Below are 288,358 nucleotides of genomic sequence, written 5' to 3'. Positions count from 1 at the left end.
ACGTGATCGGCCTCCAATACTTGACCCTCCTGTGGATCCGAAGACTCAGCTATTGTTCCCTGTCCGACACCACCTGGCAGCACTCCGGCTCCTGATGTAGTTCTTAGATTCAACGGAGCTGTGTCTTCGAAGCCTGGCCCCGTCTGCACCCTCTCCAGTACGCTTCCGAGCATCATCCCATCCACCCCTTCTCCCTAGCCGCTAAGCTAGGCCATCTTTAAAAGACAGCAGAGCACCGTCTAGCCCTGGTACTCTCCTTCCAACAAAGTCGCTAGAGTGCCGTACTTACGCAGCAGCAGTGCAGCCGTGCAGTCTACAGTCCATTTTGTAGATCACCGCTCAACTGCGTAAGAGGAAGCCGAATGTTGCTGCTTGTAGCGGTAACGATGTCGAAACGCATCAACGTAACGAAATGGCGTGAGTACAACAAAACCAGGGGAATACGAATCATATGGTTTGCTGTGCGAGGATGATGACGCGTGGTATAAGAAGTGGCCGCATATGGAACCGTCAAACGTCGAATACACACTGGTTTTCAATGCGTCCCGTTCAATGAACAGATGCCGCTGTTTCGTTCGACGCATTGCACGCTACAGCGCAATTTTTTTTTTCCTGAGCACTTAAAAGCGCACGCAGACGTTCATGCATGCACCCGCGCAGGACAAGAAGGGGGAGGACGAGACAAACTAGGTGTCTTCAGTCCGTGCCGGTTCCACAAGAAACTGCCAAACTTAGTGCATCTCTTGCACTTCCATTGCCGAAAGACGCCATGGAGCAGCTGGCATGCAGTTTAGTTACCGTATGGCTCCCCTCGGGAAGGCAACTGGAAGTTGGGCAGCATTGAAAAGTGAAAACGGTCGTGCGGATTTTTCGATATTGCACTGAAAAGTGGACTGGAAAAGAGGTTTCAACCAAATAATTCTGCTATTTAATTAAAGCTGGATCTGCCCAGCCAGTTCGCAAAGACATACAACATCGGCTTGCGCGTTTCAACTTTTAGTGGGACAATCAACTGCAGCCTCAGACCTTAATGCATTTTCAGATCGTCGGGAGGAAGTCTAGAGTTAAAGAAGAAAAAGAAAACTTATTGAACCCGCAATATGCTGGGAATCATGCACATACCCACAACTTTTAGGCCCTGTACACCTTTGATTTCATTGCGCCTATGAGGAACGGGAATCACAGCATCTGAGTCGACCATTCAATATGCATTTGGCGCTGTTTGGCTGGAGATGCCCTTGCACAGTAAAAATGCATTATCATCACGAAAATAAAAAGCGATCAGAGACATTTTGCGCACTGCCCCCTAGCTGCACGGGACTAGCAGGGAGGAGCAGCACATAGAGATCAAAACTATCTGTAATGATTTTTATTTCTGATCACAAACGAAGCTCAGGTGCGCTGCGATGCTCGACATCGATGGCCGCCTTTGAGAGAATCCAGCGTTATCGCGTTCAACGAACTATTGCTGCGTGCTATTTCTAATCAGAGTAGGTAGTTTATTATTATTGTTACAAGTCGCTTGCGACAGAACAAAACAATAAAGATGTTCGCAGACTTGTCACATTTTCCCTGGGCAAAGAATTGACAGCAAATTTAAGTGTACAGACTGCAATCTGCTTTATGTTAACAGAGTAACCTAAATATGACTGGCTCCTCCATTTCGTCCCAGTAATGCGCGCGCGGTCGGCCTTCTCGCACGCAGAGAAGTCATTCACCATAAGCCACTTCAGCATTCACGCCAAATTTCTGCCCATGCAGTTGACCTCCACTTCTGGAACGTGCTTCTAGTTGGGATGGCTATTATTAAATGCTCACGAGTCGACTGCGCGCATTTCAGCAACGCTGCCTGAAAGTTAGTCACTTGTACATGGAAGGGTACGTGAAAGGAATAGTACCCGGGAAGGGCCTATAATGCACCCTATCAGTTTTATATCTATTCCGGCACTTGGCATTATAATGTGCGACGCTCGAGTAGTATAAAATATTCTTCCTTTAATAGCTGTGATAACAGTACCCGGCCCAGCACGTTACAAACCCTTAGAGGACGTCCTTTTTCCCCGTCAACATGAAAAATAAGAAGCCAAAATAACCTGGCCAAGGCTCAGAGGATAGTTCTAGCTATTAAATCTAATTCCCTACGGTGGCGGTTGGGGCCAGTTGGCATGACATAGCGATGGGAAAAGAGTGTGGGAGGAACAAGTCACAAGAGTCCGCGACGCTCTCTCCTATCTTGCTCCTCCCGCGCTGTTTTCCCATCGCTTAATTAAATACGTCCATCTATCTGCTGTTCAGGGTTTTAGACAATGTGTAACAGATATTATGGCTTCATGATAATGGCGTCCATGTCATGGCTCTACTTTCTGTTAAATTCAGTGACAAGATAGCGATGTGATGAGGTCGGTACCCCGTGAGCGTAATCCGCCTACTCTGCCCTTTCCTGCGCTTCATTGGCTGAAACCCGCCAGCCTTCATTGCGCATGCGCAGTTCATGCTGGTGGCAGGCGCAAACAGCGTTTGCACGTGTACGCCTGCCACTACCCATGCGCAGTTGGCGGCTCATGGAAGAGACGTCGCGCCTGCGACGGTCCCGTGCATAAATCTTTATCCAGTTTTCCGCGTCAGAAGAATTTTCGGGCACTCTCCAGAGAGCACCGCATCTTTTGATAACACGAATTCTGCCGAGTAGCTGTGTACACGCTGCCCCTTTAGCGGTATATGTGCACTTTGTGTTTCTGTGTATCGCAACCAGTATCTGTATACGATACGATGGTGCATTTCCTCCAACGAGCGACGCACGACCGTCAAAATGCCCTTGGTGTTGGCTACCTGCTGAACTATAGATCTTCGTCAACAAGCCGCACAATCTACGGGGATTCGAAGATAATTTTTCCCCAACAAGATCCTATAAGTGACGGTCACGTCGGTAAAGTTGGAAAGAAATAATCCCGGCCCAGCCATGGCACAGGCGATTTTTCGTGTCTGCGGACCGTGTAATCGAACTTGGGCTGCACGGCCTACTTCGTGACAGGTTCCGAGCCACAGTTTCCAGCACGACTTCTACATTTCTAACGCAAAGGAGAGTCGAATTTGGTACTACAACTGAAAAAGCAAAAGGCATTCGTGACTGGCGACCCGAAGTGACTGGAAGCCAAAAAAGACGCTTAAGGCTGAGCTTCGCGGCAAGTTCGGAACAGAGACGCTTTCACGCTTCGCCCCGTCGAAATCGAACCGCTCGAGACTGGCTATTGGACACGCGAGCTCAGAATCAGGAGCGGAACGGTCCGTAGCAGCAAACGCGAGTCATGACTCGATTGATCTGCTGGCGCACAAACAGCAAAGTGCACCTGCTCTACTCCTCCTGATTTCGCTCCCGGTACTGCGCATTCGCGGGAAAATAGGCAGAAGAGGAACACGTTCAAAATAGAAGCGCTACTACTGCTTCTTTTTTGGCGCCCTCCTCGGGGAGCGATAGAAGCTGCCCTCTTTTACTCAGATGATCTTCCGAAAGCGTTCAAGCACGCAGGGTTCTCCCCAGAGCGCTTGAATGTTCCTGTGAGGGCTCTTTATCAGCATGTTATTGATACCATACTGAGACGCTTCCTCTCTAATGGTAGGTGGCCTCAGAAGGGCTGCCCTGAATAACCTAACGACCCGAGGAATGCAGCGAGACAAAAATAGATCAAGAACATCCTCTAGATCACCAAACACAAAACCGCGTCGTTATCGTCCTCCGAAGGGTTTTGAGAGGCGCACTTTTTAACTTTAGAGACCCATTAACGTCGAAGACTATAGGGCCGTGGAGCAGTGCAACTCTTTTACTAGACGCAGTTTTTTTATTGCCCTAGAAAAAATGCTTTAGGTCACCAGGAATCTTACTGTTTGATATTTTTTGAATTCTTTGGCCAGAATAAAAAAAAGTGCCAATTTTTTGTAGAACAGAGAAGTTGGCACTTTCGTATCGAGAGCAAGCAGGCTACGGTTAGGTGGTTGGGAGCAGAAGGGGTGCCAGCTAGTCTCTGTCTAGAAGGCATTTATTTACATCGGGAAGGGCGAAAGTATTAAATTATAACCAGAACATTGCCCATATTTATTATGAGTGCTCAAACAGACAACAAAATCACTTTTCGGTTTCTCGAGTCGGACAGTTTGCAGTTTTTTTCACCTACCGGGCTTACTCGCGTAACGCACACACCTCTTAATTTTGCTGTCAAAAGGTGCAATTTTTGCTTTTCTTTTTTCTTTCTGCGGATGATCAATGTAATAATGAAGTAATTACTCATCAGCATCCACCCAAGCGCAGCGATAAGGCTACGAAGGCTACGAAGTTTGTAGAGCGGGCAAGCGGGCGGGCAAGCGGGCGGGCGGGCGGGCGGGCGGGCGGGCGAGCGGGCGGGCAAGCGGGCGGGCAAGCAGGCGGGTGGCCGGGCAGGCGGGCAGGCGGGCAGGCTCTCGGCAAGAACCCTGAGGCTTACCCCCGTCCCTTGTTCACTTTATATAGACAGAGAGAAGCATCCCCTTTCCATCGAGGTGGAGATAATTACGCAGTACCATGAAGCGCCATTTGTCCAATGACAAGATTGCTATGCGTAACCCACGGGACGAACAGGCAATAACATTGTTCCACGAAGAATTCGAGAACAAGTATAAACCACGCCTGGTCACCGAGGGTTTCTCTCCTCGATCTGCCAATTAAGGATTGTGGCAGTTTTTGCGGTCGGGGTTTGCGCAGAATGCTATAAGTTCTGATCCCTATGGACAGCGTTAGGAGCCACTACGCGAGTATGCCTGCGGATTTAAGATAATTGTTGATTATGCTTTCGAGCTCCAAAACCATCCTTAAGAGTGAATTTGTTTTTTTTTTAGAAGGTAAGGCTTACCGGATGAAGCATTTATTCCATGAGTGTACTTCTTGTCCCCTCTTTAACGCTTCACACTATTTTATTCCGCGTAATGAAATTCCCTACCCATTTTAAGAGATTATCAAAAAAAAATCTGTGTTTATTACGCGAGTCAATACACTATATAGTCCGAGACAACTCATGATCGAAGCGGCTTTTCTCCGTCAAAGAACCCCCTTCCAGCTATTGGCGTCGGCCGATTCTCATTGTCCTGCTAGCGTGACAATGCAGGGAGTGGCAGATGAAAAGGAATAGGCCCCTCCCTTCATGGTCGGGGATGCCCCCTCCCAGGTGCATGAGAATCGGCCAATGTCATGGGCTGGAAGGGGGTCCTTTATTGGGGAAAAACCGCTTCGTTCTTGAGTTGTACCAAACTATAGCGGACTGCGAGACGACTTTTGCGCATGGCTTCGTGCGCAGTTAGTTTGTTGTCACATCACTGACAGGGCCCCATTATTAGGCGCGGACAGTTTTGGAGCGATAGCTTCACTCTGCTAGGTAAGGCCGGGTATCGCCGTGTGTGCAACACAAACTGTCTGCCAACCAGATAATGAGCAAACTGCCCACCATGGCAGGTGGTAGTTTAATTAACGACTGGCCTTTCGGGAACAGCAACCTGGGCCGTACAAGGCCCACGCTGGGAGCACCTGCAATCGCAGGGCAGTGGCGCGTCCATTAACCGCTGCACTACTGCGCCTGGAGGGGTATGACGACTCCCAAGGATCTATATGAGTGTAAAGCAGAGAGTGACCTTCTGCATATATGGGAATTAACCCCTAAAGCTATCACGTCATATCCTTAACCCTTTGAAGGTTTTTGCCGTATATGTACGGCGGTGGTTTTCTGTCCCGCAAGGACTTTGCCGTACGGGTACGGTTTCGATCTTCCGTTTGAAATTTTGCGCCAAAAGAACAATGCGTGCTCACTGGGGGGTGCTGCCACCTCTTAGGACTTACAAGAAGTGTTTGAATTTTGTGCTGCCTTCTTACGGAGATAAGCAGAACTTTGTCTAGCTTTAGCGCGGCGGCACAGACTGCGGCAACACCCCTTTTGTAGTTTTGGTTTCGCCGCGTGATCGCAACGGAGTCGCGCGAAATTTGAATTTTCTTTTTGTCAGCACTATCTTGCAGGGGCTGCCGAAGTTGATTTCTATCTTTATTGGCGCTGCTCTTAGCTTGCTTATCAATGTTGCTCGCGAGGTATTCCCGCCCTCTGTGGCAACGCGCCTACGCGTTTTCCATTCCGCCGCGGGATCGCAACGGAGTCGCGCGAAACGTGTTTTCTCTTTGTGGGCACTGTTTTGCAGAGGCGGCGAAAGTTGATTTCTATCTTTATTGGTGCTGCTCTTAGCTTGCTTATCACCGTTGCTATTCTATTCTATTGAACATTTTCCAGTTGTGAGTGATGCTGTCACCAAAGTACTGTTCCTATTTTTTTTACTATTTATTCTCGATTATATACATTTTGTAGATTCAAGATCCGCAATAAAGTAATTTGACCACCTGGGAAAGTTTTCTTCAAAATAATTCGACCCTCAAAGGGTTAAGTAGGAGCTTAAGTGTGCCCTCTATTTTTGCTTTCTTATCATGTTGATATTTTCGTTAGGCAGTGCTAACCACAAAAATCAAGCATGAGCATAAATGAGGTCAAACGTTCTGATTTCTTCCACCCGTTCTCTTTCTTTTGATTGCTCTGAGCTTCCCTGGAGACTTTTCACGCAGCAGACTTATTCTATTTCTGGCCGTAATTGCGACTGTCACCAAGTTATCATGTCAAGCTGTTGTGGTATATCTTAAGTGCTGCTCCATCACACGTAATCTAAAAGTTTCATTTTTCCCTAACTGGCTTCGCTATGCGAGAATCTCTTCCTATTTGCAGGCAGAAGCTACTAGCACTTACAAGGCCAAGCGCTTCTGACGCAATTTTTAGGCTATGTATAGTCAGCAAGACTGAATTTCAGCTGAAAAAAAACCTCGTTATTAAACCTCTTTCGGACCTGGTAGATTGGCCGTGAAGTCTATGTGTACTATCCCATGTAGAAAGAACTGCGTCCGTGTACCTGTAGCCCCACATGCTTCGCTAACGTATAACGCCACCCATCCTTGTTACTATCATCATTTTTCGTTCGCAAACTTAGTTTGTAATCATAGCCAGTCGTGTTCCTCAGTCTCAGAATTATCCATTGTATGCCATTCTGCTCTCCGCGCTAAAAGCTTCCAACACTGTCAATCGCAAAAAGGTCAGTCATTATCTGACTAGTTTTACCCTTAGCAACAAGAAGCCATTAGTCAGTAGGTAAAAGTAATTGACAGTAGGGAAACAGAGGATTGCGGTGCAAGATTCCACCCTCCACATGCCCACATTCTGCTAAATATGATAAGCCGCAGAGAATGCTATCCTTTTGGAAGTAAGATCCGTGAGCAATATTATTCAAATTCAAGATAGCAGCCCGTCACACACGCGGTGACAACAGAAGCATGGTGCCAGTAACATCTCGGAAGACACCCAGATAGAGAGAACTGTCCTGGCACAAACCGGTTGTTAGAGGGGTCTTGGAAACAAAAGCCCTGTGGTGTCCGCGGCTTTGGAGATCTGCACAGCGTGATGTTAACATTTGAACAAGTATTATAGCCCGCTGACTGTAGTTTAGAACTAACGGTACTTTAGGGAGTGCCTTGCCGGAAGCTCAGTACAAGTGCTTCAGGTCGACGTATAAGCAACTCCCCTGTGTCTCGCAATACCCTGCGTACCAGCTCTAAGTCGAGCCACGCTTCGCTGCCAGTGCACCCGCACTGCAGGTCTTTGCGGGCCTTCGCAAAATAGCAAGTCCTGAAAGCACTCCCCATCTCCGCTCCGCTTACCGCCATATAGCTTGCGGAAAGCAGCAGGCGGGTTGCGCCCTTGCCACTGGGACTGGTGTTTTGCAATTTCCTTTTTCTGTCTCTCTTTTCTTTTCAAGGCAAAGCTCTCATATGGTTGCTATATATCACGCGGCCTTTCCTTGTCAGCCCTTTTCAGCGGCGGCGCAGTAGCTTACCGCGAGAGCTCTCGGCAAAGAGAAGCGAGCGGAACTCATTTAAAGTCTCTTGAGCTGTAGACACTTCACTGGTTTCGGTCACAAGCAATTGGAATTTCAGAGAGGTAAAGGATATTGATGCCCTCCTCAATATGTCAGTTCTGAAATAACTTTCAGTCTAAATGCAAAGAAGGAGACCCGAACGGACATATTAAAAATAGCGCGCATAACGCATGTTCATCTTCCCTTCTGACCTTGAGAAAGGAATCGCTTCCATTCATATTGTACTGTAATATATAGAGTCAGGGTTCTATAAAACAGCTGCCTATCAGTTAGTTCACTATTTATCTATTAATTTTGTATCATTTCTTCGATTTTCGAAAGAACAAAAAGTGTGCGAGATTTTTTTTTTTTACTTCAGAAAACGTTTCACTCAGTCTAAACGATGAGGTGCTACCAACTGTGCCTGAAGAGACCTCCTCCTTTATCAAATAAATAAATGAATGCAGCCGGCTTCATTCAGCGCACCGCAGATGTAGTGAGGGTTTTCTATGACAAAATTGCAATGAACCAAATAATGAACACAGGACAAGAAACGCAGTTCCTCCCAAGCTATGTCGACGTTTGACCGGCAGCAAAACACGCATTTATCACCAGGCAAATTGTATTGAAAAATCTTCCCGCCAGTCGACTGAAACACGTGATGTCGTTACCGAAAAGTACGGATAGCCATCGTTTTAAAGTAAATGTTTATGCAGCGTAGCCTCTGGAATCGGCCGGTAATGGCAAACCCTGCATTTCGTTTCTTGGTATTGTCTGGCTTATAAAGACTCCGTTTTCGCTGAGAGTGGTCTCTTTTTTATTAGAAAGCGTTACCCTATCGATACAGGCCGACTTCTATATTTCCCCAGAGTCCCTTTAAGCCCTGCGGCTTGTGGCACTTCAATGGCGGTAGCCACGTTTTTTAGTTCAACTGATTGTACAGAAAACAGGCTCGTTTTTTTTTTTCACATGATTTAGGTTCTACGTGACTTCCCGTACAAGTCTAAGTCGGTGCCACACCTAACGTTTCTTTCGAAACACCTCAAATTTTAAACAATGGAAGTCTCTAAAGCCAAGGAAAATTTACAGCCGTTCTGGGTGAAAATATATCCTAAAAACTCCTGTTGCTTTCCTTCCAGCGGCTTTAGATAGGTCAAAGATCGAGATCGGGGTTTTCATTGTTCAATAATGGTTTTTATTTTCTGAAATACTCAGGAAAATTGTCTGCAGTTATTGATGTTAGCTCTCCGGGTCTTTATCGCCATAAGATTTTTTTTTTTACAATCTAATGACAGCAGACAAATTGCAAAATACGTTTTATGCCATTGTATGCCGCCACTTTATACCGCAGCAAAGAAGAAATCGCTTGGGCACTTCTAGCATCTTCCATAGGCGTCCTGCTCCTGCCCGACAACACTCCGGTTGAGAAGTCTCGTGTTGCCCAGGATGCCATTCGAGAGCGTGGTTTCGAAGAGCTCGGCCACCCTCCCTACAGCCCCTATCTGGCCCTAGTGACTTTTTTTCTATATTCGAAAAAAAAGGTACACCTCAGAGGAACAAGGGCTTGAACTCGCATCAAACCGACACAAATGAGTGGTTTGACAGCCAGAGAGAAAGCTTTATTTTATTTATTTTTTTCTAACTATCAAAAGCCTTCCAGCAAAATCGGGAAAGAGCATTAGTGTGAGGGAAGAATACGCTGCATTTTTTTTTAAAGACTGGCAGTTTTTTTTTTATATGTTAGTTGCAAAACTTTTCATCAGCTCTCGTATATCGCGTCATTAACCTCGTCTTTGCGCCGGTGCCAAATATACAGCTGTATCCTGTGGCGCGTTTCTAACAGCCCACCTCCATCAGTAACATGAGATTCGCTGAGCCGGTCCCCTTAATCGCCTGTTGGCAACCCAGAGCTTTCGTTGGGAGCTCTTCCAACATTCAAGGCTCAACTTGATTTTTTTTTCTATTTCCCGAAGTTGATATGTCAACATATACGACGGAAATCGACCAATTTTGGAGCAAATACGGTATTCATATTGAGCTGATGTTACCCGTAGTTGAAAAAAGTCGATACGAGGTAGGAGTTCATGCTAGCCGATTACGAGGTCATTTTCTTTGCTTCTGTTAATAAATGCATTTTGACTGAATATTGACTGAATTTTGAGTGTGAAAGTATATTCTCAAGAACTATTTCTTTCAACGTGTTGGATTAAGTGGGGATGGCGGCGGGACGCCCTTGCTGGAAATACGTGATGGAGCGCGCTAAACAAAATGCAAGTGCGCACGGCGAGTAGTGTGGTTACTGTAGTTAGCTTTCAAACGCTTCAGCTGCACCATTTAAGCGTAGCTTGCCTAGGGAGAGTGCACTTCGTAAGTGCGTGCTTCAAAAGTGATCGGCTCCTTCATGATGACACCAAACTTCGCGCACCTGCTCGGCACTTGGCTTACTCGATAGCGCCGATCGGGCGGCGGAGAATGAAATGAACGCTCGCGCGTTGAGATAACACCACCGTTGCGAAAAGATTCTCACTCAGTCGAACGCCGTGAGAATCCCCGTGAATAGGTCAGGTTTTATGGTCACAACTCGCACGCTTGGATTCAGATTGAATGCTACCGGCATTTTCGTAAGGGCATGCTTATTAAGAGTCGCCACTGATGCAAACTGTGGATGACAGCACCGCGAACGCCTGGCATCTGGCGTGTAAAGTCGTGAAGCTTAGCCGTTCACACCCTTGCAGGTCGATTTCTCTTTCCTATTTTTTAGGAGCAGCAGTACGGAAGTTGACCAAATGGGTGACGCAACTACCGAGGCAAGCCTCCATCCATGTTGGCGTAGATGTAATTCCCATAATGACCACATGGTGCACAGTGACTTAAGTGCGGCCAAAACGCAGACAAGAGTTTGGGTGTACATGAGAATTCGGAAGAAAATTCGAATTTTCAACGCGTAAGCATACTGTACATCACTGACTGCGGTGCGTTGCGATGGGCAAGGCCGAGAGCTTGACGTCCATGCCTGAGATATTAGCTGCATGTGTAGTGCACTTTGTAAGATATCGAGGAATTTTTTTTGTGCTGAAACATAACATGGCCATCGGCTACGAAACCTGATCTTCAGAAGAAGTGGCGTCCTAAAACCTACGTGACCACACAAAGAAAAATACAATTTCTTCCGAAGGTACGGGGAATTGAACCTAAGAGTTTCAGACTGCGAGTCGAGCACGCGACTCAGAGGCCACGAAACAGCGTTGCTTCTTCGCGAACAAAGGTCAGCTTAATACATGCCTTGCCTTACTACCGCATGCTAATGAGTATTTTTATCATTGGAAGGAAAGGAAAAATACAAACGATACAATAAAAAGGAAATTAAAAATTTAAAACAAAACAATGCTTTCGCATTCAACGCACGCAAGTAGTTTGAAGTGCCCTGTGTAATTTTTTTATACATTTTCAATGACGGCATTTTTTTGTCCTTAATATGCAATGTTTTTTTTTTTTACTGCAATCTCGACCTCATTTAACGCTGACCGTTAAATGGTCGCTGACTTTGATGCCAGTCCTTTTCCGGCTTGCATGTTGAGAACACAAATTAGGGCCCCATTATCAAAGCGCTTAGCAGATTGTAACGTTTGCTGACATCCCTCGAATAAGAGAAAGTACTCTATGTAGTCTTATGGCTCTCTATAAGAAGAATATCAGCAGGCACGTTTAACAACCGCGGGAGTGATACTTGGTGACTAAGAATTAGCAGAACCCTTTCAGAACGTAGGTTTTCAGAGGCACGTTTGTGATACGTCTTGAGAGGTCACTAAACCCCAAGAACCGTTTTTTCTTGATAGCCTTTGGTTTTCGCGCTAAACAGTCAGCGTCAACGCCATTTCAGAGGTGTTGCTTTCATACTTTGTTTCCTTTTTTTAATGTTATTCGAGATCTCTTTTACTTGTAGATGCTGAATCAGATATGTGCCCCTGTGCATACTGCGCCAGTAAAAAGGGTAAGGCCTAATGCAAATCAATGCACGCGATTTTCCTGGATTGATTGATTGATTGATTGATTGATTGATTGATTGATTGATTGATTGATTGATTGATTGATTGATTGATTGATTGATTGATTGATTGATTGATTGATTGATTGATTGATTGATTGATTGATTGATTGATTGATTGCGGGCACTGGAATGAGACGAAACTAATCTTTCTCGCTATTAGAAAAAAATACATGCCTTTCCGACCTGACTGGTTAACAACTGAGGGTTAATTCCCTGTTTCATCATCATCATCATCACCATCATCATTTATTTACCCTTAAGGGCCCTTGCCTTAGGGCATTACATAAGGGGGGGAGCAGTCGTTCCATAATACAGTGATCGATTCAAGCCTTTTGGAGTGGGTACAGTATCACACGCCTGACTCAACAGGGCTTACATGGAGTTGAGATTTCTTGCCGGAACTGCATTGGTAGGGTTTGTGAGCCTAGTACGTTAGCGCCTGAAGCTAGCACATGAAAACTTTTATTTCCTCGCTGACATTTTTTATCTTTCAGAAATGTCTCAGAGACATTCAAGTCTACCGCGTTCTTTTGTTAACTTAAGTAGTGCGTGTATTTTCAATTACTCACCAGCGTAGCCTTTCTCGTTTTGAAGATGTCATTAGTAAATTCCTGCACGCAAAAAAAAAGAGAACACCCCCAAGTGCTAGGGTGCTTTCAGAAAAGTCGCCGCACAACTGGGACTGACAGGACGCACGATGTCACTAGAAAAACGGATGGAAAAAATTCGTAAACACCGTCGCTTCCGCTCTTCGCAAAACGATCAACTATCGAAATACGGCGAGCGCAGCGAGTCAGCGACCAATGGAAATGTGCTCTTCATGCGGCAGATGGGCAATATTTGGTCGCGTCAGGCGTGGCGCTTCCTGTTGCTGTACAGCGGTGAGAGTCGACCTCGAGCTCTTCGCCTTTATTTCAAATGCGAGGGCAGTGCATATACGAGACATGTTTCTTTTTATACCATCACTTTGTTGGTTAATTAGTGCGCCTAAAACTAGTAGACGTTGCTTGTGCAGACATAAGAGACATTTATGCAGCTAAAATTTAGGAAAAAAAGAGCTCGTCTTGTTGTTTTACTTCTCGGTAGCATAAATTCTTCAAGAGTATGTCGTTCAGCGAACCATGGCTAAATGCAAAGAGTGCTAGTTCACTGGACAGAGCCTGCACACATTGCCAAACGACATAAGGAGACGTTGAATTGCGTAGATAACGGGCCGACGAAAAGTTCGTGCGCCAGTTTGATTAAGTCAAATGCATAATGACTGTCTTCAGTTCTGAATACTTTGTTCTCGGCTGCAGGGGCTAGCACTTAAAGTGCGCTGAAGTTATGGAAATTTTAGAAACTGTCGTGTCCGGTCGCTGTGTTGAATGCAGCGAAAGACGCACACGGTACTTTTAGACTTCGTTTATTTAAAGCTGAAGAGGGTGCGACCAGCGTCGACCGAGGCAGGAGCCGAACTGGCCGCCCGAAGAAAGGAGGGAGTGGAGAAGCGTCCACGGGAGGGAGTGGCTTCCCAGAACAGGAGGAGGGTGCGGGGGCGCACCGTGGGGGGGGCATCCGGCGACAGCGTGCGACGAGGGGCAAGCGGTCGTTAGGAGGAGGATTGAGTGGTCGTTAGGAGGAGGATTAGGAGGAGGATTGAGTGGTCGTTAGGAGGAGTGCGGGGGCGCACACACAAAAGCAATAAGGGGACACAACACTTCCTTCCCCCTTAGAAAGTTGCCTGGTATCGTGCAGGGGGTCGGCGCTCACGCGTGGAGGCGCGCTGGCTTTGTGCGCTCGGGGGAGAAACACTTGTAGGCTGGCTGTTGTTCGCTGTGTCTCCTGGGTCTGTCCTGGGCGAAGTCTCTTCTTCCGGGAAGAGGTGCCAGGCTATGTGGGAAAATGGTGCACGTGTTCTCTCCGCTGGCGGACAGCTCTCAGACGGCGTCGTAAATCTACGCAGCTGGTTGAGATGTCGGCGTGCTACTGTGCCATGTATGTTGACGAGCCAAGAGCGCAGGCCTATGCGTCTGACAATTGTAGCTTCCTCCCAGCGTGGCTTTTTCAGAAACTGTCGGGCGAGGACGCGCTGCCCCTCATTAAGCGTGCCGCAGCGCGGAATTGCTTTTTCTTCCCGGAACGTCTCTGCCTTTGGCTCGGGGAGGATGGCTGTGAGCTGGGTTCGCATTTCACGCTCGAACATCATTTTCGAGGGGGTCTCGCCTGTTGTGCTCTGAACCGTCGTGTGCTGCTTGAAGAGAAAGCGCGCAAGGCGGCGCTGCAGCGAGCCTGTCTGATCTCTTTCAAGGGCGCGTTTTAGCTCGGCTACGTAGCGCTCGGCTTGTCCGTTTGTCGCTGGGTGGTAGGGGGCCGATGTAACTGATGAGATCCCGTTGTCGCGATAAAACTTGAGGATCTCCGCAGACACAAACGGTGTTCCGTTGTCCGACACTACCTTGCGCGGCAGGCCGAACGTTGCAAATAGTGATCGGAGGTTGTCAATGACTGCTGCCGAAGTCGTCTGTCCCATTTGCCTTATCTCAAGCCACTTTGTGTAGGCATCTACGACCACAAGGAAAGTGCAGCCCTCAATTGGTCCTGCAAAATCAATGTGCAGTGTGTGCCATGGTGTGTCTGGCTTTTCCCATTCTGGGACAGGAGCTTTCGGCGGGGCGCTCCGGCTGCTCTGGCAAGGCTTGCATTCTCGCACCACTGTTTCGATGTCGTTGTCAATGCCAGGCCACCACATGTAGCTTCTGGCACACTTTTTCATTGCAACGATGCCCCGATGTCCGGCGTGGATGAGAGACATAGCTTGTGCGCGTAGTTCTCTCGGCATCACAACTCGGGACCCAAATATGATGCAGCCGCGATGGGTGCTCAACTCTGTAGCTCGCCTGCGGTAAGCGTCGAAGTTGTCCCCTTTGAGTTTATGCACGTTGCCTTGTTGAACAGCTGTGTAAACTAGCCGGAGAGCTGCGCACTTCTGCGTAGATGCTGCAACTGTGCCTGCTGTAAGCGGAGGTTCTGGCAGTGCTTCGAACATCAGAACGTCTCCTGGTGGAAATGGTTCGTCAACAGTTGCGTCTAGTGGCAGACGGCTTAGCGCATCGGCGTTTTGATGTTTACCGCATATCATCACGCCTAGTGGAGAAAACCAATTTCTCCCTAGAAGGCTTGATCCTGTGCCCTTCACAACAAGCAGAGGTAGCGTATGGGTCTGGCCGTTGTAGTTAACCTGCACGTTGGCAGAGCCCAATAGTGGCAGATTCTGTCCTGACCACGTTCGCAGGTGCGTGTCGTCTTGTTGCAGGGCGGGTGCGTCAGATGGCCATGAAGTTCGGAACGTGTCCTCACTGATCAGAGTACAGGCTGCGCCGGAGTCCACCTCGAACTTAATCAGCTGGTGATGTACGCTTACTTCTGTAAAAATCTTCGGTCGCGTGCCGAGATTCATGGTGTTCAGGTCGTACAACACAGATGGTGTTGCTGATGTTGTTCCATGGAGATCAGATAGCGGCGTATTCTCTGAGGCGTTGACGCTGTGATTAGGCTGGGAAGGTGACTTTATCTTGGCAAGTCTCCGTTTCGTAATGCATGCTCTTTCGATATGCCCTCGCTTGTGGCAAAAATTACACGTGGCTGACTGGAATCGACATCCCTGGGGGTTGTGTTGGTCGTCACACCGCCAGCAGCGTTGTGCCTTTTTGACCGATTTTACAACAACAGAAGGCTTGCGCACCTGGTTGCTTGTCTGGTGTACCGGCTCGGTGTTCCGGCGAATCCCTCTCTGCTGGTGACCGGCGCTCTCCGCTCGAACGGCGATGTCGTAAGCTTTGCTGAATGTGAGGTCCTTCTCAGCGAACAGGCGCTGCTGCAGTGACTCGTCACTCAGTCCGCACACAAATCTGTCGCGTAACATCACGTCCAAGGGAAGCATGGTGGTGTTAGCAGAAGAAGCTGCGTCTCCCTCCTGCCCGGTAGCTGTTGTCGACAGCGTTCCAAAATTGCAGTCGGCAGCGAGCTTCTTGAGCGCGGCTACGTAGGCGCTCACAGTTTCTCCTCCCAGTTGATCTCGTCGTTGGAAGCGAGCCCGGCTGTAGACCTCGGATGGCCTTGGGTCGTAGTGCTTTTGCAGCGCTTTTACGATGTCGTCGTAAGACACTGCCGCTGGTGTGCTTGGCTGAATAAGGGCGCAGACAGTATCGTAGGTCTGCTCCCCGCACAGCGTCAGCAGGTTGGCCCTCTTCAAGGCTGGGTCTGTGATGTTGTTAGCTTCAAAGTAGAACTGAAGGCGTCCAACCCACGATGACCACGATGAGCCGTTGAATTCTGGTATCTGATTGGGAAACCCTCGCGTAGCCATGGCTTGTCAATAGCGTTGCGTAGCGCGGGTCGAATCCACTTTCTCGTCGCCACTGTCGTATCCGGTCGCTGTGTTGAATGCAGCGAAAGACGCACACGGTACTTTTAGACTTCGTTTATTTAAAGCTTAAGAGGGTGCGACCAGCGTCGACCGAGGCAGGAGCCGAACTGGCCGCCCGAAGAAAGGAGGGAGTGGAGAAGCGTCCACGGGAGGGAGTGGCTTCCCAGAACAGGAGGAGGGTGCGGGGGCGCACCGTGGGGGGGGGGGCATCCGGCGACAGCGTGCGACGAGGGGCAAGCGGTCGTTAGGAGGAGGATTGAGTGGTCGTTAGGAGGAGGATTAGGAGGAGGATTGAGTGGTCGTTAGGAGGAGTGCGGGGGCGCACACACAAAAGCAATAAGGGGACACAACAGAAACAAATAGAGAGAACGATAGGTATAGAACGTAAAAGGAAAGGTGTCTACGTTCAGCTGACCGTTAACGCGTTAGCTCAAACGAGATTCGAATCAATTTAACGTGTTAAAACTAACGAATCTCAAGAAAACGTCTATCAAAGCTCCCGTTTATTTTTCATACTAGGCTTCTTCTGCCCTTACAGCATTGCTAGCGTTCGTGAAACGATGCTGGGAGGCATCGTACAGCTTGTGAACTGTTTGCGATCCTTGCCCCATTGCTTGTCATTGCGCTGCGTGTATTTTGTCCTCTAGCTCGTTGAGAGGCAGGAAATTTTATTATGCCTCTCGTGAATGCAGTTTGTAAAATAGGACTCAGATTGGATCCGCAAACAGAACGACATCACTTCCAAGCTGTTTCGATCAATGATTATGCAGAAAAAAAGCGGCGCACGTTTGTACCAATCTCTTGGCAACGAAACCTGAAATCTAATACCTATACCTATGGCTGTTTTTTTGGCTTATAAAAAAACATTTTCGTGGGGCCTGAAAATTGCTTCAAGAACCATTATGAGGCGCCACAATTGGCCGCATTGAACTGCACACGCGCGTCTGTGAATGTGCACTGAACACCAAGAACGTCTGTTAGGGAAATATAATAACATGCTGAATAGTTCGTTTCATAGTTGTGTTGTTTTCAGCACATAAAGATATTCTACATGGGTGCACAGTTGCCTGTTTGCCGACACTTGAAGTGATGCACATTTCTACCGCTGTCCTGCACAGGCTAGCCTACGCTCTCAGAAATGCTTGCTCCTCGCCACCCGTTCAGGAATACAACGAAGTGTGACGTTTTACTTTCAGTGGTGAAACAAAAGCCGTCCTTTCGCAACGGAAGCTAAGATGGATAACCGAGGCTTGGGAAAAAAAAACGAATACAGAAAGGGCGGAGGTACGTGTTCAACGACCTTAGGGAACAATCAATAAAACATTTTTCCCCGGCATTCGCTGCATCTTTGCAGCCTCTTTGATGGCGCTTTTAGTCTGAATCTGTGCCGCAGGGACCTGGGTGAAGGTGGAAACTGCGTACTGCAGACCAGGTGACGAATTACCAGTGGCTGCCTATGACGTACGCTCCGTGTCTGGACAACTCACGGATTTTGTGTGCAATGGCATCAGCTGATTTCCTTCTTTTGTACAACGCGCACAATAATTCGGGCAAACGGGAAATTTAGAGCTGTATTATCCGCACAGCTGCCCCCTATGAATGAATATGGAAAGCTCGGGCTTCTTGAAGCCACGCTGGCAGCACTACGCGCAACGGTGAGGGGGAAGGGGGAGGGGAGCGCTCGGAACAGGGCGTTCGCGTGGCTCTCCCACCGCTAAATTGGAAGCGTCGGGTGCGGCATCGCAAAACACGCCGATCGTGTGCACGCGGCTTCCTGCCGACCCGGCAGCATCGAAGCCGGGACGTAGCAACAGCAGCGTACTTGCACTTCCTCTCACCAGCTGCGTATACCGGTCGGTTGAGCAAGCTTGCTGTACGCAAACTGCCGCATCTGGCCAGCCTGCGTAGCGTCTCCTTGTCGCCCGAAAGTAATTTTTCTTCCTAGATCATCGCCGCGTTTTTACCGCACAGGTTATGACTTGGTTCGCAGCCCTGCTGTATTCTTTTTTTTTTTTGTTCGCCTCATTCCGTCCTTTTTTTTTCCTGTATCCTAACAAGCTGTATTCGGATACAACTTAAGACCGCAGTGAAGCTCCGTACAGATTCAGGACCGCCACACACAATACCATCGCGACATAAAGGTGATCCGCTGTTAAAGCACTTCCTGTTACCTAAACTAGAAACAAGCGCGAGACGAAGCTATGAACTAAATAAATTTGATGCCTCTGGCTCGTTTGATGTTTTCAAACATTAAAAAGTCGATTCAATTTACTATAGTGGTTGGTCAGTGAAGTAATACCCGTGCCACACGGACATATTTAATGCCATTAAGTGCTTACTGCCTTAAGTATTAATGGCATTCGTGCGGTGCCACACGCATAAATTTAATGGCATTGGCCTTGCTGCCATTCGCGACCTACTGGGTTCGCCAAAACTCATTTCCCGTGCAATGTGTACTCTCGTTCCCATTCCACACGCAGAAAAGCATGCAAGTTTATTGGTAACAACTTCCTAACCAGTAGGAAATGGTTATTTTTTAACTTTCAGTCAGATTAGGCATCAATACCGCATTTTAGATGCGAAGAGCGCCATTTCAATCAGCCTTATTGACAGGTATTCTCGACTCATGTGCTGACATGCGAGTTTATAGCTACTTTTTCGACTTGTAAAGCAGGAACAGCCGCATTTTCTGGAAAAGCGTTTTTACATTACGTTTGAACAACATTCCAGATATATTGCGCTCATTAAGAATGTTTATATTCAGATGAAACTTTTGACTACCTCACAAGCGTTATCGTCATCGCCACTTTCGATAATGGCATTAAATGTGGACGTGTAGCACCAACTCCGAAAATAATGGCATTAACAAACTTAAGGCCCTAAGCATTTACTGCCATTTCTTGTGCGCGTGTGCCACTGGTATAATACAGGACACCGCGGACCACTGTAGTTGTATCTACTACATAGTTATTAGTGGGTTTTTCATGTTGACAGCGAGTCAGTCATGGTGTCGGCTTGTTGTTCTTGTACAGTGTTCAACGGTCATCAACAGAAATTCGCAATAGCATTTAACACGTTTTGCAGGGAAATTTCTATCCTTCTTTCCGTTCTATTGAGCGAAGAATCCCATGCGTATAGTTGTAGGAGTCCCATGCGTATAGTTGTAAGTTGTAGGAATGTATGTTAGAGCGAAAAAATCGATTGATTCCGTCTGCAGTCTTCGCTGCCGCGCTCACAGACACAGGGCGCAGGCATGCAGTGGGGAAGCTATTGGTGTCGAAGGAAGGATGCCTGCTGCGAAGCGATTCCGCTGAATGGAGGAGGTACCTGAGTTCAAGCACGAACATGTCGAGGCCTAGCGGCGGCAGCACCATGCGAGGCAGATGTACAGGAACAACGAACTGCAGCATGTGGAAATTATTCCTCGCATGCGGGAAGATTTCGCACATCGATAACGAAAACCGGAGGCGAAGCTACGAAAGCGAGAATGCCATGGATGTTGAGAACATGAAGTGACTGCCGTAAGACAGAGGCGTGGAGACACCCAGGGGAGAGAACATGAAGCCGGAGAAAAGACACGAACATTGGAACAGCCGGAACTGCGAGCACCGAAGCGACAACGTCGTCCCAACGCCAAAAAGGCAGTCAGAGTAGGATTCGCATCGTTTAATAACCACTCCCAACGGCACATGCGCTCTGCAAGGTAATAAAACAGCCACGTTGGCTTTGCAGAATGTGCTGCGAATTAACTGTGCTCGACATACATATGCAAACAATCAGCGAACTTAGATAAACAAGATGTCAAAGCACGTCAACTGGTGAGCGCCAGTTCATTAATTCGAGGCTTTAGGGTGAAGCAGAACTGGTGCTAGTGGCAACTTTGCGCCAAATTGGCTACTTTACGGCCCCTTTCACGGTGAAAATTTCTGATTGGCTCCCTGGATACTTTCTGGCTACTTTGAACTTCTATTCTGCAGCATTTACTTGCCATTTTTTTTAATCGCATCATCGCCGCCAGCGTAGATGGCGCGCATTAAGACACCCCCACGTGCAGCCAGGGTAACAAGGGAGCCTACAGGCGCGTATGGCGTGACTCTAAAGGTGACACCTTCATAGAGATTTCACTATACCAATGGCGGTATGAGAGGGCACTGCTTCCAGTTCTTGAGGCAAATGGCGATGCAATTCCTACAGCGGCTTCCAAATAAAGCCTCTCATTTCGAAATGCCTCCCCTGCACTTCGAAGGCTGCTTACCATCAATACTGGTGACGTAGAAAGTGCAGAGCTGTGAAGGCATACTGAAGCTGCAGATGCATTTTTAGTGGGCTAGCAAGAGATGCTTCGCTAGCCATAAAGCCGCCCTCTCTGCGGATAAAGCCTCCACCCGCCAACTGCCACCTGTCGCGGTTGCCAGGTGGCATAGAGGAGGGAGAGTGAAATTCCCCTCTCCGCTCTCAGAGGAGGGGGAAAGGAAAGGCGGTGACCGGCGACGGGTTGCAGGTGGAAAAGTAAAGGGAGGGAAATCCTCCTTTCTTTTTCGTGCGCTAGCACTAGGCGGCTCGCTAGCGAAGAAGCCGTTATGAGTCCTTATGAAGCCTCCATCTACCAACTGCCACTTGACACTGTTGGCAGGTGGACTGCGCTGGCACTAGGCGGATCACTAGCGAAGAAGCCATTATGTGTCCTGGTAAAGCCTCCATCTACCAGCTGCCACTTGACACTGTTGGCAGGTGGACTGCGCTAGCACTAGGCGGATAACTAGCGAAAAAGCCGTTATGTGTTCTCATGAAGCCTTCAACTGTCGGCTGCCCCTTGACACTGTTGGCAGGTGGACTGCGCTAGCACTAGGCGGATAACTAGCGAAAAAACCGTTGTGTCCTGGTGAAGCCTTCACATGCCAGCTGCCTATTTACAGTGTTGGCAGGTGGACTGCGCTAGCACTAGGCGGATCACTAGCGCAGAAGCCGTTGTGTGTCCTGGTGAAGCCTCCATCTACCAGTTGCCACTTGACACTGTTTTCAGGTGGACTGCACTATCACTAGGAGGATAACTAGCGAAAAAGCCGTTATGTGTTCTGGTGAAGCCTTCACCTGTCGGCTGCCACTTGACCCTGTTGGCAGGTGGACTGCGCTAGCACTAGGCGGATAACTAGCGAAAAAACCGTTATGTGTCCTGGTGAAGCCTTCGCCTGCCAGTTGCTACATGACACTGTTGGCAGGTGGACTGCGCTAGCACTAGGCGGATAATTAGCGAGAAAGCCGCTATGTGTCCTGGTGAAGCCTCCACCTGCCGGGTGCCACCTGCCACGGTTGGCAGGTGACAAAGTGAAGAGAGACAGAAGTCCCCTTTCGTTTTTGTGCACTAGCACTCGGTGGATCACTAGTGGAAAAACCGTTCAGTGTCCAGATAAAGCCTGGTGGCGTCCTGGTACAGAATGAAAACCGGTTTCGCGGCACCTGCAGCCACGTGGAAAGGCCGGAGCCCGTGTTCGCCAGGTGCAGCCAAGTGGAACGCAGCGTAGCGCGCCTGCTGCCACCTACTGGGAAGGCACAAATCGCGTCGCGCCAGTTGCCGCTTACATTGTCTAAAACATTCGTAAGTAACCAACGTCCCATTTTATTAAACGAAGTAAACCGAGGTTAGATTTCTTTTATGTTCATCCAGCTAGCTTCAGTTAGAAGTACTGCAACTACAAAGAATTGGCGTGCACTACATCACACAGTATGTTTGAGTTGATGGCACCCTGCGGGATCGCACAAGTACACTGGCTGCGAATGCTCTTTTCCACACCTGGCGCAAGGTACACTGAAGATTTTGTGAGTTCCAGTTTGTAATGCTGATCCTGAGCGCGTGTTCTCTTGCATCAACTTGACAAAAAACAAATGCAAAGCAAAATGAAGCTGGACTATGGCGCTAGAGTTGAACTGCCTAATGGCGATTCAACGAATCAAGTTTGGTCTAAGGCTTCGAAACAAAACAGCTTCAACATCCTACTTAGCTGCTGGCTAGAATGTGACAGAATTTCTCTCAGCTAGATGACTATCTACGCGCACTGCGCATTTAATAATTATTTATTTATTCAGAGCGTACTTCTGGCTTCAAGGCCAAGCAAAATGGCCAAAATTTTGTGCACTTTAATTTTGTTGGTTGACTTGATCCAAAATGGTAGGTTTTGTTGTTCCTTAATAACATCTGTAGTCATAAAATCATTTCTGTACTATATAACTACAAATTACGCGATAAGATTAAATGGCATGGCTACTTTTAGCTACCTTAAGCTCGAGTTCTGGCTCCTTTTAAAATGTGTCCAACGGCAACCCTAGGCAGAAGAATCCTGATAATTCTTTTTTTTTTGGGGGGGGGGGGGGGGAGGCAACGCTAGGTACGCAAAGAGGAGAGAGATAAACAAGGCGAACGCACCGGTGTGCACTCGAGAAAGGGGCGTTTATTTCCGTTTGACGGCTTTCGTCTCGTGCCCTATATTGTACCGCAAAGGCATGCCACAGATTCTAACACCACGAATTCGGGGGCAGCCAATGCCGCTAACTTCAAGATGCGAAAGCGGCATGTAAATGTGCCTGAAGAACAGCCTCCTACATCAGTAACATGCCCATAGCCTCCGCGTAAAACATTTCTATCTCAATTTATCATAAAGGTTAACATGATTAAGCATTTCTTTCATGTCTAGGTGTTTCTGTGACGTCAGTATCCATCCTTTCCATTACGCCAAGCTGGTCGCCAAACATTCTCTACCTTTAGTAATTTCCTTTTTTATTCACGTCGTTCCGGCCACATCGTGCTTCAAACAGTTTCTCTGGAGTGTCGAGCTTGGGGCTGTGTAAAGTTGGCCTGTGTCACAACTTACACCTACGTAGCACTGCCTGCAGCGCAGAAACTCGTTTCTGTACACATACCTACCCACCGCTACAAGATCGCAGGCAGAAAAAAAAGAGTAAATAAATATCCCGTCAGGCGCTCATCGGTCCCGGCAGGGCGCATTCTGCGAACCAAACATATGTGTACTTCGCCAGTGTTCGTGCATGCGCCCGTTGTCGGCAGCTGGGGCTTGAGGCCGTTGGAGCGTCGCAAGTTACTGCGGCAGCTGCGCATCTGGTTGGGCCCAACGGAACTGCTGCTCTTCTGTCTTTTTTTTCTTTCCTGGTTGATGTAAGACCGCTATAAAACTGAATGTTTCATGCTAGTATACATCTACCTTCTGACGTGAAATAGTAAAGGACATGTACTGGCTTCAGCGAATGTCGTGATGATTCTTAGCGTTTTTTTTTTTTTTTGTGCCAAAGATGGTGCTTTTCTTAGCAGAATTACACTACGCTGTCAAATTTGCACTGAGAAAGCAGTGCCCGAGGTGAACAAGGTGCGCAAAATAAAGTTCCACTGTGCTGAGGGCGATCGGTTTGGTTTGGTTCGGTTTATGGGATTTTAGCGTCCCAAGGCGACTCAGGCTATGAGGGACGCCGTAGTGAAGCGCTCCGGAAATTTCGACCACCTGGGGTTCTTTAACGCGCGCTGACATCGCACAGTACACGGGCCTCTAGAATTTTGCCTCCATCGAAATTGAACCGCCGTGGGCGGGATCGAACCCACATCTTTCGGGTCAGCAACCGAGCACCATAACCGCTGAGCCACCCCGGCGGCTCTAAGGGCGATCGATACCAACTCGAATTTTCTCATTTTTTTCACAGCTGACCTTAGAGGGGCCTTAAAACACCCACTGAGGAGATGCATAAACTGGCTCAATCACTACATTCTGCTGTTATGAACACCTGAGCCAAATAATACACTTGTACAAAGAGCAGAGAACGCACAATCGCGCGCAAAAGTAGGCGAGCCCTCTCCGGAGTCTTTTTAAACCCTTGTGCGTCATTGTGCGCCGGTTGGAAAGTGGCTTTTGATTAAATTCCTTCAGACATGACGCTGCTATCATGGCCGCGAAGATCCCCACCCCGGGAATTCTCGCACGCGTCTGCAACCAGTGGTGGGACCGAATGGGAGCGGCCGCGGAGGAGCGCTGACCTTTGAACGTGTAGAAGGTGACGAAAGGAGATGAAAAGGAGCGAACATGCTGAAATTAAAATCTTGACGGCAGATAACTTAGCTTCTAACAAGCCCAGTCAAGAAAATTCTTACTGGAGGAAATCCGTGAAGCGGCGTCTTTTAACATCTCAGGAATACCGCAACTTTATTGAGATCCTCTCTCACAGCCCACTTGTAAAAGGACAGCCCATGCAACGGTGAGAAAATATCACAGAGCAACTTCACGTACTCGCAGAGTACTACGTGCTCTCTATTCACTTATAGTTCATAGCGCTAATTCGGCTGCCCAAAATGACAGATACTTTACGCGCCTGGGCTCTCACTGATCAGCGCTTGGAAATGACTCGAAATTCGGCCTATCAGCTGAATTAACCTGCCTCCTCAATAATTACGAGGCGAGCTGCGCTGTACCAACCTTGTTTTCACAGGCGTTTTGCTTACTAGGTCTTGAGAGGAAGCAGTCGAATAATTTGTTTTCCCCATGGGTTAAGCATGATATGAAGGGAGGTAAGGATCGAAATCTCGGCCTGGCAGCCGAATGATTCTTGGAAGCCGAAAGGAGAACTTTTGCACGAGATTTTTAGAGTTCTGTATACAGAGTAGACGTGATTCACAATATAAAATCATATAAATAGTGGTCGAACCGTGTTGAATTCGAATATCGAAACACGAGAGCAGACTCAACGCGCTCCTTTTAAACAGCAACTGTCCGTCACACAATCCGAATATGAGTCCCGGTTCCTCGTAATCCGCGGCTGTGAGGCCATTTGAAATGTCAGCGGCACCTAGTGCTGGATTTGCGGGCTACGTGCGTTCGAGGCTTCTTCTCGTGGCGCCTGTGCACAGACAATAAAGGGAGTGCGTCGCACCTCTCAAAAGTATACACTTTACTGTACCATGGGTGCTTACTTTTGCAGCTCCCTGTGCATGTCAGCTATCGCTTTACTAGTAAATCTCCTTTCGGGTTAGGAATACGCCTTTACGACGTGGATTTACGAAAGAGCTGTACTTCGTTCGCAGAGTACAGACTACATTTCAGAAAAAAAATGTTCCAAAACTTCTCTGAATTCCCGAGCTGTAGCACTCAGAGCGCAAAAGACTTCCTGGTAGCGCATTTTAACGGCCTCCATCAAGGGACAACCATTTCGTCCCAAGTGATGTATTGCTCGGAGTGAGCGTGCGAACTCTAAAAGCAATACGTACTCCGGTCGTCCGGAAAGAAACTCAACTGTAACGCCATCTTGCCGCGTATTGTGCGAAGTCACTTTAAAGAAGCTGCGGCGGAAGTTCGTAACCAAAGAAGTGCGGAGCCAATTGAGGAAGAAGAAGGTCTCCGCGGTGACAAAGGCGGGACCCCATTACGCGCGCTCGACGCGCGCTTTGTCATACCTGCCTGGTCCGTTCACGACGGAGTCTCCACGGCTATGTCCGCACTGGAACGCGGCGCTTTGAGGGCTTCATTTTCCACGTTTCAATTCCAATCATCACAGGCCTCAGTTGGCTCATGTTCTATTCTTCATTAGAAAAACAGCTGGATCTATTCTGATGTCAGTTCTCTGAAAACCGCCTCCTCCTGAATAGCCACAAATGCGACGGTTTGTGGAAGATGATTTCCTCCGTGCGGCGTCTGCGAAAAAATTATATCGTTGTGTTCTTTTAATTGATGTCATTCTTACATATGCAATAATCGCTCACAAAACTTCTGATGACATATTTTCAAGGCTGGCCCTTCTTCGTATTCTGTGCCAGAAAGCCTCTAGTGTAAACGGTGTTGAAACGCTGTCTGCGTGCAGCCGTTTCGACAAAGCCAATGACAGTGACGTTGTAATGTTATTTCGTGTTCCGCTTGATTCAAAGTTGAGCTCTTGCAACTTTGAAACGAGTCATCTTTCGGCATCATGGTGGTCGCTGTGCGCAACGTGTGACACACGTCACCGTGTGAAAGACAGATGGCGTACATTTCATTTTCCAGGTGGCCCGCGCACACTAGGCCATCAGCTGCTTCCTTTTTTCTGAAACGTCAGAGGGAACTGACACTAACAAAAAAAAAATACGAAAAGCCGTCACTACCAGAGATATTTACACTATCGCGTAGTGCATTCCAAGCTGCAGATACAGACTTTGTCGGCGTAATAGCGCTATAGAAAGACAACTGCGTGCCGACACTCACGGGCTACTTGGCCTACTCGAACCTTGGAACTGTGTACCTACCGCCCACGGTAACGACGTGCGCAGGAAAGCAAATCGCCTCTTCGTATAATACTCATTCGACAAACATCAGCATATACCGCACGTCCTGCTCGAGCTCTTACCGGTGACACGCATGCAAATGAGCGTATTAGTGCTTAACGTACACAGCACGCCAAAAGCCAAGAAAGACTCATCCGATGATCAGTTCGAAACCACTCTCCGCATGGTGAAATCACGCAACAGTGCAGTGATTATAGTGCAGGGGTTCAATCCAATTCACCCTTCGTTGAGCTATGTAACGGAGACACCCAGGAGTCGCAAGCTAGCCCTTGCCATTGCCCGTAACCAACTGACACTCCTCACGGAACCTGACAAACCAACCCGTACGGGTAACAGTGTGACAAGTGAAGTGACGGAACGTAGCCGATGGCTGGAACAAAGAAAATGAACGTTTATTGCTTGGTGTCACTGACTTTATAACGATACAGCAAAGGTCACATGACTGGCGCTGATAAGCAAGAGTGCGACACGTGTGAACCATCCTGCTCATGCTACACATCAGCACGCGTGCTTGATAACACTGCATCACGCGTGCTTGATAATGCTACAACAAGTAACAAGTTCCGAGACCTCACGCTGGTGCACGGCACCGCCCCATTCCAGTGGACCAACCTAGAGGAAATACTGGGCAGTGAATACAGAATTTTATAGACCGATACCGAAGCCGTATGTTCAAGAATTCCCGGGCACAAAATCAAACTCACGGATTGGAACTCCCTGCGAAAAATCAGATGCCGGGAGGAAAACCATAGCGACTTCAGTCGTGATTATTTTGAAGGAATTGAAGGCGTGGGCAACACTCCAACTTTGCCTGCATGGGTGCTGAATATTCAAGAAGACCTCGATCTGACCACTACCACGGTTCAAGGCACGGATAACGCACCAGGCATAGACATCCATCTATTCCACCTATGGGAAGTCCGTAGAAGTTAAGTAAAGAGATGGAAGAAACAAAGATGCTACCGCAAGCTTAAAAAACGCACCCACAACTCACATTAGAAGTACTAGAGAATTATGCGACGGAGATAAAATGCGCCAACTGGCACCGCTCCTCCGATCAGCTGCATGACACGCTCAGGATGGCGAAGAAGTGTTCGCAGCTCAGGGTCCTGCTAGGCCCCAAACAGGCCAAGTTCGAAACTGGTAAAGCGATTCGAACACTCCTACACCAGGAACAGCAAGACGAAGCCACTCTCCTAACTCAGCTGGAATGGCTCTACATAAGCACGGGCCCCCACCCGCAGTATCAGAATTGCCCGCACCAAAACGAGGGTACCAGCCCACTTGACGCGGACATATTGGAGGCCGAAGTCCACGCAGCACTCCTGAAACGAGAAATAGGGCGACAAAGCAATAAACAACTTAACTGCCTACTACAATGATCCATAACGGACGCAAATGCCCGCAAGAATGGAAACATGCAAACGTCATCTTTATACCAAAGCCGAGCAAGCCACTGTCGACTAAACAGCCTGCGCCCCATTCCTCTCACACTGTCCATCGGCAAGCTGCTTGAGAAGTTCGTGTCTGTGTGTGTGTGGGTGTGTGTGTGTATATATATATATATATATATATATATATATATATATTACTTTTCTAACTATCTTTAAGGGATAAGATAATCACTAATCAGCAGCCGCCGCCGTGGCTCAGCGCTCGGCTGCTGTCCCCGAAAGTCGCGGGTTCAATCCCGGCCGCGGCGGCGGAATTTTGATGCAGGCGAAATTCTAGAGGCCCGTGTACTGTGCGATGTCAGTGCACGTTGAAGAAGCCCAGGTGGTAGAAATTTCCGGAGCCCTTCACTACGGTGTCTAACCTAAACCGCTTTGGGAGGATAAACCCCATAAACCAAACCAAACCAATATATATATATATATATATATATATATATATATATATATATATATATATATAACGAGAGAGAGAGCAGCCAACGGTACAAAAATGAGCGAATCGTTATGAGGTGCAAACGAAGGAAGATCCTATCACCGTAACCAATGAAAGCAAATGGGAATGTTTCTACTTTTTTATTCTTTTAGCTAGCGGTGCAAAGCAACGAAAAATTAATAGTGTGTTTACAATGAAACATAACTGTAATGTAGAAGAAAAAACAATCAACTTTAGCTCAGTGAGAGCCCCAGTTCAAATTGTCTGATGCCATAGGCAGCTTAAAAGGTTCTCGCACAGCTTCCGCCCTCACCGTTTAATCACGTTCCACATGACACTCGCTCTAATGCTGGACGTACTACATTCGCTGCTATGGGTGAAGATGCTGCTGGTTGTGTTACACGTAAGATAAGTACCCCCGAAAGTAGACTGGATAGCCGCCGCCATTGCCCAGTTGGTAGAGCACTGGACACGTAATCCAGGGGTAGTGGGTCCGGATCCGACCAGTGGCATGTGCCTTGATTTTTCTTGTACTTTCTCATTAACTGCCTTTCAAACATAAACTGCACTATTAATGTCGATTGATTGACACCACAAATTAAATGAAGAAAAAAGTAGAAACATTCCCGGATTCTTTTTTTGGTTACGGTGGTCGTTGGTTTCCTTTCTTCAGTTATATAAGCACACACACACACGCAACTATATATATATATATGCAAGGTGTTTCACCTAAGACATTGGGCAGTTTTTAAAAATAGGCTTTGGAGTTTGAAGAGCGCTTTTTACGGCATAGCACTGTAAGCGGTGTAGTACATCAGAATACAGCTGAGACGTGTTAACTTACAGGCTGGTTAACTAATGTTCAATAGTTAACTTTTAGCTCTCCTAATCTTCTTATTTATTGAGAGGAGAGTATCAGGCCGTAATTACATCCATATCAGGTTTCAGAACTTCGAAAACGCAGTTATACTCGGTGCTGTGGCCCAACAAAGTTTGGCAATTTCGACGAGCTACGTGCACTGGAGAGGTTGCTTTGCCTGCAGGCTTCTCAAAGCGCATGTATTTTGGCGCGATATAGACAAAATTTGTTGTGCCACAGCGCCGAGGGCAACTGTGTGTTCGACATTCTAGACTGATATCGATATTACTTATGGTGTGCTACGCTCCTCTCGATAATTTAGAATCCTGACGATAATAGTTTAAAAGTCATCTATTTAATATTAGTTCATTATCCTGCTAGTTAGCGCGTCTCAGCTGTTTTCTGTTGTACTACACTGTTGACAATGCTGTACTAAAAAAAAGCACTTTTCTAGCTCAAAAACCCTACTTTTAAAAACTGTGTAAAGTCTTAGATCACACGCCCTATATATACACGGTGTTTCACGTAACATGAACCATGAACCATGGGTTCAAAAAAGTAGCCCACCGGAGCTGGATTAAACCAACGACATATCGTTGCCCGTAGTGTAGGGCTCCTCGGAGAGTTTTTAAGTTCCACTTCATTAGTTAATTAGCTGAGATTAATTATGCAACTGTTTTATTATTCATTTTAGGTTCACGTGTGTTCCCTTAAGTTGTTGAGGGGGTTCAGAAAGAACCGTTGCCCTTTTCTGCAGCAACGTTTCTCCTACGTGGTCCTTTTTTTTTCAGCATTTTAAGAAAGCCCATTAAATATGAAAAAGCCACGTGATGCACCCATGCGCTGCCATATTCCGGAGCTCCCAACCATGTTTTCAACGAACGAAGCGTGCGCGCTGACCGTCCTCAAGTGAGCAGCCGCCGCTCAGTTCCACGGGTTGCAAAATGATAAAAATAAAAAACAGAGGCTACCTTGAATACGCGACTTCACTGGTTTCCCTTCCTTTTTTTTTTTGTTTTACCTACGTGATGGTTCAATAGGAGCTCCGTCTGAATTGGCTGTCGATGGCCTGCTTATCACTTATCGCAGATCACGGCGTGCGCTTTCCATGTTCAGGAAGAATGTGCTGACGTACTTTCAAGACTATGCGTCGGCCGCTCACTTCCAGACGGTGAGCGCGAACGCTTCGTTCGCTCAGGACGCGGTTGGCAGCGCTGCAATGCGGTATCGCAAGAGCGCAATCACGTGCTTTTTTTTTTCATATTACCTGGGCTTTCTTTAAATGTTGGAAAAAAGGACCATGTAAAAGATACGTTGGTACAAAAAACTGAATCGGCTGTTTTGTAACCTCCTCTAGAACTTAATGAAGCGCCAGTGACCATAAAGTGAATGTTAAATTTTTTCCATAATTAATCTGACGTAATTAATTAAATAAGCGGAATTTCAAAATACTCTGAGGAGCAGCATGCGACAGGAAACAATGGTTTGGTTTGGTTTATTGGGGTTTAACGTCTCAAAGCGACTGGGGCTATGAGAGACGCCGTAGTGAAGGGCTCCGGAAATTTCGACCACCTGGTGTTCTTTAACGTGCACTGACATCGCACAGCACACGGGCCTCTAGAATTTCGCCTTCAAGAAATTCAGCCGCCGCGGCCGGGATCGAACCCGTGTCTTCCGGGTCAGCAGCCGAGCGCCGTAGCCACTGAGTCACCACGGCTTTTTTTTTTTCTTTATTGCACTGAGCCACCACGACGGGGCGACAGGAAACAATATATATTAGGTTTCACCCAGCTTTGGTAAGCCACTTTTTTTTAAATCCTCGGTTCAAGTTACGTCAAACACCCTGTCTGTATATGTGTGCGTAAATGGCAGACAACGCGCGTGACCAGCATAAATTCATTTCCAATTTCAACGTCTACACTTCGTGTATCTACAGGGTGTTTTATATAGCTTGGACCAAAGATAAAAAAGTGACACACCGGAGCTAGGTACCCATAAGATATATATATATATATATATATATATATATATATATATATATATATATATATTGATGCGGGTAGACGACGACGACAAAGAGCGATGGCACGAGTGGGAAGAGTAGAAGAGGACAACGAAGTTCGGACTGTGTTCTCGGTGCCGCTCGCAGCTGTGTTGGGCAGGCGTGTGTACGGCTGGCTAATACGCCTGCTTTTGGCTTCCTCGAAGCGTCGACATTCCTTAATAATTCCGTCGACTGTAGTGCAGTTCTTGTATACTAGCAAGTTGAAGGCATCGTCAGCGATTCCCTTCAACACGTGGCCGACTTTGTCAGACTCGGGCATGTTGGCGTCAACTTTGTGACAGAGGGCCAGCACATCTTGAATGTACGACACATAGGACTCCGTAGATGTTTGAGCTCGGGAGGCGAGGTTCTTCTTAGCGGCAAGCGTTCGGCCGAGCGGCCGTCCAAACAATTCGTGGAGTTTCTCTTTGCACACGTCCCAGCTGGTCAGATGGTCTTCGTGCGTCTCATACCAGACCCGGGCAGTGTCTTTTAGATAGAATATTACATTTGCGAGCATGAGGGTCGGATCCCAGCGGTTGTAGGTACTCACTCGCTCGTACATGTTGATCCAGTCGTCGACGTCAGTGCGCCCAACACGTCGACGCCCAACACAGCTGCGAGCGGCACCGAGAACCCAGTCCGAACTTCGTTGTCCTCTTCTACTCTTCCCACTCGTGCCATCGCTCTTTGTCGTCGTCGTCTACCCGCATCAATATATATATATATATATATATATATATATATATATATATATATATATATATATATATATATATACGTTCGATGACGTTCTACGTCACACTTGCGGTAACTCAGGACGTTCTACGTCCGCCGCTTATGAACGTGGGCGGCGCTGATGAACACTCTCAAGGTTAGGTTAGTTGTAAACATAAATACCCCCAAAAGCAGATGATTTGACAGCCGTCGCCGTAGCTGAGAGGTAGAGCACCGGACGCGTAATTCGGAGGTCGTGGGTTCGGATCCCACCGGCGGCATGTGGTTGTTTTTTCTTCTGCTTTTCTAATCAATTTTCTTCAAGCGATAACATATTCTGTAATATTCTAAAAATTGATCAGCACCAAAAAATTAATAAATAAAATTTAAAAATCCCCTGTGCCCCTTGGTTTCTGTGGCTGTTGGCTTCTGTCATATATATATATACATGTAACCAAGGAGCACATAGAGTATTTTAAAGCGAAAGCTTGACTACTTGCACTTTTTCAGTCTTTGAGGTGGCGCGGCGGTGCCACCATTGACCTTTAGTTGACCTCTGTGTGACGTCATGTGCGACATCACGCCGAAGAGAAGGGCGACCGACTCGCGCCTTCGCAAGCCGCGGCGGTGCCACCACCCGCGCCTAACTCCTGCGCTCTCCGCTAGGAGCGTGATTGTGGCGTTACGCTGAAGAGATTAGGCTCGACTCACGTCGCTAGAAAGCAGTAGCTGTGCCAACCACCAGCGGCTTAACATTGCTTCGCGATCTCGCGCCGTCCGTGTGCGACGGCGGTGCACATGAACGGCGGCCTGACTGGACTGGATTGGATTAGAATGATTAGATTATATTAGATTACATTACATTAGATTACATTGGATTGGATTGTATAACCGATGCATCGCCACAAGTCTAGCCACAAGCACCACCACCAGCTACACTACCAGCTGAACCATGGTGTAGGTACGGATATTGCTTTCGCAATTACCGGGCTTAACCAAACTAAGACACAGCGAATTTTTCTACTTGTAGTGTTGATCAATGCTAAATTAATAATGTAAGTATATTAACGCTTAAAGATGATTACAAAGCAGAAGAAAAGGAATCATGGGTCAGTCTAATTCAGAAGTGTAGATATATATATATATATATATATATATATATATATATGACAGAAGCCAACAGCCACAGAAACCAAGGGGCACAGGGGATTTTTTTTTAATTTATTTATTTAATTTGTGGTGTTGATCGATTTAGAATATTACTGAATATGCCATCGCTTAATGCTAATTGATTAGAAAAGCAGAAGAAAAAACAACCACATGCCGCCGGTGGGATCCGAACCCACGAACTCCGAATTACGCGTCCGGTGCTCTACCTCTGAGCTACGGCGACGGCTGTCAAATCTTCTGCTTTCCGGGGTATTTATGTTTACAAGTAACCTTACCTTGAGAGTGTTCATCAGCGCCACCCACGTTCATAAGCGGCGGACGTGGAACGTCCTGAGTTACCGCAGGTAGACGTAGAACGTCATCGAACGAAGAGGGTGGAAGTTGCGTGAGAACCCTCTTATGCTTCCTATGGCGTCAAGGCTGCCAGAACCGAGGCCCTCCCTAAGCAATTAAGCAAACGAGGGAAGGGGAATGAGGGGCTCGTTATAAATATGACAGAAGCCAACAGCCACAGAAACCAAGGGGCACAGGGGATTTTTTTTTAATTTATTTATTTAATTTGTGGTGTTGATCGATTTAGAATATTACTGAATATGCCATCGCTTAATGCTAATTGATTAGAAAAGCAGAAGAAAAAACAACCACATGCCGCCGGTGGGATCCGAACCCACGACCTCCGAATTACGCGTCCGGTGCTCTACCTCTGAGCTACGGCGACGGCTGTCAAATCTTCTGCTTAACCGGGGTATTTATGTTTACAAGTAACCTTACCTTGAGAGTGTTCATCAGCGCCACCCACGTTCATAAGCGGCGGACGTGGAACGTCCTGAGTTACCGCAGGTAGACGTAGAACGTCATCGAACGAAGAGGGTGGAAGCTGCGTGAGAACCCTCTTATGCTTCCTATGGCGTCAAGGCTGCCAGAACCGAGGCCCTCCCTAAGCAATTAAGCAAACGAGGGAAGGGGAATGAGGGGCTCGTTATAAATATGACAGAAGCCAACAGCCACAGAAACCAAGGGGCACAGGGGATTTTTTTTATTAATTTATTTATTTAATTTCTGGTGTTGATCGATTTAGAATATTACTGAATATGCCATCGCTTAATGCTAATTGATTAGAAAAGCAGAAGAAAAAACAACCACATGCCGCCGGTGGGATCCGAACCCACGACCTCAGAATATATATATATATATATATATATATATATATATATATATATATATATATATATATATATATATATGTATATATATATATATATATATATATATATATAATATATATATATATATATATATATATGACAGAAGCCAACAGCCACAGAAACCAAGGGGCACAGGGGATTTTTTTAGATTTATTTATTTATTTCGTGGTTTTGATCAATTTAGAATATTATTGAAGATGTTATCGCTTAAAGCTAATTGATTAGAAAACCAGAAGAAAAAACAACCACATGCCGCCGGTGGGATCCGAACCCACGACCTCCGAATTACGCGTCCGGTGCTCTACCTCTGAGCTACGGCGACGGCTGTCAATTCTTCTGCTTTCGGGGGTATTTATGTTTACAAGTAACCTAACCTTGAGAGTGCTCATCAGCGCCACCCACGTCCATAAGCGGCGGACGTAGAACGTCCTGAGTTACCGCAGGTGTGACGTAGAACGTCATCGAACGGGGAGGTGGAAGCTGCGTGAGAACCCTCTTATGCTTCATATGGCGTCAAGGCTGCCAGAACCGAGGCCCTCGCTAAGCAATTAAGCAAACAAGGGAAGGGGAATGAGGGGCTCGTTATAAATATGACAGAAGCCAACAGCCACAGAAACCAAGGGGCACAGGGGATTTTTTTAGATTTATTTATTTATTTCGTGGTTTTGATCAATTTAGAATATTATTGAAGATGTTATCGCTTAAAGCTAATTGATTAGAAAACCAGAAGAAAAAACAACCACATGCCGCCGGTGGGATCCGAAACCACGACCTCCGAATTACTCGTCCGGTGCTCTACCTCTGAGCTACGGCGACGGCTGTCAATTCTTCTGCTTTCGGGGGTATTTATGTTTACAAGTAACCTAACCTTGAGAGTGCTCATAAGCGCCACCCACGTTCATAAGCGGCGGACGTAGAACGTCCTGAGTTACCGCAGGTGTGACGTAGAACGTCATCGAACGGGGAGGTGGAAGCTGCGTGAGAACCCTCTTATGCTTCATATGGCGTCAAGGCTGCCAGAACCGAGGCCCTCGCTAAGCAATTAAGCAAACAAGGGAAGGGGAATGAGGGGCTCGTTATAAATATGACAGAAGCCAACAGCCACAGAAACCAAGGGGCACAGGGGATTTTTTTAGATTGATTTATTTATTTCGTGGTTTTGATCAATTTAGAATATTATTGAAGATGTTATCGCTTAAAGCTAATTAATTAAGCAAACAAGGGAAGGGGAATGAGGGGCTCGTTATAAATATGACAGAAGCCAACAGCCACAGAAACCAAGGGGCACAGGGGATTTTTTAGATTTATTTATTTATTTCGTCGTTTTGATCAATTTAGAATATTATTGAAGATGTTATCGCTTAAAGCTAATTGATTAGAAAACCAGAAGAAAAAACAACCCACCGGCGGCATGTGGTTGTTTTTTCTTCTGGTTTTCTAATCAATTAGCTTTAAGCGATAACATCTTCAATAATATTCTAAATTGATCAAAACCACGAAATAAATAAATAAATCTAAAAAAATCCCCTGTGCCCCTTGGTTTCTGTGGCTGTTGGCTTCTGTCATATTTATAACGAGCCCCTCATTCCCCTTCCCTTGTTTGCTTAATTGTTTAGCGAGGGCCTCGGTTCTGGCAGCCTTGACGCCATATGAAGCATAAGAGGGTTCTCACGCAGCTTCCACCTCCCCGTTCGATGACGTTCTACGTCACACCTGCGGTAACTCAGGACGTTCTACGTCCGCCGCTTATGAACGTGGGTGGCGCTGATGAGCACTCTCAAGGTTAGGTTACTTGTAAACATAAATACCCCCGAAAGCAGAAGAATTGACAGCCGTCGCCGTAGCTCAGAGGTAGAGCACCGGACGCGTAATTCGGAGGTCGTGGGTTCGGATCCCACCGGCGGCATGTGGTTGTTTTTTCTTCTGGTTTTCTAATCAATTAGCTTTAAGCGATAACATCTTCAATAATATTCTAAATTGATCAAAACCACGAAATAAATAAATAAATCTAAAAAAATCCCCTGTGCCCCTTGGTTTCTGTGGCTGTTGGCTTCTGTCATATTTATAACGAGCCCCTCATTCCCCTTCCCTTGTTTGCTTAATTGTTTAGCGAGGGCCTCGGTTCTGGCAGCCTTGACGCCATATGAAGCATAAGAGGGTTCTCACGCAGCTTCCACCTCCCCGTTCGATGACGTTCTACGTCACACCTGCGGTAACTCAGGACGTTCTACGTCCGCCGCTTATGAACGTGGGTGGCGCTGATGAGCACTCTCAAGGTTAGGTTACTTGTAAACATAAATACCCCCGAAAGCAGAAGAATTGACAGCCGTCGCCGTAGCTCAGAGGTAGAGCACCGGACGCGTAATTCGGAGGTCGTGGGTTCGGATCCCACCGGCGGCATGTGGTTGTTTTTTCTTCTGGTTTTCTAATCAATTAGCTTTAAGCGATAACATCTTCAATAATATTCTAAATTGATCAAAACCACGAAATAAATAAATAAATCTAAAAAAATCTCCTGTGCCCCTTGGTTTCTGTGGCTGTTGGCTTCTGTCATATTTATAACGAGCCCCTCATTCCCCTTCCCTTGTTTGCTTAATTGCTTAGCGAGGGCCTCGGTTCTGGCAGCCTTGACGCCATATGAAGCATAAGAGGGTTCTCACGCAGCTTCCACCTCCCCGTTCGATGACGTTCTACGTCACACCTGCGGTAACTCAGGACGTTCTACGTCCGCCGCTTATGAACGTGGGTGGCGCTGATGAGCACTCTCAAGGTTAGGTTACTTGTAAACATAAATACCCCCGAAAGCAGAAGAATTGACAGCCGTCGCCGTAGCTCAGAGGTAGAGCACCGGACGCGTAATTCGGAGGTCGTGGGTTCGGATCCCACCGGCGGCATGTGGTTGTTTTTTCTTCTGCTTTTCTAATCAATTAGCATTAAGCGATGGCATATTCAGTAATATTCTAAATCGATCAACACCACAAATTAAATAAATAAATTAAAAAAAATCCCCTGTGCCCCTTGGTTTCTGTGGCTGTTGGCTTCTGTCATATTTATAACGAGCCCCTCATTCCCCTTCCCTTGTTTGCTTAATTGCTTAGCGAGGGCCTCGGTTCTGGCAGCCTTGACGCCATATGAAGCATCAGAGGGTTTCCACGCAGCTTCCACCTCCCCGTTCGATGACGTTCTACGTCACACCTGCGGTAACTCAGGACGTTCTACGTCCGCCGCTTATGTACGTGGGTGGCGCTGATGAGCACTCTCAAGGTTAGGTTACTTGTAAACATAAATACCCCCGAAAGCAGAAGAATTGACAGCCGTCGCCGTAGCTCAGAGGTAGAGCACCGGACGCGTAATTCGCAGGTCGTGGGTTCGGATCCCACCGGCGGCATGTGTTTTTTTTCTTCTGGTTTTCTAATCAATTAGCTGTAAGCGATAACATCTTCAATAATATTCTAAATTGATCAAAACCACGAAATAAATAAATAAATCTAAAAAAATCCCCTGTGCCCCTTGGTTTCTGTGGCTGTTGGCTTCTGTCATATTTATAACGAGCCCCTCATTCCCCTTCCCTTGTTTGCTTAATATATATATATATATATATATATATATATATATATATATATATATATATATATACGAGGTCTGTTAGAAAAGTATCTGGCCTTTGGCCGTAGGAAAAAAACTTGCATAACTGGAGCGTTCCAAACCGAGTCACCTTCAAAGCATTCTACTTGGGACTCCACACACTTCTCCCAGCGGTGCTGCCATTTTGGGAAGTATTCCGAAAAGGCCCCTTTCGGAATGGAGTTTAGCTCAGCTGTCGTTGCAGCCATAATGTTCTTCCTTGTCTGAAATCGCGCTCCTTTCAATGGCCTTTTGATTTTGGGAACCAGCCAGAAATCGCAGGGGCCATAGCAGGAGAGTAAGGAGTCTGTTGAACTACAGGAGTCTGGTTTTTCGCCAAAAAAGTCTGAATCAATTGCGAGGCATGTGCAGGAGCATTGTTGTGATGGATGCGCCACTTTCCTCTTGACCTCAACTCCGGGTTCTTGCGCCGCACAGCATCACGTAGGCGACGGAGGCCATTCCTGTAGCACTCTTTGGTCATTTTTTGACCCTGTGGAGTGCGTACTCGTGGTCTGCCACACAGAGGGTGTCAAAGAAAGCAGTCAGCATCGTTTTCACATTGCTGCGCACTTGACGGGCCTTCTGAAGTCTTGGTGACGTGGAATGCTTCCACTGTGACGACTGGGATCTGGTTTCCGGGTCGTACCTGTACACCCAAGACTCGTCACCAGTTATTATGATGTTGATGAAGTCGGGGTCACTCTTTGCGGAATCAAACATGTCCTGTGAGAGTTCAACACGAAGCTGCTTTTACTCCACCGTGAGCAGCTTCGGCACGAATTTCGCCGCAACTCTCTCCATGGCCAAATGTTCGGTGATAATGGAATGTGCGGAAAAATTGCTCATGTCCACCTCTTCCTCAATTTCTCGGATAGTCACGCGACGGTCCCGCATCACCACAGCATTCAGTTCGGCAATGACCTGGTCATTTCGGCATGTTGATGGCCGATTGGAGCGTGGCTCGCTCTCCACCGATGTGCGGCCATCTTTAAATCAATTGTACCACTGCTTAATCTGTGTGCTGCTGATAGCATCGTCACTGAAAGCCGTCTGAATATTCCGAATGGTTTACACTTGGCTGTCGCCCGGTTTATGGCAAAATTTGATGCAGTAGCGCTGCTCCTGTCACTCCGCCATTGTCCTCGCAATAAAAAACCGACGAGAGCACTGCGCACCGCCTCACTCAAATGCTGCGTTCCAGCGACTGACGCTATCAGCAGGCGGGAAAAAATTCGTGCATGCGCACGAAGGTTCAAGGTCACGTGATGCAAGCGCGCTTGTTTCATATCCATCAGGTGTTCGCAAAAAAAAAATAAAGTCGGATACTTTTCTAACAGACCTCGTATATATATATATATATATATATATATATATATATATATATATATATATATATATATATATATATAAATATATATATATATATATATATATATATATATATATATATATATATATATATATATATATATATATATATATATATATATACAGGCTTTCCCTCTCTGGGAATTAATTGCGTTGCCTTAACGAGAATCGGTTGTCTAGCCTTCGCATTGCTTGTCCTGAACATGCTTGCTAATATTTCTTGATTCCACTTGGATATCTTACCCCGCCATATAGTAGGACACTTTGTTTGGTGATGAGAAAATCGATTTAACCTTCTGTCTGTTCGCCGCATTCTTTGACGTTATGGGTTGCCTTGTGCTGACATAGACAAATTCAGGTTTGACCGTGGTGCGCAGAAGCCCTTTTTGGTCTACAGTGCTGGCTGCTCACCCGAAAGATGAGGTTTCATTCCTTGCCTCAGAGGACACATTTCGATGAAGCAAAATGCTAGAGGCCCGTATACTGTGGGATGTCTTTGCACTTTAAAAAACCCCAACAGGTCGAAAATTATGCGGAGCCCTGCACTACGGCGTCTCTCATAGCCTTAGTCGCTTTGGGACCTTAAACCCCATCAACCATAAAACCTTTTTGCTCATGCTTGTCCTCTTTTTCGTGTTGGTTTAGGCGAATGCAGCTAACACCACTGAAAGGAAACCTGGGCCCACAAGCTTGCCTCCCGCTTGTGCCTGTGTCAAAAAATTTATTTCGATAACCCTTTACTGAAAAGTGAACTCTTTTCTGAACCTACTTACGTATCAACACGTGTCGATCGCACATATAAAGTTCGCGCCCCACACTGCCGTACAAATCTGTTTTCTGACTCTTGCTTGCCAAAAACTATAACGGACTGGAACCACCTTCCCCCTTCCATTGCCTATATTCAAGATCCTGTGGCATTCAAAGACGCGCTAAAATTTTTTTTGACTGTCTAGCCTGCTTATTTCATGTTTTGTCCTATCGCTTGTTTGCTGTGTCTAGAGCATTTTGTTTCTTTTCTTAAGCCCCTTAACATAAGTTTCAGTATTTATTTATTTCCAAATACTGCAGGAGCAGCGCTGCCCAAGCAGGAGTGCCTGTACGCGTGTGCTTTATCTCTTTTTTTTTTCAAATTGCTTTGTTGGATTTTTGTTCAACCCCTGTACCCACCCCCTCTGTAGCGCCTTCTAGGCCTTGAGGGTAAATAAATAAATAAACCTGATAATCGAGAACAGCGTGCGTGAGTCTGGGCACGACCTTATGAGTGCAGACTCCATGAGTAACGAAGCAATTGCCCGCTTTACTATGTCGGCCCTTATATATCAACGTGGATATTTCAAATTGCCGTCTATATGGAACAGACAGATTACCCTCTTGAAAATACTTAATAAACCCCGTATTCCTCTCCCGGAGGCCTGCGTACAGTGCTAGAGAAGGTAGGCAGGGGTGCCGGTTGAAACAGTAAAGTTATTCTGAACTGAACTGAAATCCTATTGAAGAGTATAGGAATGTCACGTAGTATATCGAACTACAATTTCGCCGGTCGTTCGCCGCGCCAGTGCAAGTGGAGCTTCTCATAACCACGCTTTTCGATCACTTCTCGTGCGCGGAGACAGACCGCCAGCGCGGCCCTGTGCACCTGGCTTCAGCGCTAGCGCTGTGAAACCAGGTGGCGAGGTGGACGTGAGGTGCTTGAAGGTGACCTTCGATCTCTTTTACCCATTTTCCACACCGCATCGCTATCATGCAGTGAAGACAACCTGACTAACTAAAGCCTGGCGGTGGCCTTCGCCTGGCGTGCTTCGCTGCCTAAGGACTTGCGGAAACAAGCTCTAGACTAGTTTCAATGAGCGAATATTCTATTTTTAGTGCACTGGTAACATAATTAGACGCCTTATGATAGGCAGTGCCTGGCTAGTTCGAAAGAACCGCCCGCTACGACTTCAATGCGAAGGAAGTTGGGACTACCTGCGCCTCGAGCGGGACGCTGCCAGCGGCAGCGACCGGCGCAAAAAGTTTCAAGAAACACGTCACTAGCTTGGGTGCAGTGTATTATTGCTTCTACGTCACAAATTAGTTTATTAATTGCCGCTTTTTATAGTTCAAATTATGGATATATCGAACTATTTCATGATCCTCTTGAGTTTGATATGTCCGGGTTCGACTGCATACCTTTGAATGCGCAAAGTAAAGAAGGCAATAGTTCCTTGCTCGTAATAGGAAAGTATCTCCAGCCCAACTGGCCCTCACGGAACGTGAGTTTTCGGTAAAAAAAAATCATCCCCTTTACTCAGTAGCTCGTGGATGAAAACAAGCCCGCGACTTTGGAGATTAAAAGTTAGTAAGATCTGTGAATTGCTAAGTTCGAAACAATTTTCAAAACCAGAATTTAAAAGAACAAAAAATTATAGCGCATCTAAATATTTTAAAATCCAGACCCCCATACAAGGCCTGCATTCGGTACCTGTCTCGAGCACCTTTAAAGATATCGCATAAAATAGTGCCTGCACACCAACCAAATACAAACCCCGTGTCGGCAGCCTGCAATGCCCTGGTGGCTCTGAAATCTTCCTACTCGGCGTTTAAAAGCAGCTTCTGTCAGTCTCTCGGGCCGCAGCAAACGCGAGGCCCCGTTCTGAACCACTTCAGGCACGCGTTTACCTGATAGCATTCTTTCCCCGGATAGCTCACGCATGCCACATGTGGCTTCGACAGAGCGCGGAAGCATGAGCTTCCGGGCTCTGTACGGGTGCGTCATAACTGCTTGCTACTCTCGCTAGGTTGCGAATTACGGCACTCCGATCGAACCGGTAAGCTTCATCGCAGGCTGCCTATACGCTGCAATAAAGGCTGCTGGTCAAGGAAAATAATAATTATGCCAAGTTGCTTTTTTTAATTACTTTAAAATTTTTTTGGTACAATCATTTGTACGGGCTTGCGCCGAAGCCACAAGTTCAGTGTGCGGCGCAGAATAAAACATCTTCAAAATCTGTGGGGAACGTGGATCCTGCGTGCTGTCTTCGCTCCAAAAAATTGGCTGTGGTTTAGCTCTGGTTAAACCTGCAGTGACGCGATAGCTACAGCTGGCCAAGTGGAACTCGCTCATTCAAATTGTAAAATCAGTCTTTCGCCGCTGCGTTTGGCCTGGCGTTCCTTTTTCATCTTCGTCCCTGGACGTGGATTCACAGTAACTGCGTAATTTCCTTCCCTAAAATTCATTTTCTTCATTACGGCCCCTCTTTCTCTCTCTTCTTTCACTCTCACTTCCTCCCTTCCTCTACAAACGGATGACGGGTGTCCACCGAGATATGCGAGACAGTTACTGCTTAATTTCCTTTCCTCAAATTCATTTTCTTCATTACGGCACCTCTTTCTGTTTCTTCTTTCACTCCCACTTTCTCTCATGTACCCTGGCCAGTACGACCCAAACTGACATAAATGTGGTGAAAGGGCCACATACGACCACATTCTGTGGAACAGCGCAAATGATCCGCCTCCGGCGAAGTTGATACAGCTCCCTTCTCTCGAGCGGTGGGAGGCCGTGCTGGTCAGCTCGGACCCCAACATGCAAATATGGGCAATCGAGCGGGCCAACGAGGTCGCCGCTAGCCATGGGCTAGCGGCCATCTAGTAAGTGTCTCCGCAACCTGCTTTCGGCGCAATAAATGTTTTAGAATCCAATCCAATCCCTTCCTCTACGAACGGATGACGGGTGTCCACCGAGATATGCGAGATAATTTCCTTTCCTCAAATACAATTTTCATTTTCTTCACTACAGGGCCCTCTTTGTCTTTCTACTTTCACTCCCACTTCCTCCCTTCCTGTACCGTGCGGTTCGGGTGTCTACCGGGGACGTTGCTAGGCAACGGCTCTTGCGGCGGCTCCGGCGCACAGCGGCAGCCACGGGCATACGGCCAAGGTGCGACCACGCTCGACGAGGCGAAGTGGCTGGCGTAGTGAAGCTATCCCTTCAAAAGTTTTAGAATCATGAGAATAAATAGGAACATTCGGTCGCGCATGATAGCGAGTGTCGGTGTGAGCGACGACTAGGCCAGGCAAAAGATTCTGCGCAGAACAAGAACCGAAGGGCGAGGCTCTTGTTTGTAAGAAGCATTATACAGAAATAAAGGGAAGCGTCTATCGATAGGCGATGTCTGTCTAAAGTTGTACGCGGACGAGTTTGACTTCTTCAAACACGCGATAAGGCAGCCCGATGATACGCGGTTAGGTAAGGAAACTGATAAGAGATGAAAAGAAAAATGCGCAAGTGCCTGTACTTGCTCGTTACGCAGTGGATGCAAGTTTGCATGTTTTAATATTTCAATAAACAGCTGGAAGGATCGCCTGGGCCAGCCGGCTCTTGTAGTTCGAAAGCATTAATGGGATGGATAAACATCGAGTAAGATCTTGCGATGTTTGTGAGTTTGTCTCAAGAGTATACTATAAATAAATTAATGAAACAAAATTTGCCGCGACTGGGATTCGAACCCGTGGCGTCGAAAACAGATCAGCTCCGCTGAATAGTGCACGAGAGCAATATGCTATCGCCGCAGCTTTCTTTTTCATTTATTGCCTGATTCTCAGCTGATCCCGCCTCGTGTTAGACTGCAACACCCTCTCGCTCTGTGCGTTGCACATCGTCGTCTTCATGAATTTCCATCCGCAGCTCGAACAAATCAGAGCAGCTTAACCTCGATCAGAGCTTAACCCGAGCCTAACATCGTCGCCAGACATGCCGACGACCCAGCAAAGCAATCAGGCTAAACTGATAATTTCGCACGTCTACTCGGTTTAACTACGTTAAAAACCTCTATCTCTTTTTTTTTTTACTCGTTGATGTTGCGTCCCTCCTCTAAGAACTTTTGAACGCGGCTAATGAGGTGGCTTCTAAGCCCTTTTCGCATTGATTCTGCATGCTCCTAAGACATGGTCTGGTACCTGGGGTTTAACGCTCGAAAGCTTCATCGCCTATGAGAGGCGCAGTATAGTAGAGGGCTCCTGATTAATGTTTACCGCCTGCTGTTCTTTAATTTTCACTGATATCGCACTGCACTTCTGTGAACCACAGGAGAAGGAGTTGGTGCTAATTCTATGTCAGATTTTTGTGTTTGCACCTGTGTAATCGGCAGCCGTTTCCTGTGACGTCAAGTTTGATAGCCAGAAAGAAATGTCAAGGCTGGGCTAACCACTGGCACATAATTCAATGGAATACCTCTTACAAAATATAACACTAGAAGATTGAAATTAATCTGAAGCACTCCACTTTCCTCTTGGCGGCGGTTTCCTTGACCTTCCCCTCAGACATCGCCCAATTTACCCCGCCTATCCCAGCGTCCACAAGACCGGATGTGGGAGGGGTATGCTATATTTTCTTAGCAGGAGACGGCGGCCTTTCCTAGATTGTCACGTTATCCTTTCGTCATAAAGCAATGAACTTGTTGAGAACGCTCTCAGCTCGGCTTTCGCATCTAAGCTTCTAGCACTTCCCTTTTTAGCGCAGCGAGAGATGTTGTGATAGAGGGGATAAAAGTGATGACGTTCCTGGCGGCTTCCGAGCGTCGAACCGTAGCTAGGCGGCGTTCTGCTTGTTTCTGTCCTCTTTTCCGCCCCACTTCTCGGCTCTAGTTTCCACTTCATGAGCCGTGTATCGATCGGCATAGGTTGCCGGACCTTTCAGGTGCCTGTATTGAACCGGTAAGTGAACAAGGTGCCAACATTTTTTAAATGGAAGAGGACTGCTGTGTAACGCCCGAAGACACTGGAGAATGTGAGTAGGGGGGGGGGGGGGGGGCAGTCTGAACAAAAAAGAAACGAAAAAAACTGAGCAATTGTTCCGACAGAAGCATTTCCAAGAACGAGAGGGGAGTGCTTCCTACAAGCTGCTTTCAACTAAGGCAAAGTACGGTCATCGGGCCCGCTTCGTTTTCCAGGCAGCAAAGAGCGAAACAGAATTTGTCATTTTCAATCTGTTCCGCGAAGAGCGAAACAGAATCTGTCATTTTCAATCTCTCCTTCAGGAGGCAGAAGTGCTACTGCTACTACCTGCAGCATACACTGCGCATAAATGTTGCTGTTATCATTAAAGCGCGCTTCGATGATTCTTTGTGTCTGCTTTGTGCGTTTTCCACACCTGGTTAGTATTTACTGAGGCGACGTATGATTAGTTTCGTTTGGTTCGGAGAAATTGGCATCGAATGCGTGAAATATGCGGATGCGAATACGCTAGCGTACTTAACAGAACATTAAATCGAACTGGCAGATACTTCCCATAGGATTGCAGAAAAGAACCCCATTTTTGATTGGCAAAGGCAAGAAGAAAATAAACAAAATATGATGCATAGACTAAACGGCCCTTTTTGCTGCCTACTGCAACTTGTTGACCGCAGCAATGCTTGATATTACTTCGATTATGGTCCTCGTGCGTGTTCTTGGATTTTCGCGTGAATCTGCAGTGATGTGTAGGGCGACACTGCTAGTGCCGGAGTTACATTGCTGGTGAGCTTGCAAAGTCGCTGGTTTCAGTAGACACGAACCGTCTCTAAAGGATCACTCAAGAAAAGCTGAAATTGGCCTACATCGATTGATTGCCGCGTTCTTATGAAGAAGAGACTGTTAAAACGTCGTTTTTATAAGCTAGGAGACGAAATAAAAATTATCGCAAAAACCTAATTACGTTGTGTTGGCAATGCGATAGCATTACAAGCGGTTGATGCTTTACCAGAAGTGACCGCACTTCCATTTAGACAATGGGGGAACTATATGACCGACCACGCATTCTTGTCCCGATGAGACTTCATATGTTATTGCATTAAAACGGAATACAGGTATTGCCGCCACACGGCTGCTTTCGTAAACTGCGATCATGTCAGTGCTTTTTTTTTTTCTGTAGATCTCTAAGTAGGCCGCACCACCATTCACTTCACTCGTGACCTCTGAGACCTTTGCTTCATTGACGCTACTACTTTGAATTGAATGGCGGGCAGTGAATGTCCCATTTACAAATCCAATTTTCTCAACAATAAAAGTGCATTTTGCTGCTGCAGAAATGGCGTCAACTCGGCCACAAATAGTTAAAGAATTAACTTTTACTGGGGAAAAATCCCGGCTTAGCCTGCAGCTCGGGAGCGACAGCAACGAGCGCGGTCTGCGTGGCGAGCGTATGCGCCGGCCGGCGTTGCCTTTAACGCATCTGCAGCCCGTACAAATTCGAGTCGCCGGTTCTTCCCATGACATCTACTTCTCCGCTCTTCGCCGCGGGCACCGTACCTGAGGAGGGCTGCATTTACAGTCGGCACGCTGAGGCCTTGACATCACGGCTGCTTCGCTGCTTCTAGTTTTAATTCACGTCATCTCAGTGGCCGCGCTCAGCTTCCCACGGGATTTCGATCGCAGGAGGGCCTGCCGCAGTTTTTGCAACTAAGCGACTTCATTAAAGCGAAACACTATCCTGCCGACGACCGCCGGCGTGAAATTATAAGCTTGTCCGCTCAGTTTTTATCCACGCCGCGGAGTTTGCATTTCGCTTTGGTGGCGAAAAAATGAAGGTGAGAAAACAAGAATTAAACGAAAATACTATATATACAGCGGCATTTTTCTGTCCTTCGTAATGTGCCTCGTAGACGGAATTTGTTCAAAGCACCTAATTAGCATGGTTTCCATAATTCCCGGCACTGCTTTTTGGCGCTAATCTCACAAATCCGAGTGGGTGACAAAGCTCCCCCAAATAATCCGACAGATGCACTGTTGCGGCAGGCTTCAACAGTCCAAAAACTCAAAAGGCAGCAAACAAGCTCTGAAGCTCTGAAACTAGCGGCTTTTCTTGTGTAAATATCTTCTGAAGCCTGACAACAAAGGGAAACGCAGCCAGGATTTTTGTCTAGTCTCTGCATAATAACAAGCGGGGAGGCTCATGAGATAAGTGCAGATAGGGCACGGATTTTTCTCTATAACCTGGATTAAATTGATGCTCTCCACCGGTCACGAAAGAGTGGCATCACGTATTAGAAAAAAAATTATATTTCTTAATCCTTCTTCGGAAATCAAGAGGGAAAGAGAAAATATGTACAGTACCTTAAATGCAACAGTTCATTTAGAAAATCTAAACAGAATGGGAAATCCCGAAGATAACGTACGTAAAATATGTTACAAAACGCCGGAAACGTAACTGTATTGACGTTTCCGGTTATCTGGGGTTCTTTAACGTGCACGACGGGTGTTTTTGCTGGATGAGGGAGTGTTCAGCACTTGCTTTCCTGAGACAGATATTACAACCCCCATGGTTCATGACGTCTACGAGCGTGTTCCAGCCGCGAAGCCAAGGCTGCCAAAGGCGTTTGAGATGATCGGTGGTCTCTGCGATAGAACAAGAGCAAAACAAAAAGAGAACTACAGGTCATACATGCTGCTCGGCCACCGCCGAAACAGTTTCAGTTTCACTTTATTCACTTTGGATGAGGGTTATACAAACGAGGGTAATCAAAGCATGAGGCAAGGGTGATAAAACACTGTGCTTGCCCAAAATTACTCTTACTGCATTGGCTTTGCGTGAAAATCACAGTAGTCTAGAAGACAGCGGAAGAAAAAAACTCTACTTTGCAGTTTCAAAACCAAGTCCAGCTTTCTTGGTCATCGTTTTGAATTGTGAAGCAAAAGTGGAATACTGTAAGATACTGTTATGAATATATTGATGGGAATGATCTAACCATCCGATATGTTGAAAAATCTACCTTTTAATGTTTGTCTTGCGCTCGCACCGAATAGTCAAGAGTGCCATAGAAAACCAATGGAAAACGTTTCTGACAATAAACTGCAAAACTCTACAAGCGTCCCGAGGGGGGTTCTGCGTGTATATTGATTTCCATGGATTAAGTTTTCAGATATGCGAAAAATTGCGTTCATAAATAACTTCCCTTCATGAATGAGCGTATCTACTCTCGCGAAACATCTACGCATTATCACGCTGTGCGCTTGGGAGTTCAGCACAGAATTCCGGACAGAACTCTCCCCGGTGACAGCAAACAGCGTCAACGAGACGAAACACGATAGAAAGACGAAGACAACACATGTGCCTCTTTCTTTAGTGTTTCCACCATTTTGCATTGTTTCCTACCACTACCATGCATCTACACCAACTAGCCCAAACTTCTGCTTTGCTTTGGCTAAGCTTCCCCAACTGTGGTCAATAAACGTCCTCAAATACGAAGTCTGTAGCTGTATGTTTGCCAGTATGCAAGTGAGGCATATTAGCCGCGATCTTTTTTATTTTTCGGCTAGGGCACCAGGTACCTTTTTTTTTTATCAGAGGCCGGGGGGGGGGGGGGGGAGCAGAATTGGGGGTTGTAGGCTAAGTAGTTCCGGTGGAGGCCGAAGGGCTGGCTCTAGTTTTTAATAAACCAAGAGAGCAAACCTGCGCATAACAACGTATCGAGATAGCAGCAAGTAGTAGACATGCGCTAGTTTCGGTACAATCAGTGGGCACCTGTATCTAGCCGAGTGGGAAACACAAAGGCCTGCGTGAATGCACAGAATGTAAAAGTACTTCAACGCTTTGGCAGCGTGGCTGTGTTGTTCATATTCATCCCCCCGTATAATGGTGGCACGGCTAGTTGTTAGAAAAGAAACTGCAATGCACCTCTGCTATGGCATCGTACACATTAAGCCGGACAATAAACATGACACGGTGTGTCATCTCTTAAAGGCGCTCTGAAAGGGGCTCTAATAAATTTGCGGTATGGTTGGGGTGTTGAAGTACCCCGCTCGCGAATATTGTCCCGCAAGAGGTTTTTTTATTAGTTTTGTAGAAGGTGAGTTCTCTGTTGTCAAAATTTAAATTTCAACGTCTTCGCACCTTCTCTCATCACCTTTTGCACGCTTGGAGGTCAGCGCTCCTCCGCCAGCTCCACCTCCTGGGGCGAAGGTTCCTGATCCGCAGGAGCTACGCGATTTATTGGCTGCGGCCATGGTAGTTGCTTGACATCTGAAAGAATCCCACCAACAGCCACCTCTCAACTTGACCGAGGTGTGACCGACGGAGGAGGGAGCAAGCATGAAAAGGTCGCCGGGAAGGGCTCGCCAACTTTCGCGCGTGATTGTGGATTCTCTGCTGCGTGTAGAAGAGTATCATTTGGCTCAAATGTCCATGAAAACACAATACAGTGGGTAAGCGAGTTGACGTGTTCTCCTCGGAAGGTACTTCAGAGCCCCTTTAAGGGTGCAAGAAAGCTTCGCGCCGCTCTTTGCGATAGCTCATAAGTTTTTCAAATGAGCCATTGAATGCGACCTGCGCCTTTCAAACACCGAAGAAATCGACGAAACAAGCTTTGATTTGCCCCAAGCCACTGACACGATTCGGCCATTCTGTAGGCGATATGGCTTGCAAATGACTCTCCGTCGGCAGTGTTAAGCAGAGCCAAACGGCGTTCCTCTGGATGTTAAGTTCGGATGGTCCGGAACCTGTCGTTCTATCTGAGTCTCAATCCTTTTCATTGGAGTTTCATTGCCCTAATTTGTCACATAACGGCCAAAAAATTACCTCAGCTTCAATGAATTGACGTCGCAAACACTGATGTTAGCAGCGAGGCTGTCTGGCATTCCCTACTCGCAAGGATAAGCTTCATGGAACTTCTGAAAGCTGGCAAATCGATTATCCCTTTTCCGACCAATATTGCTTGGCTATATTCTTTTATTTTTTAAACACTCGTGCCAAGCTTTTTGCAATGCAAATGGCTTCGGCATCCCGCGCGCGGGCCTCTGGATTCGCCCGACGACGCCGTGCCCGTTCGCGCGCCAACTTTCGCTGGCGCTTCTGACGGGCGGCTGCTTCCGGAGAGCACGCGACTTTACCCATTTTCCCTCCCCCACGCTGGGCTGTGCCCTCTCCACATCGCTGCGCCCGTGTTGCCACGCCTTGTCCCATGAAAGCCTTGACCAAGAACAACTTCGCTGTTAAAACTTCAGCATACATAGTGCAGCAGCGAACTAGCAGAAGCTGATAATATAAAGATCACAAAATACATTAGTGATGCAATTCGATATCATTTCATATCCCACACCTCTCGCGAGTTTGTGGCTTTGGCTGAATCCATAGCAATGGCCGGCAAATTCGTGCCACTACCGCAGCGCTAGTAATCATATCTGGGCACTCAACGTGCGCCCGAAGATTGCGTTGAGCCCGATCCCTACGCGATGAAACATGCACAGCCCCTCAACGCTTCGAACTCGTTGATGCGTCGCGCGCTTGAGCGAATTGCAGCAGACGCTGTTTTGGTGCTAGGACCGTTTTCCAGACAGCTGCCGGTGTGACGACATAAGCGCAAGTATCGTACAGCTGGCGGAGGGCTGTGCAATTCATGAGGATGTGTCTCCTAACTCCGGGCAACGAATGTCCAAGGGAGCTGTCGAAGGCGAATGCTGTTGACGTCCATATGCTTGCGTTATGGGCCGCGAGGGCATTCCGTGTCATCATCTATAAGCACTGCCTCCGCGATGTGTAAAGTTGGGTCGCGTACTGCTACACTCCGGTCCCTGCGTGATGCTTAGTGCTTTTCTCTCATAGGTGCTTAGCTCGCGATGCCTTGCCGTTACACAAAGCTTTAGTTTTTTTTCTTTTTGCAATTTCTTTTGGATCGCTGTGGTGACTAAGTGGCTAAGGCACTCGGCCGCTGAACATGATGCCACGAAATCGAATGCAGGCCTCGGCAGCCAAATTTCAACCGAGGTGGAATGCAAAAAAAAAATGACTACACTTGAGCTATGATGTGTAAGTCGCGAAATTAAGCAACAGCATGCGTAAACGTTGTGACTTTTTTTTAATATATATCCTCTTTCCACCACTTCCTTAAAGGTGCACTAACCTTAAAGGTGCACTAAGAGGATTCGGAGGTTGTCCTTTTACCGCCGGAACTCGATCTACACGCTCCGAGCATTCTTCGAAATTTCGAATTATTCTCCTGTGCAGCAGATTTCCCTATCAAATCGGATTAAATGTCCGGGCTCCTGCCTTTCTTGGATTTTTTTTTTTTGAACTCGCCTCCGAAAGTAGGAGTCAACCAACGAGTGGAGTGCCTTTCAGCCAGTTGCGTGGCTGCTTCGCCTTAGCTTTTATTTTGTTTGTTTTTTTAGGTTTCCGCGGATAAATAGTTTTAATCGCAGACAACATAGCCGCAAATTAGGTCCACGGAAATAAGAATTCGCGTGGGCTCTATCCTTTCGCAGATAACTCCACATATTACCACGCGTCACTCCGCCGATGGCAAAGCGGCAAGCTGCCACGCGACTGGCTGAAATGCACTCCACGCTTTGATTGACTCCTCTTATTCTCGGAGGAGTGTTATCTCTGCACGTGGTTCTGTGCGCACAATTCGTCAACGGCCAGTGTGGCGAAACATTCCGCGCTGTGGCATCTTGCAAGCTGCATAAGCTTACCGATTCTTCATCTTTCGTTGACTGGCCCAAGCGGCTACTTTCACCGAAGACACAGCTCGGGACGAGAAGCTGGCTAATATACAGCTTTCGCTATACAGCATGCTCATGTGGAAATAGCCAACGTCGGGTGAAAGCAGTGCATACAGAGCATACGCGCAAAGTTGCGCCGCGAGGGCGACTTGAGATACAGACAGACTGACTGAAGGGCTCTATAGTTCCCGCTAACTCGCTCGCCCAGACAGCCTGCCACGGCGGAAGCGAAGAGCGATCCTGGCGGCTTCTCTTTCGAAAAAGCCGTGTCCGACGGAAATGCGGGCGCAAACAGGCCAGCACATTAGGGAGGGTGCACTGCGCATATCTCGACAACACGCACGCGCCGTCAGATAGGGCTGACATGCAGTTCTGCTGCCGTTCTCGAGGTATCCACTTCTGCTCACGCATGTACCCCTGAATACGTCGGCATAATTCGTGTTATAATTCAGCAGCGGCATGAAGCTAAGCGGCCAGGAAGATCAATCTTTCCTTTCCTTTGGTGATGAGGGGATGGAGCTTTGTTTACGTTACATTTTAAGTTCGACGACTGTCACTCTGTCTTGCTGACTAGCTTTAGATAATGCAACTCTGATGCCATGAGATGCTGTGCCTTATACACTTTTCCCTAAAGAATTCTTGAAATACGCGCCGGTAAACGCAAGCAGTACACCGGTGCAGGCTCAACAAAATCACGACCCTGATTCATTCGCTGCCACTAGAACTAGGTTCATGGCGACACAGGCCAACGGAAAAGAGCGGACAGCTCTGCTGAGAAAATGTTCTTTGGGACAAAGCTGCCGGCACCAGGCTCTTGCAACCCACGAGAAGTCAGTGTGTAGCGGAGATCGTCAACCGAAAATCTACGCGCCGAAACTGCAGGCTGCCTGTGAACCAGGTTGTTAAAGAAAGCTTCTCATGATTCTGCGACTCGTACTAACCGTATCTTCTGGAGTGCCTCAGGGCAGCGTTCTGGCGCCATTGTTGTTTCTGGTTTTTATTAACGACATACAGTACCCCATAAGACTGTTTGCAGATGACTGCGTTGTACACAGAGCAATAGATTCACCATCAGACTTAGCAATCCTGCAGAACAATATTCAGAATTGTAAACTGATGTCTTCGCTGGCATATGCATCTTAATATTAATAAATGTAATCACTTCCATTTTTCAGATAAAAAGCTCGAACCTCAAACACAATACAAAGTTGGAAACATGGGAATAAAAATCGCGCCAGAATGCAAGTATCTTGGCGTATATTTCCCGCAATAACTTAAAGGGTCCCAAGGACAACGCTATCAATTTTATTTTTTTTTTTTTTGTTAGTTAGTTAAATCTGATAGTTCGGCTTTTTGTGGCTATGTTGCCACTCGACCGGCAGCGAAAGGTGCATTTATTGCTAAGGAATTAGGATTCGAAGTTGACAAACTTTTTCCCGCCGCTACGATTCAAACTCGGGACTCTCTTATGACGAAATAGTGGAAGAGCGACGTAAAGCTGCAGAAACGGAAACGAGGACTCCGTGGTTGCTGCCGGCGAGCGCTGTGCTACCGCCTAGCAGCAGACAAATGAAAACTACTGCCGGTCATACGTTGAAGGCCTCTATCAACCGTCGTCGCTTCGTTTACGTTTTCACCAACGTTGCGATAGAGCCCGATTCCGACAACGAAGTTCTCGCAAAGAATGTGGCCTGCACTTCAGCGACATCAGTTCCACACAGCGTGCGAGGCTTTTCACGGCTGAGGCGACCGGTCTGGGGACATAGTCCGAGCGCCGAGGAGTCGGCAGCGTCTCTGTCACCGCCGAACCACCGTCACGACTGATATGTAGAAACTGGTACGTGCTGGCATATTTAAATTCTGTAGTAATGGTCCTCGTAGGACTGGTTTTGCAGCACAGCGTCTTGGTACGGTGACGAAGCGAACACGCCGACCGGTGCGTTTGCTAACATGGAGGCGCGTAGAACATTGGCTATACATAGCTATTTTTCCTTGTCGCAGTTAAGTGCCGTTGCAAGAACTTCTTCCGAGGAGCACTTAGAGAGGCACTTGGAGGTCCTCTGCTACTCCGCCCTTGTAAATCGAGGCGGATAACGAAACTGTGCGGGCACGCACAAAACACAGCCGCGAAGCACCCAAAACATACCGAAACTCAGCTGACGCCCCTAATTGCAGGTTTTCTGTGACTTCCAACACTCGAGTTGTCTTTTTTCCGTCTTCTTTGTGTGATAAAAGTCCACTGGTGGAAACAAAACTTATATACTTCAATATCGATCAAACACATAACCTTCATGCATCATTGTCAGCCTCAGAGATCCGTGGTATTTTTCTCCCATTTCATCATCACGCTTGTACTTGCGAGATTGGCCTGTGGCGGTGATACCTGTACTTTAGTTCTTGCTCTTTTCTACCTTACAAGAGCTTTGTTTTCAGAACGAGTGGTGTTTTTGCGTTTAGGAGCAGGTATTCTATCGCTACAAGCCAACTTCAATTTCTCCTTTGTGTTCCTTTAAATGAAACGCACACATGCAGCACTCAAGGCAAGCAAAATGTTTTTTATTCGTATAAATTTCAAAACAGCGCCCAAAGATGTTAAAGAAGCACTTTATTTTTTTGCACGTCTGATCTACCTTTGATTACGCATGCATTAGTTGCGACCTATATGAGGACTATTTTTTTACCATCAATAAAAAAACTCCAAAATCAGGTCGCACACTTCGCCTCCAATAATTATGACCCTTTCCGGAGTGTCACCGTGATAAAGATCTTGCTGGGCTAGGAAACGTTAAACGTCAGAATAAAAAAATTAAGGCTCGAAATCTTCCACAGTGTCTTTTATAATCAAACAGGCATTGATAAGCGCGACTACCTCTAAGCCAACTTACGTCTCTACTCGACACGACCACTTCAAAAGAGACGCGAACATGACTGCAACACGAAGGAGAAAGAAGACCCGTGCAAACACGGCAAGGAAAACCTGATCGTCTCCCATCTCTTCAACGCATTCAGTCATCGTACACAAAGAGCTCTTAGTACTTCTGAAGGTACACGTGAACGACATAGAAAACCAGACATATTATTCCAACAGACGTAGCACCCCAATTGAAGCTACTTTTTTAACTGGTTTTGACGTTTTGTTTTAACTCGAGCCAACTGCTTGTGGCTTCATCACTGAATTAATTACTCACTTTGCAGGGGTTGAACGTTGTGAATGACGTCGCAAACGGTGGACATAATATTTAAATATCGTTTCAGAGCGTGACATCTCTAATTAAAGTGCTTTCATGGCATACGTAATGCTTCATGAATTTATGCACGCGGTATCTTCCCATGCGTAATTCATTGCCAATAAGCTAAGACGATCGCCTAATGCCAGTCTGTTTAAAACGTTCACTGCTTTCTTAAGTATATGAACCGGGTGCCTGCATATTCACCTCGCTTATTAGAACCTGCATCTGAAAGTGTACTGAGTTCGAAAGGATTGAATTTCCAAGTGTCTGCAGTTCCGGCAATAGAGAGGCGCCTTTTTGTAAGCGAAATATTTTGGGACTTTTCCGCCTCGCTAATCTCACAGTATGAGCAGTTGCGCAAACAGTCTATGCGCAGTTTATTTAATCAGTAATTATCACAGGCGATACCAGCATTTCTGAATAAATTTGACTGAACGCCTGCACAATTCACGTCACAGCGAGTGTCATTACAGATTGAGTCTTAACACGATTTGGCTTTGCGGATGAGAGTAATTGGACGACCGAAAAAAAAACGATCTGGATTTGAGCTGTGGGTTCATAAATATTACGCCTGCTTTTTTTGTTTTTTTTTTTTTGTTTTTATTCTGCTCCCTCCTGGCGCAAGACTGCTAGAGTCAGTGCACGTCTGCCTCTTTCAACAAGACGGAGACATCGCCTGGCACACCAACTGACAATTGATCTTAAATAACGGTAGCTATAACGTTGTTTGCAACAAGCACTATGTGTTGTTCTCCATCACTATTGTAACAACTACAAATGTATTCCAGCCCTGATTTCTCAGTGTCCACATTTGGCAGTCTAGCAATCGGAGACGTAGTCTACAGCGATTTGACTTTTTTTTTTCTTAATTGCCACTAAAATATCTGCTTGTTTCAAACTTTTTAATAGTTTAAATCGTGAAGCGATGTGATGCCCTGCTTTTATTAATCGTGGGCAATTTAGTCAAATATAATGCGACAAAAGAAACCCAGACACAGGAGAAAGCTCAGATTTTAATGCAGGAATGAAGTGTAGAATGTAATTTGCTACATCCTGCGCAGAGAAAAAAAAAACGTATTTCACTGTAATCTTCAAACGCCATGCTTGGAGAAATTGTGCTTGAACCGTGCAAAGTCGTTTAAATATGTAAGCAAGTGCATTCACACCAAATACAAAAAGCACAACAAAAATTCATTATACCAGCGCTTCAAACATTGCGCAATTCAGATAATGCCTTTCAAACGCAAATTTTATATACTATATCTTTGCTTGAGAGAATCACGCAACCTCCATTTTCTTTTTAGAAATGACTAACCACGTAAATTGCTGACATGTCATACGATCACTGCGCTATCTGATGGCGCACGGTTTCTTTTTTAACGACCGATTTCATCATCATTTAGTTCTCGCCGAGAGTCATCTTTATAGTATGGTCGTTCGAGTTGTTATTTTGCAGTTCATTATTCTGCTCCTGGGCATGCCAGAACTGCGGCGTACAGCTTTTTAATATTTATTTTCAGTACAAGCAAGTGCCACCGCTATGGGCACAAAAATGGCCCAAATTAAGCCAACATCTTCATGCACCACATAAGTCAAAATTTCTTTCTTCTTGTCCAGTTCGGCCGTCCTTTTACAAGTACTTTTTGGGTGATATTTTTTATGTGGACAAACACAGAACAACTTCGCCATTTCAGTGACTGTTTCAACTCCGCACACCCCAGCATCCGGTTTACCCACACCTTTTGCTGATGTTGACATTCTGATGGACAAGGGGGTCAGTTCGTACAAGGGCTTATAGAAAACCACCCGAAGCCAAAAAATATCTACATTTCCAAAGCTCCCATTCCTGTCACTGCAAAACCAGCGTCCTTTATTCGCAGGCCCATCATTTTAGAAGAATATGCTTTGAACGCCTAGACTTTCATGAAAACTCCAAACACATGCGCATGTGCTCTTAACACAGTGCTATTCACATTCCTTTACCGATGATGGAATAAGCATATCTTCAAGTCTGGGCCGTAATCAAATACTGTAGGGGCACAGCAAAGATATAGGAAATGATTACACGACAAATTTCATTCTTGCATTTAACAGTAACACACCGAATATAAAGAGAATTCTTAGTAAGCACTTTATATCCTCCAACAAAGCCAACGACTGTCTAATATATTTACATGTGCACCCCGCGTTATTTACAGACTTGCCAAAAACATTTAGAACTATCTAGTCCACACCAAGGAACACAATACCCCAAAATGTGGATGTCGCCCCCGTGGTAAAGGTCGCTGCAAGTTTGCAAACAGATGCAGACCACGTGTTCCGCTGCGAGGGCGAGGTCAGGTTGCCGGAATTCAACCAACGGCAACTTTGACTGCGACTCATCAAACATTATTTATCTCCTCGAAAGCACTGTGTGTAACCAGCAATGCATAGGACAGGCAGACACCCCCTTCTGCATTCGGTTTAACAATCACCGCGCCCACACCTAATCTCTCCCAAATTTTCCCTTATCGAAGCGCGTAAACTCAGAAGAGCACTCATTTGGCGCAACAAAAGTAGCAATTCTTCAAGGGGGATTAAAAAACATGCGAGTACGTGAACAACGTGAATCTTATTTATCCAAAAGTTTAATACCGTTCAAGCATTGTTCACAAAAAGCCTTTCTCTTTTTCTTCTTTTTTTTTTCCATTGGAGAGCGTGAAAGCTTCGTACACAGCCTGGCCTCACCGCCACTGCAAACAGGTACTCCCGACAAACTCGGTTCGACGACCCGCCAAAGGAGATCAGCCCGGCCGCGGAGAGGAAGCATTGTTCGCTTAAACACAGACACGTCGTGTGCGTTCTTACACACGTGCTCGTGACGACGTAGCGCATTCCTTCCCTAACATTTCCATCTGTCGGCTCACGGGAAATTAGTAAAAACCCCTCAATAAGTGCCTGGTTTTGTACATTCGTCGCCGCCTGTCTCTTTTGCGCAGTGTCGCCTCTTTGGCCACGCATCGACAGCGGCGCCCATCTTTCTGGTTTGAATAGGAACAGCCCATCGATGTATAACCTGTAACACTGAAAGCCAGCCACTGCAGTCTGATCTTGAAGCGATAAGCACATGGTGTTCTAATTGGTTAATGCCGTTAAATCTTTCCAAAACTAAGCTCATGTCTTTCACCACCAAGCCACGTATTCCTACCGCCTACTTTCTTGATAACAATAGTGTAGAATTCACCACAAGTTACAAGTATCTTGGCATTAACCTTAAATCCGACTTATCATAGAATCATCATATTAATCTCACTCTTGCCTCCGTTAACCGTACTTTCGGACTTCTCAAACATAATTTAAAAGAGGCCGCGACACATGTGAAAAAACTAGTGTACACCACATTAATCCGTCCGAAACTCGAATACGCGTCTGCCATTTGGGATCCTCATCAGAATTATATCATCAGTAACATCGAAGCCTGCAAAACCGTGCTGCGCGATTCATCTTTTCTGATCATTCATGTTGCACCAGCGTCACCTCATTGAAGGCTAAAGCCGAGTTAGATAACTTAGCACTGCGCCGAAAAATTTCCCATCTATCACTCTTCCACAAGCTTTATCACCATCCTTCCCTTCATGATGAATTCTTTCAGCCACCGCCAGTTATCTTTCCACGTCGCGATCATCCTTACAAAGTTAAACGCATTAACTGCCAGTCATTCCATTATGCCTATTCTTTTTTACCACGCACAATAACCGAATGGAACGCTTTGCCATCAGAAAATGCCACAGAATCTGATCTAAATAAATTCCAACACCTTATTCACTCATGTTTCAACAACTAAAAAGGTATTTTTTTCAGCGTTCTTTCTTCCGCCGTGTCTTCTTTTTATTTTATATTTTTTGTTTTGGTTTATGGGGTTTAACGTCCCAAAGCGACTAAGGCTATGAGAGACGCCTATTTTTTGTTTTGTACTTCAGCGCACTTTTTCCAATATCGTCTTTTTCTTTTTCTAGCGGTGCTGTTATTTATTCTTAAATTTTGCTGATATGTGCATTGTTGCGACCCTTTCTGTGGATGCCTATTTATGATTATTATTTTGTGATTTATATTTTATTTTAGTGCAATATTTTTAACTTTACAACAATGCTTTGTACTCCCCCCCCCCCCCCCATGTAATACCCTCAAATGAGGGCCTTCGGGGGTATTTTGAATAAATAAATAAATAAGACGGGACCAAGAAGAGAGAACACACAGACACAGGCACTGTGTCTGTGTGTTCTCTCTTCTTGGTCCCGTCTTATGCGCTGTTTCTATTCAAATGATGTACCAACTAGCCCGGCTTATTCCTCTCTTGACTTTCTGGTTTGTTTGTTTGTTTCTTCCTTTGTTTGTTTGTTTGTTTGTTTGTCTGTTTGTTTGTTTGTTTGTTTGTTTGTTTGTTTGTTTGTTTGTTTGTTTGTTTGTTTGTTTGTTTGTTTGTTTGTTTGTTTGTTTGTTTGTTTGTTTGTTTGTTTGTTTGTTTGTTTGTTTGTTTGTTTGTTTGTTTGTTTGTTTGTTTGTTTGTTTGTTTGTTTGTTTGTTTGTTTGTTTGTTATCCGTTGCCGTGTTGCCCATGTCCCCGCACCGCCTTCCTCCCCCTTTTCTCTCGTTTCACTATCTCTTTTTTTTTCTTCCTTCCCCAATCTTGTCCCTGTCTGCACCGTTCACCCGCTTTTTATTTTTTTTCAGCTGTAGCTGCTGCTTGCGTGTAACCCTTCTTTTCGCTGTCCTGCAGCTCACAAACTTTCAAAACGACAATCTGATGCGATGCCACTGTAGTCGTGAAGAAGACCGCAGCACGGTCGAAACGTCTACAATAAATGTCTTTGATAACTGTCTACTTCTCTCAACCTTTTGCTTCATGTGTAGACTACATTCTTGTGCTCAGCGGCGGTAGGGGCTGCAAGCCGATAGGTGGGGTTGGATGATTCGAGAGCAAGCAAGCGTCTTCAAATTTAGAGTGCGATGCCGCTTTGGCGCTCGAGCAGAGAACCTCTGGTTGGCCGTCAACGGCAGCATTGTGCGCTAGAAACATGCCGAACGCGTCTCCATACCTAAAGAAGAACAGCGGACGAACGCCGCCCCGAACACTCGCCGAGTCTGGTTCAAACAGTGTGGTTGGCAGCACCCTAAAACTGTTCGAAGAACAACATTAGCAGAGCCTTGATTTCAAGACAGCTGAATCCGCTACCTTTGTACAACATCGTACGGGTCACGTAGAGGGTGTCAATTTTTTTTTTTTTTGTTCCCTCATCACTCCTTCTTGATTCATGCTATCGTTATCTTTTTCTTCCATAGACGAAGCAAAAATGAATAACCTCTGGAAGCAAGGGCGCCGAGGCCTTTTTTACCTAATAATTTCAAGATAATTTTTTCGCGTTAGTAAAAAAAAAAAACTAAACTTAAAAGCCCTCAGATCTCGAAGGAAGTCTGAACACCGTGCCACGTCAGACAGATGATTGAGCGGCAGGATGATTTTTGCACGCGCTGGGATGCCTTGTTTGAAGTTAAGGTTGGTTTCGGTTTTATTGAGCTTAACGTCCCAAAGCGACTCAGGCTATGAGGGATGCCGCAGTGGGAGACTACGGATAATTTCGACCACCTGGGGTTCTTTAACGTGCACTGACATCGCACAGTAGACCGACCTCTAGCATTTCGCCTGCATCGAAATGCAACCGCCGCGGCCGGGATCCAACCCGCGTCTTTCGGTCAGCAGCCTAGCGCCATAACCACTGAGTCACCGCGGCGGTCGGTTGAAGTTTCGCTGAGTGTGCTTCCTTTGGGCTTCATTCGTTCAGCGTGGCACCATCGACCAGCACCACTACGTTTAATATAACAAGAGAAGGGCTCGCTTGCAGCACATTGCGTGAGTTGTCACACACTGTCATGCACCCAGGTAAATTTCGCATCGTGGAAGTGAATGAGTACGATTTTCTGGGATAAAAACCGGTAACGAATACTGGTGGCGAAATTTCAGGGAAAATTAAGCAATCCCCGAATTTGAGCTGAGGCAAAAATACTACTCACGCAACACAATATTGCGACCAAATGTATTTCTATTCGCGTCCATATTATGCAATTTTTTTTTTTTTAGAAGGATGGACAGCTGGGCAAGTCTGTAATAATTCACCATTTGGGGTACAGCGCGAACAAGACGAAGCAAGAAGACTACACAGACGAGCGCTCGTCTGTGTAGACTTCTTGCTTCGTCCTTCGTCTTCTTCGCGCTGTACCCCCCATGATGGTTTGGTTGGTTTGGTTTATGGGGTTTAACGTCCCAAAGCGACTAAGGCTATGAGAGACGCCGTAGTGGAGGGCTCCGGAAATTTCGACCACCTGGGGTTCTTTAACGTGCACTGACATCGCACAATACACGGGCCTCTAGAATTTCTCCTCCAAAGAAATTCTAGCCGCCGCGGCCGGGATCGAACCCGCTTCTTTTGGGTCAGCAGCCGAGCACCATAACCGCTGAGCCACCATAACCGCACCCTCATGATGAATTCTTTTTAGAATGATGTTTCACGCTACGCGGGACCGCCGGCGTATATCTAAAACTTCATTCGGTCAAAGCAGAGAGCCAAGCTACAGCTGGCGATTCGAATTTTGGCACTTAGTGCCAGCGCCAAGGACGGGTAGTGAGGAGAAAAGCGCATGGTACAATCGCTAAGTTACAAATAGACAAAGTGTCAACACTTTATGGAAATATGTACTGCCGATGAAAAGTTCCATTTTGTGACGAATTATCTTCCTTTTCTCATTACCTAAAAGAGGCACAAAATACCTGCAGCTTTAAAAGGGTGCTAAAAGGCAATACCAATCACGATCATACGTTATGTTATGTTTGAAGATTACTGTTCGGGAGCGCGATCACATTTTTTTCCCCTCTTTGCGAAAAGATGGTTCTATTGCTGAGACAGAAGCAAAAGCGTTGCATAATTTCCTCCTCGCCATTTACTCTCTATGCCAAGTGAGGAATTCTGCTACATATTTATGGCGCAAAATCGCATGCGCTCTCGTTGAGTATGAGGCGCCGCCTTTTAGGAGTCCGAAGGTAGCCGGAAACGCCGACCTTGAGGTCAAAGCCAAGGAGAAAGCACCAGCCCAGGAGACTGCGGCGCGCTTTTTGAGAAGGCCTTAAGTTCATAGTGTGCCCTTTTGCTGCTATGGACAAAAAAAACTATGATGCGAGAAGCTGGTTTACACTTCACCTAACTGATCCCAACAGAGCACGAGAGTTGCAGCTTAAAGTTGATGCCATTGGCGTTGCAGTCTTCAACGACTCCCATCAGGTGGATAACAACGGGAGCTCCAGTTCGGCGCAGCACAAAGTCGCGAAGCTCTCGTCAGACAACGAATATGTCGGTGGAGAGTTGCAGTTGCACCTCGAAGGCATAAAGCCCCATTTTGGCAAAACTCAGCGCCTTGTGTCTAGCCTTCCTATCCTACCCACAAATTTTGGTCACGCTCGTAACTAGGTCACCCAAAGCTCAGCTGTCTTCTTTTGTGCTAACCTTATAAAAAGTTCGTCTTTTCAACAGCAAAACACTCAATCCTCGTATTTTTATGCGCGGCAAAGAAAAATAGGATGTGTTCCATTTCGAGACCGCACACAGCCCGGAGAAAGTCGTTGATTCGAGGGGTGGACGAAAACTAAATGCCTCGAATGCTCGTTTCTCATCCTGTTCCGTATGATGTCTTCACGTACATTCCGAACGTTCGAAGCGATCGATGCTTCCTTAGCTTTTTTTATTCTTTATCCAAATAACTCCTATGCTCTTTTTTACTCTCCTTTTTACTCGTGAGTATTGTTTGAGTGGGACTTATGCTAGAAATTAGAGTATATAAGAGCAAACACGAAGCTTAAAGAAAAATGTTACCCGTTTGTTAGCAAAACTTATTGAGCAGAATACACTTAAGTTTATAAAAAAAATCCCAAACAAAGTTTAAAATGTGACTACATGGAAACGAAACCGGAATAGGTAACGAAGTAAACGAGAGCACAATTGCGTACATTTTGTACAACAGTATAAAATGTACCTCGTGTCTCGGCAGCAACTCCCGCGCTCCTTTGGTAGCAATTTGGCGGTGCCTGCCCATCGAAATACTGCTACGAGAGAAAGCGATGAATCAATTGTAGGCGGTGAAGAATGCAAGTGACCGGGCGCAGTTACCGAAGTTCGCATGGGGTGTCGGTACATGTATTTCAGCTTTGCGTAATTTTCTGGCTTATCAAATCTCTGTCACGGGATAATATACAGCCAATAGTTAAACTTTTGTGTTTTTCTTTAGGATACCTCAACTTTTCAAATAGAATGTTTGACGCAACACTGAAAATAGAAATTTTAAGAAAATTTAGCAGTTGCGCAGCTACTCACAGATAATCCAAGAAATGCTTCTACACACTCAATACCAATACAAACCAAAAGCCTTTGGCTCGCATGGCACTATCATGCCCCAATTTTCTTTAAATCGTGCTGAGTCGGACAGCGGTAACATAAGAAGCGGTCTCAATGAGAAAGATTAGAGCCAAAACTTGAAATGCCCTCCTTCGTAGCACTCTGCAAATTCATGGATGCAGTCAGTATCAGAAGCGACGCACTACAAAAAACTGGGCACTTGTCTTATTCATTCATTCATTCATTTATTTATTCTTCTTTGTTGCTTTACAAATGGACGCAAACACTGCTCGGACCCATAGCCAACGGCTAGTAATGGGTCCAATAGAAAAAGGTATAATTCAATTCAATTCAATTCAATTCAATTCATTTATTTTCAACTCGAGGTTGAAGGCCCCCAGGCGTAAAAGCTGTTCTACGACAGCTTGAAAGGTGCCTGGGGGCCCATACAAAGCAGCAGTGGTTACAAACTAAATTACAGTGTAAGTACACATCTTCCTACAATCATTAGAACAACTATACAGTACAATTATTAACAAAACAATCGTTGTTAATGAGAATTTCAGGTGTACGGCCTCAATTCTTGCTGAACATCACAAAACATAGCGGAATTGACATACAATACAAAGTTAGCATGGTTATTTTACACAGGTTGTTTAGTGGGTTACAAAATACTGTCGCATTTGTTTTTTACTGTAGGTCTCGAAATATACATCCTTCTTTTCATAATCGTTCAGAAGAAATGGAAGCAGGTACTGTAGGGACTGACAGAGATAATCGGTGCGGCGGTGTGGTACAAACCATCTGTCACAACTGCGAGTACGACCATCGCTTTTTTGTTTACGTAAACTTGCGGTGTTCATTAAAAACGTTTGAAGGGCATTATTTGCATAAAAGAAAGTGTGCAGTAAGCGAAATTCTAGATAATGTTTTGCTTTTATTATTTTATACCTCACAAACAATTCTTCTGTCGGATGGTAGTACGATACATTACCAATATTACGAAGAGCTTTTTTCTGTAGAAGGAAAATTGCGTTAATGTTACTAATCGTTGTTGTTCCCCAAACAAGCGAGCAATAGTTTAAATGTGACGTGAATAATGCGTGGTAAATGCTAACCTTTATTTTTTCCGGGAGATAATGTCGGCATCTGGCAAGTGCTCCCGCAGCCGATGATAGTGATTTGCGCAAGAAATCGATGTGGTGTGTCCATTTCATATCAGACGAGAATGTCACTCCTAAAATCCTATGTTGGTTGACAACTTCAATAGTAGCAGTACCGAGTGTTAAAAGATGGTGCATTATAGCCTGTTTGCCACTCGGTTTAAAAATGATGGCTTTCGATTTTTTTTGCGTTAATCTTAAGACCATTGGCATTGGACCAGTTGATTATCTTTGTCATCTCAGTTTCTGCTTTAGCAATCACCTCTTGTATGTCATGACCAGAAACAAACACGCTGGTATCGTCAGCGTAAAGAACATAACAAGCATCGGAATTGGGTTGAACAATGTCATTGACATATACATTGAAAAGAAATGGTCCCAAAAGACTGCCTTGTGGCACACCAGATGAAATGCTCTTAAACGATGAGGTATGGCCCCCAATACTAACACACTGCCTTCGATCACTCAGGTAAGAGTTAAACAACACCAAAGATACACCGCGGACACCGTAAGCACTAAGTTTTTTCAAAAGAATTTTGTGGTTTAGAAAGTCAAAGGCCTTGCTATAATCTATAAAAATACCAAGCGTAAGCGTCTTGCATTCAATATTTTTGATGATGAGCTCTTTCATTGTTAGCAGCGCTGTTTCGGTTGATTTGCCTCGACGGAAACCATGTTGGTACTCTTGTAATATGTTATGTCTGGAGAAAAAGTGTTCTATGCGCACCAATATTATTTTTTCTAGGCCCTTTGAAAACACGGGTAATATAGATACCGGCCTGTAGTTAGCCGCGTCGTTTTCTTTGCCGCCTTTAAAGATGACCGATACCTTTGCTTTTTTCATGCGACTTGGGAAACAGCCAGTTGTGAGGACGAGGTTAAAAATATATGTCAAGTGAGGCGCAATAACGTCAATTACGAACTTGACAGGCTTTATCTGAAGATCGTCGACATCGACTGAGTTGGTGTTTCTCTGGTTCAGGAATGCGCTACAAATTTCGATTTCATCCGTTGGTTCCAAGAATATAGTGGCATTTTGTTCGTCAGTGGGCGTTGACCCTGTTTCGTCACAGGTTGGCTTTATCATGTCTACAAAGTGCGCATTGAAATGCTCAGCTAAAGCTACACCCGAAATACATTTGCCATCTATTGACATTTCAGGGGGGCTGCTTTCATTTCAGGGGGGGGGGGTTTCCTTTGGAGAATTTCATTGACCACCTTCCACACTTCCCGAGGACCGGTTCTTGAAGCATCAGATATGAGGTTATTATAGTAAGCGATCTTTGCTCTTCTTAACTCTGCGGTTAACTTATTTCGGTATTTCTTGAAGTCTGTTAGTGCTGTCATTTCTCTCGTACGCAAGAAATCTTGGAATAGTTTTTGTTTCTCCTTAATCGCCTTCAAATGATCGGGTGTTATCCATGGCTTCCTTATTTTGTTCTTTTTTCTTGCTTTCTTGTATGGAAAGCATTCGTTATAGAGACAGCAGAACATAAGCAGGAATTTGTTGTAAGCTTCAGAGGCATTACTCTCGTTATAAATTGGAGACCAGTCGTTGTTTGATAGGCGGGCCCGAAAGGATTCCATATTACCATTCGATATATTCCTGTACAGAGGTACGTCCTTGCTTGTCTTTTCTCGTGGTCTATAGCTGGAGTACGCAATAAATATTGGACAGTGGTCGCTTAAGTCATAGCATATGGTTCCAGCAGTATGTACGGAAATATCTGAGTTGACAATGAAAAGATCAAGGACAGACTCGCCTGTTTCGGTTACCCGCGTTGGTGTATTGATAACTGAATAAAAGCCAGAAGCCAGAAGTGTGTTATTGAACTGAACGGAATGTGTGTCATTTCCAGCTAAGTTAATATTGAAATCGCCTCCCAGAAGCAAACGGTATTGATGACAGGAAGCGTACTCCAACATTTCTTCGATGAAAGTCAAAAAATGGTTTTTGTTCCCGGAAGGAGGGCGATATACTACAGAAAACATATCTTTCCCACTACAAACACATAACGCCTCCAGATCAGCAGTAGTACACGTGAAACGGTGCTCCACTTCACAGCATATATCATCCCTGATAAGTATCGCTACGCATGCAGCATGCAGGCAACAATATACCAAAATAAAGACAGAGTAAGTTAGTATAAAGAAGGCTATACATCACTCTCAACTTGTAAGAGCATCAACAAAGGAAACACATATATTACAGATTATATAAACAAAAAACTTACAGATCAAACAAAACGCGTAGAACTTACACAAGAATTAAGGCATCACGAAAATCTAGGGGAAAATAGCTGGTAAGTCTTTACAAAGCATCACAAGAGTACAACACACGAGAATAGGATAAACAGATTTCAGTACAGACTTTTTAATTACAAAGCATTTTTACAATAGACGCAAATGTACAAATCTATAAATAAATCAAGGTATCAGTATTCGGCTACATGCAAAGAATATCAGGCAAATATCTAAGACGACTAGTAAAAGATGAAAGTATGAACTCAAAGTTTGTCATTCTTTTTAAGGTAATAATTTTTTATTCCAAAGGAAAAGTTGTAGGCAGTGCTTAGGTCATGTGGCAGGTTATTCCAAATTTTTACGCCTGTAAGCTGTAGGAGACGCTCTCCATATACATTTCTTTTCACTGACAAGTTAAAATTGCCGTACGTGCGGCTCCATGTTGGAAGTAGCGGGATGTTAACTATTGATATATCGAAAGGGAGGTTGTTTGTTACTATTTTATGGGCACATTCAGCAGTTCTTTCCTTATGAAGTAAATTGAGTGGTAATACGCGTAGTTTAGTAAATAGTGGCTTACTGAGTACAGTGTAACTAGAAAATGAAATTATTCTAAGTGCTCGCTTTTGTAGCGTGTCGATATGAAAGAATGGGGGCCGCTACTAACGACACCTCTTCGTCGGATGCGAAGAGCGTAACCTGCAGCTGTTCCTTCCCGGAAAACAGTAGGAAATGAAATGGTGCGGGGTCCGGGCTCTGAGATGGGAGTAGCAAAACATCGTGTAACTGCTGCTTCTTCAGCGCGGCGTTGATATTCCGACTTGTGAGGGGCTAACTGTGTTTATCTTTCCGCCCGGATGTGGCCGGGCGCGAACAGCACACGCCTACGTCTTGACCGTAATAACGTAAGCGCAGGCTTCCCCGTAAGCAGCACCCGTCGATGATGTGTGGTGGTGCAAGGGTGCATCACGCATTCGACGGTAGATATCATTTGGCGTTACAACTTCCGCAGCCAGGAATTCCTTCACGCCACGCTGCTTTAATAATCATTCCATGCAGCCCACATTTTTTTTCCAACTACTGCTTCTACCCCACTGGCCTGGCGCCCCCTTCATTAGAAAACATCTTAGAGAGGAAGTTGGAAAGTTTTACTTCAAGATAGCATTTTTTTTTAATCCCATTGATAATAAAAACTTGTTACCGTCCAGGAGGCAAAAGTGCATGCGTGCGTCTGTCTCCATCTTCAGCTTCTACCTGACCAGCTTTTGTTTCACAACTAATACGATGACGAAGGGAACATGGCCGGAGGCACGCACCCGCCGCTGCTCCGGATCTCACCGTGTACAGCTGGCATGAATCATACGGCTACACGCCATAGCCCCGGCTGAGAAACATGAATTGGCATCTAAGTCTACTTACCGTGTGCGTATGCGATTTGTCGTGTTGTATGTGCACTGCTGGGAGAAAATGAAATGCGAATGGGAAAATTCAAACGTGAACGCAACAAAGTTGGGGGACACTTATGTTCACTTTAAGTGTATGACGCGATAGCGTTAAAGTGTCCGTACCGTAATTTAGGGTTACCCGGCGTACTCTTTCTCAGACATCGACATGCTTGCGGCCATCACATACTGCTTCATTACACAACGTTGTACCTTCTAATTCATGCCGCTAAATAGTACCACTCATTAATTCAGTGTTATTTTAATGTAATTCACCTGCTGTGTGGTGTGAGGTTCTTGTGCAAGGCCTCCAAGACATCCTGTATAGCTTTTCTTTGCAGCAGTATGTCTGCGCTCGGGCGAATGCCAATGAGTAACTACTCCCTCATTACGTATCTACTCCACCTAAGCATTGAACCAACACCACTTCAACTTCGAATTATTATGCATCAATTCGCTGTCGCCCTACCATATGCTATCCGTCCCAGTTACCTAAGTTGGTAGAGCGACTGCCCCTATGATGCGGAGGTCCCGGGCTCGAACCCCGCACCAGACTAATTTTTCTTGAACTACAAAGTTTCCGTGGAAGCTGTGTAGCTTTCCTCTGTCGCTGTATGGCTGCTCTGGGGTGGATTCCAGTGAGTAATTAATTCCTTATTTTTCCGCTGAACGAACTTTCTTAGGTGGTGTAGAGGTACTGTGCCCGGCCCCTCACCCAAAGGACAGCGGTTCGATTCCGCTTGACCATCTGTTCTCTTTTCAACGAAACTGCTTTTCTACATCGCCTCCCTCTAGACCAATCAGGGTTTTCCAGTCACGCCGACGCCGGGTTTTCCGCCGAACATGGCTCTTAGCCCTGCTGCCTTAAAATGTACAAATAATGTGTAAAGAAGAAAAACTACAAACGGGGAGAGATCCTTAATTATTAGTTTTCAAGACTTCGCTGCTTAGTTGTTCAATTCCACAGTTATACCGTTCGCGTTTCATTTGTACCCGGTCTACACCCGTCCTTGTGCGCTCGAAAGAGCTGTCTCTGCTTTGTTGCACTTGAACAATTTTTCATGCGCACTGCAGAAAATGCTAAATCATCGGCTGAATTACAATTCTTAACCTCAATCTATGTTATGAGTCGAATATGCTGACTGGGAAAATTACCTCGCATTTTTTATCGAGGAAGAAATTCGTATGGCGCAGAACAAAAACACCGCACTTTTTTAAAGCCTCAAGAATAATAAACTTTAATGTGAATCAGACTTTAGGCAGAGCGGTTAGGCGCAGGCTCAGTGGCTGAAGAATTTATTCGTGCGTTTAGGTTTATGCATGCATCAAATTAAGTTTTTGTATTTTTTATTCTTTTATGCGCTCGTCGTTATCGTTGCATTCATTGCACGGCACTATTCTCCCATCCGTCTTCGCGCGCACTGGAGCGTTCTAGCATGAGTTTCCGCCAGCTCTAACGTTGGAACACGTTGCCCGCTCTCACTCGTCGATACACCTCAGGTGTCATTAGGAGCCTTTCTGGCTGCTCTTCAAACACCTTAGGGGCTGCGCGATTGACTGCCGTTACGGTGTACACTTAGAGATGCATTCGATGAAGGCTACGTTTCGCTTATCTTCTTCGATGTGTAGCCTTTTTTTTCTGCTTTGCTCTCAATTGCAAACGTCATGCACCGACCTTGCAGCCATTATTGCATCATCTCGAATAATTATTTGGCACCAGTGAGATAAATGACGGACTTCCAATCCTGGTCTCCCAGAGTGGTAGCTGTGGGGGAGTTGTACGCGCAAAAATTATGGGGCGTGTTTAGAAACTAATACGTCAAAAGAAAAACATGGGCCACAAAAATCGATTAAAGAAGACCGACGGTATAACCCGCCGCGGTGGCTCAGTGGTAAGGCGCTCGTCTACCGAGCCGGAGTACCCGGGTTCGAACCCGACCGCGGCGGCCGCGTTTCGATGGAGGCGAAACGCAAGAGGCGCCCGTGTGCTGTGCGATGTCAGTGCAGGTTAAAGATCCCCAGGTAGTCGAAATTATTCCGGAGACCTCCATTACGGCACCTCTTTCTCTCTTTCTTCTTTCACTCCTACCTTCCTCCCTTCCATTACGGCGCGGTTCAGGTGTCCGACGAGATATGTGAGACAGATACTGCGCCATTTCCTTTCCTCAAAAAAGCAATTTACCGATTTTTATTTACCGACAGTATAGTATACAAGGGGGCCAAGTAAGAAATAATTTTTCAGAAGGCTCCCTTTTCAGGGATGGTTTTAAATGACGCGGCATTGATTTTATTGGTAATCTAATGGGGCGACTCGCACAGTAAGTATGGACGGCCACAGTCCTTGTTCCAGCGATGCTGCTCAGCAGGCCAGCGTTCGGAAGCGCAAACCCGAACTTCGTCAGCTTCACCTTCCTTCTTCTTTCTCGCTTTCGTCGGTGCTAGCTGCTAAAGCATCAAACCCCAACTCTCTTTCTCACAGTAACTTTATTTTCTTGGTCATATCACTGTAGTATGCTTCACAGAAAAAAGATGACTTCATAATATCGCTTCGCAACTTAATGGGCATTAGACATGTAGCCAGCGGGGGCATGATAGAGAAAAAAGGAGAGGGTGTTTCCCCTCTCCAACACTATAGACAGTGCTCCCTCTGGACAAGCGCCTCTTACCCCCTTCCCTTTAAAAAAATCATGTCGTGCACATCTGTCGATCAGTAAGATAGCCAAAGAATACCTGGAAGTAAGGTGATGTTCTCTATCCGGTTTGCTCTCTTTATTATTGAATGCTAACCATTCAGTTGCTTGATTTTTCTTTGCAGCATTCCGAAATAATTGTTGCGTGGCCGCACCCCGTAATTAGGTCCGCTTCCCGGTACAACCCTGCCGCGCACGTCATGGGTAAATTTAGACGGACACTTATTTCATTATGATAATTCGCCATTTTTTTCTTCGCCCGCGCCAGCCTAATCAGCCTATATAATCCAAGCACAAAATCTAATCCGTTACAGACTGCTTTTCCTGCTCTCCCAGGTTGAGGGCAAGGAAGCGCCCCGAAGCGCGAATAATTTTCACTGCTGAGAAAAGTAACACTGGGATGTTCGGCTGTTTAAATTTCTCAATCGTGCTTCCAGCAAAGGCACAAACCATAAAGGAACTTGGTGCGTTGCAGCTTTTGTCGTTACAAACGACCCCGCTGGGAATTCAGCCAGCCACTTTTTGGATTAGTTAAGATGCGACAAGGTTTACGTTCGCCACAGCGGTGCCGCAAGGAGGTCGACGGGGGTAACAAGAGCGCTGAAAGCGAACCCGACTCGTAATTAAACTCACAAGGGTTATTGATCAGAGGCTCGTTAGGATGGCTGTTCGATTCCTTTCTTGCGCATGTCCCCACTTGCCATGTATTTGCAATTTTTCCGGAAGAGGCAAAACTGACTTATTAACATGCCTGGCACAGCACAGTTGTCGAAGGCAAACAAACAGCAGTTCTTTCTTCCCATGTCGGACAGCAAGAAAGGCGCCGAAGGGCGACTCCAGTCGGCACTGATTTGGACGCAGGCAGCGGTAGCGCCGGCCCCTCTCCGTTTCAATCATCCGGCAGAGGTGGCGCGCTAATTGTGACGTCGCTGCTAGCGGCAAGAATAACAGGCCCCGGAGTGGCACCGCGGGCCCCGCAGCTGCTGCGCCGAGTGCCGGCGCGTGTGTCGCGGAGGCGGGCGAGGAGGGGCACGGCGAGGGCGGAAGCGCGCGCCGGCGGCGGCCGCGCGCCAGTCGGGACGCTAGCGCGGTCGGCAGCAGCCGCTCGGGACTCCGCACGGGCTTCGCTATGGTGCCGCAATGACCTCGCAGCCCGGCATGACACACGACCCGTCGGCTCCGCCGCCTCTGCTGCTGGACAGCCAGTACGTGTCACAGGACTATGGCAACCTGTCGCAGGACTATGGCAACGTTAACTCGGGCAAGCTGTACCAGGTGCCCGTCGGGTTCATCGTGCTGCTCTCCATCTTCTACGGCCTCATCTCGCTGGTGGCTGTCGCGGGGAACTTTATGGTCATGTGGATCGTGGCCACGTCGCGGCGCATGCAGACCGTGACCAACTTTTTCATCGCCAACCTGGCCGTGGCCGACATCATCATCGGGCTCTTCTCCATCCCGTTCCAGTTCCAGGCCGCGCTGCTCCAGCGATGGGTGCTGCCCGAGTTCATGTGCGCCTTCTGCCCCTTCGTCCAGGTGCTCTCGGTCAACGTGTCCATCTTCACGCTGACGGCCATCGCGCTGGACCGCTACCGCGCAGTCATGTCTCCGCTCAAGGCGCGCACCACCAAGCTGCGCGCAAAGTTCATCATCTGTGGCATCTGGACGCTGGCCGTGGCCGCCGCGCTGCCCTGCGCCCTCGCGCTGCGCGTCGAGACACAGGTCGACTCGCACGCACTCAACCTGACGAAGCCCTTCTGCCACGAGGTGGGCATCTCCCGCTCGGCGTGGCGCATCTACAACCACGCGCTGGTGTGCCTGCAGTACTTCTTCCCGCTGCTCACCATCTGCTTCGTGTACGCGCGCATGGGCCTCAAGCTGAAGGAGAGCAAATCTCCCGGCAACGCCCAGGGGGCCCGCGATGCCGGCATCCTCAAGAACAAGAAGAAGGTGCGTACACCCCCTTTTTCAGCTGCTGCTTGGGCCGCTTCCAACGGCCGCTATGCGCGCGCGCGGAAATCTCTGCGAACCACCTGTGCGCACCTGCCTTTAACGGCGCCAAAGTTAAAGCACCACTTCCGTGCTGCCGGAAGAGACGAGGGCCCTAAAGGGGCATCATTGAACGGAACCAGCCCAGCAAAAGCAAGGGACCGAACACGTTAGACCAAATATGATTTTTAACTCCAGTTATGCTTGTTCAGCCATTGATCTACTAGTTACTCCTCGCTTGGTGACGAAGTCAACGCCATGCCGGCGGCCGCGCTTTTTTGGTGAAGTTTCGCAAACTGTTGCAGAAAGTTTCGCACAGAAGCGCGACTTCTTTTTTGATGGCGCTAGGGGTGCTCTTTAAGAATGCGCTATAGCCTGCGGTGTGTGTGCGTACTTTTTGACGTTCGAAGGCAAAAAGCTATCGCGGAAACCGAGTGCCCGTAAGAAAGAGCCGCATAGTAAAGTTGAAGAGCCAGCCGCACAAATTTCAAAGCCGCCGGCTTAATGTTTCCGTTCCACGATCAGTATGCGGAGCGTGATCTTAGCGTTAGATGGCTCGATCTGAGGGGTAAATTACGGCTGACAGAGATCCGAGGTTGTGACGTTATAGCCTCGGTGCAGGAAAAGTGGCAGAATGTAATTCCTGGAGCAGCACATATATCGTCACGGCTTGGGCCAGATGAATTAACTTGGAAAGCGCTTTGCTGTCGCGGCGTCTTTTGTCACAATTATGCAACCTTTCAGAGTAACTGCAGTCTCTGTGCAGCGGCTTCACTTGGATACTTTTCCTCGATGGAGCCCCACAGTTATCCTAATATACATGCTCACATAAGTCAGTGAAAGCATTCGAGATGCGGCAGTTTTCTCTAATGCTCTCAATGACATTCAAGCAGTTTTTCAAGCTTGTCAACTTTAATTAGTTTGCTCTAATTATGTGCATAAAAAAGCTTCTGATGTAAGTTTTATAGTCGGTGCAATTTGTGCTAGGTTGCTTATTTTCGTCGGATGCACGCAAGTAGTTCTAAAAAGAAGTACTAAATGTCGGCGTCTTCATTGGTGTGCCGATGGTTTTTGTTGAACGGAAAGTATCCACGATACCAGATATAGTTGTCCATAGGGAGAACGTTTGTACAAGTAGCAATTCTGTCATACATGCAGCATGTAGGCCACCAGAAAAATGGCCACAAAAAAAGTGATAAGACACGGACAAGCGTTTGTCCGTCTCTTCTCACTCCGTCCGTTGGCTTCAGTCTCTTGCGTCACAATCAGGTCAAACATGCTTGATCTGCCATTTCAGCGAGTCTGAAGCCTTCTTACAGCTGTAGAAATTAAACATATTATACTGTTAAGAATTATGTAGTTTCCAATTTGTCCGCTGAACTTTGCATCGCTCCCTATTGTAGCCGCATCAACTAACTGAAGCTTTGTGCATAAATGCGTCATTTCGTTTTCGCGGATGCGCGCTTCCATCGATCATGCTTAGCGCATTTTCATTGACCCTCGCAATCACCACAACGTACACCGGCACGTTGACGATAGATAAACGCGTGTAAACAGTCTAAAGCTTTGTGAAAATATTTAATAAATGATGATGAAAATGAATTGTTGTGGCCAAAGTTCATGTGTGGCCAAAGAGCGCAATGACACGAGGTTTCTTATTTATTTATTTTTTAATTCAGAATTCCTTCAGGGGCCCTCAGTTTGAGGGCATTACTTGAGTAAAATACAAAAACAAAGGTGGGGTCGAAGATCCCTTTTCCAAGCATATAACCGCAGGTAAGCCGAGAACCAGGCCAGGAGAACGCTGATACCCACTGCATCACCGGGGGATACCCGGCGGCTCTGGGGATCGAACCCCACGCCTCCTGCCTACTAGACGGATGCTCAGACCACTAGGCCACTGCTGCGATGGTTGTTTAATGAATCACTGCCACAAATTATTAAAGTGTTTTTGGCAGCGTACACTGCAGCTATATATTAGAACAAAAAAAATGTAATGCTGCAGAACGGGAGACAAAAATTTGGTGCTGCTAATCCCCAGGGTGCCTTCGATGCGTTCCTTTTGTATTGCCACACGTGCGGACGCCCATGCTTGTTTTTGAAAAAGAAGCTTTCACCCGCATTCCTCAGCCTCAAGGCACAAATTTCCCACAATAAAATGGCCCCCGCGCGCCACGAGCCAGTTTGATGCTTTTGCTTACAGCGAGTGTCGTGCCGTCCCACAGCGTAAGAGACGGGGAGATGGTTCACAACGTAGTGAGCAAAATTCCCCGCAGCTTTAATTCCAACGTCATCCTCCACGCTCTCCTCTTAGGTTTTCCCTAACCGGATGAAACTTCAAGGAACGTTTGAAGGAATTTGCTACCGTTTGTATGCTTTTATAATGCTGTTTTTTTCAGAAAGCTACACACCTAGTGAGCTGCACACCGTTCCCTCTCTGAGGTTTTTTTTTTTTTCCTCCGCTGTAGAGAACAACGGATACCGAAACTAGTTCTCACAGACAACGTTCGCCTAAAAGATTCGCTGCTGGTTCTCCGATTTCTTCAGTGCTATTTCAAACTCCCTTTCTGTTCTTTTATTTATTTTACAACCCAGAGTCCCTAGATGTGATTCGGTGCGTTCCACTGGCCCAAGAGTATGTCTTAATCACATCCATCAAAAAGCTTTTTGTCGATTGTAAGGCAATGGTCATGTCGTTCTTGCCGAGTGGCTCGTGACTTTCGCCGAGGACTGGGTGTCATTCGCTCTGCTTGAGTAGTAAATAAAACATAAACGCGTATGTCTACCGATAACGCGGAAAAGAGGCGTCTAATCGAAAAAGAGAAAGACGCACAAAGAAATGAACGCTAGAGGTATCACTGGCACCTACCTGTACAAGGCCCTCAGAATCCACTGCGGCGCCTGCCGACTGCCTGCAACCGCGGAGCAAGGGTCGGCGCTCGTTTCGGAGATCCAGCATGCAATAGGCGTTGGCCTTTCTCTGCATTTGTTGCCACTAACCCCACGCTTTATCTCCAACGGCACTGCACGCGCGCCGCTTTATATAAAAACCAGACTGCGACTCCAAGAATTCTACGCAGCTATGTACTTGGCTGCTAAACAAGCAAAACAACTGCAGCCCTGAGGGCCTCCTTCCCTTTCCTGCCGACCCGAAACCTGTTGGCACGTGGCGCGCGAACCCGCACAGGGTAGTGTCATCGCACTTGGAAGCACGCTATAAATACCGAGGCGAACGGAATGAAGAACCACTGGCGTGTATAACCGGCAACTGTTACTGACAGGAAAGATGGTTGTCAGCGCCCGAATGGAATAGTTGGGGAAAATTTCGAGTTCTTTTAAAATTGCCTTGCGGCACAGTTAGTGCGTTTTCCCGAGTTGTGGAGCCACGCGTACGGAACGCTCGACAAAACAATGTGCGAGTAAGACTCACTACCTCTATTTAAGAAGTTCAGGCAACGCTGCACTGTATTTTGGATGCATTAAAACTAACCGCAGGTTCTTAAGAAAACTTGTATTGTTACGCTAGATAATGCATACCTTATTTATGTATGCAAAAGAAGCAAAGAGACTGTGCGCCTGTCCTGTCTGCCTCGTCTTCAGTGTTCACCTTTTATGTTTGCGCAATTCGCCTCCGGAAAAATAACCACCGAAGCTATATTTTTATAATTTTTCTGACTTGAACTCAGTTTAAATCAGGGGCAAAAGTACAAATCTGTTCGCAACTAAGGTTTCTTCGCGATTGGCCGATACGAGTGAGCTGATTAATAGCGTCAGTCAATGAGACAATACCCACCGGACTAAATGTGCAGAAATCTTCAAGAATCATGCTCTGGACCATTTCCCGTGTTCACAGGGTGGGCAGACCCAAATATCAGCAAGGACTTGCCTTCATAACAAGTGTTTGCGTCGAAAGCGCTGTCATGTACGAGAACCCGCGCCAAGCAAATGACCCTCTGTCACTCTCATGTTCAACGGTCCTCAAAATTTATTTCCTTTTTGACTGTGAGCTCATTTCTGGTACATTACTTTCTCGATTGTCGGCAGAGGAATTCGGGGAACACTCGTAGTTTTCTGAGCCATATATGGGCCTCCTACTGGCTAAGGCCTCTAATTTTGATAACAAAACTTCAGAACGTAATTGGTCGGAAGATACGTCGAAAATTCCGGAAGAACCTCGAGGGAAATTGAGAGACAAGGCAAACAGCGACTACAGAAAACGCGGGGAATAAAATAACAAAGCAAGATAATAATGGGCATATATGACTGAGCAGCTTCCTCAGTCCCTAGATACGTTCCCTCCACGGCGCATCAGCAAAAGCCTACTTAGCGCGACTTAGAACGCAGTTCTTCCAAATGGCGGACCCGGGCAGAGTTCCCTGCGGACGTCTGGCGCCGGAGCCAGCTGAGCTCGTCGCGCCACCTGTTTTGCATGGGTGTGAGCCATGAGTGCTCTTTCGAGGCAGGCGTCGCGGTTCGCAAAACTGGTTAGGCTGTAAGTTATTTCATCACCAGACGACGAAGCGCGCCACTTGGCGTATTCCTTTACAAAGTGGTAAACCGAACTCTCCGGGTGCATCGTGTTTCGCTAAAGAGAGTGGTGACGCCAGGAAAGTAGCAAGTTTCGTGCGTCACTACTGCACATGGACAGAAGTACGTCCGACCACCTCATCCACCAGCAAAAAACACTGAGAAATCGCGTGAGATCGCCGACTGCTTTGTCGGCCCCGAAGCGCAGTTTTGTTGCTGATTCCACTGCGTCTGTCTTTCGGCGGTGGGAACGACACGATCTGTAGAGACTTACAAAGAAACACAAGTGATCTGGTAACGAAGAACGTAAGTGTAGGTTACGAAGCTGGACTAGTTAGTAAACCGTCCCTCAGGCACTGCAATATACGACGCGTAGAGAAAAGCGGAACAGGACAGGCGTTGACGAATACGTCGCCCCTGCTTTCAGCGCCAGTTGTCACGGCTTCTGCTGACTTTTTTTGTTTTTCTGACGTTCTAGCGCATTTTTTTCTGTGCGTGGTTGAAAGAGAACAGGAGGGTATTCGTTTGAGGGACGCGGCTTGTTCTTGTTGCGGCGTTCATCACACTCAATGCGCAAGCACTGCATGTCTTATCTCCCACTGGTCGTACTGCGCGGCGCTTTATTCTTGCTCTGCTGTTTCGGGGCTGCAGTTCCGCTTTCCGTCAACACTCAGCAAATTTGGACATACCCGGAAGCCGTCTTCTCCCAAAGTGTCTATCAGATCTTTCAGATCATTACTCTATCTGCCTGACCGATTATTTCGCGCAACACTATTCTTCCCTTCGAGAAAAGGGCACACACGTGTGCAACTCCATGCTGCTCCAGACACGAACCGGCAAGCGGGAAAAGACTTCGCCGCCATTCCCGTTGCGAGTAGTACAGTACCGAGCATGAAATAGCTGGTAACGTATGAACAGCTATTCACCGCCATCGAGGTTCATTGCGTGTTGCACGCCATTGCGGCGATATATATTTTTCTTCTTTTCCTCGCGACAAAGTGGGCGTTTCCTCCGTCCTTGGACACGCACCGCGCGTTACGCCAGTAGCAAATTTACCTCTTCCGGGCACATGCTCAAGGGATCCTGGCTTTACCTGTCCAGCGACAGGGAATCTTGAAGTTGAGCGGTTGCAGGCTCGATTCCACGCTGGACTGTGACGGCGCATAGAGTTCTGATCACCCGTGACATGACATTTTTGAGTGAGGCTCCGAGAGAGCTTGATCTCAACCCATCTGAAGCTGCACATGATCGTTTCTCACTCATAAAATGCAATCATCTGTCTCGTAGACAACATCGGCATTGTTTATCAGTGCCCTGGCATCACGTTGCGGTGCAGAAAGCGAGAGGATGGCTGTAGTCGGCCGCCTATAGCACGCAGCTTGTTTTTCACGTCCCGTCGGAGTGAAGAAAAGTCAATTTCAATCAATTTAGAAAAGGCTTGGGTATCAAGGAAGGCAAGGAGAAGGACTGGGAACGGCGTAGACATAATATACCCCCTCCCCCTCCCCCTCTGCCGCGTCTTGTTAGGTTTGAAACCAAAGTGAAAAGCCATAACAATAGGACTAAAGCCTGCCACGCGAACCAGTCGCTGCAGCCGAGAGAGGTCCGTGCAAGTCATGCCGTGGTGCAAAAAGAATACAACACGTTTTAAAGTGCTCTTGGCTTGCAATTCCTATTGTCGAAAAAGACGAAGCGCCTCCAGAGATGCCTTCAGTAAGCGGCGAACTGGAGAAGGTAAAGAAAAAAAGAAAACTTTCTGTTGCTCAAGCATATGCGCTCTTCCTTCCGAGAACGTTCGCAACGCATAACCGTTCGACGCTCCTGGGAAAATTGCGTGCCTAAGCAGTAAGTGAAAACGCAAACACCAAAAAAAAAAAGAAAGGAACCGGGGTAGTTTGGGGCTGAAATTGGCAACACCCTGAGGATCCCCGAGTGGATGACGATCGTGCATCTGCTGATACGGGCACATATTTCCTATTCCTTCCCCTGTACTCTTCTCGGACTCGCGAAGCAGAAATGAGTAATGTGAAGCGCCCCACTTTTGAAAACCGCCAGCCTTGAAGACACGAGCTCGAACTTTTGCGAGGAAACAATAAAGAGGACGAGGGAGGCCCGGCATGCGCGAGCGTCTGCAGTTCGTCAGTGAAGCTTCGATGAGCACATTATCTCTACGATTCGCTGCCTTTTCTCGAGAGTACTTCGCACGAGACAGTAAGTTGCTCAGAGACGACGAATAATATCCGGCTGGTTGCGTTTCGCGGACTCACTTGTCTCAGGGTAGCAGGGTCTCATTGTAGTCCAAGGATGCTATCATCGCAATGCGAAGCAAAAACCGAGTCTCGAGCGAAGGCGCCATTGTTTGCTAATTTTTGCAAGTTTTGCACTTGAACGTGGAAAAACTCAGCAAGGAAGAATTGTGGGCGTGTTGGCAATGCATGTTCAAGAGTATTACAGCCAGCCAAAAAGAAAAAGAAGATACTCACCAATGAAAATGGCAGCCTTCTACCAGAATTCGCCTTCCGTGTTACAGATGTTCCTAAAAAGCACCATATGCTCCACGCAGTAATTTCCCTTACCTTCTTTAAAAGTTCACAAGCTCTTCGATAAAATTAAGCCAGCGGTTTCACAGGTATACGCTCTCTGTTGCTGCATTAGGGAAACAAGAAATACAAATAGTGCGTGTGAGCAAAATGAACGGAGCTTGTTGGATTAGAGTACCGCCAACCCGAACTCGCTTAATCCGAGGTTACTGTTCACTCGAACTTGATGTTGGTTCCGTTATCACCACGTGCTATAAAAAGTCTCCACTTAATTCGAAATTCGCATAATTGGAAGAAACTTTTTTCCACTTACGTCAGTATAAATTCTCCCCGTGTAACAAGCAAGCGCCTTCCAGCCTGCGAAGCACTTTTGCACTGTGGTGCTTAGCCACGCATTAACTAAGTCTTCCTTTTCATCAGCGCGTCCCGCGCGCATTAAAAAGGGGGGAAAAGAAGAAGGGTTCCGCTGAAAATAGGACCGGGGAGTCTTTGTCTGTTCGCTGCAAGCTCGAGGAAGTTTTGCCCGGACACCACCGCGAGCATCGCATGCAGATGAAGAAGAGCAGCCGCCCGACCTCCGCACAACGGCGGACAGCCCGGCCAGCACAAAGAGAGCGTTGAAGGAAACGGGAGAGAAGGGTCCACCGCACGACTAACTTTCGCGAAAAGATTCTAGGCGCGCTACAGAACCTTCGATGGAAGAAGGCATGCACGCTGCGCCGCTGAGGCGTGTGGCCGAACGGGAGAGGCGCTGCGCTCAGGCCGTCACTATGACGACGATGCGCCGGCGCAAGCCCCGTCATTGTTGAAGCCTTCTTCTTACAAGCGCTGTTGCCTTTCCTTTCTAAGAAGCTTCGTCGGAAGCAGCGTTTAGTAAGGGCCCTATACATCCTCGCCGTCCTGACATTATACCCAAGCAGGGTACATAATTAGCTTATCTTGTCGCTCGCCCGTTATAAGGCGGTCTAATTTGGGGGCTTCTGCCGTTTTGGCCTGAGTCGCTCCCGAGCCTCTTGCGAACACAGTGACGTGCCATGATGTGTATGTGTAGTTGTGTCCGTTTGTGCAAAGCGAACTGGAAAAAAAATTCACCCTATACTTAAGCCTTCATATACCGCCTCCAGCTGTTCTGGTGAAGAAAGGCTTCAATTAGGGATTGATCCCCGATTTTTTTTTCTTGTAATAAAATTTCTTTCTAAGAGGCGGAATCAAGACTTTCGACCAATGTGCGATGAGGGTTGTATAGAAGAACAAAATGTTTCCAAAACATTTCTTTAATAGCTCGGAGGCGTTTGTGGGGAGCAGCCTCGGCCATAAAGATGCATGCGGTGAGTCAAAAATACCGCTGCATATCGTACACACGCAAGCTAACTGGCTGCTCTGAGTACGGGAAGACGCGTGCAAAAGAAAAGGCGCATTTGTCGTGCGAAAAATGACTTGTTCACGGAAAAGGTTTCGACATATGCGTATTTTCTTAGAAGCAAAACTCTTACAGCTTGTAAGTAACATTTGCTGTTCAAAAATTAGAAACAAATGTTGCCTTAATTTGTGCGTTATCTTCACTTTTCTCACTCGCGTTCTACCCTTCGTACTTTTTAATTAAGTTCAATCTGACAGAATTTGCAGCAGTTGTTAGCAGCTTCCAGTCTCGCGCTATGGAAAGGCTTCAGATGCTTCTGTAGCGTCTGTGTTTACTTGTTTATTTCTGGACATGGCAGCAGCCCCCGCAGTGCGAAGGCGACGACAAAGATAGCGACGCAAGATCGTTAAGTGACGGCGCGAAATCGTGACGCATCCACATCCAGCTCATCGCATCCGCGTTGCTTATCTCGTAAAAGTCGCACAGCCCGCTGGGCAAGCAAGGATCCGCTTAGAAAATGGCAGCCCCCGATAATGGCTGCTTAAGAGACTCCGGGGCGTGCACCTAAGTACCGTATACTAAAGCGAGTTTCAATGGGCGCGTATTGTGATCGATTCGGCTAGTCCTTTAGACTAACTTCGGTCCTCCGGCTGTTGCCACTTTCGGAGCCGTCATGACGAAGTTCGCCGCTTTATTTATTTTTATTTTTTTTTGTGTGTTTGCAAGTTAACGCGCCGGGGGCTCAGCTCACAGATTCCGTCGGTAACCATGAAAGCGAAACGTCTCAGGCGCACTTTCTAGTCGACTGCTGCTTTATCTCGAGGGGGGCGTTTATGGTGCGAAGGCTGGAGAAACCGAATGAATGAATGAATGAATGAATCAGAGTGACCAATTCTTGTCTTTCACTTCATCAATTTGTGGCGCTCATGGGCTCTTTGGTGGCACGATCTTATTGATCCGCAGAATTTGTTCGATTTGATTGCAGGCCGTTATGCACTTTCGCGTCTACACTCAGCAGAGACTTTGGAATTAATTAATAATAACTGCAATTATTCATTAAGTTCAAAGTCTCTGCCGAGTGTGGATTCGAAAGCGCAAAACCACCTGCAATCAAATCGAACAAATTAATTCATTAGTTTATTTATTCATTCACTCTGCTTCCAGGGAACATTATTCTCCAGAACTTGTTCCCAAGGCAGCAATGGGACCCATGAGGCAGTTATGGAGAGCATTCAGTGCTCTTAAGATGAACGCTTTATAAATTTTGATATCAGCTACACTTGGTAATGATTCATGTTGTGCTCACATATATTCTTCGTTGGAAATTTATTGCCTACCATTTGGTCGAGTATAAGCTCTCAAGCAGCTTGTGCAGAAATTGTGGAAATTCGGTAAGGGCCCGTAAATATCCATTTCTTCTCCTTTTTTTTTTTATGGCCTCGCGCGAGATTCAGTCCGCAAAGCGGCGTCAGATTCCCAACCGTCACAGGCACGGGTACCTTTAGGAAGGATCGGCACAATGGCAACATAGCGCTGCTTGAAGCCGGCTGCTTTTCCGGGGACCTTATAACACTTGGCAGATTTCGATGGTCGCGTGGTGCGTTCCAGCTTTCAAATGCATATGTCCTGCGTGCTGATATCATGCATCCTGAAGCGCACCTCAGCATCGTGCCATGCATGAGCCAGATTGATAGAAGACTTTGCTTTCGCAACAACGACTCAAAGAGAAAGAAGTAAAATCCTGCCCACTGGTCAGGAAACAAAAAAGCCATGTTTTTGATGCTTGTGAAAACTTGTTCTTTGTCATTACTCAAACGAGTTCGCACAGCTTTGTTACACCCCTTGCGCCCCAGACCGTGACCTCTACCAAGAGGTCAAAGAAGCATGTTTGTGAAAACTGCGACAGTCGCGCAGGTCAGTTGAGCCTGCTGAGCAGTGAAACCTCTAATTGTCTTTCTTTTGGTTCTTGCTGTAGTACACGAGAGCGCAACACACAGGTAGGCAGCGAGCGTGTCTTACGTCTGTAGGAATGGTCATCGGTGAGGGTGAGGCGTGAGCAGTATCATGTTAGTTCCCCAACTTCTAATGCAGCAGCTCTGCCATTCGTTTCCGAAGTACTCTGACGTGCTATGACAATGACTGTGACACTGAAGAGCTGGGACGAGCAGTGAGAGTGAAGTAAATAGTCGCTTTAAGCAGTCTAGACCATTTCGTTCTGCTCCTGCACCAGCTTACGCAACAGCACCCACGTGGTAATTTCAATAAGCCTTTTATTTTAAACCCACGTTAAAAAAAAAATATCCACGTGCCCATAAATAAGTCGTCCCTCTCCCTCTTTTAATAAAGAGAAGGTTTTTGCACATAAGCGCAGTATCACTTTGCAAAGTCTCGGTCAGCTTAATTGGCCATAGGATGTCCAGCTTTCTTGGGCAAAAATTTATAAATACACACAGTTTTATAAATATTAAAAGTAATGGTCCGTTATTCTGATATGTAGCGAAATCTTTTTTTTTTAAGTGTTTCCATCGCATCGAACAGTTAAGACTGTCATAGAAAACCAAACGGAACTCTTTTGACCACAGCAAAAATGTGAATAAAAAAAATAGAAAACTGCCATCGGGTAACCTGATGATATATTGATTGTTATAGTGAAATCTTACATTATGTGAAAAAATTACCCTCATAAACGGTTTCGCGCTCAACAACGCTTTTGTCCAGAATTGCTGGGTATGCTACAGCTCTTCGCCGCTAGTCACTTAGTTTTCAGAATTTTGACCAACACTATACTGCACGGCCATTCGGATAGTTTGGGAAAAAAGTAAGGGCATTTAAGTTCAGGATTAGATCTGTAACCCCGGTGTAGAAAGCCTCGAGATTATTTTCACGAATGCACATCTTCGTGCGAATCGGCCGTCGACGCTGTAGGCCATGAGGCTCCCCTGTATTACGCTGCAGAAACTTTACAGCATTTGCACACGATGCCAAGGCATACGAAAGTTGTGGACGCTTCAAGTGTCAGATAGCTAAAGATAGCTGCAAGCGTAACGATTTAATCAGCCCGCAATAACACTGACAGCGTATCTGCTGCTGAAGAAAAGGCTTAGTACGTTGCGCAAGACAAGTGTCAATTCATTACGCTGCGAGAGGAGCACATCGGACACTGAATCACTAGAAAAAAAAATTGTTAGAGGCACTTAAGACTGCTTAAGTGTGGGAATGTGAAACATGTCATGGACACAAGACGTAAACTGGCTGCGGTTTGCAAACTGAGTTTATTTCAGGCGATTAGTCTAATTTTTTATTCAAAGCATGACACGCACGCACACACACGCACACACGCGCGCGCACGCACGCACGCACGCACGCACGCCCGCACACACGCCCGCACACACACACACACACACGCACACGCACGCGCACGCGCACACGCACGCGCACGCACACGCACACACACACACACACGCGCGCACGCACGCACACACGCACACGCACGCACGCACCCACACACACACACACACACACACGTTACACCAACCGGATCGCTGTACGACGAACGGTTGCTTCATAGCTTTGGAAAGTCTGGGAAGGCATACAACACAAGGTGAATTTGTCGTTGGTTAGAATCCCTGTCGCAAGCTAGCCTCCAATTTTACTAGCACATGTAAGCTACTATGCAACAAGAAATCGTATGACACCACCGAGAACGCTGTACGACAGATGGTTGCATCACAGTTTTGTTGCGAAAACTGGCGCCACGGGGAATTGCGTCGGCCAGTGGCGAGTACACCTGTACAGACGAACAACATGTACAGAATTGTGTGGAGTTGCCCGGCTTTCTGTGTGCGTCACACTGCCTCTTGATGGTGTCCCCCTATTTTTATTGCATTTTTCTTGTATCGCTGAGATTTTCTCTACCATCTCCGATTACACGCACACACATGCCGGCGGCTTTCCTCGTGATGGGACTAGTAATGCTTTTACATTTAAAAAAAAACGGGAACGTACCACTTTCAGTTCGCCCTCATAAGGCATACAGAGCCACCAGCATAGGCGCAGGTTAATCGCAGCAGCCTGGCAGGTGCCTGCCAACAGTGTGGCACACTCTTTAAGCGATCAGGAGTGTCCTTCCGCGCCCAGCGCTTGATCCACGTGGTTGCCGCTATCGACCGTTCATGCTTCATTGCCATGCTGCCAATTACCGGCCTCGGCAGCCAAGTTGCGTAAGGTGCGGAGGCTGCGAGCAAGAAACAGGGTTGTTGACAAAGCGATCCTGTGTCTCGGCTTCCGATCGCGTGCAGTCAATTTCGCACGAGCTTTGTGCCTTGAGTAATGGAATGCCAACCAGCACGAACGTACGTTTTTTATTCGATCTTAGGCAATGTTGAAGCTTGGCCTCCCATAAAACACACCAAGAAGAAGAAGAGGAAACAGGTAAAAATATGGGGCAAGCAGGAAATAAGGACAAGCGATTGGGCAGCGGACCGAATATTTCGAAGCTAACGCCAGCGAACGTGGCTGACGCAACAGCGCCGCGATGCTCTGAACCACGAAGTAAAATGACCGGAGGAAAGTTACGCGACTCACAGTGGCAGTGTTTGGGGAACAATAAAAGGAGAAAGGAACTTCTGTTTTGATCATGCTGCGTGCTGCACGTGGTTTGTATATTAGAAAGAAGTGAACCGCCGGAAAAGAAGTAAATAAAAGTCCCGCTGACCGAAACCGTCGCACCTCACGCATGAAAGCTTCTTTTTTTTTGTTTCTGCGTAAATGTTATCTAGCGCAAAATTATGAAGGGTCTAGCGTGTATCTACGCCGCGGCACACGAAGAGCACTGCGGGGTAGTAGGTGCGATCACGCCCACTCAAGCGGCCAGCTCGACGGCGCGTGTCGCCCCCGCATCCGTAAGAAACAGCCGTTTCTCAAGCCTGTTGCGCTGTTGATTCAAATGGCTAGATTTAACTAGTTCAGCTGCTCCAGCGGGGAAACCCGGAGCAGCTGAAGTGTTGCGTGAAGCAGCAATAGAAAGGTTACCATACACGTGGGGTTAAGATGTCGCTGCTTTAATCAAACTGCATTTAGGGACGTCATAAAGCCTACAATATGCCACGTTTTAAACAATGACAAAGTGCCAGTTCACTGCACAGCAGCAGACACAGGCCAAGAGGGCACGAACAGTGTAGTGCGGGTAGTGGGTGGTCCGATTTCATGAGTTAACATCGGAACGATCTCGTTGTAATTCCTTGTTTCTACGGTTTCCCGAGAGATAAGGGTAGACTGGCTACGTTGTAAAACCGCTGTTGGGCTACAATGGCCGCTCCCCACCCAAAGACTGCCAAGGGCTTGCTGCACTTGAAATGCCGTTCACGTCTCTTCCAGTGCCACTCACGTTGCCTCACCCACGACCTCGGGCTCTTTTAGAAAAACTGAAAGAAACAAGGAAAATATAACGCCGGTTCGAACGGCGAATGGGTGAAAAGAAGCCTCACCCGAGTGGTTGTTGACCCGGCGTATTCTTTGAGCTGCTGTTCTTTTAGGCGATCAAACGGCGTTCGAAGAAATGAGAGAAAGCTGGAAGCGGAGGGGGTAAGCTGAGTGAGCAGGAAAGATAAAAGCGGCTGCAGTAATTCGTCTGAAATGAAGAAACGGGCGCTTGGCAATTCACTTGTAGCTGAGACTTGAACCCGATCTTCATCACGGTTCTCGAGTAACCAGGAAAGCTCGTTAAATCTCGCAGACACGCTACCTCTTTTCACGAGGCACACTTATATGGTCCTTCTAGATCCCGCTCGCACGTGCGGGGTTGGGTAATGTGTGTTCTGGGCATCACGTGTCATTCAATCAGCGGCTAATTAACTTTCCGAAGCAACGCTGTCTGTGGTCTACGGGGCACGCTGCAGTCGAGGGCTCCAGGTTAATCTCGACACCCTAGGTTCTGTGATATGCTCCGAATTCTCAATGCAAGGATGTTTTTCCGCTTCGGTTGCAACGAAATGCGGCCGCCGAGGCCGGGTTCGAACCCGAGCACTCGTGCTCAGCACCCGCACGCCAAAGCCACGAGGCCGCGTTGGCGAGTCACGTGGAAACTTGCGCACATCAGAGCATCCCCGCTGGCGCCGATCACTTCCATTCCACTGCACGCTGTTGAGAGGGGAATGTAATGGTAATGCAGCAATGGTAGAGACTGATGTCAAGGCCACTTTCCTTTTTACAACTCATAAGCACTACTGCCCGACAGTGCTTATGAGTTGTAAAAAGGAAAGTGCCCTTGACATGCGTCAATACTGTGCGTCAATAATAATAAACTACGAGCACAGAAAGGTAGATATGAATAGACCCTTTAGAAACTTCAGTGTGGCAACTCGGCAGGCATCATCATCAGCAACTTTCGTCGGCGCTGGGCGCCATATTTTGGGCACCTTTGGCTGGAAGACGCGCAGCTATAGCGCTCTGCACAACCTTTGCACTAGTTTCCACCTTGTGGCATGTCTGGTTGCGTTTGTGAAAGCGATGGCGGAAAATTTGCAGTGGTCGAGGGACCTGACTGTCATCCCGGGCGGATTTTCGGAAAGGCTTTTGGACTCCTATTGACCGGCCGCACCTCTCAGCGAAGCTACAAGCCGGTATTACTGCGATCCGTTGACAGGCGGAAAATTTGCAGTGGTCGAGGGACCTGACTGTCATTCCGGGCGGATTTTCGGGAAGGCTTTTGGACTCCTATCGTCCGGCCGCACCTCTCAGCGAAGCTACAAGCCGGTAGCACTGCGATCCGTCGACAGTGTGCGTTGCCGTGTCACCCTGCAGGTCGAATCTACTTTCGATAAAGGAGGGCTAACAACACTTGGACCAGACTCGACTACGAGCAGGCGCACTGCAGGGCGAAATGCGTGTGGATCCGGATACGGGCGCTCGATCAGCAGTGCCGGTGCGCTAGCCGTCGGTGCGAAATCAGTCGCGTTGTAGTAGTTGTTCACCATCTAGGCCTAGCGACGACTAGGGCAGTCGGGGACCAGCGCGCAGTTCGTCGCCCGGCGTTGCCGCAGGCAGTGTCGTTGCCGAAAGCTCCACTCTAGCACAGGCATGCTGTCGTTGCTAGAATCTAGCAAGCATCCTTTCTGGTAGCATGGCTTATTTTCTTGTGCGAACGTGAAGTAAGCCGAGCCTGCCGGCCGGCCAGCCTGGATCCCGTCTGCCGGCGTCATAAAAACGAGCTAATGAGTGTTCTCGACGTAAATAATAAACCCTAGGATAGGGAAATGAGAAAATATATCATTTTTCTGGGTCATTGGTCAATACCAAGTTGCTCGTAAAAGTGACAACTGTGGTACGAGCGAATTTGTTGCGAGAACCGCCTCGAAGCTGCCGCTGGCCCGACGGTGGGGTCCGGCTCGCCTGGCGCCCGCTAGCTCCACTACCGAAGGCGTCGAAGAGATTGACGATACTATTATTTTATTATGAGATGATGCTCTTGACACTTAAGGTATTTGTGAAAAGTAGGCCTTTTATTATAGCGCAGGCGACTTCCGAAGCGCCGGCCGCTTGCGCAACAGGCTATAGGCCTAGCGACGACCACGGCAGCCAGGCAGCAGCAGAGCTCGTCGCCCGGAGCGCCCGCGAGCGGTGCCGTTGCCGAAAGCTCGCAACATCAGCTGGCATGCTTTGTCGCCGCTCGAGTATAGCTGGCAGTCTTTCTGATAACAAGGCGATGCCGTTTTTTCTTGCAATATTTGTACACCAAGCCAAGCAGCGCTCAGGCACTGCTGCGCTGCGGCGAAGTGCGACACCGGTTGTGGGCAGAGCGGCGCAGCAGTGCTTGCCGCTGCGTGTGTCCCTGCTTGCTGTGGTGTGGCAGTTGGAAAGCGGCGACCGGAGCGTGTTGCCGGACACGTGTCTCCTGCCTTAGCCAGAGTGCATAGGCCCTGACCGAACGAAAACACAAAGTTGCTGCTGCTGCACTCCGCCTGTCGCCGTCGTTTGCTGCATGCTCGCAACGGAGAGAACGACGGCGCTCCTCGCCGCGCCGCATCGTCGTGCTCTTTTTCGCGCACACGGAACTCTCTATGAATGGACGTGGATGCTTGAAAATGCAAAACAAGCGCGTTTGAGCTACGTTTTGATTTTGTGACGCGCCGAAACAGTCGCCAGCATCGGAATGCATGTCCTCGAGTGCGTCGAAGGTGGCACCTTTATTCTTGTGCTCACTATACAGCGGAGCGGCTACACGGTAGAAGGAACTTTTCGCTGCTCTTTCAATACTTATATCATTTATTTTAATGTGAAAACAAACAGGTCACGGACGAGAAGAAAGAAGCATGCAGCTACTCCGTGCGCGTCTCTTCGCCGCGCTGGCTGCAGAAAGGCACACAGCAATGCCGGCATCGCGACTATAGCTTGCTGCAGAGAGCCAATGTCAGGGAACATGGCTAGGACACAGAAACAAGAAAATTGAGCTTGTTGTGGCTTCGCCGGGCGCCGTACTTTTCAATCTGGCCCGAGCGCATACCGGCAGGCGTATGCCCAAGTAATGGCGGAGGTACCGCGGTTTGCGCACCACACACCAGATGGCGCTGAATTTTCTAAAGGGTCTATTGAAATAAAGATAAGAGGCTGTTTCGAAACAGCACAACTTCATGGCATCGACAATTCCATTATCGGGGGCGCATTCCGCTCCAGCCTGTTGTATGACACTGGCACAGGAAGTTGTAACGATTTACATTGAGGCGAACAGTAGGAGCTCGTTAACTTGTGGTGGTGGCGAAGTAATTCTACCTGTTTCCTTTCTCTTGAGCAAAGCTTGTGCGCTTTATTTCTTTGTTTGCATCCAGGACTGGGAAAATTCGCGTGCCGCAAATTGCAGGTCATTCCGTTTATTCCGCTTGTACACCTTAGACAGGCCACACTGGTGGTAGAGCTTCACCGTCATCTTCAATCATATAAAACACACATAGGCTTCTTTGTTCGGGCTTGTGAAAAACTGCACAGCATTCCCTCGGGTTAAGACAAAAAAGAAAGACGCAGAGACTAAAGAGCATATCTATGGTGACGAGGCCGACACCTTATAGTCGCCACATAAAACACGGGATAACCTAGCAGAAATGCCTACAAAGGTTTGAAATAAAACACAAATGAATAACACTGTTGTTTTTGCAACATGTTCACAAATTATAAGCTAATGAACAGAAAATATAGCAGAATAATAATAAGTACACAAAAGTGAAGGAAACAATGTACCGTGCTTACAGCAGATCTGTTTACAAGACCAATGCCAAAGCACTCCACTAAAGTCAATAAATAGAGTAGGTTTTAAACGGTGCGATGGTTAATAAAATGAATACTCAAAACCACGGTGCTCAAAGCCAAGCAGGATATTGCGAGAATAATTTTAGGCATCAGTACGAAATGCGAAAAGTATCCAGATTTTCTTTTCAAATTGGTGAACAGTCTTGCTAGCCGTGACATCTTAAATTATGGGTGGATGCGCATTACATTTTGCATCTGTTCAATTTTCAACTCGCTGAGTACTGCAATTCGTTCACTTTCAGGATTTCGGAAAGTTCAGCAAGCGACGCTCGAAGCGGCTAGGGCACGAAGCTCGCACGCTTTCCGAGGGCCGCGCTGCTCGTACAGGAAGAGGGGAGCGGAAATGAAAGGTGGATGAAGTCGGAGGGAGCCAGTGCTCTTCCATCCCCAACTCTAATAAACCAGAGTGTGACGTTGATGCAGTGAAGGATTAAACCGCCCGACCATGATTCGCAATGGGCTGCCGCTGATAGGTTTATGCTTAGGAATACAGGTAATTAATAGCGACCATTCTTTATAGCATGTTGTTTGTGAACTTTTTGTAGCGCCAATGCTTGGTACTAGTGCGCGATAGGGCCAAGAGAGTTATTCTAATACGATTACCGTGTTGTGTGCCTTTCATACAAGAAGTGCCTAGCAGACCTTGGTGGTCCTCGCCGATTTGTATGTGTTTTCTCTTACTTTCAAGGGCACAAAGAGGGCAGGGCAAGGGACCTTGTTTGTGGTTTACAGAATTAGTTTCTTGCCTAATCAAGATAATTCTTTCGTGTCTCCTGCTTATAAATAAGTAATGTTTAATATTCACTAGAATCGGGAGCAAAACCTTTGTCCTCGTTGAATCGACCGCCTTTCTGCTGTTATCAGCCACTGCCTTGCACCGGTTCACTCAGGGACCCTACTCCAACGCTTTTGCTATAAACTTGAGTAGATGAGTTCGGGCCTACAAAAAAAAAATCATCAGTTATGTTTCGAATGAGTCATTTACCCTAGGAGCCGCACAGTGACGATAAACTAGCTCTGGAAAGCAGCTGCGATTTTTGATACCGGCGGACGAGCTTTGATACGCTGAAAGGCTCTACAGCTCAACAACCATTGTGCGGCTGCCCGTGTGACACCTGCGTTGGGTGTTATGGCTGCGTGGAGCACAGGGGCGTATTTTCACGGAATTGTTCTCCCACTGTCCGCTAAACGGCAGCTGCTGTGTCCAGTAATAAGAGGCACCCTTGTGCTCTGTCTGAACATATTTATCAGGCTACAACGTACTGCCGTCCACACGGATACGCTTTCGCATCGCACAGAAAGCCCTGTCAGCTCGGCCGTTCTGAATAGCTCGTTATATTCGAAACAGTGCACTCATTATGTGGGAGCTCTGTTTGTCGCGAGAGTTCATTGACTGCAACGGAACTGCTCCATCGCATCCGCCTTTGGCGCCGGTGAACTCGGTATCCGAGCTGCATTGTTTATACATTGTTTTTTAGAACCATAAATGATTTTTTTTTCTTTTCACAATGCGCCTGTCCATTAGCACTAAACCCTGATGAAAGTACTAGCAGCGCGGTTTACACCTGTGGATGACTGGTATTGTCCACAGAACACCTCCACCTTTCGCCGCGTTTAAAACGCTGCCTGCGTTCCTAATCGACGCCCGTCGGTGACAACGGCCTGCGTGTATCACGAAACTAATTTTATGTTGCAACACCTGTCTCCTTCGTCGGACAGCTGCTGCGTTCGTGCATTCGCCCTGCTTCCAACTCATGTGCCTCATAGTCCTGCCCTCCGGGAGCAAAACAGTGGGAGGATTCGTGGCGGGCTCACATGCCGAGCCTTTGTTAAAGCTGTTTACGTTGTCACCTAAACTCAAGTTAGAACTTCGTACCGATGTTTGTGTCAGTATGCCTTTTTTTTTTCCTCGCTTGAGCGAATTGCACGACGATCACGGCGGTTTCCGTGTGCACATGCAGCTCGCCGGAATATTTATAGTCCGCGCGCCGCGCTTTTGCGGTCGACGTATGCGTCCCTGCAGCGCATGCACAGCAGCGAGGGCACACTCCCGTTCGTCAGCAGCTGCGTGGGTTGTCTTGGCCAAAGAAAAAAAAAATATCAACACCCGCTGCAACTTTTGCAATGAGCCGTGCCCCGCATGCGCCATTTGACAGTTTTTACGTTGCAGTGGCAAGCGTGCGCGTTAATTACGAAACATGAAGCAATGGGCACTTATATGAGCATCCGTAGTTCTGCGAACTGTGTAGCGGTTTGCGCCTTTCTTAACCCAAAGCTAGCATCGAGCGTGCGGCGGCTGATGTAGCCTCAAGCAATCGTCGTTTCGACTGCCAATGTTCTTTGTAAATAATCCAATCTGTCGCGCATTATGGCTGCACAACGCTGTCCGTTAGCACTCTTACACGTTAGGGGTCAGTGTGCTGTGTGTTGCATGCAGGTGCTAGCGTTACTAGTGCTCAATACTTAACAGAACTTCCCATTATGCAAACACTGAATTCGCAATAAGTGCTGCTTGGACTGCTGCAAGCACGCTCACCACGATCCCGCTACTACTTGCTGCGCGCTCGCGCGCCATGAACGCCACAGTCCTGCGAGGACCATGACGACGCAGAGTGAGAGCTTTCGGGAAAGACTGACATCATCTGGTCCACCTGTCTGCAAGTGCACGGGGTTAAGCTACAGTGCAAGTGTGAACCAGTGAGGGGTCACCTCGTGCTAACAACGGCACTGACCCATTCAAGGCCCGTTCTATAGCGAGTGAACAGCTCGCTGAATCTTACCCCTGAGCAGCTGACGCTTGATGCAGCCTCCGCAACATGGCGCTGTTCCAGTAGGAGAAAGTGAAGCCTCTTGCTGGCATACGGATGCATGCACACAAAATAAGCACCGCCTCAAAGAGCCGCTCCGAGGCCAGCACAAATGGATGTAATCGCCACCTCTTTGTCCACGTTTGTCAAAAAAAAAAAACTGTGCTTTTGTTTGTAGGCGTTGATTTATTGATTCAAAATGGCTCGCTCGTGGAGTCATCTCGAGAAGTAGAGAATGCGTTGATAACTGCCGCGAAAGGAGAAGGCACGCCTTCCTCGCCGCAAATGAAAACAAACGAGGCTTGTTGCGGCACCTTCCGTGCAGCTGTATACTTACGCCAAGCAGCGCGGGGCGCACTCATGCTAACAATGCCCAGTGGGAGTACACCTCGTTGTTTTAATCACTTTCAGGGAACAACGGCCAGGCGAGGAGTGAAAGAGCCGCTGAATGCAGCTCTGCAGAGAAAACAAAAAACGCAAATAGACTGTATATGCGAGCCCATATACTCCAGTTCCCATTTTCCAGCTTAGAGAACAAGTCGCTTAACGCACACTGTTCTCTGCTACAACTTCGCTACATTAGTATACGGCTAGTTTTTTCAAGTAGTCTGTAAGCACACGCACACACAACAATTAGCTGTGGTTTAACTACTGCTGAACCTGGTTGGAGAGTGAAAGCTGTGGTGTATCCGGCAACTAGAAGTGGCTTGGCGTCTATAACGTTGAGTGCGTTCCGGACAGCTTCGCTACTCGCTTAATTGGAACATCTTTAATTTACACGTTCATAATTAAATTATTCATGAATGCCTCAGCACATAACTCGAAGATACGCTTCTAAGACATCTGTGCATTCACTAGAGGCGCCTTCATACACTTGTTTGCACGTGGCTTCATAGGGAAAACATTTTTGTGCATTCTGTTATCTGCCGTCTGCGCAGTGTACCTGAAACCGTTTAACACTGTTTTATTAACTGCAAGGATGCTATTTTGTTTTGCGATGTGTTGCAGAGGACGCTAATGAAAGACTGTTTTAAATTCCTACATTGTTCGTTACCTTGCGGCTACTCAACCTCATTACGAACCATACGACATGTTTTTCCTCATTGGACTTCATATTCATAGTCTGTGGAAAACGCGCATGTTGGACCGCAACGCTGAACCTCTTGTTTCAGCCAGAAGCAATTTCAGTTGAATGATGATTAAACTCAAGGACATTTATGAAGAAAAGGGACTTTATACCGTACTGGTTTCCGCTGTTGATGCGGTGTCTATCTTTGCCGCCCTTTTAGCGGTGTTGTTTTCTGTCTAGCTGGTGCAAGTGCCGCCACTAGCGGCGAGCTTTGTGAATAATCTGCATATATCCCCTTTCTGTACAAACATAACCCCGTGTTGTAAATACCATGTCCAGAAAGAGACAAAGCAAGGTGGCGAAATAGAAGCGTCTACGTCTCGCATGCAGGAAGTCCTGGTTCGATTCCCACCCGCAGCACTGTTTTCTTCTGTTTTTTTTTATTGAGGCGCTTCAAGGCCATTTTTATTTATTTATTTATTTATTTATTTTATTTGCGAATACTGTAGTCCTCACTTGAGGGCCATAACAGGAGAGGTTTTTTTTTTTTAATTTCCGAGGAATGAAAATCTCAGGCACCGAGAAGACACAAAAAACATAATCAAAACACGAATACAGAGCCAGCAGTGACAGAAAAAGAGAAAAAAAAGCACCAACAAAGTACACTCGAATCACTTAACAAAGATGAGGGAAATCATAACAGCAGCATGATCAGTTGTCAATTCCCCCATTGCCTGTAATATAATTCCAAAAGGCCCTCAAACTCTTTGACATTTTGAGCTGTGACAATGCATTCCGCAAGACCATTCCACATATTAATACATGAGGGGAAAAAGAGTTTTGAAAAGCACATAGGTGGGCTCTGTACGGGCGTATTGTGGCACTATGGTTTAAACGCGCACTGTATTTTAGAGGGGCGTGAACATATATATTTCTTTGTTTATTTTTGGTTGATTCCTGGTGATTTGGAAAGTTTCAACTGTTGTTTTTCTCGTCGTGTTCCGAGCAGTTCCAGGTCGCAACATTTAAGCATGTCTGTTACAGAATCGGTCTTCCGATAACGCGAACATACAAAACGCACTGCGGTTCTCTGAATTTTTTCGAGCTTATCTCGCAAGTACACTTGGTGGGGGCTCCAAACGGAAGAGGCATACTCCAAAACCGGGCGGATAAATGTCTTGTATGCAATTAACTTCAAACTTTTTGCGGTAATTTTTTTCTCAAATACCAAAGTTTGCGATAGGCTTTAGAGCAGACCTCCTCTACATGGATGCGCCAGCATAGATCGTCATGAGTAATTACTCTTAAATACTTAAAGCTACGTACATTGGACAAGGAGTTTTCACCAACTTTGTAATCAAAGGAAAGCTTGGTTTTCTTTCTTGTGATATGAGCAAACGTCGACTTGGAGTATTTAATTTCCATTCCCCATTTTACGCACCAGTCATATAAACATTGCAGGCATCGGTTGATTTTAATTTGATCAGTTGAATCGGTCACTCTAGAGTAAATTAGGCAATCGTCAGCAAAAAGTTTATTTTTTACAGGTGATTCAAGAACACTCGGAATGTCATTTATATAAACCAAAAACAATAACGGCCCCAATACTGACCCTTGTGGAACCCCAGGCAAAACTTCTAGTGAACTAGACATGTGGTTTCCAATGCGGACGGACTGTACACGGTCAGTCAGGTAAGCGGCAATCCAGTTTACAATGTCTGAATCAATACCTGCATTCCGAAGTTTAAACAGCAGTTTACCATGCGGAACCTTATCAAATGCCTTGGCAAAATCTATGCAGATGACGTCAGTTTGTTCGCGGGCATCTAAAACTGCACAGAAATCATGAACCATTTCAATGAGTTGTGAAACACTGGATAAACCACTTCGGAGTCCATGTTGTGACGAACAGAAGTTATTCGCCTCAAAAAAGAGAATGATGTGCTTTGCTATGGCGTGTTCTATAACCTTGCAAGTCACCGAAGTGAGCGATATTGGACGATAGTTGATAACTTGACTTCGACTGTCAGATTTAAAAAAAGGAATCACAACAGCGCTGCGCCAGTCTTGAAGTAGTGAACAGGTTGCCAAGGACGTTCGAAAGATTATTGTAAGGTAAAATGATACCCATTCAGCATATCGCCGCAAGAATTCACGATCCCGTCTGGTCCGATTGTTTTTTTTTTTGTATCAAGCGCAAGAAGTTGCTGGAATATGCCCGGTTGGTTGATGTCTCGAGGGCACATTGCGCAAGTGCCAAAATCATCGGACTGATCGTTTCCATGATCTGTTGTTTTTTTTTTCGTAAATACTGACTAGAAGAACACATTGAAACAGTCTGCTATCTGCGTCTTTTCTGTGATCATTTCAGATCCACTTTTTATCTGGTCTATTTCTTCTTTTTTATCGCTGAAGTACCTCCAGAATTTTTGCGGCGAAGACTTGAAGAATCCCGGGAGTGTTTCTCTAAAATACATTTTCTTGGATTCCCTTAAAGGGCCACTGACCAGGGTCCGGACATTTTTGAAAAACAAGCCCACTGCATAGATGAGGCATCGAAGATAACCTCTGCAAAATACTAGAGCCATGCGCGCCCCGAAAAGCTGCGAAAATTCAAATCAAAGCCCGTTCGTTCTTTCCTTCCTTCAAAAACGGGCCCGGCCCACTACTCTGCACCCCGCTGACGTCAGGGGGGGCTACTTTCGCTAAAGGCACTCCATTGGTGCATCGTTCTGACTGACGGGAGAAGGTTGGGCGTAGCCTTGGCGTCGCGTCGTCTGCACAACGCTTTCCGCAGCGCCTTCTGTTCTGGCTCATGCCTACAAACCCGCATGAAGGAACAAAAAAAAAAAACTGCGGAGGGAGCGTGCGGCGACAGCCTTGAACCCTAGCCATAAAAAGTAAAAAAACAGTAAAACTGAGGGAGTTGGCTCGCCCCCCCCCCCCCCCCCCCCCGCCGTGATCCCGTCACGAGACGCTCTGCGTGCGCGCTCCCTTCTCAGTTTCTTTTCTTCTATGCGAGCCCCCCAAAACAAGGTTTTAATTAGTAGTGCAGCAGAGCCTTTCCCTCGCTCGCCCACTTTACCGCTCCGCACACATACCGCTTATCTTTCGTGCATCTTGCGTACGCCTTGACTCCAATGAATGACATATGCTTTGGAGCGGAGAAAAGACACAAACACACAGAACACAAACACGCATGGAGAAAAGCAAACGGGCGGTTGCCGGGTCCGCGCTTCGCCGTGTGTTTCGAACACAACCGACTTCCGCCCCTCCGCTCGTGAAACGGTGGGGAGGCCTAAAAGAAAATGAAAAGGTGGCTCGTTAACTGGGAATGACAAACAGATGTATGAAAGGATGCGCTCGCTAACAAGTCTAGGTGGTCGAGCCGATCGCGCCTCTCGATCGTTCAGTGTGCGGAGAAAATGCAAAAACCAAGAAAAGAATTCTATTGAAGGCGGGGCCATGACGTCACCCTGTGACGCACTCCACAGACACCACGCCTCCGGCTTACACCGGAGAAGGAAGGGGTGATTTTGCCTTGCCGAGCCTACTCGACGAGGAGCGGGAGAGAAAAATTTCGAGGAGGGAGTGGAAGGAGAGGAGGCTCGCTGAAAGAGAGGTAGAGAGTGTCTGCTGAGCTGGGGTGGTCCGTGGCCCTTTAAAGCTTTTCTCAGTTGAGCACGCAGATTGGACACTTCGGTTGAGTTTTTTTTTTTTTGCGTAACCGTTTTATTCTGCGTTTCCTATGGATAATTTCCCGAGTTACCCAAGGGCTATGTTGCCTCGTCTTTTTCATGCGGGTAGGAATGAAGGCATCTACGCAATGTTTGATGATGCCCTTAAAACGTTGCCACAGTTCCTCAACAGTCTCATTAGATGACGCAAGCTCCAATTCACTAAATGATAGGCTTAAAACTTCTACTATTGTTGTATCGCCCGACCGAGCGTAGTCTTTTACCTGTTTAGGAAAAGATGGTCGCCGGCAAGCGTGTGTGCCGATTGGTATATCGACGGATATTATTTTGTGGTCTGACATTCCCGGCTCGACTGACACCGTGCTAGCAGCTATTTTGTGAGATAGGTACACGAGGTCTAGCAATGATTGGGAATACGACGTTTCTCGTGTATTCTCTTCAACAATTTGCCTCAAATTATGAGAAAACATAATTTCCAGGAGTTTTGTAGCACTCAAGACTTCAGTGTGGCCGGGCGAGAGAGTTTTTCAATTTATGTGGGTTAGATTAAAATCTCCAGTCATTATTAGCCGCGTGTTATTGTTCAAATGAGCACACAAAAAGGCGTTTAATTCATCTAAGAACTCAGGCGTGGTAGCAGGAGCCCTGTAAATGCCTCCTATTATGAACACAACGCCAGCTAATGATATTTTGCACCATACTGCTTCTCAAAAGCCACAGCCTATTCTTGCAGCTTCAACTGATGATTTCACAACTATGTATACGGCTACGCCTCCACCTCTGGAGTCTCTATGCTGTCTGAACATTTTATACCTGGGAGGAATAATACAGTCATTGGGAATTGAACTATTTAACCATGTCTCTGTAATGATAACTACGTGCGGACTGTGAGAGAGTAATAAAGATTCGAGCTCTGTGATTTTATTTGCAATACTTCGAGCATTCAACAAAACAAAGCGTAGCTATATATGTCTGCTGCGCAGAACTCAAAGCGCCTTCCGACGCATTAGCTGCAGAGAAGCCCTGCTGCGCAGTTTTGTCTCGGCTTTGCGGTATCTCTCGGCGCTCCCCTCGATTTTCGTCCCAAATGTAAAGTTTGTCCTTTATTTTCTGTTTTTTATAGATCAGGGAAACATACCACTGGCTCTTTCCGCAGCAGCACCTTAACATGACATTCAAGGTTTGCGCACGAGAATTGGAGGTTTCGTTCCATTATCGTTGCGAGGAAAACTGTCGCAAGCCTTTAGCTGTTCAGAGGCTTGACATCCGTTGGATAAGCGAGTCCTGGCAACGATTAAGCAGAAGTATGAAACACGCAAGACAAAAATAAAAGCACGAGGCTACAAGCTCATTTGTGCAGCTGAGAAGTTTTGCGCCGAAAGGACCAAGCCCCGCTGAAATTCAAGATGTGCTTGATGAAAATCACGTTCACGAAGAATAAATGAAAATGACGTGATGCTGCACTCCCCGCTGGCGCGCCAAAGAGCTCCTTTTTGTGCTTACATGTGCGCCTGAATTAGCTGTTTTTCTTTTCCGGATTGGAGCGCTCAACCTTGAGGTTTCCTGTAGCGGCCGGAACCTTGGTTCGGTCCATCCTGGGGTGTAGCACGAACGCCGTTCCCCGAAGAAAAACAGCACGCCGCTCTTTCCGCGTAAAATCGTGAACGTCGCTTCGAGTTCTTCGACTAGATGCTAAAGTGGTTTAGTGTTAAAAAAAAAAAAGTGTCTCCCTGAAAGCAAGGCACGGCGAAACTGTCAGCGCGCCCCTGTAAGGCTGCTCGCCTCTCAGACAACCACTTCAACTGTCCACGTTGAAAGGAGGCCGTGACAACAGCCCATTGTTCGCGCTAAAGCACGCGATGCTCCGATCGCTCACTAAAGAAGCCACTGGGCGAAGGTTAGCCCTTACGCCCCTTCCTACCGCAGAAAGGCAGGCGGTGCGATTTCTGTTCTTTTTTCTGTGGTTGCTTCTCAGTGCATACCAAGTTTAGGCCTAGTCTTGCTTCGCTGTCCAGTTTTTTGTTCAGGGTCCATTCTCTTTCACTTTCTTTTTTACTGCTACCAAATATAGTGGTATCGGAAACATTTTTTGCTGTGATGAACGCCGTCTTTCTGAAATAGAGCAAAAGGTCCCGTATCCGCACGCTCTGTGCAGTGAATCAGTGGATAAATGTACGTTGATCCAAAATACTGCAAAATTTCCCTGGTGGAGCCTCTAGTCCGGCGCCCATTGACGGTGGCCCGCGCGCCCACCCAGTCTTCCATTGATCGCTGGCCTGTCCGCCGCTCCTCCCAATATGTATGGGTGGAATTGTGGTCCTTATATGGCTTCTAGTGCTATAGATACGCTCGTGGTTCGTAAGCCTTTCATGCTTATAAGAGATTCGTGAAGGGCCCCGCAATGGCCATTCAAAGGCAAATTTTGTGTACACAGACACTAAAGAATAGCACTGCGAGCTTGACAATTGCTCTTTTTGCAGATATTGTGCAATCTATAATCTTTCCGCTCAAGTACCTGTGCATTCATTGTCGTACGCATTTCTCAGTTTCACGTTCGATTTACCGCTGCCGTCACTAGAATTTAGTCGCTAAACTGTTCTGTGAAATTATCAGGGACCAAATGCAAAAAAGTGTTGGCACTTGTCTTCGCGCGCGAGTTTGTTCCATCATTAACTGATTTCATTGTATGCCTACCGTAAGTCATTGTGACTTGTTAAGCCGGAGACCAGCTGTGATTATCGTCTTAACCAGGGCCCCGCTAACTGCTGTGATTCATAATCTTGACCTCACATACGCGTATGTACAGCCAGCGAAATCTTTAGCTGGCGTGCGTGATGGCCATGTTTCCCGTGCTCCTGCAGCTTATGACAGAACAGACTTGCGAAAATATCAAATCTAAGTACAGGCTCTATAAGCCCGCGCCTAATATTGAGCTTTCCGCAAATTTGCTTTGCAGTAAAGCGCAGGAGCGCAGAAAAAGTGGTCGTCGCGCACGCTAGCTGAAGATTTGGGCGGCTGTACAAACAGCTTTGTCACCGCAGCCCCCGTTTTGTATGAGGACCTGCTCATCTAGGTTTTGTTTCTTCGTATTCATGTGGCTTTACTGGCACCTAGAGTTTGCAGTTATATATTGCCTTTGCGTGGTTAATAAATGCTTGTAATATTTTCTAGTTGTAAAAAAAAAAACGCTGCAAAAAGTAGAACCAAGCGGCTTCACTCTGACAGAAATGTATAGGAATGAGAGCCAGCAAAATACTGGAATAATGTTTTCTCAAGTTTTTCCACTAAACAGGATACATTAGTGCTGCGAGTGTCGCCTGGTCACGATTTTTTCGAGATTTTGAAGGGGTGCAGTTCTTACATGCAACCGACCTTCTTCCACGCAGTTTTTCCGACTGCAGTGGAACCCTGATTAGGCGTACCCCGTTTGGGGGAAGACCTGCATTTTAAGACGATTTAGCATGGGCCTGGGGCATCCTTTGTGGGAATAAGGCGTCGGAATTTCTGGATGATACGACGACTGCCGAGAGCCGTTCTTAATAAGCGAGGCTGGTAAGTCATCTATCTGGAAGACGTAACGTCGCCACAAATTTTTCTGAGTAAGAATTAAAGGGAATACATACGCGTACAGCGATCGGATTTGGCACTCGACCGCAATGACGGTACAGCTGGCGGTGCGAAACGACGGCACTTCATGCGTGAGACCCGTGGCTGTCGGTGCGAGACGGCTGTCCCCTCGCATAATTTTCTGCTCGCTTACCTGCAGAAGGCGTTGGGAGAATAAATGGCACCTTCAGGTTATTGCGAGGTTTAGTTCTTGTTGTTCTTGTAGCTCCCTGCGAAACAAGCTGCGCGAGGAAAATTATAGATAGCTGAAACGCAATTGCTGTTTGACGATTTGTTTTAATTTCAGGCTGCTGGTTGAGGGAGCAGTCTTTACACGAGGGCAGCCCTTACTCAAGTGTGCACGGTAATTCGCAGAAATGGTATCCGGTGTAAAAGGTCGACGCAACTCAACCTTACGGCCGGATGCACCCGTATTGAGAGAATGAGAGACCCCTCAAAGGCAAAATCGGATTCTCGCATTGAATCCCCTATTATTGCAGTTATCATGAAGAAAATATTCAAGGCTGCTGCGTTCCCTGACTAAACGTTGCTAATGTAGTTCGCAGTTTTGAGAAAGGCGACCGTCTATCTTCCTTCCTTAAGCAAAGTTATCGAAAATATTTCTATTAAGCGTCTGATGAACTAGCTGAGAAAATTTAACGCAGTTTCACCTGACCATTTCGGCTTCAGGCTGGGTTATTCAATTGAACTTACGCTCTTAACTTTCATGCAAAAAATTCAAAAAGCCATTGATCAAGGTTCTTTTTTTTGGAGCCATATTTATTTATGTTACTAAAGCTTTGGACACTATAAACCTCACCGTTCTTCCGGCTAAAAGCTACTTTAGGTGGAGGAGGGATGGGGAGGGGGGGGGGGGGGGGATGGAAAGGCGGCTTTTTATTTCCTGATGTATTTACATTAAATTTTTTAGCACATTATGAATATGTTTATGACTATTCTCACAAAGTTTTCCTGTTATACCTCCAGACACAACAACTGTGTTCTAATTTATATTTTCCCTCTGAATTTTACGAAAAGGCTGCACAATAAAGAAAATATGGTGGAAGTTTTTTTCTACATTTATTGCGTTCTTAATGGCGTGTTAGTGGTCAAGACATCCTCAGAATTTTTTTTTTGTTCGCAAAGCGCGAATTTTGGTTTTGATTTTTTGTGAAGTAGTTTCCGTTGACATATATAGAGTTAGAAGAAATATTCATAGCAGAAATGTCAATTAAAAATTTCATAAACGATGTACATCTTGACTAACAATAGGGTCATACGTGTGCAACAAAACAAAGCAGGGGAAAAATTGATAAAAGAGTCGTGAAGAAATCTCCGTAAGGTGAGTGTCTAGGCCGAAAACCGCAACGGAGAAAAATGCCCATTCTTCGAGAGTTTCGCTGAAATGAAGCGCTGTTACGAGTTATGAAATTATTTTTTTATAGTTCTTCCCGGGTGATTTCCTCTGCGAAACTTGGGGGCCGCATAAAAACGGAGTCATAGAAGCGCACACAACAATTTTCAAAAAATGAATAATTTGGCCATTTTTTTTCGGCACTTTAAAGCCGCGTTCCCCTCAAATAACCTGCCCCAAGTAGTAGAATTAAACGCTAGACGTCCATTCACTAAAATCTTAAAGAAGCATTTCTTCAAGGATCTCTTTAAGTCCTTTCTCTTCTTCTGTTGTTCTTAATGACTCACTTTTTAGCACTCAGTGACTTTCATATATGCGCATGGCACTACAATATTTACATCATATCAGTCTATTCACATACTTCAGGGCCAGCTTAATACTGATATAATGAATATTGAAGCACGGTTCACAACCTAGAATTTGTTGAAAACAGCATACGTAATATTTCACTCACCCCAAAGCAGTATTAATACGCCTTCACCAGTGAAAATCGATAACTTAATACCATTTTCTGATAACCTTAATTTCCTCGGCGTAGTTTTAGATAAACATCTCAAGTTGCACCTTATGTCAATTCTTTTTCCAAAAGGTATAATTTCGCCTTCATGTTATAATCAAAACTCGCCCATATATTCATCATTACATCTTACGTTCACTCTCCTACATCCGCAGCTCCCTTTATTACTCCATTTCATCCTGGAGCAATACATACTCCACTCATCCGTGTCCTTTGCAACATCTCCAAAACCATGCGCTTCTAGTAATGACGTATAGCTCATTTCGCTGCCATTCTACGCCACTTTACTCAAATCTAAATATTCTGCCTCTTAGCCAATTACATAAATTAAAATTACCCGTTATGTTTATATGTTTATAATTAACAACAGAGAACTAAAGCGTTCTAGTAAATTAAAACATTTAGGTATCACGATTAGCCATGACTTTAACTGGAGTGATCATGTGCAAAACATTTGTCGAGCAGCTCAACGAAAACTTGGATTCCTAAGGCGGAAGCTAAAAGATGCACCATCGGATGTCAAACTACAAGCATATAAATCAATAGTAAGACCAACTCAGGAATACGCAAGCATAGTTTGGGATCCGAATCAGAAATATCTTGTAAAAAAGGTTGAACGTGTTCAAAGATTGGCAGCAAGGTTTATATTTTCGTCTTACCGAAGAACGCAGTCCGTATCAGAGCTTCTATTATGAGCACAGTTACCAACATTGGCTATTCGCAGAAAAATTGCTAGGCTAAAGTTATTTTATCAGCTTTATCACAATATGTTCAATCTGGATTTTACCTTGTACTTGCGACCACCCGGAAGACTGTCATCGCGTACTAACCATCCCTTTGCAGTTATGTCATACATGCCGAGAGTTGATGTGTATAAGTGTTCGTTTCTGCCTAAAACAATTATAGAATGTAATAACCTTGACCGACACGTATTCAACAAAACTTGTTCACTTGAAACTTTTGTAAAAGAGCTGGAACTGTGTTGTACTAACTGACTATACCATTCCCACCCTGTAACAGCCCGCAAGGGCTAACAGTATTTGGAAATAAATAAATAAAATGGTTATTCATACTGACATAGAACTTGAAGTCTTTAAGGGCCCTCATTTTAACAATACAAATAAGATTAGGTTTTCTGAGCCTCTTAATGTTCTCCCAAACGTACGAACTAATTATTTAAAGTCATCCGCAGTGTTCACTGGTGTAACGCTGCGGAATCCCTTACTGCGCGTAATAAAATCATCGTGCAACGGTTCCAGTTTTCTTAATCGTGTTAAAAGCTATTGAGCTTTTCAAATCATCGATTAACTTTTATACACCATGCGGTTATTAACTTTCTATTTTCATACTCCACTCTTATCGCGCCTCGCTATCCTTTGTACATATACCATTTTATGCTTGTTTACTAACGATGTCGTTGTTATCATCGAGAACTTCGTGAGTCACTGCCTCAGTATTTGTTGAAATTACGTTATTTTACATTAGGCGGTCCCCCTGATGGTTTTTAAACTATGAAACCTCCCATAATATTAACTTTCTGTGCACATTTTTGTTGCCCCCGCCGCGGTGGCTCAGTGGTTACGGCGCTCGGCTGCTGACCCGAAAGACGCGGGTTCCATCCCGGCAGCGGCGGCTGAATTTCGATGAAGGCGAAATTCTAGAGGCCCGTGTACTGTGCGATGTCAGTGCACGTTAAAGAGCCCCAGGTGGTCGAAATTTCCGTAGCCCTTCACTACGGCGTCCCTCATAGCCTGAGTTGCTTCGGGACGTTATACCCCAATAAACCAAACCAAACATTTTTGTTGTATCCTTAATGTTCAGTAAACTTGAATTGACAACTTTGCGTAAGTGCGTAGATTTCGTCAGGCCGCTTGACACGGTTCGCTATCCTTTTTTGTCCTCAAAGGCGTGCACCCGTTGCTATACCAAGATTTAAGAGCGCGCCTCAAGCAGGATAACAGTGAACTTTTCAACGGCGGGTCTGAAAACAGCGACCATAGCTCTATACTAATCAACGAAGCCTGTAACATGCATCCGCGGGGACAAAAATTGCCACACCGTTAAATTTTAGACATACAGCCTTGACCTTGCCCTTGAATACACAAATATTGCGCGATTGCGATTCGAATCTGCGGCGGCGCAAACAGATCAGCTTAGCTGGCCACTGCACGAGAGCACTATGCTATCGCTGCAACTGATAACGCCCCTTGATAAACTACAACACACTCTCGCGCTGTGCACTGCACATCGTTTTCTTGATCAGCTTCCATCTGAGGTACGAACAGATCAAATAAGCTTAACCTCGATCAGAGCTTAACCTGAGTTTAATATCTTCGCCAGACGTGCCGACGACCCAGCAAAGCAAAGCCATGAGCCAATCAGGCTAAACACATGCTTTCGCATGTCTACTCGGTTCACGTTAAAACCCTACCATTTTTTTGCAAGTGCTTCGTTCCAGTGATGTTCTTCCATTCTTTCACCTCATTTTCTTGCTTTCTACATTGGGTGAACTTCACGAAGCCCGTGAATGGCAAGCCCAGAATTCACTCTGTTAGAAAAGTCGCGCGGATTCTCAAATAGCAGCACATAGGCAACACTCTCATTGAGACGTCATAGGAAGCGGACGATTCCAGCGCTGGTTACAGTTACCGAAGTTACCGCGAAAACAGCTGTATTTTGCCAAAGTGGCTGGGGTCGCGGGCTCCCAGCGTGGAACAGGGAGACTGTTCGCCAGTGCTTTTTCTCCTCGCATGTTTAACCGCGCTATTCCCGCTTTCCGAGCTAGAATACGTTCCGGAAAGTGCGGCTGCCTAAACGGATTTTCTGCTGCGCTGCAACGCTGCCCGAGAAACGCAATAAAACCACCGAATTATCTAGCCTGGAAACACTCCCGAATGTAGGTGCTATAAGTCGAAATAAATGACAGCAAATAATTTGTTTGCCTTGGTGCGCGGTCGCGAGATGCTCGATGGTAAAATACAAAATCAGGAGAACGGCTTTTCAGCCTTGGATGTACTAGAAGCCTACAGAGAACTGTTTGTGCGAGGGGATTGCGGCTTGGGATTAACAGAGCGAAAAGCACTCCAAGAAACGCCGTAGATTCTTCAAATAGCCGAACGTGAGAAGGACGTAACGCAGAAAAGAGAGGCACCTTGCCGAGGAAGGTTTTGCAGTGAGCCCATTTAGGAATTTTCAAGACGTAAACCGCAAACGTTAATGTACAAGAGGCTCGAGAACGAAATAACGGTAACCCGACAGACAAGCCAGAACTAGAGAGAAAAGTATTTAAAATGCCAGAGACAGGTCGATTCAGGAATCTAGCCCATAAAGCCAGGAGGCCAGGGAGTAACGCCGAGAATTCTGTAGGAACCCTTTCTTCTGTAAAACGCAGTTTTTAGGAATCTGCCGCACTCAGCGGTTAAAGTCACGGAATAAAAAGTCGAGAGTAAGAAACTAAAAAAAATTCCTTCTGGTATGTCCTCTCTTGCAAGAAACTGCGCGTTTTCGTCGTTTGTTTTTCTGTTATGGCAGCAGTGTTCGAGTGACGTAAAAGGTCACTGGCTTTAAGAATGCACGGAAACACAATACAGCTACGCTGGTTAAAGAGTGCACAATGAGAAGTCTGACAGTCCTTGGTTAGCCGGCTCGGCTAACTCCTACATCTTGAATGGCTTCAGGCATTCACATGGCTTAAGAAGCGTAAAAATACACTAGATCAAATACTCCCTGCTCAGTTAGCCTTACAATCGTGAGTGTTTTGTGGTGTAAGTTGCATTATAAACAGAAAAAGAAAGCGCGGCTCTGCGTAAGACAAGGGGGGTACTGCGCACAAAAAGACAAGGACAAGAAGATAACACAACAAGCGCATCTTCTTGTCCTTGTCTTTTTGTGCGCACTACCCCCCTTGTATTCACCATGATTGACCGACTAGCCCAACAACGTACGCTTTTAATCTGCGTAAGAACTTCCTTGATGCAAGTCGATACAGTGACCAGGGCACTAAAAACAAAAGCGTCTTACCACGTTTTTTGCGGACTGGAGCCCTCCGCCTTCAAGATTGGTTTTCTACCTCAGCGAAGCGTCCCAAAAAAGCTCCGCGTTTTTTGTTGTTTTTTTTACCTCTGTCGTTTACTTTTCAGGCAGTGGCATGAAAGCGTCCTTCCGTTCGCGCCTGTCTGCCAGCGTTTAATGTCGCAGAATATGCCGACCATGCTTGGATGTGGCGGGTACGCTTTGTTGCAGTTTTAAAACGTACTCAGAGTATGCTGGAAGGTTTTAAATTCACTTCCGGTATAACAGAGGTCACGTGCGTTGGTGACCTGACCGTGATCTCGCAGACAGCCACTTGACAGCGGTGCAAGGTTTCTTTTCACTACCTTACATGTGCAGTGCACTGCACATGTAAGAGATGGGTTCAACAGCATCAGGGGGAGATAGAGAACTGCAGCCTTCTGTGGTAATCCGATTTTTTTAAACGCTTATTCTTAGCATTATCTGCGCACCTAAGCAATCGCTGGTGTTTTTATGTTAGCAAGAACCAGCAAGTCGCGTTGTAACATTTTTTTTTTTTTTTCATCGGGGAGGGGGTAGGGAGGTTTTAATTCCGAACAGGTACTCGCCCTGACGGTCGTAAATGGTACAGAAGACGTCGATTGCTTGCTGTCTGTCTATGTAAAGTTCTGACGTAAATTCATGCTACCAGAGTAGGAGAGAGTTTTGTGACTATTGAAGGGGGTCTAGAGCGAATACACTACGATGTGCATGTAGTGCGTGACAATTTCTGTACACGTGCAATCAAATACAGGTGTACCAAGCGGGTTAATTAATATGTTCGTGTATGCTCGTGTGGGTATATTCACGTGCGTGAAGTACAGCCGGCCAACTCTTTAGCTGGCGCTCGTGACGGCTGCTTTTTATGCACTCGTTCGCTTTGAGACGAAGGAAACTTGCGGAAAGCTCAATATTAAGCACGGGCTTAGTGAGCCTGTGCTTATATTTGATATTTTGGCAAGTTTGCTCTTTCATAAGCTGCAGAAGCACAGAAAACGTGACCGTCACGCAAGGCAGCTTAAGATTTGGCCTGTTGTACGTATCTGATCAAAGCCGCAGGCGCTTTCTGTAGACGTTCTAAGAATTCCTTTTCATCGTGGCAGCCATTCATGATGATACTGTTTTGCTAAGTAATTTGGGAGATGAATTCCAGAGAATAGCTGCGGACATGAACAAGGCAAGGCATCCCAGCAGACTTAAAAAATTGTTTTTAAAAAGCGATAGCAATGCTTGACATTCTGCCGGCGAGAAGATAGAAAGTCGGGTATTGCAAGCAGCGAGGAACTACATCGATCCATGCCAGGTAATCAAACCAGACTCAAACCATGCAAAGGAAATTAGGAGGGCAAGGGCGTGTTCAGTGCATTTGGCAGACACTCCTAAGTTATGAGGAGAAGCTTACGGGCATCCCTCAAAGAAAGGCGACGTATTTAAAATGGTGTATTGTGCCACGATGACGTAATGTGCAATCATTAAATATAGTGTGGCATAAAAACGATGCATTGCAGCAGCTTTAACCAATTTTCTGCTGCTGAGCCCAAGGTAGTGGGATCGAATCCCAGCTGCTGCGGCCGGGTTCCGATGGACGCGAAATGCAAGAACACCCGTGGGCTAAGCAATTTCAGTGCGCGTTGCGGCCCAGCCGGTGCAGCACTCCCGATATGCAAACAGGAAAGCAATGCGTGTGCTCGGACCGTAATGCCATTAAACATCGTTCTTATTGTGTCCGTGGTTTGATTTCCAGATTAAAGCAGGTGTTGGGTGGCGCCAAGCCGTTTTAACACGGAAGCGTCTCTCATAGCTCAAGTGCAGCTCTTGGATGTTAAACCCATCATACCATACCATACCATACCATACCATACCATACCATACCATACCATACCATACCATACCATACCATACCATACCATACCATACCATACCATACCATACCATACCATACCGTACCATACCATACCATACCGTACCATGTCGTTTTCTCTTTCACTGCTCTAAGTGCACCACTGTAAAAGGCCTGTGGCTGGATGCTAGTGGTCATATAAATGAATAAATAACAAAATAAATAAATAAGCAAGGTGCCACACAGTACCGTACATAACTAGTTCTCACCTGTGGTGTCGAAGCTTGTAGGCTAATGGAGCACTACAGAAGACAATTGAAAGCACCGGGAGCTGTGCAAAGCAAAATGTGTGTGTAACATCAGGCAAGAAGAATGAAGGAACGCATATTATAGAATAGGCAGGAATCGACGAAATCCCAGTCTATAATCGTGAGGAGAAAACGGGCTCGAGCAGGACTTGTAACGCCGAGAACAAATAACTGGTGATCTCTTGGAGCGAAACCGTGGATACCAAAGTATGGGAGACTTTTTCCGGCGCGACAGAGCGTCTGGTGAAGGGGCGAGGTGAGACAGTCTGCATGGCTCTGGTGGCCGTACCTGCCGCAAGGCACGGTTAGTTTGGGGTCAGTAGATGAGGTATTCGTCCTGCGTTGGATCTGACCCATGTGATGATGGCAATGATGATGACGATCAAGAACGCATATTCCTGTGCATGAACCTTCACAGTGCGTTTTCGTGTGACACACAACAGCGCACATTCCGCAGCTGACTTGCAGCTGATGTGAGCTCTGTATCGACTCTATAGACGCGGGATATGAAACCAGCTTGAATGATATATAAAAAAAAGCACGTGCAATTCTCACCGATTGCTTTTTAAGAGAGCAATGCCTTCCACTCTTTCCCTGAGGGCACAGCCCACATCCTTTGCGAAGTACTTTTCCGACTGCAACCGGCGCTCCATCCTGCTGGCGGAAGGGCAAAGCATTTTACAACGAAAGTCATCGCACTGCTGAGGCCGTTGAAACTAAAAATTGCGGATTTTTACGTCCCAAAGATGCAGCGCGTGGGCTTTGTAGCGCAACACAGCAGAGGGCTCTAGATAAATTCCGAGTCCGTGGGGTCGCTCATGGGTCCCTAGTGCATGGGTATTATATTTCTATCCCGCCTTTAATGATTTCAACCTGGAAGACTAAGTCGTAAATGACCGGAAAGTAGTCCTCGACGCCGATCGTCGTGTACTTCGAGCGGATCGGTGGAGAAACGGAAACGAGGCAAGAGGATTGCTCTGCAACAACAAAAGTTTGAGCAAAACCTACCCGGAATTGACAGCTTGCATAGGCTACTAGCCACGGCAAATTCGAATAGTTATGTCTGTGATGTGAAGGAAAAAACAAGAGGATGTCCATCCCTGGTGGGAAGTCTTCCGGACCTGTAGCTTAGTTTCCAGCCGTGTAGCGGGGAGCTTAGGGTCCTCTCACCTCGTATCCACCTTTAAATGCCTTTTGGTTTTTGCGCATGTCGTAAGAACTCAACTACAGCACACAAAAACAATGTGGTCTGGTGACTTTTGACCAAAGCTGTACGCAGAAGGCACAGAGGCAGAAACTGCGTGGTGAAACCACTGAAAAATAATTAAGTGTTATTTCCCCAACTGTACAACGAGATACTACGGCGGCGACAGTCGTTGTTTTAGACATTCCAAAAACGAAATAAAAATCACATTGACCCGCCCAAGCTGTCGCGGTGGCTCAGTGGTTATGGTGCTCGCCTGCTGACCCGAAACATGCGGGTTCGATTCCGGCCTCATGGGTCGCCTTTAGGTGGCTGCGCGATGCTAGAGGCCAGTGTGCTGTACGATATAAGTGCACGTTGAAGAACCCCAGGTGGTCGAAATTATCCGGAGCCCTCCATTAGGTGTCCCTCACAGCTTGAGCCGCTTTTGGACGTTAAACCCCATAAAACCAAACCAAACATTGCCCTACCCGCACGTACCGTCAACGGCAATGACAAGGGGAAGTAATAATAGCCAGGATGCTTTCGCTCTCTGTTTTGATAGTCTTGTTCACGGGCCACAGTGTGCTCAGCCTAATGTACACCTATAATTTTTATCCTTGTATTAGCTTGAACACAGAGTATGACGTATAAAAAATGAGTTCGCGTTTTTCGAAACGCTGCAGAGGCTTAGGATGAGGCTCAACTTAGGGGGGCTTTACAGACCACTATTAAAATATTTATTGCTTAAAACGCCCATTTGCTGGACTATAACAGGGAGTGAGACGCTTGCAGCTACTTTTACTTTGTTAATTCGGTGGCTACAACTTTGCCGTTAAAATTGTTTTTATCATCTGTTTCGGCATTCGTGGCGTTTACCGCTCCCAGGCTCTACGACTTTACTTCTCATGTCGTCATTACTCTTCTTTCTTTCTTTTATGTGTGCGCCCTCCGGACGATGGCCATCATAAACCTGTCGTCATACACAATCGGCAGAGCCGTCAAGGGCTAAATCTCTGCCGACAGCTTACATTGAAGAGACTGTTGTGTCTGCTCACTGAAGCGCCACATTTCGGGATAATTTCTTTATTTTTTACTTAAACATAAATCTCAAATCAAGAAGGAAGCGAAGACAAAGTAATAAAATAACGAACATCTCAGGAGATTCTCCGCACCAGCGAGCCGTACCAGCGAATTCGACGCTGAACAGTTCCGGCCGTATCTAGCTGTACTCCTTCTTCCGAAGTCTAGGCTCCTTATTTTCATCGTCTGCCTCCCCTCTGGATTGTCAGTGGCTTAGAGCATTTCACCTCATCCGCGAATCTGGCAAAAAGTGCGTTAGGGTGAAGATGGACAGTTCATAGTCTCCACGTTTTGATAGATCGCTAGCCAGCATGGTAAGTAAACAAAAAAAGGGAGATAAAGAAATATGACAGGGCGGTAAAAGAGGGAGGAGGAAGAGGGGGAGAGAAGAAACGGAAGAGATTAAAAAGGTATGAAAGGCACGCAGACGTCCCATACAAGGGTAAAAAGCGAAAGAGGACAGGTAGAAGCTCCACATAGAAGGGCCTCACGAGCGGAGAATCAGAAAAAGTTCCTGGCGAAATTCCTCAGTGCGCTCCAGCCTTGCAAAGCATGCGCGCGTCGAGCGGTTAATTATTCACCAGGCTCTCCCTTCGAGTCCGCCATCACGTTATGGAGCAAATCTTCCATGTCCGCCCGTCCACGAGAGTAGAGGACCGCTGGTTGCGCCTCGCCGATGTTCCCGCCGGCCGAAGAACGTGGACAGCGCATGCGCAGCCCAAGGCTGGTTACCACCGTGCGCGAAGCTTCTACATTTTCAGGCCAAACGCAGCAGCTGACGGTACGCATATTATGGCTATTGTTGAAGCAGGTTGCCCCCCCCCCCCCCCCCCCCCCTTCGACTGTACTAGAGGAGCGAACTGAGTCTTCTTCCCAACGATGCATTTCCGAAGGTGTAATATAGCTGCAGTCAACAGCCCGTGTACGCCAACTACCGCATAGTCGGTGTTCGGCTGCAACTAACAACCACGAGCACGGGGCGGTTTTTCTTGCTAGAAGAGACTGGCCAGTCGGGTATTGTTTCGGGTGCCTGATCTGCTCGTGGGCAGCAGAGCCGAGCCTGCGCTTACGGGCTAATAAGCTTGCCCAGGCCCCAAATGAAAATCTCCGCTGGAGTAGCTCGTTAAGCGCGCATAGTACAACAGAACTTGAATTTTCAACTGCGGTCTGCGAAATCACAGTTCCGGGAGAGAAAAGTGAGTCCGCTAGAGAAAACAGTACCGTATCGCGCCATTGAGTGTTTTGATTTACTGCCTTCGCTGAAGTTATACTGGCGGCGTGGGTCAACGGAAGAAAAAGAAAGGAACTCAATGCGAGAACATTAATGGCTGGTTTATGAGCCGTATGGTGAGCGTGTAGGCGGAGCGGCAAAGCTCCTCGCGACTGCGCTGCATGTTATTAAGCGAAACAATACTGAAAAAAAAAGTGCATGCATTTGCATGCGTCTGCATTTTGTTTCGAGTGAGTAATCGCAGGGGAGAACGCAGGCACGAGAGAATTACCAATCATGTCAGAGTTATTCTATAGACATAACGAGAGACTTCAATATTATCTGTGCGTAAAAGCTGCAGTACTTAGACAAGATCCAGAACCGACAGTTCAGTGGACATGAATCTGTGACAAAAACTATAGGCTGATACCTTAGAAACGAAACTTAGCCGGTAATATCACGCTGTTATCTACATATTTAATGTCTTACTGCGCACTGCAGGATCATTATTGTGAGAAGAGCGTGCATATAATCTGAATGCTTTCCCAATTTTGTAATTAATGAGTTGCACGTTTTCTCCACATTTTATAGCTTTTTCACGTCTTCGGTAAAAAAAAAAACGGCCCTAACTATTATGTTTATTAGCACGTCTTGGGTAGCTTAGCTATCATCACCTGTTTGTTTTACAGCTGCAAGGAGATCCATCATAACTGCAGGGTGTTCTGTGGACCGAGCGTACCGACGTATTATCACCTTGTCAGAAATTACCTACTGAGCAGAAACCAAGTCACGCTCCAACACTCGTGTACTCCTTCGCCCCCCTAAATATACACTATCGTTTAAAGCCCGCTGAGAAATGACCCTGGTATTCTTTCCGATTTTAGTTCACGCTTTCCACGTTCCACGACCAACTTTCCTTTCTCCTTATAGCTTTGTTTGTTGAAATTCTTAATCGAGGAGCGCTTAAAGCGTCGAACCAATATAGTGTCCGACAGCAGACTTAGTCGAAGATCCCCCTCAGGGTTTCCTGATCAGCGCGGTACAGCACCTGGCGTTGGCTCTCATGCTCAAGGTGATTCTCTAAAATGGAGCTGTAAAATACCGGCCGTACCTGAAAAATTCATGCTCATAGTAAGGCTTGCCCTTACACGCAGCCACTGGCGAATGTCTCCAAGCCATTTCGGGGAAATGGTTCACTGGAGGCTGAGCGCAACACTTTAGGTCAAAGCGTTTTTTGTCTAAACCAAGCACTTTCATTGATCCTTCGTCCCCCCCCCCCTTTTTTTTTATGTCGCGCGTATTCCACTCGTATGGCAGCGTTTCATGTCACAATGGAGACGGCACGTTCACGGTGCGGTAGGCGTCGCGTAGGACGTGCAATAAAACGACAATGAGGCGGCAGCTCCACTCGATTGTTTCGGGCAGGCGTACCTAGAAGCGGGTTTAAATACGCGCGTATGAAAGATCGCCATTCTTTCTAACTCAGCGTTTGCATTTTCGGCTCAAACTTCAAAAACGACGGACGATAGCAGCAACTTTCCGACATTGCGGTCGAAGGGGTCGATGCTTTTAACGCTTCCTGTGGACGGAACGCGGAAAAACACGGGGAGAGAGAAACAGTGAGGATGGGAAATTACTAAATTGGAAAACCGGCGTTTCGGCCACGGGAGTGTCTCTGACAGAGTAAGAGATAGGGCGAATGAAGTGAAGGCAGGAAGGAATGTCGTTTGTGGGTTTGGCCACGTGCGCACAATGTTTGTGTCGCGAGCGATACTTATCGTCACCCCAACGGGAATCAAGAGGGCGATCGAAAGAAAATGGGAGAGAAAAAAAAAATGAAGGTAGGACGGGGTGAATCCCGGCGTATAAATTGATGTCGCGATGCCGGCGGCGAGCGGTGAACGTGACCTGCATGGAACGTCATTAAAACAGCTGACAAGCGGCTCGATTCCGTCGCCGCCGCTTCGGAAGCCGCAACAGATGATGCCAGAGAAGTCGAGCGGAAGAAGTTTGGGAGAGAGTGAGAGAGAAAGTGTGTGTGTGTGGGGGGGGGGGGCGGGGTAAAAGGAAAGAGACGTAAACTTGCCATGCGCCCTTCGGCCGCTGGTTTCTGGCGCCCATGTGAGATTATAGCGTACGAGGGCGAGATCGACCCGCACGGCAGCTTCTCGGCGCGCGACATCGAAGCGGCGGCGTCCAGCTGCCGGCTGCCTCTTTCCGCGCAAATCAACACCTCTCTCCCTTAGGAGTACGCTAGTAGCCTCTACTAGTCGATAGGCTTCTGGACCTGTCGGCCTTTCTCCGTCTCTCACTTACTCTTTTTCTTTGTTATTATTCTTGCCTGCGTGCTTCCGTCAGCCGTGGAAAGGGATGAACGGTGTGGTTCTGGCGCCAACTGAGGCCACTGGAATAGCGCGCCAAGTTTCACGCGTTTGTACCAGGCGGAGCCGCTATAGGCTCTCGGGGAATTTCTCGATGTAATGGAATCAATGATCGGCGGCCCGTTTACCGCGGGGGGAATACCGCCATCTGCGACCTTTTCCCCTCCTCCCCTGCTTTTCTCCGGTCACGTTTTCCGCTGTAGCTTCGACGGTAGCGACGTGGACATGGAGCGAGCATACCGGGATGCGGCGTTGCGCAACCGTTCTCTCGCGGGCTCTAAACCAGCCTGCTGCGGTGGTGGAGCGTCGATCGACAACACGCGCTGACGCCATCTCGGAGCCAGTAGCTTCCGGAACACTGCTGTTGGTAAGCCTCGTCGAGCCGTGTGAGGGGGTGCTACAGCATCACTCATCTCACTTTTAACAAGAACACAAACAGGAATGAGAGAGTTAAAGCAATGGCCTCGACTTCAACATTTTAACACGTACCGTTGTGCAAGTTGGTTCACCATTTTGTACCAAAAAGCGCCAGAAGCGAAACTTTGCACTGAGAAGAAACACACAGGACTGACACACGTCAGCGTGAGTGTCTTGTATGTTTCTTCTCTACATTAAGGGTTTTTTTTTGGCGCCTTTTGGCGAAAAACGATGCAGCGTCTTTCAACTTCACCACTCCTGCGCTTACTGTCGCATCAAAACCACAGCGCTGTCAGAAAGCACATCGAACTGTGCGCAATTTTGAACTCCGTCTATGTTCGCGGTTTCATTGGAACCTATGTACCCATCCGGGCCCGTTGCTGTGAACGACGGATTATGTGTCATTGCGTAAGGCGTTCGTTACTAGGAATCTGATTGCTGTAACGTATGAGCCTTGGTTTGCAGTTCAATCGCAACTTCAACCACAACCACACCTGAAAATACAGTGACGTCAGAATACGTGCTTCTGAACAGAACAGCGCGAATTCTTGTGCGTTGCTACTGTTGCGTGCAATGCGTCCGTAACGGCTTCAGTCTGAATATAGCTTTACATGCGAGGCATGGAGCGACACCGTCGCAACACTGGAGCGTCAGTGAGAAAAAAGAAGCAAACCAATGGCAATGTAATAACTTCAGCTGGAAAGAACAAGGAAAAAAAAGTAAAAGCAAAAGGCATATTCTGAATATAGCGCAATGGGTGACAACAGCACGCTTTCCGGCTTCTGTCTGGGCCTTGGGTTACGACCAACTAGCCGTATAACTCACCTCTATACACGTGCTCTACGAGGGCAGACGAGATCGCTCTTGCAAAACGAATTTAGTGGCAGCAAGTGAAGTGGAGTTGTGCTGCTGCCGCACTTAATCTGGATAATCGATGTAAGAGCAGTGTCTGAGGCGCTATACAGCAATTGCAGACAGGCGAATATGAAACCATGAGATGACGGCATTTTTGTCATTCAGTGAGCACGGTGACCTGGCTAGAACGACGCGAAGGGAGTCAGCTTGCTCAGAGTGGCGATGTAGTAAAGAGCAGTTAGCCGGTCGGGGCCTATCTGTGGTTTGAAACAAATAATCGTTCTTCCTGCGAGGCTCTTTCCGCGAGCAGATTATCGCTGTTTTGAAAACATTAAAGTTGTACTCATCACCCTGAGCAGCTCCTCGGAGAATGGCTGTCAAAAGCTCCGCCCAGTATTGGAAGGAACAACGCACAAACACGCCAGACAGCTTACGCCGCACCGCGTTCTCTCCACTGATAGGTGTAACCGGTAGAGAAAGTTCTGCGAAATTTGCTAGTGCGTGACCAATACGCCAGGCCCCTCGAAGGTGTATCGAATACCACAAAAAAGATGCCTTTTATCCCGTCCACGAGGTTTATCGTACGTAAGGAGTTCCTCATCAGCGGTGTTGTGTGATTGTCCTCTCGATGGCTATCGTGATTCGCAGGCCTGCGGAGAAAGGCCAATACCCAATTAATAATGCGCACGAAAAGAGTCTGGAAAAAAGACTCCCTATTATCTTTCGGTTTTGTTGTAGAGGTAAATAGGAAGTAAAAAAAGGAATCGTTTTCCTCCGCGCTAAATATTCTTGCGCGCACAAGCTGTCTACAAGTAAAGAGATTGCCTCTCGCCTTAGCTACCCCCCCACCCTTATTTTTCTCATTTTAATCGGAAGACGTGGTTTTCATCAGTGTGGGGGTCGCACAACGACGAAGACTACGGGTGGTCATAGCGCGCGCACTCCGTTTGGGCACCGACCACGGGCGCAGGCATCCCACAGACAGCGCGGGAGCAGCGCCCGTCCGCGTCCTTATCTTTAATGACTGCCTCGCAGGGACGCCATCGCTCCGCGGCCAAGGCCGCCTGCGCAAGCGAGGCCGCTATTGGCACATTGACGCAAAACGGCCTCACCGACGCACCCGGCGGCGAGCAAATTGATTACAAGCCGCACGAGTTTCGCCCCGAGCGGACGTGCCTGATCGCCGCAGGAGAAGCACGACGACGGCGCACAGCAGAGAAGTCAGCGGCGTCGCGCAGATTCGCCCAGCGGCGCTGGCGCGGCAACTGTGGAGCTGCCGCGCGTCGCGCAGGCAGCAGAGCGGGCAGGACTAAGCACGAAGCGGGGCTTTTCTCCGGCACCAAGCAGAAACTGACGAGTAGGTAACGGCACTTCGCCCGTCACTTCTCGTCGGAAGGTGCGTCTGAAAGAAAGGCGCAATATTGCTCAATACCCTTCGACGCCAAATACATCTCTTGTCACCGCCTTTCTTGCTTTTTTTTTTCCTTCTGAAGAAAGCGATATCAGAAACGGCAGCGCAAAGTCCCTCGCGAAAGCTTCGGAGCAGCCGCAATCGGTGAAACGTTATTGCGCAACCAACAAACTGGCGGAGAAAATGCGTCCCAAAGGGAGCGGTGGTGCCTCGGCAGTGCGGAGCAAAACAAAAAAATGAGGTATCAGGGCGCTTCTTAATCTAGACACGAAGCGTTTGCGTTTGAATGGGCGCGCAGATGGTCGCGCAAAATGAAAACCGCTTCCGGTTCACGGCAACACGCACTGTACATAAGCGGTCCACTCTTAATTACACTGCGGCGCAGTTTGAGCTGGGATGGCAAGACTGGGTGGGGCGGTGCCAGTCATACTACCTCGCTTGCTTTTGCTCTTTCTTGCTGTCCCGGCGCTGATTAATATTTTCGCCACCAGAGCACGCTGAGAGCCGCCGACAACGACGAGGTAATTACGAGTGATCAATAGAAAGATGATGCTCGCGCTTTGCCTTCCTCAGTACGGGCTCAGGGATTGCGCACTAAACAACCATGTGACGAGGCCAATGATCGCGCCTGTGACGCAAAGGGGCCGTTCTCGCTAAAAGTGAGCCAATATGGCGATCCTCACTCACTTATTCCAGTTAAAGTCACAAGGAGGGTTGTCCTCGGTTAGTGCTATTACCTAGCATTGAAAAGCCACCTGAGAACGCATTGTGACACACTCTAGATATACATGACGGCAGCCAACAGTCACCGAAACCAAGGAGCATAGCGGATGTTTTTTTTTCTTTTAATTTGTGGTGTTCATCAACGGGATATTAATAAGGCAATTATTTTAAAGGTAATTGATTAGAAAGCAGAAGAGAAAACCACATGCCACCGGTGGGATCCGAACCCACCACCTCCGAATTTCGCGTCTGGTGCTCTACCAACTGGGCTACAGCGACGGCTGTCCAATTTTCTGCTTTCGCTGGTATTTAGGTGTAGTGTGACCGAGCTTTCAGAGTGTTTAGCAGCGCCACACTCGTCCAAGAGTCCTAAACGCGCACAACTCACCAACGTAGAGTCACTAAAGTAGAGCGTTCTGTATAGAGATCCGCTCGGCCTCCACGGCTTCAACTTGTCTGCGACACTGCAAACAACGCAGTGGTCTTCCCAGTAGCATCTTAATAGTCGAAGATTGTACAGAAGGAAAAAAATAAAGTACTTCACATCTTTGATCGGCCCTTTTAAGGAATAATATGTGGTCATGCAAAAACAGCAACTAGCGATAGAAAGGGCATTTTTGAAAGCACTAGAAAAAAAAAGTAAACTTGGCCGCAAGGGCAAACCCCAAATGGTGACACTAATGATTGAGAGCCACAAATGGCCCCAAGAGAGAGCCTCATGCCGCTCAGGACAACGCTTCGCTGTCTGCCTTGAACAATGGATCAGGCATGGAAAAACGCCCTCGTTTCAAATGACCAAGTCTGCCATCTTCGGAACTTCTCTTCTGACGTCACTCCCCTTTAATGCCAAAAATCTGAGTATACCGCAGGCTTATTATTCAGACGAGCTTTCGAAACTCCCCCCACTTGACCCCGTTGTATGCAGAGCGAAGTGTGACAGCATCTATAGGTCGTTAGGAGGATTCTCAGCCTCTTGAGAGCAGCGCAACATGATTGCCGCCACGCGACTGCTGGCGCTGCAATCGCCTCTTCCTTTCCAGCCGGGAGTAGATGGGCGCGGGGTAGAACAGTGAATGCCCTTCCAAGAAGAATGAACCGTGGGCCTTAATCACTGCGCAGACTAATCGGGGTTAAATACCCCACAAGTGCGATGTGAGGGATCAATAACGTCGCACGCAGTGCGTTAGGCGTTGAATGCATCGAAAGAGAAGAGATATTTCCGTGGCTCCGTTTTCAAGCAAAGCACGAACGTCAGTGGCTGTTTTGGCGTCTTCCTCTTTCGATCAGATGAGAAACGACGCGGCCGATCCACTCTGAGCGGCGACTGATGGAACTGCTCCCCGAAAACCATTATTCAAGGGCCTAGCGGAGAAGATTAATGGCTTCCGAGGCTTCCTTTTCTATAACAGTGCGACTAGCCAAACAGGGAATTCTCAGAGATCGTGTGCATCGGGTAGCCGCAGCTAGCCCATCACGAACGCTTCTACACAAGCGGAGGCGACAGGCTAAAAATGGGCGCCAAAAATGAGCCGCACATTCGCGCGCCTGCCGCCTGGCTCTTCTGGCCATACTTAACCAGATTGGGTGTCTCCGTTTTGTCAGCCCTGGGCTCGTTCTCGCCGAGAGCCGCTTGCGTGGCAGGACAGGCACGAATATGGTAAGGGCAAAGGCAACAGTGTTGCCTTTACGCGTAGTTGAAACGAGGAAGGGCGCGCTACTTCCCCTGGCTAGCTCTCTGAACGCCCCCATACATTCAGATTGCTTAAACTGGTGTCCAGCTGTTCTGCCTGAAACTGCCAGGGTCTTGTGCAAAGTCGTATCCAGTGATCAATGGGGCAGTTGACGGCGATGTGTGTGGCGTCTATAGTTGCCATTGGACGGTAAAGCATTGCTTTTGCAAAAAGTGCTGTCGCCACAATTTTCGCCGACAATCACTGCTCCACTGTGTACAGGGTGAACGAATCAACACATCTGAACGAGAAATAGTTGTGTCTGAACCTAAAGACCTCAAAAAAAAAATAATAAGTAACACTGCAGAGAGAGCCACAGTTGCAGAGAGCCACAGAGATTCTGCGACAGTTTTTCAAGTCTTGAGGCTCCTACAGCTGGCACTGGAGCATGCTCCGTTTCCTCTATCTTCTCAACTCCCCAACCACAACGTTGTCGATTCTGGACGTCCAGCTAGGCCAAGATTACTTCGCAAAACCTCCATTCATTTTCCTTGACTCCCTCAAAACCTCCCTTTATTTTCCTTTGACTCACTCAGCTCGTCCCTTGTTCTTCGACAGTATTCGTGGAAAGCAGCCTTGTTTTCTGCAACCTCAGAGGGTGCAGCTGAGCGCAAAAACAGTCCTTCTTCCTCTCTTCGGAATCCGCCTCTAGTTTTGTGCGGTTTATACATATTGACCAGGTATTTTGATTAAATCGCAATTCCCGCATGATGGCGTCTGTAGCGATTGAAGACAAAAGTAAAACCTTCCTGTTTCTGCGTCTTTTGGTTTGTTCGGTGTGTTTTGCGATGTGCTTGCGTAAATTTTTTAAGCATAGTTGCTTGACACGTTGCTTGCTGCAAAGCGAGCATTGCAGCCAGCAATATTTTGTGCTTGGTATTTTTAGTGTGTGTTTACTTCCAATGTTCATAGCTCACGTAGTGTATTATTTCCAGTAAATGAAATAAGATAGTAGCACAATGGGAAGAAGGGAGTTAATGGTAGCGCCGAGGCATGCAGGCTGGCCCTTAGGGTGGTGAGCGGTTCAGTAAGCAACGAAGGCGGTTACTTGACACAAAAAAGCATGCGACGCTCCAGGGGTTCCCACAAGGATATCTTAACCTCTCCGAGAGGCTGGCTTCCTGAGAGATTTGACACCTAAGTATACCTTGTCTAAAATCCACTCCACCGAGGTGCGTTACGATACCTCCGTGATGCAGAAGAATGGAAGTCTGGGCGAGTTGGTACTGATTCATAATTTTTGCAACAGCGCTACACAACGAGGACAACGAGCAAAGAGGGACACAAATACGGCGCTGAACTTACAACGTACAAGAGTTGGAAGTTCAGCGCCATCTTTGTGTCACTCTTTGCTCGTTGTCCTCGTTGTGTAGCGCTGTTGCAAAAATTATGAACCTTCGCGATGGATGCTTGCTGAAGAAGATAAAAGTATTTCTAGGACTCTCTTTTGTTATTTTCTTAACAGAACAGTTCCCCAAATTTTTGCGGTTCGCCCGCACATATCAGCGTGGCTCCCCACTCGCAAGAGGGGGCCAGAACGACGACCTGACTTACGCCTGAGATTACTACTGAGGTAATGATAGTCAGTAGTTACGATTCGTCTTTTAAGTACTTCTGATTAACTTCCTGTAATGAAGCCAGATTATTGCCGTTCTTCGCAGGCTTTCACCGGCAGTCGGTTTTCCAACCTTCCCTAATAACAGTTCTGAGTAGGAATCTTCTGGCGTTTTTGTGATGTCTTGCAGCGAAGACGGTTTCCTAAAGCTGAGTCCAAAATCGAACAACTTTTATTCAAAGAGGATGGAACAAGGCCACATGTGACTTGGGAAAGACGGTTGGATGGAAGCTTCGTTGCGATATGAATGGCCAAACGACCAAAGGCTTTTATAAGTTAAAAGCTTCAGTACCAAAGCTTGTTTGCCGGGTTTATGCTGTGGCCGCTTAGGGAGATCTGATCGGATACCAAATCGAGTCTACGCTCGAAATAGCTAAAATATGTCAGGATACGAAGTTACCGAAACAATCGCGCCGACTACAGAGGGTTGACTCCTTTTCAGACGCTGGCATTCCTCAGCAACGTTTCACGAATAAAAGACAGCACTGTTCCGCAGCAGACGAAGGGAGCAGCGAGGGATCCTCCTTTGAAAGGATCACTCTGTTTAGTGTCACAGAGTCTGGCGACAGGCATAGCCTAGATTGGGTTTCTCTATAATGACAAGAAGCCGCATTGGTCCTGTGTGTGCCCGCTCTCACTGGGCCGAGTAACTTGAGCCGTCCAGAGAGCTAAAACCGGAAAGGGTTGACGATGTGTTTTGAAACCTTTCAAAAATTTCCCAACCTTTTTTTTAAAGCATTTTAAGGAAACGGTGAAAAGCAAACAAAAACTCCTTCGAAAGAAAATTGAGAAAAGTATGTTAGCGTAGTGAGTTGTTGAGAAACCTATCCTTTTCGTGATGTCCAGTTAGCATGCCCGCAACAGCACTCTAATTCAAAGTGTCAGGTCTGAAGATCTAGAGGGCCATAAAATGTTTCTCCTTTCCTAAGTCCCCTCACCCCCTCTTATCCATCAGCGTGGGAGACACTAATGCTTATGGCTTCTCACAGCTCCAGCATAATGAGCGGGAGCGCTCTTGTGCTGAATAAATTTTCCTTCTGAAGCCTTGGGAATAGTAGTTTTCCAGCGTGTTGAGATAGGCACTACCGTTAACCGTGCTCCTGGGCGGGGAACGTGAGGAGGTGGAGGGGTAGAAGGGGGCCGATAACGAGCTGCTCCCTCAGCTCACTCTGAAAACTTAAGCTTTTGTGATTTGTCGTTCAGTCTTTGTCAAGTCTTCGGAATTGTCTGTTTACTATTTGGCTCTACGCAGGCGGCAGAATAGACACAGAAGTTAAAAGAAGAGGACGCATATAGATGGCGCTCACCCTCTTAACTATACCGGAGAACTTTTGATATATACAAGCTCTTGTGCACACGGTTATGGGCAAAGTAGAACGTGTTGTCGGGCTAGTTGGTTCAATACTTCAGACGCGACAGACATGGTAGTTGTGCGACACAAAAGACAGGGTACGGGCACTCGTCCCGTACCCTGTCTTCTGTGTGCGTGTGCGTGTGCGTGTGTTTCGCGCAACTGGCATGTCTGAAGGTTATGGGCAACTTTCTTTGGAATCGAAAGCGAATGGTACGAGTCAACGAAAGCTAGACAAAACACCAAAACAACAAAATGGCACGTGAAATAGAACCTGTAGTCCTCGCTTGCATGTGCGTGTGTGCTTTTCCACAACGTTAAAGAACAAGTATTGTTTTCCGGCAGTGTGACGGATGGTTGACTTGCGCACTTACTCCCGGTCATTTTTCCGTATAAAAATAGCGGCGAGGGTCAGCGGTGTTGCATGCGCGCCTTTTTTTTCGTCTTCCGTCTGTTAAGCTGTAGTACGCACACAGGAATATATGCCCACTAACATCTTTCAATCACAGTGACGTTTGCCATGCCTCATTACAGTTGCACTCGTCAGAAAAGAAAGCCTTCTGGAGAAACCAGCGTGTTCGCTGGCAAACTGTTCCTTACCCTAGCTGTTTTCAAAATCGTCTCTTGCAGGGTGGTAGCTTTGCTTCAGTTCTTGAAAAAGCTGTGCTGTATATAGGCTCGAAGTTGTTTTTTTTTTTGTAAAACACGTCATGGACGATGGACTTAGGCATCCAAAGCCATCAGCTCTCATGACGAACTGACTAGTTCCCACTGATTTATAACACTCGGGAAATTGTGCCTACTTGAACTAACTGACGCACGTTCTTGACGCTGGTGCTGGATTTTATTCAAGTGAGCAGGTTTGTAGTAGTCGTCCCTGTACCCTCTTATGGCCAAGCATGGCTGTTAGACGATCTTGCCGATAGCATTCTTTCCTGAACTGTGATTGCGCTGCCATAGAGAAGTGTACAGTGTCTCTGCCAGCCATGATAATAACACTCAGATTTCTGGTCCTTGCGACCGCCGTTCTAAACACCGCGATGGCTCAGGGGCGCTCTGCCGTTTGGCTGCGGACCGCGGGTTCGTGGTTGGGATCCGTGGTAGCACCAACCGAGTTTGCAAGGAAGCGAAATTCATAAACACCCTTCTACTGAGATTAAGGTGCGCGTAAAAGAAACCTACGGGGTTGAAATATGTTCGCAGCCCAGCACTACTCTATGCCTCATAAACCATCGAACATAGCTTCGACGCACAATCATCCATTAATAGACCTTAACCGAACCGTGAACGCCATCTTTGTTTACTGCTGTCTTCCGGACTATCATCTCCCTTCAAAGCGTTTGCATTCGTATCAAGGCTGCTGACGTAAATGCTCTAAAATGCAGTTTTGAGTTCCTCCATGACACCTTTTTGGAATTTTAAAGTTCGAGAAGTTGTTCGGCTTTCGTTCCGGTTGTCGGACTTAGTGCGCCCCGTATGTGTAATATGTTGCTGGCCGCTTATACTGCTGTGAGCCAAAGCCGATGCACGCCCCACGAATGCGTCCCGCTTGTTCCGGTCCCCCTCAGTCATCGTGAGGATCACGTGGCTATTGTAAAAAAAAATACCGGTTTATGTGATCACTTAGTCTGACGAACGGACATGAGTGAAAAACATTCTTCTTAGGTTTTCGTTTATATCATGACACGATAACTAATGGTGGGAGGTTATTACAGTTTTAACGGCTCGTGAGATTGAACATTTTTATTAACCCATGAGATTAAGCAAGAAATAGAATAGTGCTGCGTTTTTTTAGCTGCAGTTATGAAAGCAAAATTATGTTTGGTTTTATGGGGTTTAATGTCCCAAAGTGACCCGGGCTATGAGGGACGCCATAGTTGAGGGCTCCGAATAATTTCGGCTACCTGGGGTTCGTTAATGTACACTGAGATCGCACAGTACACGGGCCTCTAGCATTTCACCTTCAGCGAAATGTGGCCGCCGCAGCTGTGATTGAGCCTGCGTATTTCGGGTCAGGAGCCGAGCACCATAACCACTCAGCCACCGCGGTAGCCCGATAGCAAAATCCAGAGAAGAATAAGACGTCCACATAATCCAACAAACTAAGCCAATTACTGAAAATCTACGCTGCCGGGGGCGTCTGCTCGGCATGCCAGAATAACACGCGCTTTCGTTATTATTTACAAAACTGGTTCGATAAACGTTCTGGCAGTTTTCGCGTTTTAAGTGCTTCGCTGTAATATCAATGAGGCCGCTGTGCTCCAGCTTAGAGAATGCGAAATTGTATGAAGTTCCTCGTCCATGCATATCATAAAAGGCGGAGTTGGCCATCACGAATCCTGCAGGAGTTGTTTCTTTTCCATTTCGCATAACATGTGCCAGCTTGCTCCTCGCGGCGGCCGAAATTTCGCGAAACCACACGAGCGGAGCGCTGCTAGGCGCTTCAAAAGAAACTTGCAATAGAATAAGACCGGGCCGATCTTCTCAATGGCACGTCCGAAACTGCGATCACTGCGGCCCAAGTTTCTGCGCTCCGTCCTGAAGCGTTGCGGCGACGTCATTGTTGGCACTCGTTCTGCGTACCACGTCTTAACGATGACAAAATCCCGTCGTTTCATTTGCGTTTTAGTTTATTGCGTTTCTTCGCCGCGGGCTCACGCCAGCGGCCGCCCGACGGGCGGCAGTGGCGCGAAAGCCAGCCGTTCTTGCTATACTGACTCTTGTTTTCTTCCGCCTAAAGGCGAGGCCCTGTTGGCGAGCGAGAAAAACGCGATACTCTTAGCAAAAATAACCTGAAATGTATCAAGGGCGGGGAGAGGATACACCATGAGCTTGGATCGCGGCCAATGTTTTTCAGCTACTTACAAGGTTTTAGACTCGAGGCAACACGCGTTTCAAAAGGATAAACTTTGTTCCTGCGCGCGGAGAAAGATTACGGACAAATGGTCAACGCGCGGCAAAAGCGAAGGAACAAAATGCGCGCATTCTTTCGTGCGCCAGATACGCGCTAACGCAGTTAAAAAAATCCCGAAATTCCCTTCATCGCGCCTTTATTTTTATTTCTCTCTCTTTCTTTCCTTCTTTCTTTCTTTCTTTCTTCCTTTCTTTCTTTCTTTCCTTCTTTCTCTCTTGCTTTCTTTCTTTCTTCCTTTCTTTCTTCCTTTCTTTCTTTCTTTCTCTCTTTCCTTCTTCCTTTCTTCCTTTCTTCTCTTCGTCCTGTCTTCCTTTCTTTCTTTCTGCGACCAGCAGTGCTGTTTTCTCTTCATTCAAGGACGACTACGCTTTTTTTTCGCATCCGTTCTCTTTCTGGAGTCACCACGGTATCATGCACTCGAGCCCTTATTCCATTCTTCAGCCAAACGGCGTGCTCTTCTCTGGGCGAACCCGCGGGTCCGGATGCTGCCATGGTGCATCGTTTCGCGGCACTCCCAAGCCATATTTGCTGTCTTCAAAACGTGTTATACTTTTTGTGTCGGAGACCGATGTACTTAACTTTGTAATGAAATCCAGAAGCTTCAGCCTCGCCATTTTTTCAGTCCACGGGGGTAAAACGTGCGCCTCTTCGAACGATTTTAAAAAATAATTCGTCAAAGTCGATGTCGTGAAAGTGCGCAGTAAATTATTTTCGAAACACGCAATCCCGCTGCAGCTATGGCAGTGTATTTTTCCTTTTCCTGATTGGTTTTTGCTGCCTTCTGCGCAAGCTACTTTAAACACAGGGAAAGTTTTTATTGCGAAAGCAATACTACTTGCACTTTCACGCCTTTGCCGTGCCGCGGCGGTGACCACCATTGACCTTCATTTGGCCTTGATTGCATTAGATTGGATTGGACTGGATTAGATTAGATTACATTAGATTACAGTAGATTACAGTGGATTTGATTCGATTGGATTGGATAGGAGTGGATTGGATTGCATTGGATTGGATTGCATTGAAATGGATTGGATTGGATTGCATAAATGAACCATTCTCGGAGAAACGAGCGTTCCGCGGAGAAACATTATCATCGCCACTTGTGAGAACGTCCACACGGGGCGGGTGGATTTGTGCTAGCCGCAGTGTACCCTACAAGCGATTTGTCGTTTTTTAGGGGAGAAAAAACGACAGTTGGTCCCTGGAGACGAAGTTTGGTTCGTGAAAAGACTAACTGTGGGACGAGGTTTAGACCTCGGCAGCAAAGAGACAAACGCAGGGACGAACGTCATCAAGCTGTAGGCCTCACTCTTTTACTGTGCTCCGCTGCAGGTCACCAACTTTGATGGAATGTTTGCTGGTCATTAAATTGTGGCCTTTAGCAATCGAAGGCCTATACAGTACGCAAGCAGTTAACAAAAATTATTAGATAAGATTGCTCATCAGGGGTGTAGCCAGAGGGTGGGGTGTCGATGTCAGAACACCCCCCGAAATTTCTTGAGCGCTGCATTCCCTTCCACCCACTCCTTTCACCTTTTCTTTTCGCCCATGCTATTTTCACAACGCATCGATGTGTTAAAATGTAAAAACGAAAATAAGAAGAGTGTCGGTTTTTTCCCGAAAACATTGATGTACGTTGTCGCGGCTCTATAATAGCAAGCGGAAGTTATTGCAGAAAATAGCCGCTCTTCTTCGCCATTGAACAACGTGTGGCACTCCTTTTAATTGGAGGCACAGCTCCCCCAATTAAACGCATTTTTTCAAGTCAGCCCACTTTTTTATCCTTTGCGTTGTCCTCAAATGATCATAAACTATCGCGTAAATAAAAAAGCGCTTTATTTTAAAGCTCCTCTGCGGCCGGGCGCAGGTTTCCATGTATGGGGTAGAAGTTTTGGCAAATGACATTCGTTCGCAGTTGCTGACTTTGTTCTGGAACAGCAGCTTTTGTGTTGTAATTATGCGAAAATATTCTTAATAGCCGTGATTTTTCGTACGAGTGTTTTTTTTTGTGTTTGTGCGTGTATGAGACAATAAATGTTCTTTACGAATCAAGTCCTCGGAGTCCTGCATGCACTCCTATATTTATGTACATATTACAGTAGACGAAAAACTAACCCTTCGGCTGTATTAAAGCACACGAACGACAGATATTGTTTGGGCGCAGGCTCTTTCTTTTTGTTTTTTTACCGGCGGCGTATAACACTCCCCTCATATATATATATATATATATATATATATATATATATATACGCACACACACACACACACACATATATATATATATATATATATATATATATATATATATATATATATATATATATATATATATATATATATATATATATATATATATATATATATTTCTGGCTACGCCACTGCTGCTCATGAACAACAGCATCGTCGTTATCCGTGCGGAAGCTAAAACTGCTGCTTCAAGGAAGGCTTAGCGGCATCGGAGCGATCGGAGCCTGATAATACGGAGATATAAACACGGCGCTTTCTGGAACGTGCATGGCAGTGAGTTGCACGGAGCTTGAAAAGAATATGAGTAATTTAAATTTAGTTGCAAGGCGGCGGTTTTATACTGTCTGGCAGTGAAGGGGTTCTTGATGTAGCTAACGGCCGGTCGTCGTTGTCGCGGCGCCGTGCACATCGACGCCGCCTGCCGCAGTGTCGCCATGCTTGGCGGAAAGACGATACCATACACACGCGGCAGCGGCGAGGAAGGAAGACCGCGCCAAAATGGCGCCGGGAGGGATCAAGTGAACGTTGCCACGATGACGGCTGCGGCGGCTGCAAAGCACAGTGCTTAAATACAGACGGCTCACTCACATATTTTTGCGCGAAGAACACCGTTATAAGCGCGTCGCGTATGTTTTAAGGCTTATCAAGGCCTGCTGCGGAAATGTATGCCAAATATACAGGCACACGTATGACGAATAACAGCAATAGTAGTAGCACTAGTAGTAGCAGTAGTAGTAGTAGCAGACTTCATTCAGGTACAACCCTTATTTAGGCGCCTAAGACGTCCATGGCCTGCTGCACGAGCAGGCGCTATTCGTCTTCACCTTCAGCTCCCAGGCAGTCCAGCCAGGTCCCTACAGTACGGGAACGAGTGGGAAAGAAGCCCGATTGCAGAGCAAGCTGGCAGGAGATTAAACAGTGGGAGAGGTCGGCATAAAGGAAGTGTGCAGTTGGGATATGATGTATTACGACGGAATTTGTGTAGATAAAGACGCGCAGGTGGGCAAGCGTGTTAAGTTGTATCTGTCGAAGGATGTGAGTCTCTTGCCCAGCAAGACTAGGATGAGGGTCAGGTATAGAGTTTATGGTCGAGGCGGAGAGCGTTGTAATACTCGTTTATGGTGACGAGAAGGGACAGTCTCGACCCGCCCTCCGGTGGCCTTGGCCAGGGTATCAACGGTGCCCGGATAAGAGTTCCACGGGCGAGGTGGTTAGCCAGCTCACTGCCGTCAATCCCCGAGTGTCGTGTCCAGGGATCCAACGGAGGAAGACGGGCGAAACTGCAAGGCTACACTTACCTCTTCCGTGATTCATATATAACCCACGCATTTGGAAGACTGAATCGGTTGTGGCGGTGGTTCAGTGGATGGCACGTGCCAGGCTACCAATCAGCGAGACAGCGGTCCAATTCCCACCGTGTCGGGGAATTTCTTTCAGCTGCTGTTCCCTTTGGATGAACGGTTACACCCCTGCGTAGCTCGCTTCAGACGAACAGTTCCACCTTAAGAGTTGATTCGTGACAGGCTAACGGTTAACCCCAAAGGACTAATGGTTGTGGCAACGCAGTTCGTCCCCGAAAGGACCAACGTTTCTTCTGAAAAGGAAAGAAATTGCTTAGTGTTTTCGCGAATGTAGTAACGCCTAGGATCTCTACGCGCGCATTATCGTCGGCGTTTGCTTCGGCCGTTGACTGCTCGCCGCCTGTTATGAAGTTGAAACTGCCACTTCTCTGCGCCAGCCGTTTCCTCCAGGAAGCTTGAGCGGAGGTGCGACGCTGCTGTGCCCGTCAAGCTTCGCGCCGTGAGGGAAAACTGGCTAGCGTGGAACATAAACATCCTCTACGCCTCATAGCGCTCGTGAAAGCTCCTAAGTTGCAAGCTGTTCGCAACACATTTGGTGACAGAGTAGGCTGTGTCGTTGCAGTGCACGCGGGGTGGTGTCGTGCGTCTTATCCGGGTTTTGCAAAGACGTGCTGTTGTTGACGCGGAGCACTGCAGTCGCTGAGGGGCAACTGCGCATTCTTTGCCACGGAAAACCGAGCTCCTGCGTACATTGCGGAGCTTCGCAGGCTGTCACGAGTTCGTCTTCTCTTTCGTATGTTCCTAATATAACGCAACGATTCAACTTCTTCAGTAACTTCGTTTAGGCTGCTCATTCAGTTGCTCACTGGAAGCTCCAGAAGAGGCTTCCACTTCCGATCACGATCATCGCCCGTTATAAAGATAGGACAACGAAGCTCATTTCGGAGGCCTGTCATATTAAAAAGCTAGGTAACACCTGTATCAGCAGCCCATCAATAAATCTACTACCTAAGGAACATGCGTATCTTAATCAGTGGTGTGCCTATTTTCAGTCAGGTTATGTGGTCGTGCGGCATCTTTTTCTCATGCTTTTCTTCTGTTTTTACTTGTGCCACTTCATTTATATGCTGCCTTGCCTGTAGCAATAAACCATTTGGTTGTTAGTCAGCGCTGGTGTTTGTCCTTTTCTTGCCTCGTCTTCCGCTGCGATCTTTTATTCAATTCTTCAATCACTGGAAGCTCACCTGATGCACATTCGTTGCGGCACCAGTCACCTCTTGATAATCACAGTGCCTTTCTTTGACGTTACCGTGGCGCTAACATCGAACATTACAATGAGTAGCTGAGGCAATCAGTCCTCCGCTGCTGTGAAGTGGTATCGCGTCTCATGTATAAGCACCGTACAAGGTGCCATGTGTGGTCCGCCAGCCATAGCAATAAAAGCATGCGCGCATTTCTCGACGCGTCCTTGCGTAAGGGGTTTCGCACAAGTGCATTAGGTTATTTTCCTTTAAATTTCCTTCCCGTGTGCAGTTTCTTTCCTTAAAACTGCCGCACAGCAAAAAAAGAAAAATGTAGCCTGGGAGAAAGTGCACTACGCCTCTGTGTCTGTGAGTGAGCCGCAAATTTAAATGAAAAAAGCACCGGCTCTCGCTTGAAAAGAATCGCTTTGCAATTTTGCGTAAAAAGTACGGGTTGAGCAAAAGGTCGTTGCTTCGGAAAGCACGATGTATGGCATCGTCTTTTGTTTTTTGGCTTCTTTCCTCATAAGCGCCATAAACGTCGATATGACACCGGAATAAGGACTTGGAGAGAGCATTGCCCTTGTTGGAGCGGCTGCAGCGCAGTTGTCACAGGAGACAATAAAATGGCCGTAAAACCCATGAGTACTCATTGTGTGCGAACAAAACCTAGTGGGAGAGAGGGTAAAAAGAAAGAAAAAGCGAACACTAGGCCGTTGTCGCTATGGCTTTTTTTATTTTACGTTGTATCCTGTTGCTTCGTGTCTAAACGGAGAGCGCACAAAGCTGACCAGAGCTCTTTCTTTCTTCTTTTTTTGGGGCAGTTATGGCTACCGTCGATTATTCCTGCTGGCCTACGACAAAGAAACTTCAATTTCGCCGTTTAGAGCATCCTTGCACATTTTTGAAAGGTGGAGAAGGCACCAAAAATTTCCTCACAATGCACAAAGTTAAAGAAAGAAAAGGAGTCAATTGAGAGGTTATCGAAAATCATCTTTCTCTCGTTCGCCGTGTATGTGTGCGCGCTCACGTGCGTGCCAGTGTGTGCAGGTTTTCTTCCTCCTTTAGTTTCGGAACTTCCAGAAGAAAAGCTACAAGGTCAGCGACAATCTCAATATTTAATCACAGATATCAAAGGCATTAGGCATACAATTTAAATTGCCTTTAAGAGCGACGTTTCGCTTGGTGTCTTAGTCGGCTGGTCGTGTCTCTGAAGGCGATGTAAAAGGGAAGCGCGGGGGATTTTTCGAGGTCACGATTTTCTAAAGAAACTTATTCGGCAGGTTTTGCTCTCATTCTTGATTACTTCCACCAAGTTTGCCAGCCATGCGGCATTTCTTTCCGGTGAAAATTGATTCTAAAATCCACCGTTCCCTTGGCCTCAGTTCAGATGATTTCTTCACGCAACACAGCATTTTAGATGTCGCAAACACTCCCCACATATTAATAACCGCTCCCCGCTTCACTAACAAAACTTTGAGGATTGTATTAGGTCATCTCAGGCATGAAATCGCTCATCGTTTCCAGTCACTTCAGCCACTCAGCATGGTTACGAGTGTCATTCTAGTAACGTTTGTGACGTCAACGCTGGGCCACGCGAAACATCGTCCCTGGCCATGGTTATAGTTTCGATTTAGGTTTACAGTTTTCGCTGCTTTAAAATGGTTTCACTTGCTATTTTGCACAGCGATCTGTTGTGGCGGAGAGAGGAGACTGTGAGGAATGTGATGCGACTCAGACCCGAAATATTCTGCTCAAGATATTCAGAAAACCCCGGGAGTTACCCTTTAATAAGGACGCCACGTTTTATTGCATTATGCTGCCCGCTTTTTAACAAATGCCATTGTATGCCATCTGAGGATTGCCTGCCCTCTCTGGTGCCGCACTCAGCGAAAGCGCTGCCTCTGCTCGTCAGCACAGGCTGGTAATCAGATGCGCTGGCCTTAAATCGAGTTAAGCATGGTGTGCGAGAGGCTCTGATTGAGTACGAATGCATGAGTCTGGCAGCGGAGAATCGAGGGCGCTATATCGGTTTCGCCTGGCAAACAGTGTCGACCTGGTAAACAGCGCTGCTCCAGCGTGGTTTTAGTCAGTGAAGGAGTCTGAATGCAGGGTGACTCGAAGACCGCAGGTTCGAATAAATTATCCAAAAGTAAGTTTTGAATGTGCAAACATAACATGTACGCACGTATGGGCGCTAGCCATTCCGATGTTCATTTCAAGACATGGTGGCAACAGAACCTCGGACGATTTTTATGATAATCAACACTGCTTTTAACACTTGCGCTCACGCATCTACTTTCCTGACTTGTGGGCGCGAAAACTAAGGTGGAGCAGAGTGTTCATGGCTAGCAAGTGCCAAAGTGCATAGCGAAATTGTCAACATTTCTGTTTTGGAAGCTTTCTGATTGTTTTCCGCACTGTTTTTATGGCATCACTTGGGATCAAACCTGCTTTTTGACTGCTTGCACTTCAAATGGACGTGTTGGTAACAATACCGATCAGTTCAATGTCGTCATCGAATCCTCTCTTTATTCTTGCCACATATGATTTTACGGAGCCATCGGCAGCGTGACGCATTATGCCAGCGTAATGTTCGCAGAAAACTCTCACTAATGCTCCAGGCACCGCCTGAATGCTGGCACAAGTGCCCTAAATAGCTTAGCGGCAGGTACTGGCATGGCTCAGTTCACAGAGGGCGATGGAGTAACGGTGCCCAGCCATCTTTGCAAACAGAGACCTGCATGCCTACGGCTAAAAGCCTTCTCGTTTTAGCCGTCTTTGAATCATCACCGAGTGGGTGAATAATACACAGCATCACCCTTGGCGCCAGTCCTGTACATTTCACTGCCTCCAGGATGAGGCTAATTTCCTTGTAACGCCGGTGCAGTACCCTGCTCCAGGTAAACTGTAAGTGATTGCGCATTGTTTGTCTCCTGTTTCGAAGTTTATCTGTTCTTTCACCTGCGCTCCCAGCTCAGAGAACATCTCTGTTCATGCGTCCTTGAGCATGAAAAAGAGTCGCGCCAAAATCACAGTATGCGCTTCGTGCCGTGCAGCGGAACAGACATAAAGCGAGTTACCAACAAACGGAAAGGAAAAATAAAAAATAGAGCCATCCCGTGCCACTAATGAATAACGGGCGTGCGTCACTACCGAGCCGGCCAAAATCGCGACCAGATGCCGCCTTAACGTTTCCCACAGAAGCGACCGCCAGAATGCTCACGCAACGCTATGCGGTCGGCCGGCGTTGCATACGTGAGCGTGTTCGGCCGGCACGGCTGCTGCAAAAGACAACTTGGGGGCTTAGGGCGATGCGCAACGTTCCCCTGAGGGAGGCCGGCATTAGTCAATTAGATGCCCCCTTGTGCAATTGGCCCCGAGAAACGATCTCGGAGACCGCCGACGAGCCAAGGACGCGCCGTCCGCTCCTCGGCAGCAGAAATCAGCGCGCGCTATACCGACAAACAAGTTGCGCCCGTCCAAGTGAAATTACTTCCTCCATCAATGGAACGGCTGCGTCGCTCTGAACGGTGAACCAATTTCTTCCTCGGAGACGGCAGTCACGCTATTAATGAGAAACAGTGGTGACACCTTTGTATGTATAATACACGGCCACCAACGTGGAGCGCGCTGCGATCTAAGCGCCGCGAGCGTGTATGTGCGGAGATGCGTGTTCACTAGCAGTTTGGCCTTCTAAATGGCTGCCGTCATAAGATGAGAAAGGAAAGCGACACTCGGTTGTGCTGCGCCCCAGAGTCTTATGGGGTCTTCGACTGGCCATTTTGATCCTCTGGCTCAGAGCGTGAAGGTTGGGGCGAGCTCTGAAACCAAGTCTGAGGCGGCGCCGTCAAGCCGAATATGCGAGTCACTTTGAGAGAAGTCACGTGACGGGAACAAAACACGAAAACTTTTTTCTTGGCACCGACTGGGACCTTTGGCGGATTTTGTTTATCCGGTATCGTACCTTTCCATTAAGGAAATACCATAATCCATCATCACGGGCCGCAACGGTGGCTCAGTGGTTATTGTACTCGGCTGCTGACCCGAAAGAGGCGGTTTCGATCCCGGCCACTGCGGTCAAATTTCGACGGAGGCGAAATTCTAGAGGTCCGTGTTCTGGGAGATGTTAGTGCACGTTAAAGAACCCCAGGTGGTCGAAGTTTCCGGAGCCCTTCACTACGGCGTCCCTCATAGCCCGAGTCGCTTTGCGATGTTAAACCCCCATAAACCTTAAACCATAAACAATCGTCAGGGCCGTTTGATCGGCACCGCAACACGACTTTCGAGCTTGGCTAGTGTCGTCATCCCGATCTGCTCGGCAGCTGACACTGCTACTAAAAGCCACAAAAACATTGCACGTTCACTGTTCAGATGTATATTATTTGTGCTGCACGCACTAATGAATACCTCTACTGCATTTGCGGTCACAATAACAGAGCCGCAAATATGTCTCATCAGAAATGCAGGCGTAAAGACACCGCAGAAGGCCCCTCGCGCTAAGCCTTTGCCATACTTGCAAACACCGCTGGTTATGCACAACGAAGGAACGCTCCGCGACACCGGCACGTACTGATGAACTTCGCTGGCGTGAAGCTCATGCACAACTAGACTGCAAGAGCGTCAAAACATTGGGACAGAGCCACTTTGCCGCCCGCCAACTACGACCACCCCATCGCATATTGCCGCCGTGCCGGTGCAGTGCTAGCATTGGTGTTAATACCCACGTGACCCAGAGCGCCCCAACCGCTCTGGGTTGAAAGCCGGATCACCTCGAGGCGCTCTGAGGGAGAGGCGAGCGCTCGGAAATAGTCAGCCGATTGTGGACCGAGCGTCCGGTTTGTACCTGCTTTTGCGGCATTTGCGGCTTTTTGCGGCACAGTATTACCTGTGTTGGTGGACACCAGAAAACCGGTGAATCGTGTTAAGTAGTAAGCTTTTAACTAATTTTTAATAATTAACTTTTTAGCCAGCAGAGTTAGGCGCCTAGTTGCAAATAGAGATTTGTAGCCGGTCGTTAGTAATAGCCATATCACTCTTTTAGAATTTCGAAAGCGCGATTACGCTTGGCGCTGTGGCTCCACAAAATTTGGCTTTTTCGACTAGGTACGTGCACTGGACGGGTTACTTTGCCTGCATGCTTTCGAAAGCACATGTATTTTCGCACGATGCAGCCAAATTTTGTCGAGCCACATAGGCGAGGGTAATCGTGTTTTCGAAATTCTAAAATAAACTGATATGGCGGTTACTAACGACCGGCTACAAATCTCTAATGGCAACTAGGCGCATAACTCTAATAGTTGCAAAGTAAGCTAATAATAATTTGTTAGGCAGCTCACTACTTAAAGCTATTCATGGGTTTTCTGCAGGTGTCCGCCAACACTGGGAATACTATGCCGCAAAAGCCATATCTTTACACCAAAGAGCCTATTTTTGAAAATTTCTGAAAGTGTTCGCTGAAACACCCGGTAAATTGTCCAATGTTCTGTCGAAGTTTCTCAAAAGGCCGAGGCTTAGATGGACACAGCTCTTGTGCAAAACGAAGAAGTATATTTTCTTGACTTACGCTCGGGCACGACTGGCGCAGAGACTCGCATAATTACGAAACATATGATCGAGCATCAAAGAGCGCGCGACCCTCGCGGTTACGTCATTCAATTCAATTTTAATGTGAGAACATTATTTTGCTCATTGTGCGAAAACCACGACGCCATCAGAAACCCGTGGCCGAAGCGCGACATGCAAATGACGTCATCATCCCTCCTGGAACAATACGCCACCGGCGATCCCATCGCCACGTATCTCAAAGAGGGATTAAGGCGCCCACTGATCCAGGAAACCAGTTAGGCGCCTTTCCTTTGCCCAAAATCAACGGAGTCTAAACCCTTCGTTAGTTTTAAGAAAAGGAAAGGCGCATAACTGCCTCAATTTGTAGGCGGACGCCACCGCCTATTCACAGCGCGACTGCGGTGTCCACTGATCTAGTGAGCCAGTTGCACATCCTGTCGAATTTACATATCATAAGAATTGCTTAGGTGCCCCCATAATTTTTTGTTCATAGATTTCCTGATCGCTCTTGGGCATTAACTTTTGCGCCGACTGCTTGGTACCCTCTTCAATGAGCGGACAAGAAAGAAAGAAAGAAAGAAAGAAAGAAGGAAAGAAAGAAAGGAAGAGAGAAAGAAGGAAAGAAAGGAGGCAGGAAAGAAGGAAGGAAAGAAGGAAAGAAAGAAGGAAGGAAAGAAAGAAGGAAAGAAGGAAAGAAAGAAGGAAGGAAAGAAGGAAAGAAAGAAGGAAAGAAAGGAAGGAAGAAAGGAAGAAAGAAGGAAGGAAAGTAAGAAGGAAAGAAAGAAAGAAAGAAAGAAAGAGAGAAAGAAAGAAAGAAAGAAGGAAAGAAGGAAGGAAAGAAAGAAAGAAAGAAAGAAGGAAAGAAGGAAAGAAGGAAAGAAAGAAAGAAAGAAAGAAAGAAAGAAAGAAAGAAAGAAAGAAGGAAAGAAAGAAAGAAAGAAAGAAACGCTGCAGTGATTCAAGAGGCGCCTTATTAGGCGCGCACTCCTCACCAGATCAGCCTCTGCGGCGGCGTCTTGCATGCGTAGTGAAGCTGCGAGACATTCCTCGTATGTCGCCATAGTCTCGTGCGTCCGTGCTGCTGAGAATGCGATCTAATGACGACAGCAGCTGGACTCTTATGCACGCTCTTTCCTTAGCAATATGTATAGTACCTGGCACAGCGCCCCGGGCTTTCTAATTATTGACATTCGCGCCAGCTATTCGCAGTTCAGCTGGGATAAATTCTTCTCGCTACTCCGCTCACAACCTCGTTACAGCCCCTCATAGGCTCAGACGCTTTGGGACGTTAAACCCCATGAAACCGAAACAAAAATCTGGAGATTATGCAACTTTGTTTTAGTTCTGGGCTTGTCGCTAGTCTGCAGGGGCTCTCGACGTTGCGAGCTGGCTTGCGGACTCTCTGCCGATACGCCTTTGAGTGCTGCCTCTGGCAAGCACGGCAATAAGGATAGTTCCCGTTCACATTTCAGCTTTTGCGCCAAGACCTTGTTTCGTACAGTGAATGGAACTTATGTGACAGACTCGATACGCATCGCGCTGTAGCAATTCAGCCGCCCGCCGCAGTGGCTGAGCGGCTATGGCGTTCCCCTACTTAGCCGCGCAGCGGCTGCATTTCGAATGAATGAAAATTAAAAATGCAAAAAACACCCGTGTCCTGAGATTTCGGGCATGTAAAGAACCGCTGTAGTTAGCAATGAATCCGTAGCCCTGCACTCCAGAGTTTTTCTTAGCCCATGTGTAGCTTCGGCGCAGAAAATTCGGTAACTTATGAAAGTTCCGTACATAGCTTGGTTATATTTAGCAATATCCACAAGCCAAAATGTATGGGCACCAGTTGAAAATTTTCAGGCACAACACAATGGCTGTAGTTCCTGGTGCTGCGGGGCGCAAGGTGCTAACCCGAAAGACCAGGGTTCGATCCAGGCCGCGTCGGTCGCATTTCGAGGGAGCCGAAATGTTAAATACCCGTGTCCCTGTGCGGTGTGAATGCACGTTAAAGAACCTCACGTTGTCGCAATTATCCGTAGCCCAGCACTGCGGTGTCCCTCATAGCCTTAGTCGCATTGTGGCGTTAAAGCTCATCAACCAAACCAAGCAGACCATTTCCATTCACAAGGCATCATTCATTACGTGTAGTAAGAAGTGAAATGGTCGAGCTCTCTGGCCCTCTCAACGTGACTGTGGCCGAGAACGGGTTAGCGAGCCTGCGGTTTCCTGTTTGCCACCAACCGTACTCTCCCCGACAGTGTCAAACGGGTGCATCGTCACTAAAATTGCTCCGATGAGTGCTAAAAGGAGTAACCATTCTTCAGAAAAACTCGCAGGCTCTCCTCCATCGTTCTGTGGAAAAGAAGCGGCGCCAGTAACCGTGCCGAATGCGAAATGATCACCCTTTCCGTCCCCCAGGGCCAGCTCTATATGTATTACACTCCCATGGTCCAACAAATGAGTTCCGAAGAAACGTCCCGAAGGCGATGACCCCTCACGCTGGGGAGGACGCCCCTCAAAGAAAGACCGAAACCGGCGAGCGGGGATACACTGGTATTGAGATCACTCCGGGAGACCATGTTCATCCGCACGGCAGACACCGAAGTGGCGATCGAAGCAATTCCATCCTCCCCGTGACGCTTTCCGTTCGGTAAATCAATACTCAACGTTAAATGGGTGCTAGAAGAACAAATGTGTTGATGTTTGAGTCTGTTTTCAATCAGCAAGTTGGGTAAGTCCTCAAGGCGTGGAAATAAGGTTGCGAAAATAAAAGGGCGGGAGGAAAGGCAGGGTGGAAAGGGTGAGAGGGGAGGGGGCACTGCCCTTTTTCTTGGTCGCACACATTTGTCGGGGCTGGCACCTCAGTCAGTAATCGAAAGCGCTCTGGAACGCTTCGCTTTGCAAGCGGCTGAGCATAGTACGACGCCTTTCCTGTCACAGCGAACTACAGGATTCGCAAGCCATCCTGTTTGCAGCCTCGAACCGCGCCGCACCTGCGCTCGAGGGAAGCCTCTTTGAAATCGTACGATGAGGCCGCATTGATTCAGTCAATGAAGCTGGAACGGCACAGCCAATGACTCGCTCTGAGCTATCCCGAAAGTTCGCTGAGCGAGGGCAAAGACCTTCAGCACTTGCACTCAGTCGGTAGCGGTGGGCTTATTGCGGTAATAAAAAAAAAAAAAGAAAGAGTACGGCCGAGTGAAAATGCGGCGCCTCTGTGGCGCTAGCCTCCAACCCTGAAAACAGGAAACGAAGATCCTTTTTATGCATTTTTTGTCACGAATCGCCGCGGTCTGCTCGCGGGGAAAGGCAACACATCCGCTCAAGAGACGATGCATTGCTTTTATAATGTGCTAGGAACTGCGGCTGCTTAAATGAAGTCGAAATTTCACCATTCCAATTTTCCAGTGGAAATGCTGCGGCGAAGAAATTTGAGCTTTGACAGGGCGTGAACAGTCATGCTCGCCCCGGCGTTTTAGAAATGAGAAGAGAAAGCAAAAGGGGCAGAAGTGTACTGCTGCTATATGTGCCCATTTCCTTATTTTCTTTTTCTCGCAATCAACACTTTTCAAGGGAAGAAAGAAAAAAAAAACGGTAACTCTTGACTTAAAGTTCATTTCCCTTCAGAGTGCATCTATTTTTGTCCATTGCTGGCAGCCGGACAGCCGTTCCTTCCCCCCTTGTCTTCCCTCGCCTCCACAACCGAGAAGCCTTCTTGACTCGCACAGCATTCTGCGTGCATACGCAATCCGTTAGCGAAGTCGCGCCATCGTCGCCGCGCGAACTCCGACAGTAGCGCGCTTACGCGCCCACGCTGGCCGCAAAGTACTCGCCCTGGGGATTTGGAGGCGCAAACAGCGGCGCCTGGACTGGAAAGCGCGTCAATCTACGCTGAAGGGGCAATTAACCGGATAACGGAAACTGCTTAATTCGCACTCGCTCAGGAGCAGTAGAATAGGAAGCGTTGTTCTTTAACTGAGCCAATCACGCGATTTTTTAAGCTAGCCAAGGTTGTTGAAAGATTAGAAAACAACGTATATGCTTCGACGCCCGGGCTTTCCCTCTCCTTTGCCCGCTTTCCTTTAGCAAGGCTCCTGGCAACACCGTCGCCAAGGCAGTGCGACGCTCGTGGCCATTCGCCGCAGGCCGCTTGATGCACCGCTCCGCTACCCTCTTCCGGCACCTGTTGGCGTAACGCATAGGGCGGCGGCGTATATGCCGCGGCGACGCTCAGTAGCACCTCGTGTGGGTCAGCCTTTAGCCGCCAAAAAAGCGCCGGGAAATAAGCGCCATGAGACGAGGATAGAGCGAAAGCCCCGGCTCGCTCAGAGTTTACCGCGAAGCGCCCCGGGGCGGCGAAATTTATGCGCGTGCGCATTACCCAGGCTCTCGAAACGACATTCCCGTGCGGCGCTGCATGCCACATCGAAGCGCAGTCGTCCCCCCGCGACCACCTTGAGGGGATCATTACGGCCGGCAAGAAAACATAACTCTTCCTGCAACTCTGTTAAGGAAAGCCACCCGTATTTCCTTGAGCGAGAGGTACGGCCACGCGAGAGCCTTCGACGGAGATATCGGCTCATTCGAGCGCGCAACTGTTGCTTGCTTTCCGAGCTACTTACTTCCCTCGTGCCTTTCGTCGGCGGTGAATACGCACGCACGGAAGACCATTCCGATTGCGATCTGCTGACTGCTATTTCAGCGGCCCCGTGCGGCGTTCCCAAGAAGAGGGCGCAGCTGGGGACGATTCGCTCCTCCCGATTCAGAAGGACCCTTTACTTTGCCCACCCTCGCAACCGCGCTGTCCTGTCTGCCTCCTCATCCTTTCTTCCTTGCGAGAGCGCCGCTCGGTCATCATCCGTGCTCTTCAGTGAACACAATGCTCTTTCGAATCGGCGCCAAGGCCGCACACAGTGCGTGTGATTCAATTTCAGGTCTCATCAGTAGTGTGCTCCGACGCAAGCGAAGGCCCCCTTCCATCAATGGTCCCTTTTCCCCACAATTATAAGGTATCGGGGTGCTCATTTCCCCTAACAGAGGTTGTAATTTGTAATTGAAAGGTAAAATTAAATACTTTATTTCAATATCGAGCATTTTCAAGTAACAATAAGGTCGTCCCCCCCCTAGAAGTTGGGCTGTCTTAAATGATATGCATGTAATAAAAATGAAGAAACGGAACGATGCCTCGTGTTTTACATGTTCTTCAGGGCAGGCAACCGCAACGTATCACGGCCATGAGAGCATCCGAACGTTTATTTGTGCCATGAACCACAGTCTGCCACCACTCTCACCATTTAGCCGCGGAGAGAGTTCGCGTTTACCTGAGCTTTACACACAGAGCACCCCGATTTCACTCACCACTGAGCTGAGAGCTTTTCGACTTGAAAGTAAGCCCGTTAGTTTGCATGGAAAGCACGCAACATAAGGCTGCGCTGCAGCCGAAGATTCAAGGGCATAATCCTTCTCCACAGATAAAAGCAGCAGCGACGATTTAATTGCACTTACGCATTTTTTACGCAAGACGATTAATTGCATTTAATTGCAGTACGCATGTGGACGGAGGCGTTGTGATCACTCAATGCAGATGGACTGAAATCCATCCAACTACAGCAAACCACATCGGAGGCCTCTCTCGGAACAGCCGGTCATGTTCTTGTTAAAATTTATGGCGGCTGTTGTGAGAAACCAAACAAGGTTCACGTGCCGCCCAAAAGAGTCGATCTTTTGTCTGTGCGCTCCATCCACTGAAAATCAAATTTGAGGGACTTTGTTAATTGTACGCATAGCCTATAATCTGACGGGAATAGCACGCAACAGCAACCCGAGGGGAGCGCTTTCAAGAACCTTTGATGTCTGTACGTCATGCGCTGCTCGTACAGATGATAGCGTCCAATGTTGCAGCCTGCGACCACAAGTTTTCGCTTTAGATGGTGGAAATGTGTCTTTTTCGTGCCCCTAGTTTGCCGCGTTACTCTCGCTGCTTCCAGTGCATTGGTGGCTGCTCAGGCATGGAGCTTCGAGACAAATCTGTCACGTTTTAACCCCAGAAAAAGCTTCTGCGCCAGAGTGCCCGTTGCCACCACTCACTATTCGCAGTGCCGCACTTTATCTCCTGATTTGATTATAAATTTACTAATTATTAAAGACGAACGCAGAGCGTGGAAGTGACAGCGATAACTGTCGCCTTCATTGTTTATTGTGCTTGCGCAAGAAAAGTACCGTGGCAGAAAAGATTTCTCTCTGGCACTTGTCCGTCTTGCTCCACAGCCTCAAAACTAAACCGAGGTGACGATGTGTTCGATCGCAAACGAGTTATTTTTGCCCATAGTAAGTGATGGAGACAATTAGCGATCATTCATATGTTGCGCTCTTTCGAAGCAGCGACGGAAGTTAACACAAGCAGAAGAAACGATCTGAAACTCATTAAAAGCCATAAAGGGCCATCATTGAAGCCTATGCGGTAACAAAATGATAAGAATTTGAAACATGCTTTTAGTGCTTTGGTATGTGCAGTATTAAGCAAGAAAATCTTCAGGTTACGTTATAGTTCGCCACTTATGGGCTCGAAAATTACGATGTTCAAAATTTTGATCCTTTTGTCTGTTCGTGTGTTTTTGTACGTGGTTCTAACGCATTTATTGAATTTTTCTCAATTCGTAGAAAGGAACAAGTTAAATGGCCCGGGTCATGTGTAATAGCAGTGTATATATAGCCCATGTGACGCATAGTATAGTCTGACAATCGACCACTAACGAGAGCGGGTGGGTAACCCGCATACAGCGTACCAGTTATATTTCCAGTTCAAGTCATGTATTCCTTGCGCGAGAAGCAAGTGGCATATATGTACGCTCAAAGTAATCGCCTATAACATATACTTAAGCACTAGTTCCTAAAATGCCCGAGGATTTTCAATCTCTATTTGCTCTTTCTTTGAACAAATGGCGTCTGGCGTTGAACACGAGAAGTTAAATAAACAAAACATCTCCTTCTGACTTGCACCCATTAAGAGAAGTTAATAGCTTCCGGCACTCATAGTGCGCGAAGCGCTATTGTGTGCATTGTGAAAGAGCGCAGGCCACTGGCATTTTGCGGTTCTCACTTTCGCGCATGTTTGAGCGTTCGTTGTCACCAGCGTTATGAACAAAGACAAAAATGATTGATTTCTGATGCCCGAACTCTAACAAGTCGAAGTCACTTCAGGACTTCCTCGTGGCGACCGGTTTATTTGTTTGTTATATATGTGCGCATGCATCGAAACCTTAAATGGTTGAATGAAGTGATGCATATTGAATTTGTTTCTGTACATAGGATAGAAATGACAAACTAGTGTTGGATGCGCGGCTTGCACTTTGCTTGCATTTCTACGATTCACATCTAAGGCTGTTTTTGTTTGTATACTACGTCGAAAAGCTGTAGATGCACATGCCTGCGGCACCACGGTGCGCAGAGCTACAAGCAGCGTGGTAAAGTACATCACTTTTGGCTGCTGTACGCTTCATTTAGTATGCGCAGTTCGACCCATCCCCTAACACAGAGACAGAGCCAACATCATTGGTTATTGATCAAGTTTCTTCCTCACATCCCCAACTATCTGATCATACTGTGTTCGAAACACGTGCTCGTTCTGTTTGTCTGTTTGCCGACTCGCTGTCAGTTTCAGTGGAACCTTCATGGCGAAAAGCGTCAAGGTGTCAGCAGAAATTACTGCTAATCTTTCAGGACTATCGAACAGCGGCACAACCGTGCCTTCTCACCAGCGCGTACTGTGCAACTCCGGCACCATTACGCCGCCAAAGGAGAGGCAGGATAATCGTCTAGTCGGAAACCAATCAGTGCTTGATTGGCTCCCGTACCAACCGTGCTGGTTGGTTCTACAGGTATAGGCAAGCCTGTTAGAGTTAGAATTACAGCGGAAGTCTAGTGCACAACGATTATTGCCCTGCCCATACTCTTCCACCATACGTTTCGCGCGAAGATGTAGGCTACTTTTACGGCATTTTGTGGCAGTTGCGCAGTTAAGCACCCATCTTTCGCCAGCTGGCGCTGAGTGAAAGCAAGCGATGCTGCCAGGACCTCCCGTTCTTTTTCTTGTGCCCGATCTATATAACATGCAAGAATGTTGTCCGCAAAATAATATCTCTACGAACTTTGACGGCTGAAGATCATGTGGCTGTATTTGTCCCAGTCTGCTCAATTCACTGCAGACTGCATCGCAAATTGCATTGAAGAAGCCCACGCAGAGGGCATAGCAAGACGGCCTCTACAGACGTGCAGCCCCCGTCAAAAGTATACAGCCAAGGGGTTTCCTTGCGAGAACTGCATCGTTCCTCGTAGCATCCTCAGCGACTGTTATCTCTCGAAAGATAAACGGCTTCGGGTCCTCAATCCTCCGAAGCTTTGCATGGCTAGATGTGCTAGGGAGCCGCGCTAAACAACTTAGAAGGAAACCCCTTGGGCTGTTTACTTCTGACGAGGGATGTACAGTCTTGGTCAAAAGGTTTAAGGCCGAAGGCTTTTCGCTTCAGCCCCATAACAGAGCCATTACGGCACTATTAAATTCCGAAGAACCTTGAAATGCTAGCAAAAAAGTTTCTTCCGGATGTACAGAAGCTTCCTGCTTGACTTGTCTTTTCAATGATCCGCTACACGGAACATTCTAGGGACGTTCATTTCGCTGCAGATGAACACTGTGGCCTTAGGACTTTTGACCAAGACTGTACGTGCTACAAATATGGAGTGACGAGAATATCACTCCGCTGTGCAGAAGTAATCAGCTCCACCTCCACCAATGCCGTTTTTGGAGAGCACCCAGCTTGGCTCGGCGTGTTGAGATAGTAATTAAATTTCCGGGGATGTACAAGCTAAGCCTATGGAGAAAGCAGTTTGAAACTTCCGCGTCCAGAAGCCATTGGGTCCACATTCACTCGGGCTGTGCTTGGTGCACATGAAGCTGGACCCCCGCGTCGTTGCCTCGTTGCCTCCTCTACTACCGCGTTCTACTAGCGCTCAAGCTCGTTTACATGTGCGTCGGGCGGCAGAGTTAACACAGGACGACTAAATCAAAATGATGCTCAAGCAACCGATGGGTGCTGGGCGCCTGATTGTTAATGGTACGCATACGCCCCTTGCCAAGGCTGCTTTGCAAATAATGGACGCGGTTGAACCCGTGCTTCCGACTTTTCAATAGCGGGAAGTAAGCATGATTTGGCCGCCATATATACATTCTCCGTAGGAGTCTAGAACCGCATGTGCAGTCCCCGCCATAATATTACGAGCATGTTTCGGCAGTCAAACTCTTGTCATGCCTTACCTAACGAGAATTAGGAAGTACTTTATAAATATGCTAGCACATGCCACTGGTTCGCTCACGCATGAACCCAAGAAACCATCACATCATCTCTATGGAATACACGAGAAAATTTCAAACGCCCAAGCGTGCTCCGTATTATTGTGGTCGCACCTGTACAGCTTCCTGCATTCTGTCGTCATCGCTTCTCATATTAAGATAATCCACCCATTAAAGATTTCTTCCCTTTTGAATGAAGATATATAACGCAAAAATCGTGCTTGGTGCATCCACGACTGAGAGTTTTAGCACAAAACGGAGGCGTATGAGCATTGACCATATTGTGGGTTGCCGGATGCCTGCTGCGCACGCGCAATGGCAGGTGCACGCCCCACCTGGCCGCACACCACGTGGGACGTGCACAACGAGGTTCGGGTAACCTAGGATATTACATCTACGCTAGTACGTCTTCGCAATGCTAAAGCTCACTACTGACATGCGCTCTGCGTCATTTTATGTGCTGACGCGTCCAGAACGATAGTGCTTGCTCCCGCCGCGGTGGCTCAATGGTTGCGGCGCTCGGCCGCTGACCGAAAAGACGGGGGTTCGATACCGGCCACGGCGGCCGAATTTCGATGGAGGCGAAATTCGAGAGGCCCGTGTGCTGTGCGATGTCAGTGCACGTTAAAGAACCCTAGGTGGTCGAAATTTCCGGAACCCTTCACTACGGCGTCCCTCATAGCCTGTGTCCCGTTGGGACTTTAAACCCCGATAAACCAATAAACCAACGATAGTCTTTACTTTAAATTTGGTGCTTCTTGGCAAGGACCCTTTTGCATACTACAGCCCTGCTTACAACTCTCATACTGGCAGCTCTTGAGAAGTCTGAAGGAAGCGTCACAGGTTGCCGTGAGTCGCTGCCGCGAAGAAGCCATAGGCATTCATTGTGGATGTGCGGAGCCCTTTTATGTTTACGAAGGCACGTGTTTCGCGGTGCAGCACGCAGCGAACGCCAAGGCCTTCCTGCTGCGCGCCTCAGTGCGTCCCATGACCAGGCGATGGGCCCGCCTATACTTACTTACTCGACAAGAATGTGCGACTTGTATACACGCAAAGTTGCCTACTCTGCCCGTGTCGGTGTGTGTGTGTGTGTGTGTGTGTGTGTGTGTGTGTGTGTGTGTGTGTGTGTGTGTGTGTGTGTGTGTGTGTGTGTGTGTGTGTGTGTGTGTGTGTGTGTGTGTGTGTGTGTGTGTGTGTGTGTGTGTGTGTGTGTGCGCGCGTGCGCGTGCGTGCGTGCGTGCGTGCGCGCGCGCGTGTGTGTGTGTGTGTGTGTGTGTGTGTGTGTGTGTGTGTGTGTGTGTGTGTGTGTGTGTGTGTGTGTGTGTGTGTGTGTGTGTGTGTGTGTGTGTGTGTGTGTGTGTGTGTGTGTGTGTGTGTGTGTGTGTGTACGTACTATGGAGTTAATCTTGTGATGGTACTGTCACGCGTACCGTAAACATGGTTAAAACATTAAGTTGGGCTAGTTGGTAACGGCTTGAAGGAATCATATTCTTAGCGGTAAGAAACAGACACAACATCAAGACACACACAAGGTGTCCTGTGTGTGTGTGTCTTGGTGTTGTCTCTGTTTCTTACCGCTAAGAATATGATTCCTTCAAGCCGTAAACATGGATTAAATTACTTTGCAATTGGAGAGCACATACAAAAAAGCGTGAGTGTTTGAACTCCTCCTTAGTTAATCTGCACAACGCTGCCCCTGTACTGCTCCATGGGCAACTAGTGACAGGTATGCGCCTTTCTATGTAAATGTCGAGAAAAGACTACCCCTACAATGAGAACTTAAGCCGTTTTGTCCCCTTATTTTTTTTTACTGTTCTGAATGCATCGATGCGGGTCATAACACTGGAAGCCTAGAACGAACATGGTATGAGAAATTTGTAATAGCGAGCTTGCTGCTATGGCGTTTTGAGGACGCGCGGCCCTCATAAAGTGCAGCGCAACTTGTGCCTTGATAAAGGAACGACTGGAACCATCCGCCCGTCAACTCGAGCCGGCGTGCGACAGCGGAGCGCTAGAGAAGCCCCGGTATCTTCCTACCTGTTACAAAAACGACTCCTGCTCTCCATCGCTCTTAAACACCAAAGCATGCGGGCAGCTTTCACCACTGACAGCCGTACAGCAGCAGTACGCCTCCGTGGTCTGTTCGATATTCGGCAGCAAGCCGGTGCTTATATGGAGGTGCACTATCTGCCTAAAAAAAAAATGCGTCATAAGTGGATACATGCCACTGGCGCGCATACCTCAATACGCGTAACTGTCGGTGCGCCAGCTTGTAACACACACGTGCGCTACGTAAGCGTCCTCTCTCGCATCGCTTCCCCCTTCTGTTTTACTGTTCTTCCGAAGCAATATTCGTACCCGCAGCATAATGGAAGGGCATATTGCTAGAACGCCCAGCGTTTATTTCGCTATGTTCTTTTTTTATAGTGGAACGGAATGTTCTCCAATAAACCTTGTCTGCATGTCGCTTCGGCTTTCGGCAAGGGTGTTTTCGTGTAGCAAGTGCTCTCATGGACCGCAGAATGATACTCTGATTAAAGTAAAAACAGTGATATCAAGTCCATTTAGTTTGTTTCGGCAGGCTCTTAAGTCCGAAGTATGCACTCAGGGCAAAGTTGATGTTATCAGTGCCTACCACCGCCAGTTCTCTCTCGTAATGTGCAGGAGCGGCGCTGTTATATTTGTACATTCTTGCATTTATACACGTGGCGACCGTGCTACGAGAGAGCCTTACTGACTCACTCCTAGGCGGCTTGTAAGTGTACATATCGGGCCTGTGACTGTCGCGTAGGCAGTGCGTGTAGCCCATGACTGGCTCATTTTAAGTAAACGTATTGGATACTTCTCGTGTCGAGGAAGAGAGGATCGACCGTCTGGCAGCTCTGCCACAGTAATATGTTGCGATGGATGAAATAACGAAAAACAAGTGTCCCGGCAGCCTGGTGACAGGCAGACGAAGTTATTGTTGTTGTACTCTGAGTGGCACATACCCGCAGCGGGCAGGCGAAGTTGTTGCTGCTGTTGTTACCTCAAAACAGACGAAGTTATTCGTGCTCCATGCTCGCTGTTCACGGCTCGCGCTTTCTTCGTCCTCGTCGCCCGGTCGCAACGAGTCGTCGCCACACTCGTAAATCAACCAGCTGCATCCGGTGTGCCCTGGCCAAGGCTGCGGCTATGGACAGGGTCTTTGGTGCTTGATTCATTTTGCGTTTCACTTTCTACAGCGCGAACCCTCTCATAGTGGTCTTTTAATGGTGGTCTTTATAGATGAAAATCTTTGGCTTCACGATAAATTATTCGAGGATAGGAGTATTGAGCAAGTTCTGTTACAGAGAGCGCAACAAATGTTTGATCGCAATCCGTTAAGTTGCACCGCCGGCATGCTGGTGTGCTCTACGGCACCACGAAGAACAGAGAACAAAGATGAGGAATTAGTTTATCCTAATTGGGAAGCAAACGCGAATCTCGCCCACTAGTTTTGAAAACGATGTTCGCTCAAGTCTCTCCTCATTTCTACGGACTTAATATTTCGCTTTCTACTGCTTTACATCAGTATAGCTCTTAGTGCGAAGGTTACCGGAAAATGAGTGTTTGTAGGCGCCGTTGTAGTCGTCAGAAACCGTAAATGCAGCCAAGAGTGACAGGGTGTTACCCACGGCAGTGCGATCGCGTGACGACCCCGTGCACTTAACCCGTGCCTGCCACCTGGCTTTAACTTTCCCAAAACAAACACATCGAAGGCAGACTCCCGGGAAAGACGTGTTTGCGTTAGTAATCATTTAGCCTGTGTGCAGCCAAGCGTGACCGAGAGGGGGGGACTTCGCACATATATACCCCATCTTTCTATATGTGCGCAGGTCGATCATTATGGCATGCCAGCCAGCTCCGATTTTCCGGATTACCAGGGGTGCAATCACCGTTCAATTTTTTTTTCTCCCTTCCCGCAGAATAACGTAAAGCGTAAGCAAAACGCGGTTTCCATCTTGGGCAATGCGTCCAATTACTGCCCGCACTCGGTGTCGACCTTATTTTTTCGTGCCGGCACGTGGGCGCGATAAACCGTTCCCAGTTTGCACGCCACGACAAACTGAGGCCAGATTGCTTCCAATCGGCCGAGCGCGCTATACGGCCGGAGAGAGCTGTTATAGCAGAAATGCTCGGAGGCGCGAGTCTCGCCCGGATGAATCTGCCCGCGGAGGTCACAAAGGCGACAAAAGGAGGCTTTCCCGCCCCCCGTTCACGAACTGCCGCCGCTATACGACTCGGGGCAACGCGTATCGCGCTTGCGTGCCACGCATCGCTTGGGGCCGGTGGTTGTGCCGTGCGCGGCCCCGTTTGAAGCTCATCGGGGGAAATCCGCTGATGGCGTGGCTCGCACAATGCGCCTCGCAGTGAAACCTGGCCGCCACTGTGGCCAGCGAGCGGAGAAGGTGGACCAGAGGGAAGCAGGAACGGTGGTCCCAAAGCGACATTCAGCTAGATGCTCGCTCTGCCCTCCTCTGGGCGACGAGACCTGAGATTGGCTCGGCCGGCGATGACATCGCTGGCCCAGTGAAGAGCCCATTTCGATCGGGGTTGGGTCCGTTCCTTGCACCTGATGCTAACGTCCTGAATCTACCTTGGTACTTTAGCGGGCGTGTCTAACGCTTACAAGTGGGCTCCCCGAACTGATTGCAGGCGCTTTCAAACAAGTTGGAGGCTTATCAAGGTTAAGCCCAGTGGATGCGAAGCAGCCTTCGTTTTGCATTCATATTATTAACGTCCTTAGCGTTTGGAGGCATCTTGACCGCATACACGCCCGGCGCAAAGACGCTAGCGCGGTTGCGGGCACAGAGACTGACGCGACGGCGGGCGCGCGCCGCTTCATCCCTGGCGTGACGTCACATATCATGTGATGCAGCGATGGTGTGGCGCCGTCGCGCGCGACGCGGCGGCGGCGCGAACCGAAGCGTGGAGGCCTCCGCCGGGCGACGTCCGACGGCGCGATATGAGGCCCCATCTGCAGCCGGTGTGACGTCATCACGTGACGTCACATCATGTGATCTCACTTCAAGGTCAATGGTGGCCACCGCCGGGCGTCGCGCGAAGGCCCGAAACCTACGTTAATATGCTTCGCATAAAATTCCTAAAGATAGGGTGTTAGAAACCCGACCGTGGCGGCTGCGTTTCGATGGAGGCGAAACACAAAAAGGCCCCCGTGTGCTGTGCGATGTCAGTGCACGTGAAAGACCCCCAGGTGGTCGAAATTATTCCTGAGCCCTCAACTACGGCACCTCTTTTTTCCTTTCTTCTTTCCCTCCCTCCTTTACCCCTTCCTTTAGGAGCGGCTCGGGTGTCCACCGAGATACGTGAGATAGTTATTGTGCCATTTCCTTTCCTGAGAACCGATTTTCATTTTCATTTTACCACTATCCCAGTCGCGACTGTAGTCGGTTACTTAAAAAAATCATACTGCTTATCTACCTCATTAACTGATATTTACTAATTTTTCAACTAACACAGTCAAGTAATTAGTGCCAATGGCGAGTTAATACCATCAGAGAACACTACGCCATATCAGTTTCTGAAACGAAAAAAAAAAAGTTGTCCTCTAAAGTCCAGCAGCGCGAGGAAATCCGCCGCTTTTCTTCGAAAAAAAATATCATACTGAGCTCATGAGCCGCACAGGGAGCTGAATGCGAGCGCAGCGTCAGCTAGTGACGTGTTATAGCGCCTTCGGCGTCAAATTGGAACTGCCTGCGCTGATGTACCACATTATGCGCTTTGTTTGTTCTACCTCGTCACTTGGTGTAAAGTAGAAATTCAGTCATCGGCAGCTACGTGGTAGTCATTTTCTTAGAGCGACGAAGGGGAAGAATGCATTCAGTAAGGCTGAGATCTGGGCTTTTTTTGCGCTGTTCACCAGTAGGAAGAATGCATGCCGGGGCACAATAAAGCAGACAGTTCAAATTTCGCGCCGCAGTCACTGAAGCACGTCACCAGCGAACGTTTCCTTTGCGCTGGGCTTCCTGTGCGCTTCATGAGCCCAGTTTTGTTTGTTTGTTTGTTTTTTGTCGGAGGAAAGCATTGCATTTCCTCGCGCTGCAGGACTTTAGAGAACAACTTTTTTTTTTCGTTTCAAAAACTGATATGGCATCGTCCTGTCCGTGGCTACGAATCCGCCATTGGCACTTAACACCGCACTGTGTTAACTAAAACGATAATATGTAAATCTTAGTCAATGAGCTAGCTAATTAGTATACTTTTTAAATAGCGACGTCCGCCCTGGCTGAGCTTGCGTTCCTGAAAAAAAAATTTAATTTCAAACAGCCTATTTTCAGGAACTTTTGAAAGTGCTCCCTGAAACACTCGGTATAGCGGGCGCATGGAGTAACTTGAACCAGGCATGACAAAAAAAAAAATGGAAAATCGCAAACAGATGAAAGCGAGTTCTTACCGTTGGCAGCCTTGCTGATCAACAAAGATTTTTTTTTGATATTGACCCCATTTATTAATCAATGCAAACAAAGTACGCAATTCATCACTTTTAATTCAGAGTCCTATAATTGAATTGAATTGAATTGAATTGGCTTTTTATTTGCAGGAAACAATACAGATGAATCCCTGCGGATGGCGTAAGGCTAAAGGCTTGGAAGCCTGACGAGGCCTTAGCCCCCTCACATCAGTTACAGCCTGCAGCAGCAGCAGACACACATTTTCTGAATTTAAGCATGTACGCGGTTGCAATAGGATAACATGTTCACGCTTTTCAATTACAACACAATGAATACGAGAAATACACAGTACAATGTATACACAGTAAGAAATACACAGTACAGTACAGTATAATTACTTTCAGTAGCGCGTCGAGAAACACCCGATCCGATGGTCTGCGGCAAGCTGAGTTCTTGTGTTATTATTTCATCCCTGCATTAAGGAAGGCCCTAGAATTATGAAGAGAACAGTTGTGAATAGTGATTGTACGAGTGGTAACGCGAAGAATCAGCGCCAGCTGATTTTTCCGGGAACCTTTTCCCGGGAGCCTTCGCATTAACAGCCTGTGCTGTAATAAAGGAACAATGTTATCTTCTAGTAGCGCGCCGAAGTCGCAGCACTCCCATGCATGTATTCGACGAAAGAAGCTAACAAGATAGCTTTAAACAAGCGACAATTAAGTCCCCCTCCCCCTCCCTCGCTGCAGTGGTCACAGACTTTTGGCGCAGCTTCCGAAATGACGAGAGGAGCGCGTCTTATTCACCACGCTTCTAGCGCCAGTCCACAGCTAGCCACGCCGAGCGCGCACTGCGCGTGGCTTAGACGGAACACGTGGGCGCTAGTCCCTGGAAATGTGCGATGCAGACCATTAAGGTACGGCTGTGCCATGATGCGATCTTCTCGATTGTTCAGGCCCAAGAACGTTCGGTTGCACGTTCGTCAAATGAAGACAGTGCGCCTAGCTCACCTCGCAGCTAACTAATTAAATGATGATGTAGGATCATAAAAAGCTTAAGTCCAGTCATAAAAGGTACCACACACCAAGGGGGGATCGTACAAACAACATGCTGTTAATTTCTAGCTTCAAAATAGCAAGCGATCAAAGTGAACAGGAGTAAGAGAGCTGAAATTGACACCATCCATGTCCAAACGGCGGGGATAACCACTGTGCTTTAGCACCGATGCGTATACCTGTTTCTGGTGGTGTCGTCATCGACAGACGTCAAGTGCTTGCTCTCTCCATCCGCATGACGCTAGCGGTGGAATCATATGTTAGTTTTCTCTCTCTCCACTGGCCTTCTCGAAGAGGAAGCCACGTTCAGCTAAAGAATGGCGTGAATTGCTGAAGGAAAATTACAGATGCCATGAAAAGGTATTAAATACACGCTGCATTTCTACTGCACTGGTTCGATAATGATCATTGTAAATGTGCGCTGATACGTCGTCTGCTGTCATTCCAGCTCTTGAAGCAGGCTGCTTTAAGTGTTGTGGTGAATCAAAACTACGTATCAGCGTTTATATTGCAGTTTTTTTCGTGCCTCCCGTGACCTAAGCGCCAACTTGACATCACAGACATCGTTTGGTTGATGAAATCGAAACTGGAACAGCATAAAGAAGAAATTCAATTGCATGTTATTTAGCTGTCGTAAGCGAACACCACGCGGTGATACATGTATTCTAATGTCTAACGAACCATTTGAGAAAAGAAAACACGCAACAAAATTAGGCACCTATAATCCCTTGAGTTTTGAGAAATTTCAGTGGGTTGACATTCTTTGCAGTGCGCTAGCATTATTTGGGAATCGGTCTTTTGCACTTTTAAAGCGAAAGCTTTACTACTTGCACTTTCAGCCTTTGCCGTGGCGCAGCGGTGCCACCATTGACCTTTAGTTGACCTGTGTGTGACGTCATGTGTGACATCACGCCGAAGAGAAGGGCGACCGACTCGCGCCGTCGCAAGCCGCGGCGGTGCCACCACCGGCGCCTAACTCCTGCGCTCTCCGCTAGGAGCGCGACAGGTGCTTTGTGACGTCACGCCGAAGAGAAGGGCGACCGACTCGCGCCGTCGCAAGCCGCGGCGGTGCCACCACCGGCGCCTAACTCCTGCGCTCTCCGCTAGGAGCTCGATTGTGGCGTTACGCTGAAGAGATTAGGCTCGACTCACGTCGCTAGAAAGCAGTAGCTGTGCCAACCACCAGCGGCTTAACGTTGCTTCGCGATCTCGCGCCGTCCGAGTGCGACGGCGGGGCACATGAACGGCGGCCTGATTGGACTGGATTGTACTGGACTGGATTGGATTAGAATAGATTAGATTAGATTACATTACATTAGATTACATTGGATTGGATTGGATTGAATTGCATTGGATTGGATTGGATTGGATTGGATTCGATTGTATAACAGATGCATCGCCACAAGTCTAACCACACGCACCACCACCAGCTACAATACCAGCTGAACCATGGCGTAGGTACGGATATTGCTTTCGCAATTACCGGGCTTAAGCAAGCTAAGCCACAGCGAATTTTTTTTTTCTGCTCGCGCACCATTCAGAGCAAGCATCTTGCTCCAAACGCCGTGGTATTGGTTTTTTCATAAACGAAAACTGCTGTCGTAAACATCATACAGTAGAAGGATCGCTATCTTCATATTGTGCTGTTGGAAAATAGAAGGAAAGAAATTAAGTTCATCATGTAATATTCTGACACTCAGTTATAATCTGCGCACCTGTTTTATTGCTACAGCAGATTTAAAGAAAAGAGTGAAATAGCACGCGAACGTTGCTTGCTGGCTCTTGTATCAGTCGCCTTCCCAATGCATGCTGACCTACTTCACCCATGCTGTGCTGCGCAACCCCATCCGCACTCCAGTCATCGCCGTCTTCAAAATCCTATAGCACCGGAGCATTTTCTTCCTATCTTTGTATATGTCAAGATAGATTACTCAAAGTTTCGGTCAACATGTAACTTCTGCTGACATAAGGACTGCCGCTACTGCCGTCGCATCAAAATACGGAAATAAACGCTTGAACCGAGGAGTAATCCAATTGCGTTGCTCTACAAGAGCGCGCATCAACCGTTGTCAGCTGAAGAGACAGTACCTTGGGCGACAGCTACCGGCATGGGGCCCAATATAACCAAGCAACAAACCTAACCTGAGGCATCAGGCCACCTCCAGGGAAGTGTAGGAACTTTCATTTCCCCCCGTTATATAAGTAGCGTTAACAAAGCTGAACACTGCGTGGACACTTGGGAAGAAATTGTAATGAGAAGTCGTAACTGTCAGCGAGCACCGGTTAGTTATTAATCGCAGGCCTTCTATTTCAAACGCTGCGTGGTCAACGAATATAGTATGACAAAAAAAAACAGAAAAACGCATAAAGTACTCGCTGACGAGAACATACGTAATGCCCGCCACACAGCTGCGCCTCACCGCGGGCGCTAACAAGTGCGCGCGCGCGCAGCGTAATTGTCGCCGCGCCGAAGCATGAAAAATTCATCGCTAGTGGCACGACGCCACGCTACTTGCCGCGAGTACGTAATAAAGTGGGTACACACGCGGCGGGAGAGCTCCCTTGTTGTGCGCCAGGAATGGGAGACAACCGCCAGGGCGACAGAAATTGCGTTCCCTTGCCGCCCTGTCGTCGCCGTGGTCTTGTCGAACGCCTAACGGCTTCCTGTGTGGCAGCCGCCAGAGCGCAGCGCCATGGGCTTGCAACCGAATCAGTGGCTAAATGACATGTTATTTGCAACTCCTCGAGCGTGCCACTGGCTCGTTTCTTTCCTCCTTTTTTTTTTCCGTCGAAGGGGTTCCTGACGCGTTGAGCGTGGTTTTAATGTAGCGCGCTGAAACTGCTGTATTGCGCAAAGAAAAATAGAAGAAAACACAATATTTGATTTCAACAGGGAGTGAGCAGAAACGCCGTGGACAGAGCTGTCGCGAGCGAAAGATAACTCGCATGCGATTACCGTCCAAATTTTCTGCTTGGACTTCGCATGGTTGCACCCAGATTTTAACTCTACCGGTACTGTAATGACCTGCTTCTCGGCACTCTGCAATGTGAACTGTCTCAATAACCATCGCAATAAGAGATGGCGTTGTTCCTGTCAGCGTTCGAAAACTTCAGATGTCTGATAACTGTATTACATAGCTGAATAGCGCTAATAACAGAAATTCAGGACAGGAATTCAGGAATGACAGACCTCATCATTCCTTCAATGCGTTTTTGCCTTCAGCAGCAAGAAGTGCATATCAATGGACGAGGTTGTACTAAGTTGCATTTGCATCAGCTCAGGGTTTCTTGTCCTGCGCAGAGGCGCCCCCGTGCTTTACTTACAGGGTGTTCAAAATTATACTTCCGTCATTAAAAAAAAATAATCGTAAATGATGAGCAGAATACGAAAGCTGTTTTCGCGTGCAGAGCTCGCATGCGACTAGGCGGTCCCCATGTCAAAAGTCGATTGTCGTCTTCAGCCTTCTAATTAACAGCAATCAATTAATAAACTATTCAGCAACTGCAGATAGCACGTTCGTTTATATTGGAAGCCTAGAGTCAGTTGCATTCCTAGGCTGCTCCATTTGGTAGAATTCCCCTTGCACGAGCGTATTTCGAAATCTTCGCCTCTAAATTTTCACCCCGAAACGTGTAATTGCGCACTCAAGGCGATGGGAACCGATACGAAACTCTTCCTCAGCTTTTTAACATGGCGTTTGGTCTGACAGCGGCGCAGAGCGGCAGGTGCAGCTGATAACTGTTGCTCTTTCACATTCGGCTGGAAACTTCCTATACAACCGCTGCGTTACGCTAGGCAGCAGTTTCACGTCAATCGCCACTACACTTCACGCGTAATTACACACACCGTTCTGAAACTTTGGGGTGGTTACCTAGGAACACGCGTATGTGCGAATAATTCTACCCATTCAAGTATAGTCTAGGAATGCAACCGCATCGAAGTTTCCAATATACGCAACCTGCAATGAAATTTGCGGTTTTGATCGCAGCGCTGCAATACACAAGCCTATAGCAAAATGATAAAGAATTTTTCAGGAGCATCCGTAGTGATTTATCCACGACACCTGCCTGCGCTGCATCGAGAGCAACTAGGCGAGGAATGTTATCAGCCGAACGAGCGTCTCTAATCGTTCACAATGTGTTCTCGCTTATATCGTGGTCCACGCGGCTGACGGCAGCAGTTTTCAGGCGCGCCGTGGGACTGTTGCAGCGTTGCACGGACACTGCAGGTTACCTTTAATGTAAACAAGAACGCTAGCTTCAAGAGCTTGATGGCAACAACTAATATCCTTTTGCTTTGTTTAGGTTTACGGTTTAAGTTTACGGGGGTTTAACGTCCCAAAGCGACTCAGGGTATGAGGGACGCCGTAGTGAAGGGCTCCCGAAATTGCGGCCACCCAGGGTTCTTTAACGTGCACTGTCATCGCACAGCACACGGGCCTCTAGCATTTCGCCTCCATCGAAATGCGACCGCCACGGACGGGATCGAACCCGCGTCTTTCGGGTCAGCAGTCAAGCACCATAACCACTGAGCCACCGCGGCGGCTTCCACTCACTTCCGCACACTGGTCATCGTTTATTATTTTTTTTTTTGCCCGGGAAGACACATTTCGAGCAGCCTTTATATCGAAATGGTAGGTGCCTAAGCGACCAGGTCAATAAAACCTGAGAACTCGAGCTATGGCCTGGGCCTTCACGCTATAATGACGCAAGCCTGGGGTCCGAAAAAGCTACACTTTCTGTTTGCTCCATAGCGTTCACTTTATGTCATAAGAAGACGCTTCTTGAAAGGTTTCTGAAGTGAGCTACTAAGAAGGAGCTGCATAGTCTGCGCAGAAATGTTTGAACTCTGTCTCCTGCCTGACCGTATTTGGTCTGCAGTATCTGATAAATAAAATAGAAATAAATGATCTCCGTCCCCTCATTTGAGCAAATTCTGATTGGAAACTGGTGATCCTGCTTGTATTGGACCTAGTCCTTCTAAAAGTTAAGTCTAGAATAAACTAGAGGGCCTTTGAAACAACTATAATTTTAACTGGGCAATTCTTGTAATTAATTCGCCGAAAATTTGTATAGTATTCATATATTGAAGCTCTGTGGTCATGATTACGAAGTAAGAGACTTAAAGATTAAAATTTGTATTTGAACGATTTTGGTGCGAGATAAAACAGAAAACTGTGTGGAGGCGGTTTTGGATTGATACTGATGCAACTGGAGAGGTGACTAAAAAGTGCTTTTTTTTCCCCGAGTCAAGATAGGAGTATACCAGTAAAGGCAACAAAGCGTACAAATTGAACCGCTTGGATATAGAAAAATGTTCACGACAGAGAAAAAAACGTTCATTTGCAACCAGCCAGGCAGGGAACTCATTCTTCTCCACTTACAACGCCCACTAGAGCGCACCGCCAGCGCAAAGAGAAAAAGGGAGCTTGCAGACCGAACACATTCGTAACGATAAACAGGTGGCATGCGTCAATAGGAACCACACCACAGATGTGACAGGGAAGACGAGCACTACGACGTTACGTTAAGTAGAAACTTAAACAACTGAACTACAGGCTGGGACAGATGCCGGTAAAAAGAGCGAAAGAGAGAGCAGAGGAAGAGAGAGGGTCGCCACAGAGGGGAACAAATAAAAAGCTGGTTCAGCTGTAGTGGAAGAATGCGGGAGACCTGGACAAAAATAAAAAAGAAAGGGGCTTCTCTTTGCTTTGCTTTAAGACTTGACGCGTATCGTGATGTCGCAGTGCGGCTACTGAGTGCAGGCAGCTCAAGCGGCCCTTGAAATTCGACACAGTGCAGTCGATCTTTGGACACTGTATGCACAGTGCAAATAAGCCTCGGGCAGCGTCCAGAAAACGCTCAACTCAAATCCTCAGCAAACGGGGACACGGCAGAAAAGACACGGGCCGCTGCTTACTAAAGCCCCTTCCGCCTACCGTTCTCGGGGACAACTTTTTTCGGCAATGCAGCACAGGCTGGGCAGGAAAGGGAGAGAGACGGGACTTCGCCCCGTGCCGTGGGGAGTGGGCTGCTCTGCCTTTGGGGCCCTGCACCGTCTCACGAACTTATTATTATCAATCGATCTTTAATAATAAATTAACAAAAGACGGAAAAGATGTTGCTAGCCGCGGCATCTGCCATCGAAATTTGAAGCAGCTGAGCTGCGGCTAGTATCAACAAAAGGACAGAAGTGAACAGGGAGAGGGAAAGACAAAAGGGGGGGAGGGGGATAGAAAGAAAGGATAGACTAACTTTTCCCAGCTTTCCCCTTTCAACCCTTCGTACCCATAGCCTGAATAAGGAAAAACCCACCCCCTACGGCACGGGGACAAAGGCCTGTCTCTCTCCCTTTTCTGCCTAGCCTCTGCCGCATTGCAAAAAAAAAAAGTTGTCCCTCAGTATACCAAGTACCTGTTTTCATTCGAGTACACGCCACTTTATAGGAAGCCATCGTCACGTGACAAACACGAGCAAGCTAGCACTGATGCTTCTGAACCGACAGGAGGTATTTTCTTTCCATTTTTTCGCCAAAGCAATCCAAAAAGAACAAGAACCTTGAACGCTGCATAACACTTATCATATCAAAGTAACAAAACCAATGGCAAGTCTGCCATAGGGTTTGAAACCAGGAATATAGCATAATGATTGTAGAAGTAAGAAAAATAAAGCCCAATAGGGAGCTTAACCGACATATCTGAACGAAAACAAAGCCAACAGGTAAAAACTGTAGCCGAGGTGATAGCAGAATTGAAACAAGAAACCAGAACCACGTTAAACAATTCCAAAAGCTTAACAATTCACGCTCATGCCCGAGCAACTGCATGGTAAAAAGATAAAATGATGGAAACGCTTAGGTCCCCGTAAAAGTGGAATGTGAGAGCATTACAAGCAAAGGTGCTGCTACATGTTTACCTATCTGTCTCAGTTCTTTAACCACACGTACAATGTTGTCACTGTCAACGCATCTTTATTTCCATGCACATAATCATGGGCTGAGTGAGGATGCCGAGATCCTGTTCCAAACTGCTTGTCTCACCCTATCCCGTCGGCGAGACCCCGCCTTGTTTTTCAGTTTTGACTTTTCGCGGCGTGGTCACGTGACCTTTCGACGTCATCGTGACCACTCGGCGACTTTTCTGATTAAGGCAAGACGCGAAATCACATGGTTGGCCGTGCCACGGCTGGCGAATGGAAATTGAACTTAATTTAAATTAATTCATTTCCCACCTACCACGGAGGGCAGGTTGCTCACAACCCAGTGGTCTAGGTGCTACTTGCCACGGTGGGCAGGTTGACGTCACAATGCCACCTGACCTCCCTAGAACATTTAGCGACTTGTGTGACAGACGCAGGACGGCAAATCGTGTGATGTGAAGTCCAGTGCTCTCGCATTAAAAACGCGGCCGAAGTAAGCGACCATGAAGACTTAGCCGGCATCCTTCAAATAAAGTGTACGCAACAAATCTGCTCTAAAAATACTGAGCTATAAGTTTGAAACCTGGAGGCTAACAAATCATGTTCAAATTAAATAGAGTACACTGTAGCCAGCGATAACGAAAAATTGCAGATGAAACGTGAACAAAAAGAAACAGGCTGGCATGGACAGAGGAACACGCTAGAACTGATACCACTGTAGCTGAATTTAAGAGAAATAAATGGACGTCGGGCAGGAAACAGTGTGCAAAAGAGATAACAGGTGACATGGACGCATTACGGTGAAAAACGGGGTGGTCAGAGAAGGTAAACATTGTTGCAGGCTCAAAACAAGAGGGCTTAACAATGTTCAAAATAAAATGGGGTAACAGCTGCTTTTGCTTCTTTTTTTGTGTGGTTGTTATCTGTAGCGACATCCTTTTGAAGTACAAGTCCTCACTGTTCATAGTTGCAAACATGAACACGGATGTAGCAGCTAGCTTCCTTCCCTTCTTGTACATTTCTTTTTTTTCAGCTCGTTTGGCCCATACACTTGCAGACACAGAGCCGGGCACACTTGTTTTACAAAAGACAGCTGCAAGGAAACCTCCGACAGCATGTTGTTTACCATGGCATAACTTCACAGAGTGGGGGAACGCGTAAAACAACATCACACTGATTCTAGTTCACCGTGTACTCCAGGAAGAGGGTGGTGGCTGCCCATGTGATGAGCGATATCAGTGCACGTTAAAGAACCCCAGGTGGTCGAAATTATAAGGCGCAGCCCTTGGCTACGGCGTCTCGCGTAGCCCATGTGCAGCTCTGGTATAGGGTAAAACTCATATACAATCGCAATACGCGATCTACCAAGGCGGCTAGCAACGATGCGTTACTCTCCGGTATATAGGTCTTATGCGAAGAAATATGGCCCAAGCAGTGAGCGGGGAAGCCGAAAATAACTGCACTGATGTCTGTCTGGTGGGTTGGGGGGATCCCTCTGTCTTTTTGCGGCCTTTCCGGTTCAGCTACCAGCCACGAGCTGGCAACAACAAGGGCCACATTTCGACCTCCTGACCTTGAAGTCTGTGTACGGAAAGGGGTAAAAGGAGGGGAAGAGGGAAGCAGTACAAGGAACTGTTGACACCAGCCGTCGGCAGGACTCTTGATTGCAGAGCCGGTAAATCTAAAAAAATGGCGTGTTTTTCCTATCTTTCCCGCGTGTAGCGCGTCTGATTTTTATTGAATCGGCTTATTGGCTCGGCTTATTGCTCTCCCCGGTCAATTTTTGTCTCTGCATTTGACACAAAATTGAAGAACAAGTAAAATACAGTGGCCGGGAAAGCTGAAGAAATAAGAATGTCGAAGCCCAGTCAGGAAGAAAGCTTTTGTGCCGATTGGTTGCTGGAAGCGACTGGCTCTGATTTATATATCACGCCGGACTTGATCTTCAGCTGATCGAACACGGTGGCGTCGGGAATTGGGCGCGTGTGGACGACTGCTCGTAATTGAAAAGGTCCGAAACTTTCTAATAATTCTCGGTGCGAAACCGGTTTCGCCAAGTTATGAACATGCCGCGGATTCCGCGAGCTGGTGAGGGTGGGCCTTTGGCACCAAATTTCCGATTAACCTTTTTCTTGTTTGTGTATATTTTTCAGCAGGCGTTGTCGAAGGCTACGCGGAGTTAGATAATATGTATATAACGGTATCTGTTTACTTCTCGTGGCTTTATTCTTTTGATGGTAAATGAGGAGAAGAGGAGGTGCGGTTCGTACAAAAAGACAGTCACCAGCGGGTTAAGTATAGCGAGCGTCGTACCTAATGTACTTTTAATGGCCATTACTTTCTCGCATTGCAGAGACGTACAGAAACTGACGACCTATGATACGATTTCCGGCTGCAGGAAATCGATGGGCAGCGTTACACAAAACCACTTACACAATCGTCCAAAGAATTTCGAACCATCCATGCGCGGTGAGCACGTCGCTCACGGACAGAGGCGCAAAGTTCGCAGAAACTGCATACAACACATTCATTTATATATATATATATATATATATATAGGTTGCGGAAGCAGGAAGTGCTTGACTGCTTACAAGAATATATAGCGAAGTATACGCTTCGTTAAAGGAAACATATTTATTCGACTCGACGTTTCGATCGGAAGACCGATCTTCTTCAGGAGTGATATATATATATATATATATATATATATATATATATATATATATATATATATATATATATATATATATATATATATATATATATATATATATATATATATATATATATACAAAAATTTTTTAATCTTAATATCCTTCAGCTTTGGGGCTGTAGACCAAAGCCGTGCTTACAAACATAGGAGGCACTCGAGGATGCCGGAAGCAAATGGGGGAATGGGGGTATCAGTTTCTCAATATTACCCAAAAACGCATGACACATTTTTCGTGACGTTTTAAAAAGATAGCAGCGAAATGCCATTGCAAAGCTTTTCACACTTTTCTTCGAAGTGCTCACCAACTGCTAACGAACGACCACCTCCACGGGTACCCTACGAATGGAGAAAACTACTTCGGAAAGTTTTGTTTACATGTGTTCCTATGGGCTGCGTTCCAGCCTAGCACCCCAGCTGGGGATGGCTCCCTGGCGCACGTATCGCGGGGTTGTAAAAATAGATTGCTTTTGAGATTACATTTCATATTATCATATGCTGCTTTTTGATGTACTTGGCTTTTCTTCACGAAGGGGTGACCTCATAGGTGCAATGTGAAACTTGAAAACTGCCTTGAAAAATTTTGTTTACATGTATTCCTATAGGGCGTAACGCTAATTACTACCTCCAGCCGTACATAGCCGGCGACAGCAACGCGGCCGCATCTTGCTTACAATATGCCAGCACGAGTAATCGGTTGAAATTGGTATAAGACGCCCTTTGGTGTCTAAAAGTTCGGGTCTCATTGTGTCTTCCTAGCAGGCTCGCCTAACTATTGTGTTCCGTCTTTACCCCTTCAGCGCATTTCACTACTCGATTTAAGGGCCAGGCTTTCATTCCCTGCACGCGCCGACCTCGGACAAGTTGTCCCAGTGGACTTCAAAGCCCAGAGTAATCAACGACAGAACTCTATAATTAGGTTAAGTGTGCAGACGCATCCTACTTGCTCTCATTCCGGGGACGAGTAGTTGTAGATGCGTATTGTTTCTCGCTTCGCAATCCGTCCTGAAACACAGGCCGCTCAGCGTGAAAAGCGGTAGTGGTCCGAACCAGTTCTGATACACTGTGCCAGCACTTAAATTAGGAAACAGGCTGTCGTTATGCGAGGACAGACTCCAGCACTGCACTGCCCTTGCCGCATGATAAATACTCTGCAAAGTATCGCGCAAATGGCTGCGACGGCTTCGCTGGCAGTAACGAACAAAATTGCACCGTTTCCTATTTCGTGTTACTCGAAATATGAGCTCACCAACGCCTACTCTCTCCGCTTGCCGCCCCCACCCCCCTTCCTCCCCTCCCTCCCCTCGGTTCTCCTCACGCCTTGCCTTATCTCATAACATCCGCGTTGGGGTCCACTCTCGATCCGCGCAACGGCTGACATGGCGCCGCATTCAGAGCTCGTTGGTGCAACGACAGACATCGATCGCGGGCGCTTTTTGTCTCGCAACTTTTTCTCATACTGACTGATTCTGCAAAGTGGCAAGGGAGGAAAGGAACTCCAGCGGTTTTAAATTCAAACGGTATTGATGGTAATATAAATGAGCTCAGAACTTACCAAATGCGGAAAAGTTATCTTCGAGAAGTCCAGTAGTACGCGGTAGGAAGTCCTCAATCTTAGGTCAGCAAATGAGTTTGCGTTTTGCACCCGAGTGGGCGTCGTTTATTTACGACAAATAGCGTTCATCTCTCCCGGAGCCGCGAAAACCAAGCATAGTGCAAGGCGCTTCCCGCAAGCGCTTCGCGGCGCGACATTTACAATTCAAATCTGTCTCATTTATCGTACGCTTGCTTGAAACAGGCGCCGACGCAAAAACAAAAAACTCGAATACAAGCCTCCCGGCGTTGATCACGAAATTGGCGCTTTTCGACGAAAGAAAAAAAAATTAAGAAGAGCGAGAGTTTCGGGAGACGAAGCGGAAACCAGTGTACCTACAGCTAAGCGAGCCTGGCTTCGAACTACACACCACGTTGCAGCTCATAGCAGGGAATCCAATTTTGGCGCAGTGGAGGTGTCTCGCAGCTCTGGCGCGAACTTTAATTAGCTCCCACACCGAGCTTGCGAAATTATTATAGCCGGTTCTTTTCGCGGCTATCACGGTTACGCATCAACTTGAGCGCGTGCGAGGCAGCGAACGGAGTGACGACCCAACTCCGTGGGCTTCAGGGCACGAGTCGCTTTGCCTACACTCCGTTTCCCTCCGTTGTTTTTTGTTTTTCTCTTTATTCTCTACCGCGAAGCTTTCGAGTATGAAATAAAGATGTTTTAGGAATTCCCTCGCAAGTTGTAAAGTAAGTGCGTCAACTGGCAGCGGCGCGAACGTCGCAACGCCGCTGTGTGTCCTGCGCAAAAAAAAAAAAATGCAAGGGAGTTTTTAGGTAAAGAAAAGTGAATGTAAAGAAAGTGAATGAAGGTTGTCCGCGAAAATCGCGAACATCGCCGAACCTCTCGTACCTCTTAGCGATCACCCACCACGCGGCGTCGTTTTCGATAACTTTTCGATCGACCGCCCACGGCCTTTTCAATCAGCCGGCGAAGATAATTAAAAGGCCGTGGGGCTGAGGGTCCGGCAGCTCGAAGTCGAGCTTTTCAACATTTTTTCTTTCAAATTCGCAGCCACAGTTAAAGAAACGACGAGTGGTGTTGTGATGTGCGTGTGGGGTGTGTGTAGCCGTTATATTAAATCCCCACGCTTTTGCAAAAAAATCCCTCGGCTGGTTCGGCGCGATACATTAAATGTTTGAGGTAATGGTTTAAAAACGGTTTGGCCAAGGCGTGCTTAAACTACACCGAAGTAAAGTTGGGGGAAAATACGCCGTTTTAACTAGTCAAAATTGGTGTATTGGTGCCAGCGAAATAATCTTCTGCCTTTTCTCGACTTCTCTCGGAGCTTTTTATCATAAGAATCAACTAAGCACATTTAAAAACTGCATAGAAAAAAGAGTTAGTGCAGTGACTGAATAATAACTTCCACGAAAGAAAGCATGTAGACTACGCGATGAAAGGAAAGCTATTTGTCGGGTTCAGATTTGTCAGAGCTTAACAACGTTCATGTGTGCCGGGCTTGTACCTCCGCCACTTAAGTTACTGCTTCGTTTTTCTATTCCAAACCTGTACAAAGGGCTTTATGTTTACGCGTCTTCCAATGAGTACATTTTATTTGTCTCGACCGTCTTGTACATCTTAACTGGTACAGCGGAAATCTCAGCGCGGGAACGTTTGCACAAGTCACTTCCATCGTAATCAAGACGCATTGGCCGACTAGCAAGGCTTTCATTTCGTGCTCAGAAGGAAAAGGGCCAGAGGGGGGGGGGGGCACGACTGCTTTTATATTGCTCCTCCTTTCAGTGAACCTGCATCACCTCCTCACAGATATATTTACATCTACGAGTAGCCACAACTAGTGAAAGGAGAGCGAAAGGATAGGGCGTTAAAAGTAGCTTTGCCGTCATCTCCTGCACACGTTCTGTTAGGTAGTGGCATGAAGCAACCTTGGAAGCCCCCAGTGACATTCCTCACCTAGTACGCATTTTATGCCTGCTTCTAGAGCACTTTTCTGTCGAGATTACGGCCCGCTAAACCTTGTTCTAAACCGAAGCACCTGCTCAGGCGCGGAAAATTTGCCTCCTAGAAGTATTTGCGCAGAAAGGCCCAACTTGTTTGAAAAATCCCCTCGTCTTTCCGCCCACGAGAACGAATGAGGGTTATACTGTGTGCAGGTCGACCTTTCACGGGATGCTCAAGCATAAATGGTTTCCCAAATTAATGTGGCGTCCTCGGCCGCTAAAAATCTCGAGTCAAGGTCCAAGCTGGTCCGTATGATTCGGTGAGTGGGTAGCACGTGACGGAAGCTTCGTGCCTTTCAAGGTGTTTTCTCCGTCCTTCACCGTGTGACATTAAAGACTGAGAGAGAGAAGGAAAATATTCGTCGGTCACGACGTTAACAACCCCCCCCCCCCCCCCCCCCCCCTTTGAGTAGGCCGTCATGTAATAGCTCTTAAGTTAATGTGTAAGGTCTGAGGTAAACAGCATCGTGTACGAAAACCTGTTGACATATCGATGATCCTACTCGATCTGCATCATTAAGCGGCCCGCGATCCACCGCTCCGCGACCTTTCCGCCCTATGAAGCCAAGCACGAGAAAAGTATTCAAACTCTCCGGGTTCAGTGAGATTGTTACATGAATTGGAGTAGCCAGTATACGGCTCTCAGGCAAGTCAAGGATGAGAATTAAAATGCATGGGCTCCTAACACATGGCTTCGAAACTTTCAACGAAGCAGTCTTTAATTAAACTGACAATATTAACACTGACCACAAGCTTCAAATAGTGTTTTGAATGCAGCAAGTGAAAAAAAAAATGAAGCGAAATGTGGTCTGTCACGCTTAGGCGCGAAAGTGGATCTCCGAGAAAGCAGCAGAACGTCTATTATAAGTATAGACTTCACGCGCAAAGACCAAGGATGCGAGCTCTTCAAGATTTTTGCGCCAACAGTTAAAATCGCAATGCTTCGACGCTCCATTGCTCAAGGCACTCAGGTAAGCACGGCTGAATATTTTGAGTCACAGTAATGTCTGTTTCATTCGCTGGTTTTGGCGCCACCTTCATGTCATCCACATGGTCCCCGAACAATAATCAAATGTGCGCAACTTCTGGTTAGATGCCACAGAGGACGGTTGCACGCATGCAAATATGGGCACGAGGTGGCGGACTACGGTACGGAATCCCGTGGCCTAACCCCAATAACGTGAAGAATGATTGCTGCGTGCCAAATAATGACGCGCACAAGTTCGTCTAGCGTGGCAGCTCGTACTAGACGTATTTGTCTGGAAGTTATGCGCAACTCCGGCTCATCAGTTGTGCCACCGCCTATGCGACTGCACAAATGAGGCGTCGATGGCCGCTGGAGATACCTAATTAGGTTGCCTTAATAATGAGCGTGTGCCGAAGGACAACCCCGTCCAGCTGCTGCAAACGGCACTCGCTGCATCGCGGCCTCCCTTGCAAATGGTTTGATGTGTGGCACGTGGATAAAAGGCCCCATGCAGCCTGCAGCGCACATTCTGCAAGTTAGTATGTTATGAGTCATTAAGCGTACAAAATGGCCCAAGACGCAACGCTCAGATTGACTTGGTGGTGCACACGCTAGCGCCGCCTGTATAGACCCGACTCCGCGGATTAAGTTGCCTAGTTGGGGCTTCCCAATTTGGGCGGATCAATTCCATCCTTACGGCCCTAATCCCCCATCGCAGTTTTAGCTACCAATGTCACGCCGTGTTTTGAATCGGATGCTGAAAACGAAGCCGGCCTTGTCGTCTGTAGAAACACGAAATTTTCCATGAATAACCCGGTTGACAGCGCTCGCTTCGACTTAGTTTCGTTCTAGAGGGATGAAGGTGGGATTCCTTATGAAATCGCAACTCTAATGGTGTAATAAGCGCTTATGCTGGCTAAATATATAAATTCTTCTGGAAAAGAAAGAACGCCCGCTGATCACAGCGAAAAGGTCACACGTTACGTTAGACGAAGCTCGATTTTTTTTTTTTTTTTTGCGAATAAATTGTATATAGTGCGTTTCTCCGACAGGGAATTGAAAGCAAACCATACATGAGGGAACGAGGCTTCAGCCATACTGCGGAGTGTGAAATATAGCGTGTATTTTCAAAAAAAAAGCTACAGCATCCAAAGTATTAAGTGGTGCAGCTGCATGTAATCTTTGATAGTTTCCTGTGCGCTAGCGGCCAGATGCGAAAAAATATAAACTCAACCAACTCGAGAAAATTTTAAATTTTTTTAGAGATCTACTACGTTGTTTGCCTAGTCTTTTTAGTTAAACAACGCTAAGCTCCAGTTACTTCGTTTGCGAAATTTGACAAAGATAGAGTGAATAACCATGACCTTGTACGCGGCAAAGGCATTGTCATTTCTAAGAAATTGCAACAAATTCAAACAAAAAATGAGAACAAAAATTTAGTGCGCTTGACTTGAGTTACGCGGGGGCCATCCGCAAAGTGGCATCGTACAGTTACAAGCCAGGGACGTAGGTACTGAAGGACTACTACGTCTGTACGAGGAAGCGCGAGCGGAGAGACGGCCGGCCAGCTTCGGTTCCCCCTTCTTCTATATAAGCTATGTGTTAATACGTTGAACTCATTTGGCACGTGCTCAGAATTTCTGGGTAGGTCTCTGCAAAACTTTTGAAGAGTATCCGCTACAAAATTTGAGAAATTTGCATAACATTGAAAGTTGTCAGATACTCATGGAATGATCGGAACAAATTGTCACAGGTGGCGAACGCTTCGCGGAGCACAACTTTCGGCATATCATTCATTGGCGACACCGAACACGGAGTGGAAATTTTTGGGCATTTCATTATTCTCGGCGGAATGCATACCACACCAGATATGTTTTTTTCGCGAACCAAATGCATCTGTTGTTGGTGACGTTCTCATTGTTACTTAAAGTTTCAGTTACTGTAACAGCCCTTGCAGTGCCGAGCACGAATAGAATTAAAATATCGCTGATTGCAACGTCTGCCAATGACAATAATAATAATAGAGGGGTGTCGAGTCTGTGTTTTAATGAAGGAAAAATAAGCAGCATTGGTTCCTAAAAATTGTTTCATATGTTTTATGAGTCATATAGCTGTGTTTATTTTTGAAGCATGACGCTCCGAACTTGGAGCAGAGAGGATGCGCATAATGAACGTCTCAACATACATCAAAAACAGCAAGCTAATTGCCTAAACTTCAACTGATTCCAAACTGTCATTAGTTTCCTTTTGCCATCAAGTTCCAATAAATTCCATGCGATTCTCTCACCAGTTACCGAACTCGACTGCTTCTGAATCAGCTCGTCTTGATATCAAAAAGCTAAAAACCGATGTGCAAAGAGCCACATATTATTTTAACTGCAATCTTTTATAATGTGAAAGCGGGCAGTGTTCGCATATATTATATTTGCGTTCTTTTTGTCGTAACTAACTTTGAGCGTTAACACATCCACTGAATTATGAAAGCGTGGGACAGTGACATTAACTAGGAAGAGATCGTTGCCATCAATAAAATTCACTTCTTATGAATGCGACACACATGGAACTTAATATCGGACGCTCCTCCGTCTCTCCGGTCGCAAATATTTGCGTACACAGTGAACTTCAAACACAGCATGCATGCAAGCTTTTCTTCTCTTGTCCAGAAGCAAACATTGCAGGCTGCCTTACTTCGCGAACAGAAAGCAACTAGAATCCATGCTTCTCACTGCCCGCGGGGAGTTCAGAAAATGCCACATGAAGACGTCGACAAAGAGCGCGAATAACGCAGAAAACGGCCTTGAACTGTCTTGGCAGGCTGCTATGCTACGAGGAGGAAAGGCCGCATATATTAAAGTGACTCCGACCGGCGGAATATAGTTGGAAAAAATGCTTTGTCACCCAGCTTATTTTATTCTAATTACGGAAGCTGAAAAGGTTGTTTCTCACGACCGACTGTGGGAAATGCCGCTTAACCTTTACTGCTCCATATATATATATATATATATATATATATATATATATATATATATATATATATATATATATATATATATATATATATATATATACATTGTTTTCATAGCTCGGTGCATTACTTGCAGTGTACAAGCCTAGAAAGATAATTAAAGCATCTATGTCAAAATCAAATGCCGATTTCACTCGCAGAAATTCAAATAAATGCACCTAAAGTACATCTGCGACCGTATTCTATAAGCTGTCCGTTTTCCATTGTCCATTTCGCGTCTATTTGGTCCTTTCTCAGTGGTCACTGAAATGTAACCGCGGCTTTCAAGCGTCTGTAGGAAGCGTTTCAAGCGTCCTGGGTGCTTGGCGACCGGACCTAAGCATTGGCTGCATGTCGCAGCCAGTGGTAGCCAGCGCTCAGGTCCGGTCACCAGTTGTTGACAGTGCATTGCGAAGCATTTCACCATTTGCTTCGTATCGCAGCTAACGGCAGCCGATGGTGAGGTTCGGTCGCCAACCACCCAATGGAAGGATCGCTTCCCACAGACGCCTGAAAGCCGCGGGTATATCTGAGTGACCACTGACAGAGGATCGAATGGACGCGAAATGGCCAATGAAAATTGGACAGCTTATAGATTACGGCCCCTGATTTCGACCTACTGCAACGTTTTTAACCAGAAAATGTGATGAGTATGCTTTAAATGTCCCATCTTCGTTCAAGCAATGCGTAATATGGGACCGGCAGTGGCGTAGCCAGAAATTTTGTTCGGGGGAGGAGGGGTCTCATTTTGCAGGGCGGCCTCCTCATAGAATTTATGGAGGGATCAAACGAAAGAATAATAACTGTATTGCCATTGACAATACCATAGTGTATTAGATAACGCTACGCACTGTTTTGGCAAGTGAAATATGTGTTTCTTTAAATAAAAGAATGTATTCGTATATCTTAAAAGCCATGGCAGACATAACTGATACCAGTGCTTCTATGTTTTTGCGTAATAAATAAATAAAGAAAATATCACGCGATGTCTAGAACTACGTCAGTCCAAAACCAGCAAAGCACGGCATGCAGCTGATATGCAAAATGTAAGGGCCATGAAATGACCAAGTAGAGGACTAATATTTTAATGAATCTTTGTCGTTCAAGAACCTTTACATTTTTGTACATATGCAACCGCCAGGGAAAAATCTCAATGAGCTCTTCTTCGTTCCAGTGTTCTGCGCAACAGCAAGTGTCACCGCTCATGTATTGCGAGTAATTGCACTGAAGTTTTAGTCGCAACAGCGAGCACATATATAAACAAGGAGTTCTGCAAAATATAGATTAGAAGCGCGAAGATAAAATGCATAATATTCTCTTCTGTGGCACGACGGCACAAATGAATCACCACAACGCTTCGTCTCATCGGACCTCGCTGCGTGCTTTGTCAACTTGTCTGAGGGCGTGTTTATTTCGCTTATCTCGTTGTATGGTCCGATGTACGAGATTAAAAAAGTCAGGGCACCTTTGGCGTCAAAAGTTTATAAGAATAATAAATTAATTGAAGTTCCTGATTTTAAAATACACAGCACGACTTTTGAAATGTCAGTGAAGCTTTCGCGTCCAAAGTTTATGGGAACTTTATACCCATTAAGTTTCGGAATTGAAATGCGTGGCTCCGTAGACTCCGCGGCCGCCGCGAGATGCCGTGGTGAGCCCGCTTGTCATCGGTAGGCCCTTGCGTTACGCGACGCCAGGTGCATGGGCGTTGCCACGAAATCCAACCCGAGTTAGCAATGTTCGCGCCAAAATGTCTTTTTTAGCCTGAAAAAGACACTGCAGGTGGCAAAAACCAGAATGACTTCCGGCGCTGGTGGTTGTTTTGGTCAGTGGTGTGTGACAGTTCGAAAAAATTTCAGGAAGGGCTGAAGCCCCCCCCCCCCCCCCCCCTTCCCCCTCTGGCTACGCCCCTGGTGAGCGGTAAACGTGAATCTTATATAATGGCAGTATTATGACGGGGAGATGTCTTAGCAGGCAAAAAACGAAAAGTTCGTTAAGAAAGGATGATGAGTGGTCCCGACAGCGCATCGAGGCTAGTGCCCAAAATAATCTGGAGCATGCCTTATAACACTGGCGTGCGTTTCTCCAGTTTCACATATGCGCAGAGTGTCACACGCGTCCTGTATCCGCGTGACTAATGATTTCTCGTAATACGCCGGCTCGTCGTGAACGTGCAGTTTGAGAGAACGGGCGGCATCTTTTTTTTAACGGTCTTTCCCTGAGAAAGCCGAGCACAATGTTTGCAATCATCAGGAAAATAGTGCAGGTGAAGTGGCACTGGGAGTCGAACCGAACACGTGCAGGAAACGAGGCGTAAGCTAGCACAAAGCAGTTCGTTTTGTTATCTTGACCTCTGAGAGGTTAATCGCAGTTGTTCTTTGTTTCTAGTTCCACTTGATAAAAAAATGTTTAGCAGCTAAAACAACTACAGAGATCAATAAAAAAAAGTTATTTTCGTTCCGTCTGCTCGAAGGAGTACCATTACTGCCCAGTTCAAAGTGTTCTGTTCCAGTTTTTCTGCACATTTCACAAGGTTCTGCATATGGAGCGCAACCGTCTTTTTACACGTGGCTATTCTGACGAAACTCTCGGAACGGAAATTCCTTGCCGGTTTTCGATTACGTCTTATAACCACGTCTTATAAACACCGATACACCTATATGGGAGTAAAAAAGGTAGTAAGCTTTCATAAAAGGGAATGCGATACGAGGACAGCTTGCTCCCTCATCACTCCTTTCCGTTTAGAGTGTTGAATCGAGTATTTCAGCCCGAGTACGCTTTCCGACAGCAGGTGCCATTGCTGGCTTTCAATCTCCGCAACCTCCGCTAGCCTTCTTCAATGTTTCTATGTCCACATAGTTAAAAATGGCATTTAAATGTAGACCTCTAGGAGCATTTTAGGACGTTACTTGGACGTTTAGTGAACACAACAGAGAAAAGTCTAAGCCACGGAAGCAGCGGTCATTTCTTTTTCATCTTAGATCAACTGATTGCGGTTCACGGCTAAAAGGTACAAGGGGAAGCAGCGCCGAACTGCCTTCGAGCTTTCTTTCCGAAGCATATGTGAGGCCTGTCGTGTTCGTTAAACTAAAACATTGCTTCTCTCCAGAAAGAAACACAGGGGATTGGTGTGGCATTTTGGGCACTTGAACCCATAGTCGTGCTCTCGAAAAAAGCTTTCCTAAAAAATATGAAATTATTTCCCGCAGACTGCGGTGTTACTTAGAATAAAATGTTAGAAGTACATGAGTACCTGCTCGCTTTCATCAACATATTTGTATGCTCATGACCACCGTCGATACCATCCCTGCTACAGTGGAAGAGAGCCTTCACGAAGGGTATTAAAGTCTGATAGAGCAGACGAAAGACGGGGACGAAAAGAATATATAGCGTAAACTCTCAAGGGCGCGTTATTTGACAAACACCAAATATACTGGTAACACTTTTGTTTGGGCGAGTTGGTTCCTTTCTAATAAGGTACGTACCTGCGCGAAGAAGGCATGATATAACGATTAAACACACATGACATTTACAGGCTCTTTTTCAAAAGCATTTACAGATTTATAAAGAAAATAACGCTGATGGCCGCGTGGATGCTTCCTTCACTGAGTGCGTGTTAAGCTAAAGAGATAGTGTCATTGTTTTGCGACTAATTAACCGAATTGTGCTCATTATATTTTTAAGGCATGCCACCACTTTTGAAGGAAAAATTTTTATTTGATGGAATAAAATTTCTTTTACTCTTTTTGAATAGTTAAGCATACCATATTAATATGATCAGTGGGTATAAAGGTTCTGAAAAATATTTCGTAAGTTTCTAATCATAACGTCCTCTTTGCCTCTCACGTAAACAGTGATAACTCGCAAACAATCTAATGCACAACACCATGGTTTAGAGTTTATGCAGGTCTACCTATTAGTTATGCAGTTAACTAGAACTAAGAGTCTGTGATAACAAGGGGAAGCTTTGGGCCAGTTGGTCTGACATGTTGGAGAGGAATAACCGCTCGTCCTGTCCTCTTCTCGTTCTTCAGTCTCGTCCAAGTTCGCGGTTATTCCTCTTCAACAAGTCTGTGATAAGTTCGCAGGCAATTATCGCAAAAAAAAACTGAAAACATACACTAAAATTGGTTTTTCGAAAGCACGGTAATTGAGATAACAGGCGACAACATTAAAAATGTTTTAGTGGACCTCAATAATCCTAGTTCGTTGAATGCCTTGATATGTAATACCTGACCGTGCTAAGTTTCGAGAGAAAATTTTCACTGACTGCAACGTTATCCATCTTGGCGTAGCACAGATAAGAACAAAATTGCATTTTGAGACGAATATTAATGAAGGTAACAAGTTCTATACACACAGGCTTCTATATACACGAGAAAGCAAAGTCCTATAAAGCTAAATTGCTCCATACCTATAAAACGATTCCCCTTGAGTGTTTCCCTTGCCTTTTGTTGCACGTGTAGCAGCTCGCCTTTCTTTGTTTTTTCTTTCTGTTTCATTTAGCACAGTGTAGGTAAAAATTTATCCTGTAACTTTTGAACAGAACTAGCTAGAATCATTTTTTTTTTTTGCAAAAGGTAGTAGAATGTTTCTGGTTATAAAAGCAAATTGAAAAGAAAAACTTTATTTTTGAAGAAAATTAATATTTTGAAAGTGTTGCCGTACCTTATTTAATTATTTACTTCACTCTGCATATTGCAGTCACAATTGTAAAGGCTATGTTAATTCCGGGCTAAGCAAATTTACAGAACTTCTCAAAGTGCAGTTGGTCTTGAACTACTGTTGCACTTTGGCTAGTTCTGTAAATTGAATTAGTCTCGAATAAATGCGGTTTTCAAGATTACGACTGCAGCATGCAGCATAAAGAGAATAATTGAAAAGTTGGTCAATAAATTTTGGCTAATTAGTTGCTTAACCGTGACCCCTGTCTCGATAGCTTGTGTCTGCCGAACCCAGCATACACTATGTAAGGGCAGCGTCTACGTGACCATCAGCGCTATTTTTTTTATAAAGCTGTGAAGACTTTAAAAAAAAATCACCCTGATTAGCTCTACGCCCCCCCCCCCCCCCCTCTCCCCCTCTTCCCAAGCAAAGTTTCATTAAGGAGATTTGTTTGCGCACAGGGTCATGTTGAGTCCATAGTGAGCGCTTTCGAAAATTCAGTTAACCAAAAATGTTTCATTTTTATTTGATCAGTGACAGACAGCGCTTGAGCGAGATCTTGTGAGTCAGTGACAGAGCTTTGCTTAGACTTGGTAGACCCTGCTCATGAGCGTTTCTTGACTAAAGGCTTGTCGAAGGAAAGGCTAAGTAAACTTAGACTGATATCGGTGTGCTTGAATGACGAATACTTCATTTTTACCGATAACTCGGCTTTAATAACTAAAAACATTGCGTAAACGTGAAAGGCATGCAGCGACGATTTAGGCGGATTCCGGTCATTGCGTCCAGTCTCGTGTACTCTTCGCCGGCCACGATCGGTTCCCTGCTTTCTCTCTCACAGCACTATTTCGACCTCCACGCCCTGTCCAATAAGGCGGAGGCTGCGCTAGGAGCGCTGCCGATAATAGAACGCGGAGCACCACTCGATTCGCATTCCGCCCACTCGGCCTGCGTGAAATAGTCGCGCGCAGCAACTTCAGAAGCGCAAGCTCCCAAAGGCATACGCGCTCTAAAGGCTCGTCTGGCCGGCGGGTCATTCCATATCGTTTTCGCCTGACCCGGTGAATCTGCCACTTTTGTTCAGTCTTCGCGAGCTCTCAAACTGGAAAATGTCCGTGGTTTTCTCCTACCGTGCGTTAAGTGGCGCAGGTTGAAGGTTTCGCAGGTGTGAAGACGTGACCTTACCAGGCAGTAAAAGGAAGAACTAAAACCAGTTGAGATTTGCGGTAGCCACCGTCGAAGTGCACTGGAATTTTTTTAGTAGAGGGGCCTGTTAGGACGGCGGCGTTTCTTGAACACGTCTGAGCGACCGCTTCACTTGATATGCAAAGCACTCTTCAGGCTAGGCGAGACTCTCTGCTTGTGAAGCGCGACTGCGCCTCCGCGCCGGTGCCTACTTCGTCGCATGACGACGAACTCGCGGTTCCATACTTTGCCGAACTATACGCACGGACAACTTTCTGGGGCGCTGCAAAATGTCCGTTTATACGCCAACGACTCTGCGGAAAACGCCTGGCGGAGGCCCATGCAGGGATTGTCTAATTTTTGTTCGTAACAATGACGTCGGCTCTTCCAACCGCTTTTGTGCTCCGCAATTGCCCCACCCGTGATCCGCCGAGATTGCAGAGACAACTGCGTCATAAAAAATTACATATCATCTCTCTTTGCGTAAGGAGAACGGAGGAGGGGCGATAGGGAAATAGGGAGGGCAATCGGGGGCCTTCTTTCGCAGTTTTCTGCTCAACAGTCATCTTTTCCCATCGAAAACTCACATGGGGAATTTCCGAAAAGTAATCTACCAGTCTACCGTTATTTACTGCATCACTTATTGTTTCCCTTCAGCGTTCCTTTAAAAAGTCGAGAGCGAGGAATGGTGTTTCTTATCTTTATCGTCACGATTAAAGAAGCCATGGAAACTGACGAACATAATCATGCCATTATTGCCACTTTCGGCAAGAATGGGGAGGGGCGATAAGTTCATCCATTTCTGGTTTTCTCCTTATTTATTTCAAGAACTCCTTTTTCTTTAGCTTCATTGCTTTAATCATGCCAGTCTTGAAAGATTTTAGTTCTGTTTGCATGAACGGCCTTAACCTGACGTCAGGGGGAAACGAATTTATCATCCGAGTTTGTTTACCTTTCATTTTTCTCTCTGATTATAAGCTGTCACCACTTTCCCAAGGACACCAAAGCGGGAGAAGCTAGTCTTCTGCAATATTCGCTCAAGAAAGCAAGAGAACATGGAGAGAATGTAAAGACGCAGTTTATTCACCTAACCGCTCGTGTTTGTTCTGCTACAAATTTTTAAATCTTTATTTCTCCGTGGCGGGTTTCCCTAAGACAAAATGACTTTTTTTTTTTAAGTGTAACCGCATAATAATTGTTCGGTGATGCTATGCGCCTCGAACATATTGTATAATAGACTGGCTTTTACAAGGTGCAATTTTAAGCAGATAAAAACGCGAGAGCAGATGCAAAATCAAAGGTCGTGTTCAAAAAACTGTTTGTTCATAAATTCGCCTAATGATTTTTGGGGCGCTCGCGTAGTCGTCTACACCGGCGGTCTGCAAGACTATGGCGAAGGCCGCAGGCAGTCGCAAATTAATCTTGCATTTCTCAATAATATGAATGTAGCCTGAAGCAGCGTATGCGCAGTTATGTGAGTAGCCGGCTTTTCGTTTTTTGTTTTATTTTCTTGAACGCAGTTATGTGCAACGAAACTAGATTCCTCATATTGGTTTTATTCTCAATGGACATAACATAAGCGCGTGTGATAAGATGCGGTGTAACTGATGTCAAATATAGCAGCATTGTTTGCGAGTCAAATGTTGAAGTAGACAGAATTTAAGGAGAAAAAGAAATCAATACTTACTACGGTAAACACCCTTACAATAAATGCTTTAAAAAAGAAATAAACATCCCGCAACTACTTGCGTTGCCAGGAACATTTGGTACTCGTCCTTTTTTTTTTTTTTTGCAGGCGCAGCAGCAGCAGTGAGTAGGCGTCGTTACAGAAATGCGGTCATAAGAATACGCGTCATTTGAAACATTCGCCACTGTCTAAAGACAGGGAAACAGGGAGTGAGAGACACGAGCAAGAAGCACGCCCTTCAAATTGAATTTTCCTGTTTCGACACAAGATCCATCGCTCCTTCGGAATGCACAGCACAGTCGGTAAAAGGAAGCGAAACAGCAAGGACGCGTTGCCGTGGCAATGGGTGAGAGCTGTGGCAATGGGCCTCTATCGAGAATAAACCATTACATTCTGGTGCTTTCATCTAAAAACATGCTGGAAGCAAACTCTTTGGAGCGAACTTTTAAACCCTTGCGTGACGAAAAAGAAAAAAGAAAATAAAGGTTTTCACGGGGGAGTTTGCGGCGAATCTTTTCTGAACGATGACCGAACGACACGCAAACACTGGCGTCTTTGCTGCTGCTGCTTTTCCAGCCTGTCGCAAGCAGTTTTCTTTCGTGCCGCCGTAAATCAAACATCCCATCGTCCCCCTCAGACAAAACCGGCGGGAGACGCCGTAAGTGAGCGGCACCTCTCAGGTCGACACGGGCGCACGTGGAGGAAACGGAAACGCGTTTGCTTCTTCCCGCGATGCACTTGTCCCCCCGGGGTGCATTTCGCGAGGCGGTCTTCCTCGGCCGGATTTTGAGCCCGACTCCGAGGAGGCGGCAGCCCTGCGATGCGCTCGGAAGTAGGCCGGCGCCTGTTCCTCGCTCGCGCTTGTGCGTGCGTGTGTGGGCGAGCGCAGATAGCGGCGCGATGGCGCTTTGCTGGCTGGCAGGGGCGATGTTTGCGGCCGCCTGTTTGCGGCAGAGCGCGCCCTTTCTTCTCATTTTATTAGACGACGCCGAGCGGCTCAGTAGCGCATGTATATGCATGGATGTCGTGTCCCCGCCTTTCGGTACGGCTGTTCCGAGCTCGCATGTGTTGGGGCGGAGGCGCTGCTCAGATGCGCCCGCAGTGAAAGGGAGTCTTCAGCACGCCCTCACCCGCCTTTCGGCGCAGCAACGAGGCACGTGCTCGACCTACGAGGGAGAATCTTTAGGCACGTGCGCAGTGGGCGATAGTGCGGCGAAGCAAAGACAGGTCTTCCCTTTCACCGCCGCCACCTGTCTTGGCTGCATCCAGCGAGTGGTCGTTTTGCAAACACGCTCTGCGCGAGGTAGCATGCACTAAACTCTATTCTGGAAGCGTGAGGGCACAGCGCACTTGTAGCGCTCCCATGTCATTAGTTAATCTACGCCGCGCACGGCCCTGTGGGGAAAAAAAAGAAAGATAAATAAAGAGCGCTTCTGAAAACTCCACGCGGGCGGATGCGCGCCACGCCACAGTCATCCTTCCCTCAACGCGGAGGTGGGCGTGGTAAAGCCTTTCTCTCTCACGAGCAGCAAATTTGTCTTTCTAATGCTTGGTTACTTGCTCTGGGCGCGCGCTAAGTCATGCGAAAATGAAAACAAATCTCCGAGCGCCGTCTCCGACGACGAGGAACTCAGTGGGAGGCAAGTTTTCCATTCGTTGCGGGGCCATTGTCGTACCGCTCATTCAAGCACCCTTCATGCTCTCGTCAAACTGCCTGAGAAATTCGGCCAGTGCCAGCTTTAGCTCTCAGAACATCCCACAACGTATACCGTGTACTTCGACTAATTACTTCGCACTCAACGCCGCAGGAGTGACGGCGACACCAGCAGAACATTGCCGTACAGAAAAATGGCACGGGTTGATATCGTTTAGCATTTGCTGTTCTCGACGTCATTCATTAATATGAAGCGCAGAAGACGGACTAGAAAAGAACAGCAGGATTTGTACTTGTCTTTTATTGTACTCTGAGCGGCAAAATAATGAATAAGTACCAACTTCCTTAGGGCACTACTCTTCTTAACTTCTACGTTAGCGAACCGCAAAGGACATTTTCTGCGGAACGACTACGGCAAAGGTTACAATCTTACGGACGACAAAAAGCACAAGTGAATACATTGAATGCGCCATCATAGCTCGAAAAGTCCCTGTGGTTGACATACTGTACGGTGCATTCTAAGCCCCGAATCGAGCCAGTTAAGAGAGTTTGGTCTCGGCAACTCGGCAATACCCCGCAACTGAAGCAGGGCGAAAAGATGGGCATGTTGGTATTGGTTCATTCTGGTGGAAGCACAGCGCAAAAAAAAAAAAAAGGGACGAGAGACTTCAAGGAACACACGACGGCGCTTACTATCAGCAAAGGCGTTTATTCGCATGCTTCGTATAAATACGGAGCAACAAAAACAAAACAAAGAAAGCAACGAACAAGAAAAAAAGAGAGAAAAAAAAACAATGATTAGCTGTGGCTGTTTGCTGTGCGTATCTCGTGCATAACGTTTTGCCGCTACCCCTTCAGCCTTTTTGTTGTTTGGTGGTTCATTGTTGTTTTCTTTTTTTTTATTGTCGGTTATTCCTGCCACATAACAAAGAGGGTCCTTGATGGCACTTTACAAGGCGCGTTTGCGGGTTTCAGACAGCTGCTTTCATGCGTAGCTGGCTGTGTCAACATAGGTACGTGCTCGCAAAAACGACATCCGCAAACTGCCGTCCACGTTCAGACCTATCTGTCTGCCTATTGGAATGTGTGCGAAAAAAAAATGCGCTAATGCCCTGAATGCGACCTGCGGCGCACATATCTATGCCGAACTACACTCTATTTACCGCAGCATATAAGAGGGTCAATCACTGGAGTCAGTAAGAGGAGCTTGTTCTGGAAGTTACAAGAGCCCGCAAGAGTTGCAGCTTTTTAAACGCACTCTCTGACGTGGGCAGCTTTCACGTTTTGCATCAGCCGCCATTTCAGAACGGAGCATCGCAGAGTAATGCACAAAACGTCCTGGCGTGCTATGATCAATACAGAGATTCCTGGTTTGTTTCTTGTCTACCGTTGCGACACCAATGTCAGTATTTTCAGCCAGTTCTCACAAGCGAAATATTCAATATATCTCCTACACCTTACTGACAAACATGCGCACAAGTGAAGTCATCTTGTGTATGCATACGGGTGCTCGCGCGAGTGAGTGACGCGTATATTGTTAGTGCATGTATATGTATGCGTTTGCGTACGTCGAATCCATTAAGTGCATTGGAATGCAAACATCCTATAAGCTTGGTGGTTGCCTAAGCACGTTTCAAAATCCACCAAACAGAAGTTGTAATGTTCATATTGCGTGCTACCTGCTATGTGCGACGGGTGTTCAATATACCACCTCGGCAGCAGCTTTTTTTTATTTTAGCAATAGTATCAGAAGGCGTTGCATTCAAACGGGAATATGGAACGCCCTCTTTTTCAGCACATCATTTTTAGGCGTAGCAGCATCAATGTACCTGCGTCAGAGGTGCACTTGTCCCAGCATGCAAAACGTGAGCTGTTACGATTCCACAGTGGCACGGCACTGGTTTAGTCACGTTAGTGCCTGGCTTAGTCACGTTAGTGAAACTGCGGCAGTGAGCCCGGACTAAATCTTTCCTCCTGCATTGCATGAGGCAGAAAGATATCGTTCGTCTTCGATGTTTACAGGAACGGAGGCTTTCCATATTGCGCAATAGCAACAGGCGTTGCCAACGTGCCCCCGAGCTTTATAAGTCTAGCATCGCATAATAGTCGTGCGTCCGTGTAACAGCGCTGACGCACGTAGTAAATGCGTACTAGGAGCTGACCGATCGGAAGCATAGTAGTTATGAAACATTAGCTTTGTTACTTACATCGCCATGACGCAAATGTTTTGGCGCCTGAGAAGTTGCAAGCCTTTTCTTATGTAAACGATGAACTCACGTCAAAAGCTGCGCAATCATCTAGCATATATTTATTGCGGTGCTCCGTTTTTCGTTTCTTTATGGCATTGTAGTGCTTTAGTTTCCTAGTTTACCGCAAGCCCAGCCTCCCTGGGCATCGGCAACTAGCGTCATCTGTTGGCCACCAGTAACACCACGTAACTCGGCGGGTATACTTTAAACAAGTTGTTTTGATAAAACTAGAGAGTCCGAGAGATTCTGCACGAGCATGGGGATTATCATGGCCGGCTCTTCTTCCTCGCTGCAAGATCTGACCCATAACATCTTTCCTGTGCTCACACCAACTATTCCTGACGACCATTTTGAGTGTTCAGCGCCACGCGGCACGTGGTGGCAGCCGTGCCAACTAAAAGGTTTGTCCAGCTTTCCCATGGAAAGCTGGAAAATCAGAGGAGTCATTCGACCTTTATATGCATCACGAACACATACATAACTAAGCGCATATCTCGTGAGTGACCGTCGCAAAACCTTGCGAACTTGATCGCATCCATCAATGCGAGCTACTCCACGTGGGCTGATTAGCCTTTCTTGCGCCGGAAGCGATGGCAAAAATAGCGCAAAAGTTTGGTTTCTTGGCATTAATTTGAAAAGTACATAAAGGCCTTTTACGCCACGCTTCATAACCGCTCCTGTAACATATGTAAACTTTAATTTGCATCAATCAAAAGCAAGCATCACTGTAATCAGGGTATTTATTTATTTATTTATTTATTTATTTATTTATTTATTTATTTATTTATTTATTTATTTATTTATTTACAAGTACTGCGGTCTCAAGGAGACCAAGCAGGTGGGCATGTGTACAACATTTTCATTTCATTAACATCAAGTGATAAGTTATTCTCTTGTGTTTGACATGGGGGGGAGCAGCAAAAAGTGAACAAAAATGAACAAGTTCGCATTTCAATTTTGCACAATAACGACCTTCGCATAATCAGAACAAAATGCACTTGCATGCGCTACTGCGCAGAAAAAACACATAGAAAACACAACTGAATGAAAAGACGGGAAAATGACACAGAAAGAATATTACGTTACAAAATACATAAGTAGCGCCTGGTCAAAATTGTCAGTGGAAAAAATTTCAGCCGGCAGATCGTTCCACTGACTAACTGTACGAGGAAAGAAGGAATTTTTAAATAAATTAGTGCGTACGTGGAAAGGCGCAAATTGTGAGCGTGACGGTGTCTTGATGCGCGTGGCAGGTATAGTTGAATGTACGGCCGTGCGTTGAATTTCAGTGACTTATGATACATCGTGAAAAGAAATTTAAGTCGTGCTATAGATCTCCGTGACTCTAAGGTAGGTATGTGGTTGACAGCCATGAGTTGTGACGGGGAATCTGTGGACCTGAACTTATTGAAGATGAACCTGACTGCTCGTCTCTGAACCATTTCAAGTTTACGTTTATCCTTTAGGCGAAAGGGTTCCCATACTATTGCTGCGTAATCTAATTTTGGCAATATGTAAGTTTTGTAGGCTAGAAGTTTTAAATCAGGAGGTGCTGTTTTCAGTTTCTGACGCATAAAGTCGAGTTTTCGAGAGGCGGCTGCGCAAATGTTCTCAATGTGTTTTGACCATGAAAGAGTGTTTGTAAACGTTACGCCTAGGTATTTGTATTCTGTGACTTCCCTTATTTGGGTATAGTTAAAGAAAAAGGTCGGAATATGGCCGGTTAGTCTGATCGTACGTTGGTCAGCGGTACTTCGTCCGCTCGTCCGGTGACACGTTGCCGGTTGGGGCAGCAACTCCAAACTTCTTGAGAAGCAAAAAGAACTGATTTATTGAAGACTGGAGCAAAACAAGAACTTGGAGAAAAAGGCGGGCTAAAAAAGGCTGTTAAAAAATAAAGGCTGCAGAAAAGCGGCCGAGACTGGGACTCGGCGCGCTCGTCCCGCTCCTTGTTTGCAGCGGTTTTTATCCCCTCAATAATTGGGCTCTCGCCCAATTCCAACCAATACTGCTGCAGTGGCACTGCACATACAAGTAGGCGTAGTCCACTGCTTAGCTATTTCTGAAGTCGCCGACCTCACTGACTCCCCAGAATCTCCTTTCAACGGGAAACGGTCGTCGGCCCCTTGCGGCCCCGACATGGCTGTTAGCGGTCTTTCCCGCAGCCTTGGACAGCCTCCGAAGCGCGCGACCCGCTGTCGCCATTCCTAACCCCTCCAGACAGACACGGTAGGGGGAAATTAGCTACTGGCGCCATAGGCCTCTACCTTAACACCTCCCCACCAAGAATGTTGGGTGGACGCTCGCCGTACACACACCATACCAAAGCGCTCAAAAGTACAAAAGACCCGGCCGTGAACAGCAAAAAAAAAAAACCCAACAGCACAAGGGACCCGACCGTCAACCGGACTCTGTACTAACGACATACAAAAAAGGAACGCTTCTGCGTCCTACTAACAATGCAGAAAGAATGCTAAGGAAGAAACCTCCAGGTATGTGGATACAAGTCGAATCCTTAGCTTGCACATTTCAATTGCAGGTAGACCTGCACAAATGAAACCCTCTGGTAAATACATAAAATCGTGCATGCAACAGCACTGCAATACATATGGTATACAGACAGCGCATTACTGTAGAGTTCCCACGAAGTTGCATATACATCACAACATAATCCCGACGAGGGCAAGACAAACATCATACCACGGCGCTCTTCTTCAAACACGGATTATATGTCAGCACAAAAGAAAACAGTGCACAGAACACAAAACAGCACACCCGCATGATCATGTCCAATTTTCAGTCTCTTCACTGTGAAGTGTTCACATTCCACCACGTTCCCCCACTCTCACCCACTGCCTCATCGTGTGCTCAAGCCACAAGGCATTTTTGCGCGTACCGCAACCGGGCAGTGACAGAGTGGGTTAAGGCTGTGGCCATTAGGTGTTTGTCGCTATCCACCAGGATCGAACACGTCACCTGTTCGCATGAACGTGAACAGTACGTGCCGCAGCGTGCACAGTCGTCGCATTCGTCCTTTCCAGTTGCGTAGCGCATTGTCTACATCGGCGGAGCCGCCGCCCGTGCGCGCATTTGGGGCGCAGGTCTCCGCGAAAGCCTCTAAGCTCTCGTTCACAAAGGGCCTCTTAAAAAGTGGCACGGCCAGCTCAACCAGTTCACCATCAGCGACATCTGAGTTTGCGATCCACCTGTTGCGCAAAACAGCAAGGTGATCGCGGCATGGGTCGCGGTGCGACCCTATCAGCGGCGGTGTACTTTCGTCTCCTTCAGGGAGTAAGACGAATTTTTCGTCGTCGTCACTGCTCACACTCCATTCACCTACCGCCAAACTCATTGCGGCGTTACACGAATATGAGTTTTCTAACTCGGAATAGCCTCGCCTACCAAGCTGTTCTGCAGGCTTCTCCGACACCGCTGTGAGTGCCGCGCATGGTGTTTGAACACACACGTCGCTTTCATCAAACCCTGCCTGGCCCACTGGTGCTTGAGTTGGCCACAAAAGGTCGCAGTGGGCAACCCGGCCGGCCGAGCATTTCATGTCGTTCCACTCATCAGCGCCAATAGTGTCACTAAAAGCATGCTCGGCTGCCTCGGAACACTCGACCTGCACAGTCTGATCATAGGTGGACTTTTTAGCAGTCACATCCGTGGAGCTCATTTCCACCTTGGGAATCAAGGACTCCTGGTTTTCTGTGTGAACAGTCATGGCTGACTGCACAATGTGCGGCTCCTCTGCGCTAACGACAGTCGCGCTGTCTGCAGGAGCCCGTGATTCCTTTTGTCTATTATCAATAGGAACCGACTGACTTCCGCTGCTGCTATCCTCTATATTCACCTCCTCGATTAGCGTTTTATCAGCGTCCTTCGCGCTAATAAGGCATGGCTGTGTCTGTGCCGGCTCCAGCAGTGCACTAGACGCTCTTCATGAACGTTGCTCCTCCTTAATCCGTTTCCTCTCCTGCCGTAGCTTCTCTTCGGCTATCGCTAACAGACGCTTGAGGTCTAGAATGTACGCGTCGCTTCTCTCTTTTGCTCTGGCTCGCTCAGCCTCTGACATTGGGGCTCGCTCATGGCCAACCCAATATCCACAGCCATAACCACTTCGCCAGCCTAATGTACTCATTGCGCCTCGGTTACTTTAACCTTGCGGCTCAAGCGCTCCCGAGGCAAGTAAAGTGAGACTGGAGAAACTCACTCTGTTATCGGGCTGTCGATCATGGCACTTGCAGCGCAGCAGCGGCAGGTTGCGTCCATAGGCGCAGATGAGTAGCCGGCATCCAGGGCTCGCAGTTGTCCCACCACGTCCTCGCAGTGGACGGAGTCGCCAATCTCAGGTGCCGCCGAGGTCGCGGCGCTTCGCTCCGTCGGTCTCGCTTCGCTGGCTCCTTGGCGCTGTCGCGGAGTCTTGGCTCCGAGGCCTCTCGCAAGGGTATCACCTCACTTGTATCTTGGTCCCCGGGGCTTCTTACCAAGATGTTGCCCCGTCAGGCTTCCGGAAGGTACTGCCTCCAACCGCTCGCAGAAAGCCGCTCGGACTATCCTGGTCACGGCACCAGTTAAAGAAAAAGGTCGGAATATGGCCGGTTAGTCTGATCGTACGTTGGTCAGCGGTACTTCGTCCGCTCGTCCGGTGACACGTTGCCGGTTAGGGCAGCAACTCCAAACTTCTTGACCAAAAAAACTGATTTATTGAAGACTGGAGCAAAACAAGAACTTGGAGAAAAAGGCGGGCTAAAAAAGGCTGTTAAAAAAAAGGCTGCAGAAAAGCGGCCGAGACTGGGACTCGGCGCGCTCGTCCCGCTCCTTGTTTGCAGCGGTTTTTATCCCCTCAATAATTGGGCGGAGCTTTAATAAACCGGCTCTCGCCCAATTCCAACCAATACTGCTGCAGTGGCACTGCACATACAAGTAGGCGGAGTCGACTGCTTAGCTATTTCTGAAGCCGCCGACCTCACTGACTCCCCGGAATCTCCTTTCAACGGGAAACGGTCGTCGGCCCCTTGCGGCCCCGACATGGCTGTTAGCGGTCTTTCCCGCAGCCTTGGACAGCCTCCGAAGCGCGCGACCCGCTGTCGCCATTCCTGACCCCTCCAGACAGACACGGTAGGGGGAAATTAGCTACTGGCGCCATAGGCCTCTACCTTAGCAGGTATTATTGATGCAATACGAAAATGAAAGTGGTTGTTTTTTGTTCGTAACGCGAAGTAAGACAGTTTTTTCTGTGTTTAGGGTCATGGACCAAGCCAAACACTATTCATTAAGTGCGGTTAAACTATTGTTTAATTGAAGTTGATCACCACGGCATGTAACCTGTCTAAAGAGCAGACAATCGTCCGCAAAAAGTCTGATTTAACATGAGGATGGATAGCACTAGTTATATCATTAACATAGATTAAGAAAAGAATCGGTCCCAGTACTCACTCACTCAGTCGATCGTTTGATCTTTTTAGCCTTCTGGTTCACCTTAGCCACTTACTGTGATCCTCCAGGCGGTCAGCAAATCGGTCAGCAGGTCAGTCAGTCAGTCAGTCAGTCAGTCAGTCAGTCAGTCAGTCAGTCAGTCAAGTCAGTCAGGCACTCACTCACTCACTCACTAACTCACTCACTCACTCACTCACTCACTCGCTCGCTCACTCGCTCGCTCGCTCGCTCGCTCTCACACACACGCAGACACACACACACTCACTCACTCACTCACTCACTCACTCACTCACTCACTCACTCACTCACTCACTCACTCACTCACTCACTCACTCACTCACTCACTCATTGGAATATGTATATTACCGTACGGCGTACGCGTGTTTAGCTGGCAAGGACGTGCTTCGAATTCAGTTATTCGTTGCTGAGCCCGTGGTTGAGCTAGCATTGTTCGGAACGTCATCGTAATTATCAGCAGCAGCAACCGCACTACGTCCACTGCAGGAAAAAGGCCTCCCCCATATCTCTCCAACTACCCTGTTCTGTGCCAGCTGCAGCCACCTTATCCCCGCAAACTTCTTGATCTCAACCGCCAACCTAATTTTCTGAGGCCCTCTGTTATGTTTGTTTTCTCTTGGAATCCCATCGGTTATCTTGCTTTCGCACTAAATGCCTTGACCAAGCTTATTTCTTCCTCTTGATTTCGACTAGGATATTATTAACTCGCGTTTGTTCCCTGACCCACTCTACCCTCTTCCGGTCTCTTAATGTCACACCCATCATTTTTCTTTCCACAGCTCGCTGTGCTGTCCTCATTTTAAACTAAGTTGGACCCTTTTCGTTAGCCGCCATGTTTCTTCCCTATAAAAGAATACTGGCAAGATATAGCTGTTATAAACTTTCCTCTTGAGAGATATTCGTAAACTGAGATTCATGATCTGAAAGAACCTGCCAAATACACTCCGCCCCACTCTTATTCTTATAGTCACTGTTATTTCACTCTCGTGATCCGGATCTCCGGTCACTACCCTAAGTAGACGTATTCCCTTACCACTTCCAGTGCCTCGCTGCCAATTATGAACTGCTGTTCCCTTCCGGGACTGTTGAACATTACTTTGGTTTTCGGATTGCAGCGTAAGTTTAATCAGCACCACGCATAATTTTATGCCGGCAGTCAAAAGATCAACGAACTCTCGCGCTGCGCATTGCAAATCATCGCCTTCATCGACTTCCATCTGCGGCGCGAACAAATCAGATCACCTTAACCTCGATCAGAGCTTAACCTGAGTCTAATATATTGTCACGAAGTGGTGACTGCAGTACGGCGAACAGGAAAAAAGCGGGAACGTCTTCGAAACGAAACTCTTTATTTGGGCTGACTTGCACCCGCAAAGAACTGAATCACCCGGCGGCGGCGTAGAAACAAGCGTGCTCGGCGGTCGTCGAACAGAATGCCCGCCGCTGTCGGCCGGGCTCTTTTTAAAGCTGATAGCGAACATTCGAGATAAAGCTTAGAGAGTTACTAGAACATTCTGGCACAAAGTAGAATCGGCTCCGCCTGGATGCGATCAATCGAGATAAATCTAGGCGCGTCTTGCGTCACAAACGAAGCGATAAAGCGGCGTGCCGGAAGCCTTGAAGCATGAACAAATAAACACAACAAACAAACGCTACAAAGGTTTGCGGCAATATCGTCGCCAGACTTGCTGACGACCCAGCAAAGCAAGACCATGGGCCAACCAGGCTAAACACATGCTTTCGCATGACTATTCGGCTTAAATGCGTTAAAACCCTGCCAATTTTTTTCCCATAACAGTTGATACCTAAACCGTGTCGACATGGGAAAAATTACGCGTCGTTTTTGAGGACGAAAAGGTTTCGGGTAAGAGAATCAGCCGAGAAATCTATACACCACGGTAAAATTCAATAGTGCCAGCAATGCAGACTTTCGGTTTTTATAATTACCCAGCACTTGCGCAAGTCAAAAGAAAGAAAAAAAACACGTTCCGAAATAGCATTTTCTAAATCACGCTGGCGGTTCGACATGCAGAATTTTATTTGATAAACCCAAGCGCTAAACCTGCGTGGGGTCACCCGCCACGTCGTAATACTTTAACACCTCGTTCCCCCAGCTCGCCTAGTTAAATTACTAGACTTCGAAGAACGCCTCTTCGTTGGATTTGATTGGTAGCTTTAACGCGCTCGCCTAATTCGAAGTTCGCAGGGTTCGCACCGGGGCGGCCATGAACGGTGGTTTACGCTATAGGCGCCCCTGGAGGCTGAGGCAATCGTACTCAAATTATACAAGCCGGAACGCCAGCCGAGGCAGGAGTGTCGGCTCAGTTGCCCTGTTCTCGTTAACACAGCCGAAATTTGGGCTCATAAATAATAATTTTCCCGCGCTGCGTCATAGCTATAGCCGAACGAGGCTCGCATAATGTATCTGTGTGTCTACGAGCCGCAGAACTTGATAGTCGGTGCATTGGATTCCGCACGCACTGCATTCACGTGCAGCGAGGTTTAATAAAAGCGAGACGTATACTTCAATGACGTAATTAAGCCATGAGAGATATCTCTTGTCAAGGGTTGTAGCGAGTGCTACTCTATAGTTCGACAAAGGGAGCGCACGGGATGCGCATGCACCCACGCACAAACTCTTCAGCGCCTTCCGCACAAGCGCACTGAAAGCTATATCTACAGAATAGTGCAGTCATTTTTCTCCGAGGAAGGCCGGGAATTGTTGAAAAAGGCATATTTTAGAGACAGAGTACGCAAGGCGAGAAGCAGTCACGAAGCGTAGCTGGAAGCGTGTCGAGCTCCGCCTGGAAGCCGCGGCCCCGGTCCTTCTCCCTGTGCCTGTAGGATACGACTCGCCTGCCCTCCCACTTCTGTAACGCAAAGTCTCGTCGGCACGCTCCAGACACGTGCGCGCACTCGATACGGGGCCAGGTCGCTTTCCCTGCCCTGAGAGCTGTTTCTTTCCTTTTTTCTAACTTGCCTCGACTCGTTGGCGCACTTCGCATGTGCATCTGCAGCGATAAAACTCATCCTATAGCCCCACCATGGTCGTCTTTGTCGCCCAGTTCCGTCGCAACTCTTTCCGTAAAGCAAACCACCATGCCTGTCTGCGTGCACAGTTATATGGCACGCCAGGGGCTCATCCCTATATACTGCCTACTGCCTCCTCCCCGCCTTCTGCAATACGGCCGTCTGCCTCTCTCACTGCCTCTAGTGCTTCGCAGAAGCGAAAAGCTAGCACCCCCCTTCCAGGACCACTGCGCGTACGCGCGCGTTCGCGATTTTGTGTGCGCAAACAGTGTAGATCGCAATGGCAATCAACGCAGTTTTCTAACTTATGCGTATTCGAGCGGTTTCTCACATACGAGTTGGGTAGGCCAGCAGGTAAAAATAAAAAAAAAAATGACTGGTCCTATCTTTTCTCGGCCCGCCAATGTAAGACTTCTTACCATCCTGCACAGAATGCCCCATATGCCATCTGGCAAGAAAAAGCCGTGGGAGGTTCTTGCGCGCTAAGAACGAGGAAACTTGATTCATAGCCATCATGGTCGCGCTTACGAATATTGCAAAGCGCCCACGGGCTCGACACTCCTACCACCGCACAGAATTAGGCCAGGTTCCACACGCCCTACCTTACCCGCGATTGATAAACGCAACGTCGTTTTCATTGTCAAGACAAGCTCCTGCTGTATTTATCGATAGGCGAATCGTTTCAAAATTTTCCATTGCCACTCCTTGAGCAGGGGGTAACTACTATCACCACCCCACCACCACCACCAGTTTCCAGGATGTAGTCGCCATATTCCAGTAAAGCTCGTCTTTAACTTAACTTACATTACTTACCTACCTACTTAACTCTTCAAAGAACTCGCGCAGTTTTTAGAAATTTTTCTGCGCTCTGTCGCTCTAATCATTTCCGCCTTTATTATAATTTTAGTTTTTGTTTACACAGCACATGCCTTTAACGTTTCAAAAAATCCTTGCTTCCCAAAGCAGAGGCGCATCGAAATTCCGAAGCTTGAACGCCGCTGTGACGTGATCGATGTCGCGCATGTGTCACCATCGCCGACGACTCTTTGATGGCTGCCAGTGCTCCGCACGTGTCCGTGAGGGAGTTTTTCGCTCTGCGTCGCCGTCGTTAAACGTTGTTTAGGGAGGGCGTCTGGGCTGGCCGTGACGGGAATGCAGGGCGACCTTGCGCCGCGCATGACGACTTCATGCGGGCAGGCCCCGACAGCCCGCAGGCTCGCTAACGAAAAGCTAGCGTAGGCGGTAGCAGGAACAGGCGTAGCATACATAGGTGCACGCGCTTCTCAACGAAAAGAAGTGAGAAAAAAAAAGGCGGTCTGGCGCAAAGAGCGAGTCTGCGGAGAAGAAAGAAGCAAACGCTGGGTTGTAGGCTAGAAAGAGGGGCTCACGTTAGTTGGAAACAATACCATCGCTCCCATGGCTCTCATTTAAAAGGCATCATGTCAGGCATTACCAAGAAGGAAAAGCTCGCCACAACGAGCCCTTCTAATGCATTCAAAAGTGCGCATTCGGGCTTTTTTGTTTTTCTTCTCCTTTTTCTTTCCCTCTTTCTTCTTTTCTCCGCTAAGCCAGCTTCTGCGAGTGCATTTTTCACCGCCGGGATACATGCCATGACGTCCGGCTTTTACCATTAATTAGGACCGCGAATGAACACATACGGGTACAGCCACGAGACACAAAAGAGAGTGCACCAGAAAAAAAAAAGGAATTGGCCGGAAAAGCGGCCTCCGGGCGTAATATGCCGGCTTTCCCTCGGCGTACGTACATAGAGTATAACAACGAAAAAAGGCGTTTCAATACATTGTAGTACGTAAACGCTCACTTCCGGCATCGCACCGAGTCCTATGGGGAAGGAAAAAAATTTCGTCTCACTACGACGGGGACCATTTTTCTTTTGGCGCGCGAGTGGCTTCTGCGGGTCACAAAACGCAAACGATACCTTCGTTAGAAGGAATTTTGTTCACTGAGTGGCTGGAGTTCTCATTTTCGGTACTAATGTTCCAGTTAGTGCATAGCTCTCATTTGTGGTACACATGTTCCAGTTCGTCCATGCTATCACTTACTAATTCTCGCTCTTAATACTTTGAATTCAGGAACTAGTCCCAATTAAATGTCCACTATTACAAGGCGCAGATGCAGCGATGGCGTATAGGTAGAGCATCTGCCTCGCGTGCAAGAGGGCCAGGGTTCAAATCCCGGTGCCACGCAATTCTGCACCGGATTAAAAAAAAACCGCGTGTCGATGGAATTGCATAACCAGGCTTGGAGTGCGGCCTGATTTCGGTGACCAGAACCGACAACGTACTTCCTCACCAGAACAGGATTTGGCCACCCTGGTGTAGTACTTGGCCACAACCTTCTATGAACAAACCAATTAACCCTCGGCCCTCAGTGCCCAGCGGCTGCGGAGCAACTGACCAAGGCGGCGGTCAGATCTGTGACGCAGCAGAGGGTGCTAAGAATCTCTGGCTCCGGACAGGCCGCCATTTGAAACTGAACCTGGCAACGTTTAATGCAAGAACCTTATCAAGTGAGGCTAGCTTAGTAGGGCTGTTGGAGGAATTAGCCGGTATTAAATGGGATGTCATAGGGCTTAGTGAGGTTAGGAGGACAGATGAGGCTTATACAGTACTAAAGGGCGGGCATGTACTGTGCTTTCGTGGATTAGCAGATATGCGAGAACTAGGTGTGGGATTCCTCATAAATCAGTATATAGCTGGCAACATCGAGGAGTTTTACAGTATTAACGAGAGAGTGGCAGCTATCGTAATTAGGCTTAATAAGAGGTACAAGCTGAAGGTGGTGCAGGCCTAAGCGCCTACATCAAGCCATGTTGACCAAATAGTTGAAATCTTCTTTGAGGATGTGGAATCGGCAATGACCAAAGTAAAATCACAATACACTGTACTAATGGGCGACTTTAATGCAAAGGTAGGCAAAAAGCAGGCTGGAGACAAGGCGGTAGGTGACTATGGCATAGGTTCTAGGAACAGTAGGTGAGATTTATTAGTAGAGTTCGCAGAGAGAAATAATTTCCGGATTATGAATACCTTCTTCCGCAAACGAGCAAACAGGAAGTGGACGTGGAAGAGCCCCAATGGTGAGACTAAAAATGAAATAGACTTCATACTGTGTGCACACCCTGGCATCGTAAAAGATGTGGAGGTCCTCGGTAAGGTCCGTTGTAGCGACCACAGAATGGTAAGGTCTCGTATTAGCTTAGATTTGAAGAGGGAACGGAGGAAACTGGTGAAGCCAAAGGCTATTAACGAGTTAGCATTAAGAGGGAAGGTAGAGGAATTCAGAATGTCGCTGCAGAACAGATTTTCCGCTTTAATTGAAGAAGACGACCGTAGTGTTGAAACAATGAATGATAATCTCACAGCTATCGTTACAGAGTGCGCCGCAGAAGTAGGTGGTAGGATGGTTCGACAGGATACCAGCAAGCTATCTCAGGAGACTAAAGATCTGATTAAGAAACGCCAAAGCATGAGGACGTCTAACTCCACAGACAGGATAGAACTAGCAGAGCTATCGAAGTTAATAAATAAGCGCAAGGTAGCCGACATAAAAAAGTTTAACATGGAGAAAATCGAGCATGCTCTCAGGAACGGAGGTAGCCTAAAATCAGTGAGCAGAAAACTGGGCATAGGTAAAAACCAGATGTATGCGCTAAAAGACAAACAGGGCAATGTCATCAGCAATATGGATAAGATAGTTGAATTAGCCGAAGAGTTCTACACAAATCTATACAGTAGCGAATGTAATCATCAAGTTACTGAGGGAGGCAGTCGAGCACAGCAATGGGACATCCCGCCAGTAACGAAGGAGGAAGTAAAGAAAGCCTTAGGAGCACTGCAAAGAGGGAAAGCAGCTGGTGAGGATCAGGTAACAGCAGATTTGTGAAAGACGGAGGAGAGATTGTGCTACAAAAACTAGCCACCCTGTACACGCAATGCCTTGTGACCTCGAGAGTACCAGAAGCTTGGAATAACGCTAACATTATCTTAATTCATAAGAAAGGAGACGTCAAGGACTTGAAGAATTACAGACCAATCAGCTTATTGTCCGTTGCCTACAAGGTATTTACTAAGGTAACCGCTAATAGAGTCAGGACAACCTCGGACTTTAGTCAACCAAATGATCAGGCAGGCTTTCGTAAAAGATACTCGACAATAGACCACATTCACACTACCAATCAGGTGATAGAGAAATGCGCAGAATATAACCAACACCTATATATAGCCTTCATTGATTACGAGAAAGCATTTGACTCAGTGGAAACCTCAGCTGTTATGCAGGCATTGCGGAATCAGGGTGTGGAAGAGTATTATGTAAAAATATTGGAAGATATTTAAAACGATTGCACAGCTACTATAGTTCTCCATAAAGTCAGCAATAAAATTCCAATACGGAAAGGTGTCAGGCAGGGAGACACGATCTCGCCAATGCTCTTCACTGCCTGCTTACAGGAGGTATTCCGGGGACTGGAATCGGAACAGTTGGGGATAAGAGTTAATGGAGAATACCTGAGTAATTTGCGATTCGCTGATGACATTGCCTTGCTAAGCCACTCAGGACAAGAACTGCAAAGCATGATCAATCAGTTAGACAGGCAGAGCAGAACGGTGGGGCTAAGAATTAACATGCAGAAAACCAAAGTAATGTTCAACAGCCTAGCAAGGGAACAGCAGTTCGCAATTGGTAGCGAGGTGCTGGAAATAATAAGAGAATATGTCTACTTAGGGCAGGTAGTGACCGCATATCCGGATCATGAGAGGGAAATAACTAGAAGAATAAGAATGGGGTGGAGCGCATATGGCAGGTTCTCTCAGATCATGAATGGTAGTTTACCAATATCCCTGAAGAGAAAAGTATACAACAGCTGTATCCTACCGGTACTCACCTATGGGCCAGAAACGTGGAGGCTAACAAAGAGGCTTCAGCTTAAGTTAAGAACAACGCAGCGAGCTATGGAAAGGAAAATGATAGGTGTAACGTTAAGAGATCGGAAGAGGGCGGAGTGGGTGAGGGAACAAACGCGGGTTAATGACATCTTAGTTGAAATCAAGAGGAAGAAATGGGCTTGCGCAGGGCAGGTAATGCGAAGGCAAGATAACCGCCGGTCCTTAAGGGTAACGGAGTGGATTCCAAGAGAAAGCAAACGTAGCAGGGGACGGCAGAAAGTTAGGTGGGCGGATCAGATTAAGATGTTTGCGGGGATACAGTGGCGGCAACTGGCGAAGGACAGGGTTAATTGGATAGACATGGGAGAGGCCTTTGCCCTGCAGTGGGTGTAGTCAGTCTGATGATGATGATGATGATATTACAAGGATAACGGCATCGGGGTCTTTCAAGAAACGATGTCGTCACCGTCGTTTTTCGGGATTGGGAATCGTGTGTAGTGCCGGCGTCGTGTTGACAGATGAGAAGGCTGTCAAGGTAAGACAGAAGCGGGCGCCCTGGAAAATGTCTCTCATGTGCTCCCGTTGTCAAGTGGTTCAGGTAGGTTTGGTCCATGTGAACATTGCAGTGGGTGCTCCATACTGGGCCGGAGACTGATCCGGGTACCCATCTCACCGCCCACATATCATTGAGAAATGCAGGTGGCACTGACAGTTCCTGCTACTACAACCTCAACTAGTTTTTTTTTTTTTTATCGCAGCTCTCCTTTACAGTCTGTCTCCATCTTCTCTTGTCCAATCATGCCGCTTTTTTTTTTTTCTCACACACCACCAGGTGTGCCTCATTGCGTTCGGGCTTATCACCATAGACCGCTACTCCCGATACGCGTCGACGGCTGTACAACCAAAAAACTGCCGCTTCAAGCACTTTTGAACGTCAGCCAACTACCGCGAACTATGGACCTTTTCTGATGGGCGCCGGCGACCACTGACCAAAGGAACCTGTCTCTTAGGATGAATTGAACAAGTCTTGAGTTTACAATCATTTAGAAATATGTTACATAGCATGATGGCCCAACCTTGACTCTGCGGAACGTATGCATCGTTGTGTGGGTGCAAGGAGCGCCGTTTTACCGCTGGATTACAATGAAGCGCAGATTGCCCTTTCTCAATTTTAGTATCAGTTTTATTGTTCAGTATTACAACTGCCTTCGAGAATTAAAAAAAAAGAGAAAATGGCGTTTGTTTTCATAGCCGAATTTTAGCGGAGAATATGAATTTTCGAAATTATTCGCAGCAGCTTGGGGGAAAAAAACTAATTCTTCGTCCACGATATTTATAGATTAAAAAACCAAAAAGCGCTAATCTCGAAGAAAACAAGAAAACTTCTTAAAACCTTAGTTTTTTTTTATGTTTTCATGAGGAAGAAATATTGCTTGGTAGGCGCAATTTGTATTCGTGGACCTTATAACAGCGGTTCCAGCATCAGCGGTTTGGCTATAAAACGGGCATAGCAACGACAAGGATTGCGCATAGCTCTACTGAATTCGTCAGTCCTCTCGGGCGGCTGCTGTTGGAGAGTGTTCACCAGCGCCACCCTCATCCGTAGCAGCGGACGTATTACCGCGGGTGCCACGTAGGAACGTGGTCGAACGGTGAGGGCGGAAGCTGTGCGAGAGCCCTCTTATGCTACCTACGGCACCCATATATATATTATATATTCATCACAACGCACAAAAACACGTTGGATTTTTCGTGTACACAATTGCATGGCAATGGAATTGCACCCGACGCCACTACTCGACTCTTGCCTTCATCCGAAATTATAAAGCAGCAGTTGAAGACAGTCATGGCACCGAAAACTCTGACAACATCGCATGACGCAACGAGCGAGCTGTTATATAGTTGCAGACGGTCAGCTCTCTTACTTTCCCCTGAGACGCTTTCCTTTCTATCTTTTTTTTTTACTTCTTGTAATTTCCCCGAACCTGGAGCACTCGCTTGGAATGGGTTCTGGATGACAGATCCGGTGATAGATTTCTCTCCATCGGTGGCATTTTTTTTTTTCCTTTCAACGGTGCAGCAGAGCTTTCGCGTCAGCAGACTTCTAAGAGATGGAATGGAGGCAACGAAAGTACACGATGTCAGTCAGGACAGGTCCCGCCTATAGCCACCCTGCAGTGGGTTCAGTATATGGGGATGGAAGTGCTCGAAGCCGTTGGTTACAGCAAAGGGGGAGGGGGCGGGGTGAACGGGCGCGAAAAGACGGGATGATGTCTCAAATGATTGCGCAAGTTTGAAGACTGCACAACGCGCATTGGCTGTAAAAAAACGATGGAGATTCTGTGTGGTTTACCGCTACTATAGTTTCACCTCGTTTATCTCACCTCGATTCGCTCTTCAATTCTACTTCCGCTTATTTATTTTTTTGGACTTCACTCAGTGGCGTTCATCCTTCTTGTATAATACGATTACTATCTTTCTTTTTTTCCTTTGCACGGTGCGCCAGTAATAGCTTCAGGCGTTTGGACTGATAACGCAGCTTCATTTCGTTCGAAAGGCGCTTCAAACCCGTTGAGATGAGTTCAGTATAACTTACACTTTGTTTTTTGCTTTCCCTTTCTGATTTCATCCTTTCGGCCACCTCGAGCAGGGCAGGATAAGCAGTCTCTTATTTTGGGAAAAGAACAGGCAATAGCAAAGTCTCGTTTTGAAGAAATTACAAAGTTAAGAAGAACACAAGATTTTTTTTTAAATCCAAAATATACACCGACGAGTGAAACGCAAAGCCAACACTTCACGGCCCTCGACACATTCGCGCCGTTTGGACAGGCATAACTATGATTGCTGCGCAGTTTTCGTGCCGGCTATAATGTTACGAGCAACGTTCCTGCTCCAACTGGTCAAAAATATACGCGAACCAGGTTAGGAAAGTTGAGCTGTCACTGAAGCGACGACAGCAATGCCAGCACCGTTCGGTGCGAAGCCACGGGCAGTATTTTCTCATGAATCCTTTAGTTCTCATTTCATTTGCTCCTCTGCCATTGGTCACTGCTCTCGTCGACGTAGGCCGTCGGAGCTTACGTCACGCTGGTGGTGGCAGGAAGACGTCCATCTTGAAGACGTCCATATCGCACTGGCGAATCGGCACCGGCATTGACGCATGTCGGATCATGAGGATGCATTTGACATGACATGTCTGATGAGCTTTATAGGCAGTAATGCCGTCTGTGGAAAGAAACTGTGCGGTGTTTGCGCTACGAATTAAGGGAACATGATCCCTATCCCTCTGCTGGACTGGAGGCGGAGGCAGCGTCTACTGGCGGCGCTGGGGCTATGCTCGCCGTGCCTGTGATTCGTCGTTTGCTGCTCCACCTCTTCGTCACGATTGACGCAACAACCTAACGAAATGAAAGCTAAATGAATCGTCACACAGTGGAGTTCGATTCTTCCCTCCCCACTCTGACGTCTGCGAAAAAATCGAACCGAACTAGAACTTGTTATTCCCGCTAGTGAAAGGAGCCTGCTGCCGGCGACAGTGTACACACCCTGATCCGGAATAATCGAAAGATTATGCAATGGCTCATTTCCTGGATGGGTAAAATCGAAACATTAGGCATATCATGAGTGGCCCAAGTGTCGCCGCGGGCCAGCCATCACTGCGATCTGTCAGTCGGCGCGGCAGGTGATAAGCATTCGATGGAATTTAGAGAGGGATTCTGCCATTATACCGGTCCTGATCCTGCCGCGCACGCTTATCTCGCGGCGCAGGCACGGCAGCTCCAGACGCGCCGAGGAGCCGCTGTGTTATCCACGCAGCCACGCTTGCTTGCTATCGTGCATTGTAGTACAGGGCACCAGATGGAAGTGCAGCAGCGGCCGGTGCGTACAACAAGCTTTAGGGGCGCTTATTTAGGTCGTGACCTTTATCGGGGCTTTTCGCAGCTGACGAAAACAATAATGTGATCACTGATCGGTGCAATTCCGAGCAGTGGTGGTATCGCTTGCTTTACGAGAAATACAAAGTAGCGCTTCAAACCTCTGCGGTGGCTTAATGACTACAGCGTTCTGTCGCTGAGCCCAAAGAGGTGGAACTTTAATCTGGCCCGCGACGGCTGAATTTCGACGGAGGCGAAATGCAAAACCATGAGAGCGGTGTGCGATATCAGCGCAGGTAAAAGAACCCCAGGTGGTCGAAAGCAATACGGAGCCTTCCACTGAAGAGTGACGGATAAGCAGAAACCCAGAGATCACAGGAAGCATGCATCAAGCATAAAAAAATTACGCACTGACAGAAGCGAAAATTTGGTCACCTGGTATAACCAGTAAAAAGCGGAAGCTGTCTTGATGGAACTAAAACGAAGTAATCCATTTACCCCGTCAAAGAATATTCTTTTTGCGCCTAAAATACCGGAGCAGCATTAACACTCAAGGGCACTTTTTGGCTATGATAATTTCCTGAGGTAATTGCCTGGTGTGGAATCGCTAGAATAGTTGCCCTTTGGCGGCGTCAACAGGAAAGCCGTTTTGCTCCACTTCCCCTAAATGCACCAAAACATCTTGGAGTTCGTTTTTTTTTTCTGCGCAGTGCCATCACCTCGATACTTTATGCCGAATGTACGTTGAAAGCAGCGCGCGCGAAATCGCTCATGACAATGCGAGCAACGTTCCCGCTTAAGCGATGGGCACTCATATTCCCTACAGGCCAGAGCAGCCGTCTAGCACACCCTTCGTCAAAAGAAAAGTGCCCAATGGTCTTTCCTTCTGCCCATGCTGTGTGGCTAGGACCCCAATATAATATATGTCCATGCTGCGCGGCTCGCTATGCACCCCCCCCCCCCCTCCGTTCCAAATCTCTTGCAAGTCCGTGGAACTCTGGACCTCTCCCCTCCAAGACGTAGGTCTTCCACATAGGCTACCAGGCTCTCACTGTACGGATAAGGCTCTATATTTTAACTATGGCATTGCATAAGCAACCGCCCAACGCGACAGAAGCGTCACGCAATTCCTGGCGGTGCATTATGCCAGTGTGCCAACGCGTCGTGGTCGTGAGAAGGATCCAGGTCGGCGCTGGGCGCAGCCTCACGTGCGGGCGGTGTCATTCTTATCTTCCGTTGAGACGGCCGCTCCAGCGTCGATAGCTCGTTAAGACTAGCGCCAGTAATGTCTCGGCCCCCTTCTCTCCGGTCAACACAGTGGATCCTACACAAAGGGCCTATTACGCGCTGCCCGCGTAATGGCCGCTGGCAATCCGCGCCTGGCGCTGGCGCGGACAGATCAACGGGCCGTGCCGCACTGTTCCGTAGCAAAGGGCGAAATCGCACCACCACGGGGAACGAGAGGACTGCGGACGGACGGAGGGTAATAACACCCCTTCAGCGCTTTCGCCACCGTCCGGACGCCGAGCAGCAAAGACGCGGACTGGCCGGAAATCACTCGGGAGAGCGAGTTTCACTCCAGCCACTTTGTTGAGATACTCGCCGGCTTTCCTCGTCGCCTTTCGCTCCTCTCCGGCCGCACCGACCTATTCAACAAGAGCCCGGCTGGAGGAGGCAGGAATTTCTTTCTCTGGGCACTATCGCGCCGCGACGCAGACTCGGTCGTGTCTTGACGAAAGCCGTAAGCACGCGTCCTCCGCCAATTGTGAATAGATAAGCATCTCTGCGATGCGGCTGTTCTATCCGCCTTGAAGGACGACGAAGGAGCCAAATTTGTTTCTTTTTCTTTCATGGAATTCAGTTAGCGCAGCCAGCTGTTTCTGAAATGTCCTTATTTAGTGTTTTATTTTTTTCTTCCTCGCGTCAGCATGGGGATTTGATCCCTTTCCTTATTTCCTGTACGTGTCCTTTTCGGGCTTTATGGATAACGATCTTTAAGCTTGCTTTACCAGTCGCAGCATTCTGGCGTCTTACACGGGCTCGCGAGGAGGAAGTTGAACATCCATTCGTTCATATTTGTTGAGTGCATGCGCCGCTACCACAAAGCTGACACTAAAGAACGAATATTGACCTCACAGACCTTTATAAGGATGTCGCAGGACAATCTGCCTCCAAAGTTACGATACATGCCCTGTTTGCTCAGCGACCTTTCAGGTCTTTGTTATTAGTTTTTTTTTCTTTTTTGAGAACCGATTCCTATAGGTGCGTTTCTCTGCTACCCGCTCATGCACCTTCTGCAATCTCCCTCTCGTGTCTGTTTATTTTCTTTTGGTTTGCTTTACTGCCTCCGAGATAAGCGAAACTAAGCAAAAATAAGCAAGCAGAGGGAAATGCAACGTTTCCAGCTGTTCCCAAACGGAGCTAGAGAGGGAAAAAAACTTGAGGGGACAATTAAGTTCGACCTTAAGGGTACGACACGCCAGCGTTAATGGGTTTCTTCAGCGGCCTAGGGTCCTCTTTGCGTATCGCTTCGCAGACACGGATAGTGTTCTTTGTTCCACCCTTAAACATACAACGCGATAGCATTGGAGATCCCTCTCGCGCAAGTACTCCTCGGTCGACTATGTTCTGCCTACATGCCAACATATGCGTAATTGGCCATTCTCTGCTTTACAAACATAGATCACGAGGACTCTTCATACCCCTAATGGCGCAGTGGAGCAGTAGTTAAGCGATGCGCCACTGCCCCGGCAGGTGGCTGTTACAAACACAGCCACCGGCGGGGCTTGTGAAACCCAAGTTGCTCTTCTCGTATAGTTTCTAAATATTAACTCGGGGAAAATCTGTCGGCCGTGCACTTCATCCACAAAGGACGCCCGAGGCATGCCGGGAAGACATGGCTTCACAATGACATCTGTTGGCTTGTTTACTCTTTTACGGAATGGATTTTTTTTGTTTTGAGACGGCCGCTCCAGCGTCGATAGCTCGTTAAGACTAGCGCCAGTAATGTCTCGGCCCCCTTCTCTCCGGTCAACACAGTGGATCCTACACAAAGGGCCTATTACGCGCTGCCCGCGTAATGGCCGCTGGCAATCCGCGCCTGGCGCTGGCGCGGACAGATCAACGGGCCGTGCCGCACTGTTCCGTAGCAAAGGGCGAAATCGCACCACCACGGGGAACGAGAGGACTGCGGACGGACGGAGGGTAATAACACCCCTTCAGCGCTTTCGCCACCGTCCGGACGCCGAGCAGCAAAGACGCGGACTGGCCGGAAATCACTCGGGAGAGCGAGTTTCACTCCAGCCACTTTGTTGAGATACTCGCCGGCTTTCCTCGTCGCCTTTCGCTCCTCTCCGGCCGCACCGACCTATTCAACAAGAGTCCGGCTGGAGGAGGCAGGAATTTCTTTCTCTGGGCACTATCGCGCCGCGACGCAGACTCGGTCGTGTCTTGACGAAAGCCGTAAGCACGCGTCCTCCGCCAATTGTGAATAGATAAGCATCTCTGCGATGCGGCTGTTCTATCCGCCTTGAAGGACGACGAAGGAGCCAAATTTGTTTCTTTTTCTTTCATGGAATTCAGTTAGCGCAGCCAGCTGTTTCTGAAATGTCCTTATTTAGTGTTTTATTTTTTTCTTCCTCGCGTCAGCATGGGGATTTGATCCCTTTCCTTATTTCCTGTACGTGTCCTTTTCGGGCTTTATGGATAACGATCTTTAAGCTTGCTTTACCAGTCGCAGCATTCTGGCGTCTTACACGGGCTCGCGAGGAGGAAGTTGAACATCCATTCGTTCATATTTGTTGAGTGCATGCGCCGCTACCACAAAGCTGACACTAAAGAACGAATATTGACCTCACAGACCTTTATAAGGATGTCGCAGGACAATCTGCCTCCAAAGTTACGATACATGCCCTGTTTGCTCAGCGACCTTTCAGGTCTTTGTTATTAGTTTTTTTTTCTTTTTTGAGAACCGATTCCTATAGGTGCGTTTCTCTGCTACCCGCTCATGCACCTTCTGCAATCTCCCTCTCGTGTCTGTTTATTTTCTTTTGGTTTGCTTTACTGCCTCCGAGATAAGCGAAACTAAGCAAAAATAAGCAAGCAGAGGGAAATGCAACGTTTCCAGCTGTTCCCAAACGGAGCTAGAGAGGGAAAAAAACTTGAGGGGACAATTAAGTTCGACCTTAAGGGTACGACACGCCAGCGTTAATGGGTTTCTTCAGCGGCCTAGGGTCCTCTTTGCGTATCGCTTCGCAGACACGGATAGTGTTCTTTGTTCCACCCTTAAACATACAACGCGATAGCATTGGAGATCCCTCTCGCGCAAGTACTCCTCGGTCGACTATGTTCTGCCTACATGCCAACATATGCGTAATTGGCCATTCTCTGCTTTACAAACATAGATCACGAGGACTCTTCATACCCCTAATGGCGCAGTGGAGCAGTAGTTAAGCGATGCGCCACTGCCCCGGCAGGTGGCTGTTACAAACACAGCCACCGGCGGGGCTTGTGAAACCCAAGTTGCTCTTCTCGTATAGTTTCTAAATATTAACTCGGGGAAAATCTGTCGGCCGTGCACTTCATCCACAAAGGACGCCCGAGGCATGCCGGGAAGACATGGCTTCACAATGACATCTGTTGGCTTGTTTACTCTTTTACGGAATGGATTTTTTTTGTTTTTTAATTTCGTTTCCACTGATGTTTTGTGCGCGTTGTGCAGTTATCCAGCTACGCACGCAGTTCATTTGAAATCCGAAACATCCGAAGGCTGCAATAACTGCACTGTAACGAATATGGTTCCCGTAAGGAATGCGCAGGCACATTGACTGTGATTCGGAGTGGTAAACTTCACAGATGCAATCTGCCGTCGCTGTGAAGACCGTCGATCATTTCACAATAAGTCGTGCATGAGCTCGCCCGCGTATGTTGTGTTTCTAGCTGTACAATTGAAGAACGGAAGTAATCTTTATTTATGTAATCTTTATTTATCTTTGGTGCGCGTTTCCATGACAGGGTAGTGACGGTGACCAAACTTTGCATTGTTTATGTCGTAAATAATAATCTCCCCAGGGCGACTTCTTCGAGTCGACTAACTTCGGTACATCGAGACAACAAACGAATATCGAAGAACGCCTTCGCCAAACCGCTTTTTCTTCTTGCGTATGTGCACCGACACGCTGTTTCAATGAAGAGCAGACTTATGAGTTGCTCTCGATGATAGGCGGAAGTCTGCGGTTGATTTGTGAACTGTTATCGGCGGGGTTCATTTCAGCCTGGGTTAGAAAAGGTTCAAAAAGTGTTTCGGCACGGCAAACAAGCACGAGACGACGCAAGAAAACACATCACAGATCGTGATTTCGTCCATCGTCTCGTCCCTGTTCGCCGCGCCGAGGCAATTTTCCAACATGGATCACCAAATGGCCTATAATACAGCCTTGTTAAGCAGAGAGGTTGTATGCGTCAGCACGAACACGGCGGCCACTTACTTCCGGTAGGACAGGTTTCAGCTTCCTAATTCATGACTTTCTTCGCAAAATTCTCTAGTGCAGTGCCAGGACATGGTGAAAGCCGGCACTCTGCACGCACAAGCAAGTTTCTCATAGAAGGGTTAGGGTTCGGTCAAGTTTCTCATGGCACGAACATAGGCACGAACGCGCAATAACAGACGACACCAATGAAACGTTTCTGTTTTTTAAAGTTCCAAGAGAGAAGCTTCTGAAGTGTTCTATTTTAAGCGCTAACAATTTTTTTAACAATATTTGCTCCGAAAAGTGTGTCTGTTAAACGCAAGAGAAGAAATTTTTTATTTCGATGGTTAGCTGTATTTGGCGACATGAACAAAAAGCCCTCTCTCACAGCAGGAACATTCGGCGCTCGTTTACACCTATATCTGCTTTTATGCACATTTATTCCTACGTACAGTTAGCAGATTTTATTATCACACACTTTGATTGTAAGACAACGTTTTGTGGCGATACTTTTTCCAAAAATTTATATTTATGCAGTTGTAGTTATGTTCAAAGGCTAACACCAGCTAAGCCAGATAAGAAACCTCGTCTTACGGTGGATGAAGTGCCCTTTGAGAAACTCGCATGGACGGTGGCGCCAGTTTTCCCTCTGGGTAATGTTAAGAAACTCCATGGCTCTTCCCCATCAACCTCTCGCGACCAATCGTTACTTTAACTACGCCTGACACCTGGCACGGTGGACAGTTTGCTCACAGTCCGGTGGTCACGGTGGTCACGTGATGTAGGTGAAAGGGGGAACAACTGCTTTTTCCACTCACAACGACAATGACCACGCCGTATTTTCTGCAGTACGGAAGCCTTAATGAAACCGCGTTAGAACGTCGTTATCTTGCCCAAACTCGGCCTTCAACAATCCAGGGCAGCTCTAACGTGCTTAGGGCTGAGCACGAGCATCACGTGTAGCTTGATGTATGTGAAGCGGCCAATTGGGGCAGATGGTTCTTGGGATAATTATAAAGGCGAAAGCCTTTAATGCCCCATCAATGTCGACAGAAAGTTGTCAGCAGAGGTGTCACGCTTTCCGGTTGGTCGAAATAGTTATGACGTCAGAGCGCACGGATTCGAAGTAATGAGGTCACCCACGGATGCCTAACGCCTCTTTTTGGAGCACTCGACAACTAATAAAATAGTTATCCGTTCTGACAGGGGCGTAAGGCGTCCGTGGGTGACCACATTGCATACCTTATTACTGCAAACAGAGCCATGGATGCAACTGAACTCATCGAAGCAGAGAGAGAGTCGTGCTAAAGAAGCAGTCAAAGTCGGCATTCAAAGTGTGTAGTCAAATAGAGCACTAGTACAGCAGAAACAGTCTCGCAGTCAATGTGAAACAGCGCGCCAGAAAGGCTTTCGCCTTGCAGCACTTTAGGGAGCCAAAGTGCCCTCTGAATTTTTTGCCGAGTCAGCGATGCACATGGTTCTGTGTGTCCCCTTAATAACGCCACCTCAGCGTTGTAAAGACCAGCTCTCATTTATTGCCGGTTGAAGAGGATGTAGCGTGACGTCAAAGAGAAATTACAGTGAATTAAAAAGAAGAGAGAGGAGTGCGAGATATGCCATCTTGACTGGGCACTCAACGTTTCACATCTCATTCTCCACTACTGCTCTCTGTTGATTTTCCTTTTTCATCTCGTCTAGAAGCGGGTTACTTAAGACAGAACGGCAGTTGTGTCGATGAGGCAATCAAAAAGCGATATACTAACAACCCAAGAATACTAATGCTGCATGATACGTTCACTCGGCAACGGGGACTCGCGATCAGATGGCTATAAAAATCAGAGATTACGCTGTTTTACGGCTTCCGACACGAGGGGCGCTATAATGGCAAGCATAAAAACAGTCTCCCTGATGCACGCCTTCTTCTTTGTTGTGTGACCGGAGGCAATAAACGCGTTTACAGCACACTTGTACGCAAAACAGACAGCAAAATGTAGCTGCTCTTCGATACTGAGATGAATGGTGACGCAGTTTTAAAATGCAAAAAAAAAAAAAAGGTCATTGAGTTCTTTTTTTTTTTTTAGTCTTCCTTTATCGATGCCTGAGCTCGGCCAGCGAAACAGCTCACGCGCAAGGGCCGAGTTCCACGACAGAAATAAAAGTTTGAGCTATTCTCAACGTGCCCGCGTCCTTTCAGGCAAAGCCGACCTAGCGTAACTGCGAGAAATGGGTATGAGCCCAGCGTAACGCTGCAATGCACGTGTACTGAAGAGTTTTAGCATAGCGGGGGCGTACTAGCGCAGACGTATACAGGATTACTGGACACCTCCTGCGTGCATCGCCGAGCATTGTCTTGACACCTGTCATGTTATTAAAGGACGCGGAGATCATAATTACAAAAGCGTTTTCTCATTTCCCTTTTAAAAGAGCAAAAATATGACGCTTAGGATTTCGCTCGTCGTGCATTTTACAGCGCAAAAACACAGACAGTTGTCTACAGCCCTCCGAGATGATCTTCGATCCAAGCTGAAAGAGCACATTCATGCCTATGGGAATGGCCGAAATTTGCCTCCATACCTAAACGGCAAAAAGACTCCATGGCTGCTGACCATTTCAACGCGCTATTCATTGCTGGGTCAGGGTAACCAGTTGTGCTTGCCTCTGCAAGCGACGCCCAGTGGGTGGACTTCGGCCACTGTAGTTTAGCGCAGAGTCTCGTTGCGTTAAAATAAACTTCATGTGGTTTGATGAATTGTTACGTGGCAAAACAACGCTGTGGGCTGAGAGGCACACTGTATATAGTGGAGGGCTCCGGATTAATCTAGACCACCCGGGGCTCTTTAACGTGCGTTGAAACCTAGTACAGAGCCGTATGTGCTGGTCCCATAAAGTCCAATATGGCGGCTGCTTCAGTCTCAACTACTGCAGCCGCAGAGAAGGAAATGAAAGTGGAGGAGCACACTCTGCATGCGTCTTTTAAGAAGGTAGCAGAAATTCAACATACAATAACCGACCGCAAACGGCCGCAGAGGCGCTGGCGGCAGTTTTACGAGCCACAAACACTTGTTTATTGCTGCACGCAAGCAATACGAGTTGCTTTCACAGCGCGCTAGAACGTAAGAACTTCTTTATTCTACTCCTTCTGACCAAAAGCCCTCACTGTCACACTCTCGCGCTCGTAACAAGAGAAATGTTCCTCGGAATACAGATAACGCCCCATTCATGTTTGGAGACGTTCCCGATCAACTTCGACTTACTCCTGGGTCTGCGTAAAGTCATCCTTTCCAAGTGCGTCGACGGCACTCGTTTTACCAGTACGGGTGGGAAAGATGGATGAGGTTGCGCACTGTTTTGACACCAGCGTGGCAGTTGGGCCTATGGCCATAAAGTTTACAATTCCAGGCTTTACATTTTGCTTTATTTCGTACCGCTTATTTTAGTCACCTAACTTTTCTTGCCTCGCACTGCGCCTTTCATCTGTCAGCGTAAAGAATATACCGCCGAAGAATGGACGACAACTGGTCATGCTGCAAGGTTGTCTGGCATCATACAAGGGAAACTTCATCATGTGACAAACGCAATGCAGGCGTCACCAAAACGAAACTCTTTCCTGCGCATGTTAGTGCTTCTTTTCCCTCGATTATTTCGGCGAGCTTTCGCTAGTAGCTTTGACGCTTTGTAAGGCAGATTTTTTAGGATAAAGTGATTGAATGGGAAGATACACGACCGTCGCCGGAAGAGCAATAGCCACAGACGGTTTCCCATCTATCATACTAGGGAAATGAACTGACGGCATCCAAAAAATTGAAATCCGGGGAGTGTTGCCAGTATATCTACCCTAAATTTTCTTTCCAGAGCCCACTGCCACTCCGTGTATAAGGGTTTTTTGACTTCATCCCACTTCAAAAACGTGGGCAGATTATAATAAGAGTCGTCCACTAGACGTCGGAAGCCCGCGTTTTGTTTCACCAGAGCAGCTTCGAATTTCTGTTGACGCAGTCAGAGGCCATAGCCGCCGCCGACGGTACATTCGGCCGAGTAGGTAGCAGGCAAAACAGCAGCCACAACTGGCGAGCTATACCGTATGATACAAAACCAAACGAACAATCCTCTGCTGCTTCCGCTTGAGCCGAGCCCACAAGGACCGGAGATCAAATTATTTTTTCGGGAAAACAAAAAAGCAATATAAAGCGTAATAGCCGACAACAAGAGCTCTGACTTTCTCTACCTAAGCAGCCACCGCACGTGTATGGAAGAGGACCGACTCAAATCAAAGCGCTCGTGCGACGAAAAATAAAAATGATAAGAACTGGTCCCACTAAATGTCGCAAGAGCCTTCTGAAAAGTTCATGCCGCTTTCGCGAAAAGAGATCGTGGAGAGCAGCCGTAAGCCTTCCCGATCCAATCATCCGTACGTGATCGTTTGTCTTCACGGGGGCATAAAACGTGGCCGCTGAAATTTCAAAGCATAAAAATTCTTGTTCGCCTTCTCGCTGTTCTCCTTTCTTCTTACTGCTTCCTGGCTCGAAGAGCACGCCTCCGGGAGCTGCGCCGGGCACTTTGCACGGTCGCGTTCCTTGAAGCGGAGACATTTCTAGGACCCAGCAGGAGACCACCCGATTGGAGTTCCTGCTACGCCAAAGTACCCATCCCGTTTGCTTCCTGCCTCTAACTGTCTGTCTCCGTCCTCCTTTAACGTTTTTATTGTTACCTCTGGATTTGGAATACTGCTTATCGACGAATTGCGCAGGGATTCGGGGGTAACATTTTAAATAAAAGTGTGTGCATTGGGGTAAGGTCTGGATTTGGAATACTGCTTATCGACGAATTGCGCAGGGATTCGGGGGTAACATTTTAAATAAAAGTGTGTGCATTGGGGTAAGGTCTGTCATTACGAGCTATTTTTCCTCAGGCGAGCCTCGCACAGCAAGGGGCTCAATTTCTTTCTCAAAGTTACAAATCTTTAGTCCACCCGCTGAATTATTCGCTTGCCAGTTGTGACCTCCTTCCGTTACGTCCGACATATTACACCTTGCAAGGGCGCCCGACTAACGGAAAACTCCCCTCTTGTTCTATTTGGCTCGAGTTACGAACACCGGTGCGGACCGACAAGGATGCGACCACTGTAGCGTGGGCCTGCCGCGGAATACAGTTATTATAATCTATCGCGAGCAGTCGGTAGTCGCGGGGTCAGGTATTACCGCGGCTGGCGTATTCATCTGCCGCCAGTGCGTCTCGAAGGCTACCCGCATCTACATCAAAACACATTCTCGCTCTTCGTTACCTCTACACGTGTTGTATAGGAGATGGGGTCATCTGTTTCTTTTTTTTTTTTTAAGGAGAGCTGAATAATTCTTACGTCGCTCGAGGCAATCCAGGGTAATTGTTTTTGAGATCGGATGCTGCGCATTCATTTTTTCGGGGAAATGTATCAGGTGCATTAAAACGAGAAAAGAAAGCTGAACTTTTCGGCGACGTTTTTCGAGCATGGTTAACGAGTAACTATTGACTTACTTGTGGGTTGACTTACTATGGATTTACTTATAGAATGTGGCTGCTCGAAACGGCTAATATTCGCAAAAATAACTATAGGCTGCCCTAATCTATGCCAGCACTCACTGCGAAACAGCGCACCGCGTTCATGATTTTCGAGTGCTTTTCCGTGTCGCCAGTGCACACCATGCAGCCCCATTTATTATCAGGGAGGACAGGTAAATATTTCTCCGCAGCTATCAGTTTTCACCAACTACATACAACCGAAAGAAGAAATCCTGCGGTCGCTAGAGGCTTATACCGTTAGCGAGGACCAGTTCATAAAAAGGGTAATGCAGATTGCTCCCAACGAACTTATGTTCGGCGCATGTTTTGCGTGTCTTAATTTGTTTCAATATGTCGTAGCTGTCGCTCTATAGCGTATCTATAGCTATGGTATCTTGCTTTCTGGCAAGTCAGGGCTAGCGTACAGGTACAGTATTTCGTCGCAGCAAGTTAAATTCAGTGCAAAAGAAAAGAACATCAAGACAAGGGAGTTACATCAGTGAAGAATGGCAGACGCGATGAGCTGCTTTTTCCTCTCTTCATTATAGTTATAACCTGTGTCGAGCACGGCTCTGGAAACGCCGCAAGCATGTTTTTTTTTGTGTGTTTCCGTTCAGTGCGGTTCAAATATTTGAGATGGCGAGATGGTATTATTTCGTTGTGTCAGTGTCATAAAGAAGGCAATAAGATATCGATTGAAACGCGGTCGCGTTCTGACGAGGTGGCAACGAGTCGTTCCCTTAACTGAGTGGTGCCTACAAACGGGCGACGGCAGCTTTCACACGTCAGCAGAAGGGGCGAGGAGTGACTGAAGAATTAATGGCTTGGTTCATTCGCGCAGAACACAGAGAAACTGGCAGAACATAACGCGGTTCTGGTCCGGTAGTCCGCAGACTGATATCAAGTCGTCCAATTCGGTTTCAGCCCTCTCGATTATGGCCACCCTTGAAAGATTGCTTCCTCTCTTACTCTTGCTTATTTCTTTTTGTCCGCTAAGTATGGCCAGTGTTTGCCAAGTTAGAGGCTATTGTTTTTTGTAGCACTTGCACTCGCCTCGCGAACCTAAAAAGAAACGATTGTTTCGCGTCCTAACGCAACCGTAAGTCCAGTCGACCGCGCGAGGGACGCCACTGAACGAAGATAGACAAGAAAAAAAAATAAAAAGGTATGCTGTTCTCGTCTTCAGATCTGGTCTACCCGATACCAGTGTCTTTACGGGAGGAAATGGCAGATTTGCGCTTTCCTTTCGCTAACTGCGCATAGACTCGCGCTCGAGGCGCTACAGAGTTACGACTGTTTGTCCGGCCAGCTCATCTACGATTCTCGCTACTGCTGCTGCTGCTACTATATCCCGGTCAGCTTTTGCCGATTCCGTCTTGTGTCGCCAGACAATCATGCATGGTCATCGCCCCCTTTTCTCGATTCGGCGCTGGATTATGGATATCTCCGAGACATTTTCTATTCCTCCGGCTAACATGTCCCAAACTTGGCCGACGACCGTCCATTATTGCCCCTGTTGGGCAATCATAGACGCCCCGCAAAAGGCTGACACGTCCTTCCACGTGTACTGTCCGCACGTCTCGCTCGTGCTCAGCGCACGCTTAGTCGAGCCGGACGCCTGAAGATGAAAAAGAGGAGAATGGCAGATTGGTTTTTGCGCATTTTACAGTAGGCTGGTGCGGATAGTTCCATTTCTGGTACGTTCAATTCTTTTACGATGCGTTGCTTTGATCCTCATGTTGCCTTCATCATCATGAAGCGGGGCAAATTGCCAAAACCAACCTGTCATGTGCAGGTCTGTTATATAGCTCAGAGGTACGCGGAGGCAAACACGCTTGGAAAAAGTGGAATTCCGCCAGCTTTTTTTCTTTTTTAGTGCGCGGCGTTATCGAAGTCGTTTACTAAGATTTGCTAGTGTGCAATCTCTGTAGCAAGACTATCATCAATAGCCTGGAGTTAATCTTCGTCTTGAATCGTCACGTGGTTTTGAGGAATGCTAAACGCATCTGCTTTTTATCACGCAACTTCCAATCTTTTCTATCTTTTCATTTTTTCTTTTTCCGAAACACCATGCCTCGTTTTCCTAGGAAAAAGCTCGAAATTTTGCAAACCCTCCCTATTGCAATCACTTCACTGCTCGCCCGACACAGCAAACTGATGGCAGCGTCACTGAGAACTCATTTCGTTCTCCATTGTGCAATGAGGCGCACACGTGGGCATCGCGCTCGGAAAAGAAATCTTCCACGACAACTTCCGCTTTTCTTTAGTGCCGTTATCGGAAGGCGAAAACGAAATGGCAAGATTGAAAAAGAAGAAGAAAATCACCTTATGAAGAACGGCGAAGCAAGCAGCGCGGTGAGCGACGCTTAAATTATGCTCTTTCGGGCAAGTCAGGCAGAAGTTAATAATTGGAATCTTTGCCTGGTTCATTAACTTTACAGCCCCAATAAATATCGCCAAGGAAGGGCAGGATTAAAAATTAGGGCTCATCGGAGGTGGCGCGTGGCAGGCAAAGGAACGCGAGCACAAAACAACGTGCAGGGAAAAAGAGGCGAGGCACATCTGCGATACCAAGAAGAAAAAAACGCATACAACGCATGGCCTCCCTCGTACGCGGGCTCCGGTGAGGACGTTTCGCGGAGAATTCGTGGAACTTCGCGCGGAAGCCTGCGGCCGCCGCGGAAGCGTGGGTAACAAAAAGACGGCGCACGGCTGTCGCGGGAAGGGGTGGTTCAGGTGAGCAATTAATCAGCCGTGATTGTTCGTGGGATAATTAACAGCACCGCTACGCCTGCTAATGCTGCCGGCGCAGGAGGGGAGCAGGAACGCGCAAAACGCCTTCGTGACTGCGCCATCGAGTAGCCCACCGATACGCGCCGATGCGAAGACCCTCCTTGCCAGCGGAGTATTTGACACCATGCGGCCAGAGAAGGGAGGGAGAAAGAAAGAATAAATAAATAAGCGAATAAAATACACAGCACGAGTCTGCAACGAACCCATTATGTAGATTGGTTAACGTGTTGACAGCGGTGTCCCGGCGAGAGAACAGTGATGACGTAGCACATAACTGCTTGGTTTGGTGCCGAAGATAACAATGTGCGACCACACTGCACAAAAACTATGTAAAAGCTTGTGTCGTTCCAGGGATCCAAGAAACAAAGCAAAACAACGGAGGCATTTCGCTGGGTAATTTGTCCTCTCTCTCTATCTTTCACTCTCTCTCTATCTCTGCGCGCTTAAACGTTGTTTTACTTGCGAATATTGTCTTTTTCGATGCTCTTCACCTTTCCTCTCATTCTGGCAAATGGCATTTTTTTTTCACATTCAAGCAAGTCGAGCTTCACAAATAAAAAGGCATGAAAGCAAATTCTACTAGATAAGTTTCCCTAAGTGCAAAATGTACAATCGCCGAAATAAAAAAAAAGGCTTATCTACTCAGAATTGCGCGCACCTTAAAAGACAGCACGTGTTTTTGAAAATTGATCCGGGCCGTCATAGCCCCATCAAAATTTTTCCTTAATTAATTCATTCGATCGGCTGAATCGACAGTCAGTACGGCTTCAAACTTAAAACTAACACTTCTAAAAAATTTTTGTTTACGACAAAGGACAATATGCAGAGGTTTCTGAGGCTCTTGAGAACAATTTTTTGTCTTTTGGATGCATGGCTGGGCACTACAATCTAGATCTGTTGCTTGATGTTTAAAGCTACAATTCATCGCTTTGCTGAACTTCATCTTAAAACACATTATGTAGCAAAGGGGACAGAGCAGAGAAGTCTGGGGTAGCTGGCGCACTTACTGCTTCATTCTCAAGAGACACTGAGCATATTCACTATACCTGAGAGGCAAATCAGTCAGTGTTTTTAATAAAATTAAACAGCTAACGAAGCTGCATTAAGAAAAAGCTGCGTGAGTGGCGCAAAAATCTATTTAGCGGTTTAGTACTGACTTCAAAAGCAAAAACAAAAAAGTTCTCGACGTTCATGAAACGGTGTAGTAAAGATAAGATAGCTCTGCCAATATTAGAGCATAGAGGTTTATAAGTGAGCAATGATCTTCACAAAGCGACCCTATTTAATGAATTCTTTCAGTCTGTATTTCATCCCTCACAGCCTGCTCTCAATCAAATTTCTAGTGATCATGAATTCACCATGCTGCAAGTGAAGCTTTCTATGAATTGCATTGCTAGATTATTTAATTATATAGTCACAGCAAAAGCTGCAAGTCCTGATGGTGTCTCGCCTAGGGCATTAAAAAATGTTTTGTTATTGCGTCAAAGCATCTCTATGCGATCTTCTATAAATCGCTTTCAGATGGCAATCTTCCGAATGACTGGACAATTGCCATTGTAGCGCTCATTTTAAAATGCGATTCCAAATCTTGTGTACAACTACCGAGCGATTTCGAAACATCAGTTTGTTGGAAAATTTTTGAAGGTATCTTGTATTCAGCGATAATGAAACACCTTAGTTCGCTTGACTTTTTTCAAAAAACTTAGCACGCGTTCCAAAAAGGTTTTTCTTGCGCAACACAGCTTACCGAACACTATCACGACATATCCTCCAAAATTGACAGTAGGGACAAAATTAACTGCATATACTTGTATCTAAAAAAGAAGCCGTTCGCCACTGTACGTCAGTCAATCCTGTTAAAAAAACTTGGTAGCTTAAACATCAACGCTTCCTTGTACAAATGGACTTAAGACTACTTAAAGTACTGAAAACGGCGTATATTGGTTAGTAGAAAATGCTGTAGTTCTGTGGCTGTTACGTCGGGACTGCCGAAGGGTTCTGTCTTGTGGCTATAGTTGTTTGTTATTTTTAGAAATGGGATTAATGACGGAATGAAGTCTTAAGTGCGACTGTTCGCCGATGATTGTGCTTTGTGCTCCAGAGTGTCCTGTGAAACCGATGCCACACACCTTAAGGAAGATATCAGGCGTACTGACAGCTGTTGTTGCACCAATATAATGTCCCTAAATATTTTAAAAAAAATTCCACGCATGCTTCCCCAGAAAAAGCAAAAACAAAGTGCAACGTCTGTAATCCCTCTAATGACAATTTATTAGATCAGAAACTACGTATAAGTATCTAGGTATTATTTTTTCTGTGGGTGGTACATGGTAGGCGCACGTTGGCTGAAAGGCAGGTAAATCCCTTGGTTTTGTTGTGGGCAATTTAAAGCACGTGCATGAATAGGTTAGAGAGGCAGCGTACAAAACGCACATCAGACCCATCTTCAAATATGCCTGCCCTGTGTGGGGTCCGGTTTTCCGTCTGAAGCTCTACTCAATCTATCATGATCAAACTGGCGTTTCGTCCTCATCATATTTCCACCCACCGCATTATGCATCTACATGAATCGATCACAGTTACAAACTGCGACCGCGCAGCTCAAGGACAAATACTTTCAGCATCATTTTTTTGCACGAACCACGAAGAAATGTAATTCACTGCCAAGTGATATGGTGAGACGAAGCACTGCAGATTTGATTTATCAAACCTTGTATCGCTCCTAATGATGCCATATAGGCGCTGCGGGTTTTCTCTGCATAAAAAAGAAAAAGGAGCAAGTGCTCCTGCATGTGTACACGGGACACGATGGGCGATTTGATTTGACGTGCACACCGTGTCCGCTGATGTGCCTAAAAAGGGCGGTTTGCCAAACGCAGTCGGACCCTGGCAGGCGTGCCGTAAGCTAAGCTCCTGTTCGCCGGACGCCCGACTCGTGCCGAGTCGGCCCTCTTGCAGACGCTGTATAAAGCTCTGGCGACAGAAAGCGCGCGCAGAAACAAAAGCGAAAGCCGCAGGACGTATAGAATGAACGACAAGGAGTCGAGGCGCTCCGAGGCGCGAAGGGCCTCCCAGCTCGGTTGCGCAAAAGAGAAGGGACAAATTTCTGCGCGACTTCTTAGTGCGGCGAGCAAGAGGAGCAGGACCGTGCCCGCCGCTCCATCGGCATCACAGCGAAGGCCGCCGCTCTACCTCCACCGGACGTCGTGGGAAAGGAAAAGCGATGGAGCGAAGGGTGCCTTCATTCTGCATGAGCGGCGCGAGTATACGTCTCCGGGATGGCCAGGCATTGTTGCTGCGATTCGGAGGAATGGAGACCTATAACGGCCGCCTCGGCTGGCGGGATGTTCACCCTAAAGGCGGGAAAAACATGCAGGAAGAAAAGATAGCGCAAAGAGCGCAGAGGAGGCACGCCCTTGCTGAAAGTGATAGCCGTCGCGGCGCGACGCATCGTCCCTTTCTTCGCGAATCGGAGCCCCAAATGTTTCATTCCTGGCGCTGCCTCGGCCGCGCGTCGGCCGATCGTTTTTACCACTTTTGCGGCAACGGGATCACCGCCGCCCGCCCATCTTATTTCCCGTTTAGTGCGGCCGCTCTGCTCCTCGCATGTTGCGAAAGCGAGTATAGCGGGTGGCGCGCGGGCATGCACCCCGCTGTTTCTTTCTTCTGGGCTGCTGATGGCGCCGGTGGTTTAGAACGTGTCAATAGGCGCTGCTTTGTCCCATTGTCCTTCGCCTTGTTTCTCTGGCGTGCTCCGTGAGTTGAATGCCATAGCAGCGCTGGCAGCCGGAGTGGTGCTTCACTCGCAATATGTTCGCGATCTTAAGGGGCGTTTCGCTTAAGCGTTGGAATATTCCGAAACACGTATCGTGTTTCGTAGCAGATAGGCGCCGCTGTAGGATGTTTTTGGCCTTCGATCAATTAGGCTGCACCACCGCGCCAATCGTGCTGCGCAGCTGCTCTGCGTGGACTACACGTATTTGTATATTAAACTACAAAAACAGCTACTGGACAGAACGTCGGTTCGTTACTTTTTCGAAGCTTTTTATACCCTCTGACAACACCCGGCAGAATTTTATCCTGATTTTCTCCTCTTCCTGGCGGTATAACTAGCGTGAGTTGACGCTTTGGGATCCCAAAAGCAATACCGTCGGTTAATCGCGGCATGGAAGTAGTGTTTTATACCAGGGTTTGAAATTTAACTTGTCTGCCTGAAAGTTAGCCGTTTTTTCTGGCAGTGTTCAGGAAGCGTCCAGATAAAGTTAACTCTATGGTGAAATATGTTGCTCGCAGACAACACGTCCCTGTTTCGTGATAGAGCGGTTTCATCATATAGCGGTAACCACGAGTGACTTGAGGAAAGGGCGCATGAAAAAATTGGGACCCGTAAAAGTTGAGCGGTGATGATGGTGGCCCCGTATGGAGCAAGGAGGAGTGTGTTTCGTTTAATAGTAACGTAAATATTTATTCAGGTCAATTATTCTGCTTTTAAACTGTTATAGTTGCGAGAAGTGTTTCCGTTAGAAAAGTGCAGATACTTGGGGGGGGGGGGGGGGGGGACAAACTGAACAATTTATGAAGAGCTATAGCTTTAATCTTTCTGTTCATGTCACGCTCTGATGGAAGCCGAAAAATCCCACGACAGTACAGGATTGCCAATGATCATGCCTCGTGAGTCGTGACAACAAATGCGGTTGAGAAATTTGTCTGCGCCGAATTGACTACCTAGTGAAGCGCAGGCAGGCGCACGATGTTAAAAGCACGCGACTTGTTCCCCGGGAACTTGTGATTTTTAGTCGTCTTCCGAACCTCGCAAAACACACATACTTTGCCTACATGCTGCCCTTACGAAAACTACGCTTTGTGGGGTTTTGACCTGCTTAATTCACCAATTGAAACATGGGCGCGTCTTGAGCGGTTGCAAGTGCGAACTTCAGCCAGTAATTAGGTTGGCGCGAAAAGAAGGAAATGTCATCTTGCTCTGTGCGACTGCTGACAATGTTTTTTCGGCTTAAATTTCTCATCACGTTCCAGCGTTTCTTTATACCCTGGGATCTCGCCACGTAGAATGATTTCATGCAGTAGGATTTCGTCGCTATAGCTTCAGAATGTCCAAAAGTTGCCAAAAACTGCTCACCTTATTAGTTGGATTTAAAGGGAAGAACCTGGACTGGTATATTAAAGAAAATAAGCGCACCGTTATCCGCTGCATGGCTTGGTAGCGAGCATGAAGGTTGGTGCTGTCATCTCTTTCCTGTTTTTGTGAGTGCGTGTGTTGGAGGGGAAAGGAGGGAGACGAAAGGAAATTTCCATCAAGCGCTCCACTGACGATACAGTCCGCAACATAACATCGGTGCCTGCCGGCCAAGGTTTCATCTGCAGGAACTGCGCTCTCCTTTTTTTCTAATGTATACGTTTAAAATGAGAATGCAAAATCTCGTACGGCTTCCACGCAGAAGCGAATTATACACTCCAGGTTTGATAAGGAGAGATATTCAAATTTATTTATTTTTTTCAATGAAACGGTTCCTTGAATCGAAGTCAGGAATTGTGCAATTCCCCGGCCGAGGCCTTTCTCAGTCGTGAACCAATAGATAATGAAAGTCTACAAGCTAGCTCAAGTCTCCGCGCTTGCCAGAGATAACAAAGAGAAGGAGATAAAGAAGGAAAAGAGTAGGTGGCAGGGAAGCTAGTTCCGACTGTTGGTCTTACACGGAAAGGAGCCGTCATCTGTGAAGTCACATTACAGCGTTGCATAAACTGAATTTTTGGCCCTCACAGGGAAGAGAACGACGTGCGCCAAAAGAGGGAGGGGGGGGGGGGGGGGGTAAGTTGGCTTGAAACTTTGCCAATGAAAGCAATAACCACCATATCTCCTACGACGGTGGTTCTGACAGCGGCTCGGCGCACACGTGATATGAACAAACAGAAACGTGGTTACCACAAGCTTTTCGTGCGTACTATATTTTTGTTTATGTATGTGGATGAGAGTGATAGACACTAGTGACAAAAAATACACTCCGTGCTCTGCTCCTGAACGTCGGCCAACTAAACAGCGTTCAGATCTTTTTGTTTTCTTTTCTTTTCTGGCGCTTTTTGCAATATAAATGCCAGGGTATATAAGGGGGCCAGATAGAAGCCGCCTGTCAAGTCTCTTTGGCTGCACAGGGAACAGCTGTCAAATGTCATGGATAGTTTCGACTTATTCCCATTAATTAAGCGGCAAAGATGAAAGCAGTGGGGACAAGCAATATCTAGGGCAATTCCACTGTTCATTGTGCCGTCATCCTTCTCTAAGCTGAGCGTCTTCCTTTTCGAGTATTGTTACTTGTCAAGTTACTCTGGTCTGTTTGGTTCCGTTTTAGTTAATATGCTCGCAACAGCAGCACGTAAAAGGCACAAAGTTGATACTCCCAACAACTTCCTGGCCATGAATCGCTTTTTGAGCCTGCAAAGCTTTGGAACACAAATATTGGTCGGTAAATTTTTTGTTGCTTCGGCGCTGGTTATCAGCGTGGTGGAACAAAAGGGGTCTGACAAAACCCGAAACGATAAGTATGCAGCAAAAACGAAAGGAAGGCGCCACCTCATCCTCGTTGGCACACACCTGCCGGTCTTATTGGGTTTAGAGTTCAATATCGTAGTTTCAATATTGACGTATCTTTAAATACTGAAGTATTGAAACTATTGAAACTGTTTAACCGTCAAGACAGCGAGTGTTCTCGTAACGCTGAACACAACCACAGTACAAACAAAGCCAGTTGGTTGGTTGGTTGGTTTATGGGGTTTAACGTCCCAAAGCGACTAAGGCTATGAGAGACGCCGTAGTGGAGGGCTCCGGAAATTTCGACCACCTGGGGTTCTTTAACGTGCACTGACATCGCACAGTACGCGGGCCTCGAATTTCTCCTCCAAAGAAATTCAGCCGCCGCGGCCGGGATCGATCCCGCGTCTTTCGGGCCAGCAGCCGAGCACCATAGCCACTGAGCCACCGCGGCGGCTAAAGCCAGTTGGCTAAGCTGTCAGTTAGCTGTTGAACGGCCGCTTTCCTTGCCAAGTTGAGATCTAGCCACACGAAACACCTGCGTTTCCACGGCTCGTGAGCGCCTCTCATTGACATCCGTCGCATACGCCCCACCGGGACAGTACGATGTCATCCAAGACGCGGAGTTCAATACTTGTCATCTCTTATGTGACTTTCACCTTTCTAAAAAAAATAATATTAGCAGCTCGCAACCGACATGATACCGACTCCATGTCACGGTGTGCGCCGGTCCCTGATTCTCAGTTGTACTGCGCGTGATTCGTCGTTTTGGGCGTGGCGTCACAGACGCTCTCGTGAGTGTGTTTCCGAACGAAGAGACCGAACGCCGGATCCAGCCGGCTTGCTGCCATTTATAGAAGAAACACCTTCACTCTGGGAGCATAGACGTGTATAGAAGGTAGACGGCAGGCCAGGAACAAATTTTCTATTCTAAGCCATTTCGTCGAACTGGAACAGTAAAGAGATGCATGAGCGCCTCGTTAGTAAGGTTTTGAATTGCGTTGTGGGTTGTTCAGAAAACGGCAAATATTCCCAGAAACTTTCTTGTTGCAGGAATATTTCTTGTTCCCAGTTCTCGCTCTTTCGCGCAACCATAATGTTAGACTCCGGTCACATCTGTAAAGAGCGATGTGTTCTTGGCAGCAGCTGTGCTCTTATCGTCCACATGCAGGCTTTGATCCTCGATGCAGGCAGAACTGTACGTGAGTTGCATCCAAAAAAGGTTTTTCGGTTATCATATTAGCCAAACAAGGTTCTTCTCTCATCACCGGGTAGCAACCACTGACACCGCTGCGTCTGGGTTACCCCGCGATGATAAAACATGCATTATTCAGCTAGTCAGCCGGTTAGTTAGATAATACATTCTTCTGACCGCAACATAGACGAGGACGGACATGCGCGTCATAAAAACTGCATGTTGACAATATAAACTGATTCTAATCATTTAATCAGGCCCCAATTATTAATGCCAATTTTATAAATTGATTATTTTCCAAATGGCCAACCTTTATGTTCACGAAAGTGGGCTTGGATGAGACGCTGTCCTTGGTTCACTACTGTGTTTATTTTTATGAAATAATGATCTTCAAAACGTGGCAGTTACTCTTGGTCACGGTATAGTTAGATTCACGTTAATGCGGCTACTTAAATCAATAAATCGGTAATAAATCTAGGGACGGCGCTTTTTCTTTAGATTATTTTTTTCCGTGTTTATTCAGCGTATGTGTTCGATGCCCCGCTATAACCGAGAGCAAAAAAAAATTATATATATATACACCCGCAAAATGTTCTGCATTCTATGTTATCTGCTGCTGCGTTCCAGCGGCGTCATCGCGGTTGAAAGCAACCTTTCCTCAGTGCACCCTGCATATTTTAAGCGTCCCTACAGCAGACTTTGCTTTGTTCACATCGCAACGCGCTACCCTCGAAAGTCGCTCAAAACGGGGGCTGCAAATATTATCACTTTTTTGTTTTTTCATTCGGAGTTAATCCAGCCTCGGAACTGAAATCTTAAGCTTGAACCTTTCTTTCTGACCGATACTTTCTCTTTTTTTTTTCTTCTTTGCATCTTTGTTTTGGTAAGCGTACTTATGCGCGTAAATTATGTACAGATGCTCCGGCCACCCACATTTTGTATTCGCTGCGGAGAGCCGCGCGGAGCGTGGTAGGGGTCACCAGTTTCATTCCAACGCGAACCAAGGAAGATAAATCAAACATTAACGCGCACCAAGGGCAAGTTCTACATCGGGTGCGTCCTCGGAGTACTGCGTTATTAATGACCGCGCCCTTTCAAAAATGCCCTGGCACACCCAGTCTTTGTGCAACCGATGCTCCTCGGAGGAGCCGCTTCAGGCACGCCCTGGAGATAAAAGCTGCCGAAATCATTTGTAAATTGCGCGTGGCGCTGGCTGAATGAGACGCCTCGTGCGCTAAGGGCAAAGACGCGTGCCACGTTCCCGGTTCGGCGACCATTGGAGCATTTGTTTTCATTACTAACATAAATAGCGTAGCACCAACGCAGACCCAAAGGCATCCAAGCGCGGCAGAAGCCACGCTGTATAGAAGACGATTTCTTGCCCCCGGCTCTAGTTATGTCAGCTTTATATTACAAGATACAACACGGTTTGTTTTGAAGATCCTTCCATTGCCTTGATGTTTCCGACTCTTACAAGCACGCTGCTTTAGCGTCAAATTCCTCATCGACACAAGCACGCGCGAAGAAGCGCCCGATCGCGTATTTTCAGGCGCTGCGCACAGTCTCTAAGTCTAAGGGCGCCGCGGGTAATCCGTAATGGGAAGAAGGCACTTGTTCGCACTGCTTCTCGTTTGTTCCTTTTTTTTTTTCATCGCTTTCCTCATCGCGAAATTGAAATGATTGGAGTAAGGGGAGTTCTAGGTTTAGAAAGACGCATTTCAAATAGGTATCGCCGGAGTGTCCGGGCACAAACCTCGTCCTTTCCAGGGCCACGATGGAACCGTTGAGTAATGACGCCTCTATTCTCGCTGCTTCTGTTTCGTTCTTCGTTTTGTTTCCGTATTCTTTGTCGTGCGAATGGGGTCACAATGGATGCCCGTTGCCGCAGAAATACGAAGCCGCCACAGTCTGCGTAAGGTTCCCTGTTGCAGGGCTCTGCTATACAGCCACTAAAAGCGCGGTCGAAGCCATAAAAATATCCCGACCCTCGAGGTGCGCGTTGCTTGTTGAGGTAAGCCTCCTCACCTGCCTCTGCTTGCTTTTGTTCTGCCGCCCCCGCTCCTCGGATGTCGGTTCCCAGCTTTCCCACCAAGCGGCACCGAGTCGCTGGCGACGAGTGGACCCCTGGGAAGAAGGTTTGCAACACGCATTGCTCGAAAATCACGTGCCGGGTCACCTGGAGTCATGAACCCATATGAATGGCTCCCCCTACCCCTCTTCCCCACGGTGGCTCTGCAACTGTAAAATTGATTTTTGATCGATGGAGCCAACGTCTGAGGGCGACCAAGAAACAAAGCTGCACCACGTTACACCGACCTCCCTCCCTCCTCCCACTATACGCTTCGGTATTGGTTTCTGTGCGAGGCTAGAAAATATCCAAGCGCGGAGCACCAGTGGTTCGTTTAGAGCTCTTTTTTTCTTAGCTTCGTAATGTATCCCCGCGAGTGCTGCGTTTGCAGAAACTTTTCTCTCTCATTTTTTTTTTAGTTCAGTTGTTTTTATCGCTGCGAAAACTGCAACAGTAAAGCGAACGAAGGATGAAAGGTCGCAGTGCTTCTCAATGTGCGTCACTATACGTCGTCCAGCGGTACCACTCTCAAAGTTCTAGCGCGCAACTTTACCCATTGCGCAAAGGTAGCACTACGAGGGACAGCGGCAGCTCGGTGAGATGAGCGCTTCGCGGGAAAAACGAATAAACGATCTACGCAAAAAAAAAAAAAAAACAACAGCTTCATATTTCAGAGCTAGATAAAATACAAGATTTCGAGTACGAAGTTGGCACCCAAGGTGTGAAGAGAGAACTTTTCAAAAATAATAATAATAAACGAAAAAACCAGAGCGGGTGCTCGAGCCATCAGCACTCTAAAGTGGGTTTCCTCCTTCCGAAATCCTTGCTCGTCGCGTTAGATGGGTGAGGCATTTGCTCTTGACGCCAGCAATAAACCTGCTATAGAATGGGCGCTCCTTTTTCACCTCGCCCTGTTTTCTTCCATTCGACTGGAAACCATACGGTGTGGGGAGGCGCCTCTCACCAACCCGAGCTTGCGGGATACTAGGTTGTCGCCCTCTATTGCGTGCAAGGAGACTTGGGAGTTATGTGTGCAACCTATCGGCGAAATAGGCGCCCGAGCCCCTTCCCGACTCGAGGGATCGATGTGAACTGCGCCACGAAATGGAAGCGAGTATCGGAGGAACGTAAATCGAGGAGCTGGAATTACTTGACAAAGCGGATTTTCGGGATTTAATAACGTGCACGAAAGAAAGTTGTAGGAGTATTCATGAGACGGGGGGGAGGAAGGGGGAGGGGGATAAAAAAAGAAAAACAATCGGTCCTCTTCACAAAAACATCATGTACAATCGGGATAGCGAGGCCAGGAGAGGCAGAGCTGCGATGCCGTTATACCAGACGTTCCTTTCGAAATGCAAACAGTTATCGGTGGTTTGGGAGGCAGCGAGCCATGACCACCCTTCGGATATGACGGTGTATGGAAAGAGCTTCACTCGTGCTTACGTTATGCTAGAAGCAAATGCCAACTAACAGTCGCACCAGCGTGAGAATACTCGTTCGTAGCAAGCAATTACGCAAAACCGACAAAAAGCGCGAGCTGCAGGAATGGTATTTCATTTCTTTCATTCAGTGAAGTTGTATATTAGGCACGCGTCCCACAATTCGTGATGCTGGAACGGGGGAGATATCTCATTAAATTGTTAGACATATCCTATCAACCCGCTCAGGTGAAAAATTTGCGGAACTATAATTTTTCTCTGCACGCTTTCCGTGAAACCGGTGCGAGTTCTAGTTTCGACTGGTCTCTAAGCCCTACTGCTCAGACAAAGAGAAAGAGCGCGAAAAAAAAACTCAGGAAAGCTAGGGAGCTTCATAGTGCCTTCGTCTAGCCGTTACAGACCCTTTTATTGAGTCTAGGGAATTTCAGGCGCCAGATAATTTCTGTGAGCAGCTTCAGATCCCAATATATGCTGCGGCTAAGCTGCATGCTTTGTACTGTGAGGGCGAGAAAGGCACGTGCGAACGGACAGGCTGAGATATTATTAACCAGCAGGTGTTCCAGTTGGTCCTCTTTCTCTGGAGGAATACAGAGAAGAACGAACAGGTAGAGGAAGAGAGGAGAGTGATAGTGCGTAATGAGCACACAAAATGAAACGTGCTGACTGTGTGGACTCTGCGCGTCTCTCAACGCAGTCATCATCGAGAAACGACGCAGCGCTTGACAAGCCTTCGGGGACTGACAATAGGTGGACAGAGACCGTGTTGTATATGACGTCTTCAAGGTGAATGCACGCCTGTCAGCTCGGTCGGGTGCATTAGCTTTTCGTGCTGCGGCCATTACTTGCTTTCTCGTGAAAGCCGCATCGGAGGATGGAGAATTGAAAAACTAGCAACAGCAATGTGCTTTTATCCTCGCAAGAGCGAAGCTAGTTGGTGGACCGTGATAAACGACACAACAGCAGTTTCGTTTCTCAGAGCTTTTATCCGTATCAAAAAATAAAGAGAGAAAATGCTTCGGTGAAAAATTAAAAACTAGTCACGTTTGGGGATGTCACCTTCACATCGCTTCAGAGTGCCCAAAGTCCACTGCACATAACGTGCAACTTGTGCATGAATCCGGCTTTATTTTGTAGTGGTGGTGGCGAGGGTTGGGGTGGAAGGGGGGCGATGTGGAGACTATTGTTCGCCCCTGAGAACCTTGGTAGCTTCATAGATGTCTGAGCGTCCGAGTATAAGGCTCAAAAGAGGACTCTGTGGTTTGGAGAATTTTGACCAACCCTGTGATACTTCGGGCAAAATAGAAAACAGAGTATACTTAACTTTGTTGCTGCTTCCGCATGCTCGTACAGTTGGCGGTAGTCAGAAGAAGTCGGCGGCAGCGCCTTACGGATTTTTCATTTTAAAACGTTCTGGCACGCTAGTCGGTTGGATACACTCGGAATGAACACCTGTGACTTGGAAACAGCGCTTCTGCTTGCGTCTCTTTCTTTTCTTTCGTGCGTGTGCTTATGTGCGCTGCTGTTCCCAAACTCTCCATTTCATTAAGATGTAATCAAGAAAAAATAAACAAAAGAAGACACATCACTTAAAAAATAACACTAGGGCATTCTCGTAACAAAAAAGGCGCACAGAACTGAACACTAAAGGATGTAGTTAACATGGAAGTCACTCGGTATAGGCCATTGCACCTCGAAGCTTTATTGTCTGAGCTGTTTATAAAAAGAAAAATAAAAAAAGATATCCATGGGAACGAGAACCCTGCCTTCGATGCTTGAAGCAGGACGGTCCGAAAATACTCTCCAGAGACAACAGAGCATTCGTCGCCAAGTACTTTAAACTTGTTGAAATTAAAGTGCAGACATGAAGTTCCTTACGCGTACTTGTAAGGGGATATGAATGAGCTACGCAAGCTAAATAAAGGAACGCGTATATTTTCTACTGCACCCGCTGGTCTAAGATGACACTGTAGCTCGGCACGCAATTCGGATTCTCTGCGAGGGCACTTTCAGCGCCACCAGCACATAGACGCAGTCCAGTTGGGCCGCGACCATCAAAAGAAAGCGAAAGAAAGGAATGATAAACGGACGTGCGCGGATTTTGCCGGCTATGCTAAATGCACCGGACGGTCTTATCACCCTTCGAGCAGGGGCCGCTGGGATGTAAGTCTCTCGTATATTACGTGCGTTTGCCGAGCAGCGACAAAAAAACCCTGTACGCCAACAAGAAACAGGGTCCATTGCGTCAGGGGGGAGGGGGGGGGGGGGGGGGGGGAGGCGGAAGCAGCAAAAGAAAAAAAATCCCGGCGTCTAATACGCATCGCATATTGGCTGCTCGGTGAAATTATGCCTCACAGAAGGAATGAATAGAGTATCGAAAAGTCCCCACAAAGTGCGAGCAGCGGTTCACTGTGCTTAGCACCACCGCGGCCGCGGCATTAAGCGCACGTGCCGCACGACACGCGGCGATAGCGGGTGAAGCCGTTGAGCTAAGTGCGCTTTCTTCCATCGCACTCCTTCGCAGCGTCAGTGCGCTGGGCCGCTGGGTCGCCGCGTTTCCCCAGAGGAACACAGCAATATCCGCTCGCTGCGGGCGACGTCGAAACTTGCCCAGCACCTTGAAAGTGAGTGGCCGCAGTGAAACGCACTCCCGGACGTTCAAATACACGAACGTGCCCCGACTGCGCGACGCCTGGGTCCCCGCCCGGAGGTGCCAGATTACCGCTCGAGGAGACGCCACGCCTCTTAAACGCCTGCGGACCCGACCGCTTTGTTTCAGACCACGTTTCAGACCGAAAGGGGTGAGAAAAAAAAACCAGTAAGTGTTGCTAACGCTCGCGCGCACATGGTGACGCGTTTACGTAAGAACTCGAGCGCCACGAGTGCGCGGGCGAGTGGGTGCCGCTAAAGGAGTGGTGGTTGCGCAGCGAAGTGCCACGCGTGAAGACGTTGCAATGACGTTCGTAGGCGATGAAAAACTATATCGTTAGCGGGAAACTGTTGAGAGGAGGCTATCGCGCGTATCATTGCGCATTGCGGTGTGGAAGACGGGGACATTGGTAGGCACATGTCTCGGCTCTCGTGACACCTTTCACTTAGTTGGGATGATCTGCCGCAGACTTCCGTAGTACCATCAACACTTCAGCTGAACGAAACAAAGAAGAAACAGCACTTTCTTTTAGATCATACTTAAACCGTCTCGATGATACCACTCCCGGTTATTACTACTAAGTCGTCAGTGGTCATAGATTTTCTTTCCGTCTGACCATATCGCTAGAAACTCCAGTGTCGGTGTTTCGCTGTTCATTAGTATCATTTCAGGGGAAATAAAATAGGAAGTGAGAGAGAGAAAAGAACTTTTATTATGAGCAAAAAACCACTCCAAGCGAACAACGCTGCAAGTTTTCATATGTGATACTGCTGCGTTTCTATCCTTGTGCATTGCTAGGCCACCGTAAGTCTGTTTTTCTTCCCTTTACCTGCGTGTTTTTTCTTTCTTTTTATGCGAACTGAACTTAGATCGGTTAGGTTAGCGCACCTTAAACAAAGCCGCCGTCCAATTACAGAAGCTGATCGTCAGCGTCGCTGTAATTATGAACTGAAACCATCCGCGGGCACTATGTCATTTACTGAAAGTCCGATCGCTGCGATCATTTTTCAGTGCGCTGCGCGTATCCAGCCAGACCATCCTGCCCGAAAATGTCACATACAAAAAAAAAAAATCACCGCTCCGAGGCGCATTCAGGCTTCTTACTCCGCTCCTCCTTTAAGCGCCGACAGGCACTCATTCTAGAATAAAGCACACAAAAGCAGCCCTGCCCAGCCATATCCGTTTTTTGGAAATTGCGCCTTTCCTCCAACCCCGTATCGCTTGCCCGCGTTGAAGAGAGCGCCATCATCCGACTCGCTAATGCCCTGATATTTGATTTGGCGCTGCATAATTTGCGAGCAGCTCTTGTCTTCAGAAAACTGTGAGATTTTTCTAACCGACTGGTATGAGGTTTCTGCGTCGCTGGGATTAGTTTCCTTTGTTTTGGTGTCTTTTCTGTTAAGCTAAGAGAATGAGCAGCGCCGGAAGAGCGAGGAAGCAAAAATGCGGCGCTTTCTTCAGGAGGCTAACAAAGGCAGCAGGGTAGGACATAGGTGTTTAGGCGCTTCCGGTCGGTCTGCCATTCAACCGAAAGCCACGCAGACTTTTTATCGGGCTTTGCGGACAAAACCGCAAATCTCCATTTGCAGCGCTGCTGGGTGGGGGGCTCTTTCGCAAGCAGGGTGCTGCGGCGGAAAAAGCATCATACCGGGGGTGACAGCCGCGGCGCTGTCCGCTCGCTGGAAGCGGCAGGATTAGGCGGCCGCGTGTTTGCTCGCGGAGTGCAGCGGCAACAATGCGATTTTGAAAGAGATTGCGTTTCCGACAGATAGCCTTAGAGGACCCCAATTCTTGTCTTTTTATTATTATTACCATTATTTTTGCAGCGAGCGAAAGGTGCGGCAACCGGGTTCTGTAAGCCCTGCTTTTGTTGCCCTAAGCCCTTCGCGGCGAATTTTTAATGCGTAAGAGCGCACAAGAGGCTATCGTCACCGCAGGGTAAGTGTTATAGCGAAATCTTTCCAAAACGCTAACGTAAGGCGAAACAGTGATGACACATTGAAGTGGTGTCGGCCAAACGGTTATGGTAAATTCATAGAGCTTAAGCAGCGGCATTATGCAGTGCGAGATAAAAAGTAATACTTTTTTATGCAATTCATTGTGCGGAATATATAATGTGCAACGCTCAGCGCGAGGTTACGTTGGGAGAAACGTTGGTTCGAGTCTGGTAATGTATGCTCGCCATTGCAGCAGCAGCTGAATAAAATATTCGTATTTATCGCAGGGAAATTGTCGGCGCATGCTCGGAAGTATTGTTTAACAATCCGCTAGAAGCACGAATTGATTAGGCTGCTTTTTTTTTTACTCAAATGTGTCGCGCCTGGCCTGTTGGACACATCTCGCATACAGCTTCGGTTTCAGTTATCTTTCTTACTGGCGATGTCCTCTCTGAGCAGAATTTTTATTCACTGGTCATAGATGATTTTATCTGCAGTGGGAGGAAATGACCGCACGGTCAGTGCCAGTGCGTATTTTTGCGGTATGGCCATGCTTTACATGAGTTGCAGCAACGTATCTTCGCTGCCTTTAAAATGACTCTAAACGAAAAAAACAGCAGGCTTCATAAAACGCGCTTGTAAACAAAGGCGGAGAAAATACGAAAGTGAAGCCTACATAAAGTGCATACTTTTCTATACATGCACCCGTCTTCCCCAGTGCAGGCCCATTGTTCACCAATCGACACCGCTCTTCTCTCAGCATTTTTCAGGTCTAGCTTCCTTTTTAATGAGCTAGATATAGAACTCCCATGTCGAACAAATCTGTCCGCCCGTCCGTCAGTCTCAAGGAGGTAAAGTGGAGAGGGATCCCCCACTCCACTTTCAGGGGAGGGAAAGGGAATGAGAAGAGGGAAGACAAAGAGAGGGTGGGGAGCAAAGGGTGGCGAATGGCGCAGAGTGGGGAGGGCGTACTGTAGTCGCTGGATTGGATCGGGATTGTGGAGGGAAGTACAGCGTGTCACACGATGACTGACGCGCTGGATCACGCGTCCTGCTCGCGCGGTCTGAACCCGTCATCGGCAGCGGCTGCTCCGTCCGGGGAGCACTAATTATAACGCATATTCTGTTGGATCAATCGCATTGATCGTCAATAATTTGTTTGTTGTTTTCGCAAATGTCTACACCATCGAGCCGCACCTTGTCTACGTAAGGGTTGGAAGCGAAATGTCTATGCGCGTAGACAAGTACCAACCGCGGAATTCTTGGCACCTCCAATGTTACAACTTCTACTGCAGCGAAGCACTGCTTACGTGCAAGATAACATTCGACACCAGAAATATAAAATGGCAGTTTTTTCCTGTTGAGAATGTAAGGACCGAATGTTGCCTCTTATATCTTGTCGAAGTCTACGAACCGGCCTATAAAAACGGGAACATGTGAGACGAAAGCACCTTAAAGCTGGATGACCTGACATAATTGGAAAGTTACCACAAAGGAAGCTTACGGCTGCAACGCCTTCGCTGTTTTCGTTTCTACGTTCTCAGACTACTGAAACTGCGTTAGCGCGCAGCATACAGTTCTATTTCGTCTCAGAATTTCCTCACAGCACTGCAAAAGGGCAGGCGCCCCAGACCAGACAGGAAGACGGATACACGTTAGAGGTGTTAACCCCCGTCCTGTCTCCTACTTGCCGTTTACCAGCGACAGCCGCAAGCACTGGACCAACGATCAAAAAGGGCGCTGTCTTAGAGCACAATAAAATCATGCCATGCTTTGGCATTCTTTTTCGAGTCAGCAGTGTCCTCTAACCCTGTTGAACTACGCCGCAAGATCAGAAGGAGTGACAGGAAGAGTAAAAACTTTGCTCCGGTGCCAGCGAAGGGGTAACGATGGAAATGAGAGGTGGCGGGCAGTGGTGGTGCCTTCATCCTCGTGTTTATATACTGGATGTATCATTTTATGCGACACAGATGGCGTAGATGAGGCTGATTAAGATGTTTTTTATAGCGTGTTAAGTAATTTTCCTATTATGATTAACAAATACTCTCGAAAGGGGTACCCACTAGCCCAAATAATCCAACTTTAATTGCGGTCGTATGCACAACCAACAGCTTTTGTACTAACAAGTTTTGAGGAAAATGAAACAGCCTCCAGAGCAAATACTTGCAGCCTTAACGCGCTCCTTTGCAACCCATCCCAGCATGTTCGAATCCGCCTGCTTTACTTCTTTCGGGTCATAAAGCACCTTCGAACGGCACCACGAAGTGTGTCGCGGACGCCATGTTTGCTAAAGGTGGTGCGCGAACTCGGACGAAGCCGTCCGCGGTGTTGTCGTTTTGTTCCATATGGGTGTGTTCAGAGAAGAACGGTAATCGAGGTACCATGATCATTTTTTGTTTTCAACGAAATAATAACTCCATGTGAAGGGCAAATGTGTTCACACAAAGGAATAGTACCTAGTTTTTCAAGAAAAGTCATAGTATTTTTTTTTATTTTGAAGAAAAAAAGTAACACACTCTTGGAAGCAATGAAAAAACACTTTTTGGGCCTGATAATTTCGAGAAAAAAAGCCCAAAAATTGTTTAATGCATTCAAATAGGCGCAGTATTGTGTACTAGGAAAGTACACGATAACAACATGCATCGAATGCAAAAATGTTGAGTTCCCACTGTTTGGGAGTGGAGTCAATTCTGCACTAATTTACGGTGTTTTTCGGGCCACCCCTTGTGGGGATAGCGGCAATCCATTTATTTGGTAATACGTCTACGCAGACAGAGTCGTGTGCCTGAAAAAGCTTCTTATTTGCAGATGTTTGCGCTGCGTCTAAGATATTGAAGTTGAAAAGATTAAATTAGTGCAGAATGCAATTTGTCTACAGACTTTGTCATAGGACCATCACAGCACTAAAACTCTATAGAGGCAAGAAACGAGAATGTTATTGGACTAATGCGCTCTGCCAATGTCCTGTATAACGAAACTCCATGGAGCAGTAGGCTGAACTCGCTCTAGCTTGTACCTCAGCCTAAAATATGCTGCCAGTTAAAAGAGCAGTTTACCATCAAGGTACTGATATTCACATTCAAAGAAGCCACTAATCTTCAAAGCTTAAATAATAAGTTTTTATGGGGCGTCAGCGGTGGTATAAAATTCATTAAGAGACCATAAATAAAGAAATATAATAACTGAACAATACTCACAACAGCTAATGAACAAAATAACATTAGAACTTTCAAGATAGAAAGTACAGAATATTAGTTTTTGCTGGAATTAGCGAGACGTCGAGAGGTTACGCGAAACAGGGGTCTTATATTAACGTCGAACGCAATAAAAACTGAACTAAAAAGCAAAATAAAACTTTCAAGGTCTTTTCTGAGATCATGCTAAAAGGCCAACTAAAATGCAACTTGTGTAATTTATGAACTAGATTGTTCCGCCTGCAAGCTGCAGTATATATATATATATATATATATATATATATATATATATATATATATATATATATATATATATGCAAACTGCAAAGTCTTTCATTTGCGCTTTAAAACCATAAAACTCACAGTGCAAGTCTACCCATTCTGCCCTTATCTCTTATCTAAACTTGTTTAGATGTTTAGGAACACTCATTTGATAAATTGAAAAACACAATCTTAGAATTTGGGTTTCGATAACACTACTACCGAGACTTCAGAGAAGCCAGAGAAAAAATCCGTCTCGTCAGGCATAAACCAATGCCTAGGTCCGTTAACTTGCATACTTTGACGTGACTGTAACTTTTGTTCCGTTGATAAAATGCGTTATACGTGACGAGAAAAGACGTCTGTATTATGATTGCATGCAGCTGTGAGTCACTGCCCTTTCGCGTGGTTCTATTCATTTCATTAATGCGAAGGCCTTATATGGCTAAGGCGAAAGAAAATCAGTCACCGGAAGTTGTCCCCAGAATGTGCCCACAGGAAGTGGTACCTCTCACGTAGCCTTATTCGAAAAAAGAAATTCGCCGGCATTGGGGTTCGAAACCAGGCTCTCTCCATGTCAGGCAGGCAGGCAAAGCAAATGCCATGAGGTTTTTTTTTTAACGTGGTATTTATAACAATGATGCGATGCTTTATGTACATGAGCTATCTGCAAACACTAAGAAGACAGTCGCACATCAACACATAAGCAACGAAGCACGAGAAAAGATTCAATTCGGAACACATAGCTAATCCAGCATAACATGACAGATCTAAGCAACAAAGAATTAGAAAAAGCCAATGAACAACACAGCACTAAGAGCGAGTACCACTCCGGTTGATACAGGTATGCCACGAAAGGTCGTTTGTTCAAGCGTGTTAGAAGGGGCATGAAGTGAAATGGTTGCGGTGCGTATGACGGTAAACTGTGTTGGGGATGTGTACTGATGTTAGACAACGATGAGTTGCAAAATAAAAAGTTGCTGACGTCCTCCATCAGTCACGTGATAAGTATCACGTGGTAACAATACTTGCAGAAAAAAGTTGCTGACGTTCAAATGCAAACCCTTTCGCATTTCTCCAATGCAGCAGACTTCGGTGCTCTCGAAGCTTTTATTTTGAGTCTATAGATATCGCAGGCTACGCATTATCATCCAGAATGTAGCTTCGCCTCGTGTGTTTTTGTACCGCTCCTTTTTACCCATTTGTGCGCTCCGCATCATTCTGCCACCTTGTAAGTTCCCCACCCATATATGTTCTCTTGGTATTTTAGACGACCCCTAATGAACAATCTTAGCGTATTTACCAATGCGTGATTTTGGCCCCACTTTATCTTGGTGTTTTTTTCTTACATCTTCACCATCACTTGTGCAGATAGTGATAACGTCAGCATATAAGTTTAAGAGACTGCATGCAGCTCTATTTCTTCTGATGAAGGCCAGTTCCGGCCGAAACTTCAAGTGCAGTGTTCGTTTGACACGTCTGTTTTCTTTCGTGTATATATGTATATATAGAAGTTGTAGAGGAACTAGCAAGGAAATATTTATTCAGTACAAGTTCGCGTGCGACATCAATTTAGTGATGCAATGAGCTTTCAACACGAACAAGATACCTAGCTTCATAAGGTTGTGCGCGCGCAGACGGCGTAACTAAGGCTCTGCTGCGAGGAATTAGCCAGACATTTTTTCTGAGCGCACTGTTTTCTTTTCTTGAGCAAGACTGGCTGCTCGCCCGTCTTGAAGCTCTCGTTGCATGCCAAAAGTCAACATTTGGTCTCGCTCTGCTGGATAAACGCTTTGTGTCAACACTCTTGGTGTGTAGTATAGCGCATAAGATGAAACAACATCGACCTAGTTAGTCCAAACCTTTTTGGGACAAATGCTGCCGCTAATCAGGTTATTCGTTTGAATGGCTCGTTCCTTATACCAGACACGTACCGAAGCACGGGAGCTAACCCTATTTTTTGTGTTTCGTTACCACAGGTGATCAAGATGCTGTTCGTCATCGTGGCGTTGTTCGCCTTCTGCTGGCTTCCGTACCAGCTCTACAATGTTCTCCGGGAGGTGTTTCCCAAGATTGATAAGTAAGTGCAGGGTACTAACTCTGCCCATGTGCGTTTTCGACTGCTCGACCGGAATTCTCTTGCACTAAATGAAGTCTGTCGTAATCCCATTGACTAGACCTTTTTCACAGAGTTTGGATATGCTAGATAGCATGTCTTCGCTACTAAGCTCCTTTATTGTTTGCCTCATCTATTTAAAAACTTCAAAAAAAAAGCAGGATTAGTGTGAGAACTGAGCAATATTTCAGGGCATTAAAATATTAGGAAAGTAATTTTATTTGAGCACTACTTTCAGGGCTTTGCGTTTCGGCAACGTACGAGGGTAAGCCAGAATTTTCATTCTACACTTCCGCAATTTTAGGTCTCCGGCACTGCGGTTCGAACCTAGGCCCTCTGTGCGGCAGGGGGGGGGGGGGGGGGGGGGGCCACGCAGTGCATACGCCAGGAAGGGTCATCGGTTCAAGCGTGTTAGAAAGGCACGAAGTGAACAGGTTGCGGTGTGTACGACGGTAAAGTGTGTTTGTGGATGTGCACTGATGCTAAACAACAATGACTTGCAAAAAAAGTTACTGTCGGAATAGAAGGGTCACGTGACAAGCGTCAGCGACTTGCAAAAAAAAGTCGCTGACATTCAAACGCAAATGCTTTCACATTTCTCCTGTGAAGCAGACTGCAGTGCTCTACAATTTTTTCTGCATAGTGTCCTCCCTTTTCAGTGCAACTGTGCCATCGGGCCACGAGGTTGCTTTTTCATTCCAACAAGGAGGCTCTCGTTTGGTCGTGAAGCCACTTTCGCACAACTTTCCGAAGCACTGGGCTTGTGGAAAATCGACGACCTCTCAAAGCACTCTTGAGCGGCCCAAACAGATTTAAGTCGGAGAGAGCGAGGTCTGGACTGTAGGCAGGATGTTCCAGCACCATAACACTCTGTGATAAATTTCGGCCTCTGACACACTCTCCGACCAAGGAAATCGGATCACTGCTCGCTGTTCCTGCTTGGTGCAAACTGCTAGCGGAGCGGGCATAATTACGCGGCAATAGCTGGAAGGCGAATGCTGCGATCGATATCAAATTGCGCTCCCGTGACCGCAGGCGTAGCAACACGATCCATGCGTGCGCGGACGGCAGTATGACGGCCGTATGCGCACGCATACTGCCGGAGAGACGTGCGGGAAGTGGTGCAAAGGAAGCTTCACGACCTACCAAAAAACTTCTTTTTGGAAGGAATACGGTAGCTTGTGGGCCGATGGACCAAGTGCTTTAAAAAGGCGGAGACTATGTAGAAAAATGATCTATATATCGCGAACCTACTTTTGAGCAAATAAATCGTAAAACGAAAAGCTTAAATAATTTTTAACTTACCCTCCTACTTGGATAACAACAGTAGGCTTCAAAGCAAAATAGCATTGCAACCACTCTGACAACGACGCCTGCGGCACACATCAGCAAATCGATTGCTCGCAGCCAGGCGGCAGCCCCATGGCAAATCTATAAACCTTAGAAGAACTGCAGATTGGGCTAGTTGGTGCAGATTCATAATGAAATTAGGGGTGTGCGAATATCAAATTTTTTGAATCCGAATCGAATACGAATACTTGGTTCCGAATATCGAATCGAATATCGAATAATCAAGAACAGACGCATTTAACCACTACAAAACGTTTATTTAAGCACCCAAGAACATCACAGTTCAACTATCAGTGATGAAATGAGCACAAAAGGTGTGTGTGGCTGCACAAAAAGTATCAAAGTCTCGAGCATTGTTCTTAGAAGAGTGGAAATAGTGGAAATATCAGAGAAGATGGCTAGTACACAGCTTTGATCAAGGCTAGCTTGCTATAAGCACAAAAGCGTGTTGCTGGGATGAACATAAAAGGTTGTCGTGAAGGAAAAACCGGCTGCTCCACATGGCCAGGCAGAAGTAGTTCTCTTCTAGCTGAAACGACTTCTCCAGCCAAATAAAATGCCCTCTCAATTGGCACTGAACTGACACGTATTGAGAGGTATTTCGTGCACAGCTCTGACTATACCAGCTTCGCAGGTATAGCCACAAAGAAGTTCACCAGTGCAGTCAGCTACTGCATGGCCCAACGTTACGCATTGCTCCGGGCGCCGCCATGTTGTTATGTCTCTGTCGATAGGACTTGCGGAACGAAATGAACGCTGGTGCTCGCAATAGAATTTTCGGCTAGATATGAATATTCGCGTCGTGTCGAGTATTCGAAACAACACGAATACCTGGATTTCGAATCGAATACGAATACTAAAAATATAATATTCGAATTATATTCGAAAATTTCGAATATTCGCACACCCCTAAATTAATGATGGTTCAACAGCGCAAACACACACAGACCAAGAAGGAGACAAGACAGACACACTGGTGTGTGTGTCTTGTCTCCTTCTTGGTCCGTGTGTGTTTGCGCTGTTGAGCCGTCACCTTGACGACATCCTAAAATACACGCACCTACATGCGTTGATTGAAAGCCCCGGACAGCTTATGGTATCGCCGGAACAATGATAGGATTGCCTTCAGTGTCTGAGTTAGCCACTGCGTTCTTTGCAGATACAAGTACATAAACATCATCTGGTTCTGCACGCACTGGCTGGCCATGAGTAACTCCTGCTACAATCCATTCATTTACGCGATCTACAACGTGAGTATCGCTCGTGACTACCCTTTGGTCTCCCTACAGCTGCTTTCTGGGAACCTTTGCGCTGCGCAAGCTGCATGCGTGCTTTGGCCGCGCTTCAAAGCCTAAAACTCTTGAAGAAATTGTCAGTCGGCATTTACTGTTCTCTCTTCACACACAGTTCACTGCACAGGCCGATATCGGAACATCAAACAATAAGCAGTGCGACAACTTCCCGCAACGCTTCAGGCCGTTAAATGTCCTGTAAAGGTAGTGGCACTTACGGTCTCCTTGGGAGTCTTCACTGAATTAGGGAAAAAGTTGTTGCAAGAAAAATATCAGGAGTCGCAGAAGGCTTAACATTTTTATCAATCCTTGACCGAAACGATGAAGACTGATATTTTTCTGTTCTAAATGCAGATTTCTGCTGCGATAGCATGCAGTACTTTCAGCTATATTTAGCAAGCATATCCTACTGAATTGTTTTGTGCGCAGGGTAGAAAGCACGTATTAGGTAGAGCATCTAACGACTGGCGCACACATTAGGCGTTATGCACCGTTTCTAAGTCTACACTGATATAATGTGGAACTCCTGAGCTGCCCGATGGCTGAAATTATTTTAACCCTGCGCCTCCACCCCTCCCCTTCACCATCAACCAACTTTTACACCCCTGCCTGTCTTTGGTGCACCAGCGTTGGGAATCATTTATCCAACGACTTTTGATACACCAAGAAATTGTCTAGTTTTTCCTTGTTTTAATCACTCGAAAATGGCGTCTTCTTTCACAATGATAAATGTTGGTAGTAGCAAGTCTAAATGTCTTGCCCTTGTAGCTCCACTTCGGTAATGATCCCAATGAGAGTAGGGGCCAAGGTGGCGAACGCAGTCCACAGCACCTTATTAACGATAAATGAATAAGCCGCTAGGGAAAAAAAAGTAAATTTTCGCTATCGAACAATATAACTGAGCAATACCGAAACATCCGCACGTGCCAAGAAAAGTAACGAAGAGAGCAGGTGGAGCTTTCCGGCTAGCCAGCAAAATCTTCTGGCACCACTCAACTATGCAAGCGCACAAAAATAAAAAAAAACTGCCGCAAGAACAAACTGGCGCAAGCAACAAAGGCTGAGCGGTGGCGACAGCGTCTCGGTAATGTCGTTAATGCTGACAAATAGGACTGAACGCGCAATGCTTCTGCCTTTCTCCGCTGCTTTTCTTTCTTTCCAACGGAGCACGTGAGTGCTCTTAGCGCGAGGCTGCCTCTGGCCAAAGCATGGTCTTCCCTTCTGCAACGCCAACTCTGCCCGTGCGGGCTCTTTTCTCTGTCCAGATCATTCCCCGCAAACCTAGCAGAGTGAGAAGTGAGGGCGAGCTATGAGCCTGGGCGCGGCTTCTTTCGGTACGGGATGGCTAGTCGGGGAAACCACCCAGGTACGTGGATCGCTAGGAACGGGTCTAGCGAATAAGAGCGGTGAAAAGCGCGACCTCCCTTTTCTATAACCGACCCTCGCTGCGCGCACAACATGCACGAGCCTTTTCTTTTACTTCCATTGCTCCCTTGCATGCTCACGAGGACTGAGCCAATGGAGTAAAGCATACAAGAAACGCGCCTTTCACCGGCTATGTGGCGACCTACCAAGCCGCCCTAAAAAAACAAATAAAGTGGGCAATGGCGCGCAGTAGATTACCTTTGAAACCTGGCACAGAGCCTGTCAGGCCTAGAAGTATCTTTAGAACAACCTCATACCGAATGTGTTCAATTTTCTTTCAGGAGATTCCTATGGATGCACTTGTGCGTCGATGTTTTCTTCTGTGCATTTCCGCTTTCTTTTGTAGAATGCTGTTTCACTCCATTGTGGGCAAAATGTCATTTACGAATACTTCTACATGCTCTTACAGTAGTTTGGAGTTGCCCTGTACAACTCCTCACTGCTGTTTAGCGATGGCTGCGGAATCGAATGAGAAAATGTAGGCGTAGACCTGTAAAAATCTATGAAGGGAACGTTATCGACACACAAACGTACAACACTTAGCAAGCTCTAAGGCAAAGAAGGGGGAGGGGTGACAGCAGCAAAAAAATAGGCATAGGCAAGAACCAGTAATATGCAGTGAAAGACAAAGACAACCATGTCACTTCAAATCTGGCCGGGATAAGTGAAAAAAAAAAAAAAAAGCAGTGGAGATATATACGTATTTTCTCAGTAGAAAAATAATCGTGGCTCTAATATTATGAATGACGGCGGCGAGGAAATAAACAGTCTGATCACAGCTAAACAGGTAGTAACGATAGCCTAACCGACACTGCAGAGCAGGAAATCAAATGTAAAAAGCAAATAGCTTCAAGTGCTCTAAAGAACGGCAGAAATACTGTGCTAGGGAAGCTGCAACCCTGTATACGCAATTCCACACGAACTTAAGCGCACCAAGAGCATGAAAACATGTGAAAAATAATGCTGTGTATAATAAAGGTATTGTGACACAGTGATTGTGAAAAACTGTATTGTGAAAAATTACAGTGATTACCGTAGGGCTCGTCGTTTACAAGGTATTTATTAGGGGATCCCTTCTAGAACCACAGCAACGTTAGACTTCAGCTAGCGAAGTGAACGTGCATGTTTTTTAAAACATAGACCATAATCATGCCATCACTTTTATTATAAAAAATTTTGCAGAATGCAACGAGTCGCTATATAGGCCCTATTTAGATTACGAGAAAGTTTGATTCAGTTGAAGCACCAGCAGCCATGCACGTACGCCGCAACTAAGGCGTAGAGGTAGCACATGCAAAGGGGCTAGAATATTTGTGCAGCACTTTAGAGCTGCACATTGTGCGCGGTCCTCTACGAAAAAACAGAGTACAATATCAACCGGTCAGGGAGAGGAACACCATCTCTTCGCTGTTATTCACTGCGAAGTGTTTGCGTCTGCGTTTACAAGACATATTCGCGGGGTAGGACTGGCAAAAACAAGTATAGCTATTAATGGATGACACCTTAGTATCCTTCTGTTTGCATATGACATGGCGGGGCTGGGTGGCTTGAGAGATGAAATGCAACGCACGTCTGAACCGCTAACCGGCAAAGCACAACGGTAGACTTCAAAATTAACACGAAGAAAACTAAAGCATTGTTCAACAGTCTGTGAAGAGAACCGCAGTTTACAGTAGGTAGTGATGTACAAGGGAGTGCACTCATCTACGCCAAGTAGTTACGGCATAACCGGATTAGAAGAGAGCAATTACCAGAAGGAAAAGAGTGGGCTGAGATTCTTAGCAGCATTTTATTGATACCTCAGCGAAGAAAAGTAGATAACAGTCGTCTCTTGCCAGTACTAGTCTATGCGACCAAATTTGGGAGGCTAACGAGGATGTTTGAAATTAGATTAACAACATTGCAGCGGGGTGTAAAAAACAAAAATAAAACTGTAACGGTTGCGACAAAAATCAAAACTACAGCAGCTGGGATTACTGAACGAGTTAGTGATATCCTCGCTGAAATCGAGGGAATGACACAGACCTAGGAGCAGCATGTAACGATACAAGAAACAGATAAGCAACGGTCTGATTCCAAGGAAAGTGGACGGGGCCAACAGAGAGGCGAATGGGCAGATGAGATTGCGAAATTTGTGCGCGTAGAATAGCCGTGACTGGAAGAGGACCGGGCTAATTGAAGATCAGTGGCAAAGGCCTTTTTCCCACAGTGAACGCAAGCTGGCTCGCGGTGATGACGATCGGATCGAATCCAAGCATTTGAGCAACAGGAGTAAAGTGACTGCCGGATCGGTAACGTGTAGATGTCGACGGGACTGCGCCGTATCTGTGGAAACAAAGTACTTTTTTATATTTCGTTGGCCTTGCACATTCGATCAGCAACGGCTACTGTGCTGTGGCTGGAATGTGTAGCGCCGAAGTCTGACGTTATCAAATTACGGCTCGTTCGTAAGTGAGAGAGCGCGAGCACACAAGAGGAATCGCCTTGTAAGATCCCCGACTTAATCCTAACTTTCGCTCATTCTGTTGTAGCTGGTGCTAATTGTAACACACGATATATAACCATTCACTTGCTTAGCGTCCCACCATACTGGAAAGGTTCCCAGAATGAGCTGAACCGCTGCAAAAGATGACGACTAACATGAAGAGGGAGTAAGGCTTTTTGAGAGCCTAGTTCCTACATATTCATATTTGAAAGACTGTGCGCTAAAAAGACGTTCACAGGAAAAAGGATAGAGACGACAGGAAAGAAGCGCAACTTTCAACTTTAATGACGACAAAAGAAGCCAGGTGCACTCATAGTATATCCGCTGATAACCAGAGATGGGCTCAGTGACGGAGCGTGGTTTTGGTTATTTGGTTCACGCTCCGTCACGCAGCTCATCTCTGGTTATCAGCGGATATATCAGTGCGCCTGGCTTCTTTTGTCGTCATTAAAGTTGAATGTTGCGCATCTTTCCTGTCGTCTCTATCCTTTTTTCTGTGAACGTCTCTTTAGCGCACAGCCTTTCAAATATGAACATAAGAGGCTGCTGCACTTCGAGGGTCAGGGTTGCAGCTAATCAACCACGTGTAGAATGCGCTCGTGATCTGTGTTATTGGTCAGAGTATTTTTGCGCGCCGAAGCAAAAGTGTGGATAACGAGGCACGCTGCAATGAAGCACTCCGAATTATTTTAAACCAGTTGTCGTTATTTAATGCGAACTAAAAACGCAGTATACTCGAGCGCTTTCCCATTTCGTCTCCATTGATATACTGCTGTCGCGGCCAGAAGCCGAACCCATGGCCTCGTGCTGACTAGCAGGACGCCATACCTACTAATTCACCGCGGCGTCCCGTGATCTCTTGGTAGCGCAGCCCTAATAAATGTCTTCAAAGCTAGTGCCCACAAATTGCAACACCGGAATATTCGATTGTAATCCAGTATAAGCTCATTTGATGATAAAATAGGTCACTGAGAATAGAAAATTGTCCCTTATTACATGTAATGTATCCCGCAAACATTATATGTGAGAAAGCTATTAATAAAATGCATTCAGCTGCATCTTTTAAAGCTATAAGGCACAAAAACTGACCTGGCTCTGACGAGAGGCCATCGGTGCACTGACACTCTTGTGCGCCTGCATAACAAGAAATGGCTCGTCACAGGTAATGCGACTAATGCCTCTTTATACTTGATATATGAGTATATATTGACGTAACACACGAAGCGAAATGTCGAAACTTAGCTGTGTCTCCAAAGCGCACGTGATAGCGAACGTAATTGCACTTTTTAATCTTCCTGTATTATTCACAGAATATGGGTGACATCCATCAAGCGTGTTGTGATCTCTGTGGTTTGTTTTTCCTGTTTCTTTTTTTTTCGAATTATATACTGCTCCTTTACATTTCCTTGTCTTCTCTTCCCTTACCAACTTCCCTCATCCTTCGTATCTCTAGGAGCGCTTCAAACGCGAGTTTGCCACACGTTGCATCTGCGGCTCCAATCGCTACAAGGCGGCCAAAAGCCGCTTCGCATCGTATGAGCAGGAAGACAACAACTCGACCATCATAGTCTCCATGCGGCATTCCTTCCGGCTCAGCTTCAAAGGCTCGCCACTGAAGGCGAGCACGCAGGTGTGATTGCGCTGCAGGAGAAAGCCTGGTTGCTGACGAGAAGGCAAGAGTAGCCAAGTCTTCACTGGGCCGCCCTTCGTTGAAGCCGCTTCCCCCGGAGCCCAGCAATGGATCTCTGCGCTACCTCTAGCGTGACTTGCGGACATGTGTAACCGCCTCGGTGTACGCAGGCCGGTGTACTGCGCCACATCCGAAGGACGTTTGCGCGCCGTGATTGCGACGGGCGTGCCTTTCTTGTGGATGAACACTCATTAACGTCGGACTCGAGGTGTGGTGTCGCACTGTGCGCCTTCGTGTGTATTCGTGTGTGCGCGTTGACCTAGGTGTCGCCAGCAGTTGCGGTACGGTCGAGCACTGCGAGGTGACTCAATTTGTTCCCAAACTCACCGGAAAATATTTCCAGTTCTACATGCTGAACAGGATCACGGGTATTGGAAAGTGAGTAGGAGTCGTTCAAGTTCGCCGTAGGTATGCACCGCGCTATAGTCCCACGTGCGGTACCATCGACTCCACATCAGCCGCCGTAGATAGTACGAACTATACAAGCGGAGTGCGTAGTCTCACGGCGATATTTTTCACTGACTGTAGTTACACCTGAAAAAGTGTTGAATAAAGAAATGCGCGGGCTACTAGTAAGACTCACACCGGTCGCGCGTGAGGGCATGACGCACAGGAACCAACGTATGCCTGCTGAGACGAACCAAAGCGCGCAAAGGCTTTGCGCATCCAGACACATAGTCGGTACTGAGCGAGACTGCTTTTTTTTTTTTGCGCTGTTCTTCCGAAAACAGCCAGGGCTGTGCTGCTGTGTACAGGCCAAGGATTTTTTTCCCCCTTTCTTACACAACTCCGAGACAAGCTCACTAGATTCAGCGTCCCCTACCTGGTGCCCACGTCAACATATTCATGTGAACTAAACTCATCTATTCATGGTGTAAGTTTGTGTACTGCGCTTACGGGATGAAGAAAACAGAAAGTGAAAGCGATGACCAAGAGTGAAGAGCAGTTGCAGGTGAAGCACGGTCGCTATTGCATTATTTGGTCATTGTATACGTGATCAGAACGCTTCTTCTCTATTTTATCTTTACTCGTGTTCAGCTTCTTGGCGTGCATTTCATCCTTTACCTTCGTCTCAAGTCCCTCATGACGCTTGCCTATCCATGTTTAATGCATGAGTGCCAGCACAGTCGTGCGCATCTAGAAATTGTCATTGATTTCTTCGGCGTCACCCTGCATCACCTAAAGTAACTTGCTATCTTCCCATTACCGCAGCTGCACGCGGCTATTCTTCTGCGTTCGCAATGCCCCTCAGGCACGTGATACGCAGATGATCAAGCTACGTTCTCGGCATAAGCATAGGTCAAACCCAATCCATGAAACCCACCTGATACATTCTGCGCGCTCCTTGTACGTACGTAGTGCACTTATAGCCCTCTCTTCAAATATATGTGCTGCGTTTGTGCGTACTTTGTGATTTGCTCGACTTCCGTGTAATTTCATTTCGATTTACGCCGTAACGCAACTGTAAGAAAAGATGAGTCGCGCTAGCTGCAAACAGCTCGGTGCGTTTCAAGGAACTTCGTAGTTTGAAAGAACGACTGTATGCGTGCAGCATCGTGTGGTGCGAGTGCCAAAACTAAAAAACTGGAAATAAAAATAATACGGCACTGTTGAAGCGAGCGTGGTGAGTGCTTGGAGAACCGTGCTGAGTGTGAGAAAGATTATCATAATCCACATGAGAATAAATGACGTTCAGGTGCTTTACGAGGAAGTTCCTGAAGAACCCCATTTTCTTCCTATCCCTTCTTCATGTTCTCGTCCTTTTAAGGCGTTTCTTACTTACACCTCACTGTGCGTGATCACCGTTCGCGGTGCATGTCAAGCGAAACAAGAAACGCCAAATTGTACATGATGCGTAAAGTGATTGTCGGCAGAGCCATGTTACATTCCTTGTTGGGACTTAAAAAGACGTCAAAATGGTCAATAAAGAAAATTAAAAGTACATCATGTCTTTTCTTGTTTTTTATTGTCAACGAGTGCAAACACGTGCAAACCATTCAAGTATAGCTTACGCAAAAATGTCTGATCCGTTAATGTGCGCGTGCCTAGTGAGAGCTATTCACGAATGCGACGAGTACTCGATCGATAGAATCAAGCTTCGGTGAAAAAAAAATGATGGAAGGCTTATCTTCCTGTCTGATGATTACAGGAATTCCGTATTTCACATGTAAGCCATGTGCACTTTTCTATGGAAAGAGTCATCGTAACTGCAAAGGCCGAAATAGCACGGATTCGCACTTGACAAAATATGCTCGCCTCGATGAAACCACCTCACTAGGCAGCTCACCGGAGCAAGAGCTCAAACAAAAGCTCTGCAAGCAGGCTTGTAACATCTAGTTAGCAACCGAATGGTCCCCAAGAGCGCGTTGCATTGAAACTAGAAGCACGAGAACGACCGAGTGCTACTCAAGCCGACTAAGAGTTTGTGAAGGGTACTGGTCTGTACTGGTCTCGTTCTTGTTTGCTAGTTCTTCGGGACACATTTTTCCAGGATAAAGGCACAGCACGTGTCGCAAAGTTCTTGTTACACACACACACAAACAAAAAAAAACTGTATTTGAATATCCTCATCCCGCGTTTAATCAAAGTCCTTTTTAAGCGTTAAGAGCTCGTAGCTTTCTAGTACTGCTTTTCATTTGCTTTAACCCAGTTGTTATCATTTCCTGTGAGAGCGCTCGCAGGTTTTGAGCAAGTTTCCCCGCCATTGAAAGAATTTAAATTTTATTTCACATCTAATACCCACTAGTAAAAGGACACAAATTATTTTTTTGTTTGGGCTGGCATTGTTTACTGGACTAGAAGCTTCGCCAAATATAAGAAGGTCCAGGAGGCGTCATTCAAAACAGCGCACTGCGTATGCTTACCAGACCAATGAATAAAAGAAACAGAGCAAAACGCTGAGGCAGCGTTTGAGTATCGAGCGTTAGCAGTATCGAACGAGTATTGCGTCATTAGCCATCTTCGCTATATCCGGTAGAAATTTTTCTTCATATCCGGATACATAATTTTTTTAATGCCGACGTATACAACGCAAGAAGACAAATCGTTTGACAGCACTTCGAATGCCCTACGTCAGTTAGTTTGGCCGCAGTGGACGTTTGAGGCGTCAAGAAGTCATGGTTTTGGGAACAAAAGGTCGTCGGTGCGAATCCCTATGATAGGCTACGCTTTGATTCGAGTAGTAATCCTATGCTTCGCAACGCGCTGAATCATTTGATACCATTCCGAACATTCTACGCCAATCAAGTATTCCACAATCTGTGTACCAATGGTACCACCCACTGGACCCACTTGAATGGCCTTGTGTTTCATATTAACGCGACCTTGAGTACTGCGAGTATTAGAACTAACGCTGTATAATACACGCAAGCACGTATACACACACTCGCACATACACGGACTCAAGTAATAATTGATTGTGTGGTTATAACGTCCCTCAGAGACTCAGGTTGTGGAGGACCCCGTTGTGGAAAGCACCGGATTAATTTAAACCACCTGAGTGATTTTAACGGGCGCCGACATCCACAACAAACAGGCGTTTTTTGTATTTCACCTCTGGCGAAATACGGATGCCATGGCTGGGATCGAACCCGCGACCTTATGATCAGCAGCTGAACGCCAAAGCCACTGTGCCAACAAGGCGGGTGCGAACAATAACAACGATTCTTTTATGTGCAGAAGTTTGCATTCACAGCACAAGAATATTATACGCAAAGGTCGAGGATTTAGTACGATAAAAAAGGGGCACAATTTAAACGGAACATGATGCGAATCTACAGGCAGTGACAAAGTTCGCGATAGTTAGACGTTTATGTAAAGCGCAATTCCCCATAGCGAATGAAAATAATCTCTCAGTTCTCTCCTTGACGCACAGAGAGTTTTGTGATTGTAGTTCAATAAAGACGGCAGATTATGCATTATGCTTGATTTTAACTGAGCGCGAAATTAGGGACCTCACCACTGTTCAGAGCTTGTGACGCACACAGACGCTGTTCATTGTTGTGAGTATCCAATAGATTTTTCAAGAATATTTACACTCAGAGGGACAGGAGCACGACAGCGATGTAAAATATCACTACCCCTAAAAGCGTACCCGCATGTACACAGAAAGGCGTCCTTTGAGAAAGCACAAACAAAACTGACCACTTATTGAACGGGTCTTAAACTACCAAAGCAACACCTTAGGTGATAAAACTCGCCATACTGGTCCGCTCCAGGTTTGACCCCGATCCCGTTGGGATTTCATAAATAGCCTCGAAATATTAGTGCTCGGGCGCTTTTTCATTTTGTCTTTATTATATTGCGCATCGAATCCACAAATCTGTGCTCAGGAGCGAAACGCCACGCCCACTGTGTCATCACTCTCGGTGCCAAAGAGTACAGTGGCAGAGTGGCACCACCAAAGAGCCAGAGTGCTACATAGCTACGTTGTTAGGGCTTTCTCGCTCGGAGGTTCTCGATTTACGCCGACAGGCACAACCGACGTCAATTTCGCTCAGATTCCCTTACATATTTATTTCGCAGAAGAACTATGGGAAGGAGTAACACACTTCAGAGAAGAAATGTAAGAGCGGGAACTTTCCAATTGACCTCTTGGTATTTTGTTCAGGAACAGAAAAAAAAGAGTACCATTAATAGGAGAAAGAACATGAGTGGATGATACCCTAGCTGAAATCGATGGAAGGAAGTGGTCTTGGCAGTCTATGTGATGCCTAGAGCAGGGAGCCGGTGGTCTTTGATACCCGTTCTAGACGGACACGTCGAAACGAAATTCGAGTCGAATGACATTCGAAACTCCGAATGGCATTTGGACTTGACGGAGTTCCACGGTGTTCCGCGTCGTTTTCCAGCGGCAGTTGAAAACTTCAGCAATCACTCGTGTAAGGCAGTGACGCTGCTGCTGTCAGGTTTCGTTTTTGGGAGTTCGCTCGTTTTGTGCGTTTATCGCACCGGCTGTTTTAGAATTGTAAATCATGATGAAAGAGGCCTCACCGATGACGGCGTTCAGTTTCCTTTGGTGACGGCTGCTATTATATGCATTTGTACTCGAAAACTAATGCGTAAAAAAACAAAGCCGACAGGCTCAAAGACGACCCCTGGAGTCGCCATATTGTGCAGCTTACATGGGCCGCACATATTTACTCGGAATTCTTTTGTATCCAAGCGATGGCCTGGACACAGTGAGCACGAGGACACACATGTTTGCGTTTCGAAGGCAACTGAAGCTCTCGCATTTCTCCGCGAAGCGCCGTCGAGTCGAATGACATTGAAATTTTTCGTGGAGCTGCACAAGACCGACAGTTGAGTTAAATGGTATTCGGTTCGACCGCATTCGAATCTCTCGTGGGGAGCGGGTATTAGTGTGACAATGCGTACCAAGCGCTAGGAAGGCATAGCCGTGGGTGGTTGAGAATCGGAAGAAACTGGATGTCTCTTCAGTGCCTCCCAAGGACGTTATGAACGCTAGGCTTTCAAAGGGCATCCGGCCACTGCACTCAGGAGGGAAGCTGTCGGACGGGCACTAAGAGGCATAGCAGAAGCACTTTACGCCCCGTACGTCTCGCCTCTGAGCGTGTACTGCGCACAAGAGCGTGATTTGAAATCCTGCAATCGCGGAGTAATAGCGCGCATACGCTTTTCAGCCTTCTCTAGCAGCAGTCAAAAGGTAAGGCACCTGGCTCCCCGCTGAAATTTCGGGTTCGGCTCCTCACTCGGATTTTGCGCAAGGAAGTGAACCTTCAACCTACCGTACATGGAGAAGCCATAAGCACTTGAAAATTAAGAAAACTAACGCTTCTTTAAACGCCGCATCGTCATATGGTCAGAAAACGCCGAGCTCGCCACACAAACGGGTAGGAAGCCCAGAAAGGAGTATATTTATCATCACCCATCTGTGACATACGCATGCAAGATGCGATGAGGCTGCTGTCACCGGGCGAGGCTGGGAGCCGGGGTAAGACCCATCGGGATCCAGGTAAGCGAAAGATTTCACAGTAGTTTCCTAATTTCACAGTGCACCTCTGAGGTCGTGCCTTCAGTACTAAAAGCCGAGTGCATTCTAGAGCAGAATGTGAAAGTATGGAAGTTTGTAACTTTGTTTCCAAGCCAATGTATTTTTAAAACACTTCAGTATATGCGCGCAGGTGCTGCCCGGAGTAAATCCTAAAACCCAGGCCTGTTTTATCTTCCCGGTTGCAAAACTTTCTATAGTGAGAGAGAAAAATAAAAAACAACTTTATTCATCGATTTTAATAGAATGGGTGAGGAACTTTAGGCCCCCCAGGTGGCCACGGCCCCTCCGCACACGACAACCCCTTGGGCTCGGTGCACCGCCCGGAGCTAGATGTCCGGGTCGGAACTGAGCAGCTTAGCCACTCACTGGAAGGGGTGGAGAGCTGCAGGTCCATGGAGGGATGTCCGAGGGACATAACCTCATAAGGTCCATGTATTAAAAAAACGGCGAGCTTACAGGGCCGAAATTCGAGAATTAACAGATTTTCCCGACGGCGGTGGTCAATGATGTAAGTTATGTTCGTTACAAGTATCGAGTTGTTGACACTCGCACAACCGCCTGGCGACAGAATCACTGAACAGGTGCAGCAAGAAACTTATGGATACAACAGTGCGAGACATGAACTGAGAGGTAAAACAAGCAAGCGGAATTCACAGAGTATCTCGTCGTCGAGAATGGATGTAAGCGTGAAATGCATTACTGGAAAAGAGTAGCGTATTCTAGGACGGTTATGTGACCTAACAGCTCTGCCTAGAACTGGGTACCGGGTGGAAGCGCATCACACAGACACACATCTAAATACAACTTTTCAAAATTTCTGATTTAGCGATGCGTCTATGAAGGCAATAATTTTTTTAATCCTGGAGGGTATTTCAAACTGGAATGTAAGGGCATGCAAAGTAAAATAGAAGCTGATATGTTTTTTAAAACTTCACGATAAATGTGCGTTGAGATGCCGGACATCTCAACGCACAGTAAGGCGCTCAGTAAGATGGGTACTTCTCCGAATCGAACCCGCTAATCTCGCTTGTATATTTACACCACCACCGCAACCACCCACCGCTGATACCACCGGCCGCCTCCGGCGTCCGCGAGCGCCATCTATGTTTGTAAACAAGGTGTTGGTCGAAAGGAAGAGGTCATCAGGAAATGACGGGAGCCGTAATTATCTTACTAAAAGTGAGCACCTCTATCGTGCCATGAAGGAAGGAGGGAAGGGAGCAAAAGATGAGAGAAAAAAGATCTCAAGGTCCTTATTTTGCAACAACATGTTTGTGAGATGGGCAGATGGACGAGGAGGATGGTGCAGAAAAATATGGATTCCAGCATACCCATGTATGCATGATGTAAATGTACAGTGAAGGTAACGGCTGGCCACTGTCTCGACAGGCGTGGGTGGGTCGAACACAGAGGCTCGCGACCGAGGTTTATATATACAAGCTGCTTAAAGCTGCCCTGCGTGTTGTGCGGTTCTTAATATTCGTTCTATATGGGGGCCACGGTGGCGTAACACACGAGGCGCATACACACGCCACACACCGACGCAGTTCTATTTCCAAAGATTTCATGGCACATGTATCTCGTCTTAGGCACCAACATGGGTCACTGTCGCAGCACGATGCCGATGGGTGCGGCTCGCCTTTTTCTGATATTGGGCGACAAACTACCATGGCACAGTGTAGATTTTATACTCCTTACCGAGCACTGCTACTGGGGCTACTTGGTTGAACATCTTTTGGGCTCGCTGCTTGGTAGTTACGAAATGAACACGACGCAAAACGACCGCACACCCTAAATCTGGCACCACTCGTTTATGAGGCGGCCCTTGCAATTAAGCGCAGTTTCTTATGTCGGCCCTGAAACAAACCAAGAAACAATCGATAATTCGTGAACTGTAGTCAAAACACAAGCTAGTTTATGTATACATGCACAATAAAAAAAAAATTCACCATGCGCTGCACAGAAAGAATTAAACCTGTAACAAAAACGGCACGCACGAATTAAGCAGCAGCATGCTCCAGCGTGACTAATAGGGGCATCTCCCCAGACATCCTATGAAAAAGTCTTGAGGGCTCTCTTTTGCATTGTGAGCATTACAATGGTTATGCTACGCACATAACAAATGTGTACACTGTCGTCGCCTGTTAAGAGTGAGCACGAATGCGCCATAAGCTTGATACCTGCGAACTGACAAACAGGCATAAGCAGAGCGGAGAGGTATCATAGTTCCTGCACTTTTCGCACGAACGAAATAGTGCAGACAGCACTCTCGTATGATTCTCTGCGAAGCTGTAACTTAGGTCCATCGCGCACTCCAGTGCTCACTTCTAGCAGTGCACAGCTCTGTACGATTCGGGATCGGAGTAGCCGCAGTTGGTACACGACGATGGTGGTGGCAAGTACCGCAGGAAGCATTTGTATTGCAGTGTATTTAACTAACTGTTAGTGAGTTGAGTCTCTACACAGATCTTTTTTTTTCCTTTTTTTTTGGGGGGGAGGGGGGGAATCGGCAAATATACAGATCTCTTCAGTGCCGCAGGGGTCGCATGAGCACGCCTGTATTTATGGCCGTAGCATTCAACGCCAGCAGTGCAGCTCAAGGAGCGCCGTAATATTAAATCTACCACTATTTTCGCATCCCTCCTCCCGTAATTGCATTTAACTACTCATCTAGACACGCCACTTGAAGTAATTATTGATCTGAACAGTAAGACCGGGCCTCGTTGACGGCCTGGCTCTCTTTGTATTCATTACGTTGGCCTGATGTTGCTGTGCCGCTCCTGACTTCGCAGACCTTTCTCGAAACTCCCTGCTCGCATGGCCCCGAGCAGGCATACTCAAAGGATCGGCGAATACTGAAGTCATTATCGGCTTAGTGGCTCCGCTATGACGGGAGAGCCCTTCTTGCACAATGAAAACGGGTCCGTCGCTGCCATCGAGGAAGGAGCGCGCACGACGCGTAACGAAAAGTGGCTGTTGACAATCGTTTTTGTCCGACAGGGCCCGCCGCCCCTTTCCAAACCGCTTGTCGGTGGCATTGTAATCAGATCTGCGAGGACAGTGAGGTATGCAAGACTTCCCCTTTCCTTTGTGGCATTCTCGCTACGTCTCCCTTATCCGACGCACCGCTGTTATCGGTGCTAAAGTAGCTAATTAGCTAATGACCATGGCCCCCACAAGTATCGCGTCTGCAACCTCGCTGACAACACCGTAGGACTCGCTGAAAAGAAATGTATGCGTCAATATCCAGCTCAGAAGCATGGTGGGGGAGCAGTGACTTCATGTCAGAGGCAAGGGCAGCCGACAGCGAAATGGAAAGGGAGAAACTGAAGTGTGGAGAGGGGCTTCGACTATTTGTTGTTCTTTGTTTTTTTCTCGTTTTTTTAACACAGCCCTTGTTCGAGGCAGCGCCCAGCCCTTAGAGGCTGTATGAGAATCTCATTGGTTTTCATTGGTTTATTAGAGCCTGGGCCTGGTCTCTGGGAATGACCGCCTGAACTTCTTTATTTCCGAAGGCTTTAAAAGCAAAACAAAAGTAGTCTACATAGAGGATCCGTGCTTTGCACGTACTTCTATATTTCCTAGGCTTTAACCGAAATCCTCGGTAGATAAGTTAGGCATTCTAGAGTTCTTTCTCAGTGTGAGATTGTTTGTCGTTCAGTTACAGTTTGTGTATTTGTCTGTGTGACTTCGTTTTTGTAACTTGAAGTTTGTTTTTGTAAATTCAATAAATGCACTCCATCATCATCATCATAGTCTCCGCCATCACTGCCGAATCACCGCGACTGGAGAGGCCTTTGCCCATCCGAAGAAAGGGAACGAACCATCTTAAAAGTTACTGGCTCAGTAGACAGGATTCGGCACCCTTCCACAAGCAGCAAGCAACAACACTTTCGGCGGAAGCAGCAACCAAAGGACGGCTGTGCGAACTACCTTCGAGGATGTGCTACAACTTGCAACCTATTGGCTACAAACTGCAGCGACGCTGGTGCCGGATGAGGGCAAGTTCTCGCGTCTGGTCGAGGTTGGCTTGGCTTGAGTTAAGGACATTGAAAGAGTAGGCGTTCTGTGTTAATGCCGAGATTAATCCCACAGCTAGGTGTCGTTATCTGTATACCCTTAATTAAACAGAAAAAATTGTGATTCGACCCATCGAATTAGAATTTGAGCGGAGAACGCTCGCGATCCGGTGGTAGAAAGAAGAAATCATTAGGGTGCTCAAGGATCAATATCCGGGCGGCGGGCAGGCTCTCACCGCATTTGAAGCAAAGGAGCAGCGGCAGTCCTGCCTAGGCCCTGTGGTCATGCGCTCTAGCGTGTCTGACTATTTGCCTCCCCATCCGAAGGAGGCACAGAGCGTAATGGGCAGAAAGCAAACAGCTCCTCTCAGGGAAGGGTAACGGCTCACAGAGCAATGCCGCAGGCGCATTCAAAGAACCTAGAGGCAGGAAGGGCAGCACAGGAAGAGGCCGTGAGAGCACTCGAGGCACAGCATGGAAGCAGCGGGCAAGCAGACGCTGCGTCCGGAACTAAGAAGCAGCGCTGGCCAGACCTAGGCCCCAGGGCAGATCTCACTCGCACGGTAGATAGCGACCCGTCCCAGCATTCGACGAATGCACAAGGCCAGGACAAGTGGAATCTTGCCAGCTCGTTGCAGCGAGCGGCGGAGACACAGCGCAGTCTTGCAGGCTAAGCTAGAGGATCCAGTGTCAAGAGAGGACGAGCTCAACTGCACGAACAGTAGAGTGGCGCAAATGAAAAATCGCAGGGAATCGAAATAAATTTTGGCACTATTTCCAGCGATGTCGGCAAACCAGTTGCCACCATCCTTTACAGAGACAGTCGACGATGAGCTATGCTCACTGAGCGCTGAAGAGCAGGAACAGGGATAAAAAACGGGCACTCGAAAAGATGCCTCTTATGACCGCCATGTCGGTACATACCTGGAAATGGGGAGCGGCCGTCAGACCTTGGCTGTAGCTATGCAGATTCCGCGGTCAGACATTATGCTTCCGGACAGCGAGCCGATAAGGCACATGAAATGAGCGACGCGCTATCAGTCGAGATCCGCGCGAAAACCCCAGAAGAGCAGCTATTGGAGAAGGTGTGTGATGAGCCCTCATGTGAATGCATGGAGGTTGCTCTTCTAATTGGCTCTTACCTCATCATCAGCGAAGAACAAAAGCAGGCAAGGCACCTGGAATATGGAAAACTTTTAAAACAGGAATGTGGCACCTGAACTCCGCTGGCGCAAGAGCACACTTCTCAGCTGCAGCGCGAATTGCGCGGTGAGCACGCAAACTCTGCAGGCCGCCTCTTAGTATGGGAAAGCGGGAAAGTAACCCAGTTCGGGCAACATGGCAAAGAGCGTTCGATTCGCGACTTGCCGTGCACTCACACGCACACGCCGTGCCGCAGTACCGGAACCCTCACGATCCGGGTTTGGGACAGATCGCGCGGCATAGACAAGACGGCCTGGGCAGCCGTGAACGTTCCAGCTCATCCAACGGGCAACGTGAACGGAACTGTTCAGCAACGCCGGACATTGGTGTAGACACACTTGCATATCAATTGATGTGTTTCTTGTGCTGACATCTGTGTCTTGGGTGTAACTATGCGGTGCGTCTCCATGTCGTCAGCGGCTTTTTACGCCGCTATCAGTTCTTTGCATTGCGTGCGCGTGTGTGTGTGTGCGCGCGTGCGTGCTTGCGTGTGTGTGCGCGTGCGTGCGTGTGTTTGTGTGCGTGTGCGTGCGTGTGTGTGTGTGTGCGCGCGCGCGTGCGTGCGTGCGTGTGTTTGTGTGTGCGCGCGCGCGCGCGCGCGTGTGTGTGTGTGTGTGTGTGTGTGTGTGTGCGTGTGTGTGCGCGTGTGTGTGCGTGTGCGTGCGTGCGTGTGTGTGTTTGTGTGCGTGTGCGTGCGTGTGTGTGTGTGCGCGTGCGTGTGTTTGTGTGCGTGCGCGTGCGTGTGTGTGCGCGTGCGTGTGTGTGTGTGCGTGTGTGTGTGTGTGCGTGCGTGCGTGTGTGCGTGTGTGTGCGCGTGCGCATGCGTGTGTGTGCGTGCATACACTTGCATATCAATTGATGTGTTTCTTGTGCTGACATCTGTGTCTTGGGTGTAACTGTGCGGTGCGTCTCCATGTCGTCAGCGGCTTTTTACGCCGCTATCAGTTCTTTGCATTGCGTGCGCGTGTGTTTGTGTGCGTGTGCGTGCGCGTGCGTGCGTGCGTGTGTTTGTGTGCGTGTGTGTGTGTGTGCGTGCGTGCGTGCGTGCGTGTGTTTGCGTGCGTCCATGCGTGTGTGTGTGTGCGTGTGTGCCGTCAGTGTGCCGTCATCTGCGGGCAGGAGCACATTTATGTGTCGCAATAGCTTGAAGAAATGTCGGCAGCGTTAGTAGCGGGACTTGCGGAGTTATGCTATTGCGGCCTTTTTCTTTTTAAGCCTAACTGAGCGCATTCCAACCTCAATTAACTTCTTTTGGGGGACGTGTAAAGTCGCGCTTCGTTTGCTGCCTCGTTAGCTCTCTATTCATTACGTTGGCTTCGGGCCTTCGTAGCACTCCGTACGTTGTAGAACATTCTCTAAGCTCCCTGCCCGCATGACTCCGCGCAGGCATACTAAAAGGACCGGCTCATACCGAAGTCATTATCGGCTTAGCGGTGTCATTATGACGGGAGAGCCCTTCTTGCACAATGAAAACTGGTCCGTCGCTAACTCCGAGGAAGGAGCGCGCGACGCGTAACGAAAAGTGGCTGTTGACAATCGACTGTGTCCGCCCGGGTTGGCTGCCCCCTTCCAAACTGCTTGTCGGGGGCTTCGCCGTTGGATCTGCGAGAACAGCGAGTTATGCAAGAGTTCCGCCTTTCCTTTGTGGCATTCTCGCTACGTCTCGCCTATCCGACGCACCGCGGTTATCAGCGCTAAAGTAGCTAATTAGCTAACGCGCGGGGCCCCGCAATTCTCGCGTCTGCAACCATGCTGACAACCGCGTAGGACACGCTGAAAAGAAATTTACGCGTCAACACCCAGCTCGGGAGTGTTGTGGGGGAGGAATGACTTCATGTGAGAGGCAAGGGCATGCGTGGTTTATGGGGGTTGAACGTCCCAAAGCGACTCAAGCTTTGAACACGCCGTAGTGAAGGGCTCCGGAAATTTCTACCACCTGGAGTTCTTTAAAGAGGCTCTTAAACACCTTCTGGGCATAGTGCATAAACTCGCTCGATGACTACATTCTCTCGCCATGAACACTTCAACCAAACAATACACTTCTTTCCGGCGACTTTTTTGTGCTCTCGCCCTCCTCCGTCGCCCGGACCTGCGTAGTCCTGTTGAGAGATGGCTACTGGTTACGTTCTTTAGGACCTCACGCAGGGACCACGGCCGTGGCCAGTCAACCTCTCCGGCTGGTCAGGAAGTTGCCCCCCCCCCCCCCCCCCCCCATTCCTATGAATAATTCCCGCGCACGTCAGCAGTCGGCGGAGGGCGCCAACTTTGAGCGTGCAAAAAGTGTCGAGAGGAGCGGGAAAGCGGCGAAGACGCTGAAATTCAAATTTTGACTACAGATAACTCCGCTTCTGCAAAACGCATTGGAAAAATTCTTGCTGAAGGATATTCGTGTTTCGGCATCCTTTAACAACCTTGGAATACCGCACCTTTATCGAGGGCCCCCTTTCAGAGCCTCTTTAACGTGCACTGACATCGCACAGTATACGTGCCTCTAGAAAATCCCCTCCATTGAAATGCGACTGAAACTAAAACCCTCGGTCGATAAGTAAGGTATTCTATAGCTGTTTCCCTGGGTGAGAATATTTGTCTTTAATCTACACTTTGTGTATTTGTCTTTGTGACTTCATTTCTGTAACTTGAAGGTTGCTTTTGTAAATTCCGTAAATATACTCATTCATGATCGCCATTGTCGTCTCCTCCTTCATCACCACCGAATCACAATCTTTGAAGAGGTCTGAGTCCCTAAGAAAGAAAACGAACCATCGTAAAATTTACTTCAGCCTCAAAGCAATGCGTGTTTCGTTTCTTCAAGCTATTTCGTGATATTTTACACAGAGCGGGATCGATCTGAGAGAACGAAACACCATTACGCATTATGCGACCCTGAAGTCACTGCTGGGAACAGCACCGATTCGCAGCCTATTCACTACACAAGGAATTCTTCACCTAAAAAATATCAAAAATCAGGGTCTGTCGAACCTTCTGCGTGATTTGTCTGAGGCCCCGCGTACACATGTACCACTGGTGTCCTCTGGCACCCTGAAGGACTTCCTTGAGTTTGTGTTTTTTCATTTGATCGGTGACTGCCGCTTTCGAAGCGACCTTTCTTTTGCTCTAAGATGGCTCTTATCGACATTACAAAACTCCAAACCACGAAAACGTTCTGCTTATGCAATGGAATTGTGCCGGGATTATAGGTCGATTGGCTGAACTATTATTATTATCCCTTTTGAAAGAAACCCCGATTCCAGTTTTGGCATTCTCAGAAGATGACCTGTCAAGTATCAGATCTTAGTCTGAATACGTCGCTCATAAAAACTGCAGCACAACCTTTTCCTGACGAACGCGCCGCGCTATATATAGGCCGGAAAATTCCACATGTGTCTTGGAACGTCAGCGATCTTTGCTGGGACGTCACTGAAGTAGCGGCTGCGAGCGTGCAGGTCGGCTCACGACGTCTTTCTGTCGGATCCGTGTAAGTAGTTCCGCGGAAGAAGGTAGACTTTGGTTGGTTTCTACGGCATCTTTATGACCGCAGCCCAGCTCCTAGAATTATCTGCGGTGACTTCAGCGCCCATCACAGTGTGTGGAGTGACAGAAACACGGATTCTTGTGGACAACTTGAAGACGCCATTGGCAATTTGAACCTGTGTGTTAAGTAATGAAAATCCCACATTCTTTTGGCCACCAGCCTCAGCGACAGTTTTAGACCTGGCACTGCATTCAACTCAGGAACCTTTGAGCAGCGCGCAGGTGGGCGGAGCGGCAACGCATGAGGAAGAAGGATGACAGAGCCCTAAAGACAACATTTAATAGGCTGAATCGCGCCATTCGACAGCACGCAAACAAACTCTCCAGGTCGCAGTGGGCTTCCTTTTCTGCTAGTGTTTCTGTATTCTTTCCGATGATAAGGATACAACATAAGTCATTAGGAGTCTTCCTGGTGAATCTCGGCCTTCAAAGGCTTTTGAAGCTCTTGCTTTGCGCAAGCAGAAGCCTATAATTGCGTGCCTGGCTAAGGCGTTTTCAGATACCCTTGTTCGTGCAACCTCTGGAATTGAGCCCTGTCCACTTCCTCCTTCGTCCACGTATGTCACGGATGCCACGTTCACTCTTAGAGAATTGCAGACAGCTCTGAGTAGCCCGCATCGTCGGTGTGCCCCTGACCCCGACGGCGTCACAAACCAAATTGTGCAGAACCACTCTCTTGACCGAAGGAAGGCCCTCTTGAACTACTTCAATCTAGTTTCGAACACCAGCGACGTTACGCCGTCATAGAAGGTGGTTTCTGTTCTTCCGGTGCTGAGATGGCGGGCAAAGAGATGGCGGGCATGGCCCTGCATCGTCCTATGGCACTTACAGCTTGTGTTGCTAATCTTATGAAGAAGCTGCTAAGTGCGTGCTTAACGTAGTGGCTAACAGAAATCAAGGTACTTCCAATTTTGTATGACTGTATTCCGCTCAGGTTTGAGCACGCAAGTTAATGGCTTGGAACAGCTAAGCCATATTGAACATCACAGGGCTTTTGGCCTTTCGATAGAAGACATTTTCTTAACACTTATGACAGCCTCCTCCAAAGGTCAATGCTAAGCAGTTTCAAAGGCACGGATGAACAGGGCCATCTCTTACGATTTATCCACTCGTTCTTCTGTGATCGTTCCATTCGAGTGCGGTAAAGGAGCCCTTCAAGCCCAAAAAGGGCTGTATCGTGAGGTGTGCCTCAGGAGTTCTTTCTCCCACACTCTATAACATCGCAATCGGTGGCCTTTCCAAAGTATTGCAGAAAAGTCGCAGGCTGCTCCATATCGTAAAGGGACCAGGAAGAGAATATATTGAGGTTAAGTAAAGCAGACGAGAGACAGGCATTCCATCACTCGTCCCCCCAGCGCAAGAATTTTTGAGCTAGTTTCAATAACACCCAAGATATCGGCGATTAAAAACGATGCTTCTCCTCTCCTCCCTCAAACTCGTACACGCCAGGCCCCAGAAAAAAAAATAAAGAAAACAGCTGTGGGACTGCGCCCCGCCTGGCCCCGCCCATGAATACATATCATGCGCTGTCGTTCGGTTTGCGTCTTCCGGTTGTTGCGCCCCGTTAGCATGGGTCTTCGCCTTTCTGGCGAGCTTTCCCGCGCTCATGTTGGCTTCTTTTCCCTCTTGTCGGTTGTTGTCGGCATTAATCGACCCGGAGCTCGAGGCGCGACCGCTCGCTGTTACCGCCGCGATGGGCATCGAGCCACATGCGTAAGCGTTCGCTCAGTACCGGGTGGACGCCAGCGACGACAGCACCGAGTGGGCGAGCCCGACAGCGGCGGCGACGACGGCATCCCGTGGTGAGTAACGGATGCATGATTACATTCGCATCGTCAGTCATTAACTTCTAGTTCGTGCGCCAAGGCAGATAACAGACATCGCAGCTGCCTTCTTTCATGAATATCCGTTTCATGTCAGCGTAGCGCAAACGATGCAAGACAGCAGAGAGCGGACACACCTCGGCTCCTTGTCATATTGTGCATATACGCAGGTGCAGCTGCAGCCGCTTCTAAGAAATGGCGACGCTCGAGGAACGAACGTGCTGCCGTGGCGTGTCAGAAGCAATTAGCGAGCTGTAGGACGGCTGCATTACCGAGCACCTTCTGTTCTACAGCCTGTGCTGCACTCCACAGGTGCTAAGGGCTGTGTTCATGGAGTTCCTGCGCGGTGTTGACGACGAGGGAGACAACGATGTGAATAGGTACTACGTAGCACGGAAGCGTCGCGCCACTGAAGAGTGGCTTTATGCCTGGATATAACACTTGTTCTTTTTAGGAAGTACCGCTACGTAGCTCACCGGCTGTTCACACGCTGTATTTGAGGCACACTGGGCACAGGAAACCGAATGGTGCTGCCTGCCTGCGTCGTCGCTCGGATTAGGCTTCAGTTCCCGTCAGTCAGCTACGTAGGGTCCAGTCACCCTCCCCTTTAATTCCAGGTGAACGTCGCCTCTCTGTGTGCTGAGCTCTGAATTTCATCACTGTGCCTGACACCCTGCATATAAGATTGATGCTTGTTGGTCTAGTTGGTTGAACATGCTTCAGTGGCAGCGCAGGTAAGGGACGGGAAAGGACACAAGAGTGAGTAGAGTGCTGACTTCCAACGCTTTATTTCACCAAACGTGCCACGTATGTATATACACCAGCAAGAGTGAAATCCGAGAAAAGGGGAAAGAGCAAAGGGGAAACAACACTCGTCATGATGTCACAGCATACCACCAGGAACCTAATTCCAACCATCTAAAAATCTTAGTTCCTTCTGCGTCAAAACGACCGACGGCATGCTCACACACTTATCCCCCGCGCGCGCAAACTTCGCCGCCTCTATTATTTCCTTAACTCCCTGGCCCTTATAGTTACTATCAGTCGTGCATTGATCAAATGCTGGCACTCATGGCTTTTTTCGACGCTTACGTCCAAGTTTTTACCGCAGTTTCGACGGTGCAGGCTGAGCTGACCCTGGTTTCCTTCACTTACGTTGTTATTGTGTTCTCTCAATCTTGTGTTAACACATCTGCATGTCTGTCCGTTGTCTGCCTGTCTGTCCGAGCAATCATCATTGCTCCCCATTAACGAGCTGCTGCTCGTTCACTACCTCGATGTTTCATTAAAGGAGCCATTCGTTCCGACACCCGTCTCCAATCTCCGACGTCCGAGGCAGGGGGCTCGTATGTAGGTCCACTACATTTTGCCGAAACCCAGAAGAGACCTTCACGATGCCGACCTAACGGACGCAACGAGCAGCTCCCGAATCCTGAAGATCCGTGGCTCTTGCAACCTCGGCGTAGAGGCCCCCTACTTCAGCGGACAGGATGGACGGACTCCTTCGAAGACGTCAGGGTCTCCGCTCGCAGCTTAATGCCATCTTGGACGAAACGGAGGCAGCGCTACGACGAGCACCAAAGCTTCTTGCTACCGAGGTCAACGTTCTACTGGAAAGGCTGAAAGCGGTGTACCCTCAGGCTGAGAAGCTCGACGAAATGATCATCGACGAGACGCCAGACGATCTGGTCGAATGCGAGACGGTCGAAGCTAGGACGTTCAGCGACAAGGTGGTCAGGATGACCCCCAGCGCCTCAGCTTACTACCACCTCTGTCCTGAGCGCATTGACCATGAAAGGTGGCAGCGAGGCAGGGCCACTTCCGATCGTTGTGGTAAACCAGGTGACCACAAAGTCTCACAAACAGCTAGGAGGAACGTTTCATTTACTATGCTTTATCACAGGGTACGGTTGCTCCTAGAATGTCTACCCACTGCTTCCCTAAATCCGTAAGCGGAATCTCGAGGTCGAGAAAACTATTCAAGAACATCTCGAACACATAAACAGTCCCCAAATCCCTACCCATACCGCCAACACACACCACCCATTCGTGCTCGACTGCGGGAGAACCGGAGTCGGCGCAGGGAAAATCCCTCCGCACAAGATGCCGAACGCAACGTCGATCGGCGTCTGGGAGCGCGAAGCTGTTGGATCTCGAGGCTCTTACTTTCGAAGAATTTAGTGCATTCCGCCGGCCAGCTAAAACGCTTCGCGTTTTTTTTCCCCCTGCTGGTGATTTATGTGGGTAACCAACCTCAGTTACATCACATTAGGTTATAGCGGTGCTGTGCAGCACACGTGCGCAAGGCTTGCTTTCAGTTTCTTGTTCCTTTCCATCGCTGGGCTCTGTTGTACATGAATGGCGCCCCAGCCTCCTTCTTTAACTGATTTCCATTTCAAAAGAGGGCGCACTGAAGCAACCACGCAATCCGCAAAAGTCAAACGAAACGTTTCCACAGTACTGCGTGATACGCAGTGAAGGAATCAAGAAACTGAAAAGAACGCTTTCATTCTGCTTCATTCAGACGTCTGTTACTTCAGACCAAGGCTACAAAGTCACAAAATGGCAGATTCATTCACCTTCTAGAAGTCTAGGGCAAGCGGCAATGTAAAAATGACTCAATGCTAGCATCATTTCAGGTCGTTCAACTTTAAACAAAGGCAACAAAGGAAACTTTAAACAAAGGAAACTTTAAACAAAGGCAACTTTGAACAAAGGTAACTTAAACAAAGACAACTTTGTCCATCTTATTGAGATGTTTGAGGGGCTCAGCGAACATAGTGTTATATACGTACATGTTGAGTAAATCAAAAATCGATGCGGCTACAAAATAATTCTACTAAGCATTTTTTCCTTACCTTCAGTTCCAGTATAATTCTCAACTGAAGTGGAGTTCGCAAGAATTAGCGTCAGTCTCTACATCCTCCGCCTTCATCTCTGCTTCAGGTGCCAGATATGGCCATGGCTCACAGAGCTGTCTCGGCTAACTAACCTGTGCAAAATGCACTAGCCATGACCACATTCTCTCAGTTAACTTCAGTGTCACGCCGGATTGTATAAACTGTGATGGCGCACGCCTAGCACACTCTAGGTTCTGACCTACCTGAAAAAAAAATTACAAAGAAGTCGAAACCTTTAAACAAAATTACAAAATTTCATTATACTAACCTTCAGAAAAGCCTGAAAAGAGCTCTCATTACTACAAATTTCATCCTATGCGTTTGTGGCGGGCGCGCCACCACAACGGTTTTCTATGCACTCCCGAGCTAATCGCCGTTATCCTGCGCCTCAGGTGGAAGTTGTCAGCGCCATTCCACCTTCTTCAAAGACGGCCCGGCACACTTCCTTGTCTCAGGGCTCCGAAGCCTGTCATGGCGAGGTACCCGCGTACACTTCACGGCCTTCCAGCACCGCTAAGCAGGCGATGGACGCAACCTCAAGATTCATCGCATCGTTGATGCCAAAGCATGGCTTTTTAGCACGCCAAAAAAGAAGCTCGGGTCACAGGCGCGAAGAAAGACTCAACCTTGATTTTTCTTGCTGCAACACAATACGTTAAAATATCGACTTTGTGGTCCACTGGTGGTAACGAGGTGAACTGCCCTAATAACAGTAACGTGAAGGACACCTTGGCAACATTATCAGAGGCAGCTCCCTTATATCTACAGGAGACCAATTCAGGCCCACTAACTGGGAAGGTTCTGAAGCGCAAGCATTTAGCAGTGACTGGGAACCCCCGAATAACCTTTCAGGGGATGTTGCTATTAGAATGATAAGTGGCATCGCAGCCTGTGAAATTTTGCTTAGGACTAAACTAGAAGTCATCGAGTCATAGCTTTAACGGCAAAACAAAAACAATATCCCTTAAGCTTGAAGTAACGCTTCATGCCTTGGAACGTTTATATAGAGTGAGAGAAAAAAAAAGGAAAGGCGGGTATTTTGGGCGGAAAATTCCCGTTTGGCTGCACTACACGTTGGGAGGGGATGAGCGTGGCTAAAGAAATCTTCAGAACCAGAAGAGCCATACGTGGTCGTCGAAGACTTTAAGCCCCTCTTCGTATAGGCTATATAGCGAATGAAAGGGGCAGGCCCCTTTTTGACAGTTTTATTTTCTGACACGCCTGCCTATCGAACACGGGCGATGCTACGTACTGCTCCCGAAACTCAGGCGAAATATACTCCTGGATTTAGCGTTTAATTCAGTTACCTTTTCAAGCGCTTTTCATTGAAGGTGGTGTGCAAGATGTTGCCGGCAGTGCCCAAAAACGTCGTTTCCAAACAGAATACCGCAGTTTGTTTTGCCAGGCCTGCATATTGTCAAGAATGCAGCAAAAATGCATTAAAAACGCAGGAAAAAACAATAGAATTCTGGCTTTGAGAGTCACAATTGGTAAGCAAAACGAAATTAATTCAGTGATTAGCGGAAACCCCCATGGCGGAAACGAATCAGATAACGTTTGAAAACAAATTTCTAGCCTTTATTCTTCATTAGACCTTGGTTTTAGTTCCTCTTACGCCGCTTATCTGTCTTTTCAGCTTATTTCCGCGAGTTTCCGAGCAGAAACAAGGCCCTGAAGCAGTTCGAAAACAGAAAAATAATGAAAAAAAACTGAAAGGAATTGCCGCTGAACAGCATCGGAGAAGAAGGTCCTACCAATGCAGCAAGGGCGTTTGAGAAAAAAAGCCTGTCAAACAAAATTACACCTGCAGAAATCTTTGAAGCCGTTTTTCTCAGTTCGCGCCTCTGGGCCAAAGTGCCCGTTCAGAAAAACTGCTTAGCCAAAGTTTACGTTGAAGGTATTTTCTGGACCCGTAAAATAAAGACACGTAAGCAGAATGCAAGCGTAGCGCCGGGCGGCGGAAAGTTAGGTGGGAAAATAAGATTAAGAAGTTTGCGGGGATACGGGGGCCGCAGCAGGCGAATGAGAGGGTTAATTGGAGATACATGGGAGAGGCCTTTGCCCTGCAGTGGGCGTAGTCAGGCTGATGATGACGATTATTAAGGTTCTGCTCGGTCCCTAATCATGTCAGGATCAGCGATAACGAGAGAGCTGGCGCATGTGCCGCACTAGCATGCATCGATAAAATAAAAAAGTGAACATACCCTATAAAATTGTATAAATTTTATGCACACTAAACTGAGACCTTAATGGCAGACTACGTGAAGCAGGGAAGTAAGCAACTAGCTGCACCTCGTAAAGCTCATTTTGAAAACTCCAGGACATACCCACGCAATTAAGGGTTTATCGAAGTTATTTTAAGATGTCTTCGCATTAAGCGGACTATTCATATACAAAGCCTCGTGCTCACAAACCAAACAAACCAACATAATGAGTATGCGGAGCCGAGGCGACAGTCACCTACATTTTTCGTTCCATGCGCAAAACTTGAGACACTAGAAAACTAGTATTTCACGCAGTTTTACGATTAACAGAGTTCCTCTTCACTCTTCCTGCTCATTGTACAAACTATTCCACATGTATCCTGGTGTCCCCAAAAGAAAGAAATTTTTAAACCAACTTGAACAAAAAACTGTCGGTTTCTTCAGCGGTAAGAGAGAACATATTAAACCCTGTGTGGTGTACGGCCTTACCTGCCTATGCGTCACAAAAGCGAAACCACAAAAAAATGTCAGTAAGCAGTAATATTTGCTCCATTATTTGTTTTCACAGGTCTTTAAGCCACCACACAGTTTGAGTTGTAATACCAGCAGTATAAAATTCGCTATCCAGTGTAGTTCGTAACCTAGCGGTAGTGAAGATAATCGCTTGTAGTTTCGTGGCATCCAGGATTCTTCAAAGACTGAAGTTTGCGTGCTTAAAAACACATGTGAACAAGCTCCTCAAACGATTAAACAAATTGTTTGATCCTTAGTATAGCGCTAAATAAAGCCATTAGCCATTGAACAGCCGTGACCCTGTGACTGAAAACAGGGTAAAAAACTGAAAAGCTCCGATCAGGGCAGTGGTTCAGAAGAGTATTCCGCATATTGCATTAACGTGAGACCATGTGCAGAACAGCAGGGCATTCAGAAGAAAAAAATTAACCCCGCATCACATCGCTTATGGATTTGGCGGCGCTGTGACACATGAAATCACTTTTTCTTTATTTGCTTCTAGAATACATGTTTTTGGCGTGGCTTGCAAGCCGTTTTCATGTATCTGGCACGCCTTCCATCCTTACCGTACTCTCCGCGCACAGCAGGCAGCGTATATTCTGACAGTGTGCGATGTCTTGGACATGCAAAGTTGCGGTAGTCATCCTTGAAATACATCAGAGCGAATACTCGAGCAGAGACATCCTTGAACGTGGAAAGGCCTGCAGTTCCAAAGAGATAGTCTCACGCGCCATGCAGGTAAGTACGCCGTAGTTTTCGCTATGCTGACGAAACATGTAGCTTACTCTGCAAACGTAACCTGGCTTCTAGTCTGTTCTAATATGCGCCACTATGAAGGAGTGAAGTATTTAAAAGTATTGAGAATGACTCATTTTAACGTGGTAGCGTTAAGGACCTCTTGTCGCAGAAAATCCAGCGTCGTCATTGTCGACGCCGGCGTCATTGACCGTGAGCAAAAATCCATGAAAAACCCCCAGAGAAGCAACCTAGGAGGCAGGTGGGCCACCTAGGTCACGTGACCCTGCGGCATCATCCCAAACTGCCCACCGGATTGTGAGCAAACTGCACACCGTGGCAAGTGGCAGTTAAATTAATGATTGGTTGCGAGTTGTTGCTTGGGAAGAGCAACCTGGATTGCACAAATCCCACCGGTGGCACCACCTGCCATCAGACGCATCGTTTAACCGCTGCACAACTGCGCTAGGAGTGTTATGAGGACTCCCAAATATCTATTAATGTTAAGTAGAGAAAAATCAATCCTGCATATATGGGTATTAACCCATTAGCTATCGCGTCATACTCTTAAGGCGGAGCTTAAGCGTCTTTTACAATTTTTTTAAACGGCTACTTTGCGCAGTGATTGAGGATCTTTGGTACACCTCGTGAAAAATAAGGACAAGAACGAAGAAGGATGAAACGATACATGTCGGACTGCCTCGGGACCTGCCATGCTCTGATTCCTCATTTACTCTGTGATTACTGGAGTCCTGCTTCACTCGAGAATCCAGGCTAACAAGAGAACGGAGGCTACTGTCTAGCTACTGTCATGTCATTGGCCGCCCTAGAAATTCATAACAGTACAGAAAAGGAACGCTGACAGGTACTCACCACCCAGTGGTGAGCACATGTCACCAAGGAGTAGTCATCTCCTTCAAGTTCAGCATTATGCTTAACAGCCGTATCAGCCCCTCCCGACACTGCTCACCCCAACCTTTACAATCCATAAAAAGGACCGCAAGTACAGTTTTGCGCCCTTTAATAAAGAACACAACTGTAGAAGCGCTTCGAGAGAAGACATAACCAGGTGCTAAGTAGGGGGTGTTCGGCACGAGGACAGAGAAAAAGGGAGGAGGAGAAGGTATGCTGATACACCAAGGAACAAATTGGCAAAGAATAAAATCAACTTGCAAAGAACATGTCTAGGTATCAGGTACAATTGCTGGTAAAAGGACAAGGCTAGGGGTAGTTTATTTAGGGACCGGGGACAAATGCAGGCAAGAAAACAAGGATCTAGTTAAGTGCCTCATTGACGATATAAAGCAGTTTGGAGACGGTGTCGATATTATTCTGCTTGGAGACAGGAATGGCCACATCGAGGATCTGGATGGATACACAGATTCTAACAGGAAGTTAATGCTAGACTTCTGTGAGCGGCACAACCTAGTTATTGTCAGTAGAGAAACTAAATGTGAGGGACAAATCACGTGGGAATTCCGTAACAGGCAGACAACCATTGACTACTGTCTAATGTCGCAGGGCATCTATAGCAAGCTCGAAAAATAATGGAAATAGACGAAGAGGGGAAGTACAGCCTAGGAAGTGATCATAAACGTATTAGTCCACAGTTGGGAACCCTAGTCAAAAGAGAAATGCACCGAAATCAAAAAGGCAACGCAAAATAAAACGATGAACAAATAGCGCTAATAGCAGCCGATATAGAAGACGTAATCGAGAAACGCCACATGGAAAAGTGGGATTATAATCAGTTAGAACTACTCATCGCTACAAAAATGAAACAAGTGAAAGTAGTAAGCCGCTGGAGAGGAAAGAAGAAGCCACGAAGCTGATGGAAATTAAGGAGGCCATCTAACAAAGACGGGCGGCTTTAAGGGAACACAGAGAAGCAAAGAGGGCGCAGTTATCTGAAGAGGGAATAGGCGAAAAATGGGAAACTTATTGACAAAAGAAACAGCAAGTTCAGGTCTTAGTCCAGGCTAAAATAAAGCAGTCCTGTGATAAATGGATGGCTGAAGTTCGCGAGGCAAACAAAGGGGGCCCAAGAAAATTCTGGAACGATATAAGCTGGTTGGGTAAAACAAATCAATAAAGCAGGAACGGATTAAATTTGCTAAGGGAAAATGTTTAGAGGAAGGTGATGCTGTGAACTACATAAAATCGTTTATAGCTGCGTCTTTTAGCAACGACGATATGATAATCTCCTCAAGTGAGGCGGCAACACAGGCCAGCGCAATAGATAACATCTTAGAACTGACTAGTCTTAACTGGAAAAGGCGCAAGCAAATATTCCTAAAACCACATCCGCAGGGACAGATTAAATTTCAATTAAGCTGATTAATGAACTTGGCCCAAGAAGCAAGGAAGTGCTGATAAAAGCATTAGAGGTAGTCATAACAACTAAGCAAATTCCGCACAGCTGGAGACAGAGTAAATAAATTTGATTTATAAAGGGAAAGGAGATAAAATGAACATAAAATCATTCCGTCCGATTACGATAACATCTGTTATGTACATGCTGGTAATGCAGGCGGCGAAATTAATAATGCAGCCATGGGTAGAAGGTAATCGGATATTCGAAGAACTTCCGAATAGGTTCAGAAGGGGTAGGCGCTTAGATGATAGCCTGTTCGTGCTTACCCAATGCACAGAAATAGCTAAGGCGGAAAACAGACCTTTGTATTCAGCCTTTCTGGACATAAGCGGTGCATACGATAACGTGAACAGGGAACTCCTGTGGAGCATATTAAAATATTTAGGTATCGGTCATGAGGTCATTGATGTTCTACAGGAAATCTACCGAGATAATAAAGTTTAAATTACATGGGAAGGGAAAAAAAAGTACCACAACTGCGGGGGTGCAAAAAGATTAAGGCAAGGTTGTCCTCCATCATCGCTGCTGTTCATGCTTTATGTGATAAATATGGAAAGAAGGCTAGAACAAAGTTATCTAGGTTATAATCTGTCGTACGGATTAGGCGGAAATGTAGTTGAGCAGCGACTGCCGGGTTTAATGTATGCGGACGATATTGTACTGTTAGCAGATAGCCAGGAAGATTTACAAACTTTGGTTAAATGTTGTGGAGACGAAGGAGACGCTCTAGGATTCAGTTTTAGCGCAACTAAGTCAGGTGTGATGATTTTCAACGATACAACTGATCAGGTGCTTACAATACAAGGCCACGAAATACCCAAAGTGGCCGAATACAAATACCTCGGGATATGGCTAAACGAAGGGCAGATATACACGGAAAAGCATGAATAGGCTCTTAGGGCAAAAGGACGAAGAGACTCCGGGAGAATGAAACATAGGGAATTATGGGGGTACAACAAATATGAAGTACTGAGAGGTATTTGGAAAAGAATAATGGTGTCGGGGCTTACTTTCAGCAATGCGGTTCTATGCTTAAGGGCAGTTCAGTCGAGATTAGACGTAAATCAGAGAACTGTTGAAAGATTAGCACTAGGTGCCCACGGCAAAACCACAAACGAGGCAGTACAAGGGGATATGGGCTGGGCATCATTAGAAGCAAGGGAAGCTAAGAGTAAAATACTATATGAAGAACGCCTGAGGAAATTGGACGATAACAGGTGGGCAGCTAAGGTATTTAAATACTTATACAGAAAAATCGTTGACTCAGAGTGGCGGAAAAGAACTAGAAAACTAACCAGTAAGTATGCCGGTCATGAGGACGGAGATAGAACGAGCATTAAACAACAGGTTAAAAACGCGGAAGTTAAAAAATAGGATTAATTAAATGAAAAAAAGCATAGCGTAGAACTATATCGATACTGGAAAAGGCAGATCAGGAAAGAATTTTTCTATGATAACTCAAGAAGCAGTGCCCTACTTTTTGAAGCTAGGTAAGGGTGTCTTAGAACGCGCAGCTACAAAAAGAAATTAACGAAGAAGATGACACATGCGCAGTGTGTGGTAGATCTGTGGAAACAATTGAACACCTCATACTCAAATGTGATGGTATCCATCCGGATGTCGATGCAGGCACAGTCACTCTTCCTGAGGCCCTAGGGTTTAAAGATAACAATGGTCACGTAAATAAATCTGCAGTGGAAGTTAGCAAAAAGTGATTGGAGGATTAGTGGCTGAAGAGCAGAGATGTGGCATAAGGTTAGAAGTGTAAGAAACCGTAGGTAAAGAAGATGGCGAATCTTAATGAGAATTGACAACACAGTTGAACAAAAATAAAGAAAGAAAAGCTGAGCATGGTGGCAAGTGCCACCACCCCGTTTAAAGGGGGCGCTCCTATCCGTCCGCCCGTCCGCCCGTCCGTCCGCCCGTCCGTCCGTCGATCCGTCCGTCGATCCGTCCGTCGATCCGTCCGTCGATCCGTCGATCCGTCGATCCGTCCGTCGATCCATCGATCCGTCCGTCGATCCGTCCGTCGATCCGCCCGTCCGTCCGTCCGTCCGCCCGTCCGTCCGTCCGTCCGCCCGTCCGTCCGTCCGTCCGCCCGTCCGTCCGTCCGTCCGTCCGTCCGTCCGTCCGTCCATCCATCCATCCATCCATCCACCCGCCCACCCATCCACCCATCCGTTCTGAAGGCCATTATATGATGCCCAGCCTCTGCGTAGGCTGCTTAATTCTTCACATTCGGCTAAAAAAACATTAATAAATGTTCCTTGAAACACTTGCCGAAAAAAGTGTGCTATTATTTATTGAGAACGTTGAAGGACTGTGCTTGATGAAATTCCCTGTAGCAAATGCGCTTTTTAGAAGCCAAGTTATCGGGAAACTTAGCTTATTTTTCGCCCCTTCCCTTTGCGCCCCCTGAGCAGCGTACATCGCATGCTGAAATTGTTCGGCATAACTATGCTGCGCACTCCTGTCTTGCACTCAGACCCGGCGTAACTTGTGATTATCACTATACCAAGTTATTTTTGGCTCTCAATGAAAGAGGTGATGAATATATCGTCGCTTAACGCTTCGTTCCTTTCGCCTTAGGACATTATAACGCCCTCGCCTTTCTAAACAAAGATATCGGCGTCGCATACAATACCACTCGCAGTGTCGGTCATGATGCTTGTCCAGCTCGTGAATATTACCTTTACCTGGCTTCATTAAAGGTAGCACTGCTTTTGCATTAGGGTTGCTTCAAGACTTCGCTTTAACAGGCCAGGTTAATATGCCTACCACTTCAGTTAAAGATGGTGAAACTCGGAGTCCTAATGGCGACGCGTTAAAAAGTTGTGCTGTCGCTGGTGTTGAAGAGGGTGGGAATTGCAGCGTGCTTGAAAACTTGGCCACCGAAATTAAATCGCTGGCGACTGGACTGCGATGTCTGGAGCTCGCATTCAACTGAAGGGAAGAACCTGCAGCCACTAGCGTTTACTGCGTGGCTTTCCAGTTCTTCTCGGTCCTCCGACATTCCCCTGACTCTCGGCTGACTGGTTTGTCGAAACGTTTGCAGGCTTCGGTAGGCTGCACAGACGATACTACTCCGCCCTTCTACTTTGACTCGTGTTTAGCTATGTATGACTCTTGACTTCAAGTTGCGTTTCGTGCTTGGGTGATTCCTCCGTGTCTTGTCCTATAACAAATAAGAAAAGAGGAGCTCACGCTTGACAGTCGGTTAATCGCCTCGTCTTGAAAGCAAGAAGTCACTGGTACAATCCCGGCTCAGCGGCGCAGTTTCCTTTCGCCCAATTTCTCACGTCCTGGGACAGACCGTTTTCGCGGCGGGATTTAGAGACGATTCTGCGAGATCTCGTTCGGATACTTTGGTTGATGCCGCCTGAAAGCATTTTACGCCTAAAATGCATTGACGTGTCCTAGATTCCCCGACTTGATCCTTGGAGCGCTCGGAGCTACCCTGCGACGCGAAAATTGAACGACCATGTCCGTTTCTTTCAGCTCCTTCTTATGATTCGCCGCATCGACTGGGGCTACGGTGATGATAGCAGCCGCGTGGTGGGGCGTAGTCTAGTCGCAGTTCGGTATGGCTGAAAGAAAATACAGTAAATAAAATATCGCGCTGTCTTACTTCAAAGAGCTTTTTGAAGGAAAGAAGGTAGACATCCCTCTGCCGTCTCGTTTATCATCACCCTGGTTTCTTTGCTTCTGCGGGATGCGTTATCGTCTGGTTTGTCTGTCTGACGCGTTGACTGTTCGACTTAGGGTAGGAAACGACGCCTCCAGGACGACCTCCACCGCTTCCGAGTTTTCAACTATTTTGTGGAATGCCAACGCGTTTTATGCCACTTCTTTTCGGTGCTACTCGTTGGAACTTGAGACGGTAAATCCTACTGTGTGGGCCTATTCATTGTGTGCTGTTCTCTGTTTTACCCACTTCCTTCATCGCTGGACAATGTCAGCAAAAACGAATATCATTTTCTGGAGCGTATTTCCATATCAGCAAGCCTCACTCTTTGCTTTATCGGCGAAGCTCGGGTTTGTACGCGACGGCGTGAAACTTGTTTGCACTCAAAGTTATGTCCTGTGCTCTTATTTCTCTTTCGACGTCACTCTATGTTTTGTTGGTCGCAGCATTCTTGTGCATTTTAATTTATGATTGTCGTCATCATCATCGACCTTACCACGTCCACTTCAGGACAAAAGCCTATCACATATCTCTACAATTGACCCTGCCTGTGCCAGCTGCGACCACACCCCCTAAACTTTCTAATCTAATCCGCCCACCTTACTTGCTGCCGCTCCCTGCTGCACTTGCCTTCTCTTGGAATCCGCTTCATCACCCTTAAGGGGTCGTGGTTATTTTGCCTTCGCATTACATGTCGAGTTAATGCCCATTTAATTTCATTTCGATTATAATATCATGTTTGTCCCCTTACTAACTCTGTTCGCTTCCTGTCTCTTCAACGGAAGCTGAGATGGCTTTTTATGGTATTAGAATGTATGAAGGTGATAGGTAAAGCATGGCAAGTTTTTCAGAGCGGTAGCAGTACTCAGCGCAAAAGTCGCTTACCATTCCATGTCTCATTTGACCTTGGTTTAACCTTGAGAAGCACAGCATAACAACAGATTGACTTTGGCAGATTGACCTCGGCAGATTTGGACCAAAATCATTGACCAACCATATTGATTACGCCCGACACGATGGCAACCTCCAGATTTGGCCCGGCTCATTTCCAGAATTTGGCCCGGGCCACCCCCTAAATTTGACGTTGTCTGAACCTAAATCGAGGTCCAACCATAATTGACCGTGCCGGACACGATGGCATCCTCCATATTTGACCCGAGCCATTGCCAAAATTCTATGGTTTAACCTTCGGGTATAACCATGGTCAAACCCCGCCTTTTTTGAGCTAGCGTGTAGGATGGTGGCGTAATTGTCAATTAAAGCCGCGACGCTCATCAGGCTTCTCCTCACTGCGTTGAAGGAGTGCGGAGATGATTGCTGATGACGTCATTGTAGTCTTGCTAAGAATTCCGCTGCATTTGCCCACGTCCTCCCAGGCGTCGTCCGACGCCGCAAACAACTCTTTCTTGGCGTTACCTGCGCTGGCGTTAATTTTATTCCTTCAAGCAAACGTTTCTTCACTGGAAATGTAGAGCTGGATATGACGTCTTAATTGGGCCCGCTACACGGCTCCGTGCGCGCCAGAGAAACCTGAACGCCGTCATAGCTTTATTTAGTGATTACGTCACCATTGCAAACAGTAGCACCGAAAGACTTCGCATCCTTTACCTACAAGTTGCGCACATTCGACCACTTGAAACTCATCGAATTCGAAAACGTCTTCAGTTACCCGACAACGGTACACCTACCATTTTTCTTCCCATAGCTTGCTGCGTTTTCCTCAGTATAAGTTCCACCCTTTTCGTTAGCCTCCACGTTCTTCCCCCATAGGTGAATACCGGTAAGATGCAGTTTTTATGTGGTTTCCTCGTCAGGGATACTGGCAAATTTCCGTTCATGATCTGTGAGTAATTTCCAAATGCACTCCACCCCATTTTTATTCACCTAGCTATTTAACTCTCATAATCTGAACATGCGGTCACTACATGCACTAAGTAGCTAGTTGTATCCCTTTATCACTTCCAGCGCCTGGCTCCCTATCGTAAGCTGCTCTTCCTTCTGAGACAGTTGAACATTGCTTTAGTTTCCCACATATTAATTTTTAGACTTACCGTTCTGCTTTGCCTGTCGAAGTCGTTGATCATGCTCTGAATTTCATTCCCTAAGTTACTTGCCAAGGCAAATTGATCAGTGAACCGAAGAATAACTACTAAGGTTTTATCCATAAAGTTTTATCCCCACCTTTCCCAATCTAATCCTGTGAACAACTGTAAACACGCAGCGAATAGCACTGAAGAGATCGTGTGTCCGTGCCTAACACCCTTCTTTGGTTGGATTTTATCACTTCCCTGTGACGGCCCACATGGCCGCTGTGCAACCGCTGTAGTAATTTTTATGTGCCTCTTCCACACACTGGTTACGGAATGTCAGCGTGGCTCCTGATGTTTCTAACACACTGCTTTCATCTCACTGATAGTGTAAATACGGCCTGTTGTCGAGTAACCCTTTCGAAAGCCAGCCTGGTCATGTGGTATTGATTGAAGAGTAAGGTTGATCGAATTCGAAAAGCCATTACCTTGGTAAATATCTTGTAAACTGCGGATAGTAAAGGGATCGGTCTGTAATTTTTCAAGTCGTTTACATGTCCTTTGTTAAGCATTAGCATGGTGTTAGCGTTCTTCCAAGTTTCAGGTGGGCTTGAAGTTGTGAGACACGTTTTTTAAACACAGCATCCCCATCGTCCTACAACAAATTTGCAGTCACTTGGTCCTCACCTACCTTTTTTTCCCGTTGCATTGCTTGTAAAGCTTCATTTACTCCCTCTTTCGTTACCTGCGGAATGTCCAATTGCTCCAGGCCACTGGCTTTGTTATTAGCATCCTCATTATTTCAACTATTGTGCACATGAATTACTCAGCTATTTTCACTATCTTATCTATACTGCTAATTATACTACCCTCCCTGTTTGTTAGTGCGTACATCTATTTTTGGGCTTGCCTTATTTCCTCTTGACCCCTTTTAGATTATCTCCTATCTATTATTTCTATTATTGTGGACTTAGCATTTAGTTTGAACACATTGCTTGTACCGAGGAAAGGCTAAGTGCTGGGTTTCCTTGAAAGGCGCCAAGGCAAAAAAACATAATAATTAGACGCAGAGCATTGCGACTTACCGTCCGTACACCTAAGACTTTTTATGCATGCGCAGCGAGGGCTTGGTGCTCTACAGAGACCTACCATATCTCTTACAGAAACTGACACTTTAGCCTCGCGCACACGCGCACAACATACAGGCAAGTACCTACTACCCTGCCACTTTGTAACACTAGAAAGGCCTAACTCCTGGCCATAGGGCAGTTGCAATCTCTATAAAACCGGCGGTCTCCCGGCTGTGCGAGGGACGCGAACGCGACAACTACCGCAAAAAAGGTGAGTGCTATGCCACTATAGGATATGAGATAATAAGGGAGTAATTACTCATTGACGTCCACCCGAGCGCAGCCATACGGCCACAAAGGAAAGCTATACAGCTTTCACAGAAACTTCGTAGTTAAAGAAAAATTCGTCCTGGTCCGGGGTTCGAACCCGGGACCACCGCTACACCGGAGCAGTCGCTCTACCAATTGAGCTAACCGGGACGGCAAGCTTATGGTAGGGCGAGAGCGAATTGATCTATAACTCGAAGTGGGAACAGTGTTGACCAAATATTTTTAGGGGAATCCCCCAAGGTGGAGTAGATTTGTAATAAGGGAGTAATTACTCATTGACGTCCACCCGAGCGCAGCCATACGGCCACAAAGGAAAGCTATACAGCTTTCACAGAAACTTCGTAGTTAAAGAAAAATTCGTCCTGGTCCGGGGTTCGAACCCGGGACCACCGCTACACCGGAGCAGTCGCTCTACCAATTGAGCTAACCGGGACGGCAAGCTTATGGTAGGGCGAGAGCGAATTGATCTATAACTCGAAGTGGGAACAGTGTTGACCAAATATTTTTAGGGGAATCCCCCAAGGTGGAGTAGATTTGTAATAAGGGAGTAATTACTCATTGACGTCCACCCGAGCGCAGCCATACGGCCACAAAGGAAAGCTATACAGCTTTCACAGAAACTTCGTAGTTAAAGAAAAATTCGTCCTGGTCCGGGGTTCGAACCCGGGACCACCGCTACACCGGAGCAGTCGCTCTACCAATTGAGCTAACCGGGACGGCAAGCTTATGGTAGGGCGAGAGCGAATTGATCTATAACTCGAAGTGGGAACAGTGTTGACCAAATATTTTTAGGGGAATCCCCCAAGGTGGAGTAGATTTGTAATAAGGGAGTAATTACTCATTGACGTCCACCCGAGCGCAGCCATACGGCCACAAAGGAAAGCTATACAGCTTTCACAGGTTGTGGCTCGTTTCGAGTGCCTGCCTCGTGCCGTAAGGCAGGCTCTCAAGAAACGAACAAGGGACAGATATCAGTGATAAACCCGCCACGTGCAATAATTTTTCAATGCCTGCATTCATCGACAGCGCCGGGTGCAACACAGTACGAGGCCGTAGAGGAACCTGCAGCAGTACCTCTCGAAATCTCTGTTTATCGCTCTATGCGCCTTATCCAGCCAATAGCGTCAAGCAGTGCTATGCCCTGAGCAGGAACGAGTTGCATCTCGCCGGCAGAGAATAAATCCGGGGGAATTAAGAGCTGGGCAAACAGTGGCGAGCAGCTGCGCTTCAGCATTGCCACGTGGCCGCCATCGCCGCCGCGGCGCAGACGAAAAACAGGCACCGCCGGCCGCTCGGCCGAGTGCAGCGAAAACATGCTTGTCGAGCGACGTGCGTGCGTGTCTGCGTGCGTACACACGTCTGTGCAGCGTCGCGCCGGACAAGATAGACGAGGCGGTGCGCGCCTCGGGCCCGAGCTCGCGTACACCACGCGGGACAACGCGCAGTCAGCGAGTGGACACACTGCTATCTAGGTCGAGCCGGCAAAGACAACACTCAGAGCGGCCCCCGCCGCCGCGAAGCACTTGTCGGCTTTTGCCAGCTGCCGCGGGGCGCATGGCGTGGGGCCGGACGACACTTGGCCACCGCTGCCGGCCACTGCTAGACAGGCGCGATCGTCCGCAGAGCCGTTAAAACGGCACGGCGGAAAGGCGTTAGCATAATCACAATTAGGACCGCTGTCATGGTGATGATATATTTTCTAGATCGCTACAAAGCAGATTAGGAATGTTAGCTGATCACTGAGAACAAATCTTCACCCTTAAGGGTGCGTTCTCGTCTCTATAACTCGAACCCCTGCACCCTCAAAATGGGTGCAAAATATGGCCGTCACACCAGTGCAGTAGGATGCGATAGTTGCAGTTGCACCCTTCCCCCAACTGCTTCGTAGTTTCACAGGTATTGGTTATTTTTAGTTGCACAAGTACCAACTGCTTCAAAATATATACTGACCTAAGCGGTGGCCTAGTGGTTCGAGCATCCGCCTCGCATGCCGGAGGTGCGGGGTTCGATCCCCAGTGCCGCAGTGTACCCGCCGGTGAAACAATTGGTACAAGAGTAGAAAACTGAGCTAGTTGGTTCATACTTCTGGGTGGGTACCCAGAAATGGGTACAAGCTTCCTCCTGCTTGGTGCTCGCCTTCTTTTGCGGTGAAATGCTTGAGAAGTAGGTCTTTGAACCCCACCTTGACTGGAAGTAAAACCTTGTGCCATGGTGCTCTTTGGCCACAGGTGCCCCTGCGCCACAAAAATTCATCATCAAAAGATACTGGTCATTTTTGTGGTGCGTGCACCCTTAGAAGGGGAGAATATTAACTAAAATTGCGGTATCCCCGATCATAACCATGATACCCTGCTGCGCCTTTCACGTTGTTTCTGCGCCTGTTTGCAGTGCAGTCACCTTTCTGACGTCAGCATGATGCTCACGGCGTGTTTTCTGGAATATATTCGAAAAATGAAAAAGCCCTTCCGAGGCGGCTAAGCCCCTCACAAATCAACACGTAATTATGAGATCGGAACCGAAGCAAGTTAATGGGTCATGAGAATGAGTTTTACAATGCTACTGAGTTTGTAGAATTGGTTTGGTTTGGTTTATAGGGTTTAACGTCCCAAAGCGACTCAGGCTATGAGAGACGCCGTAGTGAAGGGCTCCAGAAATTTCGACCACCTGGGGTTCTTTAACCTGCACTGACATCGCACACTACACGGGCCTCTAGCATTTCGCCTCCATAGAAATTCGACCGCCGCGGTCGGGATCGAACCCACGTCTTTCGGGTCAGCAGCCAAGCACCATAACCACTGAGCCACCGCGGCGGACGAGATTGTAGAATTGAACACAAGACCAAACCACGGCCGCAAGCGACGCGTATACTTTTTCTGCGTTTATATACTCCGTTTGAGCGAGCCCCACTCTGGAGTCAGTGGAGCTTAGCAGTTGTGTGCTAAATTAATTAAGTTTATTTGCAGATTATGATGGAACAAGTCGCAGCCTCAGCTGCACTTATCAAGAATGCAGCAGTTCTTCAATCGAACGCTCAATTTTCTCACATCCTTTTTGATGCATGGTTGATGAAAAAGTGCAAAGTTGTTCATGAAGTGTAAGGGCACCCGTACACGGGCCTTAGTCACGCTTGCAACCCATCAAGCTCCAATACATTTGTACCCATGCACCCTTTAGGGCGCACGGGGGCATTGACAGTGTCGGTTTGTTCCGCGCACCCTTTCCAAAAAAAAAGTAAGAAAAGTTAAGAGTGTGAAAGGGATGGCCTGATCAGTGTTACATCCTTAAGCGCGTAATTTTTTTTTATTTTGCCGTGGCAGTCTACGGTGGTTTCGACTACAAACGCCAGACATACATAATGATGCTGATGCAGTGGTGAGCTGAGCGACACAAACGCTGGAAGTCAACAACGAGGAAACGAGGCCGTATCAACGAAAAAAGTGGTTTTGCTGTGCAAGTTCACTATTTGGAACAGCCAGAAGCTGCTGCACGAACGACTGAAGAAAATCTAACAATACGCGGTCCCTATAACTGATAAAAGTTCTAGCATGTCTCGTTAAGTACCAGCCAGACCTCTACTGTATTCATTAAAATCCATCTCTCTCTCTCTCTCTCTCTCTCTCTCTCTCTCTTGTAGTGAAGAAGCTTAGTATTTTGTAACAAGCATAGGAACTCCCAGCGCGTCTACCATAAAAAAAGTTCTCAAACCCTGATAATGTGAGGAAAAAAAGCAAATAAATTGCTGAACACCAAGCTGGAAAGGTGAACCCGAGTGCAAACGTCAGCTCTCAATTAGAGGCTGCTCTGCGAAGATGTGCAGTTCTCTCATGGCGCCCACGACCTGTTTTACAAGAATGCATATCATTTACTCCCACCTTACGACCTCCCGGCGGCGGCGGTTGAATTTCTTTGGAGGAGAAATTCTAGAGGCCCGTGTACTGTGCGATGTCAGTGCACGTTAAAGAACCCCAGGTGGTCGAAATTTCCGGAGCCCTCCACTACGGCGTCTCTCATAGCCTTAGTCGCTTTGGGACGTTAAACCCGATAAACCAAACCAAACCACCTTACGACCATCCTCGAATTGAATATCTTCTTCACGTCATGTAAACACGGCTTAAGAAAGATTCTTTTTGCGAAACACTGCTTCTGTCTTTTACCAATGAGCTGTTTCGGGCACTTGATCCTGAGCATGCAGTAGTATCCATTTTTCTGAACTTTTCTGGGGCTTTTGATTCCGTCCCATACGACTTAGTTATTTACATGATCCATAGTCTTAACACTGGTCTTTATATATCTTAGGTTGGCTTAACGTTTTCATATCATATCGATCGAAATATTTTTTTTTTCTGGTAATGGTTTGCGTTCTTCTACTGCCCCTGTAGTGTTTTGCTGTGCCATGACTCTTTTTGTAATCAGTATTCCTTCCTGTCATTCGCTGACGATTGTACCAGCGTTCACGGCGGAATCGTCTCAAAAGCTGACCTTGATAACGTTCCTTTCTGATGCACGGATTGGCATATGACGCTTTGCGTTAAGAAATGTAAACGAATGCGCATTTCCCGGCGTAACGACCGTCTTGAACCTGACCCCTACGTGCTTGCTAACTCACCGCTAACATCGGTCGAGTCATACGAGTACCTTGGAATACAAGTAATACAGGAATTTCTTGGAACGCGCCCGTGCAAAGCGTTTCTAAAAGTTAGAATCGCAAGCTGGGTTTCGTGCGCCGTTCCTCTTCATTGCAGCTGGTTCTGTAAAACTTCTGCGCGAAGCACTTATAAGGATGAAACTTTAAAACAACGCTCTATCTGGGACTCTGAGCACGTAGCACTTTCCAACACTCTTGAATCGGTACAAAATCGGGCCACTCGTTTTATACTTTCAAATTCATCACGAAGTGCTCATGAATCTGTCATGAAAGAGGTCCCTAGCTACCTGACCTTGCTTTGAGTTTCAAGCACTCACGGCTCACCCCGCACCGTTCACCATTTGAAAGTCGGTACAACATCGTGTCACACCGCCAGTTACAAGGATTCATTCATTGCTCACACCTCAAACGAATGTAATTACCTTCCGGTCTCCATCACTGCAATCTCTGTCTACTAAAATTGAAGAACCTGTAGCCAATTTTATACACTCCCCCACTCCTCTCTGCGACACCTCCAGGCATCGTAGCAGTACACGGCGTCATGACATCTGAGGTTTGAGAGCATGAAAATAAAAATTGGCTGTGGTTTAGCTCTGGTTAAACCTGGAGGATTGCGAAAACAACGAGGAGATTGAGAGAGGCGATGGAGAGCGCGCGGCAGCGGCGGCGGCGGCGGCGGCACCTCTCAGCGACGGCGGCGGCGCCCCAGCTGTGCGCCATGTGACGTCACCGCTCCTCGCGAATGCCTTTGGTCAGCTCCTCGAAATGGCTCGACGACTCGCGTAGTGTTGCTTTCGCAACAAAATGCATAAAAATATTATCCTAGCCTATTTTTTTTTCTATTACAAGATTCGTAACATAAAATCGCGCTTTGGTGGTGATCAGCGCGACGCCAATATTTAGTCACACCTTACAGAAGTGCTCTGCAACCGAAAGAGTACGCACTGGCTTTCGTAGTTGGTGCACGGGAACTCGGTATTGTGCGTTATACAGTAAGTATAACAATTTACCACATACTTACATTAATACAGCAAACTAATTTATTTCACGTCCCAACTAAGATAAAAAAATTTGGAGACTACCATCGCGTTAAAATGGTGCACAAGGTTACGGCTTTGAGGAAATTTTGGGCAACTGGAGCATTTGAGGCTAGTTTATAAACCCGTGCAAAAGGTCAGTGACATTGCTGGTTCCAACAAGCTATAACTGCAAATGAATAAACATTAGGAGATATCTTGCTTAGAATGAAGTTAGAGCCAATAATCCGCAAGCGCTTTAGCTTCAGACATGCGAAATCAAATTCGCCACTCTACAGAGGAAGAGAGGGCAAAAGAATGCAGAAGGGAGGCGAGGAAGACAGAAAAATGTAGTACGACGCAAAAAGAGCGGCCAGTGGCGCAGACGTGTGCAAGAAAGCACGTGGCAGTGTTGAAGGCGACCGCAAGCTCCCGTTCACCTGATTTCGTCACGGATTTCATCAGCAAATATAGAGAAGCCGGTGCTCTGAGTGCATCCGTTTCATCCGTGAGTGTCCGCCCAAAAGGACAAGAGGAACTCAGAGCGATCGTGTCCATGGAAACACTATAGCAAGGAGAGTGGCAGAAGGAGGCCGATCTCCTCGCAACCAAAGTAGCCAGAGCGAGCACTGCTGGCCATTTCGATGTAGAAATGATAAGTGTTCGTACGATCCGCTTCTATCCAGTGGTACAGGACAAGAGATTCCGTCAGTGAGCTTCGTTGCGCTCGGCATCAAGCTACAAAACCCTGTGACAAGCAAGCGTGGCACAAGATGTCCGTCTTCTTGCGTATATTGCGGAATCAGTGTTACCAATGACGTTCTCTGAGTAAAGAGGCACGCCCCTCACTCTGCCTAAAGCTAACAGTCTCCCCGATGTCGCGGACATGTCGTTAGAGCAGCGCGTGGTTTTGCAACTGCGCTTCAACGGCGACTGAATGGTTCTGTGTTTGATAGATGCATCACTGGAATGCACGCAGCCTGGAGCCCAAAAATGCAGCTTTGCGGAAGTTAGTGGCGCAATACGCCATCGCCGTGATATGGACGGAGTACAAAGAAGTGGAGAGCAATTTCCGTCTGGCTGAACTTCATGGTTTGCACGTCTCCGCGCCCAGGCGAATGAGTATGAGGCAATGATTTGTGTGCCGAAATAATCGCCGTCTGTCGTCGGAGGAGCGTTCGCTTCCATATGTGGGATGGCATGTGAAGATTGCTCGCCTCTGTCTGCCAGTAACGAGGGTGTGTCTCCTGCTATCAGCACCTGCGTTTTCCTTGAATAATACGATTTTCTGAGCATGTGATGACCTTGTACTGGTTCGAGTGAATTTCAACGCTCTCAACGTTATGTGCGTCAAGGGGGCCACGGCAACGCTCTCCGCTAAACCATCCAGGTCAGAGAAGAGGGTGGGTAGTTTTTATTGTTCTATGCGTCTCGAGCTTACATTTCGCCTCGAAGATCCAGCCACTGCTGTCGGTCAGAGAAAGGACGTCGAGCCCTGGAGTGATAGTCCTTTCTCGTATGTCGTTTTCGTTTGCGTTATTCGCGCGCGACTTTTCAGAGTGCAGAGATAACAAATTAGCGGGCCTTTCCATACCATAACGTTCAACACTCAGACACGGTTAATGATGGAAGTAGTCTCGTTCCTCTCGTTCCCTTTGTTAATCATGCGCTACATCTCAACGATGGTCTGCTCATAATAATGCTACTGCGTAGCTGCCTGGGCATACGAGCATTTTAGAGCCATCCTACGGAGAGCTTTGAGCCTATACCGACGAGCATACGACCTTACTTAAATTGTACGCGGAAGCACAACAATCTCACCCTCAAACGTGGAAGTAACTACACAAGTTAGGACGCGATGGCCAGGATTATTTTATCGCTTTCAAACTCCTTCCCTCCAATGCCAACATTAAAGGGACACTGAGGAGAGCACTATTAATATTTTTTTATATAGTAAAATCCGATAGTTCGGCATGTCATGGCTTTGTTGCCACTTGGCCGGCAGCGAAAGATGCATTTATTTCTAAGAAATTTGGATTCGAAGTTGAAAAAGTTTTTCCCGCCGCTCTGATTCAAACTTGGGATTCGTCTATGACGACAGAGGACTAAGAGACGTGAAACATGACGTGCACATGACGTAACGCAGACTGCGTGATTTCTGGCTGCCAGCAGTGCGGCCTAGCAGCAGCCGAAAAGAAAGCTACCGCCGGCCGCACGTTGAAGGCATCTATCGGCTATTGCGGCCGTCGCTACAGTCGCTTCGATTACGTTTCCACTGGCGTTTTGCCAGCGTTACGATGGATCTCGTTCTCGAAGTCATCAACGAAGTTCTCGCAAATAGACACCTTTAGCATACCGTGTACCTTGTTACCGCTAGCGGAATACCGGGAGCCCGCCTACCGCCGGAAAACAGGCGCTGATTTGTCCCGATGCTTCAGGAGCGCGCGTAGCAGCCGGGCACGTGGCGCCATCTGGCGACGTCAAAGAGATTTGCGCATGCATTGGCTGCGCCTCAGTGATGCATGGTTTCTCGGTTCCTGGTGTTGCTAGAACCATTCGTTCTAGCAACACTGTTTTGTTCTATGATCTCATCACGCTTGTACTTGCGAGTTTGGCCTGTGGCGGCGATACCTGTATTTTGGTTCTTGCTCTTTTCTGCGTTACAAGAGCTTTGTTGTCAGTATGAGTGGCGTTTTTGTAATCAGGAGCTGGTATTCTGTCGATACAAGCCAACTTCAATTTCTCCTCAGTGTCCCTTTAAAGGACGGACTGCTTACACCATTTTAGAGCTTCAGCATTGCAACGGCAGTCATTTAGGACTGATTTCGGCAAAAAAGGTTTTACAGAAGCAATAATTGCGAAAAGTGAATTTAGGGGGTCTATTTTATGGTCAGGTGCCAGTGTAATGCGCCGCAGCCATTACTGGTTGGTTTATGGGGTTTAACGTCCCAAAGCGACTCAGGCAGCCATTACTGATTCGTTGTTAATAGAGTAGCCATCATCCGAAACTTCGCAGTCCAGTTCTTATTATTTTTTTAATCCTAAAGCATTTATAGTCCCATGACGAGAAAAGCCGGCCGCATGTGTGTGTGCATGCGTATGTTCACTCGCAGACGGTACAGAAAATCCAAGCGATGGCAAGAAGGAGAGCGCGACGTCATCAAGCGACCCAACGTACGATGCACGCAGCAAGCCAAGCACCACCACTTCAGGGAACCCTACACAGTCGTTCATCCGTATATACTCGCTACTGGCCGACCTCCATGTGGAGCCAGTTTCCCCGACAATTGTACCAAAATTGTGACGCAACAATTTGTTGTACAGCGTTCCGGGTGGAGTCACACGATTTCTCGTTTCATATAGCTTACATGTGCTAGTCAAGTTGGAGGCTAGCTTGAGACACGGATTCGAACCGACGACATATGCACCTTCAGTTGTAATCTTTCCCAGACTTTCGTATCAAAATTGGTATGCAGCCGTTCGTCGTACAGCTTTCCGGCTGGTTTCATGCGATTTCTCGTTTCATATAGCTTACATGTGCTAGTCAAGTTGGAGGCTAGCTTGAGACACGGATTCGAACCGACGACATATGCACCTTCAGTTGTAATCTTTCCCAGACTTTCGTATCAAAATTGGTATGCAGCCGTTCGTCGTGCAGCGTTCCGGCTGGTTTCATACGATTTCTCGTTTCATGTAGCTTAGTTGTGCTAGTCAAGTTGGAGGCTAGCTTGAGACACGGATTCGAACCGACGACATATGCACCTTCAGTTGTAATCTTTCCCAGACTTTCGTATCAAAATTGGTATGCAGCCGTTCGTCGTACAGTGTTCCGGCTGGTTTCATACGATTTCTCGTTTCATATAGCTTAGTTGTGCTAGTCAAGTTGGAGGCTAGCTTGAGACACGGATTCGAACCGACGACATATGCACCTTAAGTTGTATTCTTTCCCAGACCTTGGTATCAAAATTGTGGTGCAGCCGTTCGTCGTGCAGCGTTCTGGGTGGTGCCATAGGCGCGTGTGTGTGCCACCTCAAAGGGAAAGCGTCTCCCACATCATCCCAAAAAGAAGTCAATTCCCGGTCTCACAAGCGAGTGCAGTCACCATCCACAAACCTCAAGGAGGAACTTACGTTTGGATCGTACATTTCATAGAACTTTAATGCATATACAAGCAACAGACGCAAAAAATGCACCCAAACACTGTAGTGCTTTCGCTTCCCCACATAAGGTAGTGAGCTCTCACGCAATATATTACCGTGCTCTGTAAGACATATGGGCCGTTAAGACAAGGTGTCATGATTTTTAAGACTGACGCCTGACGCAGCGCATTTAGAAGGTATGCTCTCGACAGGCTTACTTATCGGCCTAACCATGGTAAATACACATAAGCACATGCATAAAGACGCTTTCACGAATATTTGCGCCAGGGGACAAACAAATACACTAATTTACTTCTCAAATCTACGCCAAAAGGAATTGCTCAATTTTGACTAAGCCTTTTTTCCACGAAGAAAATTTTGCCGATGTGAGCCTCTATAGTGCGTGCTCAAGGTGCACGGCAATGATTTAATATAACGTTTAATATTGAAGGAAAGAACAGCTTTTCTCTTATCTTTGAGATAAATTTTATGCTTCGATCCAGCCAGCATCATTTCTGAGATAATTCTTCATGCTGCATGGAAGATGCCAAAAGCTACTCGCCAAAAGATGCCAAAAGATTACGAAAAGCTACTCGAGAAAGAACTGCAAACGTTTTTGACCTTGTTGCAGTATACGATGTTTGACAGTTTCTGACAGTACAAGAACTGGTATGGTATTTTATTTGGTTTTTGGGGTTTAACGTCCCAAAGTGACTTGGGCTACGAGGGACACCGTAGTGAAGGGCTCCAGAAATTTCGACCACCTGGGGTTCATAACCTGCACTGACATCGCACAGGTATGATATGGTATGGTATGGTATGGTATGGTATGGTATGGTATGGTATGGTATGGTATGGTATGGTATGGTATGGTATGGTATGGTATGGTATTGTATGGTATGGTATGGTATGGTATGGTATGGTATGGTATGGTATGGTATGGTATGGTATGGTATAATTCGGTTTGTCGGGTTTAATAACGTCCGAAACGAAACATGCGCTATGAGGGCCGCCACAGTCCAAGGACTGCTCTGGGGAAAAACAGCACCTGCGATTGTGATAAAATCAAAAATTACATTTGAACCTCGTTATAACGAAGCCGAGGGGAACCTGTGATTTTCTGTTACATCCAGTGCTTCTTTAAAACCATAGATTATCTTGGCTACTACTGTCGCATAAGAACAGGCATATTTGCCAACGTGTAGACCAAGAGCAACCTAGCTAGCGTTTAGTATGCCGCCGTGTGTATTGAGAGAGCCTCCAACACTAAATTCAACATGGAAACCAAGCGCCCCAAGCGCGGTCGAATAAAGCTACACGAGCTGAATATGCTAGCCTTGCTGTGAAAGAGGGCACGCAGTGTTGGTTTTGGCGCGAGTAGCAGCTTCGGCTGGCTTCCCCGCATGACGCAGGAGCACGCTATTCGCAACACTTCACTGCATGCCGGCAGCGTCTTGCGGAGATTGGGTACACCAGAACAAACGCTAATGAAAAACCGTTTGAAAAGGGCTCTCAATTGCTTTGAAAACAAGGACTCTCGACTCGCAGCTTCTTTCTAGTTCCTTTCAAACCGTGGGTGGAGGCTTCGGTGATTGCTTCTTTTTGCCGAGAACTGTAGACACCGTGCTCAGAGCCACGTCAAACTCCTCGCCTGTCTGACATTTCGTCGAGCCCGATAGAACTGTTTACAATATTGCCGCCTTCTGCTCAATGGAAATTATCTTGCCCTTTCGTTTTCCACTGCTGTCATTCACGACGGCCTTGACAAACCAGCGAAACGTCGATACCGGCAAGCGCTTCATACGCACTATAAAACGGTCAAACCATGCGGCCACGCTGTGAAAATCGAAACTATACCATCACACTGTACACAGCACCTAAGGAGCATAGCGTGCTCGCCGCCGGCCGTGTGCAGCAAGGAGGTTTGAGAATGAGGAAACTCGAATGACCTTGGCAACATTCAAGGTGCAGCATAGCGCAGCTGGAGGAACCACCCTGAGCGGCACAGTTCAGCGGGTCGAGTGCGAGTTTTAGCCAAGATGAGTACACCCGACCAAATCTTTAACTAACTCGGGTGTTTCATCGCTAAATGCACCTTGTAAAAGGTTCTTTTCGGCTACACCGCTTGCATATTATTGCTTTAATTGGACGCGTGAGAAAGCATTTCGTGGTTCCTTTTTGTTCATATAATGTTTGAGTGAAGTACTTGCGTGTTTATATCAAAGTTATCAGAAATATTCGCCGTTTGACGCTACGAAGAGCGGAAACAAGCGGAATACGCAGCAATGGTTCTGGTCCATATGGGCTCCTCCTCTGGGTAAACTACCACTCCTTTCATGGCGGACAAGTCGTTTACCCATATTAAGCGCAAATGCGCCACCAGAATCATTGCTGCGTATTCCGCTTGTTTCGGCTCTTCGTAGTGGCAGACGATGAATATTTCGGATAACTTTAATATAAACACACAAGTACTCCACTCAAATACGAGGTCTGTTAGAAAAGTATCCGACTTTA

General features: G+C 47.2%; 1 protein-coding gene across 2 annotated transcripts; it reads left to right on the top strand.

Moving 5' to 3' along the window:
- Nucleotides 1-72,321: 72,321 nt before the first annotated feature.
- Nucleotides 72,322-245,533, top strand: LOC149351766 (RYamide receptor-like). 2 transcript variants are annotated; one of them, XM_089581106.1, is made up of 4 exons: nt 72,322-73,181; nt 235,239-235,339; nt 237,885-237,975; nt 243,381-245,533. In XM_089581106.1, the coding sequence occupies exons 1-4, from the start codon at nt 72,375-72,377 to the stop codon at nt 243,561-243,563; spliced, it is 1,182 nt and encodes a 393-aa protein (XP_089437232.1). In that variant the 5' UTR covers nt 72,322-72,374; the 3' UTR covers nt 243,564-245,533. The 2 variants fall into 2 exon arrangements, with proteins under 2 accessions (XP_089437232.1, XP_089437233.1); XM_089581107.1 differs by lacking the exon at nt 237,885-237,975.
- Nucleotides 245,534-288,358: the final 42,825 nt, after the last annotated feature.

Source organism: Amblyomma mixtum, chromosome 3 (genome assembly GCF_055824585.1).
Source record: "Amblyomma mixtum isolate Tamu chromosome 3, ASM5582458v1, whole genome shotgun sequence".
Classification (NCBI taxonomy): Eukaryota; Metazoa; Arthropoda; class Arachnida; order Ixodida; family Ixodidae; genus Amblyomma; species Amblyomma mixtum.
Note: the sequence above shows the minus strand (reverse complement) of the source record. Positions and strands in the feature narration are given on the sequence as shown.

Coding starts and splice junctions, on each gene's coding strand:
- LOC149351766 (XM_089581106.1), top strand. CDS start 72,375: ATGACCTCGCAGCCCGGCATGACACACGACCCGTCGGCTCCGCCGCCT. Junction 235,340..237,884: donor GTGTTTCCCAAGATTGATAA/GTAAGTGCAGGG, acceptor CGTTCTTTGCAG/ATACAAGTACATAAACATCA. Junction 237,976..243,380: donor TCATTTACGCGATCTACAAC/GTGAGTATCGCT, acceptor TCGTATCTCTAG/GAGCGCTTCAAACGCGAGTT.